The 274,099-nt window shown below is 53.2% G+C and overlaps 15 protein-coding genes across 26 annotated transcripts; 6 read left to right on the top strand and 9 right to left on the bottom strand.

The window, feature by feature from the left end:
- Positions 1 to 39,514: 39,514 nt before the first annotated feature.
- MMP9 (matrix metallopeptidase 9) lies at positions 39,515 to 46,847 on the bottom strand. Its single transcript, XM_070941906.1, has 13 exons — positions 46,698 to 46,847; positions 46,059 to 46,288; positions 45,680 to 45,828; positions 45,425 to 45,556; positions 45,165 to 45,338; positions 44,235 to 44,408; positions 43,818 to 43,991; positions 43,137 to 43,292; positions 42,531 to 42,729; positions 42,253 to 42,392; positions 41,946 to 42,096; positions 41,488 to 41,591; positions 39,515 to 40,502 (listed from the first exon to the last, which is right to left on the bottom strand). Exons 1-13 carry the CDS (start codon positions 46,845 to 46,847, stop codon positions 40,393 to 40,395), a joined length of 2,043 nt encoding a protein of 680 aa, XP_070798007.1. The 3' UTR covers positions 39,515 to 40,392.
- Positions 46,848 to 57,663: 10,816 nt separating this feature from the next.
- On the top strand, positions 57,664 to 67,351 carry ZNF335 (zinc finger protein 335). Of its 6 annotated transcripts, none has more exons than XM_070941893.1 (26): positions 57,664 to 57,795; positions 58,048 to 58,155; positions 58,283 to 58,423; positions 58,594 to 58,740; positions 58,834 to 58,986; positions 59,642 to 59,894; positions 59,982 to 60,159; positions 60,252 to 60,364; positions 60,486 to 60,504; positions 60,721 to 60,837; positions 60,930 to 61,006; positions 61,090 to 61,250; positions 62,748 to 62,980; positions 63,057 to 63,120; positions 63,725 to 63,819; positions 63,908 to 64,122; positions 64,200 to 64,365; positions 64,524 to 64,841; positions 64,932 to 65,074; positions 65,167 to 65,306; positions 65,467 to 65,555; positions 65,986 to 66,063; positions 66,154 to 66,237; positions 66,340 to 66,405; positions 66,512 to 66,716; positions 66,989 to 67,351. In XM_070941893.1, exons 1-26 carry the CDS (start codon positions 57,717 to 57,719, stop codon positions 67,081 to 67,083), a joined length of 3,537 nt encoding a protein of 1,178 aa, XP_070797994.1. In that variant the 5' UTR covers positions 57,664 to 57,716; the 3' UTR covers positions 67,084 to 67,351. The 6 variants fall into 6 exon arrangements, with proteins under 6 accessions (XP_070797994.1, XP_070797996.1, XP_070797993.1 ...); XM_070941895.1 differs by having other exon boundaries at positions 57,665 to 57,795; positions 59,642 to 59,879; positions 66,986 to 67,351; XM_070941892.1 differs by having other exon boundaries at positions 57,665 to 57,795; positions 64,527 to 64,841; positions 66,986 to 67,351.
- Positions 67,352 to 82,726: 15,375 nt separating this feature from the next.
- Positions 82,727 to 83,419, bottom strand: LOC139315536 (E3 ubiquitin-protein ligase RNF182-like). The gene has a single exon (XM_070941911.1). The coding sequence runs from the start codon at positions 83,417 to 83,419 to the stop codon at positions 82,727 to 82,729; it is 693 nt and encodes a 230-aa protein (XP_070798012.1).
- A 3,531-nt stretch (positions 83,420 to 86,950) lies between these two features.
- Positions 86,951 to 96,265, bottom strand: PCIF1 (phosphorylated CTD interacting factor 1). Of its 4 annotated transcripts, none has more exons than XM_070941901.1 (16): positions 96,167 to 96,265; positions 94,488 to 94,626; positions 94,259 to 94,383; positions 93,991 to 94,131; positions 92,907 to 93,034; positions 91,067 to 91,221; positions 90,825 to 90,972; positions 90,652 to 90,735; positions 90,099 to 90,198; positions 89,851 to 90,013; positions 89,560 to 89,732; positions 89,361 to 89,447; positions 89,070 to 89,254; positions 88,826 to 88,919; positions 88,540 to 88,715; positions 87,494 to 87,816 (listed from the first exon to the last, which is right to left on the bottom strand). In XM_070941901.1, exons 2-16 carry the CDS (start codon positions 94,609 to 94,611, stop codon positions 87,588 to 87,590), a joined length of 2,112 nt encoding a protein of 703 aa, XP_070798002.1. In that variant the 5' UTR covers positions 94,612 to 94,626; positions 96,167 to 96,265; the 3' UTR covers positions 87,494 to 87,587. The 4 variants fall into 4 exon arrangements, with proteins under 4 accessions (XP_070797999.1, XP_070798000.1, XP_070798002.1 ...); XM_070941902.1 differs by having other exon boundaries at positions 88,826 to 88,892; XM_070941898.1 differs by lacking the exon at positions 88,826 to 88,919 and having other exon boundaries at positions 86,951 to 87,816.
- A 9,000-nt stretch (positions 96,266 to 105,265) lies between these two features.
- PLTP (phospholipid transfer protein) lies at positions 105,266 to 114,515 on the top strand. Of its 2 annotated transcripts, none has more exons than XM_070941888.1 (16): positions 105,266 to 105,342; positions 106,718 to 106,838; positions 107,086 to 107,185; positions 108,459 to 108,587; positions 109,344 to 109,499; positions 109,762 to 109,825; positions 110,296 to 110,359; positions 110,475 to 110,566; positions 111,807 to 111,983; positions 112,130 to 112,189; positions 113,117 to 113,281; positions 113,477 to 113,544; positions 113,653 to 113,695; positions 113,862 to 113,925; positions 114,105 to 114,181; positions 114,274 to 114,515. In XM_070941888.1, exons 2-16 carry the CDS (start codon positions 106,730 to 106,732, stop codon positions 114,379 to 114,381), a joined length of 1,476 nt encoding a protein of 491 aa, XP_070797989.1. In that variant the 5' UTR covers positions 105,266 to 105,342; positions 106,718 to 106,729; the 3' UTR covers positions 114,382 to 114,515. The 2 variants fall into 2 exon arrangements, with proteins under 2 accessions (XP_070797989.1, XP_070797988.1); XM_070941887.1 differs by lacking the exon at positions 105,266 to 105,342 and adding an exon at positions 105,576 to 105,764.
- Positions 114,516 to 115,680: 1,165 nt separating this feature from the next.
- Positions 115,681 to 121,396, bottom strand: CTSA (cathepsin A). The gene is made up of 14 exons (XM_070940291.1): positions 121,195 to 121,396; positions 121,001 to 121,112; positions 120,698 to 120,748; positions 120,468 to 120,554; positions 120,222 to 120,377; positions 119,768 to 119,859; positions 119,586 to 119,670; positions 119,408 to 119,499; positions 119,172 to 119,250; positions 118,328 to 118,473; positions 118,162 to 118,237; positions 117,487 to 117,576; positions 116,605 to 116,709; positions 115,681 to 116,087 (listed from the first exon to the last, which is right to left on the bottom strand). The coding sequence occupies exons 1-14, from the start codon at positions 121,359 to 121,361 to the stop codon at positions 116,004 to 116,006; spliced, it is 1,422 nt and encodes a 473-aa protein (XP_070796392.1). The 5' UTR covers positions 121,362 to 121,396; the 3' UTR covers positions 115,681 to 116,003.
- Positions 121,397 to 121,884: 488 nt separating this feature from the next.
- NEURL2 (neuralized E3 ubiquitin protein ligase 2) lies at positions 121,885 to 132,069 on the top strand. 2 transcript variants are annotated; one of them, XM_070941890.1, is made up of 2 exons: positions 121,885 to 122,726; positions 127,648 to 127,782. In XM_070941890.1, coding segments are annotated over exons 1-2 (672 nt in total). In that variant the 5' UTR covers positions 121,885 to 122,056; the 3' UTR covers positions 127,650 to 127,782. The 2 variants fall into 2 exon arrangements, with proteins under 2 accessions (XP_070797991.1, XP_070797990.1); XM_070941889.1 differs by lacking the exon at positions 127,648 to 127,782 and adding an exon at positions 131,661 to 132,069 and having other exon boundaries at positions 121,906 to 122,726.
- An 852-nt stretch (positions 132,070 to 132,921) lies between these two features.
- SPATA25 (spermatogenesis associated 25) lies at positions 132,922 to 135,545 on the top strand. Its single transcript, XM_070940860.1, has 2 exons — positions 132,922 to 132,985; positions 134,764 to 135,545. Exons 1-2 carry the CDS (start codon positions 132,922 to 132,924, stop codon positions 135,543 to 135,545), a joined length of 846 nt encoding a protein of 281 aa, XP_070796961.1.
- Positions 135,546 to 143,714: 8,169 nt separating this feature from the next.
- ACOT8 (acyl-CoA thioesterase 8) lies at positions 143,715 to 147,314 on the top strand. The gene is made up of 6 exons (XM_070941886.1): positions 143,715 to 143,850; positions 144,510 to 144,646; positions 145,109 to 145,334; positions 145,727 to 145,884; positions 146,669 to 146,860; positions 146,966 to 147,314. The coding sequence occupies exons 1-6, from the start codon at positions 143,723 to 143,725 to the stop codon at positions 147,085 to 147,087; spliced, it is 963 nt and encodes a 320-aa protein (XP_070797987.1). The 5' UTR covers positions 143,715 to 143,722; the 3' UTR covers positions 147,088 to 147,314.
- SNX21 (sorting nexin family member 21) lies at positions 147,253 to 149,882 on the bottom strand. The gene is made up of 3 exons (XM_070941885.1): positions 149,461 to 149,882; positions 148,909 to 149,066; positions 147,253 to 148,424 (listed from the first exon to the last, which is right to left on the bottom strand). Exons 1-3 carry the CDS (start codon positions 149,735 to 149,737, stop codon positions 147,762 to 147,764), a joined length of 1,098 nt encoding a protein of 365 aa, XP_070797986.1. The 5' UTR covers positions 149,738 to 149,882; the 3' UTR covers positions 147,253 to 147,761.
- Positions 149,883 to 156,201: 6,319 nt separating this feature from the next.
- On the top strand, positions 156,202 to 160,133 carry TNNC2 (troponin C2, fast skeletal type). Its single transcript, XM_070941874.1, has 6 exons — positions 156,202 to 156,276; positions 157,459 to 157,510; positions 158,125 to 158,268; positions 158,367 to 158,481; positions 159,454 to 159,590; positions 159,890 to 160,133. The coding sequence occupies exons 1-6, from the start codon at positions 156,274 to 156,276 to the stop codon at positions 159,919 to 159,921; spliced, it is 483 nt and encodes a 160-aa protein (XP_070797975.1). The 5' UTR covers positions 156,202 to 156,273; the 3' UTR covers positions 159,922 to 160,133.
- Positions 160,134 to 162,855: 2,722 nt separating this feature from the next.
- UBE2C (ubiquitin conjugating enzyme E2 C) lies at positions 162,856 to 165,884 on the bottom strand. The gene is made up of 6 exons (XM_070941873.1): positions 165,772 to 165,884; positions 165,628 to 165,655; positions 165,416 to 165,502; positions 164,753 to 164,957; positions 164,382 to 164,441; positions 162,856 to 163,051 (listed from the first exon to the last, which is right to left on the bottom strand). Exons 1-6 carry the CDS (start codon positions 165,867 to 165,869, stop codon positions 162,993 to 162,995), a joined length of 537 nt encoding a protein of 178 aa, XP_070797974.1. The 5' UTR covers positions 165,870 to 165,884; the 3' UTR covers positions 162,856 to 162,992.
- A 1,593-nt stretch (positions 165,885 to 167,477) lies between these two features.
- Positions 167,478 to 173,028, bottom strand: DNTTIP1 (deoxynucleotidyltransferase terminal interacting protein 1). 2 transcript variants are annotated; one of them, XM_070941868.1, is made up of 13 exons: positions 172,894 to 173,028; positions 172,737 to 172,807; positions 172,527 to 172,623; positions 171,985 to 172,083; positions 170,916 to 170,984; positions 170,693 to 170,749; positions 170,540 to 170,601; positions 170,185 to 170,230; positions 169,939 to 169,997; positions 169,784 to 169,844; positions 168,453 to 168,524; positions 168,247 to 168,302; positions 167,478 to 167,827 (listed from the first exon to the last, which is right to left on the bottom strand). In XM_070941868.1, the coding sequence occupies exons 1-13, from the start codon at positions 173,002 to 173,004 to the stop codon at positions 167,665 to 167,667; spliced, it is 1,023 nt and encodes a 340-aa protein (XP_070797969.1). In that variant the 5' UTR covers positions 173,005 to 173,028; the 3' UTR covers positions 167,478 to 167,664. The 2 variants fall into 2 exon arrangements, with proteins under 2 accessions (XP_070797969.1, XP_070797970.1); XM_070941869.1 differs by lacking the exons at positions 168,247 to 168,302; positions 168,453 to 168,524; positions 170,185 to 170,230.
- Positions 173,029 to 190,742: 17,714 nt separating this feature from the next.
- LOC139315132 (carboxypeptidase inhibitor SmCI-like) lies at positions 190,743 to 199,647 on the bottom strand. The gene is made up of 6 exons (XM_070941151.1): positions 199,563 to 199,647; positions 196,997 to 197,173; positions 195,910 to 196,077; positions 193,827 to 193,935; positions 191,896 to 192,125; positions 190,743 to 190,768 (listed from the first exon to the last, which is right to left on the bottom strand). The coding sequence occupies exons 1-6, from the start codon at positions 199,645 to 199,647 to the stop codon at positions 190,743 to 190,745; spliced, it is 795 nt and encodes a 264-aa protein (XP_070797252.1).
- A 3,706-nt stretch (positions 199,648 to 203,353) lies between these two features.
- LOC139315131 (tissue factor pathway inhibitor 2-like) lies at positions 203,354 to 230,673 on the bottom strand. The gene is made up of 7 exons (XM_070941150.1): positions 230,586 to 230,673; positions 225,987 to 226,163; positions 225,450 to 225,590; positions 224,705 to 224,887; positions 209,817 to 209,999; positions 207,356 to 207,523; positions 203,354 to 203,373 (listed from the first exon to the last, which is right to left on the bottom strand). The coding sequence occupies exons 1-7, from the start codon at positions 230,671 to 230,673 to the stop codon at positions 203,354 to 203,356; spliced, it is 960 nt and encodes a 319-aa protein (XP_070797251.1).
- Between the last annotated feature and the right edge of the window lie 43,426 nt (positions 230,674 to 274,099).

Here is a 274,099-nt window from a genome sequence, read left to right as displayed (position 1 = left end):
CGGAGCGCCCCCGGCCGAGCAGGCGCCCACCAACCGGGCGCCCGGAGAGGGGGAAGCCCCACGAAGACCCCCCCTTCCCCGACTGGCCGGAGGGAGGGAGGGAGGCAGGCGAGGTGCACTCCTTGTCGCCATGGAAACCGCGGGTCCCCGCCTGCAGTCGCAAGTTGCTATGACGACGGTCGGCCGGGCACGCGCTCCGGCGTTGTCATGGGGGCCCGGCTTCTTCCGAGCCGCCGCCGCCGCCGCCGCCTCCCCTCCGCCGGGCGGGCCGGTGCTGCGGGAGGGAGAAGGGGGCCGGGCCGGCTTCGTCGGGCTCCGGCTGCAGGAGGCGGCCCGGGACGCTTCGCCGTTTCCGTGGCCTTAGGCCGCCCGTGGAAGCATCTGACCCGGGCCGGCCCCCGCCCCCCCCCCCGGCAGAAGGAGTGCCAAGAGTGCCAAGAAGGAGGGCCAATACCCAGCGGCGCCCCGGCCGGCAGCCTTCTTTCGGCCCAGCCAGGTCGGAAGGCAGGAGAGACCCCGGGCCGGCATTCTGGCATCGGGCCTCCCTCGCTGCCAGGACTGCCCTCATCCCCATCAGGGGCCAGAGAGGGAGAGGGCCCGGCCAAGCCTCCAGTTGGCAGCTGCTCCCTTTCTGGATGCCCCTCAAGGGTGGCCCCAGAGAGAGCACCCAATTGCAGTCAATCCGCAACAAGGCAGCCACTTCCTGTCCAAGAAACAGCCACGCCGAGACTCCCACCTCTCGTTCCAGCAACAGGGAACCCCCCCCCCCCCATTGCTCCCCAAGAGCAGCCATTCGCTCCTGACAGGTTTTCCTCCTGGCTCTCAACCTGTTTCTCCCTTTTGGACACTGACAGTCCCGGTCACCCAGTCAAGAGTCACGTTGGTGAGACGGGCAGCTACGTAAATGTCCTCCTTAAGGCTTCTGCCATGTTTCCAGGACAGTCCAGGGAAATATAAGCGGGTAAATCAACTCATGATCTACACCTACTAGGTGATCAGCTCCCCCCACCCTCCATAGCACTGGTAAGTAATAGGAGGGGCTTGAGCCCTGCAGAAACCCACCCTGGAGTGGTCCAGAGCTTGACTTCTCTTTCCCCTCCCCCCAATGACTGGAACATCCCCAAATGCCTCTCCTGCCTCCCCCTCCCATTCCAGGAGGCCAGACCAGGGCATCCAAGGCTACTGAGAGAAGGCCATAACACCCCCACCCCCACCCCACCCCACCCACAACCAAGAGCAACCCGGAGGGCCAGGAGGGGGAAGACAGGAAGTCCATCTCGGCAGAGCCTCCCCACACCCACAGCAAAGAGATCTTTGGAGGTCTTCTGCTGTCAGAATGAGGCATGCAGCCATCGTCCCTGAGATGTGCAGGGGCAGCGAGCCGAGGTTTAAATCAGGCCGGGGACAGTGGCGGCGGTGGTTGCTGGACCCCAAGGGGGTTCCTGGGGACTCAGGGGAGATGGATGAAGTCGGGATTCATGCTTGGCTGCAGCCTGGGCCAGAGGGCTGCGATCAACAGCACGGAAATGCAGCCACTGCTGAAAGCGCCACTCTGGCCACCCACCCCCGAATCCCACTCAAAGCGAGCATTTTTGGACCCAGCCTTTCAAGCCTCAGAAAAGTCCCCTTGCCCAGCATGAGACGGTCAGGCTTCGGACCGAGGGCAGCCACTCGCTTTCGGACAAACTGGCTAGCAGCTTGTGGCCTGGCTTCCCCAGCCGGCCCTTTCGGAAAGGCCTTTCTCCCTGACCTGCCCCAAGCGGCCCTCGGCGTTCCATGGCACCAGGAAGAGATGCATTCGCACATGAGGCTTTGTGATCTAGTGTGGCGTGTAAGCCAGCCAATTGTGATTTAAACAAACTGTGGCTTAATACTGGCAGGGTTCCCATGATATGCTTAAGCAGGCCCCAGCAGTTTCGCGCTCACAGGTTAAACTTTGGGGCTTCTGCCTGATTTTATTCAAACATCTGATATTTTTAACCTTTTCAGGAAGGCAGAGGGTGTGGGTGAGAGAGAGGGAGAGAGAGAGAGAGGTAAAGACAGGCTGGGGGCACTACAGGTAGTCCTTGACTTACAACTATTCACTTAGTGACTGCTCAGAGTTACAGTGGCACTGAATGAACTGAGTTAAAACTGGTAGACTTACAACTCAGCAGCAGCATCTCTGGGGTCATGAAATCCAAATTTCGGTGCTCCCGGGGTCACCTGGGATTGCCCCCCTGCAACCTTCCCAACTGGCTTCTCACAAGCAGTGGAAATTGGACTGGCTTAATGGCTACATGATTTGCTTAAGAACTGCAATGATTTGCTTAACATCCATGGCAAAAAATTGTCATAAAATTGGGTGCAACTCATTTAGCAACCGCCTTGCTTAACAACAGCAATTTATTTGTTGGTTTATTTATTTATTTAAATTATATGCCGCCCTTCTCCCAGAAGGACTCAGGGCGGTGTACAGCCAGAATAAAACACACAGATATAAAATTTAAAAAACAATATAAGAAATATTAAATAGTTTGGCCCATATCTAATTAAAATAAAACTACCCATTTTGGACACTTAGAAATTAAGAGTTAACGATTAAAAAATGTAAAAATTAGGCCAGCCCAGCTTGTTGGAATAAAAGCGTCTTGAGGGCCCGGCGGAAGATGCGTAACTCGGGAATCCTCCGCATCTCGGGGGGCAATTCGTTCCAGAGGGCAGGAGCCCCCACAGAGAAGGCTCTCCCCCTGGGGGTCGCCAGCGGACACTGTTCGGCCGACGGCACCCAGAGGAGCCCCTCTCTGTGGGAGCGAATTGGCCGGTGGGAGGCTATTGGTAGCAGAAGGCAGTCTTGTAAATACCCAGGTCCTAAACCATGGAGTGCTCTGAAGGTGGTAACCAGTACCTTGAATCGGACCTGGAGGACCACCGGAAGCCAGTACAGCTCGCGCAGGAGAGGTGTTACATGGGAGCGCCATGACGCTCCCATAATCACCGGTGCGGCCGCATTCTGGACCAGTTGGAACCTCCGGGTGCTCTTCAAGGGGAGCCCCATGTAGAGAGCATTACAGTAGTCCAGGCGGGAAGTGACAAGGGCATGAGTGACCGTGCGTAGGGAGTTCTGATCCAGAAATGGACGCAACTGGTGGATCAGGCGAACCTAATAAAAAGACCCCCTGGCCACGGCCGTCACATGTTCTTCTAAGGACAGCCGTGCATCCAGGAGGACACCTAAACTGCGAGCCCTCTCTGTGGGGGCCAACGACTTGCCCCCAATAGTCAGAGATGGCACCAACTGAGTATATCGGGACGCCGGGAGCCATAGCCATTCGGTCTTGGATGGGTTGAGCTTGAGCCTATTTCTCCCCATCCAGATCCGCACGGCCTCCAGACACCGGGACATCACATCAAGGGCATCGTTGGGGTCCGGGGTAGAGATGTACAGCTGAGTGTCATCAGCGTACTGGTGGAACTGCACCCTGAAACCACGGATGATCTCACACAGCGGCTTCACATAAATGTTGAACAGAAGGGGCGAGAGGACCGACCCTTGCGGCACCCCACACATAAGGCACTTCGAGGTCAACTTCTGGCCCCGTCAACACAAACTGCGACCGGTCAGAGAGAAAGGAGGAGAACCACCGCAACACGGTGCCTCCCACTCCTAACCCCTCTAACCGGCGCAGCATGATACCATGGTCGATGGTATCAAAAGCCGCTGAGAGATCTAATAGGACCAGGACAGAGGAAAAACCCCTATCCCGAGCCCTCCAGAGATCATCAACCAATGCGACCAATGCCGTTTCTGTGCTGTACCCAGGTCTGAAACCCGACTGGAACGGATCAAGATAGACCGCTTCATCCAGATACATTCAAAACAACCTTCGCCACAAAGCAGAGGTTGGAGACTGGATGATAATTCACTAAAACAGCCAGGTCCAGGGAGGGCTTCTTGAGGAGGGGCCTAACCACTGCCTCTTTCAAGGCGGTGGGAAAGCAACCCTCACTCAAAGAAGCGTTGATAATCCTCTGGAGCAAGCCTTGTGTAACCTCCCAGGAAGCCAGCACCAGCTAGGAGGAACACAGGTCCAATAAACATGTGGCCGTGCTAAGTCTACCCAGAATCCTGTCCATGTCTTCAAGAGTCACCGGATCAAACTTCTCCCAGATAACACTCTCAAGACCTTCCTCCATCACCCCGTCTGAACCTACCCCGTCAAAGTCCAAGCCTTCCCGAATTTGAGCGATTTTGTCATGGAAATACTGTACAAAGTCCTCAGCTCTACCCTCCAAGGGGTCTTCCCGTGCTCCCAGATGGAGCAGGGAGTGGGTCACTCTAAACAGGGCGGCTGGGCGGTTATCTGCAGATGCGATAAGAGCAGAAAAGTAGTCAGACTTTGCCGCTTTTATTGCCACTAGGTAGGTCTTAATATGAGACCTCACCAGTATTCGGTCAGATTCGGACCGGCTGGCCCTCCAACCGCTCTCTAGGCGTCTTTTCCAGTGCTTCGTTTCCCTCAGCTCCTCAGAAAACCAGGGAGCCACCTGGGATCGGCACTGGGTCAGAGGCCACAAAGGCACGACACTCCAGCAGCCACCCTATCCCAGGCAGCCACCAGGTCTTCAGCCGCGTCATGAGCCAGAACCTCAGGGAATGGCCCAAGCTCCATCTGGAACCTGTCTGGGTCCATCAGGCGCCTGGGGCGGAACCACCTAATCGGTTCCGCCTCCCTGCGGCAAGGTGTAGCGGTTTGAAGGTGAAGTCGAAGGAGAGAATGATCTGACCATGACAAGGGCTCGATCACAATATCCCCTATATCAAAACCACTCAGCCACTGGCCAGAGACAAAAACCAAGTCCAGAGTGTGTCCCCCCGTGTGAGTGGGGCCATGAACTAACTGGGTCAGGTCCATGGCCATCATGGAAGCCATGAACTCCCGAGCCGCTTCAGATGTTTCAGTGATAGATGGCAGGTTGAAATCCCCAATGACCATAAGCCTGGGGGTATCAACCGCCACCTCGGCTATCACGTTGAGCAGCTCAGGCAAGGCCGCCGCCACGTGGCAGGGAGCCAAGTACGTAATCAGCAAGCCCATCTGGCCCCCACGGCCCCACTTCACAAGGAGGGACTCACATCCGGCTATCAGGCACAGTGGCCTCCTTCAGACCAAGACCTTCCTTTATAACAACCGCCACCCCCCGCCCCTCCCCTGAGACCTCAGCTGATGAATGCGCAGAAACCTGGTGGGCAGGTTTCCCCCCCTCCAGGCCCAACCAGGTCTCCGTAATCCCCGCCAGGTCCGCTCCCCCCTCCTGAACGAGCTCACAAATGAGGGGGGCTTTATTTACTATGGACCTGGCATTGCACAACATCAACCGAAGGCCCGGGCCCTGAGGATCTGCACAACCTAGGGAACAAGAGGAGCATTGGGGGCCGGAGCGCACATCGCTCGAAAATAGCGACTGCACACTCCCCTAACATGATATGGCCCTCTGCTCCCACCATATCTGCCCCTCCCACACACAGTACCGATGGAACAGCCCTCATTGATACGGAGACTAGCCCCCTCCTCGACCCCCGACCCAGCACCCCCAGTCACCTAGCCCCGTCAGACTAGGCCCAACCCCTCGTGGGTTACCCCCCAAACCCACACCCCACCCCCTCCCCGGTGCCCCTAAAAACCTAATTAAAAAAGAATACAAAGCCTTTTTTAAAAAACCCCAACACCCTCCTGCCAAAACCCCCTCAAATTCGTCTTTGCTGCGTGCCACCTCTTGCAGTCCCAAAACCCGTCATCGAGGTGGGCCCTTGATAGAGTGGAGGGCCAGACCTGCGAGGGGGGGGAATCTCGCAGTTTGCCTCAGTTGTGCTTGTACATCAAGGATGATGTGCCTCTATTTCCGCTTGAGGCTTCCATCCACATCTTCAGATGAACAGCTGGCTCCCGCTGGTCCCGGGGGGAGTGGGGGCAAGGGTGGCGTTTTTGACAGCAGAGATAAATCATCCCTGACAGGCATTTTTATTTCTCAAGTCCAGTTGTGACTCTGACAAAAGGAACTGTGGCCCCAAAGGGCCCCCAGAACAATTCCCTGCAGGAGAGTAAATACAGAGGTGGCACAGCCTCCCGGTGCCCACGCCCTGTTGGCTGCCACTCATAACCAAGCAGAGCGGCCCCTGGCAAAGGAAGGGGGGGCTGGCATGGCAGGAAGGCTGCACGGGAGGAGGTGGCGGTGGCAGAGAAATTGCAGAGCTGCCCAGCCAGCCTTTGATTGACGTTTGCAGAAGACACAAGGAAGATGGCTCTGTCCACAGAGGGTCAGCCCTCTGGGTGGGGAAGCCATTGTAGATGTTAGCTGGGAGAGAACAAACCAGGCTCCAGCCAGAACACCAATTCTGGGTATTTTACAAGGGACATATGGGGAGTGAAGCGCAGCCCTCTCGTGCCTCCAGCCAGAGGTGCCTCTTTACTAACATGTCAGTCAGGAAAGTGCCATCAGTTCCAGGGGAAATGCAAAATAAGATAACTACCACAGGTTACCAGCAGAGGGAGCTCCATGACTGCCATTCCCCACCTGCAGTGAAAATTCCAGCCTCTTTTCCATCTCTTTTAAGGCCACAGTGGCTCCATCAGGATCACAGGCCCTCCACCCTCTTGCCCCTTTCCCCATAAGCCAGCCTAGCCAGGAAAACCAGCAATGAAAGTCAAAATTTCAGTTGCTTAACGCATTGTAAGCCGCCCTGAGTCCCTGGAGGAGGGCGGCATATAAATCGAACCAATAAATAAATAAATAAATAAATAAATAAATAAATAAATAAATAAATAAATAAATAAATAAATAAAAGCAGGAGCCGGCAGTTGCCCGTAGATTGCCAGAGCGTCCCACTCAGGACCACCTGCGCAGTGAACAGAAGTCGGATGTGGGCTCCTGATGCCCTGGGCATCTGATGCTCAGGAGCTAAAGTTGCTCCTTGGGATCCCAGAAGATGAGTAGCAGGAAAGTAGAAAGCCCAGCCGAGACCTTCAAGGGCTCCACTGGGGCTGCCCCTTTGCTTGGGCAATGACTCCCACCGAACCCAGCTTCAGAGAAGAACCAGAGGCCCAGCAAAGAACCAGAGGGGGCTGCAGAGGAGATGGATGGTGCCAGCCATCCAGCAAGCATGTCTCTCATGCTGGGGGGCCACCAAGGACCCAGGCAAGGTGGGAGGAAGAAGCCCTTTAACAGGTTATCAGCAGACCTTAGAAGCCAAAATCCCACACTGGGTGGTGAAACGGAAGTCGGTTGACTATTTCATCAAGGCGAACATTTGGGAAGGGCCTTCCAGTAACATTCGTGTCTTTGTAGAAGAGTAGAAAAATCTCCCACAAGGAGATCTAAGGATGTTTCTGAGCTAGATTTCTGCAAGAAACCGAGAGCCTTGGGCACTCAGTGGCTTCTGACCAGCATGTTTTGGTTGGCGGGAAGGCAGGGTGTGACCCAGGGGTGAAATCCTCCCGGTTCGGACCAGATCAGGTGATCCGGTAGCAATTGTGGCTGGTTGTTTGGAGAACTGGTAGCGATGGTGGCGCGAGGCTCCGCCCACCCGCCCAGATATTGTTACTTCCTGGTTTAACCAGGAAGTAATGTGTTTTTTATCCTCTGCGCACGCGCAGAGGGTCTGCGTGCACATGTGATGTGTGCGTGCACTTCCAAACCGGTAAGGAAGGTAAGTAGATTTCACCCCTGGTGTGACCCAGGTGTGACCAAGGCTGGTGGTGACTTTCTCCATCTTACTTGGTAACTGAAGCAGCACGCACATTTTGTGACTGAAGAAACAAAGGCTTCTGTGAAAACACTACACCCAGCTCCTACTTCAACATAGCACATTAGGTTTTTAGGCCACTTAGCTAAAGTAGCATAGGTCCCACTGCTTCCTCCCACTTTTCCCGCACGAACCCCGTGTGGTCGGTCCCTGGCCCAAGGTCACCCAGGGAGCTGGTAGGGTGAGCGTGGACTTCGGTCTAGGCTTCCCTGGTCTCTGCCCAGCACTTTGATCACTGCACCAGATTGGCAGTCAGCATTGCTGCTCAGCCTGCGGCTGTTTTGTGATTTACACGGCTGCCAACATCCCGAGCTCCAGCAGAGGAGAGAGACTCTGTGTGTGGCTCAGGCTGGGCCCGCAGAGTCTTTGGCACTCTCTGGGTTGGGCTGCTTCCTTGCAGACCTCTCAGGCCCCAACTAGGGAGCATGATCAGTGCAGCAGTGAAGAAGCCACCCGGACAGACGATGAAATGGTTGCAAACAAACCACAAAGCTCAGAGAGCACCAAGGACTCTGCAGCATCCCAAACTTCAATGATTTATTCCCTTTGCTTGTCTGGAAAAGAAGCTACTAGAAAATTAATTAGACACAAAATCTTCAGGGAAAGACAGATTTTAAAATGCACGAGATTTTTAAGAGATGCTTTTGAAAAGAACTTTTTTTTTTCTTTTTTGCAAAGAAACCAAATTTTGTTCCTGTCAGTTTAATGTGAACCATCCCTTTAAAAAGGTCAGTTTAATTACATAATATATACTAATTCCCATTAGTCCCTCCATGGATTTCCCTCTCTAAGTGGAAAGATTCAGATTGGCTTCTAAATTTTGTCATTCATCACTGGTGAGTTAAACAATAAAAACAATTAAGAAATAAGCAGGTATCATTTAAAAAATTGCCCCTATACATATTCTCAAGTTAAGAACGAGGCACTGGCCAAGCATACGGCTGCTCCTCGATTTACAACCACAATTGGGGCCTGAACATCCGTTGCTAAGCAGCTTGGTCAGTTAGTTAATCTTTTTTTTTTTCGTTTTTTTTTTATTTAAAAAGTTTTACAAATACAAATTTTCCCATTTCCCCCCCCTTTCCCTCCCTAACCCTCCCTAACCCTCCCCTCCCCCCATGACTTCCCCAAGATGAAATCCAAATCCAAATCATATTGTATCATACTTTACCGCCCATCTATTCTACCCCCTGTGTACTACACATTTCTACATGACATTCAACTATTCTACTCCCTATGTACTATACATTTCTACACCACATTCAGCTAAAAGCTATCTGGTACTTCCTAGTTTGATATTTATTCTGCACATAATCTATCCATTTCTTCCACTCCCATGAGTCTCTTGAGTCCGGTCTTTTAAGTATGCTGATATCTTCGCCATTTCTGCAAAACTGGCCACCTTCAAAGTCCATTCTTCAATAGTAGGCATAACATCCCTTTTCCAATATTGACCAATCAGTAACCTAGCTGCTGTCACCATATACAATATCAATTTTGTTTCACCCAATGAAAAGTCCTTAACTATACCCAATAAAAAGAATTGTGGAGAGAATTGGAGTTTTTTCTTCAAAACATTTTGCATAACCCACCAAATTTTTATCCAAAAAGCCTTCACTTTCTTGCAAGTCCACCATATATGATAATATGTAGCATCTAAACAATCACATCTCCAACATTTTGGTTGAACATTAGGATACATGCACGACAATTTCTTAGGATCTAAATGCCATCTATAAAACATTTTGTAAAAATTTTCCCTCAAATTCTGTGACTGTGTAAATTTAACATTCTGGACCCATATTTTTCCCCACGTTTCCATCATAACTGGTTCTGCAAAGTTTTGCGCCCATTTTATCATACAATCTTTAACCAGTTAGTTAATCTTTATTTTATGACCTGTTTTGCCATAGTCATTAAGCAAATCGCCATGGTCTTTAAGTGAACCCCGGTTCCACCGTTGACTTTGCTTGTCGGAAGCTGCCCAGGAAGGCCACAAATGGCGTCACAGCAAGTGTGTTAAATACATGCCAGTTGCCAGACACCCAAATTTTGATCACGTGACCATGGAGATGCTGCAACCATCTTAACTGCAAGGACAGTTGTAATTTCAAGTGGTTCTTAAATGAACAGACGTAAGATGAGAACTACCTGTATCCCACCTGTTGGAAGACTACAGGAATTGGGCATGTCTGGTCTAACAAAGAGAAGGACGAAGGGGGGCATCAGAGCATTAGGCTTCCAATACCTGGGAGGGGCTGCCCAAAGGACAGGGGGTCCACCTGTCCTCCAAAGCCCCCGAAGGCAGGACAAGAAGCAACAGATGGAAACTCATCAAGGAGAGAAGCAACCTGGAATTAAGGAGGAATTTCCTGACAGAACAATTAACCAGTGGAACAGCTTGCCACCAGAAGCTGTGGGTGCACCATCAACCCTGGAAGTTTTAAAGAAGAGATTGGACAACCATTTGTCGGAAATGGTATGTAGGGTTTCCTCCCTAAGCAGCGGGTTGGCTTAGAAGCCCCCCGAGGTCCCTTCCCACTCTGTTGTCCTTATGACGCCCCTGAGCAGAAACGAATGGCTGTGAAAGAAATTCCGTGGAGAGGATTTCCGTGTAGGAAAATGAAACCTGAGGAATTCTGGTTGTTGAAGTCCACAAGTCATCAAAGGGCCACAGTTCCCCACCCTGGATGTAGCACAAAGCACAGCCACCTTTGGAAGGCGACGCGAGGAGGGCTCTCCGGAAGCAAGACAAGGAGCTGCTGGGCAGCCAGACGGAGCAGAGGCCGAAGTGGGGCTAGTGCAGGGAGGCTCCCACGCCTGGAGCTTTGCAGGCCGGCTGCACCGGCCCACCCATCGGAGGCAGGGAAGCCCCGGCTAGTTGGAGCCAGGCAAGCAGGGACTGAAGACGCTTTGGAGCACTTCCCCACCGGGTGGTCCCTTCCAGGAGCCAGCCCTGTTCCCGGCTGCTCCAGCAGAGTGTCCTGGGGGGGGTCTGGGGACCCCCAAATACAGGTAGTCACAATTGAGCCCAAAATTTCTGTTGCTAAACGAGATGTTTGTTAAGTCAATTTTGCCCCATTTTACGACCTTTCTTCCTACAGTTGTTAAGTGAATCACTGCAATTGTTAAGTTAGTAACATGGTTGTTAAACAAATCTGGCTTCCCCATTGACTTTGCTCATCAGAAGGTCGCAAAAGGGGATCACATGACCACAGGAGGATGCAACGGTCATAAATACAAGTCAGTTGGCAACCATCCAAATTTTGATCATGTGACCGTGGGATGCTGCAATTAGGCCTCCCTCCATCAGTCACCCACGAAACTGGGAAGGAGAGAGCCCTTCCTCCGCTTCGGATCAAAGCTTCACGGGGCATTCCAGAAAGACCTCCACCCTCAGCCCACAATGAATCAGTAGACAGACAAACCAGCATAAACCCCCCCAGACTCAGCTCAGGGAAATAAAAGGATGCTGTTTAAAGGTTTTTAGCAGAATCCGATTGTATGAATTGCTTCATTTGAGAACAGCGTAAAAATAAGGGAAAATGCATGGAATCCCAATTTGTTCCCCAAAGAGGTATGTATGTATGTATGTATGTATGTATGTATGTATGTATGTATGTATTTATTTATTTATTTATTATGTATGTATGTATGTATGTATGTATGTATGTATTTATTGGTTCGATTTATATGCCGCCCTTCTCCGGAGACTCAGGGTGGCTTACAATGCGTTAAGCAATAGCCTTCATACTTTTGTATATACCTGCTTAGTAGGGCTTTCGCCCCCCCCCAAGCGGTGTTCTTTTTTATACAAAGTCAGCTTATTGCCCCCACAATCCAGGTCCTCATTTTACCTACCTCGGAAGGATGGAAGGCTAAGTCAACCTTGAGCCTGGTGAGATTTGAACTCGCAGTAATTGCAGGCAGCTGGCAGTGTTATTTAACAGCACTTTAGTCCCCTGCACCACCAAGGCTCCTATATAAGTCTAAATGCTACTGATATTGCTATAGGCTGAACTGGTTGTTGCCGATAAATGTAGAAGTTACAAAATATGCTCCCACTGAGGATTCAGGAGTGTGGAAGGGAGCTGGAACGGTGCAATCAGCCAGGCTCTCCAAAATGGATCCCACCTAGACTGACCCAGCATCAGGCTGACCACTCTGGGCCAGCTGCAATTCCTGAACCACCTTCAAGGACTGCCCTGCGCAAAGCGCATTGCAACAGTCTAGCCATGGTCATGCACCGCAAAACTATTCCTTCAGAGGAGGGGGGTCCCCATGAACAGCAAGCCCCTCCCTCAAATCCAGCCCCTGCAACCCTCTGATATGAACACAGCTTCCGTGTTCATATCAGAGGGCGTGTAAGGAGCAGCTTCTCTGATCCTTCCATGCTGAAGACCCTTGGAGGTTCTAGAGATGTTCAGTCCTTGGTCTGTGGGACCCAAGAATCCACCAGAGGCCCCCCAACATCCTTTTCTGACTGCGCCCTGAGAGACAGAAGCAGCTCCTTGAAACATTTTAACATATTAAAATAATGGAGTTGCTCAGTGATTCAGAATTAATTTCTTGCCTGGTGCAATAAAAGCAGCTGGGATAGTTTGGGATGCTGTGGGATAGACAGCATCACCACCCGATGGATTTGTAGCTGGCTGACAAACCCTACTCAACGAGTCGTCCTTAATGGTACCACATCCACATGGAGGGAAGTGAGCAGTGGGGTGCCGCAAGGTTCCCTCTTAGGCCCAGGACTCTTTAATAGCTTCATAAACGACTTAGATGAGGGAATAGAAGGGGAACTCATCAAATTTGCAGGTGACACTAAATTGGCAGGAACAGCCAACACCCCAGAAGACAAACTCAGGATCCAAAAATATCTTGACAGACTTGAACAATGGATCTATCCAACAAAATGTGGAGAAAAGCAAGGTTTTACACCTAGGCAGGAAAAACCAAAGGCACAAGTAAAAATTAGGTGAAACCTGGCTCAAAAACAGTCACTGTGAGAGGGACCTTGGAGTCCCAGTTAATAATCACTTAAACATGAGCCAGCCGTGTACAGCAGCAGCCAAAAGAGCAAATACAATCCTTGGTTGTATAAATGGAGGACCTCATAAACCATGTTGCAAAAGGCTCTGACGGCCAATAGTGATTGTCATATCAAAAGTTGTCTCTAGATGTCTGGATCTGAACAGGCAAACAGAGCCAGGACCCAAACAGAGCCAGGAAATACACCATTTCTCCAGGGAACAAGCAATGATAGTCATTCAGACAGCAATCCAGATACAGCCCTGCCCAAATTCACAAGCCCAGCACAAAGCCTGCCTGCCAAGACCTGTGTGATAACTCTCAAAGGAGCTCAGGTGTATCAGAGGGCTGGAATGGGAGGGCACTGCAGGACCCACTAACCTGAAAGCTCCCGTGGGCATCTACTCAGGCAGGAGGGTGGGCACGGCTTTCTCCCCACCCCCCCAGAAAATGAGACCCAGTCCTGGGCCTGCACACCAGTCCATCCACTGCCAGCCTTTTGATGGTAAACAAAGGGATGACAGTGGACTGAGGGGAGGGGGCTTCCTCCTAGATTTCCTTAGGACAACACACAGCCTAAAATAAATCCATCCAGCTCTCCAACTTAGCCCCCTCCCCATGCTATCTGCCCCCGCAGGCACTCAGGGTCCCGGCTGCATCTGTTTTTCACCACACCTGCCTATGTGCCAGCCTGCCAGCTGTTGCATACCTTCCTGGGGGTCCTCAAATAATCTCCCCTCCCCTTCTTAAGCCTGCATGATTCTCCAGAGAATCCCCCAAAGGGCCTACCTTGGTCCTCTTCCTCAGGGGGTGGCTCTTCCTGCAGCCCCGCCCCCCAGTGCTAGGTCCCCTCTGGGCAGGGAGGCCAGAGTGGCTGGTCAAAGGCAGCACCCCTTTCCGGTGCCCTTGGGGAGATAGGGGTGACGGGGAGCTGCCGGCTTTACTGGGCGTGTGAAATCAGGAGCTCCCGCCTCCCATCGCTGCCTCACTTTGCCATTGGAGGCCACTGGCTGAGCTGCATGGTGAGCGGAAGCATCAGGGCTGAGCAGCTTAAATGTCAGCCAGGTGTCGGGCAGTCTGGAGCCGGCCAAGGGCTCCAGGAAGGAGCTGCATTCAAACCTGAAGCTCTTCTGCAACCGCTGCAGGACAGGAACCTTCCGGCTGGACGGGCCAAAGCCCTCCCCACCTGCCTCTGTGTGTCACCTTGCAGACACCCCTGGAGAAAAGAAGGAAGGAAACGTGCAGGGAAAGCTTGGAATTTGCACCCCGGAGAGCACGGAAGCACCACTTCTCCGGCAAAGCAGACCCCACCCCCCACCCCTCAACCTGGCTGCCAGGTTTGATCCTCACCTGGAAGGGCTTCAACCCCCACCAATGGGGGGGCTCAACCAATTCCCACAATCCAGATGCTCCTCAAGCTCTCAAGCCTTCCCCCCCACCCCCGGAAGAGCCTAGAGCAGGGGTCTCCAACCTTGGACACTTTAAAGTTCTGTGGACTTCAACTCCCAGAATTCCACAGGCAGCATACAGTCAGCATTCTGAGAGTTGAAGTCCACAGGCCTTCAAGGATGGAGACCCCTGGCTTAGATATCCCAGCCCGCCCAGCTCCAGCTCCCCACAGGGACCGAGAAGAGGCCAGAGAGGCCCACTAGGACCCCACCCTTCCCAGCAGCTGACCCGGAGGGAAGTCCCAGGCAGCCGCCCAACAAGGATCAGTCTAGTCAGACTGACTGGGTGTGGCAGCACTTATAAGACGTGGCTTAAGGAGACTCCGGTCAGCCAAAGGCCCCTGGCTGCGATGACACCGGAACCAAGCCTGGGCTACGATCTCGGCCTGTCCGGTTCCTTCCGAGACCCAAGGGCTGCGGAAGCACAGAACCTGGTTCATGGGGCCCCTGCCCCTCCCTCTCAGCAGGTTACAGGGAGGAAAACCAGGGAGTCCTTGATTTACGACCACAACTGAGCCCAAAATTTCTGTTGCTGAGTGAGACCGTTGTTAAGTGAGTTCTGTCCTATCTTATGACCTTTCTTGCCGCAGTTGTTAAGTTAGTGACACACTTGTGCAGTGAGTCTGGCTTCCCCATTGGCTTGGTTTCTCAGGTCACAAAAGGGGATCACGTAAGCCCGGGACACTGTGACCGTCATAAATACGAGTCGGTCGCCAGGCAGGTGAAATTTGATCAGGTGACCATGGGGATGCTGCAATGGTCGTAACTGCGAAAAACGATCATAAGTCACTTTTTTTCAGCGCTGTGGTGACTTCGAATGGCCCTTAAACGAGCTGCTAAGTTGAGACAGGGGGAGTGGAGCAGAACAAGGAAGGAAGAAGAGAAGAACTGAGGGAGAGCAAAGAAAGGAAGGAGGCCTCCCATCCTCCCCCCTCCCCATCTGGTCTCCTATGAGGGTCCCACCCAGGACCATCGCGGGGGAGGGGGGAGAGCCAGTTTTCTTCCCACTTTTCCCTTCTGCCCCCCCCCCCTTTCTAGACATCCATCAGGTGGGTTCCCTTGGGGGGGAGCATTCCTCCCCAGGCTGGGGGTCTTGTGGTCTTCCCCTGGGAGGCTGCTCCAGGCCCCGAACCCCCCAGTGGCTTTTCCTTCCAGGATCTCCTCCCCCAGATGTGGAGAAGCAGCACACTGTATACGGGGACACCCCAGAGAGGAAGGGACGTGCAGTGGCCACCGTGGCTCTTTTCCTCCGGCCCTCAGCCAGCATCTCTACCTGGCGACAGCAGCAGCAGCAGCATCTGGCCGGTGTCCCCGCCTGCCTCCTTCCCGGCCCCAGAGTCTCCCTTCTTCTGCCTCTGCTGCAGTGGCGACCCCCCCCCCCCGTCTCCTGCCCCAAACGCCCCCCTGCTCGGCTGGCTCCCCCCTCCCCGCCCTTGGAAGAGAGGCCCTTTGAAGGTCTGCATGGCCTCCGGTGATACAGCTTCTCAGTCACTTGGCGCCCTCAATGGATTTCTCCGCCTGGCTGATCACTACTACACGGTCCCAAAGCCTCAGTGCCAGACTCCGCCCGCGGGGAATCCTCTACACATCCTCCATGGAGGAAAGAGCTGCGTGTCGTGTGTGTCCCCCACCCCACGGCTCCAGGGCCTGTGAGGAAGACTTTCAAAGGCCGAGCCAGCTGGGGCTGCCTTCATCCTCATTCAGCCAAAGAGCCAGAAAAGGGCTGTGGCTTAGAAGCCATGTCTGAGGGGCAACGAGGGGGCCCTTCTTGCACTCTCAAGTGCATCTGCTGCCCCCCAGGAGCAGTTTCCTGGCCTCCTCCTGAAGAGGGAGGGTCTTTTTCAGAGGGCTTAGCTTAGACCCCAAAGGAATGCCTCTTGGAAATCAGGGCACCGTCAACTGGGGATGCATTCACCCACCCCCGATAAAGCTATTAAGGGCAAACCCCAGGCAGCTGGATGGCCATGATGGTTTACTCAACAAATCAGGGTTTAAAGAAGGCCGGGCTTCCTGCCTCCCCCCTGGACAATGCTTCTCCAGCCTCACACAGGACCCAGACTGGACCGCCCCCCCTCGCCCTCCACGCCTTAATCCAACTGCCCACCAATTGGTCACCTCGAGGCCTCCTCGATTTTGCTCCAACCGTCTGAGAAATGGGCACATCCCAACAGAAAAAGCCTCTGAACAAGCCCAGGGCTCCCGACGCACAGCGCACCGCAAGGAAGTAGAGACCCGCCGGCTCAGCCCCCACCTCCCCCCGCCGGCGTCTCGCTCTTTCCAAGGAGAGGAAGGTCAAGGCGGAGGTGCTGAATCGGCTGCCCGATCGGGTTTCTGTCCCGGGCGACGCCGCTCTTCTGGGACCCGCGCAAGGAGCGCGAAGGGGTCGAGCCGGACCGGCCGAAAGAGGATCAGTCCGGAGCCCGGACAATCGCCGGGGGGGCTGTCTCCCCGCCGCCACTCCGGCCCAGCCAGGCTCCCCAGCGGGAGGAGGCGCCCCCCGCCCAGCCCATCTCCAGCCCCGCCGCCGCCGCCGCCTCTCCCGCTCGTGGCGCCGGTTCTCCTCCTCTGGGGCCGCCGGGCAGCGGGCAGCGGGCAGCCGGCGAAGGAGCGGGGCGGCCGGGCAGGCAGCGGGGAGGGCGTGTCGCGGGAGCCGGGCAGCCCCTCCGGCCACGAGCCGAGCGCGCGCCTTACCTTGCCCGCTACTGAGTGGCACCTGCGCCGGGGCTTCGGCGGCTTCTGCGGCCGGCGCTGTGCCCGCGCGCGGCTCCTCGCCGGCCGTGACCGTGAAGCGGCGGCTCATCTCGCCGGCCAGGCTCTCCACGCTCGGCGGCGGCTGAGCGAGGACTGGCGGGGCCGCGGCCGGGGGGCAGTGCTGGTGGCGCCCTGGCTCCGCGCCCGCCTCGCCGCCCAGCTGCTGTGCCGGGGAGGGAAGGAGGGAGCGGGACACGCGGCGCGGCGGCGGCGGCGGGAGCGACAGTGCGCGCTGCCTCCCCTCCCCTCCCCTCGCGCGTCACAGCTCGCCGTTAATCGGCGGAACTCCCCGCGCGCGCCCTTCCCGCCGAGCCCCCCCTCCGCCTCCCTCGCGGGGAAAAGGGGGCAGCCATGAAACGGCGGCAGCCGGGAGAACAAAGGCGGGGAGGGGCCGGGGGGGCTTTGTGTGGAAGAGGCCGCAGGTGTGAAGGGCGGCAATGAATGAAAAGCGGCGAAAGCAGCGCAGCAGCTGCTGAACCCCCTGAACGGAACCGAGTCACCCCCTTTTCTGCCTCTCTCTGAAAATGGCCGAATGGGGAACATTCGACGAGGCTCCGACCTGGGGCTCCCGGAGCAGCTGCGAAGTGCCGAATTTTTCTTCGCCCGCAGCCCCCCCCCCCTGCTCCGCCTTCCTTGCTGAAGGAGCCGATTCGGGGCCCCCGGCAGCCCCCGCAGGCCGACCAAGGCTGGGAGCTGCACCCCAGATGGAGGGGCTGCGGCTCTGCCCATCTCTCCCCCACTCCCTCCGTGGAAGGCTAAGCCTTCCTCCCGGGAGGGGGCAGGCTCTGCCCTGAGAGGGATCCCCAGCTTCTCCCCCGCATTTATTTAGCCTATGGCATCAGATATATTTACATCTCACCTCAGTTAAAAACAAGATGTAAAATATGTAAAATGTTTACTAAACATAGTAAAATATGTCTTGGCCATCTAACCACTGAATCGCAGCATCCTTTACCTGGAAACAGTCGGATACAGGACTGGCACAGGCCCTCAGCTTATAACGGGTGAGGATGTGATCTACAGTTTGACACCTGGCAGGTCAACCGCGTGAAGAGTGCCTTGAAAAGCCAGAACCTCTCCTTCCTGGTTAGTAGAAGTGAAGCCCCCCAGCACTCCAGAGGGGCCTCCCCCAGCCTGGGAGATGTGCTGAGTGGTGGGTCATCAGAGGGTCTCTCCTGGGAGGGGGAAGCATCCTTTGAGGGGCCAGCTGGCCTTTTGGGCAGGTTCCTCTGCTGCTTCGGTCTGCAGGCAGCTAAACGCCTTGGGGCAAAAATCAGCCACAGACATGTAAAAATCTAGAAATAATCACATCTCGGAGTTATCCTCATTGAACCTAATTTTACTGTATTTCTAGCCCGGCCTCTGCCGCAGGGACAAGGGTGCTTCCTTCCATGGATCCCCAGGCCCTGGGGGAGACCGGCTGCAGGCCTCAGCCACCTGCCCTGCGACCCTGGGAAAAGACCTCCCCCAAGGCCCCTAGCTTCTCCCACTGACCCACCAAATGCTGGGCGGAGCACTTGCCAGGAGGGGACAGGGAACCCCTCCGCCAGAATGTGAAGCAGGCTGCCCCCCAGCCTGGAGGTGACCGCTCTCCCCATGGACCTATCCAGGCCTCTTGGAAGCCATCAGGGAGTGGCCATCTCTGAGCCTTGTCACATTCATTCATTCAGTCAGTCAGTCAGTCAGTCAGTCAGTCAGTCAGTCATTCATTCATTCATTCATTCTATTTATTTATTTATTTATTTATTTATTCATTCATTCATTCATTCATTCATTCATTCATTCATTCATTCAATTTATATGCCGCCTCTCTCCGAAGACCCAAGGCGGCTCACAATACACTCAAAAAATCACTATAAAAACACTTAAAAATTAAAAACATTAAAGATATTAAAACCCATTCACACCATTCATGGCCGGATCTCGTCAGATCATAAGAGTGAGATCAACAGCCCCAGCCCTGCCGGAAAAGCCAGGTCTTCACCGCTTTTTGGAAGGCCAATAGGGTGGGGATGGTCCGGACCTCAGGAGGTAACTGGTTCCAGAGAGCTGGGGCAGCCAGAGAGAAGGCCCTCCCCTGTGGGCCCGCCAGCCGGCATTGTTTAGCTGACGGGACCCAGAGGAGACCAACTCTGTGGGATCTTACCGGTTGCTGGGAGCTATGCAGCAGAAGGCGGTCTCGAAGATAGCCTGGCCCTGAGCCATGTAGGGCTTTAAAGGTAATAACCAACACCTTGAATTGTGCCCGGAGACCAATAGGGAGCCAGTGCAGCTCGCGGAGAATTGGTGTAATGTGGGTGTATCTAGGTGCACCCAAGACAGCTCGTGTGGCTGCGTCCTGGACCAACTGTAGTCTCCGAACACTTTTCAAGGGTAGCCCCATGTAGAGCGCGTTGCAATAATCCAACCGTGAGGTGACAAGGGCATGAGTGACTGTGAGGAGAGCCTCCTGATCCAAGTAGGGTCGCAATTGGTGCACCAGACGAACCTGTGCTAAGGTCCTCCTAGCTATAGCCATCAGATGTTATTCCAATCTCAGCTGTGAGTCTAGGAGGACACCCAAATTGCGAGCCCATTCCGAGGGGGGCACTTTCTCCCCCCCCCCAGAAACAAGGATGGACAATCGACATAGTCTTTAAGGGGCAATACCCAGAGCCATTCAGTCTTGTCTGGGTTAAGTCTGAGTCTGTTGACTCCTATCCAGATCCTCACAGCCTCCAGGCACCAGCACATCACATCTACCACCTCACTGAACTGACAAGGGATGGAGATATACAGCTGGGTATCATCAGCATATTGCTGATATCCCACCCCATGTCGTCGGATGATTTCATCCAGTGGTTTCATGTAGATGTTAAATAGGAGGGGAGAGAGGACCGAGCCCTGAGGCACCCCACAGACGAGGGGCCTAGGGGTCAACTTCTATCCTCTTACCAACACTGACTGTGATCGACCAGAGAGATAGGAGAACCACCGCAACATGGTGCCTCCCACTCCCAACTCCCTTAGTCGCCCCAGAAGGATACCATGGTCAATGGTATCGAAAGCCGCTGAAAGGTCAAGTAGCACCAAGATAGAGGAATGACCCCCCATCTAGGGCTCGCCAGAAATCATCCTTCAGCGTGACCAAGGCAGTTTCTGTGCTGTAGCCAGTCCTGAAGCTGGACTGAAAAGGGTCAAGATAATCCGTTTCCTCCAATGACCGTAGGAGCTGAAGTGCCACCACTTTCTCTACAACCTTTCACACAAAGGTTAGGTTGGAGACTGGATGAAAGTTCTTTAATTCTGCTGGATCCAGGGAAGGCTTCTTGAGGAGGGGCCTTACAATCGCTTCCTTTAATGGTTTGGGGAAGGACCCTTCCCTCAAGGACACGTTAACTAAAGCCTGGAGCCAGCCTTGTGTCACCTCCTTGCTAGCCGAAACCAGCCAGGAGGGGCACGGGTCCAACAAACAAGTGGAGGAACATCGCTCCTACAGCCTTGTCCACTTCCTCAGGAGTCACAGGCTCAAACTCATCCCACACAATAGGACTAAGACCTGCCCCCGTCATCTCGGTCAGAATTGCCCAATCAGAGTCCAGGTCCATCCGAATCTGAGCGACTTTATCCGACAGAAACTGCACAAACTCCTCAGCTCTACCCTACAAGGGCTCCTCCACTCCCCCTACATTAAGGCGGGAGCAAGTCACCCTAAATAGGGCAGCTGGGTGCGAATCCGCGGATGCAATAAGTACAGAAAAATGCGAATGCTTTGCTGCCTGTATTGCCACTAAATAAGTCCTAATAAAGGATGTTCGGTCAGATTTGGAGTTACTGGTCCTCCAGCGTCGTTCTAGAGTCTAGACTAAGGTGACCTGATGTCCTGCTTTTGGCGGGACAGTCCCGATTTTTAGCAATTTGTCTCGCGTCCCGCGGCGTTTTTAAAAAGTCCTGATTTTTCATTCTGCCTCCTGAGTCCCGGCTGCCTCCTGAGTCCCAGCTGATGGCTAGAGGGAAAAAAAACTGTTTAAACTCTTGCCTCGGGGCTTCAAAGGGCCGCCCTACAGCTGTTCTGTGTTAAAAGAAAACAAATGAGTAGACCAATGCCTGCAAAAATAGAAAAAACAGCCCCTTACAGCTTCTGTGTAGGTTAATTAGCACGTTGATTAGCTCGGCTTCCCCACTCTCAGCTGATTTGCTCTCAGCTGTTTTGCGCAGGGCTCTTGCTGCTTGCTAAATTGCTCGAGCAGATTTTTTTTTTCTCCATGTGCAAACCAAGCTCAAAACGAAACTGAAACAGGCTGTTGGCTTGTTTGCTGCAACGTTGGAAAATTAGGCAGCAGATTTCTTTTCTTTTTCCTCACCAAAAAAGGTAGGTGCAAACAATGGGAAATTTAGGGCAAAAGAGGAGAGTTCAAGATTTTAAAACACAAAAGAAAAAAAGCTCTATTTAACTAGGGAATTGTAATAATTGAGATACTATTAATTGTATATTGTGTTGAAAGCAGAAATGGTTAAGTTGTGGTTTGGAGGAATATATGGGGGAAATTATTTGGTTTATTATTATTGGTAAATATAATTAATTGATTTGTAAGAAATTGGATTGCATGGAAATAATTGGAATATTCATGTTCATATTGATTAATAAACAAAAAAGATAGTTATATAACTAATTGATTTATATTAAAATGTTGAATTTGTAGTAAACAACATAATTACATAATTAACCAATGTGAGGATGGATATAAAAATAGATGACAATGGGAAGGGGTATAATATAGAATAGAAGGGAAAAATTGAATTTGATTAAGATTAGAGATGAGGATGAAGGCTAATATTGTTTTTTTTTTAAAAAATAGATGAGGAATAAATATGGCAAAAAGGAAATATAGAAATTGTAAATTTAATTGAAATGACTAAACACTGTTTAAATTTGTGAACCGGCCAAATATTCTGTTCAAAGAAAATACATTGTATGTTTGTATGTGTGTTTCTAATTATTGCTATTTATTCATATTTGTTCTCTTTTATTCTTTAAAGTTTAACAATTCATTCTTTATCTTAATATCTTTATATTTGTTTGGGGTTGGCTTTCTTCCCTTTCATCTTTTTTATTGTACAGCAATCTTTCTCCTCAAACCTACCACCTCTCTCTTTTCTTTCCTTCTTACTTTCTCTTCCGCCCACCCTCTTCTTCTCCTCCCTACTTCCTCTTCCTTTCTCCTTCTCCTCTCTTCCTCCCTCTCTTACCCTCACTCCTACTCTAATTTCCCTTCCCTTCCTTCATCCCTCTCTATTGCTGTATCCTTTAATGCATATGGACTACTCAGAGGGCTGAAAAAGTTATTTTTGACTGGTCCTTGCACTTTTGACCAGTCCTCGAACTTACGACTGTCCTCACATTTTACATTTTTTGCCCTATCTTGTCATCATGGTGAAGAGAAGCAGTTGTGAAATGAGTGATATGGTTGTTAAGAATGCTGCACGGGCATAAATGTGAGGATGGTCATAAGTGTGAGGACCAGTCAAAAGTGCGAGGACCTGTCAGAAATGACTTTTTTCAGCCCTCTGAGTAGTCCCTATACACATAGCCATGGCCACCCGGTCACATGACCAGCTAGCCACACCCACCCGGCCACATGACCTCCAAGCCACGCCCACAAAATAAGCCACGCCCACAATGGTGTCCCTCTTTACCAATGTTAAAATCTGGTCACCTTACTCTAGACATCTCTCATGGCGCTTCATCTCCCAGAGCTCCTCGGTAAACCAGGGAGCTTTCCTGGATCCATCGCCATGGAGAGGTCGCAAAGGCGCAATCCGGTCCAGTGCCCCAGATGCCGCCCTATTCTAGGCAGCCACCAGGGACTCAGCCGGACTGTGGACAAGGGAGTCAGGTATCTCCCCAAGCTCCTTCTGGAACCCTTCAGGGTCCATTAGGCGCCTGGGGCAGAACCACTTAATCTGCTCTGCCGCCCTGCAATGGAGGAGTAGCATCCTGAAGTCCAACCTCAGCGGAAAACGATCTGACCACGACAAGGGAGAAGCATCTATACCCCTTAATTCCAGATCATGTCTCCACTGCCCCAAGAGGGACACCAGATCAAGTGTGTCCCCCCCCCCGTGAGTCGGACCCTGAACTACTTGGGTCAGGTCCATGCGTGTCCTGGAAGCCATGAACTCCTGAGCCGCATCTGAGGATTCGCCAAGTGACGGCAAACTGAAGTCCCCCAGTATCATAAGCCTGGGGAACTCCACCGATAGCCCAGCTACCGCCTCTAGCAGTACAGGCAGGGCTGTCGTAATGCAGCTGGGAGGCAGGTACGTCAGCAACAAGCCCCACTGAACCCCTGAGTCCAACCTCAAGAGGAGAGACTCACACCCAACAATTTCCGGGGCAGGGTTCCTGCGAGGGCAAAGACTCTTCCGGACAATAGCTGCCACTCCTCCATCCCTTCCCTGGAGTCGCATGAATCCCCCTCCCCGCCCAGGTTGAGGATGTGCTGGGGGGGGCTGGGAAGAGGGGAGAAACGCCTCCCTGCTTTCCTTCTCCAGGTAAGGCATGCATTTATGTTCCTGGCTCACATCTCCCCCCCCCAGTCACCCCTTTTCCAAGCCCCAGATTTTCTCACCTGGTCTGGTGGAGGACTGAAGCACTTGGGGGGGGGCAATGCTACCAGCCCCCTTTCAGCACAGAATTGACTTTTCCATGGCTGCCACACATGGCGACCTCTTTATTGAGCCCTCCCCCAGCACATCCCCAACAGGGCAGATCTGAGGTTTGGGTGCCAAAGGGTCTCCGTGTGCTCCTGCTGCAGCTGAGTGGGTCACCAGGTTGCAGGGATCCCATCGGAATTTCCTCTGCCGATTGGAACAACCTCCTCCCAGGTTTTCTGGTCCAGGCTTGGGACCTGGATGAGCAGGAGAACCCCACCTGTGCCCCCGCAGGTCCCAAAAGAGCAGCGGGTGCAATCCGCATCCATCAGGTGTTCCCTTTGCCTACTGAAACGTAACTGCTGCCTTCACACAACGTGCATAACATGATCGCTGAATTTTGGAAACCCTGCCAGATATTTGCTGCTTTCCCACCGTGAGTTTAGTCTGTTCACCAGTCTGCCTCTCGCGTTTGCCTCCGATTCTGAAGCATCAACTAACCAGCCTGTGTTCTCACAATAGACTACATCACAAACACACAAACCAGGATTGCTCCTTTGCTCTGTAAGCTGCTTGTGTGGGGCTGGCTCCCAGATGCTTCCGATTGCAAACGGAGGGGCTGGTGGTGCCCCCTCAAGCCCCCCCCCCATAGCCAAGGTCTGCAACTGCCCCTATCTGCCCCGAGGTCTGGCAGGAGGGCATCTCGGGCAGTGGTGAAATGTAAAATTTGTTACTACCGGTTCTGTGCTGCGCGATCATCAGAGGCTTTTTTTTTTTTTTACTTTTAAAAGCATTTTTTCGGCCAAAGAGGTTGTAGAAAAAATGCTATTAAAAATTAAAAAAAAGGCCTCTGATGATTGCGCGGCTCAGCTGGGCAATGGGGGGGGGCAGGGATTTTTGCTACCGGTTCTCTGAACCACCCGCCTCCATCACTACCAGATCAGGCGATCCGGTCCGAACCGGGAGCATTTGACCCCTGATCTTGGGCCCCCTTTCGTCAAGGAGGGTCCTCTGAGGGGGGTCTTTGCAGTGCAGACCCCGCCCTCTGGAACCACCGGCCCCACCTCTGCTGTTTTCTGGGCAGTGGGGATGAGGCTACTTTGGTGACTCCTCAGCTGCCATCAAATGTATATTTTTGCTCCTGAGTTTGCTTGTTAGTTTTTAGCTTTTAACCTTGTTAGTTGTACAGAGTCACTAAAATTGCAACGTGGGCAGCCCTAGAAACCCAAATAAATCTAATCAGGTTTTTGGGCATTGTGCACCTGCTGCCACTAAATCTTTCCCTCACCTGGTGAAAGGTGTCGTGTGAACACGGCCAATCGCGGCTATCAACTCCCCACGGTCAGGAGGTCCTGAGCAGCTTTGCCTCCAGACATCAGCATGGATAGATTGGCAGAAATCTCGGCGCCAAGACTTTCTGGCTGGCACCCAACGACTTGCTGAATTACAAGCGGCTCAATGCAGCCGGGTCTGCAGCGTTGTGTGGGTCCAGCCCTCGAGCCGGAAGGGATCCTCTGAAGCGGGGACACTCAGCCAGCCTGCAGCGAGAGCCGCTCTCTGGGCAAGTGTGATCGGAGAAGCCGTGGGCTCAGCTGGGAGGTTCCTTTCCCCAAGAGCCGCTGGTTGCCCTTGGGGGCTGATGGCTTTCCGTTGAGGGCCACGAGGGTCCCTGCTCTCTAAGGGCTGAGATGGCCAAGAGCCAACGGGGAGAGTTAACAGGACTTTGCCCAGGGACCTTAATGTGGCCCCAAAGTCAAAAGTCAAGCACAGGTAGTCCTTGACTTACAACATTTCATTTAGTGACCGTTTGGAATTAGAACTTCACTGAAAAAAACGACTTATGACCGTTGGAGCATCCCCGGGGTCACGTGATCAAAATTTGGAAGCTTGGCATCTGGTTCATACTTATGACGGTCACGGTGTCCTGGGATCACACGATCCCCTTTTGCAACCTTCTGACAAGCAAAGCCAACGGGGAAGCTGGATTCGCTTAGCAACTGGGTTACTAACTTAACAGCTGCAGGGATTCACTTAACAACGGTGGCAAGAAAGGTTGCAAAATGGGGCAAAACTCACTCAACTACTCTCACTTAGCAATGTAAATGTTGGGCTCAATTGTGGTCATAAGTCGAGGACTCCCTTTAGTTGGCTCATAAGAAAATGAGAGGAAGAAAAAGGATGAAGGACCCATCAACTTTAGGGTCTCCCAGCTGGCTGTGGAATTCTGGGAGTTGAAGTTCGCCAGGCTTAAAGTTGCCAAGGTTGGGGATTCGTGCTGTACGGCACAAGGCCAGGTTATCCGAGAGGCCATCTTCGCTACGGACATCTACCCACCCAACCAGTTCAGATAGGGTGGGGGCCCTCCTGGTCCCTTCCCCTAAATACCACCATCTGGTGGCCTGCCTTCTCCGTGGCAGCCCCCGCCCCACAAAACACTCTGCCCCACAAGGTTCGGCCGGCCTCAAGTCCTCCCAGCCTTCCATAAAGCTTTGGAGACCTGGCTTTCCCCCCAAATGCTGGGATAAGATTGGACAACGGCACACCAGAGGTTTGACTTGGTGCCAGGTGTTTGTAGCTTTTAAATGTTTAATGTTTAAATTAATAGGTAGGAGGACACAAAGAGAAAGGTCAGCCCTCCAAGGCAGGGAAGCTTAGGAAACAGATGCCACAAAAACTGCTGGCACTTCCCTGTTGCTGGGAATAACAACTGGCCCTGGAAAGACAGAATGCCAGAATGCGCCTCTGGCCCCTTACACCGAACAGAGCCAAGACTGGGTTATTTCTCATCTGGCTTCCTTTCCCAGGCCGGGCCTGCCGTGTACTTTCTCCTTTATTACCTCCCAACTGTTCTGCCAAGAGTCCTGGTGCTCCTTCCCCAGCGTCGCCTCTGCCAAGGAAAGGACAGGCCAACAGGCAGGAGGAGGCAACGCTTCTTTGCAGGTTCCTCCTCCAGGCTGGAAGGAGCCTGATCGGCTGCAAGCACAGAAAAGTCCAGGAAAGAAATGTCCAAAGAAGGCTGGAGCGTCAAGGGCAGGTAGCCCTCAAGATATGACCGATCACTTAACAATGGTTTGAAGTTAAAACAGACACCCGAAATGGTACTTATGACCTGCTTCCAAAGTTACGGCCACTGCGGTTTCCCTGCTGTTGTTCATCCTTGCAACCTACCTCAGGGATGCTTCAACGCCCCCCAGCCCCCCGCCTATCTCCACCCTTCCTGCTGACCCCGGCAGGCCTTGGCCTCCTCCCACGCCACACAAAGAAGCTAAAGACTCTTCCACTGCAGGGAGGGCCCAGAAGCGCCTTAAAAGAGACCCTCCTACAGTCTCCCAAGAAGCACCTCCTGCTAGAACTTCCTCCTCCAGAAGCTGTGTGGGCTCCATCACTGGAGGCTTTTAAGAAGAGACTGGACAGCCACTTGTCTGAAATGATAGAGGGTCTCCTGCTTCAGCAGAGGGTCAGACTAGAAGACCTCCAAGGTCCCTTCCAGCTCTGGTATTCTGTTAGAAGAATAGGCAGAGGTGGCAGCCTCTGCAAAAAGATAAGATGAGCCCCAGCCTCCCCTGGCATCGGCCAGGCTGCTGAATTTGGGGTGGGGGGGTCAGTCGGGTAGTTGCCTGAGGCTTGCAGGCTGTTACTGCCCTCCCGACCCCAGTAACATCCTTAGGCTCCTTCTCTGACTGAATGGCCACTTTGGGGGCAGGCTGGAGTTCCGAGGGGCAGGGAGCTGGGAGAGGCCTTGGGAGACCCAGAGTGGGCCAGGTTGGGGCTGCACTAGGTCTCCAAGGGCCTCCCCCGCCACTCAGTTGCCTGGTGTGCCAGTGAACAATCCATACATTTGTTTAATAAAATTCATTGGGGAAAGCAGAGGTGGGTCATTATGATTGACATTTCACTTAATAACCCTTGCTACCTGTGACAGTAATAGGTAGGTTCCACTACAGGTCATAAGTCAAGGACTACCTGTAATCACCTGCCAGCTGATGTGAGGCTCACAAGGACCTATCCGTTTAAAGAAAGGAGAGGCAGAAAGTGGAAGCAATCCTCCATGAGCCAGCTGTGTGTGGCAGCAACCAAAAAGGCTAATACGATCCTTGGTTGTATAAATAGAGGCATAGAATTAAAATCACATGAAGTACTAGTACCGCTTTAGAAAGCCTTAGTAAGGCCACACCTGGAATCCTGCATCAAGTTTTGGTCACCACATGGCAAAAAAGATGTTGAGACTTTGGAAAAAGTGCAGAGAAGAGCAACAAAGATGATTAAAACAGGGGTGAAATCCAGCAGGTTCTGACAGGTTCTGGAGAATCTGTAGCGGAAATGTTGAGTAGTTCAGAGAACCGGAAAATACCACCTCTGGCTTCCCCCAGGAGTGGGGTGGGAATGGGGATTTTACAACATCCTTCCCCTGCCACGCCCACAGAACCGGTAGGGAAAAATTTTGGATTTCACCCCTGGATTAAAGGCCTGGAGACTAAAACATACAAAGGATGGTTACAGGATTTGGATTTGGCTAATCCAGAGAAAAGAAGGACTGGGGGTGACATGATAGCCATCTTCCAATATCTAAGGGGCTGCCATAAAGAGGAGGGGGCCAACTTATTCTCCAAAGCCCCAGAAGGCAGGACAAGAATCAATGGATGGAAACTAATCAGGGAGAGAAGCAACCTGGAATTGAGGAGAAACAATTAATCAATGGAACGGCTTCCCTTCAGAAGTTGTGGGTGCTGCATCACTGGCGGTTTCTAAGAAGGGACTGGGCATGATATATAAATGATATCGACTCTCCTGCTCGGACTAGAAGACCTCCAAGGTCCCTTCCAGCTCTATTCTGATTGAATAAGGAAGGAGGGCAGAGGAGGGAGCAAGCCCAGTGGCTGAAGGTGAAACCAGAGGCAGGAGACAGGTGATCAGGTGACTGCTGGGACTCCGAGAAAGACATTGGAGAAGACCAGAGTGTCCCCAGGAAGGAAAAAAGATCCTGCAGAACAGAAAACTCTGCTGGATCCCTGAAGGTCGCAGAGGAGGCCCACAAGTCATAAGATGAGACAGAGGAGAGTCCTGCCAGGCCATAACTCCTTACTGTGAGCAGTTGAGACAGATGTGTGTGGACTGGACCCATCAGCTCAGGAAGGATGCTGCCTCTTGGGGTGGGGTGGGGTGGGGAGAGGATCAGGGACACAGTTCCCGCTTTCTGCTGATACATTGCAAAGAGTAGCTGCAGCCCCATCACCTCAGACCTTGGAAGAAGGAAGCTCCGGTGGCCTCCCCACCCAGCCTTCCAGACCCCAGAGGAAGACCAGAAGTGAGAAGAAAAGTGCAGTGTTGCCATCTGCATAACGCAGCTCACCAAGACGACTGCAGAAACGGCTTTAGCCAGAACTCTTCCTGCCTCCAGAAGTTGGGTGGGTGCTCCATCACGGAAGGTTTTCAAGAAGAGGTGGGACAGCCGTTGGTCTGGAATGGTACAGAGTCTCTTGTCTGAGCAGTGGTGTGGCCCGTAGGCGGCCTGTGTGTACGGGCAGAACAAGCAGGGGGTTGGACTAGAAGACCTCCAAGGTTCCTTCCAACTTCGTTATTCAGTTATTATGTTAGAGAGACTGATGAGAGGAAGAAGAGAGAGAGAGAGAGAAAGAAAGAAAAAAGAAAGAGAAGAAAGAAAGGAAGGAAGGAAGGAAGGAAGGAAGGAAGGAAGGAAGGAAGGAAGGAAGGATAAAACAGTAAAACAATAAATATTAACACTGTTATGGAAGGGTAGGTCTCCATCCGCAGAGGTTTTAAAATAGAGGCTTTACTGTCCAATCTCTTCTTAAAAACCTCCAGAGGAGGTGGGGGGGGGGGGGGCTCCATCACTGGAAGGTTTGAAGAAAAGGTTGGGGAACCACCTGTCTGAAACGGGGTAGGGTCTCCTGCTTAAGCAGGGGGTTGGACTAGAAGACCTCCAGCTCAGTCATTCTGTTATTCAAAGCATGGCAAAGTAGATCAGGAATCGGGGAATACGGTGGAGGGTCAAAGTGAAAGAAAACAGACAAAAACAAAGAGAGCAGAAAGTGGGCGTCTGGCTGTCATGGGGCCTCTTAGGCACTCGGGAATGACCACACAACCGATGCATACCACTCAGGCTCTCGTGTCTGCAACCTTTTAACTAGGCAAAAGGGGGCCTCGTGGGACCAAACCTTTTGGATCGAGGTCCCCACATGAGCTGCCTTCAGAATGCGTCCTAAATTCGGACCCATGGCTTCTGTGGAACTGAAGTTGCATACAATAATGCCATACGTAGCAGCACAGGACTCACCCTGTTCAAGGTAGCCACGAGAGTGGAATTGGTCCCTGTGCCAGAATACCCTCGGGAATCCCCCTCCTCAGTGAGCTTAACGGAGTGGGTGGGTTCTTAGTAAAACGAGTGCTGGCTTAGACAACAGAGACTCAGAGCCGAGTGCAGGCAGACAAAAAGCGGTCACGCCAGCGACCGTTTCACATAGGAGAGAAAGTGTATCTCTCCACAAAGTACAAGTACCTGAAAGTACCTGAAACTGAAGCTGCCGTGCCGCCCTGAGTCTTCGGAGAGGGGCGGCATATAAATTGAATTAAATTGAGATTGAATTGAATATAAATTGAATTAAATTGAAAATTGAATTAAATTGAAAGCTGGGCCCAAAATTTATAGGACCCTTCCCCATAATGAAAATCATAAACCCAGTTACAGTGGAGTTAAAACTGCCACGGCTACTGGGAAAAGTGCACCCGGTGTTCCACTGTAGTTTACTTAAGCCGGTGGTGGGGTCAGAGCTGAGCTCAGCAGTGAGAATAGTTGCAGTGGGACGCACTGCGGAGTTGAAAGACTTCTGGATTCCAGACCATGCAAGGGAAAACGCCAGTGTCTAGTCCAATGGAAGGATATCCAATGTCAGAAGCTAGATGGGTGAAAGCGCAGAATATGAAGGCAGACCGATGGATCAGGAAGTTTCACAAGAAGCAGCCCCAGAAACCCAAAGGACCTTCCTAGGGGTAGAGGGGAACCTGGCTTTCATGAATGGGGGTGTGTGCTTGATGTTTTCCAGGTGCTTCTCACTTTTGAGTCCAGGGGTGTCAAACTCGACTTCATTGAGGGCTGCTTTAGGGTTGTGGTTGACCCCAGGGGCCTGGAGGAGGTGGCTGAGGGGGGGGCATGGCCAGCTGAGGGGGGGGGCATGGGAAGCGCCTCTGGTGGCCCGAGCAGGGCTGGGGGGATTCATTGTCTCCAGCTGAGGAAGGTGAGACCAGGGCGAGCGTCAAACCCTTGTCCACAAGAGGAGCCTCGCCGTCCCTCTCAGGCCATATGGAAGACCCCCAGATGGTGGTGTGGGCTGCCTGGAGCCCTGGGCAATGGAGGACAAGTGCCCAGCTCAGCCCTCAAGCTTCCAGGGCATCAGGACCCCACAGCCCAGCTCAGCCCATCCCTGCTTCCCTGAGAGGGCACCCAGCTGCACTTGCCGCCTCCTCGAGACTCCGGCTGCTGTGCTCGCTCTCCCTGGCCAGGCTGCTCATGGTGTGTTAGGGAGGGTGAAGTGTGTGGGTCAGAGGGAGGCCGACACTCTCTTCTTGCAAGGAGACTTGGCTTTGTAACCAAAGCATCCTCGGCTGTAGGATGGGAGCCACCGGGAGAGGAAGGAACCTTCCTCCCTCCCTCCCTCCCTCCTTCCTAACAACCTGCTAATGATCTAATGGCATTGTGGGTGGGGTCCGGCCTGTGGGCCTTGAGTTTAGCACCCCTGTTCTACTGTCGACTTCAAAAGAGATCAGGCTGCCGCAGCCATCTTTCCAATCCTCAACTTGCCACGCAAAGGGAGGTCTGGACTGTCAGAGCAGACAACAACAACAGACCGTCCCATGGGAACCAAGGTCATCCCAACAGGTGCTGGCCAGAGACTAAGGGGAGTTGCCAAAAGGTGCCAGAACACCTAATTGGACAGGTGACCTGTGTCAATAAGAGAGGCAGTTATCTACTCTTCAATTATATTGAAACTGCTGGAAATAGTTAGATCTGGTTTTGTTTTCATCTGTGCCGAAATGATGTACTCAATACAGCAGTTCTTTGAGAAAGCCTCGGAGTGCTGAATTGGTTGGGTTCATTAGTCAGAACCTTGACACGCTGTCATAAAAGAGCTTCTGACCTTCTGTCATGCAACGCGACACAAAAGGTTTCCGGTGCTGATGTTTGTGGTGTACAGTTGAAGACGGGCTGTTTCAAGGCAGAGGCTCCCCTTATTTCCAGCTCTGTCTTTGGTGAAGGAATCGTAGAACATCGGAGTCGGGAGGGAGCCTGGAGTCCAACCCCCTGCTCAGGCAAGAGACCCTCTGCCATTTCAGACAAATGGCTGCCCAGGCTCTTCTTCAAAACCTCCAGTGACAGAGCAGCCACAACTTCCAGAGAGAAGGCATCCCACTGGTTGTTTGCTCTCACTGCCAGGAAATTTCTTCTTAGTTCTAGGTTGCTTCCCACCTTGGTTGCTTTTATCCGTTGCTCTTGGTCCTGCCTTCAGGGGCTTTGGAGAATAGGTTGACCCCCTCGTCTTGGTGGCAGCCCCTCAAACATTGCAACCCTGGTATCATGTCACCTATAGTCTTTCTCCTCCTTAAACTAGACACGCCCAATTCCCACAAGCCTTTATTGTATGGCCTATCCTCCAGCCCCCTCATCCTCTTTGTTGCTCTTCTCTGCACCTTTGTAGAGTTTCAGCATCTTTTTTCTTTTGTGGCAACCAAAACTGGATGCAGGATTCCAAGTGTGGCCTTACTAAGGCATTATACAGTGGTATCAACACTTTGCATGATCTTGATTCTCTCCCTCTGTTTATGCAGCCTAGGATTGCATTGAATCAGGAAAGGAATACCTCTGACAAGGTGTGGGGCTGGGGCTGTGGGTCAGGGGTTGTGTAGTCCCACACAAAATCCATCCTTTTGTTATCTAGATACCGATATTCAGACAAATGAACCAATCCGTTTGGATTCTTGAGCACAGGAGAGAAGGGGAAATGCGATTTTAAAGCGTGTAACAGGAGACCTGGTGGGATGACTAGAACAGAGCCATTAAAAGATATAATTTCTTCAAAAAGAACAGAAGCAACAGACAGGGAGGAACTGTGCTGTACATTGAAGGTTTCCATTTCTGTTTAGAAATTAAAATGAATGATCGAACCAATGTTCTGAACAACGTCTGCATTACAATACCTAGAAGAAAATATAAGCTCTATTGCAGCTGCGAATCAAGAAGAAAACGTGTCTGGTGCCTCCTAAAATGTGACCCAAAGAGGCTCATGGACTCTGGGTGCAGAGTCCTGCTCTGGAGGGCGCAGGGCGCAAGATCTGGGTGTCGACTTGGGCTGTGGGACTGAAGCAGCAGCCACTCCAATGTTCAAAGGCTTTCCTGATTGACCTGGAGCCGTGATTAGAATACTCATTGGGCAACTGCCACTTCCTGCCCTACGGCCAGGGAAGCCCTGGCCGGGGCGGGGGGTGTCTTGACTTCCATCAACTGTTGTTCAGGTCCCACACAGCAGGGGGCCACAGAGTCAATCTGGTTTGTGCCTTGCAGCGCTTGCAGGAAGATCTGGAAAGGGAGGGCATCAGCCCCTTCCCCTTCTCCAGGCAGGAGCACTTCATGATCTGTCCAGAGCTCTGGGGAGGGGGGGGCAATTGGACAAGCTGGGAGGCGGCTATTGGGCCAGCTGAGAGATGCCATTTTACCAGCTGAGAGGTGGCATTGTACTAGTTGGTAGAGGGCCATTGCACCAGCTAGGAGTAGGCCATTGGACCATCTGGGAGCTGCCATTGGACAAGGTCAGAGAGCTTAGAGGTGTCATTGGACGATCTGGTAGGGGGTCATTGGACCAAATGGGAGAAGAACAATGGATCTGCTGTGTGTTGACATTGGATCAATTGGGAGAAGGTCATTGGACCATCTTGGAGATGGACATTGAACCAGCTGAGAGGTGACCATTGGACCAGCTGTGAGTTGGACCACCTGGGAGGTGGGCATTTGACCAGCTGAGAGTGGCATTGGACCAGCTGGGAGAGTGCAATTGGACCAGCTGGGAGAGGGCCATTGGACCAGCTGAGATGTGGCTGAGAAGCGCTGGCAGATTTTTATTTATTTATTTATTGGTTCGATTTATATGCCGCCCTTTTCCGGAGACTCAGGGTGGCTTACAATGCATTAAGCAATAGCCTTCATACTTTTGTATATACCTGCTTAGTAGGGCTTTCGGGCCCCCCTAAGCGGTGTTCTTTTTTATTCAAAGTCAGCTTATTGCCCCCACAATCCGGGTCCTCATTTTACCTACCTCAAAAGGAGGGAAGGCTGAGTCAACCTTGAGCCTGGTGAGATTCGAACTTGCAGTAATTGCAGGCAGCTGGTGCTACTTAACAGCACTTTAGTCTGCTGCGCTACCAAGGCTCTTGTAGATTAGTTGTGACACAGCATGGGCCTAGCAGAGAAGCAGCCCTATGGCCATCGGAGCAGCTGACAAGCAGCTTATTGGACCAGGTGAGAGATGGCCATCACATCAGCTGAGAGGCGACCCTGGGGTTGAGCTGTGAGGCAGCCTTCGCCCTAGAAGAGACACGGCTGTTATACCCGCTGAAAGACAACCCTGCAGTCCAGCTGAGAGGTGGCCATTGGGACAGCTGAAAGGCAGCCTTGCAGCCCCACTGGGACATGTCCATGGGACCACCTGAGTGGCAGCCGTTGGACCAGCTCAGAAATGGCGGGACCCAGCAGAGAGGCGGCCCTGCAGCTCAGGTGAGAGGTGGAACTGCGGCTTGGCTGAGAGGTAGCTGTCAGACCAGCTGAAAGGCAGCCCTGTGGCCAAGCTGAGAGGCAACCATTGGAGCAGCTGAGAAGTGGCCATCAGACCAGGTGAGAGAGCACTGTGGCCCAATTGTGTGGCAGCAGGTGGACCAGCTAAGAGACAGCATGGGCCCAGCATGGAGATGGTCCTGCAGCCCAGCTGAGAGATAGCTGTCGGAAAACTGAGAGGCCGCCCTTGGACAAACTGAGATTTATTTATTTATTTTTATTTTTATACCGCCCTTCTCCTGCGGGACTCAGGGCGGTGCACAGCCAAAATAAAACATAGTATACAAAATTTAAAAACAATTTAAAAAACAATTAAATAATTTTGGCCCAAATAATGTAAAACAACCCAATTAAAACCGAATTAATTAAAACCGAGAGGATGGGATCAAGATGTGACCATCAGACCAGCTGTGGCTAAGGTGAGAGGCAGCCGTCGGAGCAACTGCTGGACCAGCTGAAAATCGCCCCTACGGCTGTCAGAAAAGCTGAGAGGCAGCCCTACAGGCCATCTGAGAGACAGGACAGGCCCAGCAGGGGAAATGGCCCTGCAGTGCAGCTGAGAGGCTCCCGGCGGACAAGCTAAGAGACGGCACTGCGGCCTAGCTGAGAGGTGGCCAATGTACCTGCTGACAGGTTGCCAATGTACCTGCTGAGAGGCAGCCTGGCAAAGCAACTGAGAGGTGGCCCTGCAGCCCAGCAGAGAGACAGCCCTGTGGCCCAGCTGAAAGCCCGCTGGCAGACCACCTGAGAGACGGCCTTGTGGTTGAGCTGAGAGATGCCCCCAGCCCAGACGAGAGTTGGCCAGTGGACCAGCTGAGAGGTGGCCCTGTGGCCTAATTTAGAGGCTGCCCTGCAGCCTAGCTAAGAGGTGGCCTTGAGGCCCACAATAATAGAATTAGAAGGGACCATGGAGGTCTTCTAGTCCAGCCCACTGCTCAATCAGAAGACCCTATACAGTTTTAGACAGATGGTTGTCCAGTCTCTTCTTCAAAACCTCCACTGATGGAGCACCCACAACTTCTGAAGGCAAGCTATTCCACTGGTTAATTGTTCTGTCAGGAATTTTCTCCTTCGTTCTAGATTGCTTCTTCCTTTGTTCAGTTTCCACCCATTGTTTCTTGTCCTGCCCTCAGGTGCTTTGGAGAATTGGTTGACCCCCTCTTCTTTGGGGCAGCCCCTGAGATATTGGAAGGCTGCTGTCATGTCACTTGTGCTCCTTCTTTTCAACTAGGCTAGACCCAATTCCTGCAACTGTTCTTCATGTTTTAGCCTCCGGCCCCCTAATCATCTTTCTTGCTCTTCTCAGCACTCTACCCAAGTCTTAACAAGACTGATTATATTGTGGTTACCAAAACTGGATGCAATATTCTACATGTGGCCTTACCAAGGCCTTATAAAGTGGTACTTCATGTCATCTTTTTTTTTGTAAAAAGTTTTTTTTAATTTTTTTAAAAATATAAACATAAAATATAAACTTAAAAAGGACATTGTATTTATTTATTTATTTATTTATTTATTTATTTATTTATTTATTTATTTATTTATTTATTTATTAGATTTCTATGCCGCCCTTCTCCCGTAGGACTCGGGGCGGCTCACAGAATAAAAAAACATATAACAATAAATAAAACTAAAAACATTCAAATGTAAAAACCCCAACAACTAAAATCTCATAACAGATCAGGGAATTTGCTGAAAAAGCCATGTCTTCAGTTCGGCGCGGAAAGCACGGAGGTTGTACATTGTAACTTGCTTTTTGTTTTGGAAAGTTGTGAATTCTATAGATAACAGTTGTGGGACTTTGTGGAGGAGGCTTTTTTTTTCTTTTTTCGTCTGCAAGCAATTTGACTTTGGTGAAAAGAAGGGGAAACTATAATGGAACTTTTATAATTGGTACAATAACAATTTAAAAAGAACACAGCAGCACAGGAACAAGAGAAGGAAGAACTTTATGCATTTTATTTGGAACAGAAGTAAGAGAAAGGATTAAAATGATACATGGAAGATAAAATTAATGAAATATATGCAAGCAGACGAGAGGATGAGGAAGCAAGATATTCTTGGCTGGAAACGAGAAAAAAGATCAAAACAATGTTTTTAAAAAGTACTTTACGTCATCTTGATTCAGTTCCTCTGTTAATGCAGCCTAGGATTGCATTGGCTATTTTGGAGGCTTCAGCACACGGTTGGCTCCTATTTAGGTGATTGTCCACTAGGACTCCAAGATCCTTCATGCAGTTACTGCTACTGAGCCAAGTTTCACCTAATCCGTATCTGTACATTTGGTTCCTTGTAAAGTATAAAGCTTTGCTTTTCTCTCCATTGGATCCAGTGTTCAAGTCTGTCAAGATCCTTCTGCAGCCTGAGCCTATCTTCTGGGATGTTGGCTATTTCTGCCAGCTTATGTCGTCTGCAAATTCGTCCGAAATGGCAGAGGGTTCCCTGCTTGAGCAGCTTTTGGTCATCCACATGAGGTCAGGAATAGAGACAGGAGCCGGCATCGTTTTCCCGGTGCTGCTTGAGGGAAAACTTCCATGTTTGAACTAAGGGTCAGCCAATCTCTCTGAATGCTCCAGGAGCTCTTGAAGGCAAAAATTCTCATTTGACTGAATAATGGTTATCACCAACTTTATTTACCTTCTTTTTCCCTTCCTTTCCTTTCCTTTCCTTTCCTCTCCTCTCCTCTCCTCTCCTCTCTTCCATCTTCTTGGTTTGCATTCTGTTAAGATATCACTTTGTGGGTGATAAGCCTTTTTACCGCCAATAAGCCGAGGTTAGCAAGGGATGCCAAGAGTGACCCACAGGGACTTTCAAAATAAAAGGAGGAAAAGAGGGGGCTGTATGGCAGCCAGTCAGAGATGGTGACAAAGTACTAAGATAGCAAGAGATGGCAGGATTCCTCGGTGCCCGTCCTTGCCAGCCAGCAGCTCGATGTCCCGGGAAGAGTTGAAGGGCAGGACTCGGGCTGAGATCAATAGAAATGAGATCCAGGGATCTCCAGGGAAAGGGAAAAATCAGGGCTGATCTTGCCAGCATCTCTCTGGGCATCGGAGTCATTGGAGGAGTGGCAGAGAAGGAGAGGAGGGCAGATGTTACCCTTCTCTTTGGAAATGGGCAAAGGAAGCCTCAGCCACTTTGGCATCAGTTCTGGGCAAAGCTCAAAGACACGGATCAGCTGGCATCTTGGGGGCCATTTTCTCCTCCCTCTCGTTCCAGAAGGCAGGCCGGGGAACGAAGGGCTGAAGCACCAGGGAGGAAAATTCTGGCTGAACACCAAAAGAAGTTGGATGGGGGGGGGATGCAATTTCCCAGGGAGGGGCTGGGCTCTCCTACCCTGAATGGGTTTAAGGGGAGGCTGGACATTTCCTTTGGCTTCCTGCAGTGACCAGGGATGGTTCTCTGGGGCAGGGATGGTGGCCCTAGGAGACACGTGTCAATGGGGGCACCGCACAACCCTTGGGGTGGCATGCCAGCCTTCACCAACACGCTGAGTGCCCTTGTCCAGGGAGAGGAGACAGACAACTTTTTCCCTTGTGTGGGTGAGAGAGAAGAGGGGGGGAGAGAGAGAGCAGCAGACTTAAGTCAGGCGTTTTCTGGATTTTTGACACCCTGAGCCCAAAAGGTTCACCATGGCTGCCCAAGGGGCTCTTTCCAGCTCCAAGACTGGAGGGGCTTTGATCTCCCTGCTTGCCAAGCCAGAGCTTCTGCTGGAGACACCAGGCCCTGTTTATATTTCCCTTTTCACCTTTATGCCACCCACCTGACTATCCAAACAGCTCTGCACCCATCGAAGCCTTTCTCCCTCCATGGGACCCCCAGCCTCGTCCAACAGGAAGGTGAGTGACACTAGTGGAGGTTGGTGGAAGGAGAGGACCTCTGTCCTTGAGCCCCACTCTCCCTACTGTCCTTTTCCTGAGTTCCTCTGGGGGCCCGGGGAGGGTTGCCTCCCCCAGGAGCAGAGCTGCAGGGCAGTTTGGGGGGGCGGGACTGAATCCCAGGGCTTCCAGATGGACAGCAGTTTGGCTGAAGTCCGTCTGCTGGGCAAGATGGACCATCGAGTCATTCTGCCATCTGCGGGGGGCTCCTTGGCCTCTGTCATCTCACTGCCACCCTGATCAGGGGGGCAGGGAGGTGTCCATCTGTTGGGGTGACCCCCAGGAGACCCAGATGTTACTCCGGTATTTCATATGATTTTCGGTACGCGTGCCTGGTGGGCCTGATGTCCCAGCCCACCTGAGCCACTTCGGGGCTGCGGCCCTGAAGAGCTGCGTGGGAGGGGGAGGGGGGCAGAAGGAAGAGCGAAGTCTGGCAGCGGAGGAAAGAAGCTCCCTCGGAGGCCTTTGGGGGCCACAGAGTCGATGGGTTAAGCGCAGTTTCTCTTGGGTTTCACCGGGCCTTTTCAGGGGTCCTCAACTTACAACCACAATCGAGCCCAACATTTCTGATGCTCAGCGAGACATTTGTTAAGTGAATTTTGCCCCATTTTACAACTTTCTTGCCACCGTTGTTAAGTGAACCACTGCAGTTGTTCAGTTAGTAACACAGTTGTTAAGTGAATCTGGCTTCCCCATGGACTCTGCTCGTCAGAAGGTCGCAGAAGGGGATCACGTGACCCCGGGACACTATGACCGTCATTAACATGAGCCACTTTCCAAGCAGCTGAATTTTGGTCACGTGACCCGGGGGATGCTGCAATGGTCGTCCTCTTGTAATTTCGGTCACTAAATGAACGGTTGTGGACGACCTGCAACACAATTTATGGAGCCATTTAACATAAAAGTTTTCTGGTTTGCATGGCTGGGCTTCCCTTTTACAATTAAAAATGGGGCCTCTCTGTGGCAAGAGCCTTGTGGCTTTTGTGAGCTGCAGCTCCTTCCATGCGAGGCCCAGAATGGAAAAGGGCCTCCCCCAAAGACTGGCACGAACCTCCTGAAATATTACGGACAGTTCCCGGCATGATTTTTATTCTCCCCCCCCTTCCCCACCTCGCCCAGTAAGCAGTTACAGCCAAATGGACAGAAAATGCGCAAGAGATAAAACAAAACAAAATTTTTATTTCCAAAAAATAAGACCAGGGATACGATGCCCAATTTACAGCCACCCAGGCAATGCTCCGAGCGAACCCCAGCAGGTCCTCCCCCAAAATGAGGAGATGAGAGAGAGACGGGACAGAAGTTGAGCATCAGCCCCCCAACAAGCAAGGGGAAAGTAAGCCCTGAATTTAGTCTGGAATCAGAGAGTTTGCTCAGAAGCGATCGAAGCTTCTTGGCCGCCTGGGCAAAAGGACCTAAAACCTCCACACCATACGGATTTAAAGCAGTTAAGGCTCCGCCTCTGTCACCTTCCTTACCCCACATTTTTGGAGTAATTTCAGCCCAGGGCAATTTGAGCAGGGGGCTGGACTAGAAGACCTCCAAGATCCCTTCCAACTCTCTCATTCTGTTAAAGCCAGATATCAAAATTGCCCCCCCCTCCTGTGAAGCAGCTCCTAAAATGGCAGAGCCTGCTTTGGATTTCAGGACAAGAGGGAGCAAAGTGGGGAGCAGATGAGAACCCCCCCCTTTCAATCACAAATAGTCACAAAGCTGCAAAGAGTGCCCCCCCCATGAAGTCTCCCTCCTCTCTCTGTTGGCTGCTTCCTGAGCAAGTGACGGAGGCCGGGGGAAGGGCTTGTGGCCAGAGCTTCCCACTCCATTCAGTGGATGGGGACCACGGCTGAGGAGAACTCTCCCCCCACTCTTCCTGGCAAGTCTTCCGGAGGCTGGGGGGGGCGAGGAGCCAGGGCAGCATTTGGCCCACCAAGCAGAGAGGCCGCCCCCATCAGCTGGCCAGCCAGGGAGGGGTCAACGGTGCGCAGCGATGCCCCTGCGTCCAGAGGCATTTCGAAGCAGAGGGTGCAGGTGGGATGCGTCTCATTGTTCCGGGCACTTCAGGACGTCCTGCTTGAAGTACCCCACCCGCGTCACCTGGTAGCGGGGGGTCATTTGCCAGCAGAAGGGGTGGCGGCAGAAGTGGAACCTCCCTGGAAGAGAGGAAACGGCTGGTGAAGGCGAGCGGCCACAGGGAGGGAATTGCAGGGACCCCCAGGGGACACCTCCTCCTGGTTCAAAGGTGGCACCCCCATTACTGCCGAGGCCCCTGGGAATCTCTCCTGGGAGGGAGGGAAGGAGAAACCCTAAACCAGACCCAGAGCTCCCAGCCTGGGCTCAGAGCTTGGGGGTCAAGGGGGATTCATTGTCCCTGCGGTCCTTGGACGGGGCCAACCACTAAGCCGCCCCCTCACCGTCCTCTCAACTTGTCCCCCAAAGTTGCCTTCTTCCCTTGGGGGGGGAGGGAAAGGCCCTGGGGGGCCCACCAGCTCCCCCACTGACCCAGGTGCATGTGGGCTGGCAGACTCCTCCCCACCTGCTTTGCATCCCAGAAGGGAGTCAGGGAGGGGGAGGGGGTGCAGAAAGAGTCTCCAGGCCCTGAGCACCAAGAGGAGGAGAGGAAGGGGAGGCAAGGTCCCTCCCCCCCCCACCGCAGTTGTGGTCCTCACCCTGGAGAGTCTCCCAATGAGCCTCTTCCTCTGCACTGGTGGGGGGTGGGGAGGCTCTATCCACTGAGTTCAGCCATTCAGGCATGCCCCCCTCCTCCTCCCTCCCTCCCAGGAGAGCCCCCACCTAAGAGTCTGTCTGTGTGTGTGTCTGTCTGTCTGCCTGTCTGTGTCCCCTACATGAGCGAGGTGGGTTTCCCTCTTCTGCACCCCCCCTCCCCCTCCTGCTTTGGCAGAACCACTCAATCGGTCAGCCAGGGTTAGGGATGTCCTTGCCTGCTGCTGCCCTCTAGTGGTCATCTGTCTTCTGCAGCCCCATCAGAGTAGCCCCACCTACCCGCTGCGGCTTGCTGGACCAGGGAGGAGCTTCCTGGGCTGCCCCCTTGCACAGCAGAGACCCTCTGCAGAGGACCCATGGGGGGGGGGCTGTCTGGGCCCCACCTGAGGTTGTTCCCCCTCCTGCCCCCCTTACCTTTGTACTGGAAGACCAAGTTAGCATCAATGGGGACCCCAGGAAAGAGGCTGTCAATGTAGCGGGGATACGCCTTGTCCACCTGCTCCTTTTTCACATCCAGCCTGGGGGGGGGAGAGGAAAAGTTAGCAAGGTCCCTCAAGATGCCCTCTAGATGCCCCTGAGGGTGCCTGTTCCCATGCAGAGGTTGGTAATCCCAGCTCTGCTTTCCTTCTCCCTGGATCTACCTGTGGGGTGCAGCCTCCCCCCCCCCCCGGCCCAGAGAGCCAGGCCAGACCAGTCAAAGCAGCCGGGGGGTGTGTGTTTGGCTGAGGATGCAGGAGTCCCCCTGGGAGGCTGCTGCTTGGGGCTCCCGGAGGCTGAGCAGCCTCTGTCCCCTCATCCAGCCTTTGGCTCCCAAAGGAAGGGGGTTGGGCAGAGGTCCCCCCATGTTCTGCTCCCCTCACGGGCCCCTGTACCTCCAGAATTGATCTCCGCTGAAGAGCAAGACCCTCCCCTGCTTCCGTGTCAGGCTCCCCACAATCTTGCGCACGTCTCTTCCGATGCCCAACTTGTCAAGGCTCCGAGGGCCGACCACCCGTGGCCCCTGGGACACCCAGAAGCGCTGGCCTGCAAGAAGGAGGAGTGGGTGGGTGGCTGAGCAGGGGCCCCTTCCCAAGCAGAGGAGCCGGCTCCAAGGGCCCTTCCTGGCCTCTCAGCAGGGACAGAGGCAGGGGGGATCCTGAGGCCCACAGCCGCCCACGTAAGGGTGGGGAGGGGCCTCACCTGAGAAGAAGAAGAGCTTCTTGGTCAGAGGGTCCTGGAAAGCCGCGTCAATGACATCTGGGAGGGCCGGCCAGGTACTCTGGATCCGCAGGGGGCCCTCCAGGGGCCCGGCCCCGGTGCTCGACATTCGCCAGTATTGCCTGAGCAGGAAAGGCAGCTCAGCCTGACCTCACTTTCCCCTGCGGTGCCCAACGCCCGAGTCCTTCCAGGCCCTCTGTGGGCGCAAGGAGACCCTGGCCCCCAGCTCTGCCCAGCCCCCCTCCTGCCTAGCCTCTCACCCGTCCTTGAAGAAGTGCAGCACCTTCTGGATCTCGCCCACCCCATCAAAGCCCTCCGCCCGGCAGGCGCTGCTCCGGCCGTCCACAGCGGGGGTCTCGGTCACAGAAGAGCCATCATCCACGGTGGAGGAGTCCTCAGCTTCAGTGGGGGCCTGAGAAGGGGGGATGGGCGCCGTGGGCTGAGGGCCTGATCCTCGACCTAGTGGGGGGGAGAAGGAGGAGCAGCACAAGCATCAGAGGCACTGATTTGGCGGTGGGAGGGGATGTCGGAGGAGCCCCTTCCCTAGTGCAGAAACAGCTGAAGTGGAGCCAAGAGGGGGGTCCTTTGATGGTGGGGATTGCTAGTGGACCTGAGGACTTCCAGGGGTCCTTCCACATCATGGTAAAGGAACTTGGGCGTCATGTTATTCATGGAAAGGGCTTCCAGACCAGGGCCACTCAGGACACAGTGTGTGAACAGACCCCCAGCCCTGAGCCACCCCAATTCCTTCCGGAGCTTCCCGGGCAGGGCCAGAGAGCTGCCTGTTTCAGGGCCTGGGGAGGGTGGACAGCCTGCCTTCTGCTCCCAGGAAACCCCCCTGGCAGCCCCCCCCACCCCCTGCTCACCGTAGAGATACTGGATTCCGGCCACGTCGTCCGAATGCAGCTGGAAGTCAGCCAGGTAGGTGTACATGGGGTACATCAGGGCTTCCCGGATGCTGGAGTGCTCCAGGCCCAGTGAGTGGCCGAACTCATGTGCCGCAACCAGGAAGAGGCTGTAACCTGGGGGTGCGAAGCAACAGCAGAGAGTGGACCGGGGCCCTGCCTTGGAGGCCTCGCCGGGGGCCCTCAATCCCTGTGGCACCTGGGTCATCGATTCCCCTCATGGCCCTTCCCCTAGACTGCCAGAGAGTCTTCCCAACACACTTGGTGCGTGTGCGTGCATGCGTGCAAAAGTAAGGTTTTCCCCTGCCCCGTCATGTCTGGCTCTGAGGCATGGTGCGCCTCTCTCTTTCTTGGCCAAGGGAGCCAGCCTTGTCCAAAGACTTTTCTGTGGCCATGTGGCCAGCAAAGGGATACACCAAAAGCGAATGGAATGCTGCTAACTTCCCACTGAAATGGTACCTATTTATCTACTCACATTTGCCTGCTTTCAAACAGGAGCTGGAGCAAGGAATGGGAGCTTACTCCCTTGCACGGCACTCGGGCGTTATTAATGGCTGAGCTATTCATGCCCAGTGGGTGGATGTGCTGAGTACCCTCCTCACCAGCTTCCCAGGGGGGCAGTGAAAGGAGCTTCCCCCATACCTTGGTCAGGGCAAAGACCCCACTTCTGGTCCGCATCGTAGTCTCTGGTGGTGGCGCACCAGAGCTTCCCATCGGTGCGTCCCTCCGTGGTGCAGCTGCTGTACGTCTGGCCCAGGAACTTGAAGGGGAAGGAGCAGGGCTCGCCCTGGGAGTTCCCTCCAATCACAGCCGTGTCTGGGGGGGGGGAAGGGAGAGGTCAGCTTTGGCCCCCAGCTGTTGCAACGACCAAGCAGAACCCTCTGAAGCCAGGGGGCAGACCCTGAAGCTGAACGTGAGACTGTCAGGGCTGGTCTGTGGGCTCTGCAGCTGCAGCCCCCCTTGGTAATGCCAGGACTGAGGGTGTCCCTGAGCACATGCAGAGTGCTTTCCCCACACCGCACCCTGTCCCAAACACCACGTGCCCCTGGTCTCACGTACCTCTATTTGGGCAGAAGCCGTATTTCTTGTCCTGGTCAAAGTTGGCGGTGGTCGCGCACCAGCGGTAGCCGTCTGTGCGCCCATCGGTGGTGCATCCCTGGTAGGATTTGCCCTCGAAGACGAAGGGGAACACGCACTTCTCCCCGTCGCTGTTCCCGTCGTAAGTGAAGAGGACTAGCAAAGCCACCAGGAAAAAGGAATTCACCAAAAATTGCAGGGAACCAGACTTCCCTCATTGTCTTCCTCGGGATGCAGCTCAGTTCCCCTTGTTATTTATTCACTTCTTAAATTTATATGCCACCCAACCCTTAAACGGCTCACAACTAAACAAGGAGCAGGGTCTCAGAAGCAAATTGCTTGAATGGAATACTTTGAGAGCCCCCCCCCCCCGCCCCCTTGCCCTGGTTAGATTGTCAGTGGGGGCCTGCTTGCTCCCCCCCTTGCTCTTCGCTTCTCCCCTGGGAGGGACTGTGCAGCTCAGCTTTCCAAACCCAGGAGCCCCTTCTGGTTACGCCCCCCCCATCTCCCCACACGCTGCGGGGCAATTAGGGCTTCAGTCCTGATCAATCACTGGAGTCTTTTAAGAAGACATTAGACTGCCACTTGTCTGAAATGGTCTAGGACGGGGTCCACAATCCCAGGTCTGTGGAGCCGCACTGGGCCAGGGCATGCCAGAGACTGGGACACACAAACAAGCGAAGCCCCATCTGGCAGCACACAAAACACACAGAGCCCCTCCAGACCCCACTGACAAACCTCTCTCCATGGAACTGGTCCCTGGTGCCCAAGGGTTGGAGGCCACTGGTCTAGGGTCTCCTGCTTGAGCAGAGCGTTGGACTACAAGACCTCCGAGGTCTATGCCTATTCTACCCTACCCCATCCCATTCCATCCCCCCCCCCCTTCCTGCTTTCTGAGTCCTGGCTACTCACGTTCGCTGGGGCAGAAGCCATATTTCTTGTCCCGGTCAAAGTTGGGGGTGGTGGCACACCAGGGCAGCCCATCTTCTCTCCCTTCGGTGGTGCAGGTGGAGTAGCTTTTGCCCCCAAAGGTGAAGGGGAATCGGCAGGAAGCCCCGTTGGCGTTGCCAAAGTAGGTCTTCACCACTGCTCAGAGAAGAGGAGAACTGGGCATCAGGCGGGCAAGGCTCCAGCGCCCAGAGAAGCACCAGCCAGCAAGGGGGCCAACTCACCAATGCCCGTGCCCAGCGTCCAGAACTCGTCATCGTCAAAATGGGCATCCCCGCTGAAGCGGTCTTTGCCAGGAGGGAAGGCGTGGGCCAGAAGTCCATCCTTGCCATCAAAAGGGTAGCCGTCACCATGCTCTGTGCCGGGTGGGGGGTGGGGGGAAGAGATCACAATCTGAGCAGGAATTCTTCCAAGCCTCCAGACAGGAGAGGAGGGGCGATCCCAGCTGCCCCCCAACCCTCTCCTCCCCTCCAACTCACCTCCCGTTCCAAACTGGATGAGAATGTCCACCTCCCCCTCCTGCTGGCGGGTGAAGGTGAGGGGCGTCACCTGGCTCCACACCTTGAAGGCTCTGGCGAAGGCATCTTCGATGACGGAGCCGTCCAGGTCCGGGGAATAGTTGACCACCCTGCCAAAGAGCGGAGGTTCAGAGGCGGCCTGAAGGAAGCCCTGCCCCCAGCCCCCTCCTCACGCACGTCCGCGCGCGCCTGCACACACCCCCTTGGCAGGATACGGGCCTGCCTCTGAGGGGAGGGCAGCCTTCCTCAATCCGCTGCCCTCCCCAGGAATCTTGGGGTCCCCTCCACTTGCAGTCTGCCACGCGGGCCGTGAACCCGCCGAAGGTGCCCGCTCGCTCACCGGTAGGTGAGGTCTGTGTGGTCCCACTTGAGGTCGCCCTGGAACGTCTGGAAGCGACCCACGTCCGGGACTCCGCAGCGGGGCGCCCGCATGGCCGTGAGGGTGGGGGCGTCCAGCTCCCCTGTTTCCGGCAAGCCCAGTTGCTTCTGCATCGCCTTGAGGGGGGTCTCCAGCTTCACCTGCCCCCCGGGGTTGGTCGCCGTCAAGTACCCGTAACGCTGGAGGTAGCGCTGCGGAGAGAGAGGAGCGGGCGCTAGCGGGGGGCTCTCGGCCGGGGAAGGGAGCCAAGCGGCGGCTGGGCGGACGGGGACGGGGCTGGAGTTTGCGTTGATGTCCTGTCTTGGCCTTGACCCCAACCCTCATCCCGTGAGCGGACCCCGCGGGGTCTCCAGTCAGGCACTGGCACCGAATGAAGAGCCGGCTGGGAGTCGCTGGCGCGGCTGGCTTCCCGCAACGGCGCCCGCACTCGCGCCATCTGACCTGGGTCGGCCGAGCGGAGCGCCAGTGGGGACTGGAGGCAACCGGGCGCCCCGGAGGGAGAGCCGCGCTCGGTCTCTATCTTGCTCTCGCGGAGTACGAAAGGCGGGGGGGGCTCTGCCCAGCGGAGGACCCGCCAGAGTGCGCAGCTTGGAGACTCACGGCGGCCAGCTCCCGGTCCGTCATGCGGCTGACCGCGTCCCCGGGGAAGTTGATGACTACGGGGCTCTTCCCTTCCCTGGGGGCGGCCCACGAGCAGGGCAGCGGCAGGAGCGCCAGGAGGAGGAGGAGGGCCGGGGCTGGGACCCTCATGGCTGCTGAGGCGAGGTGGGCGAGGGTCTCTCCTTCTCCGCTCTCGGGTCCTGCGGGTAGCGCCAAACTCAGCCGAGCACAGCCGTCTGCAGCCCGACGGCCGGCGGGGCCCTTTATGGTGCGCGGGGAGAGGGAAGGGGGTGGAAGGCTGAGTCAGCCGCGGTCCCTCCCCCGGTGGAAGAGGGGGAGAACCGGCGGGGCGCTGCCACTTCCTGGACTTGTCTCAACAGGAAATGAGAAACGCAGCGGGACCAGCCGCGGGTTCGAAGGGGGCAGCCGTCCGCCTCGACGAGGCTCGGACGCCGCTGCAGCCAGGAGCCAAGGACCTGCGGCGCATCTGGCTTCCCTGCCCCCTGTCTTTTAGTCCTTCGTGGGGTGGCATCGGCGGCACCAGAGCCCGTTCAAGCGCTGCCCCACTGGCCGCTCCCTGCCTCTGATAGGGCAGGATGGGATGGAGACCCTCAGAGTGTGGGGTGGGCTAGGTAGGAAAGGGGTCGCCTTGGGCTGATAGCTGGACCAGGAGGCTGCCTGCCCAAGACTCCAACCGAGGCCCACTGCCTGGGCATTATTCTGGCACAGGGCCTCTCCTTTGCCCATGCAGGCCCAGGCCCTGGGGGAGCGCTCAGGGGCAGCCCCTGCTCTGCCTTCACAGAGACCCTTCCTTTCCCTCCTGCCTCCCTCCAAGAACGGGGTGGCTGCCCCTCTTCTGGATGAAGGGCCCAGCAGCAGGCAGGCCTGGGAGGAGGAACCTGGGTGTTTTTGCCAGGACAGACTAACCAGGAAGTTATTGGACATCCTGGATGGTTGGGACTGCTGTGCTTTTGCCCTCCCAGCCAGCTCTCCCAGGGGGACGCTAGCCTCTTAACACACCTGTCCCCTTGCCGTACATAAGCCTGCTGGCTGAGACCTTTGTGTCCTTTCCAGAAAGCCTGTGAATTTGGCACTCAAAGTGTGTGTGTGTGTGTGTGTGTGTGTGTGTGTGTGTGTGTGTGTGTGTGTGAGGGGCTGAGGAGGGAGGGAGCCCAGCAACCTGTGGTTTCATCATGCTGAGCTGGAGGCGCTGAGCACAGCACGGCCTGTCCAGCCGCAGGGGAGGAACCGCTCGTGCCGCAATCTCTGCTGACAGCAGCCCCACTCAGACCTCCAACAATGCCAGGGCTCCTCCCCTCCTCTCCAGGAGGCAAAGCCCCCTCCCAGGAGGCCTTGGCATGGCAAGTCAAAAGACATCCCTGTGGCTCTTCCCTGTGTAGAAATGCTTTGTGAAAGAGAGCAGACAGGGAGGGCCACATCCCCCCCCACCCAAAAAACAATCCAGTTGTCTGCCCAGGGAAAGCTTATTCTGCAGTTCCTGAGGAGCCCCTGAGAGCTGAGAACCCCTCGGGACCATCCTGTGACTCAAGAGGGGCAGGGAAGCCATCCCCCTTCCCCCCCCCCTCTCTTCTGTACCCCAGGAGGCCCCAGTGACCCACCTGGAGTTTCCCTCTTCTGCTTCCAGACAGTGGGTGAGGCCTCCCTTTGTCTCCCTGCTCCCTTCCATGGTGTCTCATGGGAAAATCCCCAGATGGAAAGGGGGGGGAGAGATGCAGGGGGAGTTTTCATGCCACCCGATGCCCGGCCTGTTCCTCTGAGTCGCTTGGGCCTCGGCGTGAAGCAGAAACCAGGGCTTGCCCTTGCCTGCTGCATGGACAGTCTGGTGTCCTGCATTTATTTGGGGTAGAGGTGTGTGAAGGTAGCCCTGGGGGCTTGTCCAGGCAGGGTTTTCAAGGAGAGCAGGCTGGGCATCGCTAATCCAGCCTCCTGCTCAAGCAGAAAACCCGCCTTGGCCATTTCAGGCCACCTCTTCTTCAAAACCTCCAGCGGTAGGGCACCCACAACTTCTGAAGGGAAGCCATTCCACTGGTTAATTGCTCTCACGGTTAGGAAATTTCTCCTTAATTCCAGAATCCTTGATTAGATTTCACCCATTGTTTCTTGTCTTGCCTTCTGGTGCTTTGGAAAATAAGTTGGCCCCCTCTTCTTTGTGGCAGCCCCTCAAAGATTAGAACTCTATAAAACTTTTTTAAACCGGGGGGGGAAAAAATTGGAAGACTGCTCTCCTGTCTCCCCTGGTCCTTCTTTTCATTAAACTAGCCATGCCCAGTTCCTGCAGCCGTTCTTTGTATGTTTTAGCCTCCAGCCCCCCCATCATCTTTGTGGCTCTTCTCTGCGCTCTTTCCAGAGAGGACTTGGCAAAATACAAGACACCCAAATGAGAACACATCGCATGGGCTAAACCTATTTATTTATTTAAAACATTTACTGTAGATAATGTTCGCTCTGTATCAGAAGAGAATGCCTGCATGCACTCAACACCTGGCCTGCCAGGCCTTGGCCTCAGGGGTGGGGTGGAGGGAAACAATCCCATTGGGGTCTCCTTTGAGCCCTTGGATCTGCTTTCCTGTTTTCTATTTTCTCTTCCCAAATTTGGCCCGTTTGCAGAGGGTGATTTGGCTTTCATTGCTGTTCCCCTGGAGCCTGCTTCTCGTGGCCCGTTTTGCTGACCATCCCTCCTCCTCTGTGGGGCAACAGCTGGGACTTTCATGGGGGGGGGCACTGCCAGTTGGATGTTTATTTATTTATTTATTGAATTTCTATACCGCCCTTCTCCCGAAGGACTCAGGGCGGTGAACAGATTAAGATTTTATATGCATATATATATATATATATTTTATAAACAGTAAATAATAAACTGAGTCAACTTGGTGTATCTGCTAAGACCTTGGCATAGCATTTAGATGTTTATGCTAGCCCTGCTTGTTGAAACAGAAAGGTCTTCAGGGCACATCGGAAAGTGCAAAGATCTGGGATTATTCGTATTCCAGGGGGTATTTTGTTCCAAAGAGTGGGTGCCCCCACAGAGAAGGCGCTCTTCCTTTGACACACAGGATGAGCTCATTGTCCTCTGGGCCCCGACAGCCGCGGTCACCATCTCTCATCAAGGCCCAGGAGTGGCCTCTGGCCAGGCAGGCAGAATCCCGGCAGGCTTTGGGAAGGCCTGAGGGTCCGGCTGCCCGGGGGGGGGGGGGGGGGCTTGCCTGTGCAGGGCCAGAGAGATGTTCTCAGAGATGGGGGATGGGAAGCCCACCTGCTGGGCCAGTGGTGGTGGAGTCCTCAGTGACCCAAGAGGGACACAGCCCCAGCCTTGGGTGAGTAGTCAGGCTCTCATGGGAGAAAAGGGAAGAGCCCCGTGGGAAGTAAGCCACCACTAGCCTCTGAGTCATAGCAGGGCCTTTGACACACGAGTGGTCATGGGGGATTCCCCCCACCCCTCCTCAGAGCAGCAGACACCCCCCCCCACCTTCCCTGGGTGCAGGAGAGGACGGGCCTGCTCAGGCTTGTAGGGACCAGACTTGGCCATTGGGAACAGCCTGGGGACCCCGGATGGCCTCCCGTCTCCAGGTGAATGCATCGGACCCATCACAGTGCTGCTGCGGGTGCTCTCACAAAATGGCGGCAGAGGGGCTGCCTATGTATAAAACTACCTACAGTATGTTGGGGTCCTTTTCCCTCCACACCCCCCCCAAAGGACATCCCCATCAGAGATCCCCTCCTAAGCTCTTCTACACTCGTGTTTATTGTTTGTAAAATGTAATGCTAAAAAGGGGAGGAAGAAGTCCTCGACTTATGACCACAATTGACCCCCAAATTTCTGTTGTTAAGTGAAACATTTAAGTGAATTTTCACCCCTTTTACAACCTTCCTTTCCATGTTTCTAGGTGAATCCCTGCAGTTCTTAAATTGGGAACATGGTCATTAAGTGAACTGGCTTCCCCATTAACTTCGCCCGTCAGAAGATCATGTGACCCTGGGGATGCTGCAAAGGTCGTAACTGTGAAAAATGGTCATAAGTCACATTTTCAGTGCCATTGTAACATTGAACAGTCACTAAACGAACTGTTGTAAGTTGAGGACTACTTGGATAGGGGTGTTCTCCATGCAGTGATGGTACAACCATTCGCTCAGCAACCCTTCAAAGCTACAACCGCACTGGAAAAAGCAGCTTATGAACAGTCCTCGCATGTAACGACCATGGGTCACATGATCAAAATTTGGCTAACTGCCTGCATTTACGTCGCTTGGAGAGTCGGATTCGCCCTTTGCGACCTTCTCAGCTGCCTTCCGACAAATAAAATCAACGGGGGAGGGGGAAAGCCAGATTCGCTTAATGACAGTGATTTGCTTAAAAACTGTGGCAAAAAAAGGTTGTAAAAATCAGGTGTGACTCATTTAACAACTGCCTTGCTTTGCAATGGAAATCCTGATGCCAAATTATGGTCATAACCTGAGGACCTCCTGTAGGTCTGTGTTGCACTGACTAAATTTTTACCTTTAAGTTACCTCTTGTGTTACCTCTTGTGTTACAAGAGGTAACACAAACCCACACATGAAGGCTAGAGGGGGGCCTCAACTTACGACCACAAACCTAATTTTAGCAGAAGTAATAAAATATTCAATTTACAAAACTGGTTGCTCTCTGGGACGGCACCTTTAAGTTAAACTTGACCCGGTGACTCCCTGGCCAAGTCTGTCTGGTTTTGCCGGCCACTCTCTTGGAAGCTCTGGCCCTTGTCGTCTTCTGTCCCCCTCCTGGCTCTTGTATGGAAGGCAGGACTAGAACTCGCAGCCTCCTCACTCCTAATTTTGGACCTTCATCATTAGATCAAGCTGGCTGTCATAAAGGAGCATTTGGGGGGGGCAATCTGGTGTCCAGAAACTTGGGTTGTGGGGATCAGTGCCAGCAGAGGGCTGTTTTGCCCCTCGGTGCCCAAATCGCCCTCCAGCTGAGACTCCCAGCCTCTCTCAGCCCTGGTCAGCCTGATACAATCCATGACAAATGACCCTCCCTTCTGTCCTGTAAGCGCAACCTCCTTGCAACCCAGGAGCGTGCCGCCCCCATTTCTCTTCCCCATTGTTGGGTTCTGCAGCCCTGCTGGCACTCAAGGAACACCTGTGGAATCCAAGGGATCTGCCAAACCAAAACCAGGAAAAGAAACACCTGAGTGGCGGAAGGGGGAGCCCGGAGCTCCTGGTGCCACCCTGGGTGCTCAGCTATACAATCCTGGCCGATGAAAGTCTTTGTAAATCGCTAAACAAAACCGGGGACTTTGCCATATCCAGCCAGTGGGGGGGAGAAGGGGGTATTGATGGACAGCTCCTTTTCAACCTACAGAAAATAACGGGAGGGGGCTCCTTGGACAAGTTAAGTCTTTGCAGGACTTATGGGGCCTGCTAAACAAATCAGCCCTGTCTTGGGTTCGAGTGATGGCCTTGTTCACACACCGCAGGAGAAATGCCTGGTTCCCAGGATTTCACTTAGTCTAGCCTGGGTGTGTGTGTGTGTGTGTGTGTGTGTGTGTGCGTGCCCACGCGTGTACACAGTTATAAAGTTCACACATCCTTCCAGAAATGATCACATAGAGCACTTCCAAGGAGGCCCATCCATCGGCAGGGTTCCATCAGCCGGCCCGGAGGACATCCAGGAGGGTGGGGTACGCAGGAGTCCCCACCTCCTGAAGCTTTGGGTTGGCCTGGGGCAAGCAAGCTGCTGCAGTCCAAGACCCTGGGGCCCCTCCCCCACCCACCCCCTTTCTTCTGGGTGCTCTCCCCCTGGAGAAGAGCTCAGGAGCTCCAGGGGGCTTTGGGGCAGGGTTCTTCCCCTCGGTTACCTGCCCCACTGCTTTGGCCAACCCAGGGAGCAAAGGGAGCGGGCCTCATCCTTTCCGGGCTGAGGTTTCGGGCTTCGCAAGAGTAACAAAAACGGGGACCGTCCCGCTGGGTTTTACCCTCCCCGCCTGCGTGGGAGCTCGGCGGCCTTTCGGGACTGGCGGCTGTGAGCCTTCAAACATGCCACGCGGGTGGGGTGGGGAGGTCCTCCCGGTCTCCCACGCGTGAAAGGGTCGGTGGGGAGTTTTGAACCGGGCCCGGGAAGATCTCCTCTCCAGCGCGGACCTTCCCACCACCGCCCCGGGGGAGCCCCCGTCCGTTCCCGCCTTGACGGTTCACTGCAGCGTTTGGGCGAAACGTCCTTCATTCGGCCGCCGCTCCTTCCCGCCGCGACCGATGGTCCCGCGCCGTTTGCCGGGAGGCGTCGCGCGTGGCGGGCGGGGACGAGAAGGCGGAACTGGGGGCTTCGCCCGCCGCGCGAGTGGCAGCCGCAGCAGCCCGGGACGCGGGTCCTTCGGCCGTGGGGCAGCCCCTCCCGGTCCCCCGCGGGTGGGAAGTCAGGGCGCAGGTACGAGAGGAGCTGGAGCCGCCGACGCCTGCGATTGCAGCCCACCGGCGGGGGGCTAGTCACTCCGACTAGCCCCCTCCGAGGGGATAAAGGGGGAGATACTCCCCACAGCTGGTAGGTTATTCCAGGGGAGGCAGCTCCCGCCTTTCTTCGGCTCCTGCTTCGGGGGTCCCTGAGCGGCAGAGCCTCAGCTCCCTCCTCTAGTCCTCCTGAATGGGCTAAGCGCCCCCAGCCCCAAGCGGCCTCAGTGGAAGCTCTCTCCCCCCCACCCCCGTGAAGACTCCCAAAGTCCTGGTGAGGAGGGGGCAGCGGAGATGTCGGGCAGAGATTGCTGGACGGGAGCAGCCCCTACGGAGAGGGACGCGGGGCCGGAGCCGAGGGGGCCGGGCTGGATGGAGGCAAGGCCTCACAAGGGCTCCTGCTCATCCCCAGCAGCGTAGCCCACCTGCCCTCTGCCTCAGCTGCTGCCCTTGGCACCACGCCCGGTCTGAGGAGCCGGGAGACCACGGTGGGCGAGGGCCAGAGCCGGGATGGTGGCTGTGGTGGCACAGGCGTCCTCCCCTAACAGCAGCCCGAAACTCTGCCCTGCCTCTCTGAGAGTTGCCATCGACATGGGCCACAGCTACCCCAGCAATAAAGCAAAGTAACTCTTGCCAAGCCGGCACAAGCCGAAGAAAAATAAGACAGCTGGCCCACCCCTTACAACAGTTCATTTATTGACTCTTCCAAGTTATACTTTGGCGTTGAAAAAAGTGATTCAGGACTGCTTTTCACACAACTGTCACAATCATCGACGTGGTCACATGATCAAAATTCAGACACTTGGCAACTGATTCGTATTTATGACGGTCGCAGTGTGCTGGGGTCATGTGATCCCCTTTTGCAACCTTCTGATAAGCAATCAGGAAGTTGGATTCACTTAAGAACCGTTACTAACAAGGGCAGTGATACCCTTAACAACGGTGGAAGGGAGGTCTTAAAATGGGGCAAAACTCGCCGAATGTCTGCCTTGCTTAGCAACAGAAATTCTGGGCTGAATTGTGGTCGTAAGTCAAGGAATAACCATGTATTGAGCAACAAAGGAAGTTCTGGCTTCAGGAAGGTCTGGCGAAAAGCAGCTTTTTAAAGCCTTTCAGAATTCGTTTCCTTGTTTTAGTACAATTGTTATAGTATTTTAATAAGGAGTGCTGGCTGGAGATGGTTAACCCTCTTAAAACTTTGAGAAAACCTGAAGCTTTGCGTCAGTATTAACTGTGATTTGTAACGTGGATGCAAATCAAAGTTTGCATAATGGATGCATAAACATAAAACTACTGGTAAATTACAAAATTTGTTGTAAACATTTATATTTTAAGTTAGCAGTTAATGCTAAGGTCTCCATCATGCTGGTACTTACTGTGTGTACATGTTAGAGAAAAACAAAAAAGTATCCTGTTTCCCCCAAAATACGACATCTCCTAATAATAAGCCTACTCGGGCTTTTGAGCACATGGCAATAAGGCCAAGCGCTTATTTCAGGGTTCAAAAAATATAAGACAGGATCTTATTTTCGGGGAAACATGGTAGACAAAACAAAAGAAACAGCAAAAATAAAGTTATTTGGTTTCCAAATTCCACTTTTGTGCATCTTTAGTAATTTGCAGTGTATATGCTTGACATGCTGCATTTGTACGAGGACTATTCTTGCTTAAATTTGATTAAGCTGTTCGTCATATTTGACCTTTCGGGTTCCATGAACTGGATCCTGTGGTGATCCACACCAGGTAGAAGTTGTGGGGCATGTGTGGTAAAAGTCTAGGGTGGCCTCCCTGCCCAACCGGCCTGGCCGCCTGACACTCCTTATCTGGGGCTGCCCCAGGCCCACTCACCGGTCAGGTTCAAGGTCCCATCCTGAGCTGGCCTTATCCCAGATCTGGTTCTGGAATGGGGCAGAGATGGGCAGGAGGGAGCGACTGCACCTCAGAGCTGGCACTGGCACCCACCCCTTCATCACAGAGGGGCCCAGCCTAGTTGTGCTCTCTCACCTCTGGGCTCCCCACTCTGCTTCGAGGTGGGGCAGATGTTCACCTCTCCAGTGCCAGGACTCACCCAGCTGCAGCCCAGGGTTGCTCCGGGGTCAGCTGACTCCAGGGGTTCCTGGCAAGGCTGCAGAGGACACTTCCACCCAGCTGGGGGCTTCCTGGCTCCAGCCTGGCCTTGCGGTTCTGGCTTGTTTTGCAGAGTTGTGTTGCAAATGAACCTGAGTGATGAATCAGCCTCTCTGAGCCTGCAGGAGGCCAGAGACCGCAGAGGGGGCCTCAAAGCAGCAAGGAAGAGGGGAGGAGGCCGTGGCGGGCATGGAAGGCCAAGACCAGCCCTGAACTCCTGGCACCCCTTCCTCAACTCCGGGCCTGGAACCAATTTTTAAAAGAAATAAAAAAAGTTGGATTTTTTAATTTAAATCAGATTTTTAAAATCAAATTTATTTTAATAAAATGCTTTTGGAGTGAAAAATCTATCTAAAGATAGTTTTCTATTTAGGATACATTAAAATTTTAGTTCATTCAGCATAAAACGGAGCTTAGTTATGTAGCATGAGGCTGTATATTCTGCAATATTAACATTTTTGGGAAACTCATTCGATGAATCTAAGCTCTGCAAGCTAAATAGGAAACCTTCATTTTGTTTGCAAGTAACAATATTAAAGATTTTAACTACCAGTAAGAATGTGTCCTTATGTTTAAAGAACACCTGTCATTTCAGATCCATCATGGAAGCCCTCGTTACTGGGCATCCACTCACCTGCCACCTCCCTCACCTTGTTGCGTCCCTGCCTCATCACCAGCAGTCCCATTAAAGGGACTGGGATTGTCAGTGAGTCAACAGCGGGTCAGAGGAGGAGCCGTTGCGGGACAGAGATGACAGTTGCTCTTTAAAAATTATGATTTAAACCGAGTTGATTTAAATCAAGCCTTTTTAGTAGTGATTTAAATCGACTTCATTTAAATCAAATCTACTCTGCCTGGAGCTGCTCTCTGCTCATCTCCTGTGTGTGGTCAGGCATGAGAGCCAGCAAAGGAGGGAATCCAGACTGACCTTCCCTGCCTGATGGGAAACTGAGGCAACTCGACTCAGGTCAGGGACCTGCCAGGAGGATGGGGGGCTTTGTAACCTGCATTTTTATGCCAACAGCATGCTTTCGGTCTCCCCAAGACTCTGGGGGAGGCGGCCTTTCCTTCAGTGGCCCTTTGGGAGCCAATGCCACACCCAGTCTTCAAATGTTCCCAGGCGACACGGGTTCCCCACTGAAGGGAAGCGATCCAATGCCACGGGAAGGGTCCCCAAACCCTTCTTTGCAGTCCCTGGACCTCCAGCCCCCCTCCCTTGTGAAGCAGCATGACCTTCTCTGTTCTCGTGAGATAGATAGATAGATAGCGAGAGTCCCAGCAGAAGCAAAGTCTTGCAAGAAAATGCACAATCAGGAAAACCTCTCCTTCCCTCCCCCCCCAAGTCCCAAAGCAAACAAACCTCCCCCTACTTTGTGCAGACAGTGTTTATTGTGTGTTCCCAAAATATTAAAAATGCAGCCACGGGCTCAAGGACGGCCCCTCCCTGTCCTAAACAAACCACTCACACCAGGGGGGGGGAGAGGTGTTAGTTAGCCGCTTCGGTTCTCCTTAAAAGCTGCAGGGCCCCTCTTAGTTCGGGGCAGCCGTTGCTCCAGGGAGAACGGCGGCCCCCCCCTCCCCTTGAGGCGAAACCCCTCGCAGCCCCCTGGGAGGAGAGGCTGGAGAAAGTATGAAGCAAGGGAGGCCGGGCTCTTCCTGGCAGCTTTGTGCAACCTCGGATGAAGCAAGGCTCCGGATGGCCCGGGAGGGGAGGGGGCTGCTCAGAAGGGGGAAGCGGAAGCTGTGGCCGGCTTGGGGAGGGGGTCTCTGAAGGACAAAGCCGGCTACACCCTCCAGAGCCACCGGGAGCTTGGGGGGGAGGGGAGGGGCGGGGAGGGCTGCAGCCGGAGCTCCGTTGCCTGGCATTGGGGGCCCCGCCGAGCTCCCTGCCCGTTTGGATGCCCCCCCGAGAGGCCTCCACCTGCAAGAGGCGCAGAGGAAGCGGGGGGGGAGAGACGGGGGGGCAGCGGAGCCTCTGGCGCAATGGACCCCCTGCCCTCCCCCAACAGACCCCCACGGGGGGAGGGGAGGGGGGAGGGAGGGGGGGAAGGACCTCCAAAGCCCCCCTCCCCCACTGGCCCCCAAGGCCCCTCCCCCTCCGCCCGCCGGAGCCGCCTCCCCGCCTCCCGCAACGGAGCAACCGCGGTTCGCTCGGCCGGTTTCCTTGAGAGAAGCCGCGACTTTTGGCCTCCGCGACACGCAAAGCGGCCCCGGAGCGGAAGCCTCGCCCGCAATCCGCCCGTTAGGCCCCAGCCGCCCTCCGCCCCGGCCCCGCCCCTCGCGCACGCGCCGCAAAGCCCGGCGACGCTTCCGCGGTAGCCGACGAAAATAGACCCGAGCGTAGAAGCGCGTCGCCTCACGTTCCCCGCAAAAGTAGTCCCGGCGGCGGCGATGTCCTGGACGACGGAGGTCCCGGGCGCCGAATCCCTCCGCCGGGCGAGAGAAGCGGCCATGGCGTCTTCGCGGGTGCCGGAACGGAAACCGGAGCCGCCGACGGAGCGCCCGGAGCCCCGCGGCGGAGAGGCCGGCGGTGAGGCGGAGGCGGCGAAGGGGCGGCGGGCGTCCGCGCGGGCTCCCGGCCGGCGGAGGGGCGGGGAGCGCTCGGCAAGATGGCGGAGGGGCGAGCGGGGCGCAGGCAGCGCCAGGGGCAGCCCGGCTCGGACAGGCCCCGCCGAGGCTGCGAGGGAGGGAGGGGGGAGGAGCGCGGGGGTCCCAGGCCCCTCCCCACGCGCGCCCCACGGAGCCCCCCGCCCGGCTCACCCCCCCGCCCCTCCCCCCGCAGCTGCCGCCCCCCCGCAGAGCGACGGAGGAGACGCCGAGCCCGGAAGGAGGGAGGAGGAGGAGGAGGAGGAGGATGGGGCTCCCCCGCCCCCCCAGGAGCCCCCCACGGGTGAGCCTCTGCCCCCTCCCTCCTCTGACAGCCCCCCAGGGCGGGGGTCGCGGGGTCTCGGGCGGGCGGGGGGGGGGACGAGCGCCCCCTCCCCTCCCCTCCCCTCCCTCTCCGCTCTCTCCGGCAGGCGGGGGCGGCTGGCGAGCGTCGGCCGAGGAGCTGGTGGAGGTGGTGGTGGTGCAGCGCTTCCAGTGCCGGCGGTGCCCCTTCCGCAGCGCCGCCCGACAGACGCTCCTGCGCCACGTGCAGCGGAGGCACCTGCAGCCAGGTGGGTGGGGGGAGGGGTCTGCAGCCCCTGGGCTCTGGGGGGGAGGGGAGGGGGGAGGGGTCTGCAGCCCCTGGGCTCTGGGGGGGAGGGGAGGGGTCTGCAGCCCCTGGGCTCTGGGGGGGGAGGCGGGACAGGCTCCCCTGACGGCTGGGGGGCTCTTCTGGCTGCAGGCGGCACCCCCGGACCGAAGAGGGGCCGCCCGCGCAAGGGGGCTGCGGTGCCAGAGGCCAAGCCGGAGGAGGAGGAGGAGGAGGAGGAAGAGGAGCAGCAGGAGGAGGACGACATAGTGGATGCTGGTGCCATCGATGACCCCGAAGGTAAGGGGGGTGGGAGGCGATGGGCCCCCTCCCCTGCTTTACGCGGCTGCTGCTGCTGGTCCCTCATGCCCCCTCTCTGCCCCCCCTCTGCAGTGGACAGTGACTACAATCCGGCGGAGGATGAGCCCCGAGGACGCCCACCCAGGATCAGCCACCCGCTGCCCCCGTCCCCCAAGCAGGGACTGCGGCGGCGGCCCGGGAGACCCCGCAAGTTCCCCCGCCTGGAATCGCCCTCCCGGCCGGAAGGTGAGGAGGGGCGGAGAGGTAACAGCGAGGGGCAAAGACGCTCCTGGGCTCCCAGCACCCGGTGGGGCTCCGGCCTGGGCAGCAGAGACCACGTCCATGGGGGAGTTTCGGGACTTCTGGCCCTTCCCCGTTGGACAGGGCTGCCCTCCATACTGAAGGCTCCGCAGGGATTGTAACCGGAGGGCCGGAGCCGTAGGGCCCCTCCTGAGCGTGACCCCTGCAAGCAGGCAGAGCTTGGGAGGGTCTCTGGGGACCTTCTGCTGCTGGCCAATGGGCCTCTGCAGGATTGGGCCCCTCTTTTGCGGGTCGTTTCCAGCTGTCTCCAGATGGATGTAGCCAGTGAGGCTTTGCCAGTGAATTCTTGACCTTTGGCCACTCCTGGCACCAGCTTTCTCTTCACTTGCGAGGCGTTGTTAGATGTTTCCAGCTCAGGACGGAGGCTTTTCGACTCCAGCAACCCCTTTGCTTTCTGTGCCAGAGCAAAAATCCCATTATGGAATGGCCGCTCTCCCTGTCCAGGACAGGATCCGCAGACCTCCCAGGTGGACCTTTCCTGGGTGATTCCCGCAGCCTTCCGCCTTCTCTCGGCCATTGGCCGCTGCTGCTGCTGCTTTGGAGAGCTGGGGCTTCAATTGCTGAATGGTTCTCTTGGCAGGCGGTGAAGCGGAGCCGGCCGTCTCCTCTCCGTGTGTCCCGCAGGGGAACCCGCAGAGCTCCGAGGCAGCCAGCTCCTCGGGCTCCCTCCCTTCTGATGGCGCCGGTCGCCTGGCGGAAGTGGCGGTGGGCCAGTCGGATTCGGAGAACAGGGACCCGTCCTCCCACGGCCAGCCAGAAGCACTTCCCCGCCGACGAGGCCGGCCCTCCCATCGGTTCCTGGGCAAGAAATACCGCAAGTACATGGGGCGAAGGTGAGAGGTCAGGTGGCACTTCAGAAGAAGGTCTCTGGCTGGGGTCCCCCAGGTGACACCCGCCCCCCCCCTTGGGCCTCCCCACAGATACTGCTACAAGTCCGCCAAGCCGCTGATGCGGCCCTACCTGTGCCGGATCTGCGGCTCCCGCTTCCTGACCCACGAGGACCTGCGCTTCCACGTGAACTCCCATGAGGCCGGGGACCCCCAGCTCTTCCGCTGCCTGCAGTGCAGCTACCGCTCCCGGCGTTGGTCCTCTCTGAAGGTGAGCGCCCCCCCCCCCGGTTCTGCCCCCTCCCAGCAGGGAAGCAGCCGTTGCCAGGAGCCTCCAGCCTCTCCCTCCTTTGCCTCCCGCAGGAGCACATGTTCAATCATGTGGGTAGGAAGCCCTACAAGTGCGAGGAGTGCGATTACACCAGCGTGTACAAGAAGGACGTCATCCGCCACTCTGCTGTGCACAACCGCAATAAGTGAGCGCCTGAGGGGCTCCCCAGACCCCCTTGTGGTCTCTGAAAACTCTGTGGGAGGGGCTCTTCCTTCCGTGCTCCACTTTCCTTACGAAGCCCCTTTCCTTCCTTTCCTCCCTTTCAGGAAGAAGCGAACCGACTCGGTAAGTCTGGCATCTCTCCCCACCCCCACCCGACGCCTGCCTTCAGAGGGCTTCCCTGATTGTTGGGGGGGTGGGGGGTCGCTTGGCTCTTTTCTGGGAACCACCTTGTTTCTGGACGTTCTGGTTCTGCCTGGCCCAGACCGGGAGCAGCTGACTGAGTCCTGCAGAGCCCCTCCCTCCCCCAGGGGCTGACCCACTGGAGTCTCTCCACTCTAGGCTCCCAAGCGGAGCTCCTTCCCCTGCCCGGTCTGCGGCCGAGTCTACCCCATGCAGAAGCGGCTCACCCAGCACATGAAGACGCACAGCTCCGAAAAGCCCCACATGTGCGATAAGGTGGGTTTGAGGCTGCTGGGGTGCAGGTTGGGGGGGGGGGGGGGGCTTGGCGGCAGAAAGCCCGGGGGGCTGACCCCTCCGCTCTATCGCAGTGTGGGAAGTCCTTCAAGAAGCGCTACACCTTCAAAATGCACCTGCTGACCCACATCCAGGCGGTGGCCAACCACAGGTGAGCGTTGTTTGAGGGCCGTATCGGAGGGCTCCGCCTGCGGCTCTTCTGGGCTGCCAGTCACTGGGCTCTCCTCTGGGCAGGTTCAAGTGCGAGTTCTGCGACCACGTGTGCGAGGACAAGAAGCTGCTGCTCAACCACCAGCTGCTGCACATCAACGACCGGCCCTTCCGCTGCAGCCTCTGCCCCTACGCCACAGTCCGCGAGGACTTCCTGCTCTCCCACACGGCCGTCAAGCACACAGGTGGGGCGGGGGGGCTTCAGTTGAAGCCTTTGTGCTGACCCCTTTCACTGATCCCAACCTTGGGCATTTTGTGGGGAAATAGCAGATTTGTGGCCCTCTGCAGCAGAGGCCTTGGAGTGGCAACGGGTTTTTACTAGCCCCCACTCGCTCCAGCAGTCCTTCAGCATCCAGCTCCTTCCCGGCTACCTCCCCGTGGTTTCCTGACCTGCAGTGTCCGTAGGAGGCGGAGTTGCAACTTTGGTTGGGCCAATATTAAGAACGATAGTAAATTTACGTGCTGCCCGATTGCCAGCCTCCTTGCAGTGTACAGTCGCTAAAAGGTCTAAGAGCAAAGAGGAATGGGGAAAGCCAAGTCGTCCCAAGACCGAAGGGCAAAGTGGGCATCGGTCTTTGTCCGGGTTAAGGGGCAGCTCTTTGCGGCTCTGAATTATTTTATTTTATTTTATTTTATTTTATTTTATTTTATTTTATTTTATTTTATTTTATTTTATTTATTTATATTTATTTATTTATTCATTCATTCATTCATTCATTCATTCATTCATTCATTCATTCATTTGGACTTATATGCCACCCTATCTCCACAGGACACAGGGTGGCTCACAACAATAAACAAAACAATCAGACCATTAAAAACAAAGTCCATGTTAAAATTGAGAAAAAAACCAATAAAACCCCATTAAGTTCTATTAAAACCCCCATCAGTCTAGGGCGGCTAGATGAAATAGCCACGTTTTCAGCCCACGGCGGAAGGAGGGAAGGTTGGGGGCCACCCGGAGCTCCAGAGGGAGTTGACTCCAAAGGGTGGGTGCGCCTACAGAGAAAGCTCTCCCTGGGGGTCATCAGCCGACACTGTCTGGCCGACGGCACCCGGAGTAGGTCCTCCCTGTGAGAGTGCACCGGGCGATGGGAAGCCGTTGCTGGCTGCAGATGGTCCGGGCCTAAGCCATGTAGGGCTTTATAGATGATCACCAGCACCTTGAATCTCACCCGGAGGGCAACCGGCAACCAATGCAAGTCGCGCAGGAGAGGTGTAACATGGGAGTGTCAGGATACTCCCATCACTACCCGTGCGGCCGCATTCTGCACCAGCTGAAGCCTCCGAATGGTCTTCAAGGGCAGCCCCATGTAGAGAGCATTGCAGTAGTCAATACCCGCAGGGCAGGAGCCCTTGGCATTCCCAGCGGGCAGGCCCTACTGCAGCGCCCCGGACACTCAACCACAGGCCTCTGAAGGGGGGGAGGAGGCTGCGTAATGAGTTCGGCCATCTTGTAGCCCAGACCGGAGGCCTCCTTGGCTGCCCCAGTGTCATCTGCGTGCCAATGAGAGCAGGCACAGCCACGTCTTGGGGGTACCCATTGTGGCATTTCGGTTTTGGCGCCTCTTTGTGCGGAGGTAGCAATTGGGGGTGTTTTGAGCTGGGCGTGGAGGAGCAGCTCCTCTCGTGCCCGGGAGCGAAGCGGGAGGAGGGCACTGAGCCTCTGGTGGCCTCTGCAGGTGGGAAGCCCTTCGGCTGCGACCTCTGCCACTTCTCCACCAAGCACAAGAAGAACCTGCGTCTCCATGTCCAGTGCCGCCACCCGGAGAAGTTTGAGGAGTGGGTGCAGCACCATCCAGAGGAGGGGCCCTGCCGCCGCCGCCCCTTCTTCACCCTTCAGCAGATCGAGGAGCTGAAGCAGCAGCACTGCCAGGGCCAGGCAGTCCCCGAGGACCCCGTGCCCAGCCCGCCCGTGAGTGGCCACAGCCCCTGGGTGGGCCTTGTTGCTGCTGAGGCTGCTGTGGTGACCAACTGGCTCTTCCCCGCAGGTGCCAGGAGCCCCCGACCCTCCCCAGGAGCCCTTGCAGGGCGCCATCCTTCTCTTTGAGCCAGGTACCTGCCCCAGAGGAGGAGGGGAGGGGGGAGGGGATTGTCAGAAGGGGGGAAAGGGGTCAGGCAGCGAGGCAGAAGCCCTCAAGATGGGCAGACCCACAAAGGGGCTCGTCTGCTCGCCCTTTGAGGGGCCGTGGCTTATGACTTCACGAGGGCAGGAGTGGGTTCTAGCAATCCCTGCCCAGGTCTCGCCACGTTCGGAGGCTCTTGGAGGAGTTATCAGATCTGGGTGCAGTCATGGCAACTGGACCAAAGTTTGTTCAAACTGAGGTCCAAGTAGCTCCTTCAGTCAAAATGAAAACTTTGGGGAGCTGTTGGAATGAACCAACTCTTGCCATTCAGACTGAGGGAGGGTTTCCACTCATTATCGGGTCTGGGCACAAGGCTGGCAGAAGGGAAAGCAGCCGGAGGCCAAAGAGACCCTCCCTCCTTCCCTCTTTGGGGAGGCATGGAGGGGAGAGCCAGGTGGGGAATGCAAACACACGGATCTGGTGCACTGAGAGATCCCCCAGTTTTAGAGAGCAGCTCAGAAGCCTTGCCTGGGGGAGGAAGGGGGGGAGTGCAAGTCTTAACTTTGATCTCTTTCTCCCCTCCCCCACCCCAGAGGTGGAGGGCTCGGCGGAGGTGACCACACAAACCGCCCTGGACCTCCTGCTGAACATGAGTGGCCAGCGGGAGCTGCCGGCCGATGCCCTGGAGGTGAGGCTGGGGGTTCCCAGCTCCTGCGGGGTAGTGGGCAGAATGGGAGGGAAGCCTTGAATCTGACCTGGCTCTGCTCCGCCCGCAGGTGGCCGTGGTGAAGACGCCCTTAGAGTCCCAGGGCCAGGAGGAGGAGGAGCTGCAGACCGAACTGCTGACCGCCCAGGGGACGGAGCCAAGCGGGGCCCTCATCCAGGCCGCCACAGCTGCTTCCGAGGTCCAGCACGTCACCGTCCCGTTCTGCAGCGCCTCCGAGTACAGCGTGGTCTCTGCCAGCGGGGAGGTTGCCAGCACGCTGTACGGGTGAGCGCTCCTCTGGGGAGGGGCAGCAGCATCTGGGTGGGGGGGATGAGAGACGAGGCCTCCCCGAGTTCCTTCAGCTCCTCCTCCTCTCTTGTGCCCGTTTTCCATCCTCTCAGCAGCAAGGAGGAGGCCCCTGGTGAAACTGTGCAGGCCATGATCCAAGACTCCCTGAAGGAGGGCCCCACGGTGCTGGAGGGGCCCCAGGAGCAGCCGCCGCAGCAGCCACCACCGCCTTCTGGGGAGGTGAGCAAAGGACCCCCAGAAGGCTCAGAGGGAAGGGAAGGGAGGAGCTCAGAGCAGCCAAGCGTTTGCTCTTAGGGGCAGTTGGGGGGCGCCTGTGGGCCCTGACCCTGGGCTGCTCTGCCAGAGGAGCTCTGTCATCGTGATGGTTCTCCCCACAGCAGGTCAGTGGGGAGCCCCTGCCGACCATCCAGTGGCCGGTGGTGCGCTGCCTGGCCTGGCAGGCCCCGGAGCAGCTGGAGCCGGAGGCCAGCGGAGTCCCTCTGGTCCCGGCAGAGCAGTCCTCGGGCCAGGCCCCCCCAGGCAAGAAGCCCCCACCGGGCCAGGCACCCCCGGCCAAGAAGTTCTCCTGCAAGATCTGCAGCGCCACCTTTGCGGGCCGAGCGGAGATGGAGAGCCACAAGAGGGCCCACGTGGGGCCCAGCGGCTTCAAGTGCCCCGACTGCCCCTTCACGGCCGCCGCCTGGCCAGAGGTCCGGGTAGGTGCTCGGGGACCCCGGGGAAGGCGGCTCAGGGGCTGCGGGTCTTCCTCCGGGAAGGGGCCGTTCTCACCCCCCCTCTGCCCCCAGAGCCACCTGGAGCAGCACGCCAGCCTCCGGCCCCACAAGTGCCAGCACTGCAGCTTCGCCTCCAAGAACAAGAAGGACCTGCGCAGGCACACGCTGACCCACACCAACGAGAAGCCCTTCGCCTGCCACATCTGCGGCCAGAGGTGAGCCGGGGGAGGGGCTCTTCCTTTGGAGGGGTCCTTTGGGGGGCTCCGGTCTTTGCGGCTGAGTGAGGACAGCCCTCCCCCACCCGCAGGTTCAACCGGAAAGGCCACCTCAAGTTCCACATGCAGAGGCTGCACAGCTCTGAAGGGAGGACGGCCTCCGAGCCCATCCCCACCGCCTCCCAGACCATCATCCTGAACAGCCACGAGGAGACCCTGGCCACCCTGCAGAGTAAGCGGCCAGCGGGAGGGGGCTTCCCCCCAATCCCTCCCTCCCTCCCTTCTTCCCCCACCCTGACCGGCATCCGGCCCCGGTGGCCGCAGGTGGGTGGCTGGAGCGTTCCCAGGGCTTGGCCATTGACTGTCTTGGGGGGGTCTTCTCTGTCCCTCAGCGGCCCTGCAGTCCGGCCCAGAGAGGCTCCAGCAGGCCCTGGAGCAGGAGCACATGATCGTGACCCAGGAGGAGGGGGACCCCAATGAGGTGAGGGCCCAGCGAGGCTGAGGAGGCTGGGGGGGAGGGGGCTCGGCCTTTTACCTGGGGGACAGCCCAAGGTCAGCGGGCAGTTCAGGGAAGCCCCCCACCCATCCGGGTGGGATCCTACAGCCAGGAAAGTTGGGTGGGGGGCTCAGCTGGGTTGGCAGAAGGGGTTTGCTGCGTTGACACAACCTGAGTTCAGATGGGGGAGGGAAAAGGGTCTTCATGCAGATTAACAGAAAACCCCTGAGGGGGCCTCAGTTCTTTGTGCTGCCGCTTCCTGTCTGTGTGGAAGCTTCCGTGTTGGAAGAATTGGCAGTTGTTCCCCCCACCCCCGGTTCGACACCCCCACCCCAGTTTGCCTTTTGCCCCCGGGCTGTCCTGGCCTCTCCCTGCTGTGGGTGCGAAGTCCGGGCGCTCGCTTGCTTGCTTGCAGGAGGCCACCTACATCCAGGAGATCATGGCCACGGCAGACGGGCAGATGGTGCAGCACCTGGTGACCACCGAGAACCAGGTGAGCCCACCCCCGGCCACCCCAGGAGGGGAGCTTTGGGCTCTGGCTGCCGGAGCCCCCCGATAATCTCTCCCCACCTCCCTTCTGAAGGTGCAGTACATCATCACCCAGGAGGGCGTCCAGCAGCTGCTGCCCCACGAGTATGTGGTGCTGCCTGAGGGCCATCACATCCAGGTGAGGCCTTCCCTCCTGCTTGCCCCCCTCCTACAAACATGGGGGTCTGTCCGTCTGTCCCTCCCCCACCCCGATGTCTCACGGTCCTGGCTGCTGTTTCAGGTGCAGGATGGCCAAATCACCCACATCCAGTACGAGCAAGGCGGCCCGTTCTTGCAGGAGCCCCAGGTAGGAGGGGCAGCCTTGGGGCGGCGGCTGAGCTCGTGAATTGGCTCTCCTGTGGGGGAGGGCTCTGGAGCGGGGGGTGTCTCACGGATGCCTTCTCCCCACACAGATCCAGTATGTCCCGGTGTCCCCCGGGCAGCAGCTCGTCACGCAAGCCCAGCTGGAGGCCGCTGGACACTCGGCAGTGGCAGTTATTGGGGGGCCCGGGAGCAGCAAGGAGACCCCCGCAGAGCAGGAGCTTCTGCCCGTCACCTTAGGCCGATCTGCAGCCGGTTTGGGCAAAGGGAAAAATCCCGGTTGCCTCTTCTGCACAGGTGCCGCAGGCCGGGCGTACATTCTGGATGCATTTGGGGTCCAGGCTGCCTGGTGGGGAGGAGGGGGCTGAATCCTCTGGGCCTGCCCTAGATCTGCCACCCACACTTTCACCCCACCTCAAAAGGCTCCCTCTCTATTTGTCAGGGTGGGCCAGATGGTGCCCTTTCCCTGTCCGCTTTCTCCCTTCCAGCTGCCCGAAGAGTTAGAGGGGCGGAATTGGGACACCCCTCCCTTCTGCTCACTCCCCCCTCCTCCTCTCGCTCTCCAGCAGTGGCGGACGTGGCCGTGGCTCCCTTCGGCACGGAGTCTGGGTCGGAGCAGCTGCAGCCGGGCATCCACTACGACATCATCACCGTCGCAGAGTGACCGGACTTCACTCCCCACGGGTCAACCTCTTTCTTGGCCCTTGGGGGCAGCCTAGGTGGCCGGCTGGCCAGCTCGGCTCAAGGACCAGACTTCCCTCCGGATTGTGCTTCTCGCGACCGGCCAGCTTCAGCTGCTGCTCGTACTCAGCTGCCCCGCAGGTCACCTGGCAGGCCAGGTGGGCAGGGGGGGGGGCAGCCCAAGGCTCAAGTCAGCAGCCTCACCCGAGGACTGCCTGGTGGATGCACTGCTGAATAAAAAGGGCCCACCAGGTCTGGACGTGTGCGTGCGGGTCTGTGTGAGGGATTGGGAGAGGGGGGGCCCTTCTCACCCATTATGCCACTCCCCCTGAGTCGACCGGGGGCCCCTTTCTGGCAGCCCAGACGCTGCCTGCTCATTTGGCAGAGTTCGTGTCGGATTAGAACTGCTAATCCAGGAATTTACGAGGAGCTTTGGCCTTATCCTGATGGTGTTCAACAGGGCAAAAGGCCACCTCGCCCGAAGGGCACCTTCAGCCAGGTGCCAGGCAGGGCTGGGCAGGTGGCACAGGACACAGTTCCCCCCACCTCTGCCTGCGGTCTGGAGCTGGGAACCCCCAGCTGTGGCCTCTGCCTGGCTCAGCCGTTCCAGCTGTGTCCCAGCAACGCATTAGCAGAGGGCAAGCGGGGATTACCAGCCATTATCTGATCAGGCCCTCATCTGTGGGAGCAAGGTCGCACGCCAGAGGAGACGGGAAGCAAGACCCAGGCGGGCCTTTCCCCTATCGGGGCTGCAGCCCTCAAGGGGAGGCCAGTGAACGCCCAGCCGGACCACGGCCGGGATCCCCTCCATCTCTGCCTCTCCCGGTTGAGGGAGCCAGGAGGGCAGGTGGTGCCAGGCTGAGAAGGGAGGCGGCAAGGAAGGCTTTGGGGAGGGACGAGTGGCTGGGCTCCCTTGGGCTGAGGGGGAAGGGCATGCTGGGAGCAGGGAGAGGCATGGGAATGGCGACTGAAGGCGCCCCTCTGATGCTCCGTGTCTGCCATGCTGCTGCCCACCAGCACAGCCCGTAAAGCTCGCAGGCTGTAAGCCGCCTGGCCCTCGAGGGTCCTTGAACCCCGTGCAGTAGATTGGCTCGGCACACCTGAGGAGCCCCAGTGAGGGTGGGCACCTGGTGCCTCCTGGTAGCCTCCATAATTGGCAGCAAAATAGAGAAATCTCCCTGCCCCCCCCCCCCCCAAGAGAGAGAGAGAGCCCAGCAATCGTGAGACCGAAGAGAATGGACCGGACCATTTGGAGGTTCCTTCCGGGGGGGGGGTCTGCCCTCAGAGGCTGCCACCGCCCCAGCCATTGCTCTGGAGGAGATTCTCCCTGGGAACGAATACTGAGAAAGCCCCTCCCCCCCCCGGGTCCTGCAGGAGCTGCAGAGGGGAGCAGTGGAAGGGGGAGGGTCTCTGTGGTCCCACCTGAAGCCAGCCTGCCTGCGCAGAAAGGGGGGGACGCAAGTGCTTAACCTGCCATGCCAAGGAGGGGCTCCATCGCCCAGCAGGGCCTTCCCAGCTGTGCTGGAAGAGGCGGGCCCTGGACTTCTCCACCCCCACCCCCGCTAACTCACAGCTGTGTTTTGCACACTCAAGGACTAGTTCACGCACCTGCTCAGTGCACTTCCACCCAGATAGATGATATGCTGGGCCTGCTTTGTGTAACCGACAGAAACGTGGTTGAGACGGGCACTTCGGTGGCTTTCCTGGAGCCTCCATGGCAAAAAAGCTGTGGTGGGTTGCTACCGGTTCCCCCCAGATCGGGCAAATCGGTAGCGACAGCAACGGGAGACTCCGCCCACCCACCCGGATGCACAAGCGTCGCACAAGCGAACTGGTAGCAAACTAAATTGAAACCCACCACTGCGAAGAAGGCCTCTGGGGTCAGGATGCCCTGAGCCCCCCTTCAAACCCAGGAAAGACGAGTGGCTCCTTCACTGGGGAGGGGGGGGGTGAATAGGGGAGGGGTTCTGCCAAGGCAGTTAGAAGCAGGAAGGCCAACATGTTCACACGGCTCCTTTCCCGGACACCGGCCTGTTCCTTGGGCTCCCTGCTGCATTCCCACAAGAGGCTAAACCACAGAGAAGGGAATGGAAGAAGTCACGAGAGGGTTGTGGAAACATGGCAAAGGGGAATTGGCGCCAGTCTTTGGGAAGCGCTGGGTGTGGAGCATGGGCACGGGAGTCATGAGCTTCCCTGCGGCCCATCCTGGGTAATAAACGAGCTGCTTGGATGCCAGGAGAGCCTCACCCTTGGCAGAGCTGCAGGGCAATGTCACCCTGCAAAACCTCCTGTGTTGGCCATCTTGAGTCGTTTATAAAAACAATAAAGGCAGGATGTGAATTAAATAAAATTCCCCAACTCAGGAAGGTGCGATACCCAGGGCGAAGCAGGGGGTGCGACTGCTGAAGTCCAGGATTCCATGCTGACCAGCATCCTCCGTCCCCCCCGGCCAATTCGTTGCCCCAAAGAACAACTGTTGCTGTAGGGGACGTAACTGCCAATGTCGACTGCCAGGAAGGCTCTTCTGAGTTGTGGGGGGGGGGGGGAATTGCACAGCCTGAGGGCTGACCAGGAACCACCACCTCAGGCTCAAAATGCCAAAAGGGAACAAGAAATGGATCCAGTGCAGCTCCGCCTGACAAAATTCAGGAGAAGACCTTTCGGCTCTGGTCAATAAAGCCTCAACTGAATCCAGCCGGCCTCCTGCTGACACTGCTCAGTGTCCATTGCCGTCTAGCCCCAAACCTTCCTGGTGGTCTCCCATCCAGCTCTTCATGAGATCTGATCCTGCCTGCCTTCCTGAAGATCATCGGAAGTTGGGCCAGATGTTTCTCAAGCAAAAGAACGGCTGCTTCAATCCGGCTGTTGCTTCTCCCTCAGCTTCCCAGCTGGTGGTTGCGGAAGGGGGCTCTTTGCTGGCTGGCCTCCCTTTCTGAGGCAGCGGGCGAAGAGGTGACCTTCTTCTGTCTGCAGCAGTCGGGCTGCTGGCTGGCCTTAATGCAGGAAGGGCCTCGGCTGCTCTGTGCAAAGGCCTCACTGGAGGAGGCAGGATCCCATTCCCTTCCAGGCTCAGCTCTCCATCATCTGGAGGGAGAACCAGGGTTAGGAAACGGATGGCTGTGACGGGGGGCAGGGGGTGTCTCCTGCTGGCTCTCCTGGACCTCTTGGCAACTTTTGATCTCGTGGAGGATGTTATCTTTAGGGTCTGCTTCACCACTAGGCTGGTCCTGAGCCTTTCCTCTGAGGCCATCCGGCTGTGGTGTCCCTGTCAGACTGGCCAGGCGGTGCCAAGAGTGGGCAAGAGGGAAAAGGTTGGGATACCCTCCTTTCCTGGCCCTGGTCTGAACTGAGAATTCTTCCAGAACTGGGTGAATAGAAGGGCAGGGCAGGAGCTTCTACCTTTAGTTTAGTTTGGTATTTAGTGCTTTACACCAGGGGAGTGCAACCTCTGCAACTTAAAGACTCGTGGACTTCAACTCCCAGAATTCCCCAGCCAGCTTTGCTTTGGTGACTGGGGAATTCTGGGAGTTGAAGTCCACAACTTGCAAAGGTTGGAGGCCTCTGCTTTACCCAATGTAAAGGATGACGGCCACCCAGTAGTTTTTACCTCATAGGGGCCAGACAGGCCTTGGTCTGTCCCCAGCCTGGTCCTTTGGACCCTCCATTTGCCACTGATGGTCCTCTTTCTTTCCTCCCACCCTCCCCAGCATCAGAGCCTTCAGCTCTTTGCCTTCCTGCAATAGGCCCAAAATGTGATAATTTGAGCCTGGTCGGTTTATGTCTTGAGTGACAACTCTGACCTGACTCCTCCCCTCCAAGTGTTATCCGGGTGTTACCATCGGCACAGATTATAGATGGTTCTTCCGCTTCCAACCCACCTTTCCGTGATATTCTCTTCCACAGGTAATCCTTGGTTTATATCAGTCCATTTAGTGACTGTTCAAAGTTACAACAGCACTGAAAAAAGTGACTTCTGGCCGTTCTTTCACACGACCTTTGCCGCCTCCCCCTGGTCACGTGATCAACATTTGGATGCTGGGCAACTGGTTCATATTTATGACGGTCGCAGCGTCCCGGGGTCACATGATCCCATTTTGCAACCTTCTGACAAGCAAAGCCAATGGGGGAGTGACTTAAGTCACTATCTTAACTGCAGCGATTCATTTAAGAACTATGGCAAGAAACGTCGTAAAGTGGGGCAGAACTCACTAAGCAAGCTTCTCAATTAGCAACAGAAATGTTGGGCTCAGTTGTGATTGAGGACCAGCGGTTGACCTCTACTGACCTGGAGCCGGTCTGTGTCCCCTGTTTGGCACGAGGCCCTTGAGCTGTTCTGGGACCCCCATTTCCCACGGCCTTCTGGTCAACTCAACCAAGGGCTCTTTTGTAATCCAGGAAGCACCTACGGAGTTTGGGGAGCTGCTCTTTGGTTCTCTCAATTATCCAGCCAGCCTCAGCATTAAGGCCACTTGTTCTCCAGCCTTTTCTAAAGTCAGCTCGAACATCTGGCCTCTCCTCTCCTCTAATCCGTGTGGGATGATCCTAAACTGGCTGCAAAATTAAGGATATTGTACAATAGTTGGCACACTCAGCTAAGTCCCCTTGCTTTGATTTTGGAATGTGAACTGACCTTTTCCTATTTGGTGGCCACTGTGCCATCTTCTGCTTTTGCCGGCATTTATTCTTATTTTTTATTTTATAAATGTGTATAGCATTTGCGTATAAATGTGTATAGCAGCCCCAGGGGAACTCTGGAGAGTGAATAGAAATAAAACCATCACGTTTGGGTAGAATCTTGACTGATTTTTCTGGATTTTGTTTTATTTCCATGAGATTCCATCTTTTCCTGCAGCCTTCTGATTTGGCAAGGATCGGAGAACTGATCTAAACTCTTCTTCGCACAAGAGCTACAGGCAGTCCTCAATTTACGATCATAATTGAGCCCAAAATTTATGTTGCTAAGTGAGACGGTTGTTCATTGAGTTTTGCCCCATTTTACGACCTTCTGTGCCACAGTTGTTAAGTGAATCACTGCAGTTATTCAGTTAGTAACATGGTGAACACATGACCCTAGGACACTGCGACCGTCATAAGTATGAGTCAGCCTGAAATTTCTTCACGTGACCACGGGGATACTGCAATGGTTGAAAGTGTGAAAACTGGTTGTAAGTCACTTTTTCTTGTGCTGCTGGAACTTTGAGCTGTCACTCTGTGAACTGTTGTAAGCCGAGGCCTCCCCTGACCTTGTACGCAGGGAGTACCTTCTATGGCAGGAGCCCCCAGCACTTTGGGGGAAAATAATTATTTGGAAAAAGTGTCCTCAAAAGTTCTGGGTTTTGGCTCCCTCACAGGGCTCTCTTCCTGCAACACCTCCGCTGAGGAAAGGGGTGGGTGGGAACAGGCAGCCGGAGGATCCCGATTGGCCAGTCCTGATTCCGTCCTTTCAGGGGAACTGGGTGACCTCTAATCACATCCCCCCTCCAGGCACCCCCCAGACCTGCTCCTTTAAAAGCCCAGGCTTCCTCTCCCAGCAGCCCATCTGCCCTGCACCATGGCCTCTGCAATGCCCCCACGGCTCTCTCTGGAGATCAGGGACCTGGAGGGCTTCTGGAGCCCCTTGAGGGGGTGCCCGGCTGCCCTGCTGCCCCCGCTGCCCTGCCTGTATCCTGCTCTGCCTGGCTATGGCTGGTACCCGCCGGCCCCGGGCTCCATCCCCCAGCCGGTGAGTCCAGGGGACGGGAGGGTCAGCGGGTCTGAGCTGCTTCTCCAGACCAGCAGCTTCTGCCCAGCAGGCAGCTTCGGTCTCTCAGGGAAGGTCAAGGGGGCTTCTCTCCCCATTGCAGAGGGCAGCGCTCAGATGAACAGCCTGAGAAACCTCAAGCAGAGTTTAAAGTCTGTAGAGATTCTCAGCCATTCAGGTCACGGTTGGCCCAAGGGGGCTTTTTTAAGGGGGCAGCTGGACTTCCTTGTTTTTTCTTTTGAAGATGTTTCGCTTCTCATCCAAGAAGCTTCTTCAGCTCTGACTGGATGGGGGGGGGGATGGAAGGACTACAGGAACCATTAGTACCACTCAGGTAACCTGAGGACATAGACAAACCTCCAAGTGGCCTCAAGGACCCTCTCAAAGGATGCCAATGAGCAGCTGCCTGCAAGGAGCATAAATCCTTCCCTTCCCCACCATCCAGTCAGAGCTGAAGAAGCTCCTTGGATGAGAAGCGAAACGCCTTCAAAAGAAAAAACAAGGAAGTCCAGTTGCCCCCTTAAAAAAGCCCCTTTGGGACTAGAGCAGAGTTCCACAGAGGTGCCAAAGAAGAGCCGCACCTGCTTCTCCCGGCATCTTCCTCGGGGTTTCGCCCTCCCTCTCCCCCCCCCCGACCGCCAACACCGGCCCCGTCCAGGGATCCGCTGGCTGCTCTTTGCCGCGATCCCAACCCGGCTAGTGGGGGACGGAGCGCGGCTCTCCTGGGCGAAGGCTCCGGCTGGTCCCGCAGCCCCGGATCGCGGCAGCTGGTTTGTGCCCGGGGCTCCCCTTCTGCAGGGCCGGCCGGGTCGAGGTTTTGGATCCCCGAGCGCGGGGCGGCGGAAGGGCGGGCCGGGTCGAGGGGGCAGCGCCGCCTTCGGAAGCCGGACCGCCGGGGGAGCCTCCGCAGGAAGCCCCCAACGCGCAGCCGCCTCTGTTCTGCGGGCGGGCAGGTTCAGGAGCGCAGCCGCTGGCCGGGAGCTTCTAGCCGGGTCCCCCGCCGCGGTGCCGCTTCTGCCCTTGGTCTCTTTTCTTGCGGGGGTCCCAGCGGTGGGGAGGGTCCCGCGAGGGCCTCCTGCGAAATCTCGGGCCTCGGAACACGCGGGAGAGGAAAGGCTCCCTGCATGGCCCTTCCTCCGTCGGAAGAGCCGGGACCCAATTCCTGCGTGGGCATTTCACGCGGGAGAGTGGAAAGGCTACTGAGCAAAAGTTGGGGCGCATTCCTTCCTTCCTTCCTTCCTAAGAGAGTCTGTTGATCTAACTGATGGAAAATTTTGTTCACTCTCCAGGGTAAGCAGCCATGAAATTTATTATATTTTGTGAGATTTAACCATTTTTCTAATAGGATTTGTTTTCCTATTGTTGTATTAATTATTTCAGTTTCACAGCTAATTTGGATGTACAAAGTCTAGCAAAGAGAGGCAACTTACCAGCTCCTTCAGATCTCTTGTTTGGTTTCACTATCATCCATCACAGTTTTCAAATCCTTGCAGGAATTTTGCCACATACTTAAGAACGAATGTTCCAAAAAATCGTAATTCAGTAGGTGTGCAATGCTTTGCTGAAAACATTTTAAAAACGATTTATAGAGTGGTCATCACTTAAGCTACCAGTGTTCCCAACCTGGTTTTTTTTTATTATTATTATTTCCACTATTTATTTGTTTATTTTGTTCAATTTGGGTGCTGCCTGACTCCAATTCGCAAAGGATCTTTATATACTTTAAGTTGGGGGGGGGAGCCTATTGTATTTAAAATCACAAAAAGAGATATTACATATACTGCTTCTCTAATATACCTCTATACTATATATCATTTCAACTTAGATCCAATTTTTATTTTTTGTGGAAAACTCAAAACAAAGTGGGCACAAATCTAAGCGGCCAACGTCAAATAACAGAATCGATACAGTTCTGAAAGCAAGAGATATATAAAATGGGTAAAACCAAAATAAAACAATAGGTTCTTTTCCTGCTTTGTGAAGATAGAGAAGTAGTTGGGGAAACAAATTCCATTTTCCTCCTCATTAGTGCCAGTTATTCCCAAGTAATGTAATAAAGCAGAAACAAAAGGTTTCTGGAATGTGAGCTAGACAAGCAAAACCTTTCTAAATTCTCACTTCCAAGTAACTTTTTGGATGGAAACTAATAAAGGAGAGAAGCAATTAGAACTAGAACTAAGGAGAAACAGTGGGAACGATTAATCAGTATAATCAGTTTGCCTCCAGAAGTTGTGGGTGCTTCATCACTGGAGGCTTTTACGGAGAGAATGGACATCCATTTGTCTGGAATGGGATAGGCCAGGGTTTCCTGCCTGAGCAGGGGGTTGGACTAGAAGACCTCCAAGGTCCCTTCCAACTCTGTTATTCTGTGTTCTATGTTTGATCTTCCAGTCCCCTAATCATCTTTGTTGCTCTTCTCTGCATTCTTTCCGGAGTCTCAGCATATTTTTTATATTGCGGTGACCAAAACTGGATGCAATATTTCAAATGTGGGCTTACCAATGCAGTATAATATGTTCAGTATATTCATTTGGCCCTTTCCCAGTAACTTTAGTTACATGTAATGGGGGTTTACTGTCACCTCTTGATCACTTTTAAATAATTTCCCCTGATCTTGCCTGATACTGATCACAATATAAGGCTCTTCCGAAGCATGTCGGAGAAATTATGTCTTTAATCTGATTCCCATATTTATTTGAGAGATGTTGATCCCACTCCAACAACTTCTAACAGAATATTATATCTTTTGGATATTAGAGCCCTTTGAAGATTCTGACATAAGATTTTCACCAGCTGTTGTTACTAGTCGCAGGGCTGTCATTTTACAGATTATACATTATTACAGACTCATTTCATTCATTGCAACCACTCAAGATTTATAGATGCCAGTTTCTCCTCTTAAATAGTTTAAGCCCGATAAATACATACGATGAACTGTTGGAGGAATTGGGTATGTTTAGATTAATGAAAAGAAGGACCCAGGGGAGACATGATAGCAGCCTTCCAATATTTGAGGGGCTGCCACAAAGAAGAGGAGGGGGTCAACCTATTCTCCAAAGCACCCAAAGGCCGGATCAAGGAGAGAAGCAACCTGGAACTAAGAGAAATTTCCAGACTGTGAGAACAATCAGTGGAATAGCTTCCCTCCAGAAGTTGTAGGTGCTCCATCACTGGAGGCTTTTAAGAAGAGACTGGAAGCCATTTGTCTGAAATGGTGTAGGGTCTCCTGCTTGAGCAGGGGGTTGGACCAGAAGACCTCCAAGGTCCCTTCCAACTCAGTTATTCTGTAATGATAGAAATGTGATGGAAGCAAAAGCACCTACCAGCAGGTGCGTTGGTCCAGTGACTTGTGCAAGGATTCCCATAGAATAGAATGGAATTCTTTATTGGCCAAGTGTGAGTGGACAGACAAGGAATTTGTCTTGGTGCATACGCTCTCGGTGTACATAAAAGAAAAGATACATTCATCAAGAATCGTAAGGCATCCTATCATAATCATTAGAAGCGATTAGTGTTGCCATCTTGTGGCTTTGAGCCTTCTCTGTCGCAGCCCCCACCCTCTGGAATCCCCAAGGGTCCTGGAAGCCTCTTAGGACCCAGCTGTGTTATATTAGGAATGTAGCTTTACTTAATTATGTTTTAATTTAGGCACTCGACATGTTGTAAGCTACCGAGAGCCTTTTTAGTGTTGGGTCCAATGAACAAAGCGTGGAAAAAATGGATGTATTAGAAAAAGTTACATAACCAAGATGGGAGTTTGGGTAATGTACCAGAAAAATGACTTTTGCTTCAGTTTCGGAAAAAAGTAATTCTTTTTGTAAAGCATAATAGACCTAATTTTCTTTACACCAGTTGTGTACACCAGAGTATACAGCAATTGGTAGTGAAATCTTGACTTGTTTTAAGATCTTTTAAATATGTATATTGGCATTTCAAAATAATTTTTTTAAAACAAATCATAGAAATGTAGCATCAGAAGAGATCACAGGGTTCAAGCAGTCCAGAGTCCCCCAAAGTAGTGAATATCAACCCTCAAGGGGGCTATCGAGAGGTGGTTATTAAATACACAAAAATGTGAAATTGCAGCTGCCCGTCTTTTATATATATAGCTCTCATATGCTTTGAGTTTTTACCAAGCAGTTCAAGAGCTCAGGATTCATAATGTAGCACTATTGTCTTATGTACAAATGCAAGCAGAGGGGGGGAGGGGGAGTTTGTAACTGACAGATAGAAATTTCCCCACTGCACAGATTTGTTTAAGCACCATCCAAAAATTTTTGGTGTGATCTCCCATGTGCCAATAACACCACAGCCAGTTTCTGCCATAGTCTATCTCAATTCTTTGTCTTCTATTCTCCTCTCTCCTGGTATCACCAGATCAGTTGTCCCCACTTTCTTCTTTTCAAGCACGGTTAAATTTGGGGTGGCCAGGCTTTTATCAGTATGTTATTCAGAATCCCACAATATTTTAACCTGCTCATTTATGCTACTTTTGCATGTTTGTTTGTTTTTTGTATGCATCTTTTTGCTACATTTTCTATGTTCCCACCATCTTTTCAGGACTGGCATGTGGTAAATTCTATTGAATCTGTGCAAGCTTTTTTTTTTTTTTTTTGCAGTCTTCTTTTACCAGCTGAGTATACGATCTCCTGAAGAGTCTGGGGACCCCCTGATCTAGTCCAGCCCACTGCAGGGGTAGAAAACCCCCGTTAAACCATCCTCCACAGCCACACCAGGAGAAGGAGGGGTGCTCAGTGAAGAGGCTTGGGGCCAGGGAGGTTGCCCAGTACCACTCACGGCTCACCCTCGCTCTGCCTTGTGTCTTGCAGGTGCCGGCCCCCTGTTGTGAGCTGCCCAGAGGGGTGCCCCTGCTGTGGCCGATGCCCCCGCTGGGCAGGCCCCTCCTCTGTGCAGACCCCCCGGAGGACCCACGCTGGGGCAAGACGGCCGTCTGGAGGGAGAGCACGGGGGCCCTCCGGGCGTGGCTGGGCCAGCATCTCCAGAACCCCTACCCCAGCAAGGGAGAGAAGGTCCTGCTGGCTGTGCTGAGCCAACGGAGCCTGAGCCAGGTCTCCACCTGGTTTGCCAACGCCCGTCGGCGCCTCAAGAAGGAGAACCGGCTGCACAGTGGCTCTCGGCTGCTCACGGCTTCGGGAGAGGAAGAGGAGGAGGGGGAGGGCAAGAAGGGGCAGGCTGGAGGCCAGTGGGCAGACTCAGGCAGGGGCCCCCAGGCCCCATGGGGGAGCTCCAGGACTGCAGACCCCTGGCAAGGACCCAGACAAGACCCGGATCCCCTCGCCTCTGTCGACCAGGCTGCACCAGAGAGGGTCCCTCCTGAGCCCAGGCTGTGGAGCGTGGCCGAGCCAGCCACTCGCCTCCTGCCTGGGAAGCCTCCCCAGTGGGTGTGGGGCCTCCGTCCCCTGAGAACTCTCTCCTCCGGCCTCCGGGAAAACCCCAGCTGTGCACCCAGGGAGGGGAGGGGAGATGGGCCACCCCCGGGCTCTGAGCCTTGGGGCCCTCCTGAAGAATCAAGTGGAGCTGAAAGAGGCATCACTCTGCCCTCTCCCGGTTGGTGCGCCCTGGAGATGGACTACAATCCCCAGGATGCCCAGCTGGCCTGTCAGCTGGTCATGCAGACTTGTGGCTCTGCACATCTGGAGTGTACCAGGCTGGGGAAGGCCAGGGCCAGTAGGGGGGACTGTGCTGCAGGGGCCCTTCTCCATGTGGGCAGCTCCAGAATGGGCCAGAGTGCCAGGCAGAACAACCCTCTGGGACAGTGGCTGCCACTCGAGTGAGCTGGGCGCAGGGCCCCTTCTTCTCTCCTGGAAAGCAGTGCGAGGGGCAGACGCTTTCTCCAGATTGGAGGGCTCCACGTGGCACGGGGCTTCCCGTTGACTTCACTTGTGGGAAGCTGGCAGGGAGTCACAAGTCGCAGGTGTGTGGGGTCCTTGCTTAATGACCGGTGTTGCTCTTTCCAACCACATCACTTAACGATGGAAATTCCACTCCCGAACCGCCATCATTAAGTGGGGATTGATTCCCTGTATGACTTCCCATGTCAGGACTTGACGTATGACCACAATTGAGCCCAAAATTTCTGTTGCTAAGCAAGACAGTTGTTAAGTGAGTTTTGTCCCATTTTATGACCTTTCTTGTCACAGCTAAGTGAATCACTGCAGTTGTTCAGTAACAGGGTTATTAATAATAATAATAATAATAATAATAATAATTTTATTTCTATACCGCCCTTCTCCCGAAGGACTCAGGGCGGTGTACAGCCTATTTAAAAACACAAACAAAACAGTGATATAAAATTTAAAATAATTAAATAAATGGCTCAAATTTAAAACCCCAATAAATTTAAATACCCCAATTTAAAACTATTGTATTGATAGTCCGGCCTGGCGGAACAACAGGGTCTTCAATGCGCAGCGGAACACCCGGAGGTCAGATATCTTACGAATTTCCAGGGGCAGTTCATTCCACAGGGCTGGGGCTCCCACAGAGAAGGCCCTCCCCCTGGGCGTCGCCAGCCGACATAACTTGGCTGACGGCACCCTGAGGAGACCCTCTCTGTGGGAACGAACTGGTCGGTGGGAGGCTATTGGTGGCATTAAGTGAACCTGGCTTCCCCACTGCTTGCCAATAGGTCACAAAAGGGGGTCACGTGACCCCAGGACTCTGCAACCGTCATAAGTACGAGTCAGCCACCATGTATCCAAATTTTGATCACGTGACCCTGGGGATGCTGCCATGGTCGTAATGTGAAAAACAGCCATAAGTCGCTTCTTTTTGTGCCATTGTAACTTCAGATGGTCACTAAACAAATGGTTGTAAATTGAGGTCTACCTGTAGATAATCTGGTCAGCACATGTACAGGATTTTGTGGGGTGGGAATGTCGCTTATGATTGTGAACCCTCTCCAGCCAAATGGACCAGGGGGCTCCGACCTTGGCAACCTTAAGACTTGTGGACTTCAACTCCCAGAATTCCTCAGCCACCTGGAACGGAGGGTCCAAATCTAAGTCAAGTGAGCTTTCGGTTAACATTTATTCTGAGGCAGATCAGGTATCACCGAGCAAGAAGGTAACAATTCAGAGTCCCCGCCAAATTTTATAGGGCTCTCCTCGATATTGTACAAAACTCTTAAATACCTCCTAATATAATATTTATATACAGGTTTTTTGTTTTTCTTCTAATCCTATGCTGCTCAGGAGTTGCTATGTGAGTGAGATGGACAGTTTCTAGATTTGATATATAATTCAATAAATAAAAACACGAGAGCTTTTCTTTAAAATCTGTGTGCGTGTATTAATCACAGCCTCTCTCGGTTGTGTTGGTGAAATTGCATGCATGTTGTTAGATTTAGCAGCTTCCCTTTATTCCCCCACTTTGGGTGAGGGTCTTTAAGGAAATTGGAGAAATTGCATAGTAACCTTTAGTAATTAATTAATTACTGGTAGTTCTGGGGTGCTTTTATTGCTCATTCCCTTCCCCCCCAAATTAATAAACGGATGCATCGTAAGGAATTATATCAATTGTTTTATTGCCAGATGTACCATACCAAAACATCAAAAATTTAATACTGTAGGTTCAATCAAATATGAGAATTATCCCACACGTGAATCGTCATGTGAAATGTGAAAGGGTGAGAATTATCACTGACAGAACAATTAATGTAATAGGAAGTGTTCTCATTACACCCACCTCTGTTTTTTCAAACCTTTGATTGATAGGCGCCCACATGTCAGTGTTACTCACAGCAGCGCCCCCAGGCAGAGCCTCCCCCATTCTGTGAGTTGGATCTCTCTCGGCCCTTTTGAATCCCCCCCCCTCTTGACTCTCTGAAGTCCAGAGCCAAACTCTCTCCCTGCCTCCAACTCACAGAATGATTCTGGGTTAGTGAAAGAAGGTTTAGCCTTGCTGGCAGTTCTTCTCTGCAGCTCTGCCTCCTCTGGGCTGGATTACTCTCTGACGTGATGTCCTGCTTCTTGTCTGGGACGCAGCCGCCGAGGAGACCAAGCTGAGCCTAGCAGGGCAGAGAGGGGCGATCAGGGGGCCCGTCTAGACGTCTCTCTTGCGGGGATCCTGGCATTCCCAACCCGGATTTAGCCAAAGCTGTCCTGCCCCCTTGCTTTACTCCTGGGCACCCAGGGCTCGGAGAGGAGAGGAAAGAGGTGTGTGTGTGGGGGGGGGGGGAACTGTTTCTTTTCCTCTGACTCCAGGTGTTCCAAGGCAGACCCCACAGTCAGAGAATGAGACTCCAGATTTTGCACACCGAAGCCGGTCTCTGAGTGGTGAGACACACTTCCCTTGTGGGCATTTGGAGGTGGGAGAAGAGGGACCCAAGACCAGTTTTGCAACCCCCATTGTCAGAGACTCACTCGGAGGGCCCGCTCCCATTCTGGCCATCACTGAGGGCTCCCAAAGGCCTGGATGCCTCCTGCCCAAGGGTTCCTCTGGCGGATCAGGCAGCTTCCCAGGGCAGGCTCAGCTCAGGCCCCCCATGGCCCCTCTGCCTCCTTCAGCTGCTCCTCCCAGACAGAGGAAGCAGAGCAGCTGTGTGGAAGCCCCCACAAAGCCCCCGAGTCTTCCAGAGGGACCTTCAGCCAGAGGAAGGCAGTGGGCCTGAAGAGTCTGAGTGGAGGGACAAGGGAGCCCAGGCTGGTGGGGGGTGGGGGGCTGTGTCATTTGTCTTTGGGATGCCCCCCTGTATTGAGTGGGATGGTCTGGATGTCCTCAAGGGTCCCTTCCGACCCTGGGATTTGGAGGCTTGATCAGCCTTGGCAGTGTTGGAGGCCTTGAGTGCTTTCCTGAAGGGGACCACGGGGGGGAAGGGGGGATGCTGGAACATGGGGTTCCAGGGGTGCCCTGAGTCCTCAGCCAAAAAAGAAAGGGAGTACCCACTTTCTCCCCCAGGAGGAAAGAAGCCAGACAAACTGAGAGGGGGGAGGGGAGTTCCAGGAAAGATGCAGAGCCCTGAGCTGAATCATCAGGGGACTTTTGGATGGCCTCTGGCACCCCCACTTTCCCCATGAGGCCCTTCATTTAGCAACGGGGGGGGGCAGCACTCTCAGGAGGGTCCTGGCACACTCCTTTCATTGCATCAAGAACTTGCCCATTACCAGTCTGGGCATCCAGCCTGGCACAACCTCTGGGAAGTGGAGGCAGGGTCAGGATGCGAATGCTGCACAGGAGCTGGGAAGGGCCGCCTGGAGAGACAGAGGGAGCCTCCTCCCTCATTCGTGCTCAGGTTTTATTGCTGCCCACCCACCACCTGCAGCCCCATTGGGGTGAGGAAGCAACAGGCTCTCGCTGGGCTGCTCCTCAGGACTGTTTTCCTGGGATCCCCTTCCCCATTGTCCCCCCATCATCCCTCCAGAGAGACCTTCATCCAGATGGATCCACTGCGGAGTTAGCCTCCCACCTGCCAGCTCCAGCGTTTCCCAAAGTCTCCAGCCTAAATCTTCCTAATAGTGAAATGCAGGTAAAGGATGTCCTTTGCCAGACAGGGTGTGGTTGTCAGGTACGCTGCCACTATGCATGGAGGTTCAATTTCTGTTGTAAGGAATGGTTCCCTTGGGGTCGCTTCAGAGGCTCTTCTTGGCCTGCAGGCTCTCTGCACAGTTTCCCACTCCAAACGGGTTGGCTGTTCCTGGTGAGGAAGGCATCCACAAGCAAGAGAGGAGGAGGCTGGGCACCATGCGCATCTCTGCCATCCGGGTGACCAACTTCATGGAAGTGAGGCTGCCGGAGGGGGAAGCTGCCTCGCCCCATGCTGTGAAATGGACCTCAGGGGGTGCCTGGCAGCACCAGGAGGTGCCCTGGGGGCAGGGGGGGGTCTGTGTGAAGGGCAAGGAGTGTGGAGGTGGCCTCCCAAGGCAGTTCAGGCAGGCAAGTCAAAGATGTCCTGGCAGAGGCACTGGCAGAGGCTGTAGAAGATGCAGAGCAGGAGGGTGGAGGGCACCAGGCTGACCAGGCCCAGGCCCAGGTTGGGGCGCTCCACCAGCAGGAGGTAGATGCCCAGGGGCAGGGAGCTGAAGTAGACCAGGCCCAGCAGGCCGAGCAGGAAGCGGGGGACGCCCCGCTGGGTGCCGCAGGCCCGGCAGAGGGGCAGCGGGCCGCGGCAGGGCAAGGAGGCCAAGCTGGGCGGGCGGTAGAAGCGCATGACGTCCACTAGGTCCAGCGCCTCGGGGGCGGCCGCCTCCTCGGGCACCTCCAGCAGGGTGATGACCAGGCAGTCGGAGGAGCGGTGCTTGCCGTCCGCGAAGGGCTCCAGCCCGCCGGGGCACAGCAGCACCTCCGGGGACGGCGGGGGCTTGCAGAGCAGCGCCAAGACGCGCCCGTTGTCCGGCAGCCGCGCCACGTCCTCGCCCGGCACCGGCGTCTCCTGCCGGCAGAAGGGGCAGCAGAGGCGGCCGGGGGAGCCGCCCGCCTCCACCATCCGGCGCAGACAGCGGGCGCACACCTGGTGGCGGCAGCCGAGCACCTTGGGCCGCCGGCCGCGCCCGTCAAAGCTCTCGCAGCAGATGCCGCACTCCGTCTGGTCCCGCTCCCCCGGGGGCCCCGGCTGGGACATGGCAGCCCCGCAGGGCGGGCGGCGCCTGCAGGGACAGAAAGCGGGAGGCTTCAGGAGGCTGCAAACGAGGCGGAGGAACCGGCCAGCAGCCTCCCCGGCGCGGCCAGAGCCGCCTCCCGGCAGGACCGAGCAGGCTCCCCCGCCCGACCCGCGCCCACGCGGCAAGCGGTCCTCAGGGGGGCCCAGGCCCGGGACACGCGCCTCCCAGCCAGCGCAGCCTCCGAGGAGCAGGAAGCGCCGCTGGGGCAGAAATCCCGGGGCTCCTCGCTTGCAGAGCCCCGCCCTGAAGCTGGCCCGGCCCCAACCTGAGCCCCCCGTGCCCACGCCCTGCATTGCAGGAAAGGAGGAGGGAGGCCTCGGGCTCTGCCCTGGAAGGAAGCGCTTCCCCCATGCCGGAGCCCTGAGGCGCAACCAGGCGGGCCACCGGGGAGGGGACGGGGCGGACTGGGAAAACCCACGCGGGACGAGCCCCCTCCTCCCCTTCCTCCCCCGGGCCGCAGGGACCCCCTGGGCTGGGGCTGCCTTCTGCCTGCTTACCTCGCCGCGGGCGCCAAGAGAAGGGCCGGCTCGCGGGGACTGCCGCAGCGCCAGCTGGGCGCTCCCGGGCCACGGGCATCCGCCTCCCCGTTGTCAAGGCGACGCAGACCGAGCCGGGTGTGGGCGACGCTCGCTCGGGACCGAGTCCCCCTCCCCTCTCCCTCCTGAGCCCGATCGGCTGCCCGCCGACCCCCGCCTGCGCCCTTGCTCCGGATGCGGCACAGGAGGGCTTCGGGCACAGGGTGGGCAGGAGGGACCTTCGTCTGCTACGCCCCCCCCCCCCCCCCGCACAAGGCGCTGCAGCGGGGAAATAAAATTGTGGGGTCCGAGGCGCTGATGGGCAAAATTCATGCCACTCGTTTCAGGGGTGAATTTTGTTATTGCATTGACAAGGCAGTTACGTCACCAACGCAGCCCCTTCTTGTCCTTCATAGGGCAATATTTAGCCCCATCCGTGGGCTGACCTTAAACGGGAGACTGCGGGGAGGCAGGACTGAAGGAAATGCCCAGACAGAACCTCCAGCGTCCCAGGGGCCAAAGACGGGAAGGAAGATGGCAGAACCGCAGACCAACCAGACGCAGCCCTGGCACCAGAGCAGGGCAACTGCCTGGCAGGAATCCGGGGGGAGGGGGGATGATCGAACCACCCATGGCTGACCCTGACCTTTTACGGCCAAGATCCATCATTCCCCCTTTTGACCCGGGGGGGGGGAAGATGGGCTGGACAGTCCTGCCCTCTGAGGGGTTTGCAACGGGACCGCAATAAACAAGTTAGGAGGAGAGGAGGGGGCTCATTAAATTTGGGGATGTCACCAAAGTAAAGAAATTGGTTATTCCTGCTAGTGAGAGGGAAGCCCCCCCCCCTCTTGAGGGTTTGCATACTGTTTACAGCAAGGTGAAGCTGAAGTGAAAAGGTCCAGCAGCTGGAGAGAAGGAAGTTGGGATGGGGAGATCCAGCACTTCATGAGGACTGGGGGGGACGGGGGAGGGTCCCGGGGGACCCAGCTGCTGAACAGCATCCGATGCACAGAGCAGCTGTTCCACTTGCCTGGCTTAAGCCACACCTGGAGCACCCCGCCCGGTTCTCAGCTCATCCCAGAGAAGAGCGAAGGAGGGCCTGGCAGTCCGGCCCATTCTCTGAGGGGGAGGGGTCCAGGAGCCCCATACTGACATTCAGACCCCCCCACCCCCCAAAGTAAGGCCCACTGGACAGCAGAAGATCCTCCCTGGAAGGGCGTCTCCCTCCTGGCTGTTTCCAAATGGGGATCAGAGGAGCCACCAGGGAGGATTGTGGTCCTCAAGAAGGGTTGGATTGCAGGACGGTCTAATTCACACACTGACACACATGGAGCAATAGTCCAATACTTGAGGGGCAGCCCCAAAGAGAGAGGGGGGTGGGCATGTCAACCTGTTTTCCAAAGCACTTGGAGGCAGGACGAGAAACAATGGATGGAGACTAATGAAGGAAAGAAGCAATCTAGAAATAAGGAGGAATCTTCTGACAGGGAGAACCATCAACTAACGGAACAGGAGCTGCCTTCAGAATTTGCAGGTGCCGGAAGCTTTCGAGGGGAGACCGGGCTGCCATCTGTCAGAAATGGTGTTGGGGTGGGACTAGATGACCTACAAGATCCCTTCCAACTCTGTTACTGTTTTGTTTCTATTCCTATGCCTGTCTATTCTATTCTAAATCATTTCAGTAACATGTGAGCGTTCTGTCCTCCCTGAATAAGAAAATGAAATCTCCCCAGGCTTCAGGAGAGAACATTTTGGGCCAGCATCATCAGAGCTCGATACGTCACAGGTCCCCCCCCCCCCCGGGCTTTTGCAGTCAGACGCTGCCTGCATTTTAAAGACTTGGATTAGCGCAGAGGTGGCTGCTTCAGAGGTTAGGCTGTTTACCCGCCCCCTGCATGCGTTTGTCAGACGGATTCCTTGGGCAGATTTGCTCCACGGGTGTCCGAAAGGCAGGGTGGTGGGATGAGCGCCTCGGACCCTTCCCACATGGACCAGTCACGGGGTGGGGGTGGGGCTGTCAGGCTGGGAATGTAACCACACAGCCCACCTGAAGAGTCCCCCCCCCCGCCCCATAGCAGACCTTGGCCAACTCTTCACGTTGGAAGACCCCTGCCAGATTTTGGGGAGGGAGGGGTGGGTGGGACTTCCACTTCCAGAGGCCTGAGCCCAAAGCCCCTCAAAGGTCATCCGGCCCTTCCTGCAGTGGCCGGCCAGGTCACCCAGAGAGAACCCTGCAAAAAGCAGGAAAGGAGGCTGCAGGCAGTCCTTGACTTACCACTGCTCATTTAGTGACCATTCAAAGTTAAGAACTTTGGCACTGAAAATGGTGACTTAGGGCCGTTTTTCACACTTATGACGGTTGAAGCGTGCTCTATGGCCACGGGATCAAAATCGACGCTAGGCAACGGGTTCATATTTATGACGGTCCCGGGAGCCATGTGAGCCCCTTTGGCGACCTTCAAAGTCCATGCGGAAGCCGGATTCGCTTAACAGCCGTGTTACTAGCTTAGCAACTGCAATGATTCACTTAGCGACTGTGGCAAGAAAAGACGTAAAATGGGGCAAAACTCACTTAACAGCTATCCTGATGGGCTCAATTAAGTCAAGGACGGCCTCGGGAACTTCTGTGACTTCTGTGTCAGAGATTCCTTCGAGCCCTTGAATCCCGGGTGAGGCAGGCGGGCAGCCACCCAGCCTCCGTCCAGGGAGAGGCCACTTTGCTCCCCCCCAGGAACACGGGACCTCGTGCCGCTCCCCAGTGGGCGGAACTGTGGCTGACGGAAGGAGGCAGGACAGGCGCTGTGCCTGCGGACACGAGAGGAGGGAGCGGAGGGTCCCACAGGGAAATGGGGTTTCGTGGGGTCAACTGGCCAGGAGCAGCCAAGGGCCTCCCAGCTTCAGGTCAGCCACCAACCACTAAGGCCACAGCTGAGGCCCCCATCTGACCCTCCCCAGAAAAGCCACCAGGCTCAGGCAGGTGATAATGCTGGTTTTAATGTTCCTAAGAACTAGAAACAAAATCCAAAATAGACTTTTTCCGTTGCTCTTTCAATAAAAGTCGTAAAATGGTTAGCATAGTTAAATTAAACCCTTTTAAAAAAAGAACAGAAACAAAACCCTCCCAGGAAGCCAGGAGCCTCAGGTGGAGACAAGACAACTACCAAAAGGGCCGCCCAGACCTTCCGCTCACACACACGCAAGTCCTCTGCTCTGCGACGGACACGAATCTGCGCCGGGGGGGGAGGGGAATATGCAACGGGCACACTCGGGAAGAAGAACCGGGGGAGGGCAGGGGAGGGCGGGGCAACGAGGGCAGCCACCACAGGGACACGTATTTACACGACCGATTGTGCACCGGCAGCAGCCCCCACCGCCTGCTTTCCCCACCTCCTGCCGTGGGGGGCAGCCTGGCCCCACTCCCCAGCCCTCCCTCCCCGGCTGGGGAAGGCTGGGCGAGGCAGCAGGCCCCACTCTGCTGGGCACAGCCCAAGGGCATCTGCAGCTCATCTGGGGGGGGGGGCACGAGGACTGCCCCACCCAGGCCAGGCCAGGCGCTCCTCTCCTGCTTGGGAGCAGTCCGGCCGTCCTTCTCGGCCTCTTCGCTGGCCGCCCATCAGTTGGGGGTCGACTCCCGGCTGGTGCTCTGCTCCCGAACCAGCTCCTGATCCTTGTCTGGGGCCGAAGAGGCAGCGGTGGTGACGGGCTGGGCGCGTCCCGAGTGCTTGTAGGCGGTGAGCAGCTCGTGCAGGCGCTCCTGGCTGGGCTCCCACTTGGAGAAGCCCGCCTGGTTCTGCAGGAACAGCACTGTGGTGTTGTGCACGGCTTTGTAGTACATCTCCTCCCTGCAAACGCAGAAAGCCCAGTGCTCAAAGACCCTTCCGCCTCCCCCCACCCCCCCCGGCCCCCCGGCCCACAAGGCAGCCCGGCAGGAGAGCGCTGGGCCAGAGTCTGTCTGCTGGGCAGATGGCCCACAAAGTCAGGGCAGGCCCAGGGGGGTTTCTGGCCCACGCCCTCTGGGAGCCTCCTGGGAGTCACCCAGCCACGGCAACCCCGCCCCACCTCATTTGGGGGGCTGCCAGGGACCCTTGTAAAGGCTAACGTTCCAGTGGGAGCTATGGGGAGAGAGGCAGGGGAAGACCCTGATCAGAGGCTGTCCCGCCCCCCCCCCTGGGAAACTCCAGTCTCAGGACGGGAGCCCAGGAAACCTGGAGGGGGCTGTTGCCACGGCTGTGTGGGAAGGAGGCCCTGGGAATAGAGAGAAGCCCATCAAAGCGGCTCCCCACACCTGGGAAGGGCTGGAGGGACCGGGAGAGAGTGGAGGGGAGAGCAGCTTGGTCTCGTGGTGAAGGAGCTGGTGGAAACTGGGAGACAGGGAGTTCTAGTCCCGCCTTTTAGGCACAAAAGCTGGCCGGGTGACTTTGGGCAGGTCCCTCTCTCTCAGAGCAGCCCACCTCACAGGGTTGTTGTAGGGGGAAAGGAGGAGGAGGCGGCGGCGGCGTGGGAGGGGGAGTGAGGGCTGAAAATTACGGCCCTCCCCATTGCTCCCGCCCAGATTCCCAGCTTACTTTTTGCAGAGATGCTGGGAGCCGCTGCGGTACTCGTGGTCGAAGGCCGGCAGGACGAGCTGCTGCCGCTTGAAGCGACTCTGCTCCATGCGGGTGAGGGCGGTTGGGGGGGGGTCCCGCCATTCCGGGATGAAGACGATGAAGGACAAGGGCTCGCTGGACGCCTCCAGCAGTTTCTGAGGCAGAGAGAAGAGGTGGGAAGGCTCAGCCGCTCTCCCACCCGGCCTGCCCAGGAGAGGTGCGGCTGGGGGTCCGTGCCCCACCCCACGCAGCCCCAAGGCCTTACCTCGAAGTGAGTCACCATGACGTCCATCAGCTCCTCACAGAAGGGAGGGTTGGCCTGAAAGGAGCCGCTGATGGGGAAGAAGTCCAGGCAAGGCCTGAGGGGAAGGAGGAGGCGGTAGCCAAGGCCGGCCGGGACCCTCCCCAGCCTGGCCCAGAAACGACGCCCAGCAGGTCGTGTCCCCCTCTTCCTCCCGCCCCCCCCCCCCTGGTGCCCAAGCTCCAGAGGGCAGCATGTGGGCGCTCACCCTCTGGATCCGAAGTAGCCGTCCGTGTCTGGGAAGGCCGAGCAGTATTGCTTGAAGTAGCAGTTCAAGGGGGAGGCGAAGCATTCGAAGCTCACCCCGAAGAGCTTGTAGAGGGCTTCGAAGACGTGCACCGGGAGCGCCCCCTGCAGGCCGGTGCCCTCGTAGAGCCCAATGCCAAACATCATCTGAGGAGGAGGAAGGACAGGAGCCCTCTGGGAAGCAGGGCAGGGCCAGGTCGGCTCCTCGACCCCCCACCCACCTCCTGAAGCCCAGCCGGAGGGAGGGCCGTACCTGGTACCTGCGGAGCAGGCACCAAACCCTCGGCAGGAAGTGCTCAAAGCCGGAGTCGTCGATGCAGCTGTAGCGATAGAGCTGCCACTGCAAAGGAAAGAGAGGGGCTCTGTGAGGGCGCCCGAAGGGCAGGGGGTCTCCCTCCCACCTCCAAGTCCCCCACCATCCTCCCCCCTCCCCCTCCCCAAAAGAGGCGTACCAGCTTGCTGAAGTAGCTGCGGCTGATTTTCTGCACCTCGCCCTTGTAGCGCACGCAGACCAGGCTGCTCTCCACATGGATCTCCGCGCTGGGCAGTGGGGGCGACGGGACGTTCAACCGCACCGGGTAGCAGTACACCAGCCGGTCCTGAACGTCGGGAGGCTCCACCTCGGCTGGGGATGATGGGAGGTTAGCCCCAAATGTCCTGTGCCTTCTCCCCAACAAAGGGGCTACCCAAACCAGCTGTTCTGCCTCAAACAGGCCCAGCTCGGCCCCCTCCCCGGTTGCTACCGGAGATGCTGTGTTCCTTGAGGATGGCCAGGTGCTTCTCGCGGATGCGCTTGACGTACTCCAGGGAGATGTGGTAGATCTTACTGCAGATGCCCTCCACCGAGTCCTTGGCGGCGGCGGAGACGTGGGGTCCGCACTGCTTGCGCAGGTGCTCCAGCCGGTCCTGTCGCGGGAGGGAGGATCAGGAGAGGAGCAGCCCAGCCCCCGCCTCAACCTCTCCGCCACCCTGGAGAAAGAGGCCCACCCACCATGTAGTCCTCCTTGGAGGCCGAGCGATCCCGCCGCAGCCAGCTGAAGGTGTCTTCTACGTTCCACTTCACCACCTTCCGGCTGTCTGGAGAGGCGCTCCTGCACAGCGAGAGAAAGACCTGCTGTCAGGCTCCAAAAGCCAAGGAGGACAGGTGGGGATTCTTCCAAGCAGATTCCTTGGTTGCTCCTGACCTACAGACAGAATCTTGCCAGACTGCAGCAGACGCCTACCCAAGGGAACTGGGAACTGTTAGGGAGGAGCCGTCTTCAGCCTCTTTCTCTCACAAGGGCTACTTGGACTGAGTTGTCTCCTGCTCCTTTGGAAAGCAGCCCCTCCCTCCTGGGAATCCAGGCCACACTCCACCACACCTGCTTGACTCTGAAGGTCAAGAAGCCGATTCAACCTGCATCTGGAGAGGCTGGTCTTGGTGCTCCGGCCATTTCCTTGTGGTGGTGTCCCCCCTTTTCCTGTGCCCACCTCCCTCCCCTCTTGGATTGCCTTCTGGGAAGAACGGGGCTCCAGTCTCCTAAAATAGTTAAATTTGTTCCTACCTGGATTCAATGAGTCGCTTTGCGGCTTCGGCATATTTGAAAAGCAGCCGCTTGGCTTCTTCTCGGAACTTGATTCGGGACAATCTATGGGGGAGGCAGAAGAAAGGAAGGGCTGAAGGTTGGGCTCTGGGGAGGGCAGCTTTAAAAGGTGTCCCTCGCACCAGTCGCCATACCTGATGGGAATGTCATTCATGATTTCTCGGAACATGGAGGGAGACACGATGGGCTCGCAGTTGCTGGGCAGCAGAGGGTCCGAGCCCTTGTCCACCACCTTTCGCTCCAGCATCCAGCGGTTGAAGGACTCTCGGGGAGGATCGATTCCTGAGGGAAGAGCCGGAAAGGGACAGCCGGGCTCAGCCGCGAGGCCCCCTTCCCCAAGGCCCACCAGGTGGTCAAGGGGAGGGGGAGACGTTACCCTCCCGCTGCTGGCAGAGCTCCCGGTAATGCTGCCGCAGCTTCAGCATCAGCTGGGACCGGAGCAGCTCCACTTCCGGGTGAGGGGTCAGCACTTCCAACGGGGCCCGCTGCTTAATTACTGCATTGGTCTGAATGTCCAGGTCCCAGTAGACTCTGCCGGAGGAGAGAAACCCAATTAGGCAGCCGGGCCTTGGAGCAGCCTGCCCCGTCCGCTCTTATATCACAAACGCAGGAAATGGCAGGGGAAACAAGCCAGGTTCCACTAAACGCCAAGTTAAGTTCCAAAATACGTTGCTCAGCTTCATGGGAGTTTACAGTAAGGGTGCCCGAAATCTGCCCTTTCAGGCCAACCACGGGCTGGCCAGGGAGGCCTCCTGGAATGTTGCCCGTTCCTTTACGGTGAACGGATCCTTATTAAACTGCGGGCTTTCCTTTCCTTTGTGCTTTTGAGTCCTCCCTGGTTCTTGATGACTCCACAGACAAGTCCCTGCAGTTTTCTTGGCAACGTTTTCCCGAAGCGGCTGCCCTTGGCGCTGCTTCCTCGGGCTGCGAGAGAGGCCCAAGTCACCACGCTGGCATCTAAGGCAGGACCAGAGCTTAGAGGCATCCGGTTTCTAGCCAGGTGCCTTAGCCTCTACCCTAGCTGGCTACTAGAGAAAGCACTTCCCCCAAGTTCCATCTATTAGGGCAGAAATGCCGCCCATCAGAGGCTGGGATGCCTAGCTGGGCTTAAGCATTAAACCAGATTCCAGGCTTGCAATTGACAACTGCAAAAACAGGGGAACTTTTGAACTGAGGGAAAGGTGCAAAAGACAATTGTTTGTGTGGAAAAAATGGGGTTTCAAAGAATCAGCAGGAACAAGGTTTTGTGACGGCCAGGGATTAGACTCGTTCTCTGTTGCAATGCCTCCCCTATGGAAGACCCTCCCTCCTCCCGATGGCCCTTCCTGAAGCACTGAAGACTCTTCACAGGCACTTGGCCCAAAAGATGGTTGATCTGTTAGGGTTTTTTTTTTTTAATTATAACTTTATTTAAAAAATGACTACAACAATAAAAAACCTAACACAAACCCAAAAAAGATAAGGAAAAAGGAATAAAGACTAATGTAAGCTATAAGAAAAAACAGACTCTGTAGAAAAGAAAAACAGAAAATAGAAAATGATAGGAAAAAAGAATACAGTAAAGAAAAAATATAGAAAAAGAAAAAATAAACAGTAAAATAGAAAAAGATAGAAAAAAGAATAAAAAAGATAAATGACTTGCTCTTCATCATGAGAAACACAAACATTCTAGTATTTTAGTATCATAGCTCCTTTTCTTCAAATACAATAATCTCTTTGTTCATTAATGTGTTGTTTTTAATGACTAGAATGATTTTTAAACCTCAGGCATATATTATTGTTCCTGTAAATTGGGGTGTCCAATCTTGGCAACTCTTAAGACCTGTGGACTTCAGCTCCCAGAATTTCCCAGCCAGCATAGCTGGGTCTTAAAGTTGCCAAGGCTCAACGCTCGTTGTGCCTTTTAGTTTTATTCCTCTGCTCACTGCCTAGAAACCCCGCTGAGAGACAAGACACAAATGAAAAATAAGTAAGTTGGTAGACTTATGTCCTCTGAAGACAACCATCCTCTCTGCAATGCAAATCTTAAAAGGTAAATTTATGCCAGAAAATTGCTAGAAAGAAAACGCCATACAACGAGCAGGACAGGATGAGCAAGAACGAAAAGCTGCCAATTTTCTAAGGAACCATGCGAATGTTACTTTGATGCTTATTACAAGCTTAGTCTCTTCCTGCCCAGAAACTGGCCGAGATTCACATCCCGAAGTCTGACTCACTCGGTTGGTCGCAAGAGAGCCGCCTGCCTCTCTTCGGGAGAGACGCCCCACGCCTTCAACAGCGGCGTCCCAGGAGTGCTGGAAATGTTTGGGGCTGGCTGAGCTGTGGGGTTTCCCGGTACCTCCATCTGCAAGTGAGCAAGGCCACGTTATCTTGGGGAGAAACTGCTGAGCTGGGAACAGGCTCACCAAGCAGCGAGAACCAGCTCCTCCTCGCGGTCCTCCCTCGCCACACCCACTAACCGCAGAGCGGAGGACGAGAGACGCTCGTCCACTCCTGGGAACTTCTGAACCTTCCAGGTAGGAAAGGGAAAAGAAGCCACAGAGCAAGGCGAAGGAGGTTCCTTGGAAGGCTCTGCCAGGGATGCCCCAACCAGACGCCAGCCTAGGGCCCCATCTGCTCCCCTCCTCACATCAGCCAACGCCAACCCTTTGAAGCAGACCATCAAGAGTTATGAATGCTCACTTTTTACTGTTAAGGTTACAGCAGCAGAACCGGGGAGAGTGGTGGTGGGGGGGGGAGAGCAGAAAATAGGGAAATCATTGAATAGCCTGTGTACAGGGAGATGATGATCCAGAGACACTCTGAACAAACGGGGCCATCTGGTGGCTTCTGTCCTTTCGTGATTGTGGTGTCACATATGTGTATACCTGCCCTTTGGTGTCCTGATCAGCAGGACCTCGTGGCAGCGCGACAGAACGCAATTAATGTGATTAGTTTCTGGGCAAGATCTGTTTAACTTGTATGCATTTTAATTGTGTATTTTGTACTTTACATTTTATGTTGTACAGTAGGCCTTATTTTAATTGTGATGCTTCCAACGCAAATAAACACAATTAGCAGAATCTAGCAGCTGTGAATAGGGCTCCCTTTAAATGGAACTTGGGTGTGTCCAGTCAGAAATTTGACCCCTGCTTTGGACTCAGGTTCCTCTGACCTGGCGGGATTTCCTGCTCTTCTTCTTCTTCAGGTGGATTTTCACAACCGGATCTTCTCCCATGACCTCCCCCCTCCCCTCAACTCCTCCTGGCTCTGCCCTCTCAAGCCCCCGGGGTCCTGGGCCCAGAGGAGGGGGCTCCCTACCTTGGGCTTTTTGGTAAAGTTGCCGCTGGGCTGGCCCTCCTCAGACAGCTTCCGTTTCCACAACCTGCTTTCGGCAGCGGCCGCTTCACCGGCTCCCCCATCGGCAGGCACCGGGGCGGCATTCAGACCCAGAGGGTCCGACTAGGAAGCCCAAAGAGAGAACCGTTAGCAGTGCCTTGGGGTTCCCCATCCCGCCCCAAGCAGTCGTGCCAGCAGCCGAGGGATGCTCCGGGAGGCTGTGGCCGGAGCAGCCGAGCCAGCCACTCACAATAACGTCATGCTGCCCCAGCAGCGGCATCTCCCAGAGCGACTGGTTGGTGAAGCGGTTGAAGTAGTAGGGGCGGTTCTCACGCTTGCTCCAGCACTTCTCCCAGCCCGCCTGCACCAGCTCATCTGTGGGGGAGGCGAGAGCACCCAGTCACGGTGGGGGGGGAGGGAGAGGCAGGCGTTGAGGCCACCCGCGACAGCAGCTCCCCACTGCCGCCTCCGTGCAGTACCTGGCAAATCCTGCACCAGACGGGTGGGTTTGGGGGAGCTCGGCTGGTTCTGGTGGGAGGTGCCGGGAGAGTGGCTCATGAGGGCAGCCTCCTCCCTGGAGCTGCCGTGGTTCTCATTGGCCATTTTGCAGCATTGGTACTGGAGAAAGACAAGGAAACGGCATTAGCTACGCCTCCTGCCCACAGCCAAACCCGGCCACAAGGCGAGCTATGCTGGCAGGGCACCACTTGGCACCATCGGGCAACCTGCTCAAACCTGCCAGCCGCAGAAGCCTCTGGGGAATCTAAGATCCACCCTTGTCCAATTAGGAGAATCCTGGCACGGAGCCGACCCCCAACACAGATCCAGCTTCAGGGCTCTGACCAACACAACGCCAACTTTGTAACCCGGTCCCGTGTAAAATGTGATTATTGTAAGATTCCATTAGCGCAAGGAAAGCGTGCCAAGCCCTCTTCAGTTTATCTCCCTGCTGAAGCCTGGCTCTCTGCCCTTTTCCATTCCAGCGGCTAAGCCTTGCTCGGCTCTGATCCTCTCTGCAGACGGATACGGAAGGTGGGGCCCACAGATCTGGGGGGCATTCGAAGCCTCTGCCCACTTAGGGGAGCAGGAGGGGCGCAGGGGAAGACGGTTGTGGGCTTCTGAGGGTGCAGCCGACAAAAAAGAGCAGCGACAGAGGCCGGGGGGGGGGCAGGGCGGTCCAAATGCAGCACCGCAAACTCCGCCCACGGCCTGGGGGCCCATCGTGGTCGGCTGAAGGGTCGGCTCAGCCTTCCCGGGACCCAGATGGGTGGGACGAGGGATGTGTCGACACGTGGGAACTGCTGAGAGCACAGAGGTCTGCTCTTCTCCAGAGCCAACAGCCTGCCAGGGTTTTGCATTCCAGGGGGAAGAGTGGCTAAAAGGCTTGACTCTGCCCAGGGTCACGGCCGGCAGTTCGATCCCCTCTGGCTCGGGGTCAACCCAGCCTTCCCTCCTTCCGCGGTGGGGAAAGTGAGGAGCCAGGTTGTTGGGGGCAAAATCCGCGTCTCTGAGCTCCCAGAGGGGCCTGGAAGGGCCTCCAGGAGGCCTTCTGGGAAGAGAGAAAGAGGCCGCTTCTGCCCCTTGGGAGACCGGAGCCTCCTGTCCGAGCGAGGCCCAGGGACGGCGGGGAGGGAACGGCGCCTCGCCCGTCCCGCAGGAGCCCCGGCAGGGCTGAGCCAGGCGGAGGCGCCTTCCTGCCTCCCTCCCTTCCGGGGCGGCCGCTCGCCTCTGCGCAGAAGCGCCGCCCGCCCGCCCGGCTGGCCCAGAGGAGCAGGAGCGGGCGACGGGGCTGCTTCCGCGGCCTCCCTCCCCGGCCTGGCCGGGCATCGAAGCAACGGCGGCGGCGGCGGGAGGCCGGGGGCTCCGGGGAGGCCTGGCGGGCGGGCGGGCGGGCGGGCGGAGGGACGAGGCGGCGGCGTTGGCGGTGCGGATGGGGGCGCTGGGCCGGGTGGAGGGGGGGCTGAGGCGGGAGGGGGGAGGCGGGGGCGCGCGCGGCGGCGGCGGCGGGCGAGGCGGGGGCGCGCCCAAGATGGCGGCGGGGGAGGCGGCGCCTCCTCATCCTCCCGCCCGCGGCTCCTCAGTTCGGACTTTCTGCGCCCCGCCGCCGCGCCCTTTCCTCGCCGGGGAAGGCCTGCGGGCTCGGCGTGCCGCCCCTCACCTGCGGCCGGGGCCCGGGGTCGCTGGGGGTCGCTCAGCTTCCCGCCGCCGTCGCGCCGCTGCCTCACCCTGGCAGCCGCCGCCGCCATCTTGTATTCGGGACCCGCGGCGAGCCGCGCGCAGGCGCCGGACACGCCCTGCGGGGCCCTCTGCGCATGCGTTGCGCCGCTGGGCGCTTCCGGCCGCGCAGGCGCAGTTCGGCCGAAGGGAACCCGCGCACGGGCAGAGCGGGGGCGGAGAAGCCCGCGCGGCGCCATCTTGATGGGCCCCGCGAGGCCTTCCGGGCGTTGATTGCTCTCTCCGCTCTTCCCTCGGAGGGGCCGGCTGGAGCGGGGCTTCCGAGAGACCCGGACTCCTTTGAGCGTCGGAGGGGCGGGGGTTTTCTCCCCGGGGGCCTGGGCGGGGCGACGGGGCTCCACGGGGTCTCCCAGGCGGCCCTGCGGATCCGGGTCCTGCGTGGAGCTGAGGCGTGGAAGTGGGGGGGGGGGCATCGCGTGGGGGGCGATTCCTGAGGGGGGGCCCCGAGAGAATCCGGGCAGCCTGGGATTTGTCGACCGGGGCCTCACTTGGCGCTCCCTGTGCCGTTGCGCTTTCCCTCCCGTAGCCTTGGGCGGAGGCGCTTGGCGTGGGCGACGGTGCCCAGAGTTATTCGGTTGGATTGGCATGTAATTTTGGGCACAGCAGGCCGGAGGAGGTTCGGGGTTGCAAAATAAAAACCTTCAGTACAAGAGCCACGGGGTACTTTGTCCACTACTTTATCTATTGTTCTGCTCCATAAGATGATTTGAGTCCTCCCTGGAGGCTTTCAAGGAGAGGCTGGAGAGCCCTCTGTCAGAAATGGTGTAGGGTCTCCTGCTTGAGCAGGGGGTTGGACTAGATGACCTCCAAGGTCCCTTTCAACTACTATTCTAAAAAAAAATTCTAGTAGTACAAAGCCTTGGAAAGATCACCCTTGGAGTAATGCAGCCAGTTTTGGCCACGATACAAAAAAATGTGGAGACTCTGGAAAGAGCACAGAGAAGAGCAACAAAGAGGATGAGGGGGCTGGAGGCTAAAACATACGAAGAACGGTTGCAGGAACTGGGTATGTCTAGTTTAATGAAGAGAAGGATTAAGGGGAGATATGATAGCAGTCTTACAATATCTCAGGGGCTGCCACAAAGAAGAGGGAGTCAAGCTCTTCTCCAAAGCACCTGAAGGCAAGTTGAGAAGCAATGGATGGAAACTAATCAGCCTGGAACTAAAGGAATTTCCTGACAGACCAATCAACCGGTGGAAGAACTTACCTCCAGAAGTTCTAGGTGCTCCATCTCTGGAGGCTTTTAAGAAAAGATTGCGCAACCATTTGTCTGAAATGGAATGGGGTCTCCTGCTTGAGCAGGGATTGGACTAGAAAACGTCCCAAGGTCTCTTTCAACTCTGTTTTTCTGTGTTCTAATAAAAGCTGAGGGCACACTAAGGATTCAAGGAGGTGGAAGTGCCCATCCAAACGATCTGCACAACTTTCCAGAGCAAGTCTGGAAATGCTCAAAACATCTAGGCCCTGGTTTTGCCAAAAAGCTGCTGGACTTTTTTTTTTTTCTTTGAAAACATTTTGCTTCTCATCTAAGAATCTCCCTCATTTGTAACTTAGAATTGAAGTTTCTTGGAGAGAAATATTTTCAAAGGAAAAAACCCAAGAAAGTCCAGCTGCCTTTTTGGAAAAACACCTTTGGGAGTGTTCCAACTTCAGCTACTTATAAGGAGTATGCACTGACTCCCAGAATTCCCCTGCCAGCACTTGGGAATTCTGGGAGTTGAAGTCAACACAATCTGAAATGGTGGAAGTTTAGAATTGCTCCAGACCTGAGAACCAAGGTTCCTGAAGCAAAAACATGCTTGTTGAGACAGTTTTCTGTCGCTAGCGTTTGGGCCTCTTGATGGAGGCTTCTGGGATTTCTTTTAACAGGCTGCATAACCTGAAAAAGTTTTAAGACTTTCAAGTGGAACTGGATGCTTTGGGATTATTGTCCTAAGCCGGTACTGTGTGGCCAAGAGCCTCACCACACAGAGCTTGTGCTTCGATTAACTTGACAAAGTGTATAGTATGTGAAGGTAGCATGAAGTTTTTATTAACTTGGGCTTAGGGCTAAGTGTGCTATCTGAATGTAGTCGGCGCTGGTGCGTGCTGAAGTGGGTCACTTATGCATTCACAGTACTACACAGACCCAGAAACCTCAGCTGAGGGGTTGGGCCCTGGTTAATTAGGGTTTAGTTAAATAGGGCATGTTTACCAAGTCGGTGCCTGTGGGAAGCCCTAGAGGAGGTCAATCCCCTGTTGGGCTGCCAGGTATAGAAATGGGAGCCTCCAGTGGCTGTAGGGTGGGGGAGGGGAGAGAGGTCTCTTCCTTATCTTTATTTAAGGCTCTGCAGATTCAGAGCTGGATTAAATGGCCAAGCCAGGCTGTTTTGGGCAGAGTGAAAGCTCTGGCAGAGAAGGGTCCTTTCTGAAGGTGCCTCTTGGTCCTGCGCTTAGGGTGGGGGGCTTGGCCAGAAAAACCTGCAGGGGCCCAAAGGGGATGCAGTTACAGGTAGTCCTCAGCGTACGATGACAATTGAGCCCAAAAATTATGTTAGCAAGTGAGACGTTGGTTAAGTGAGTTTTGCCCCATTTTGTGACCTACCTTGCCAGAGTTGTTAGGTGAATCACTGTAGTTCTTAAGTTAGTAACACGGGTGTTAAGTGAATCTGGCTTCTCCATGGACTTTGCTTGTCAGAAGGTTGCAAAAGGGCATCATGTGCCCACGAGTCACCGGCCATCACAGGTAGGAACCAGTTGCCAAGCGTCCGAATTTTGATCATGTGACCATGGGGGTTCTGCAACAGTCATAAATATGAAAAAACTCAGTCCCTTTTTTCAGTGCTGCTGTAATTTCAAACGGTCACTGAACGAACTGTTGTAAGTCAAGGACTGTCTGTAGTGTGAACGCATGGGACACGAAGGGGGCCAGCTCAGAATCCGCATCCCAGTTGCGATACGCTGCTCCGTCAGGGATTCTCCCAGGCCAAGGAAAACAACCTAGGTGGAAAGCTCCGCTCTACCCTTCTGTAAAGCCAATTCTGCAGTTCCAAGAGGTTACAGCGGCTTAGCTACGATTGGGCTTTCTGAAGGCGCTGAAGGACAAAAGCAGGAAAAGGTGGTTTGTTTGTTTGTTACAGGAACCTTCCTTTCTTTCTTGTCTGTGCTTGTTTTGTGGATCTTGGGGTGAGACAAATCAAAACAGACCCACATGAAACAATGTCCCAGGAACAAAGAAAGCCCCACAGCTGTTCCAGCCGATAAATTCCAAAGTCCTGAGTAAATATTACAATAAAACTTGTTGATGCAAAAAACTTGTATCTGGTATTTTTATTGCTTTGGGACATTTAAAAAAAAGACTTCATGCAGGTAACACTTAATCCAGTAGATTTAAGGAATCTATCAGGAATGGTTTAACTTGCAATGACTTAGAAGAGAACCTTTGCAGATGATGCTAAGCTGGCAGGAATAGCTAACACCCTAGAAGATAGGCTCAAGGTCCAGATGGATCTTGACAGACTTGAATACTGGGCCCTATCTCACAAAATGAAATTCAGTGTAGAGAAAAGTAAAGTCCTACACTTAGGTAAGAAAAACCAAAAGCACACATATAGACTGGGGGAAAACAGGCTTAACAGCAATAACTGAGAGGGATCTTGGAGCCTTAGCGGACAACCAATTAAATAGTGAATAGTGTGTGGCAGCAGCCAAAAAAGACAACACAATCCTAAATTGCATTAACGGAGGGATACAATGAATATCAAGTACTAAGGCCACTTTATAAAGCCTTAGTAAGACCACACCTAGAATCCTGCATCCAGTTTTGGTCAACACACTATAAAAAAGATGTTGAGATGGAAAGTGCAGAGAAGAGCAACCAGGATGAAAGGTGAAAACATGAACAGAAGATAAAACATGAACAGTGGCAGGAACTGGGTGCGGCTGGTCTAGTGAAGAGAAGGACCAGGGGAGACAGGAGAGCATCTTCCAATGTTTGAGCGGTAGCTACTGAGAGGAGGAAGGGGTCAAGCTGTTTTCCAAAGCACCTGAAGGCCAGACAAGGAACAATGGATGGAAACTGAACAAGGAGAGATTCTTTTTTTTTATTATTATTATTTTTAACATTTTATATTTTAAATTACTAACATTACAAACAACATATACAATATTTCACCCTGTGCTATACATAAGAAAGGAAGATTTGGTTCTTCGGATATATCCTCATGATCGCCAAAATCCACGTTCTCGGGGTACAGGTACCGAAGCATCCAATTTTCCCAGCGCATAGTCCACAAATGGTTTCCAAATTTTCCAGAAAATATCTTTATAGTCACCATTTCTAATTTTAATATCACATGTCATTTTATCATTTAAAGCTAATTTCCACATTTCACAATACCATTCTTCTAAAATTCACATCTAATTTTAAGGAGAGATTCAACCTGGAAATAAGGATATTTTTTCTGAGAGAGAACAACCAATGGAACAGAAGTTGTGGGAGCTTCATCACTGGAGGCTTTCAAGAAGAGACTGGGCTGCCATCTGTCAAAAATGGTGTAGGGTCTCCTGCTTGGGTGGGGGGTTGGACTAGATGACCTCCAAGGCCCCTTCCAACTCTGTTAATCTGTTAATTTAAGATGGAATCCTCCAGGCGGGGGGTTGTCCTGGATGACCTCAAGGGTCCCTTCTCACATGACGCTAGAACATTTCCTGGTGCACATATTGTTGCTCTGTGTCCTGTGCAGGGAACCAAACTCTCCTCGTGGGAAAACATCTGTCAAGTGTCCCAGTGTGGGGCTGGTGTCCAGAGACAGGCTGGCTGTTCTTTTCAGGAGGAGATTGGGAGGGGAGGGGGTAAAATTTATTTATTTATTTATTATATTTTTATACCGCCCCCTCTCCCGAAGGACTCGGGGCGGTGAACAGCCAAAGTTAAAAACATACAATATAAACAATTAAAATACGTTTAAAACAGAATTAAATCTAAAATGGCTCCCCAATTTAAAACGCCTTACCCATACCCCTATAAATAAGATTGCCGCCCTTCCCTCCAGAATGCAGCAAGGTGGGATCCTGTCCCGCTGAGACTCCAGTCCCTGAGTAGCTCCAGGGACAACCTGTGTGTGTTTGCCCTGGGCAAACCCATTCCCATTTGGATATTGCTGGTGTGATGTAACAGCCGCACAAGGAGATTCCTCTGTGGGTGAGTAGCTGGGAAAAGCACCCAGAGGCTGGTGGTTGTGCCTGTGGCTTTTTGTGTGTGTGTGTGTGTGTGTGTGTGTGTGTGTGTGTGTGTGTGTCAGGAGCTTGGCCGATGCCACTCCTCCCCTTAAGAGAGTCCTGCTCCAGCAGGAACCCTTCTGTATTTGAGGGGCTGCCCTGTGGTTGGGGGGTAAGCAAGATGCAAAGCCTTTTGGAGACTTCCTGAGGCAGAGCCCAACTTGTGCAGGCAAGAGAGGCTCTTGCTTGCCCTGGTGCCTCTCCGTCTGGGATTCTTCCTCTTGCTCCAAGTCCAGGGAGGCTGAGGTGATGGTGCCAGGGATCAGGAGACACCTTGTGGGTGGGGCGCTCTCTCTTGTGCCAGGGCTGGGATTCCGCAGATGGCTTGCAACCCAGAGCCCAGAGCAGAGTTCTTAGAATGAGTCTGAGGGCCTGACGGGGGCACCTGGCTTCTTCTTTCCCAGAAGGAATTCATCAAAGCTCTGGGTGCTCAGGCAGCACCCTGAAAGAAAAGTCCTTTGGGGTGAGGAGCGACTTGCAAGCCAAGGACCGGGCAGGGGTTGAGCGGGTCTGCAGGGGAGGCCACAGCTTGTAGGGAACCAGAGGCTTCCTGCTTGAACAGGGGTTGGACTAGAAGACCTCCAAGGTCCCTTCCAACTCCATTAGTCTGTTTCTTCTGCTTGGGAAGGGCCATGGGTCAGCCAATGGTTCCGGTAGGGCTGCATCCTGAGGAGACGCCAGCGACCGGCTCTGTAAGCACCCTGCTGGCCTTCCTCAAAGGCCGGAGCCTCACAGGCCTCGCTGCAAGAGACCTGCAGCTGTTTCCTCCAGCAGAACCCAGCATGCCAACAGGAAGGGCCCAGGGGTGTGGCAGTGGGTGAAGGAAGGCCAGCCGAGGGGATGGTTTGTCCCTCTAGATGTCTGGGTACGTTGGTGAAGCTGCTTCCTCCTCCTCCTCCTCCTCCTCCTGAGAAGCAAACTCACAGCTGCAAAAAATTGAGGAACCCCCCTGGAGGATTGCCAGGGCATGCGTGAGGTTTGTTGGCCCTGTTTGGCATGCTCTGAGGGGCTCCCCACCATCGGGCAGCTGTTTTGGAGTCCAGCAGTGCATGGGGGGGGTGTGCTGCCACCCACAGGAACCTGAAATCCGAGCAGTGCCGCAATCCCCCCCCTCTCAAGCCACCCTGCATTTGGCTCTGCCTGCCATTGGCGCAGCCAGTTCCCTCAGACGGGACATGTGCAGGCAAGGCCCAGGGTGGGTCTGTGTCCCCCTCGTGTGTCTGTGGGGACAGTCTTCCATGTGCAGCGGCTTCCCTGAGGCGAGGCCTCTGGTGTGGCCGGCCCTGCTTGCTCTGAACCTGCTGAGGTCAGCTTTGCTGCTCAGGCTCTGCAGAAGATCCTGCTGCTTCCTTCTCGGAGCCAGCCGGCCGGCCGCTCAGCCCCGAGTAGCCTTCAGCCACAAAAAAGCCAGGCCTCCCTTCTGCCCACAGCCCTGCGGTGTCGTTTCCCAGAGGGGTCGAATATTCACAGGGAAACTATTTTAACTAAAAGGCAGGATAGGTGTGTCATAATAACAACTGTGCAGCCCAGGGTGGTTATGCTGGGATGGCAACAGATTACAGGGAAGCTTCCTGAAAATAAATGCTCTGGGGAGTAGTTGCAGCTTCTGAACTCACGAAGTGGCAGAAGTGGCTCCCTGGGCAGAGAGATCAGCCGCGAAGGGTCCCTGAGGAAGACCAGCATGACAGAGGGTGGCTGTGACCCAGGACTCCGGCAAGACCCAGCCATCCAGGCCTGGCATCCTGAGAGGGGCAAGCCAGGGACCTGCAGGGAAAATGTTGGAAAACGAGGCTGGTCCAGAGACAATGGCACTAACCATGTGTGCATTTTCGTCCAAATTTTTTCTGCTTTTGAACATGTCCACCACATGTGGTAATATGTCCCTGGTCCTATATGTTAAAACAGCATATAGATTATAAATCAGAATTATTTTTGTTAGACATAATGCCAGAAAAATATGAGAAAAGGAATTTATATTTAATATTATATGTCTTGACAGCAGCAAGAATTGTATTTGCACAGCACCGGAAAAATGAGGAAACATCTACAGAAGAAGCAATAATCAAAAAAATATTAGAGAGTGCAGAAACGGACAGACTGACATTGAAGATAAGAGAAAAAGAAGACACAGACTATTTTCGGACATGGAACTTGTTCTACAAATGGTTCGACAACAGAGGTAGAAAGTAGGAACTGGAAAAATAGTATTATGTAAGCAAATTAATCCAGACAACACGCTGTTCACAAAGACTTATGTATGTAAAGAGAAAATGTATAAAGAAATAATAATAATAATAAAAAGTTACGACGACACTGAAAAAAGTGACTTCTTACCATTTTTCACACTTAATGACCGTTGGAGCATCCCCATGGTCAAAGGGTAATATTTCAGGCACTTGGCAACTGACTCATATTTATGACGGTCGCAGTGTCCTGGGGTCATGTGATCCCCCTTCATGGCCTTCTGACAAAGTCTGAACAAGCCAGGTTCACTTAGCAACCATGTTAGTAACTTAATAACTGCAACGATTCACTTAGCAACGGTGGTGAGAAAGGGGGCACAAGGGGCAAAACCTAACAATTTTGGGTATAAACCTAACAAATTTGGCATAAATTTTGGGCTCAATTGTGGCCGTAAGTCGAGAACTATCTGTAGCTCCCACTGTAGGTGGCTGAAGAGTTGCTGGGCATGAGGGTGAAGGGAATCCTCCTTCCTGCTCTTCCTCCCCAGCAACTGCTCACCCGAAGGTCAACTGCCCCCCCTGAATTTTGGAGGTTCCAAAGACCCAGCTTGGCGGGTGTCAGCAAACGGTTTCCTCCTCCTCTCTGAAAATCAGCTAGCCCGCCCCCGCTCCCATGCAGGATTTCAATTCCCTTGCAGGGGATGGAAGCAAGCAGAGCCACATCCCCCCCCACCTGTATCTCTGGAGATTTTGTGATTTAGTGCTGGGGGGGGCAGGAGAAACTCTGGGTCGGCCGTATCCTGTGGCTGCTGAGTGTCCTTGGGACGAAGAGGAAACCACCCGGCTCAGAACTGCTGAGTGGCAGAATTTGGAAGGAGGAAGTTGGTGAGTGAGAAAGCAGATGGAGATCCCCCTTCAGCCATGAAGCCCACCCTCCTCCTGTCTGCCCTCCCTGCTAGAGTTGCAGAGGATGAAATGGGGGGAGGGCTGCCCATGCTTTGGGCTTGGAAAAAGGTAGAGATGAAGGGGTGGGAGGACCTCTGGTAGGGCTCCAGCCCCCCCCCCCCCATGTTGTGTCTTTCAAAGGACTCAGATGGGAGCGTCTGGGAGAGGGGACGGAGGGGAGCTTTGATTATGCTTTCATCCTCCCCTCATCACACAGAGTTCTTGGCTCGGGCTACAGTGCCCCCCCCGCAGAGATTTCTAGCAATGGGCTCCTAGCAGGTGGGGAGGGTGGGGCACCATCCTTGTTTTCTAGCACAGAAGCCCCCCCCCCGCAGGAAAGCGGCTCTCTGGAGACAGGATATGGAGCCCATTTCCTGGGGAGATCAAGGAAGTTCGAGGAAGCTCCTTCCAAGCCTGTAAGCAAGGGGGTGCAGGGCCGGTTGAAGGGGGTGGAAGCCCCCCATGGACAGCCAGGCTCTTCTGGGCCCCTGGCTGGGCTCCCCTGACCCCGGAGGGCTGCAGCTCCTCTCCTCCTTGTTGGGGAAGAGGCCTTCTGCAGGGAGTCTGGACCTCAGCCCAAGGTGCCGCCCCCCCCCTGCAAAGGCCTGCAGCTCCCTTCTCCGGAGGGCCGCCGGGAAGGGCAGAGCAATCCTGCCAGGTAGCCCCGTCTCAGCCCGCAGAGCGCAGGAGGCAGCCCGCTTGGCCGTCCAGGTGGGGATCTCTGCCCCTCCCTCCCTCCCTCCCTCCCCAGCCACAGCAGGAGCGGAATCATCCCCAGCGCAGCCCCCTCGCCGGGGCAGAGGCCGGGACGCTCTTTGGGGCTGGGAGAGGCCAGGGCTGCGCGGGCGCCGGGCGCTCCCCTCTGCCGCCAGTGTGGCGGCTTCTCCCCTCCCTGCCCGACACCCTCCCCCCCCCCCCCCGCGCTCTCCTCGGGCCAAGTTCGCCCCTGTTGCGGAGACCCGCGGCTGCCCGTCCTTGCCGAAGCGGCCGAGGCCCGGCATCCCGGCCAGCGGCGGGACTCTCCCTCGCCTCCCCTCCCTCCGGCTGGGGCGGGCTCCGGAAAGCCGCCGCGAGGGCGTATAAAGGCGGCTGGCCGAGCGCGAGTGGCCGGACAAGCGAAAGCGGGAAGGCCGGCAAGTGGGGCGGATGGGCGGGCAGGAGGCGAAGGGGGGGAGGCGGGCGGGATCCCCTTTTCCTCGCACCCCCCGCCCCAACTCCCGAGACCGGCCCTGGCCCCCTCCAAGCGCAGTTTCTCGCCCTCCAGACGGGGGACCCAGCAGGAGCAACTTCGCCCGGCGCGCTGCCTCTGCCGCGGGCTGCCTCTCGGCTGTTCTGCGGGCGAGCGGGCGCGAAACCGCGGCTGCCGGCAGGGACGCTTAGGCGGGCGGGCTCCGAACTCGGAGAAGCGGCTGCCTGGGACCTCCCGGCCCCACATGGACGGCCGAGTTCCGCCCTTCTCCTTCCCCGGCAGACGGGACCCGCGCCCGGGCTGCGCGCTCCTGCGCTCCTTCGGACCGGGCAGCACCTGGATGGACGTTTCGGGGAAGAGAGTCGGGCTGGGGGCTTGCTAGCCGGAGCCCCCACCCCCCCCCGGCATCGCTGCTTTCTTCGGGGACCAGAGCGGATGAAGCGGCCGAAAGACGCGGGCTGCGAGGTTTTTGGGAGAAGCCCCTGGTCTCTGGGCCCTTTCTCCGCGCCAATCTGGGATACTTTGGTTGCCCCCGCTTGATCTCTGGCCACCGATGCCCTTAAGGCGGTGGAAAGAAAATAGTGGCGAAGGGCCGGGTCTCCCCAGAGCCCCAGCAGAGAGACGCCCACCTGTGGCCTCACCTGCCCAGAGGACTGGCTCCCTTTGAAGATCGGTGGTGCTGCCATTTGTCTCTGCCTGCCTGCCTCATCTACCTACCTACCTACCCCCCTCTCTCTCTCCCAGCTTATTATGCTGTCCACCTCACCTGGAGGGGGCCTTCCCTTGTGAGCCTAAGAAAGATGCCCAAGGGGTGCAGATGGTCTCAGGACTGGGTCATTCTAACGGGAGCCCCCTGCGCACACTTCCCTCTGGAAACTGACCTCTTGCCCCTTGCAGGAAAGAGCTGCCATGCCTCTGCACTGCCTACTGTTGCTGCTGACCTGGCTGGGCACAGCTTCTGTGGCTGCCCACACTCCTGCCTGCAAGATGAGAATCACAGACAAGGGCCTGGCGCTGGGTAAGTAGCGGACGGGGGGGGGGGGGGCGAGAGCACGAAGAGCTGGGCTTGGGGATGCATTCCCACTGGCTCCAGCAGGGGGACCCCCATTTTCCCCCTGCTGGTTTGGTTGGCACTGCCCATTGCCCACACAGGTAAGAGTGGCGGCCTGACTTCACTTCCCCACAGGCAGGCTGATAGTTTGGGCTCGGGGCTACTTGCCAGCAGTGGCCGGACTGGGGGTGATGCCTTTGGGGGTCTCTTGCAGTGAAGCAGGAGGGTCTGCGCTTCGTGGAGCAGGAACTGGAGAGCATCTCTATCCCTGATCTGCATGGCAAGCAGGGCAAGTTCCACTACAACATCAGCAAGTGAGTTGGCTGGGCTGGCTGCTTACAGGCTCCTCCCAAGAGCCCCTCAAGCCCCCTCCGCCCGCCTGGCCTGCTTGATCCCTGAGCCTGAGGAGGCAGCTGAGTTCACCCAGCCAACCAGTGCGGCAGGTGTGATGGTCTGTGGGAGGCGGAGGAAAGAGCTGCAGCCAGGGGGGGGAAGAGGCAGGTGAGCCTGCAGGAGGAATGGGGGCCTCATCGAGGAGAGATTCAGCCTGGAAATGAGGAATTTCCTGACCGTGAGAACAATCAGCCGAATGGAACAGAAGTTGTCTTCAGAAGTTGTGGGAGCTTCATCCCTGGAGGCTTTCAAGGGGAGACTGGACTGTCAGAAATGGTGTGGGGTCTCCTGCTTGGGCGGGGGGCTGGACTAGATGACCTACGAGGTCCCTTCCAACTCTTGGCGTAAGGCACTAATGCAGGCAAAGGGCACTGCTGTCGTAGGAGTGTGTGTATGTATGTGTGTGTGTGTGTGTGTGTGCCTATGGAATTGTCTATCCTCCATCCTAAAATAAGGAGACTTCCCCCAGGAATCTGGCAGGGACTGATCCAAACTGGATGGGTGGCAGGAGCTCTTCAAATGAGGCAGAGAAGCGCAATAGAGTTTACCCTCCTGGCTCTGTGACAGCTGATGCAAGAAAAAACACACGGATTCTGTTGCAGGGCTGGGCAGGGCTGGAACCTAGCCCAGGGTTACCACAACAACGTTGGTGTCTGTGGAAGCGGCCAGTCGGGAAAGCCTCCCAGGGTCTCCAAACCCTTTGATTTCAACCCCCCACCCACCCAGACTCCCCACCTTCATCTCCTTCCTGTTTTGCTCCTCCCTCTTTGCAGGGGGCACAAGGCCCCTAACTCGGTGCACAGTTTGTGCAACACCCTGAGACCCACACAGGCTGAGGCGGGGCAGGGGCTGGCACAGTGGCGAAATGCTATTTTTTTTACTACCGGTTCTGTGGGCGTGGCTTGGGGGGCGTGGCAGGGGAAGGATACTGCAAAATCCCCATTCCCTCCCACTTCTGGGGGAAGGATATTGCAAAATCTCCATTCCCACCCCACTCTGGGGCCAGCCAGAGGTGGCATTTGCCGGTTCTCCGAACTACTCAAAATTTCCGCTTCCGGTTCTCCAGAACCTGTCAGAACCTGCTGGATTTCAGCCCTGGGCTGGCACCAAGGGGGGCGATGGCAGGGGAAGAGGTGGGGAGACGGGGTAGGGGGCCGAGGACCCCCATCCCCACCTGGGCGTCTCTCCCTGCAGCGTGAAGGTGACTCACCTGCAGCTGAACTTCTCTGAGCTCCACTTCCAACCGGAGCAGGACCTGGCCTTCCGGATCAACAACGGCTCCATCGGGGTGCGATTCCGGCGGCAGCTGCTCTACTGGTTCTTGTGAGTGGCTCCTTCATTCCTTCTTATTCTACAGGCAGTCCTTGACTTGAAACAATTCGTTTAGTGACCATTCAGAGTTACAACGTCCCTGAAAAAAAAGTGACTTATGATGTTTTTCACACTTACGACCATTGCAGCATCCCCCATTTTGGTCACGTGGTCAGAATTCAGACGCTTGGCAGCGGACTCGTATTTATGACGCTCGCTGTGTCCCAGGGTCACGTGGTCCCCTTTTGTGACCTTCTGACAAACCAAGTCAATTGAATGGGGGAAGCCAGATTCGCTTAACGACCGTGTTGCTATCTTGACCACAGCAGTGATTCACTTAACAACTGTGGCAAGAAAGGTCATAGAATGGGGCAAAACTCACTGAACAAATGGTTCACTTTGCAACATAAATTTTGGACTCCATTGTGGTCGTAAGTGGAGGAATATCTGTAACAATCCCTGGGTGATTCCCCATTTAAAAAAAAAAAAAAACATACAGACCATATTAAAACAATAAAAACCAACTGCATTAAAAACAAAAATGGGCTTCTAATTATAATATATCCCCCCTCCCAAACTCCACCAGCAGTCCTGTGCTTTGAACCCAGGGCTCTCCGGCCTTGATGGGACCCCTGGCGCCTTCCGTACGGTCTGCACAGGGAAGGAAGGGGGGGGGTCTTAGGGATGAAGAGGGAAGCCTGTGGCAAGGGGCCATCTTTGTGTCTGAAGCCCCTTCCCTCCTCACTTCTCCAACTGCTTGCTGCCCAGCTATGACATCGGCTCCATCAAGACGTGGGCCGAAGGGGTCAACATCCACACCCTGCTGAGGCTCTCCAGGGACCAGGGGGGCCGCCTCAAGATCGCCAACATGAGCTGCAACGCCTCCATCGCCCGGATGCACGCGGGATTCAGTGGCACCCTCCGGTAACCGGCCCCAGCCCCTCCCTCTCCTGGGGGCCTGGAAGGGAGGGGGAGCCCATTTTGTCAAGGGAATCTCCGCCTCCCCAGGAAGGACCCTGGGGTGGGGGTGGCATGCCAGGACCCGGGGCTGCCAAGAGGTGGATGCCAAGCAGGCTGCCTTCTCCTGCCAAGGAAGAAAACTTTGAAGAAGCAGCAGGTGGGGAGGGGGCGACACTCCTAAAGGAGGGATCTTTAGCCTTGACCAGCCTTTTCTGACTCTCTCCAGAAAGGTCTATGAATTCGTGGCCATACTCCTCACCACAGGGATGCGCTACCTAATCAGTCAACAGGTGAGCCCCAAGCCCCAGGTGAGCCCTGCTGGCCAAAGGCGAAGGGAACAGTGCACAGGTGGCAGGTGTGCCAGTCTCCCCTGAGTCCAGTGTAGAGCAGGGAACCCCTGCAATTTCCCCCCTTACATTCCTCTGTCCGAGGTTTCTCTCAGTGGCTCCACTGGGCTTCCAACCGCAGAGGGAACGTTGCTACTTGGAGTAGCCTTAGGGAGTAGACTATTGGGGCACCTGAAGGACTTCGGGGCCAGCCTAGATAAAGAACCCACTTGGACGCCCCAACTCTGGCATAGATTTGGAAGGGACCTTAGAGGTCTTCTAGTCCAGCTCCCCTACCAAGGCCTTATACCATGCTGGACAAACGGCTGCCCAATCTTTCCTGGAAAAGCTCCAGCGATGGAGCCACCACCACTCCAGGAGGGAGGCTGTTCCTTCCCTTTTCCCACCAGCTCCGGTTTCTCTCTGCCTTTCAGATCTGCCCTGCCCTCAACCACGCTGGGCTGGTGCTACTCAACTCCCTGCTGGACACGGTGCCCGGTGAGTGGTGGGCAGCATCCCCTTTTCCTGCCAAAGAAGGCGGAGGGAGAACTCTGGGCAGGGGGCAACCCTGGTGCTACGGGATTCTTCCTCACTCTTTTCTCCTCCTCTGCAGTGCGCAATCCAGTGGACGAATACGTGGGCAGCGACTACTCCCTACTCAATGACCCCCATGTCACCCCGGAGAACATAGACCTGGATTTCAAGGTACCCGCTGATTGCCCCGTGCAGAGGGTTCCCTTATGGCAGGGATCCCCAACCCCCGGGCCAGGGCACCTTCAGAACTGGGCATATGCAGCTCCAGGTCTTTGACTGGCGGGCACTCGTGTGTGTGCGTGAAGCTCCGTCACGTGCGTGTGAATGCTGGTCGCGTGTGTAAATGGAGCTGTCCATGTGTGCACATCTGCCACTTGCACAAAACTATTTCCTCTCCCCCCCCCCTTGCTGGTCCCCCGGCCTTTATGGGATGTGGCATCCAAGAGAAATTGGGATGAGCAGATTAAATCATCCTCAGTGCTGCCAAAGGAGAAGACGGGGAAGCCACGTTTGATGGCCCGTGGAACTAACCACTGCCTCACTCTGGGCTGCCTTCCTTCCCCTTAGAGCTGGCAAAAGCCAGGGTTTAAAAAAAAAGTGCCACACTAAACACTCTGGAAACGTAGAGCGGGAGGAAGCCTGTCCCAGCCTCCTGAGCCCCAGAACGGCTTTTCCAAAAGGCGACCAGACTCCCTTGTCCTCCCTTTGAAAACGCCCGGCTTCTCACCCAGGAAGCTTCCTCAGCTGCCACTTAGTGAGAACCGAAGAAGCTTCTTGGAGGAGAAGGGAAACATTTTCAAAGAAGAAACAAACAAACAAGGAAGTCCAGTTGCCTTTGGGGAAAAGCACCTTTGGGGCCTGGAGGACGGAGCCCCCCATAGAACTTTGTGGGAAAATACAGGCAGCCCTCCACTTACGACCCCAAAATTTCTATCACTAGGTGAGAAAGTTGCTAAGTGACTTTTTATGACTTTTCTTGCCAGAGTTGTTAAGTGAATCCCGGCAGTTGATAAGTTAGTAACACGGTTGTTAAGTGAACCTGGCTTCCCCACTGAGTTGAAGGTTGCAGGAAGGGGACCAGGTGAGCTCAGGACACCTCGGCCGGCATAAGGACCTGCCAGGGGCCAAGCACTTGGCCTTTGACCACGTGACCAGGGGGCTGCTGCAGAGGTTGGAAGTGTCACAAGTCCCTTTTCTCAGTGCTGTTGTAACGTTGACGGGTCACTAAATGAACAGTTGTAAGTCGAGGACTACCTGTACAGCAAACATCCACCCACCCACCCTGATCCCACCCCTGGCAGGTATTTGTGGACTGGCTTCATCCCAGATGGGAATGAGGGGAGGGGGCCGTGGCCCCAAAGGCCTGCCCCGGACCCTCCTTCCGGTGTGACTCGGCGCCTTCTGCTCGCAGGGCATGTTCTTCCCTCTGCAAAACGAGAACGAGACCCTGCCCAACCTGGCCCCGGAGCCCCTCCTGAGGGAGACGGAGCGGATGGTCTACATGGGGCTCTCTGAATACTTCTTCGACTCCGCCCTCTTCTCCTACTACCGGGCAGGGGTCCTGAACATGGAATTTGCGGGGGATGAGGTAGGCCGGGCTGGGTGGGGGTCTCTCGGAGGGGCCGTGGCCGAGAGGAAGAGAGGGCTGGCAGGGAGGGGGTAAGGAGCGGGGTGAAAGCTGCTGCCTTGCCCATCGCCTGCCCCTCACGCCCCCCCCTCCATCCCTTGTTGCAGGTGCCAAAGGATTTGCAAGTTTTGCTGAGAGCCTCTTTCTTCGGAAGCATCATGCTGTTGGTAAGGGAGGGAGGGAGGGAGGGGGTGAACTTGGAAGGGAAATTTACAGGAAGGACCTCATTATCCATGTAGGAATAATCTCATTTTGAAACTAGATGGGTGGCAAATAAATTTCAGAATTACCGGTATAATATCTGGCTGACTATGCAACAGTCCATAATAATTAAAAGATTAACAGATTTGGAGGTCATCTAGTCCAACCCCCCGCCCAAGCAGGAGACCCTACACCATTTCTGACTGATAGCAGTCCAGTCTCTTCTTGAAAGCCTCCAGTGATGAAGCTCCCACAACTTCCAAAGGCAACTTCTGTTCCACTGGTTGATGGTTCTCACTGTCAGGAAGTTCCCCCTTATTTCCAGGTTGAATCTCTCCTTGATCAGTTTCCATCCATTGTTCCTTGTCTGGCCTTCAGGTGCCTTTGGGAAATAGCTTGACCCCCTTCCTCCTCCCTGTGGCAGCCCTCCAAGTATTGGAAGGCTGCTCTCCTGTCTCCCCTGGTCCTTCTCTTCACCAGTCTAGCCAGGCCCAGTTCCTGCAACCGTTCATTGTATGTTTTAGCCTCCAGCCCCCTCATCATCCTGGTTGCTCTTCTCTGCATTTTGACTGTCATTTTCTCCAGATTTCTGTGCTAAATCTTGTCAGTTTTGCATTTTAACAACTCCAATTTGTCTTCATCTGCTTCCCCTTTATGGTTCTTCTGCAACCCCCCCTCTGCCCCCCCCCCCCCCAATGTGGCGACCTGCCTTCTTCCAGTATGGGAATCAAAACCAGAAGTTTTATTTTCAATTCCTTATTACGAGCGAGCTGAAATAAGCTCTCCGAAAGCCACAAGGCAGTTTCTGGTTCCCTTTTAGCAAGACTTCTTCTCCAGCAGGGTCCGCTTGTCTTCCGGCTTGCCCCTTGGCTGACCCTCTGTCCTCTCCCCAGAACCCCGATGTGGTGGACGCGCCCCTGATCTTGAGGCTCCAGGTGACCGAAGCCCCTCGCTGCACCATCCGGTCCTCCGGCACATCCGTCTCTGTCTCGGCCCTGCTCAACATCTTCTTGGCCCCCCTGAACCAGCCCCCAATTCTGCTTTCCAGCCTGACTATGGTGAGCCCACCCCCACCCCTGGGACCCCCCTGCCCTGGGGAGGGGTTTCCATCCTTCTGATCGCTTCTGGTGTTGAGCAAGGGGCTTCCTTCTGGGATCCACAAGGTCTGATGGGTGGGGGGGACAGAGCCGAGGGAGGGGTCTGCAAGCCATGCTCTGGCCGGCCCTCCCCCATTGTGGACTCTTCCCACGCAGGAATCCCGCCTGAGCGCCAAGGTGGTCCTTCACCATAAGGCTCTTCGGGTGCAGCTGGATCTCCGAAGGTAGAGCTGGGTGTCCCTGGAGTGGGTGTTGGGAGGGGAGGATGACCACTGGCCCCAATTTGGTAGCGCTTCTCCCCCTCACCCCCCCTTCTTCCCCCCCCCATTCAGGTTCCGGATCTACTCCAACCAGTCAGCCTTTGAATCTTTGGCAGTAAGTCTAATTTTGAAGTCAGGCCACGGAGGGGCAGAGCCAGGAGCCAAGTCGGTCCTGACTGATGGGGGGCTCCCGGTGCCTCTCCCGCCCAGCCAAATCCCTTCTCCTGCAACAGGGGCTGGGCTGGACTGGTCCCAACCCCTCTCCCCTGTCCCCCCTCCAGCTCCTCCCACTGCAAGCCCCCCTGAAGACCCTGCTGCAAATGACCATCATGCCCTTCATCAATGGTAGGCACGGGGAGGCGGGCGCATGTGGGGCAACTCTGTGGGGGCAGGGAGCTGGACCCTTTGGGTGGGTGGGCTGCGGAAGGGTTGCCGGGGTGAGGCACGCTTGTGTGGACGCAAACACTCACACCGAGGATTCAGCAATGAGCAAGACCAACAAAGCCCCTTCCTCTTCCTTGCAGAGAAGACCACGAAAGGGGTCCAAATCCCCCTCCCTGAAGGCATGGACTTCACCAAGGAGGCCGTCAGGAGCCACTTGGTAAGTAAGATTTCCCCCCCCTCCCCACCAGGACCCATGGAGCTGGGACGCTCTGCCCCACCAGCCGGCCAACCTCCTCCTTGCCTCTTCAGGGCTACCTCACCATCGGAGCCGACCTGCATTTCACCAAAGGGCTGCGAGAGGTCATTGAGAAGCTCCGGGCGACCCCGGGCCCTTCTCTGGCCTCCAGGGCTGCGTAGGAGCCCTGGATCTCGTCCCTCACCTGGCCCCAACTTTACCTGCCTGCCTGAGTCAGGTGGGGCCCTCTGCTCTGCCGGACACAAGGGTCTTTGCTAGCCTCTGGGACAGCTGAATAAAGAGCTATGCTGCCCGACTCTGCCTCCTGTCTTAAGCAAGGGGTTGCATGTGGGGAGGACTCTTTTCCAATCCCTACAACAGTCCTGCCCGGTAGGCCAGCCCAGCCGCACTCTGGGACATACCGGAAATGGGAACGGGGGCCTCCTACCTTGGTCTGCAACTACATGGATCCAGAGACAGTTCTCGCCAATGTCCTTCCCCCAGGGCTCTAAGCTGGCCCCTCCCAGCAAAGGGGAGCACCCCACATCTGTCCCACTGTAGACCACACCCTCCTGCCCCGAAAATGCGGATGGAGCCAAAGTCTTGGTGGTCCATCCAGGCTGGGGAAGAGACTCAGTGAAACACCTGCACCACCTCTGGATTTCAAGCAAAAAAGCCTTGAACCTTTCTGGGCTTATGAGCCGTGGGGGTGGCTGAGGGGGCAGAGCTCGCACCCCCCAAGTCAGAGAACTTTGAGTTGGACTGAACCAAGGCTCTATCCTCGCACATGTTCTCCAGCCTAATTTGGGGGTTCACCTGACAGCAGCACCCCAAAATCCCAAGCGACCCACTCCTTCCTCAACCTTAAAGGGAACACTGAACTAAAAGACACAACGGAACTCCAGAAGCCACAACTCGGCTGCAGATTCTGGGATAGTCGAAGAGGCGGCTGCCCAACCACCTCCCCCGCCTGAGGGCTTGGCATGCCCCTCCCCCTCCCCCAGGCAGCTGGCAGGTGGGTGAGGCAGTCAGACCTGCTGCAGCTGCCTGGGGAGAACACTCCTTGGCTGCTGTTCCTCCCCACAAGCAGCTTCTGGAGGCAGCCCATTGGGCAGGGCTGGAGGTGGGAAGGATGGGAAGAGAGGGGAAGGGCTGAGGATAATTACAGAAGAACAGAGTTGGAAGGGACCTTGGAGGTCTTCTAGTCCAACCCCTGTTCAAGCAGGAGATCTAAGACCAGGGGAGTCCAAACTTGGAACTTTTAAGACTTGCGGACTGCAACTCCCAGAATTCTCCAGCCAGCATAGCTGGGAGTCCACAAGACTGAAAGTTCTCAAGCTTGGACACCTTTACCGTAGGCCTTTACCATTCCGGCCAAATGGCTGTCCAGTCTCTTCTTCAAGGCCTCCGGTGAAGACCCTTAGCCCCCAGACCCAGCTCTGCAGCCAGGGCAGCCTCTTCTCCACATATCACTCCGCTCCTTTTCCGTTAGAAAAATAACAGTTTAATCGCTTGCTTGGACCAGAAAGGAGAACGTGGCTGCTCTTGACCTCCAGTTCCTCCTTCAAGAGCAGCCAGAACGAAGGCTGAGAAATGGTCCCGACACCCCCACCCCCGGAGGGCAGCGAGGGGACCTGCTTCCTCCCTGAGGACAGTGCAAATGCGCAGAGAAGGGCGAGGGGAGACGGGGCCCTGCCGGAGGACCCGCCCAGGCTTCCACCAAAGGCCGGTCAGGAGCCACTCCTTGCAGCCACGCCGCAGCGGGAGGGGGCCGGTCTCCCCAGGAAAGATGCTGTTCCTGAGCTTAGAAGGGCTGCCGAGTGAGGAACCGCTGCACCATGTTGAAGGCTGCCCGTGGCTGGTCAGTGGGCACCATGTGGCCGGCACCCTGTGGAAGGGAGAGACGAAGCGACAGGAGTGTCATGGCTGGCTCGCCACGGACCCCTCCTCGCACCTAGAAACAGCAGAAACGGGGAGGGGCAGGGAAAGCATTGGAATGCATGGGAGGCTTGGGGGAAGTGGGGAGGATTGAGGAATGCAAGTGAGCCGTCTGTAGCCTGAGACAGTCCCAACACCACAAGGTCGAACGCTGGGAAAAAACGAGGAGGCGCTCAGATTGTTCCCTAAACAAAATGAAGGCAATGGATTGGTGGACAATGGACCGTGGGGAGGTCCAGGGGAAAAGGGGGATTTCACCTATGCTGGTTTTTGCGCGAAAACTTTAGAACTGGCGTTGCTACTCCTGGGCCTACGTGGAATTATTGGTGAAGTGATACTCTTGGTAGAATAACATCCCAGGAGTTCCTTTTGCTGCATTTACCAGTGGGGGAGTTGACAGGTAGCCTCCTTAAGACCCTGGGAGGGGAGGGTGAGCTTTGCTCCTGTGAGACCCCTCCCCACGCTACCTTGATGGTGAGGAAGGCAATGTTGGTGAACTCCTTCACGAAGCCCCCAATCTGATCCTGGCCGTCCTTGTCCGTGAAGATCCAGGGTCTCCGGGCAACCTCCACCTGCGGGCAAGAGGACCGGGGGGGGGGGGCAGCTGTGAGGGTCTCTGGGCTTCCAGAGGAGCAGCAGAGACGAGGGGCAGGCAGCACCCAGCCTGGCCCGATGGGAAGGGCCATAGGGGGAGTTAGGCGAGGAATCCCCACTGCAGGAGGCTGTGCCCCCCAGAATCCCTGAGCCCCATCGCCTTCCACGCGTCCCCCAACCCAGAGGGGGGAGGAGCTGCAGGGTGGTCAATCCCCTCTGTGCATTTTTTATTTATTTATTTATTAAACATCTATGCCTCCCTGCAAGGTGGCTCTGCACACAGGTAGTCCTCCACCTACAACAGTTCGTTTAGTGACCATTTGAAGTTACAAGAGCACTGAAAAAAGTGACTCCTTTGCAGCATCCCCATAGTTATGGGATCAGAATCTGGGCGCTTGGCAACTGGTTCATACTTATGACCGTTGCAGTGTCCCCGGGTTACTTTCTGATGACCAGAGTCCCTGGGGAAGCCTAGTCCGCCTCACGTTTGTGTTACTAGCTCAACAACGGCATCAATTCACTTAACAACCGTGGCAAGGAAAGCATAAAATGGGCCAAACCTCACTGAACAACTGTGGTTGTAAGTCAAGGACTACCGGGAGGAGGTGGACCGAGCGGCTCCTTCCGAAGAGACACAGCGCAGGGCAGACGAGCAGGGGGTGCCAGTTTTGGTCCCCACCCCACCCCACCCAGCCTGGAACCAGGGGTGCGGAGGGGGTTCCTTTCCCCTCCAGAGCCTCCCCAGCTCAGCCCACCTTCTGCTGCAGGGACTCCACGAACCATTCGTCCCCCAGGAAGTTGCAGGCCATGTCCACATCGCCATTGTACAGCAAGATGCGGTATTTCTGCGGAGATCACATGAAGAATTAGTTCCGCTTTATGAAACCTCAGTGAGGCCACCCCTGGAATCCTGCAACCAATCTCGGTCACCACAAATTACAAAAAAGATGTTGGTACTTTGGAACAAGTTCAGGTCAAAGGCCTGGAGACGAAAACACATGAAAAACGGCTGCAGGATTTGGGTCTGGCCAGTCTGGAGAAAAGAAGGACCAGGGGAGACATCACAGCAGTGTCCCAATATCTCAGGGGCTGCCATAAAGAAGAGGAGGGGCTCAACCTGTCCTCCAAGGCACCGGAGGGCAGGACAAGGAACAATGGATGGAAACTAATCAAGGAGAGAAGCAACCTAGAACTAAGGAGAAATTTCCTGACAGTGAGAACAATTATAGGCTCGACTAGAAGACCTCCAAGGGGAGGTCTATTCTCTTCTAGAAGCCGGCCAGGATTACAAGGACCTGGAGGAAGGGCCAGCCTGGTTTTCCCTCCACCTGGGGGGGGGGGCTGAGGGGGTTGGGGTGGCGGAGCAGTACAGTAAGGAGCACTGTCACCCCCCCCGCCCAGCAACCCCACTGCTGACCCCAGCAACTCACCCCAGTGCTGAGCAGCTTCAGGTACTGGTCGTTCATCTTGGAGTAGAGGCGCTTGTAGCCACGGCTGACGGCAAAGCTGGGAAAAGGGGCCCGATTAGGGGGTGGCCTGCAGAAGCCCCCCCGCCCCGCCCCGATGCCTCAGCAGCTGCCCTGGGCCCCCCCTCACCTGCAGATCTCCCACGCCGGGGCATCGTCCTGAACGTGCAGGGCCCAGCGCACTTGAGGGTCGTTCAGGTAGCGGGTGAGGCCGGTGGTGTTGATGCAGGGGGGGTCCAGTCGCACCTGCTTGGTCACCCCCAGGTTCAGCAGATTCTGAGGGATTCCAAGCACAGCGGCTGTTCCAGGAGGCTTCCACCCATGAAGGGGCAGCTCCATTCATTCATTCACTTCATTTACTCATTCACTTACCTACCCATCCATCCATCCATTCAGTTCATTTGTTCATTCACTCACCCACCTATCAACGCATTTATTCACTCACTCGCTCACTCACTCACCCATCCAATCATTTACTCATTCACTCACTCTTACTCACTCATTCACTTATTCACCCACCAGTCATTATTCATTCATTCATTCATTCATTCATTCATTCATTCATTCATTCATTCTTCCCTTCCTCCCTCCCTCAGCTGCTTTCAGGCCTTCAAAGGACAGAGGAAAGCTGCTGAGATGCCCAAAGAGCCTTTGCTTCCTCTTCCTCCTCCTGGGTTCTGGGGAACTGTCTTAAATCCAGGGCCGCCCGAGTTGAGGGGGGCATGGGGGCCCCCACAGAAGCACATGAAACCTTCGCTCTGCTTTCTCAGGCCATTTCAGACGGCCGTTTCTAGCAAGATGGCTCTTGTCCCCAAAAGAATCTCCCACCCTGAAGGAGACCATTCTTGGGTGTTCCCAGAGACCACCCCCCACCAGTGAAGGGTCACCTTGGAGGCCCCCAACCCATCTTCCCCAGCAGGGCTCATGTCCAGGCCAGCCTGGCCGTCATCGCATCCCAAGCGGCTTCTGCTCACCTGCCTCCAAAGGCTGCGGGCCGGGTGCCAGACGAAGCTGTTGCCCAGGTCGTGAGTCACGATGGTCCCGTCCAGGTAGCTGCCAGGGGGACAACGGCTGAGCGGCCTTCCTGGGCTCCCTCACCCACATCCTCCACCCAGGGGGAAGCCCTGTCCGCCACTACCAGGAGACAAGGAACCGGGGGCGGGGGGGAGAGGAAAGGGGGGGAGCAGCCTGCAAACCGCCAGGGACTCACCTGAATTTTCCCGGCACCCCCCCAGCACAGGGGGCATAGAGGTTGTAGATATTGAGGCCCGATTCGTCCACAATGTGGATCATCTCCACCATCTGGGAGGAACAAGAGAGCCGGATGACCTCAAGGGGTATCCCCCGCCCCTCCTCCATCCTTCAATAGGCAGAGAGTCCCCACTCACAGCAGCTGTGCAGTTCAAATTTGGGTTTTTGTGGAAGTCGCACTTCCCTCCGGAGCAGCAGAAGCGCTGCAGGTCGCCCCAGAGCCTGTGGAGGAGAAGCAGGGGGTCCTCAGCCACCTCTGGGGCAGCAGTGCCAGCCCCTCCCCTTCCCAGGACCCCTCCCCCCCCGGGCAGAGGCTCACCGGTTCCCCAGGAGGCCGTGGTAGTAGGCGAAGTAAACCAGGGAGTTGTCATTGGTCTCGTAGGAGGAGAGCCCGTTGCCCACCGAGAGGCCCTGAAAGACACGTCCGGTGACCTCCAGCAGCCCCTCACCACCATTTCCCTCCCCCCCAATGCCCAAGACAAGAGGGGTTGACTTGCTGTTGGCGGTCAGGTCCTCCCCGGTGCTGCCCCCCCACCCCCCTCCCGATGGCAGGGAAATGGAGAAGGCTTGCCCACATCCTGGTTTTGGTTCCCCAAAAGAGCAGCTCACGTGAGGCTCAGGGAGGGACATTCTGGTTTTGCCACTTCACCTCTGCAGAGCTGCCCAGTGCCAGGAGCAATGCCCCTGGGCACCCCTGCAGCCATACCTGCCCATTTAATGGCAGGCTCCCGGGAGTCTGCTCCAGGGCCACAGGGCCCTGATGACACACCCACCTTCAAGTTCAGGCTGGCGTCCTGCATGACCCACTCTGCTAGGGTGGGGATGTAGATCCCGCCGTAGCTTTCTCCGGCCAGGTAAAGGTCTTTGGGCAGATGCTCCGGAAAAAGGTTGAAGAACTCTTTCAAGGCCAGGTAGTTGACGCGGGCCACCTGCCGGGGGGGGGGGGGGGAGAGAGAGCAACATGCCAGGCACCAGCTAGGCTAGGGCAGGGAAGGCAGGGGCCAAGGGCCAGCACTCACCTCTGTGTCATTGGTGTGGTAGTCTTGGCTATCCGAGTAGGAGAAGCCGACGCCAATCGGGGACTCCAGGTACACGATGTGAGCGAGCTGGAGGGAGACAAGGAGGGGTGAGGTTCCATGGGGGGTGGGGGGTGGGTTTAGGGGGTGTTTGCTCACCCCTGCCTCTCATGCCCTCTGGGTGGGGAAGGGCAGGAGATGCTCCAGCCAAGCTTTGGGGGGGGGAGGTTCACCTTATTCCAGGCATATTCATTGTAGGTCAAGGTGGCCCCATCTGGCTGGACCTAAAGGGGCACAAGTGAAGACTCCTGGGATGCCCACAGCCTTTGCCCGGGGACCAGGCTCTGTGTCCCCCCGGGCAGCTTGGAAGGCCCAAGAGCCCCTCCTAAGGGAGGCCCCAGTTGCAGGGGTGAGTGTGACCTCACAAATGCCCGAGACACCAGAGCCGGCCGGCCCCAGGAGCCCTGAAGGGAAGCTGCCCCAGAGCTTCTGCCTGCCGCCCCACCCCCGTCGGCGGCCCCGGGGGAGCGACTGACCGTGAAAGGGCCGTGCTCGCTCAGGAGGCCGGCGAGGGAGCTGCAGCCGGGACCGCCGTTCAGCCAGAGCACCAGCGGCTTCTCCCCGTCCGCGTCCTGCGCCTCGACGAACCTGCGGAGAGGAAGCCGCGGTCGGAAGGGCCGTCCCGTCCCGTCCCGCCCGCCGCCCGCCCGTCCGCCGCCCGCCAGCCTACCAGTAGCGCAGGTGCTTGTCGCCGTCCACGCTCAGGTAGCCCGTGTACTGCTCGAAGGCCGGCTGCTTGGGCAGCCCCGGCAGGAAGTCGATCGCCAGCTTGGACGGCGGCGGCCCGGACCAGGCGGCGGCGGCCAGGAGGAGCAGCAGCGGCAGCGGTAGAGCCATCTGCGGGGAAGGAAGCGCAGGGCGGGCGGGCGGGCGGGCGGGCGGTCAGGAGCCTCCGGCGCTGTCCCCGGCGGAGCTCACTTGGCCACGGGCGGGCAGCTCCTGGGCTCCGGCGGCGGCGACTGCGGCGGCACCCGGGCGCACGTGACTGCCGCTCCCCGCCGGGCCCCGGTCACTTGACGGGCGGGCGGGGCCCGGAGCCGGCAGCGGCCAATCGGGACGGCGCGCCACCTCGCCCCGCCCGCTGCAGAGCCGGAGGAGGAGGAGGGGGAGCGGCGGCCGGGATTCCCCGGAGCCCCCCGCCCCCGCCCCGCCCCCGCCGCTGCCCCGGTGCGCCCCAGGAGCTCCGGGATGGCGGGCGCTCTCTTTGCCGCGGCTCGGGCCCGGTGGCCGCACAGCTCCCGGAGTCCGGCTGCCCCGCCGCGCCTTGGCTGCGGCGAGAGCGAAGCCCCTGGAAGCCCGGCTGCCCCGCGGATCGGGCGGAGGAGGGCGGGGAGGCCGCTCCCTGCTTTTGATTGCTCGAGAAGCCCCGCGCGGGCCGGGCAGAAGCGCTCTGGGCGTCCGGGCTGCTTTGGCGGGAGAGCCTGGCTTGCCCACCTGGGAGCGGCGGGCGCTAGGACCCGGCCCGGCCGCCGCGCCCTCTCCCTCTTTGGCGCCCCTTAAAATAGCCGGGCCGGCGGGGCCTGGGATCCGCCATGGCCGCCGCGCGCCACCCGCCCACGCGCTTCCACGCGGTCCACGGGGCCCACGTCTGCCTGGACGCCTCGCGCACGCGCGCCACCCGCGTGGAGAGCTTCGCGCACGGGCTGTGCTTCAGCCACCGGCCGCTGGAGCCCGGGCAACTCTTCCTGGTGGAGGTGGAGGAGAAGGAGGCGGGCTGGTGCGGCCACCTGCGCGTGGGGCTGACCGCCCGCGACCCCCGCGCCCTGCCCGCCGTGCCCGAGTACTCGCTCCCGGACCTGGTCCGGCTGGGCGACAGCTGGGTCTTCGCCATCACCCGCGACCACAACCGCGTGGGCGAGGCGGCGGCCGGCGGGCGGGAGGTCCAGGCCGGCCCCCACCTTCTCATCGAGCAAGTCCGCATCCCCCGCGACAAGCTGGTGGGCCGAAGCCGCCCGGGCCGCTACAGCCACATCCTGGATGCGCTCTACAGAGCCAACGCGCTGCCGGCCACGGCCCGCAAGAGCCGCATCGGGGTGCTGTTCACGCCGCAGCCCGACGGGACGGCCCACATGCACATCGTCATCAACGGGGAAGACATGGGGCCCAGCGCCAGGGGTCTGCCCGGCTCCCGGCCCCTCTACGCCGTGGTCGACGTCTTCGCCTCCACCAAGAGCGTCCGACTCATCCAGGTGGAATACGGCTGTAGGTATCGCCCGGCCTCCTAACCCAGCCCACGGGGGGCTGCTGGCTGGCTAGAAGTAGGCAAGGCCTGTGGGGTCCATGTTGAGTGCAAAGAAGGGTTGCAGGAATTGGGCAGGTCTGCTTTCATGAAAAGGGATGAGCTGACAGCAGCCTCCCAGGATTTGGAGGACCTGCCACAAGGAAAAGGGAGGCCAAGCTATTCTCCAAAGCCCCAGGAGGCAGGACCAGGAACAATGGACGGAAACTGAACAAGGAGGGAATTAAGGAGGAATTCCCTGACAATGAGGACAGTTAACCAGTGGAACCAGTGGCCTTCAGAGGTTGTGGAAGCTCCATCACTGGAGGCTTTTAAGGGACTGGGCAGCCGCTTATCTGGAATGGTCTAGGGTCTCCTGCTTGAGCAGAGAGCGGGAGTTGGGCTAGAAGACCTCCAAGGTCCCTTCCAACTCCCTTATTCTGAGTTAGCCCAGGTGAGGGTGGGATGCATTGGAGGAGGGAGAGCCCCGCCAGCACCCGGCATTTTCTCTCTTTGGGTATCGTCTTCATCCTGGAGGAAGGATGCCCGGTTCCCAAACTCCTGTTCGGAGCAGGAAGTCACGTGGTGTAACTCTGAAGAGGAGCTGTCAGTGAGGCTCCTCCGACACCCAGCACAACAGAAGCAGGAAGTTCTTTGCTCGTCAGGCGACTTTCAGTAAAGCTGCCCCACCCACGCCAGAGATAAACCATCCTCCTCAGGGGCTTTGATGGAAAGATTGCAAGGGCAGGGCTGGTCCAGGTGCTTCTAGAGGGCGGGAAGGGGATTTGGGAATACTAGGGATTATCATGGTCCCACAACGGCTTCTGGCATCTTGCAGATTAATCCGTGTCTGATGATGGAAAGTTTTATGGATCACAATCTGGCTATGAACCACAAAGAATTACTGGGACAATAAATTGGTTAATCTTTAAGGTGCCACAAGTCTCTGTGTCATTTGTGCTGCAAAAGACTAATGCAGCTTTGACCCCTGTGGAGATTTTAAAAACGGGTAGAATAAAAATATATATATAAAAAATAAATTAAAAATAGGAACAGGTGAGGTCTGGGGATCAGGACTGCAAAAGTGTTTAACTCACGGTGTTCGCATGCATGTCTGAGAAAGGACATCATTTCTGATTTCTCCCCTCTAAGCCAGGATGGGGGAGGGGGCAGCCGGAATGGCCAGAGTGAAGGGTCCTGGGAGATGAAATTCAGCAACATCTGCTGTGCCATACAGGTATTCCTCGCCTTACAACCATTTGTTTAGTGACTGAAGTTACAACAGCATGAAAAAAGTGACTTATGACTGTTTTTCACATTTACGACGGTTGCAGCATCCCCATGGTCACATGATCAAAATTCAGACACTTGGCAACTGACTCATATTTATGACAGTCACAGTGTCCTGGGGTCATGTCCTCCCCTTTTGTGACCTTCTGCCAAGCAAAGTCAATGGGGGAATCCAGATTTGCTTAATGACTGAACTATTCGCTTAACAACTGTAGCGAGAAAGGTCGTAAAATGGGTCCTTGGTGCTCACTAAGCTTGGTGGCTTCCTGGATGATGTTTCATGAGCCAGCTAGGGGACGTTATCAGTGCTAGAAGAGGGGTGTGTGTGTGTTGCGGAGTTGAGGCGGAAAAGAGGGGAAGGGAAGGAATGTTTCCTGACCCAATTAGGGAACATCATCACAGAGAGAGAGAGAGAGAGAGAGAGAGAGAGAGAGAGAGAGAGAGAGAGAGAGAGAGAGAGAGAGAGGGCCAATGAGACTCCCTTCCAGCACTGATGATGCAACCTAGTTGGCTAATAAAACGTCTACAAGAAAACCACCGAGCTCAGAGAGCACCAAGGACTCCACAATTCAGCCCTGAGCTAGAGATAATTCTCTTATGGGGATTCCATATATTCTCACACAATATTTTATTCAGTGGTATTCAGAAATTATCTTACATTTTGTTTTAATCCACCTTCATAGTCGCCCCCTGAAGAGCAGAAACCTGGCCTGCCTGCTTCTTGCCTGGGGGGGGGGGGGCTGGCCTCCCCTGCATTTTGCTCCCTGGCTGGGGCCTCTCGCAGCCTTTCGCTGGCGGTTCAATGCCAAGCACTTTCCCAGAGATGGTTAACAAGCGAATCCTTTGCCGTCCCAAGGCCGGAAGGGCTTCAGAGCTCCCGAGGGGCAGCTTTTTGGCAGCAGGTCTTCCTGCTCTGCTGTTTCCTCCACCCACCACCTCTTTCCCCCCCTTCAACCTTTTCTCAGGAAAACCCCTTCCAGGTTTCTCTTCCGTCCTGCGTGGCCTTGTGGCCCTCTGCGGAAGGGGCATTTCCTGCCTCTCAGCAGCTTCCATAGCCTTTTTTCCTTACTTTTCTTTCCATTTATTAGATTGGACGAGCACACTGTTTTCTAGTCCTCGACTTACAACAGTTCATTTAATGACCGTTCCAACTTAGAATGGCACTGAAAAAAATAACATTACCATTTTTCACACTTACGACCTTTAATCACTACATCGCATGATTAAAATTCAAATGCTTGGCAACTGACTCGTATTTATGACCTTTGCTATGTCCTGGAGGGTCACCTGATCCCCTTTTGCGACCTTTTGACAAGCAAACTGAATGGACATCCCCAGATTCATTTAAACAACCAGGTTATTAACTTGTCATCTGCGGTGATTCACTTAATGATTGTGGCAAAAAAAGTTGTAAAATGTGGGGAAAATCACTTACCATATGTATGTCTCACCTAAAATCAGAAATTTTGGGGTCAATGCACTGAAGCAAAAATCCCTCCCGTTCTCTCTGATCCCGCTTCCCTCCGCCACTAATCCCCTCAGTCTTTCATCAGAAACAATCAGATTAATCACGCTTTTAGATTGACAGCCCTTCCGATGCCAGGCGCAGGCAGGAATCGCCCGATGTATGGGAAACAGGCCTTTTTCCTCGGAGATGCCCATCATCCACAGCCTTCTCGCGCATTCCTGGGTCTCCGAAGGTCTCAGCTGCTTTTTCAGTCTTCTCTCCCTTCCTTCCCACCCAGCCGCTCAGGCCCTGCGCCGGAAGGGACCCCCTCCCCGAATCTCCTTCCTTCAGAACATTTCAGAGCTTCCTTCAGACTCTCATTTCTGGCTCTCCTGTTGTCACCACTCAGTTGTGGGTAACCTGCAACCACCACCAGCAACCCCTGGATTCCTTCCGACTTCCACAGGCACCCATAGCAACCCACCAGCTCCCTCCTCCTGACGTACGTTTTAGTCCTTAGGACTGATTAGTCCTAATCGGAACAACAGAATAACAAAGAGATGGAGGGGACCTTCGGAGTCTCCTAGTCCGACCCCGTTCAAGGAGGTCCTACACCATTTCAGAGAAATGGCTATCCAGCCTCTTCTTAAAAGCCTCCAGTGATGGAACTCCAACAGCTTCTGGAGGGAAGCTGTTCCATTGATTAATTGTTCTCACCATTAGGAAATTTCTCCTTAATTCCAGGTTGCTTCTCTCCTTCATTAGTTTTCATTCGTTGCTTCTTGTCTTGCCTGCCTTCAGGTACTTTGGAGAATACGTGGACCCCCCCTCTTCTCTGTGGCAGACCCTAAAATACTGGAAGTCTGCTATGTCACCCCTAGCCCTTCTTTTCTCAAGTTTAATTTTTTTAAAATTAAACATAAACAATTCAATTTATTCAATGTAACAATTCAATGTAACAATTACATAAACAGGGTGTTGTCTGGGTACAGTTAATTTTAAGAAGTAGTAGTAATATAATATAATTATATTATTATATATAATATAATAATAACATTAATGATCAAATAATAATAATAGCATTTGCTTATCCAGTTTAGTAAACCTTATGTAAGCCCTTCTTTTGTCTAGACTAGACCTGCCCAGTTCCAGCAACCGTTTTTCATATCTTTTAGCCTCCAGTCCCCTAATCCTCTTTCTTGCTCTTCTCTGCACTGGTGAGCCTTGTGCTTCCCCTTTCAGGCCTTTGGCTTTGGAGCGATGAGTCGATGTCTCAGGATGGTGTGATGCATAGTTTCGGTTCCCCCCGTTCCCCTGGAGCACAGCAATTCCCTCCCCCCCCCATACTTTGTGGCCGACTGGCATCTAATAAAGGGAGGCTGAGGCTGAAGCTCAAGACGGTAGTTCTGACAAGCGGTTGGGCTGGGATTGGAGAGTCCAGGATCCGGGGTCACTCAATGTCAGGCCTGCCTCCCTTCAAAGGAAAGAAAACCCCTAACTCCACTGATTTAGAGAAGAGGTACTTTTACTAAGTTTGAAGTAGTAGCGAAAGCAAGGCCAGATCTGATTCCAAATGCACGAAAGTTACAGATTGAAAGTCACCCCAAATCCCTCGCCCCAGGGCCCAGCACTGAGAGTCCAATCAACATCCAGTATGATGGTATGGGAAGGCTCCTCTTCAGTTATTTCTCCCACCTGGAGTCTCAGGACGGTTGGCCTTGACGGAGTGTGAGCAACTCCACTCAGCAGTGCCATAATTCACGGGTGCAAACCTCCCTTACAGTTCTCATGGGAGGACACCAGCTCACTTCCCCATCCCAAATACCTGAGGCCCCCCTCCCCCCCCATGGCAGCCAATAGCAAGCATGCTGAAGAAACACCCAAGCTGGAGATCCGGCTGACACTCGGCCACAGAAACTTCCCGAGGACTGTGGATGAGCCCAGCCGCCTCACCCAGGGTGTTGCTTGGAGGGAGTTAGGGAGAGAGAGAGCTGCGTCTTAATGCACTTTGCTATTTCAATGGTTTTACTAATCGAATTGTCTTTAATTTCAAACAACGTGATTAATGGATAAAACAATAATTAGAAAGGAGGAAACGCATTTATCTCTAATTGCCTAGTATTTCCCAAAACGTGATGACTCACTTATGTTCCATTTTTCCATTCCAGAGCTAATTGCTGCAGAACCACTCAAATCCCAAGGCAGAAAGAGGACAGGGTGTCCCAGTTTAAGGGTGTGGGTTGCTTCCCTTAAAATGCAGGTGACAGCCAGGAGCAGCATCGCCTGTCCTGTCCTCCGCCTCCTTTTCGGTACGGCCCCATTGCAGCGTCAACATTTTACCTGTTTTAGTTTAAAGTGGTCTTAATATTTAATGCTGAGAAATACATTTCACTTATTTTTAGTGGGGCTCCTAACGGAATCTTAGCAAGGACCTTCACCTAAGTGCCTGTCCCATCAACTGGCTGGGCCACAAGAGGGGATCCTTAAAGGCCAACTGTTTGTCCCAAAGGAAGGAAAAAAATGGCTATGGGGGGGGGCAAATAGTAAAATAGTAAATAGGAAGAGGATTGATTTGAACCAAGTAGGTCTGCTATTGAGGACTGACGTATGTACTTGGGAAGTGAAGACACAGATTTGAATAGTTGCAGGAATTGGGTGTGTCTTCTAGTCTAACGAAGAGAAGGACTATGGGGAACATGATTGAACTCTTCCAATATCTGAGGGGTCGCCACAAAGAACATAGAACGATACATTTGGAAGGGACTTTGGAGGTCTTCTAGTCCAACCCTCTGCTCGAGCAGGAGACCCTATACCATGTCAGACAAATGGTTGTCCAGTCGTCTTCAGTGATTGAGCACCCATAACTTCTGGTGGCAAGCTGTTCCACTGGTTAATTGTCCTTACTGACAAGAAATGTCTCCTTAATTCCAGGTTGCTTCTCTCCTTCATTAGTTTCCATCCGTTCCTTCCTGTCCTGCCTTCTGGTGCTTTGGGGAACAGGTGGAGCCCTTTGTCTTTGTGGCAGCCCCTCAACTATAACAAAGGGGGTCAACCCATTCTCTAGAGCACCTGAGGGCAGAATAAGAAGCAGCGAATGGGAACTAATCAAGGAGAACTAAGGATAAATTTCCTGACAGTGAGAACAATTAATCGATGGCTTGCCTACGGAAGTTGTGAGGGCTCCATCTTTCGAGGTTTTTAAGAAGAGATTGGATGACCACTTGTCTGAAACAGTAGAGGGTCTCCTGCTTGAGGTTGAACTAGAAGACCTCCAAGGTCCCTTCCAACTCTAATATACTGTTATTCTCGTTCCTGAAAGATTTCGAGCAAAAGTGAAATGCCAAATACCATCTCTCTGTAGCAGTTGCAAGAAAGAATCTAGACAATTTTGTGTCATCTTAACATCCAGGATACAGATACAGATAAACAAGAGTTGGAAGGGACCTTGTAGGTCATCTAGTCCAACCTCCCACCCATGCAGGAGACCCTACACCATGTCTGACTGATGGCAGTCCAGTCTCTTCTTGAAAGCCTCCAGTGATGAAGCTCCCACAACTTCTGAAGGCAACTTCTGTTCCATGGGTGGATTGCTCTCACTGTCAGAAAATTCCTCCTTATTTCTAGGTTGAATCTCTCCTTGGTCAGTTTCCATCCATTGTTCCTCATCTGGCCTTCGGGTGCTTTGGAAAATAGCTTGATCCCCAACTCCTCTATGAAAGCCCCTCAGATATTGGAAGAATGCTCTCCTGTCTCCCCTGGTCCTTCTCTTCACTAGACTAGCCATGCCCAGTTCCTGCAACCGTTCATCGTATGTTTGAGCCTCCAGTCCCCTCATCATCCTGGTTGCTCTTCTCTGTACTTTTTCTAGAGTCTCAACGTCTTTTTTATGGTGTGCTGTATTGTATAGGAGATTTACTGTGGCACACAGTTTCATGGAAACTGTTTCAGGGCATCCTGTATTTGCTCCCTTTCCCAGGTGCCACAGTCCTCTTGATGTTGCTGTTACCACAACAGATTAATAAAACTATTTTTAGAAATTATTCCGGAGGGATAAAGTTACACAGGATAAACAGGACCAACACAACAGCTGTGTGGTATTTTTCAATCTCCAGGCGAATTTCTGGAAGGGGGGTTGATTTTGGGCGCTCCAGATGGAGTTTGAAAGAATCATTTAGGATTTCCCAGGAGACCAATTCAAGAGGAAGGGAAGGAGCAGCATATCAGCAGTTAGAGACCTCAATTACTCAATCAGAATAGAGCTGGAAGGTCTAGTCCAACCCCCTGCTCAACCAGGAGCAATCCTATACAATTTCAGACAAGTGGCTGTCCAGTCTCTTCCTGAAAACCTCCAGTGATGGAGCCCCCACAGCTTCTGGAGGCAACCAGTTCCACTGGTTAATCGTTGTTCTCCCTGTTAGGAAGTTTCTCCTTAATTGCAGGTTGCTTCCCTCCTTGATTATCTCTGGATCTGGAGGTTGCTGAGGAGGGAAAGGGCTGGACTCCAGCTGTCAAGGATGGTCTTTCTCCCTAGGAGACCGGCTCTTGAAGGCCTTTGGCATCCCCCCACCCACAGCATCCTTCCGTGGTGACCACACCTGCTGAGGAGCAGCAGCTGCTCTGAATGGAAGGTGCCATGACGAGACACACCTGCCCACAGGCAACCCTAATCCATGCGGAGGGTCCCAGGAGGCTCTCCTGAGGCTGTTGAATAAGCCCAACTGGGTCACACCGGAGGCGTTGCACTCCTTCCATCTCTAAAGGACTCATTAACCCATGGTGCTGGGCCAGGCAATGTCTGTTCAGGAGCAGCTTTCACTCTGCAAAGTGATGTCTTTCTCTCACCAGGGGAGGGATAAGAGCCTGGGACCCCAGGAGGGCCACTGCAACCCCTGCCATGTGTCAAGTGTGGGAGGGAAGGAGGAACAGGAGGCCATTAACCTGAAGCCAAGTGATGGCTGGGTGGCCGGGGAGTCCCCCAAGGCTACGTTTGTGTTTCTGAGTTTTAGGCAGCCCCCCCCTCCCAGTGCTCTCTGCCTTCTGGCTGGATCCCCCCAGCACAGACTGATTGCGTCCCCCTTTTGCTCTGCAGTGGTGGGGGTGGGGGTCCAACCTTGGCAACTTGAAGATATGTGGACTTCAACTCCCAGAATTCCCCAGCCAGCATCACTGATGCCAAAGTTGGACACCCCCAGGTCCATGGCCATAGAATTTCAGAGTGAACCTTCTTCTCAGAGGGCATCCCCCACTTTCTCTGAGGAAGCCTTCCTTTGTGCCCCATTGGCTCTGTGCCCCTTTAGATTAGAATAACAGAGCTGGAAGGGACCATGGAGGTCATCTAGTCCAACCCCCTGCTCAAGCAGCAGACCCTATCCCATTCCAGGCAAATGGCTGTCCAGCCTCTTCCTGAAAACCTCCAGTGATGGAGCCCCCACAGCTTCTGGAGGGAAGCCGATCCAGTGAGTAATTCTTCTCACATTCAGGACCCCTCTTCTTTGTGGCAGCCCCTCAACTATTGGAAGACTGCTATTCTGTCACTTCTCTTAGTTAGACATACCTCGTTCCCTTAACCATTCATCATAGTTTAACTTAATCATCTTTGTTGTTCTTCTCTGCACTCTTTCTAGAGTCTCAACTTTGCTTTTTCTATTGTTTGCAAACTCTTTTCTTGTTTTATTTCGTACGGGGTGGGTGGGTGGTGGGTGGAATTAGAGAACAAAAAATAGCAAGAGCTTCTAGCTTTCTGTCGCACAAAAATCAGCTGCTTGAGAATAATAAGCCCCAAAGATGCATTTTACAATTCCTGCAACTCAGAACAGCTTGGTTTGCGCAAAGGAGACACTTACCTTGGTTTAATCCTCGTGTCTTAACCTGATTTAGCTGGGTTAGTGGCACATTTATGTTGGTTTAGTTCATGTATTAAGCTGCTTTAACTAGGTCTGCACAAGGACACGCTTTTGTTGGTTTAACCCTCATTTCTAAAACTGGTTTAAGAGAATCTGTATCTCTGCAGAGTTATGTAGGTATAATCCTCACCTCTTAAACGAGTTTTCCAGGATGGGCACAAGGACACGCTAATGCTGGTCTAACCCTCGCTTCTTAAGCTACTTTAAGAGGGTCTGCATCTCTGGGCACTTAGGTTGGTCTAATCCTCACCTTCCTCTCCCCCTCCCCCTCCCGCCAGTGCCCTCCCTGCAGACTCTCTGCCGCACTGCCATCCAGAAGCACATCAGCCACCGCCTGGCCATTGACGGGCTGAACCTGCCTCCGCTGCTGAAGGACCTCTGCAAATACGAATGAAACACCTGGCCCAGCACACCTGCCTCACCTGCCTGGCGGGTCTTTCCGGACGGGGCTGGTTTGCAAATGCCTAGGAAGAAGCAGCCGATTCTGTGGATGTCAAGCAACGGGAAGCCTCCGTTGGGGCGCTCCCAAATGAACCCGGGGAACCTTTGGTGCCCCCGGAGCAGCCCAGAAGGTGCCACACGAGGGCAGTGCCCCGTTGTGGTGAGGGCGAGAATTTCCCGCATGTAAATCTGAGCAGGATCTGGGGCAGCCACGAGTGTTCAATAAAAACAGTCTCAAGGAAAGGATATTGTTCTGCTTGTGAGGATATTTCTGTAGCACCTCCAGACTTTAGAACCCCAGTTTCTCTTAAGTCCCCAGGGAAGACCCTGGCTGGGCTCCCCCTGACAGGCCAAGGCCAGCTGTGGCTCAGCACGAACAGAGCCCAGGTGCTCTCTCTCAGTCACACATTTCTTCAGTGCCGGACAAAGGTGGGTCCCCCCATAAGGCTGGGAGAACCCCAAATGCAATTTTAAGCAAGCACATATGAAACAAACAAAATGTTAAAAAGTTACTATATTTATGTAGTTACTTAACTAAGCACATCTACATTGTATTAAAGCAACTAGAATATCTTTTCAATCCCCAAGGCATGTTACAACTTTTGAGCACCCCTGATGTTTGGAAATTAAAAGTTGAAAAACGTGGCACGCCCTAAATAGGTTTCTTGATTGCATAAGAGGAAGACTGCTTACAGGAATTAAGGAATTACAGATGTTATAAAAATTCTTCTACAGCATCTTGTGGTTATGCTCACAGGTTCAGCTATAAGCTTGTGATTCCCTTATCAAGGTCTCCACAACTCTGAAGGCCTGCGGAGGCCTGGATTTTATCTCTCTCACTTCAACCTGTGAATCTACAGCAATCATCAGAATGACCAAATCCTGAGGTGTCAACAGCACCTCTTGAGGAAGGTTTGGGTTGGGGGAGGGGACGGAGGTCCCAGTCACTTCAGGCCACCTGACCACCAGAGCAGAGACCTCAGTGGCCCTGTGTGACATAAGGCCCACACCCTGTGATGCTGGTTCTAGAATGGGGGGGCACTCGGGGTGGCCAGAGGACAGCACTGGCACTGCAGCGCTGACCAGCTTGCAGCATAGATGATGGCCTTTTGTGGGGGCCTGGAAAAAGCTTCCTCGGCCTCCTTTGCACCATCCCACCAAGGTATTACTGTCCCCCCCCCCAAACAATTTGAACTTGGCTTGGCAGCTGTGCCAGAAGGGCCTGGAAATGGGGATCCTGAGCAGAGCGTGGGGCGCTGCAGAGACAGGCCTCAGCCATCTCCAGTTGCATGATCAGGGCAATCTAGACAAGCCACACAGATTACAGGGCTGGTGTGAGGGCGTGGACCTCCCTGTGCCCTGCCGGGCTCTGCTCTTTTCACAGGGGCAGAGTTGGGGGTTTTGACCTCTGAGTAGAACTTCTTTCCTAAGTCTCTTTAGCCAGACTGGCTAAGAAAGGGACGGAGCAGAAGCAGCAGCCGGCCACCCCACCAGCTCCCCTCCAGGACAACCGAAGCGCAAAAGATCTCTGGGTGGGATCCTTTCCCCTTTCGCTGCTTTTCCTTGAACTGGCAGCCGGATGGGTCTGGTCGCCGCGCAGAGGGTTTATGGGGGGAGTGGGAGTTATTGTACCCTTTCCCGAATCCTTGTCAGCCTGGGGAGCCACCATCGCAGACCCAGAGGAACTGGGGAGGGTTAGAAGGGAGGCCGTCTCCAAAAGGTGCTTTCCAAAAACAATGGCTTTCTTCTTTTTCTTTCTTTTTCTTTGAAATCATTTCTCACCCAAGAAGCTTCTTCAGGGAATTCTGAAGTTAGAAATAAAGAAGCTTTTCGGATGAGAAGCGAAACGTTTTCAAAGAAAACACCAAGAAAATCCAGTTGCCTTTTGGAAAAAGCACCTTGGAACAAGCAGGATGGAGAATCTCCACAGATGTTTAAAGAGTCAGTTTAACCCCCTCCCCCCCCTTTTATGAGGGGGTATTTTACCCTTTTCTAAATCCTTGTCAGCCTGGGAAGCCACCATTATAGCTGGAGAAACTGGGAGGGTTAGAGGAGAAAAGGGAACTGGGGACCAACCCTCCTCAGAAGCACTTGAAGAGGCTGACCCTATTTCGCTTGCAAAAGAGCAGCCTGGGGGGGGGGGTGAGTGTGGGTGGGTGGACTGGTGAGGAGAAGGGGGAGGACCAGTGGGTCAGAATGAAAATAAAGGAAAATGAATATTAAAAGACATTCGTTGGCTGTGGGAGAGACTAACTGGTAGCACATCCTGCCTAAAATAGGGGTGGATTCCTCCCTGCAGGAGATTTTCAAGGAGGGCTGTTGGCTGGGTATTGGGGATCGATTACATAGTCTCTAAGGTCCCTTCTCCATATAGTCCATTGTCCTAGAGAAAGCAGCTCTTCTCCAACTGTCCAAGATCCGGTCTGCCAAGGCAGCTGGGGAGCAGAATCTGCTCGGATGCCTCCATATCCCTTAGTATTCCTTATGGGCAGAAACATCCCTGCTGGGGCCCAGCTGGCACAGGCCATGCCCATCCAACTTCACCCAGGAGAGTGGCATTCTGTCAGCATTCAGTGGGGCTCTGCTGCTCTTCCGGGGCTCACAGGCTGAGGAGTAATGGCTGTTCCAGTGGGGCACCCCACACTGAGCCTCTTACGCTCTTTGCCAGCTCCCGAGGTGGGCAACTAAGTGGGTGCAAATGACAGAAAAGGCCTCTGGTGGTTCCTGGTTCCTCTGAGGAAGAGGTTTGAGCAAGAGAAGTTGCGGGGAGTGGAAACTCTACTTGTGCCCAGAAGTGCCCAGGGGTCTGGGCTCCCCCTTTCTGGCCTGACCTGCTGAAAGGGGGGAGGGATTATCCTTCAGCTGCCCTCACCCCCTCTGGTTGTTGCATCGGCAGAAAATAGGGCAGACTCTCAAGCGGGCATGTTGTCCCCTGAACAGGAGAACCGACCGCCAGTGGCAGCAGCAGCAGCAGCGAGTCCAGAGAGGCCCCACGGAGTCGGCTGAGCCCCTTTGCCCAGGTGCCACGGGAGGCCTCTCCTTCAGCTGGCATCCCGTGCCCCCCGGGGCTCCTGCGAAGGAAACCGCAGGCCAAGCAGACGGGTCATCTGCAGGGCGGTGCCACGCGGCTTCCCTCGGTGCCCAGCCTCGCCCAGTCGTGCCTGGCCCCAGGGGCCCTCCAGCAGGGGAGCACGGACCCTTGGGAGCCCCCTCAGGGTTCCTGCTGCAGGCTCCCCCTGCAGAACGTGGCCCAGGAGTTCCCGCTGGAGCACCCGGCCGAGCGGTGGCTCTACCTCCCCACGGGGCCCCCGCAGCCCCCACAGCAGCAGCCCCTGAGCTCTGGCGGGGACTTTGCCCTGGCCCAGTGGGGCTTCTTGCCCAGTGGGGGGGTCTTCGTGATGTCGACCAAGCTGAACGGAGACAGGGATGCCCAGCCCAGACTGCCCTGGCCCCCCAACATCTGCATCCTGACCCTGGCCATGATGATCGCGGGCATCCCCACTGTCCCCGTGCCCGGTGTGCGTGAGGAAGACATGATCCATGCTGCTCAGTGCTTCATGGCAGAGAACCTGGACCCCGGCGAGGGCCCAGAGGAAGGGTCCCCGAGGAGGCAGTGGGGGGCCTTCCAGCGCCTGGGGTCCTCCTGCAAGAGGGACCGGCAGCGCAGGCGAGTGACCCACCGGAGCCTCCTGCCCCTCTTCCTGGCCCAGCTGGAGAAGTAGCAGCCAGAGACTCCCTCGGGTGGGGGATGAGGGGGGTTGAGAATCCGATATAAAGGAATGGAAAAAACTGGACCTTTGCTGCCCTTCGTGTCCCTGACCCAGCGCCCCAATTCGGCTGCTCATGCCAGCCCTTCCCAGCTGGCTTGGCTTGACCTCCCTGCGACCGGTCCTGCCCCTGCTTGCCCTTCGTTGCCAGGCCGCTCTCCATGCAGGGCTGCTGGGAGCCCCCCATCCTCTGACTGGGGCCAGGAATGATCAGCAGGCACGGACCAGTCAGGGAGACTGCTAGCAAGGGATCCTCAGAGGCCCCACTTGGGGGGGGGGATGAGCAGGAGGCGAAGGCCGGAGGAGACCTTCCCTGCCCAGCTGGAGGTGCTCTGGCCCAGAGACGAGGGGGGAGCCTCGTGACTGTCCTTCACGACTGGCTGCTGCTCCCCTTCCTCCCCACCAGCAAAGCCCATCCGTCTGTCAGGGACAGGACTGCATCCCATAGAATCCCACCACTTTTACCAAAGAAAGAAGTTTCTGTGAGGGGCCAGAGAGGGAGAAAGGAACAGAGGATCTTCCCATTATGCCCCCACCTGAACCGAAGGCCCAGTCCGTCCGTCAGCCAGCCCAGCAACGGGTGAATTCCTCTGGGGCTGCCCTGGCTCAGCTCGGGGGTTAGAAAACACGCTAAAGTAGTCCTCCACTTATGACTACAATTAGGATCAGAATTTACATTGCTAAGAAAAGTGGCCGTTAGGTAAACCACGCCTGATTCTATGACCTGTCTTGTCATGATAAGCAAATCACTGCAGTCGTTAAGTGAATCAGTGGTTGTTAAGCGAATCTGGCTTCCCTCGTTGACTTTGCTTGTCAGAAGCTGGCTGGGAAGGTCACAAATCACACGACTCCAGGAGGCTTCAACTGTCGTACCTCCCTGTCAGTTGCCAACTCCCCAAGGTGTGGTGATTGGTCCATGGGGATGCTGTCGTAACAGTCATAAGTGTGAGGACAGACCATAAGTAACTTTTTCAGTGCCGTTGTAACTTTGAACGGTCACTAAGCAAATGGTTGTGAGTTGAGGATTACCTGTATCAGATATTTATCCAACGATTCATCCTGGGAACTTCTCAAGACTTCCGACTGGTCATCAGGATCAGCCCCCCCAGCTGGAAGTCCCCCCCCCTTGTCCTTTGGATCACTCCTCCCTGCTGCAAATCCTTTCCTTCTGACCCAAAGGAGCCTTTTTTTTCAAGAGCCTTGGTAGTACAGTGGTCTAAGGCACCCTGTTATTAAGCTGGTTATTAAGACCAGCTGCCTGCAATTACTGCAGGTTCGAATCTCGCCAAGGCTCAAGGTTGACTCAGCCTTCCATCCTTTCTAAGGTAGGTAAAATGAGGACCCAGTTTGTGGGGGCAATAAGCTGACTTTGTATAAATATACAAAAGGATGAAGGCTATTGCTTAACACATTGTAAGCCGCCCTGAGTCTTCGGAGAAGGGCGGCATATAAATCAAATAAATAAATAAAAAAAAGAGGCAACTGGGCTTCCTTGCTTTTCTTTGAAGACGTTTCGCTTCTCATCCAAGCAGCTTCTTCAGCTCTGACTGGATGGAGGGGAAAGGAAGGATTTATACTCCTTGCAGACAGTTGCATATAAATCCTTCCCTTCCCTTCCCCTCCATCCAGTCAGAGCTGAAGAAGCTGCTTGGATGAGAAGCGAAACGTCTTCAAAGAAAAACAAGGAAGCCCAGTTGCCTCTTGAAAAAAAAGGCTCCTTTGGGGCAACCATGATTCCAGAGAGCTTCCTTCTGAGTTCAGCACAGCTCAGGTGTGTCTGCCCAGCAGCCGGGAGGCCTGGCTGAAACGGCAGGTCAGGTGGAGCGGTTGAAGCAGAATAACAGAATAACAGGGTTGGAAGGGAGCTCAGAGGTCTTCCAGTCCACCCCCCGGCTCAAATAAGAAACTCTCTACTATTTCAGACAAATGGCTGTGCAAACTTCTTCAAAACCAGCACCTACAACTTCTGAAGGCAACCCATCCCACTGGTTAACTGTTCTGTCAGGGACTTTCTCCTTATTTCTAGGTTGCTTCTCTGCTTCCGTTGCTTCTTGTTCTGCCTTCAGGGGCTTTGGAGAATAGCTTGACCCCCCCTTCTTTGGGGCAGCCCCTCAAATATTGTAAGTAACGCTGCTGTCAGGTCCCCCTGCTCCTTCTTTTCTCCAGACGGGCCAAACCCCAAATCCTGCAACCGTTCTTCGTACGTTTTAGTCTCCAGGCCTTTAATCCTCTTAGTTGCTCTTCCCTGCATGGTTTCCAAAGTTTCTACATTCATTTAGTGAATGTTCAAAGTTACAACAGCACCGACTTATGACTGTTTTTCACACTTATACCCATGCACCATCCCTGTGATCACTTGATCCAAATTGAGATGCTTGGCAACTGACCCCTATTTACGACGGTTTCCATGTCCCCAGGTCATGTGATCCCCTTTTGTGACTTCTGACAAGCAAAGCCAATGGGGAAGGCAGATTTGCTTAACAACCGTGTGACTCACTTAGCAACTGCAGGTTCACTTTAACTGTGGCACAAAAGGTTGTCAAATTCACTTATCAAATGTTTCACTTAGCAACAAAACTGTTGGCCTCAGTGGTGGTCATAAGTCAAGGCTTACCTGTGCTGGCTGCCTCCTTCCCAAGGCCTGCGGGGTCTTTTCATCTTGGTGAGCCGGGGTGGGGGTGGGGAATGGGCATCAGACGGGGGTTCACAAAAACACCCCTTGCATTTTGGCGTTTCCGGGGGGACTTCCAGGGAGCGACGGGAGATCGCGGCTATCCAACCTCGGCAGCTTTCAGATCTGTGGAAATGGCCAGCATTGCAGCCTCCAGGGTCTCCCGCGGATGCCTCCTAAGCCTTGGCCGGCTCGGAGCAGCCGCCCATCTCGGCACCCACCAGCCCCGGGCTGAGTCCGCCCCCCCCTTCGACGGGCAAACTTCAGCGGGCGGGACTGGCAGGCGCCGCTCGTCCGCCAAGGAGCCGGGAGCGAGGCGGGGGGGGGGGGGAGCTTCGCGCGACCCTCTGCATCGGCCGCGTGTGGCGGCGAGACGGCTGGGAGACTTCGGGGCCGAGAGACGCGTGTCCTAAACCGGCCTTGGACCGGCACCCAAGGCTTTGGCCGGGTCCCCGAAGGGCGGCTGGGCAGCTGTTGCCTCGCCCCCCGTTGGCCAGGAGAGCCGATCGGCGGGAGCAGAGGGAGCCGGGGCTGCGCGATCCTCCGCTTTTTATGGAGCGAATAAAGAGAAACCCAAACCGGGCGAGGAAGCAGAAGGGCCGGCACAGGGCAGCCTCTGCGGGAGGAACCGCGCGGGGAAGGGGCGCGGCTGGCCGGGCAGCCCGGCACCCACCGCTCCAGGCGAGCCATCGCGAAAGGAAGGGACGGGGTTGGGGCCCTTCGCGGGGATAAGAGCCGGGCCTTTGGGCCGCTGCCTGTCTTCTACCCTACAAATTCTAAGAGTTGGAAGGGACCTTAAAGGTCACCTAGTCCAACCCCCTAGTCCTGGAAACACAGTCGCAGAAAGCCCCCCTTCCCAGCTTTCGAAGACTGCAAAGCGGCCAAGGCCATTGCGGGCTGTGTCGCCAGCCGAGAACTGGCTTGCTTGCCCCCCAAACCGAATAAACTCTGCTCCGGGGGATCTTCTTTCCAGAGGTGCGGTCCAGGCACCGGTTCTGAAAGGCAATGCACCCGAAGTGTCCGTCCGTTCAGACTCTACGACGCCCGGTTGCCTGTCCCACCTAAAAACCTTTTTCATCAAAACCACGGAAAACAAAAGGGCCAACCTCCCGGGCCAGGCAGCTCTGAATATTTCTCTGGCTGCCAAAATTTGCCTATAAAAACAAAATACCAAGGAGAAGTCCGCAGGCTCTTCCTTTTGGACGGAACAAGCAAGTGGGCACCGTAGTAGGAAACCTGCCACACACGGGGTGGCAGCGCAGATCATCAGCAGGGGAGTCCTGACTGAGCCTGGTTCAGGAGCCAGCTGGGTCCCCCGGGTACCGTTTTCCCAGGAGGAGCCACACATGGGCTCAAGGAAGATGTTCCCCAGCTTAGAAACAATTGGGGGACCCGGACTTGATGAGACAGGGAGCTGCCCGCAGTTTATTGTAAAATAGGCAGCTGTAGCAATGTTTTAAATAAAGGAGTAAACGCTTCATGTAACGTGCCAGACCACAATTTAGCTGACTGTAGCCAATAGATGCAGATGCCCTTCCCATGTTCAGGGTTCCATCGAAGGTGGCCCAGACTAGCCCTGTTGTTCTGCTGAGGTGTCACCAGGGGGCAGCACTGAGCCAAGCTCTGATGAGCCCTGCGAAAACCCTGACTGACCAGCCGCTGCCGATGGGTCTTTGGACCGAACCTGTCTTGTAGGGCCAGGTGAAGGAGAGGGGCGCCTCGGACAGCCGAGCGAAACATACAATTTATTGACATTGCAGTACCAGGTGATGCCAGAGTCGAAGAAAAAGAACTGGAAAAAATCATGAAATATCGCAACCTGGCCATCGAAACTACATGGCTATGGATGAAACATGTAACAGTGATACCCACTGTCATCGGGGCACTTGGTACCATGTTCAAGAATTTTATAAGATACATAAACAAATTGTAGCTTCCTGCAATAACACCAGCTGAACTGCAAAAAAATGCGCTACTTGGAACATCATACATCTTAAGAGGGTACTTGGTTGATACCTAGGACATTAGCAGCAACTTACATCAACTATTAGCGCCAGTCAGTGGTATTTGTGATGCATTTTTGAATGTTCAGTTGACTATGTTTCATGTTTCATGAAGTTAATAATAATAACAACCATAATAATAGGTACCATGTCCAAGAATTTTATAACAATTTTATATAATTTTATAACATCAGCAAATTGCAGCTTCCTGCAATAACACCAGCGGAACTGCAAAAAACTGTGCTACTTGGAACATCATACATCCTAAAAGGGTACTTGGTTGATACCTAGGACGCTGGCAGCAACCCGTATCAACCATTAGCACCAGTCAATCGTATTTGTGATGCATTTTTGAATGTTCAGTTGACTGAGTTTCATGTTTAATCATCATCATCATCATCATCATCATCATCATCATCATCATCATCACCACTGGAAATTGTGCCAGAAATTTGGATTTGAGTACAGCAAAAACCACTGGGAACATCAGGTTGAGAAAGTTTTAGAGAATGAGAAACTCAAGATCTTGTGGGACTTTAGGATTCAGACTGACAGGCACTTGGTCCACAACACACCCGACATAACAGTAATTGAAAAGAAAAAAGTATGGTTCATTGACATTGCAATACCTGGTGATGCACGGATTGAAGATAAGCAGCAAGAAAAAATCACAAAGTACCGCGACTTGCAAATTGAAGTTGAGCAACTGTGGAAAAAGAAATCGTGTGTTGTCCCGATTGTAATTGGAGCCCTTGGAGCAATACCCAAAGGGCTACCCCGCTATTTAGAAATTCTAAATTTGCCGGACTTGAACATTTTGACTCTACAAAAAACCACCTTACTCGGAACAGCTTACATCCTCCGACGATACCTTAACAGTTCCTAGGTCCTTGGTTAGGACTCGAGCTGCTGAGCTATTAACCAGCCTCTAAGGCTGTGAATCTCACTAAAGATTAAATAATAATAATAATAATAATAATAATAATAATAATAATAATACTGGTAATAACAACAGAGTTGGAAGGGACCTTGAAGGTCATCTAGTTCAACCCTCCACCCAAGCAAAAGACCCTACACCATTTCTGACCGATGGCAGTCCAGTCTCTTCTTGGAAGCCTCCAGTGATGAAGCTCCCACAACTTCCGAAGGCAACTTCTGTTCCATGGGTTGATCGTTCTCACGGTCAGAAAATTCCTCCTTATTTCTAGGTTGAATCTCCAGTTTCCATCCCTTATTCCTTGTTTGGACTAGGTGACCTACAAAGTCCCTTCCAACTGTTATTGTTACCCAGACTGGAGTTGGCACTCTGGGCAAAAGAGGATTGCCTCTCACCATTACACCTGTTCAGGGGGAGGGAACTGGTGCTGCCACCTCTTCAGAAAGCTGATAACCATCTCCAGAGATCTGCCAAGGGCCAGGCTACCTCCTCCCTGGGTTTGGCAGGCTGGGAAGAATATGTATGATCACAGCAGCTGGGACTCACCCTAATGGGGGAAACACGCCTCCTGAATAGGACAAGTGTGAGCAAGATCATACTAAGATTATCACGGGATGCCATGAAATGTTACATATTAAAGTTACTGAGCATACATGTTGCATCAAAGATATGTTAAATGATACTAAGCAATAAAAGATGTTATTCCAAAAACACCAGATGTTTGAACTGTATATAAAGTGATTCTCCACCCCCTCTCTTTTTTGAGTGTTGAATACATAAATAAAGAAGTTTTAATTCAGTGGCCTCCCAGCCTTTTTGATTCTATGGAAGGGGATTTTTTTCCCCCGCAGAATGGGGGTGCGCTGCCTGGATCCCACGAGTGCACACAATCCCATTGCAAACCGGTAGTAAAGGTAAGTAGAACCCACCCCTGGTTAACAGCCAGCTAACACTGTCCTCCCCAAATAATCTCTTTGGAAGCCCAACTGCTGCCCTGAGGAACACTATTCTCCAAACACATCATGGAATGTGGTAGATTCTCCAGTTAGACTGGGGGAAGGTGGCAAGAGGGAGCCCAGTTTAAGAGTCCTTCCACTGCAGAAAGCCTGACCCCTCTGAGAATCCTTGAAGCCTTATCTGATAGTTCCCAAGGGAATGCAGTCACTCCAGTGAGATTCTTGTAACATAGATAACTAACAATCAAGCTGCCCTTGAGACTGTTCACAAGTGGTTCTGCTTGCTTGCATCTGACACTGAGCAAGATTTGAAGGCAGTGCTGCTGTAGGCTTCTGGCATCTGTACCCAGCAAAGCCTCAGGCCAAAGCTCTGCTTAAAATATGCAGTTTCTTTAACAGCAGATAAGGAGAAAAGCTGGGAAATGATGCCTAAACCAAGGGCAGTGGACCAGATTTGGCCAAAGTCTGTCAAGCTTAGATCCCACATTGTTTTCCATACACTGCAAACCTCACTGCTATCACATCTTGCCTTAAGAAGGCACATGTTAAAACAGAGAGGTCCTGTGAAATGTCATGTAATTTCTGCCCTATGCAGGTCAGGTCATGTTGCCTCCTACGGCTTGTCAGACTTCCTGAACTGCATGTACTGATGGGGACAGAGGAAAAATACAATTTTATTGCTCAGAAGCTAAAGAGGAACCTGGGAGCTCTCTGACATTCTGGGGATTAAGAACCTTATAAACAGAAGAACAGGGACACTGACAGCCACTGAAGATGTTACCTAGCCTGTTAACAAAATATTCAGAAAACCAATCCACAAGCTCGGAGAACAAACTTTCCCCTTAATTAAGAATCTTCCCAGCGACTTTCTCCCCTTCCTTTTGCAGGTCACAGTCCAAATTTGTTTAATATATTTTTAAATTGTTTTAAATTTTATATTTTTATGTTTTTATTTTTGGCTGTACACCGCCCTGAGTCCTTCGGGAGAAGGGCGGTATATAAATTTAAATAATAAATAAATAAATAAATAAATGTTAACAATTATCTTAAGGGAGGAGATATGCTCTTTCTGTCCCCCTTTCTGCAAAAACAGATTTCCCAGCTCCAAAAGCCTGGATTTTGTCCCCTTGATCTTCAGGGGCCGTTGCTTCCATTCCCCCTGGATGCCTGTGGAAAAAGGGAGGAAAAGAAAGGAAAAGGAAAAGGGAAAAGGGAGAAAGAAAAGGGAAAGAAAATGAGGAGAAAGAGAAGAAAAAAAGGAGAAAGAAAAACAAGGGAAGGGAAGGAGGGAGGGAGAGAGAAAGAAAATGAAAGAAAGAAAAAGAAAGGAAGAAGGGGGAAAGGATTGCAAAGGGGAAAGAAAGAAAGAAAGAAAGAAAGAAAGAAAGAGAAAGAAAGAAAGAAAGAAAGAAAGAAAGAAAGAAAAATTCTCATGCAATCTCTCAGGAGAGCCAACTCATTTGAAGGCGTTTGGACGAACTTCCTGGTTTGGCCGGAAGCGGAAGCGCGGGAGCCGACCGAGGGGAGAGCGCTTCCGCACCGGCCCGGCCACGTGACCGTCCAAGATGGCGTCCTCCAGGGGAGCCGGCAAGGCGCCAGAGTCCGGACAGGGGCCGGAGCCGGCGGGGGACCTGCGCAGCGTCCTGCTGACCAGCGTCCTGCAGCTGGAGCCTCTGGACGTGGACCTCTTCCGGTCAGCGGGGCCGGGGCCGCCAGGGCCTCCCGCCGAAGTGGCTGGGACGGTGTTTCTCGACCCTGGCCGCTTGGAGAGGGAGGGGGCTGGCTGGGGAGTTCTGGGAGTTGAAGTCCACCCCTCTTCAAGCGGCCGAGGTTAAGAAACACTGGGCTGAGGGGGGGAGGGGGAGGGGGAGGAGGCGGCTCGACCTGTCGAGTGTCTGTGGAGATGCTCAGTCATCCAGGTCATGGTTGTCCCAAAGGTGCTTTTTCAAGAGGCAACAGCACTTCCTTAAAAGGTTTCTTTAGAAAGTCCAGTTCCCTTTTGGAAAAGCACCTTTGGGGCTCGACCTGTCAAGTTCCTGCCTGCCTGCAGCTGTGGAAGTCACCCTGCCCAGAGGCTTCCCTGTTTAGTGTTGGAGGTGGCCGCTGTGTCTACCTCGTGAACCAACAGTGGGGTGGCCGCCTCATCCATGGGGACAAGCAGCCAGTCTGGTCCCAGGCTCTGAATGTTGCCACGGAGGCGGAGGGCTGGGCCTTAGGATTTGGCCTTGAATCTTGGCACCAGAGGGAGCTTGGGGGCAGCCACTCGACTCCCCAGCCTGCATCGCCCCCCCCCAGCTTCCCCCGAGGAGGCGGCCATTGCCAGCTATAACTCTCCTCTTCTTTTCTCCTTAGGGGAAGGCACTACTGGGTGCCGGTCACGCAGCGTCTTTTTGGAGGGCAGATAGTGGGCCAGGCACTGGTGGCAGCGGCCAAGGCCGTGACGGACGACCTGGAAGTCCATTCGCTCCATTGCTACTTTGTGAGGGCAGGTAATTAACAGCTTCTGGAGAGGGAGGGGTGGGAGGCCCAGCAAGGGTGCCCGTCAGACTTAAAGGAGGGTGCTGCTGGGAACTGCTCTGCTTATAATTTACTTATTTGTTAAATTTATTTCTTACTTGTGGCTTACCATAATAAAAAGGAAGAAAAATGAAAGGAGTGTAAACAGAAGTAAAATACCTGAACCATAAAATTATCAATGACAAATGCTGATAATAATACATCATTATGATATTCAAAAAGAAATGAGGCAGATTTTCCTGATCGTGAGACCAGGTGGTGGAATACCCTGCCTCCTGAAGCTGCTGTCCTATTGCCAAAAGCTTTTAAGAAAAGATGGGGCAGCTATTTGTGGGATATAATGGGCAGGGGGTTGGATTATATTATTCTCACAGTCACCAGGGTTCCTTGGCTGGGACAAATGGGGGCTTACAACAGGTTCTTCTGGCTTCCAGGGGACCCCACTGTGCCTGTTCTGTATCAGGTGGAGCGCACCCGCACCGGAAGGAGCTTCTCGGTGCGCTCGGTCAAGGCCATCCAGCATGGGAAGCCCATCTTTATATGCCAGGCTTCCTTCCAACGGGGGCAGCCCAGCCTGGTGCAGCACCAGTTCCAAATGCCGGCTGTGCCGCTCCCAGAGGAACTGCTGACGCAGGAGCAGCTGATCCAGAAGTATCTGCGGTGAGTGGCTGGGAGGAAGAGGGCTTGCTGCAGTGCTGAGCCAACGGCACACCTGGCATCTCTCAGTGGGAGATGCCCCAGCCGCTCCATCCTGGAATGCAGGAATTGGCCCTGACAAGAGTTTAGCTCTGCCCCTGAGAAATTCCTTGGAGATTCTTGTATCTCTGGCAGTTGGGAGTGTATCCTAAATTCGTTGCTTTTTCCTGGCAGCAGTACAGAATCCAGGGCCTCAGAGGTGCCATCAGTGTGTTGAGCCGAGGCTGCTGCAGCTCAGACTGAGGCACAGTCTCCACTCTGCTTCCACTTTTCTCCACCTTTGGCAGAAAGTACTGTACTGGCACAGCCTCCGTGATTTCTAGCATCTCACACTGGCATCTGCCTTTTTTCCAAAGGGATCCCAACCTTCTAGAGAGATATCGGCAGGGACTCCGGAGAATGCTGGCCCAGGAAGTTCCAATTGAGATGAAGCCGGTGAATCCACCTGACTTTTTCCACCAGAATTCCCAGGAACCCAAGCAGCTCTTCTGGGTGCGTGCCAAGGGCTACATCGGTAAGACCCGCATCCTGACCCCAGCCTGCTTTCCAAGAGCAGTTTTATCATGCCCTGCTCTCGGTCAGCTCCCAGGGGAGGGAAGAGCTAGCTGGAGAAAGCAGAGACCTCCATTTGCCAGCTGAAGGTTCTTGTGGTGTGAGGAGGCTCTGTGGGGAGTGGTGGTCTTCCTGCCCCATCTCCTTCAGAAGAGCTGTCCCTTTGAGCCCATCTCTTGTCTTCTGCTGGTGGGCCAGTTGGGGACATTCCTATTGGCAGGGGAGAACCACCTGGGAAGGACAGCGCCAGCCCTTCAGGCACCGTGTTTGTATGAGTGGGGTTCTGAGTACAAGTGCTTGTTATGGGGCTGGGCTTAGGAGCCGCCTCCTTCAAAACGAATCTGCCTCCGCCCCCCTCGAGGCCCAAGAGTGGCTGCCTCCTCCTCCTCCTCCTCCTCTGCCGGCTAGTTGCTTCAGGATGCAGTCTGACCAGCATTGTGCTGCTTTGTCTATGTTTTCTATGCTGCAGATGATTTTGTGAAATTTAGAGCTTTGGGCGGTTTACTGGTTTTTAATTAACATGCTCAGTTCTGCCCTCGGGATGATTACAAACACTGCAAGAAATGTGTGCCGAAGACACCTCCCACCCCCCACGGGCAGAAGAGCGCTTGGCCTGTTGAACAGGGCTGCCTTGCCTTTTCCTGTGTAGCCCAATCTCCTCTCTCCCTCCCGCCCCCAGACTCACCCCCTTGCTTTGCCTTCAGGCAGTGCCGGCTTTGGCGCTAGTGTTGGCTTCTCCATTTCAGGTGAATGTGACATGAAGCTGCACTGCTGCGTGGCTGCGTACATCTCGGACTATGCGTTCCTGCGGACGGCCCTGTTGCCACACCAGCACCACACAGTGAAGTTCATGGTCTCGCTCGATCACACCATGTGGTTCCACGCGCCCTTCAGAACCGATCAGTGGATGCTGTACGAGTGCGAGAGCCCCTGGGCCGGTAAGCGCCTCGGCCAGCCTGTGTGGGAGGTGGGTGGTGCAGGAGAGACTCCAAAGCAGCAGGAGGTGTGGCAGCTTCTCCATTCTCCTCCTCCTCCCCCCACAGGTGGCAGTCGGGGCTTGGTACAGGGCCGCCTGTGGCGCAGAGATGGTGTGTTGGCGGTCAGCTGTGCCCAGGAAGGAGTAATCCGCGTACAGGAAGAGCAGCCTGCCACCAGCAAACTGTAGCAGTCTGTTCCTTCCCCATTGGTACTCCTCTCCTAAGGGGAGGCCCCCCTCCCTCCCTCTTGCACTGGCTGAGTCTTCGGTGGGTGACGGTCGCTTACAAGGATTCCCATAACCCCTGGAGATGGCACTTACTGATGGAAGCACTGGCACCCCACTTTCCTTGGGCATATTAATTTATTAGAGACTGGCTTCTGTTCCCCGACAGTTAATAAAGGGAGTAAAGCATCCCACGCAGCTCTGGTTTCTGAGGGGAAGGAAGACGGACGTTCCTGTGGCTCCACCTGAACGAATGCCGGAGGGGAGACCCTGCCTACTTCTCAGGCTGCGGCCAGAGTCCCGCCTTGGGCAGTGCCTAATGGCCTCCCCCAACTGAGCGAGAATAGCCTGTGGGGAGCCTCTCAGGAGGGCCCTTTGCCGCCCCTCTGCCAGCCAGCCCTGCAGATGCTCAGTGACAACACAGCCATTGTCATCACCTCACTTTCTTGGAAGGATTTGGGGGATTGTGGGTCTGCGTCCTCTGAAGCCTCTTCTGAACGGGCCAGCCAGCTCCATCCAGCTGCTGGGCAAGCAGAGACGCAGAGCTCACAAGAGGAAGATGGCACTGGCTCTTGCTGCTGGCCTCTCGCAGATGCCCCTCTGCTTCTCATCTGGTGCCCCCACTTCCTGGCAGCTCCTCAGGGCAGCGTCTGTTTGAGCAGCAGCTCCTTCAAAGGGGATGTCGGCTGTTTGCCCTCCCCCGATTCCTGCAGACGGGTCTCTGCCTGCTGCTTGTCCTTGCCCAGCACCCAGGCCAGATGGACGTGGGTCTGCAGGAGGGCAGCCAGGAGAGGGTGGCTCTGCTGACCCTCCAGCTGCTGCAGGGCCTGCTGGCAGGCCTCCTCGGCCTCTCCCCACTGCTCCAGCTCTTGATGGCAGACAGTCAGACCGGCCAGCGTCAGCAAGAAATGCCCCGAGCGGCAGGCACCCAGTTTCTCCTGCAGCCGCTGTGAGGTCATCCAGGCGGTCAAGGCCTGGGGGTAGAGGCCCCTGCCAGTCAAGCCCTGTGCCCGCTGCAGGCTGTCCAGGAAGAAGAATTCCAGGAAGGTGGCCGAGCGGCGGATCTCGGGCGAGGCGTGCAGGCGGGAGAGAAACTGTTCGAACGCTCGGCTGCGCTTGGTGATGGTCGCAGGGGTGAAGTTGTGCCACAGCTGCTTCCGGGGGAAAGGGACCCCCGCCATGTCTCTGCTGAAGTGGCGGCGCAGGCGTCGGTTCAGCCGCTCAAAGTCGGAGTAGCAGCGGGCGATGGTGGCAGGCGTGTGGTCAAATTGCCCTGCCCGGATCAGGTAGATGGTGTAGAGCTGGGTGCCAAGGGACAAATAGGTGAAGAGGGAGCGAGAAGCAGCTGCCCAGCCCATCCCCCTCCCCGCAGCAAAGCCTGTTGACCCTCCCACTGACAGGCTTCCTGCAGAGGCTCCTCCAGCGGCAGAGACGTGGGGGGTGTTGGAAGGTGAAGCGGCTCCTGCCCCTCGAAGAGAATTACCTGAGGCTCTTCTGAGCCCGGAGTGCCCAATGCAGCAGCAGAAGGAAAGAGACAACAGTCAAAGCCAGCTGCCCCCCAGGACCCCAACCCCACTGAAAGGTATGGGCAGGCCCCTTTGGGGAGAAGGGACAGCTGAGACTATGGGGAACCACAGGGTGTCCTTCCAATACCTGGGAGTCCTGCATCTTGCTTTGGGCTGGCCTTCGTTGAGGGGAAAGCAGGAGCGCCCTGCACCTCGCTTCCTTGCAACCTGGGCAAGAGGGCTCCTGCCCGGTCCCCTTTGAGCCCCCTCCTTCACTCACCACGTGCTTGGAGTTGCGCTCGCTGACCACGCTGGCGCTGGTGACCTCGAACAGGAGGCGTTGGGGCACAAAGCTTCCCCTCGATTTCCGCCAGAACTCCTGCAACTGGCGGGTGAGCAGGTGGCTGCCCCGTTGCTCGGCCAGGGGGGAGCCAGACTCTAAGCCAAAGGGGGGGAGAGAGCAACAGGTGAGTCTGGGGGTTGGCCCGTGGAGCCACAATTAACCAGTGGAACAGCCGGCCTCCAGAGTTGTGGGGGCTCCATCACTGGAGGTTTTTAAGAAGAGATTGGACACTGATCAGTCTGAACTGGTGTAGGGTCACCTGCTTGGGCAGGGGGTTGGACTAGAAGACCTCCGAGGGCCCTTCCAACTCTGTTATTCTGAATTGCATTTCTACTGGAGGCCAGATTTGGCATCAGGAAGGGAAGCTGCTTGGATCTCCCCTTCTAAACCGGGAATTGGGAACTTCGACCTAAATTCAGGGCGTGGGATTTATGGCGGATCTTGCCCTCCGCATATAAGCCCTGGTTCTCTGCCCCTTTCACGCCGTACCTCCGATCTCCGCCGCATCTCCGGGCAGGTCGAGATCCAAGAGAGCCCCCAGCTTCCCTCCGGCGGCCCCGAGCCGGGCTCCCTCCTCCTCCTCCTCCTCCTCATTGCTGCTGAAGCTGAGGGTGCCGCTGAGGCGCGTGGCCAGGCCCTCCGTGTCGTCGTCCAGCTCCGAGCTCTCCGGACAGTCCTCGGCCCCGGCGCAGCCCCCGGCCGGCCCCTCCGCCTCCCCGCTCCCGGCCAGCGCGTGCCGCAGCCGGTGCAGAAGGCGGGAGGCCATCGGGGCTCGGCGGGCGCTTCCCCGCGGGGCTTTGGGGGCGAAGGGCCGGCGCGCGCCCCTTCCTTCTCCCCGAGGGCCGGATGGCCTCCCCGGCGGCGCCCTCCGTGGGGCTCGTCGCCGGTCCCGCTGCTCGCCTGCCCCGAGGAGCCGCTGGCCGCTCACCTGCGAGGGGCCGCCCTGCCCGCCGCCGCCGCCCTTCTCCCGGCCAAGCGCCGCCCCGCTCCTCCTCCTCCTCCTCCTCTCGCCACCGCGGCTCCGGCCACGGGCCGCCTGCGCGCAGCTGGCCAGAAACGGGGCCGGGCCTCCCTGCTGGGCGGGCGCCTGTCTTCCGCCGCCCTCCGGAGCCCGAGGCGTCCCCCTCCCCGCCCGCGAACGCCGCCCTTCCTGAGCTCCGCGCCCGGCTGAGATGCTCGGCACCGGAGCGCGCCGGTTCTCGCGGCGGCCCCTCTGCAGGCTCCAGATCGGCTGGGCAGCCCTTCGGCTCCTTGGAGAGCGGGAGGCCGCCGGGAAGTGCCCGAGTATTTCATTTGATTTATTTGATTACAGGTAGTCCTCGATTTACAACGGTCCATTTAGTGATCCTTCAAAGTTACAGTGGCCCTGGAAGAAGAGATGACAGTTTTTTCACACTTGCAACCTTTGTAGCATCCCCAGGCTCATGGGGCCCAAATTCAGGTGCTTGGCAGCTGGCGCCTATTTATGGCGGTCACAGTGTCCCGGGGTCATGTGATTCCCGTTTTCTGACCTTCTGACAAGCAAAATCAAGGAGGAAGCCAGATACACTTAACAACACGGTTACTCACTTAACAACATCAGTGATCTCTTAACAATTGTGACAAGAAAAGCCATAAAATAGGGCATAACTCACTTAACAACTGTCTTGCTTAGCAACATAAATTTTGGGCTCAGTTCTGGTCATAAATCAAGGACTACCTGTATCCTTATTAACATTTAGAAGAGTTCTAAGAGATTTATTTGTAAAATTTATTAGCCGCCCATCTTGCCAATGGTAACACTCATTTTATTCCTTTATTTTATTAATCCAATCTATAAAGCCGCTCATCTCACCTAATTCTATCCAGCACAAAGTTCACCCATCTTCAAGCTGCCAAGGTAGGAACTTTCCTTTAGCAGTTTTGTCGCTCACAAGTTTTTCCCTAAAAGCTCATCTCTGGAAATTGATTTCTTGATGGAAATTTATATGGCTGCCCAATTCACTCTCAGTGATTCCAGTCAGCTTAACTTAAACTGGACCAAGTGGGAGCCTGAATGCCCCCTTCGTGCTTCTACTTGACGGTTGATTGAGACTTTGGAAAAAGTGCAGAGAAGAGCAAATAGATGATTAAAGGCCTGGAGACATAACAATAGGAAGAACAGTTACAGGAGTTGAGCATGGCCAGTGTAGAGAAAAGAAGGACTGGGGGGGACATCGTAGCAGCCTTCCAATATTTGAGGGGCTGCCACAAAGAAGGCAGGGGGTCAACCTATCCTCCAAAGCACCAAAAGGCAGGAGAAGAAGCCATGGCTGGAAAGAAATCAAGGGGAGATCCAGACTAGAACTATGGAGAAATTTCCTGATGGTGAGAACAATTAATCAGTGGGAAAACTTGCCTTCAAAAGTTGTGGGTGCTCCATCGCTGGAGGCTTTTAAGAAAAGACGGAACCACCATTTGTCTGAAAGGGCGTAAGGTCTCCTGCTTGACCACGGGGTTGGACTAGAAAAGTCAGGAGCATGGCCTCGGGAGAAATGGGTTATCCAGTCTTGGCAGCTTTAAGACTTGTGGACTTCAACTCCCAGAATTCCCCAGCCAGCCATGCTACAGCCTGAAGCTGCATTTGCTTTTTGGCAGTTATATCTTGCTGTTAACTTCTCTTGAGTCAGATATTATGCCAAGATGTTTTAGAACAGAATAAGAGAATAGAATAACACAGCTAGAAGAGACCTTGGAGGTCTTCTAGTCCAACCATCTGCTCAAGTAGGAGACCTTACACCATTTCAGAGAAATGGTTGTCTAATCTCTTCTTAAAAGCCTCCACAGTTGAAGCACCCACAACTTTTGTTCCACTGGTTAATTGTTCTAAGTAGTGCTGTTACTAAGGCAGGCATCCCCCATCCCATTCCTGTGGGGTTCGGCTTTTCTTTCCAAGTTAAGCCTTTTGCGCTTGTTTCCGTGAAATTTCTTTCTGATATATAATTAATAATAATAATAATAATAATAATAATAATAATAATAATAATAATAATAATAATAATAATAATTTTATTTATATACCACCCTTCTCCCGAAGGACTCGGGGTGGTGTACAGCCAAAATTAAAAACATAAATATACAATATCATAGTTAAAATTAATTAAAATCATTAAATAGTTTTGGGCAAATTTTAAAACCCAATATTAAAACCCAATTTAAAACCCAATTTAAAATCATTCAGTTAGACAGCCCCGCCTGTCGGAACAGTAGGGTCTTGAGAGCACAGCGAAAGACCCGGAGGTCAGAGATGTTACGAATATCCGGGGGCAATTCATTCCAAAGGGCAGGGGCTCCGACAGAGAAGGCTCTCCTCCTGGGTGTCGCCAGCCGGCATAACTTGGCCGATGGCACCCTGAGGAGTCCCTCTCTGTGGGAGCAGACTGGTCAGTGGGAGGCTATTGGTGGCAGAAGGCCAAACACCGGCCTATGATGGACCCTGCACAAAATCTTCTAGCAGTTTGACCAAAGCCATTCGTCATTTTAAAGCCAGCTGTTTATTGGAGGTGGAGGCCCTTTGACAGCTGCACGCAACGAAGTTTCATTTTAATGTATGCCGATCAGTGTACATTCAGTGACAATAAAGTTATTCTAAGTCTATCGTTCTATTGCCTCGCCATGCAGTTGCATTTATTGATTTAAACTTATTGGCCACCCAGCTCCAATGGACTGACTTTAACCTCACTTTTAAGGAAAAACGTGTCAAATGTTTTGCTGAAACTGTGAAGATGGCACACCCACCATCGAATAAAGAGATGTCCTGATAACAGAGAAAACTGTTGTTTTCAGCCGTTCTGGAAAGACCTGTTTTTCAGTTCAGGTGATTTCCAGGCAGGTGAGTCTCAAAGGTTACGACAATTGGTTTCCTAGAGAATGTCTCGGCTTGGCTTTTCTGCCTGGCTTCAAAGTCAGTGGAAGCTGGGCTTGAACACGGGGGGGAGGGGGTGGGGGTGGGTGTGGAGAGGAAGGGGGATGAAGCCTGGAGGCCGGTGGGTTTTCCCCGCTCTCCCCAGCCCACTTTGCCTGGCAGAGTGTCAGAGAATTGTGCAGCAAGTGTTCAAATGAAGTCAGAGACACTGACACAAATGTGTAGTTTTATATAAATAAATATGTTTAGCATTTATTATATTTACTGCAGACAATATAGTCAGGCACACAGGAGCATCATAAGGTTAAATCAAATACAGGTAGTTCCTCGACTTAACGACTGCAATTGAGTCCAAAATTTATGTTGCTAAGTGAGACATTTGTTAAGTGAGTTTTGCCCCATTTCACGGCTTTTCTTGTCTCGGTTGTTAAGTGAATCATTGTACTTGTTAAGTTAGTAAGGTTGTTAAGTGAATACGGCTTCCCCATTGACTTTGCTCGTCAGAAGGTCGCAAAAGGGGATCACGTGACACCCCCCCCACACCCCCCGGACACTGCAACTGTCATAAGTCCACGCCAGTTGCCAAGCCTCTGAATTTGGATCACATGACCATGGGGATGCCGCAACGGTTGTAAGTGTGAAAAACAATCATAAGTCACTTTTTTCAGTGCCTTTGTAACTTTGAACGGTCACTAAATGAACTGTTGTAAGTCGAGGACTACCTGTAGCATACAGAGCTCAACAGAAGAAAAAAGGCGGGGGGAGGAAAAGGGAAACGCCCCCTTTACACCCCCTTAACCAATCATAGCACAGGTTGCCTCATGCTGGAGCTGGCAATCAACTATATCTATATTGGTTCGATTTATATGCCGCCCTTCTCCGGAGACTCAGGGTGGCTTACAATGGTTTTTAAGCAATAGCCTTCATACTTTTGTGTATACCTGCTTAGTAGGGCTTTCGGCCCACCCCCCCAAGCAGTGTTCTTTTTTATACAAAGTCATCTTATTGCCCCCACAAACCAGGTCCTCATTTTACCTACCTTCGAAAGGATGGAAGGCTGAGTCAACCTTGAGCCTGGCGAGATTTGAACTTGCAGTAATTGCAGGCAGCTGGTGTTATCTTAACAGTGCTTTAGTCTGCTGCGCCACCAGGGCTACTTCTGCTGGCTCAGAAATTCTGGGAGTTGAAGTCCACAAGTCCTAAATGGGCCATCCTTCCCCACCTCTGATCTAGCTGGCATCCCTGTTCCAAAATTCCGTCGGAAAAGCGTTGTGCAGAAAGAATGCGTTAAAGTGACATCTACGAAACCACACCTATTATATGGCCATCAACCTTCAACAGAATTGGAAGGGACATTAGAGGTCTTCTAGTCCAACCCCCTGCTCAGACAGGAGACCCTATACCATCCCAGGCAAATGGCTGCCCAGTCTCTTCTTCGAAACCTCCAGTGATGGAGCCCCCACAACGTCTTGAGGCCAGCTGTTCCACTGGCTGATTGTTCTGTCAGGAAATTCCTCCTTGACTGTAGGCTGCTTCTCCTTGATGAGTCTGTTGCTTCTTGTCCTGCCTTCAGGTGCATTGCTGGCTGTGGAATTCTGGGATTTGAAGTCCACAAAGTTGCCAACTTTGGAGACCCTTGGTCCAAGCAGAAGAGCAGTCCTGGAAGGGGCTGCCTGGGTGGGCGCCAGTCTTGGGGGGAGCCCTAAGGGGTCCTGTGGGCGTGGGAACTGCTCAGCGTTGGGGGTGTGGGGAACAGCTGGGTGTCAATCATGGTAACCGCAAGAGAAGGGACAGGGCGTGAAGCCGAAGTCCTGCGTTGCCCCTGCGTCAGCCCTGCTCCTCTTCTGGCTCTGCTCCCAGCTGGCTCTCTTGACCAGTGCAGCATCCTGGCCTGTGGCGCCCCTCTCTGGCAGCCTGGTATCTCTGCACCTGCTCTCCCCAGCCACAGCCCAAGAGGGCCAAACTCTTCCCCAGGGGAAACCAGAGGAGGGCAGCTTTTTGGGTGCAAGCAGCTGCCTGCCAGACCTTCCTGTTGGAGCACAGAAGATAGGAAGGTCCAGATGGATCTGAGCACGGACAGTTCACTTACCAGGATGGGGAGAGGCCTTGAATTGGACCTGGTCCTCGCCCTGGGCGGTCCATGGATGGAATGGAACAGAAGAGAACACCAGAGTTGGAAGGGAGAATAGAATTAGAATTAGAATTAGAATTAGAATTAGAATTAGAATTAGAATTAGAATTAGAATTAGAATTAGAATTAGAATTAGAATTAGAGTAGAGTAGAGTAGAGTAGAGTAGAGTAGAATAGAATAGAATAGAATAGAATAGAATAGAATAGAATAGATAATGGAAAGGGACCTTGGAGGTCTTCTAGTCCAACCCCCTGCTGAAACAGGAGACCCTCTGCCATTCTCTGTCCAGTCTCTGTCCAGTGGCTGTGGGAGTTGGGGGGCCGGCCCCACCACCCGAGCCAGCACTTGTCTGCCTTATTTAGTCGCTGCCCCATTGCCCTCCTCAGCAGCTTTCCTTGGGCATGTCTATTAATAGGGGGGAGGACTCCAGCTGCTCCTGCCTGTCAGGCCCCGCCCTCCTCAGGAATTGGGCTGCCCCGCCCCAAATAGGCCCCCAACTGGGAGGGGAGGATCTTGCTGGTTTGCATGCAGCACCTGCAGGGGGTTCCTTGTCTCCCCCAGGCTGCCCAGGTTGCCTGCTGGAGTCCAAAACCGCTGGCCTTCTCCCCCTCCCAGACGCAGGGGAATGGGAAATAGGATCCCCCATAAACAAAGTGGGGCTACGGGGGTGGGGGAACGGGGGCTGCTCCATCCCTCCCTTCCCACCCCCTGCCATGCAGAGTTCATGGGGGGCTGCTGAATTGCTTTATTCCTCTAACACTCAGTGAGCCAGTTTTCCCCCCAAGTGGGGGTGGGGTGAATTTAGGCCACCTCTTTGGGGCTTCATTCTCCATACGGGATGCAAAGATGGGGCAGAGCAGGCTTAGGTCTATTTTTATTCTGTCCAGGCTTGGGGGGGGGAGGGGAGGGTGCAGAAGGACAATTCCTTGCAATGCCATCTGTCTCAAATTGTGGGGAAGAGGAGGGGGCCACAGGATTGAGTCCTTCCCCCACAGGACTTGCATTGCCCCTCCTGCTCTGCCCACCCCCACTTCCCGGCCAGGAGAACCTTGGCTAAATTTGGTAAAATGCCCGGCTGACCAATCGACAGGTGAGGCTGAATGTGATTGGCCCTGGCCAGGGCTGCCTCTCCTGGTGCCCAATCGGACGGGCCGGGGGGGGCCTGCTGGGCTGCTGGGGTACAAATGGGGCCGGGTGGGTGGTGGGGCAGCTTTTGCCATCTGCTCAGACCGGAGGGGGATACGGAGGTTCTGTTCTGTGGGTGGCTCTGGGGTGACACCTGCCAACATGGTAAGCATGGTAAGACCACGGGCACGAAGCCCGTTTAAGGACGGCGCCAGGACGGTTGGAGCTGGACCTCCTGCCAGGATGCCGGACAGGACCGTGGACTGTGCACAGACGGCCGGCTGGACTGGTTGGTCGAGTGTCCGATGGGACAAGCCGGCCCCGGGGCCCAGGGCCAGCACAGATGCGGCAAGGAAGCTGCCAGGACACAAGCAGTGCTCAGGCGGAGCCGCTCTGTGTGAGGCCGGGGGGCACCGTGACCCGTTGGCTGAGGCTGCTGGGGCGACTGGGGGGTGGAGGGCAGGGCGGGCCGGGCCGGACTGGGGAGGCCGGGCAGGGTGGCGGTGGGGGAGATGGGGTCTGCTGCTTGGGTTGACTGAAGTGGGTAGGGGAGGTTTATTTTGGGGGGGGAAAGGGGGAGTAGATATTCCTGGGAGCCTCCAGCAAGGAGGGAATGCTGCAGAGGCTGCAGAAAGGAGGAGCTGGCTGTGGGGAAAACTGAGCCATGGGTCACGAGGCGTGAGGACCGCCTGGGCATCTCACAGCGTCTTGGAGGAGTAACCCAATCTGGGGGAGGACAGGTGTGGGTCCGGCTGGCAGGCTGCCTGCAGCGCCCCTTAGAAGGAGCTCCCGGCAGCTCCGGCCTGCCTAAGAATAGCCCCTGTCTCAAGAAGCCTCTTGGCTCTGGCCGGCTGCCACTGGCCCAGGGACCAAGGAAGTGGCCAGCAGGCCTGGGAGAGCAGCTGCCCAGATAGAGGAAGAGGAAGAGGAAGAGGAAGAGGAGGGCAGCCAGATGGTCCAGCCAGGCAGACTTGGAGACTGTCCCCCAGCTCAGGGGCTCTCGGACCTCGACTTAGGGCTCTATCTGGGGCCCCGGCCATGCTTGGAAGAAACCCAGGAAGAGATGATGGGGTCCCTCCCCCCCTGCCCTTGTCTGACAGTCCTTCCCCAGAGTGGACCCCCTCCCTGGTGGGGGCTGCTGCTTCCCTCCTTTGAGCCAAGGAGCAGGGGGTGCACAGTCCTGCTTTTGGGGTGAGGAGCCCCTGTGACCAAAGCTTGGAAGGCAGAGAAGCTGCGAATGGCCCTGGGACTCAGGTCAGCTGGGATGGGGGGGCACTGGTTTCCCCATGGCAGGCCCCAGCTGGGCCCCCTCCCCGGCCCTCGGTCACCCCTGTGCTTCCCTTGCAGACGGACCAGCAGGCTGAGGCCCGCTCCTACCTCAGTGAGGAAATGATTGCGGGTGAGTGGGCAGGTGGGGGAAGCCATGGAGGGGGGGGGCAAAGGTGGGCCCAGGACAGTGCTCGGGAGGGAGAGGTGGGGACCCCCGGGGGCTCTGGAGTGGCTGGCTGGGAACCAGTTCTAGAGCATAGTAGAGTTTGGCCAGGGGATGCTAGTCCTTGATATATGACCACAATTGAGCCCAATTGCTAAGCGAGACGGTCATTAAGTGAATCATGTCCCATTTTACAACCTTTCTTGTTATAATCGTTAAGTGAATCACTGCAGTTGTTAAGTTAGGAATGTGGTCATTAAGCGAGTCTGGTTTTGCTTGTCAGAAGGTCGTAAAAGGGGATCACGTGACCCCGGGACACGGCAGCCGTCATAAATATGAACCAGTTGCCAAGACTCTGAATTTTGGTCATGTGACCATGGGGATACGCCAAGGGTGGCAAGTGTAAAAATGGTCCTAAGTCACTTTATTCACTGCCGTCGTAACTTAGAGCGGTCACTAAACAAACCGTTGTACTGAACGTTTGGGCCTGGGGCCTTAGGGACACCGGGGAGGCCAGTGAGGTTGGGGGCTGCTGCCTTTTTCTGGCAGAGGCTGAGCCCCCCCTTGTGCCCCCCCTGCAGAGTTCAAGGCCGCCTTCGACATGTTCGATGCTGACGGGGGCGGTGACATCAGCACCAAGGAGTTGGGGACGGTCATGAGGATGTTGGGCCAGACACCCACCAAGGAGGAGCTGGACGCCATCATAGAGGAGGTGGACGAGGATGGTGAGAGGGGGCAGAAGACGGGAGGGGGGAAGGAAGAGGGGGGCCCTGGGGAGACCCCCCCCACCTCCCCTGACTGGGCTGAGACCCCCCCCTTGCAGGCAGCGGAACCATCGACTTCGAGGAGTTCTTGGTGATGATGGTGAGGCAGATGAAGGAGGACGCCAAGGGCAAGTCGGAGGAGGAGCTGGCCGAATGCTTCCGCATCTTTGACAGGTGGGCCAGGGCGGGGGGTGGGGTCCACTGGTGGGGGGCAGGCCTGCCTTGTGGGGGGACGGGGAGGGTGTTCCTTTGTTTATTCATTAGGGTTTTTATCCTGCCTTTAGCTACATTTCGTATTTCTAAAGCACCCCTCTCTCTCAAAGTGGGATTCTTTATAACTTCAAAGAGGCAAATACGCTTTAAGGATACGCCTCCTAGTCCCAAAGGTGATTCTTTTGAAGATGTTTCGCTTCTCATCCAAGAAGCTTCTTCAGCTCTGACTGGATGGAGGAGAATGGAAGGATTTATACTCCTTCCAGGCAGCTGGTCATTGGCCTCCTTTGAGAGGGTCCTTGAGGCCGCTTGGAGGCTTACCTGTGCCCTCAGGGTCGCTTGAGTGGTGCAAATGGTTCCCGTAGTCTGCCATTAGTCTGGGGCTTTCCAGATCCCAGGCTGGCCTTGTGGTGCTCAGCCCAACAGGATGTGCCCTTCGTGCTTCGGGTCAGAGTTGAGCACACGGGGGCAGATGTTTGCTCAGTTTCAGCTGTTCTGTTCCTTCCGAGGCCTGTAGACTAAAACAGGTGAAGAATGGCTGTGGGATTTGGGTCTGGCTAGTCTAAAGAAAAGAAGAATTAGAAGGGACAGGAGAGTAGTCTTCCAGTATTTGAGGGGCTGCCACAAAGAGGAGGGGGTCTATTTATTCTCCAAAGCACCTGAGAGAGCAGGACAAGAAGCAATGGTTGGAAACTAATCAAGGCGAGAAGCAACCTGGAATTAAGGAGAAACTTCCTGACAGGGAGGACAATTAACCAGTGGAACTGCTGGCCACTAGAAGTTCTGGGTGCTCCATCACTGGGGGTTTTCAAGATGAGACTGGGCAGTCACTTGTCTGAAATGGAATAGGACGTTCTCCTGCTTGAGCAGGGGGCTGGACTAGAAGACCTCCAAGGTCCCTTCCATCTCATTCTATTGCCCCTTTCCTGCCAGGAATGCCGATGGGTTCCTGGATGCTGAGGAGCTGGTGGAGATCTTCCAGCTCTCTGGGGAGAGAGTCACGGAGGAGGAGATCCAGGAGCTGATGAGGGACGGAGACAAAAACAACGATGGGCGGATTGATTTTGATGGTGAGCAGCTCGAATGGACAGATGGACAGAGCTTCTTGGGGCTGACCAACAGCTCCCCCCGCCCCACAGAGGGAGAGAGGCTGTCCCCAGACCCTCACCAGCCTTTTCCCTACATGGAGTTTGGGACTGTAGGGGCTGAGCCTCCCTGCCAGTCTCTCCTCGGGCCCCCTAGCAATTCAGGCCGGTTGGGGGATGCTGGGCACCTCTTTGTGGGGGGCCCCCATCCTTGGCTTCTGGGAGGGGGTGCTCCTCTGCCCATCATTGCTGGGGTGGGCTGACCCATCTCCATCTCCCCCCAGAGTTCCTCAAGATGATGGAGGGTGTGCAGTAAAGCATCGAGACATTCCTGCAAGACCGGCCTGAGGGAGGGGGCAGCTCCCCCCAGCCCCGCTCAGCTCCCAAGGCCCATGCTCCTGCGCCAGCTTGCTCTGCACAGCATAGAGATGCTTCTTCAGCAGAACTCTGGATCCCATCGCCCCCCGCTGTGAAAGCCTGTTTTTAACACTGACACCTCAATAAAGAGCAAGGGACTGTGGAAGCACAGGGGCTGAGTTTGGTTGCGGAAGCATCGTCCCTCGGACCCCCCTGCCTCCCCCGCCCAGAGGCTGCCTGGCTAGGGAAATAGGCATCGGACTCCCCACCCCCAGCACGTCCTCCAGCAGCCCTTCCTGTCCTCTGAGTGGGCTCTATCATGCCAGGTAGGGGGAGGGGGCACCCGGGGGGGGGTCACTTATGGAGAGGGAAGGACTGGGGTGGTCTGTGAGGCCTGCCCCTCCCTGGGATTCAGGGGAAAGCACGTTGTCCATCTCCATCCCATGCAGGCTGAAGGGAGAAAGCAGGTGGAGAACTCTGCACCAGGGACAGGTAGGGCATCTTGGTGGGCTTGCAGCCTGCAGTCCAAAGGCAGGCTGGCACGTGGGCAGCCCAAGAAAAGAAACGGGGGAACTAGAAGGGGCTGCTCCATGGTGGCAGTTGAGCTCCTTTGAATAGCTCTGGACCCCCCTTCCTGAGAGTGGGGCACTGTCCCCTCCTCTTCCTGGGGGGGGCAGAGAAGGCTGTGGACTGAGAGACCAAGCCTTCCCTCCCTCCCTTTTTCCTTTCCTTTCTTCCTCCTATCACTCCCTCCCACTCTTCCTTCTCCTTCCCTTCCCTTCCTTTCCTCCTTCCCTCTTCCTTCCTCCTCTCCATTCCTCCAACCCTCTGCCTATCTCTCCATCCCGCCCTCCCCTCCAGTGCAAGGAGTCTACATAGGAAAACTAAGCAATAAAGCAATAGAACCCCTAGAGAACAACGATAAACGATATGAACTCAAAAGTATTCCCAGGTGGTTGTAATCCAGCTCTCTCAGCAAATCCCCACCCCCAACCCCTGCGAGAATTTCACTCATCTACTGAAGCACCTCAGGGAGGGGAGGGTCCGGATCGAAGGGGCGCACTGCTTCCGCGCGAACGGTTTAAGATGAACCAGCCCCTCTCTGGCCAGAGTCACCTGAGAAGACACGTCCAAGGGAGGTGGGGATGGGTGGGGTCTCAAGTCCTCAAGTGATGGGCAAGGACCATTTCCTCCAGAAAGGCAATTTTCTGGCTCCTCCTGCAAGGCAAAGCTTGTGGCTTTGGCTGCGAGATTCTCCCAGGAAGGGAAGGTCTCCCTAGACCTGCCTAGAACCTGAGCTAGAGGGGCTTCACGTGAAAAAAATGTGAATGGGGTTGAAAAGGGAAGGTGAATTCTAAAGGCTTATGCAATTATACCCTGTGGGCACTGGGGTCAGATGATCGCCTTTGGCAAGCCAACTCCAGGGGGAAGCCAGAACTCACTTAGAGTGGTCGGAGATTTGAGGACCACCACAAAGCAAGCAACCTTAAACTGGAGGTCTCCCACCTGGTCTCCCTGCTCTCTCTGGTCTGCAGAGCGGTTTGGAGATATTGCTACCGCCCCTTCTGGGGTTCTGGGCAAAAAGTGAAAAAAAAAATCACCATGGTACCATTTCCTGTCCATGCCCCATCAAGGCAGGAGGGTAGGAGTATCGCTCTTTTCTCAGTGCAGCTAAACTAGCTAAAAAACAAGGCTTATTTAAAACAAAAATATAAAAGTACTTCGCCTGTATCTTTAAATTCTAAAATTGTAGACACGGAAAGGTGTGGGAGATATTTAGTACCACATTGAATTAAATAGCAGCTGGCAAGTGTTTAAACTGAAAACCCCAAAAGATCACAAGATGGTGACAATCCACTACAAATGTCTCATTTTTCATATTATGGCAAACGACAAACATTATAAAAGAATATCATGGACACCCAACATCTATTTCTCAATTTTGTCCAGAGGAATAAGTAGAAATGTAAAGATGAAAATTCTACTGCAGCTCCCGCCCCCACTTTTCTCTTTCCAGCCAATGCAGGGGAATTCAAAATTACAGAATAAGTTGGTAGGGACCTTGGAGGTCTTCTAGTCCAACCCTCTACTCAAGGCAGGAGACTTGGTACCATCAGACAAATGGTTGTCCAATTTTTTCTTAAAAATCTCCAGTGTTGGAGCAGCCACAACTTCTGGAGGCAAGCAGTTCCACTGATTAATTGTTCTCACTTTCAGGAAGTTTCTCCTTAATTCCAGGTGGCTTCTCTCCTTGATCAGTTTCCATTCATTGTTTCTTGTCCTGCCTTCAGTTGCTTTGGACAATGGGTGGCCCCCTCTTCTTTGTGGCAACCCCTCAAACATTGGAAGACTGTCATCCTGCCACCCCTAGTCCTTCTTTTTTAGACTAAACCAGGGGTCAGTAACCTACGGCTTTGGAGCCGCATGTGGCCCTTTCACCCCTCTGCTGCGGCTCCTTGTCACTCAAAATATGTGTCACAACCACCAATGTGCGACACCTGCCAGCACACAATTTATTGAGCTTTTCAACTCCTGGTAGGCCAACCATGGATAAATCCAAGAAAAGAAAAGGTTCAGAAGAAAACATTTAATTCAACTACATCTGCTAGTTTTGTGGCCGCTTAAGAAACAGTCAGGCACGGGAAGGGCTTTGTGGCTCCCCGTGTTTTCTGTGGGAAACGGTCCGAATGGCTCTTTGAGTGTTTAAGGTTGCAGACCCCTGGACTAGACGTACCCAATTCCTGCAACTGTTCTTTTTGTTTTATCCTCCAGTCCCCTAACGGTCTTTGCTGGCTCTTCTCTGCAGGCTCTCCAGTTCATTGAAACCCGTTCCCAAACTCAAACAGGCATCATTTTATAAAAACAAGAGACGTTTATTTATACATTAACACCAGGAAAAAAAGCCAAGTAAAACTTTAAAATGACCTATAATACAATAGGGGCCAACATACAGAAAATACAAGGATAAAACAGAAGAGGGAAAAGACATTATCTCCCCCCAGGGCGAAGTGGTGCTGCCTGGGAAGGACATCAAGTATTCTGGCTCTTCATATGTTTTTGGTAGGATTCATGGAGGCGTTTTTTGTAGGCTGTGTGGAGAGACAAGGGGAGCAGATTAAGGGCCCCCGAGATGGAGGCAAATTCAGCCAAGGGTTTTCTGGGCATCAAATCCGGTTCCCTTCCCCTCCCCCATCCCCCCCCAACAGCTGGGCAAAGACACAAAGACACGGTCGTTCTTTGTACAATTGTGTAGAATTGTGTGCCTGCTCGCCTCCCCATGCAATTGTGCAGCTGTAAAAACTATACGTGTAGTCCTCGACTTACGACCACAACTGAGCCCCAAATTTATGTTGCTAAGCGAGAAATGTGTTGAGGTTTGCCCCATTCTGCAACTTTTCTTGCACCACGTTGGTTAACCGAATCACTGCAGTTGTTAAGTCAGTCACACGGTCGTTAAATGAATCTGGCTTTCCCGTTGACTCGATTTGTCAGAAAGTTGGAAAAACATGACATCTCCTGGAAGACTCTGTGACCGTCATAAATATGAAGCCTTTGCCAAGCATCCGAATTTTGATCACGTGGCCATGGGGGAGGCTGCAATGCTCATAAGCGTGAAAAATGGGCATAAGCCACTTTTGACAGTGGAGTCGTCACTAAATGACCTGTTGTAAGTTGAGGACTACCTGTACAGTAAAGCAGGACGAAGCAGCCGCCTTAAAAACACAAAATGCTGGTAGAAGGCAAGCAAAAAGGAACCCGGCTGCTTGCCTCCACCACCTTCAGACAAGGAAGATCCAAGTCCTCATGAAGGTTCCTAAAATGAAGAAAAGGACCCCCCTCCCCAACTGAAGTTGCATTCTGCAACTCCCCCTGAATGTGAGGGTGTGTTTCTTTCCAAGGGTTTTTATTGCTTAGCATTTTATCCCGCCTTTATTACTTTGTAGGCAACTAAGATGGCGAAGATGCCCGATACTCCTTTTCCTTCCTATTTTCCTCACAATGGCAAGGTGGGCTGGGGAGGGAGGCAGGGAGGGGGAGGGAGAGAGAGAGAGGGAGGGGGGAGGGGCCCAGCTGGCTTTTGTGCCTGAGCCAGGACTTCTAAGTGTCTATGCGTCACTAAGTGTGTATAATCTTCCAAGATTGTAACCTTCTAAGTGTCTCTACAGTCCTTTCATTCCCCACCATCCAGCCAGAGCTGAAGAAGCTTTTTGGGTGAGAAGCAAAACATCTTCAAAGAAAAACCAGAAAGTCCAGTTGCCTCCTGAAAAAAGCATCTCTGGGGCTTCCCTTTCTAATGCTGGACTAAAACTTGGTGTCTCCTGGGGATTGGCCCAAAGTCACCCAACTGCTTTCCTACATAAGGCAGGACTAGAACTCCCCGCCTCGTGGTTCCTAACCTCCCAGTCCAAACTGACTCACCGGCTTGGTTCTTCCAGAGTTCAGCAGCCTCTGTGTTCAAAGGACTTTCCACGTTCGGCTCTGAAGTGGCAGAAAAGGTTCAAAAACACGTTTGGTAAAGAATCAAATTCACCTCCTTCCCCCCTGCCACCGTGGGACCAGGAAAACCCTGCTCTGCCAGGGAGGGTGGGTGGGCTTGGCATCACCCCTGGCACAGGGGCGCTCCGTGGCATGGCTCTTCTGCACGGAACCAGGAGCCCCTTCCAGGCCATGGCACCCCTCCCTTTCCATTCCACCTCTTGGGGTGCAGCTCAGATGCTCCAGTGGGAATTCCACAGAGAAATCCTCCTCCTGCTAGCCCCCACCCATTCCAGGACCCTCTTGCTCCTCACCTCCCAGTAAGCTCTGGATGGAGAGCAGGATGGTCCGGACGTCATAGAGAGCTGACCACTTGTCCTTCAGAATGTCCAGACAGATATTGCCCTGAACGTCGACGTTGGGGTGGTAGCAGGGGGTGAGGAACTTGACGGTGGGGGCGTTGTAGGGGTACCCGCTGGGGAATTCCAAGGACAGCTTGTACCTCAGGTCCTCATAGACCTGCACTTGGAAGGGGAGGGGGAGGAGGAAAAGGTCAGGCAGGGCATGGGGGAAGGCAGGACCCCCTCCGTGCCCCTCCCCAATTTTACTGTCTGGTCCCCGCTAGTTTCCTCCACCTCCCCTCTTCTGCTTGAAAGCCCATTGCCACCCCGAGTGCAGCTGGTCTTCTGGTATGAAGCACCACCCGGCATTCTTTGGGGTGTCCCGTTTCTGCAAGCTGGAGGGGGCATCTCCCTAGAAACCCCTCCCCCAGCAGCCACAGAGAGGGTTCTGGCTGGACAAAGGAGGCTTCTCTTCCCCCAGGAACTCCAGATGACCACAAGGGACCCCCACCCCCGACGCCTGCATACCACCACCGCCACCTGAGCGCTTCCTTGTGGCCTTCAGCGCTCGGCCTGGGTGGCCTCCTTCTTTGCAGAGCGTGAAAGGCTGCCCCCCCCCCCCCGGGCCCCACTCACCGTCCCAGCCACGCCGTTGATGGTCCCAATCCACTTGAAGAGATTGTCCGACTCCGGGAAGGCGGAGATGCCGTGGTCTCCGGACACCTGCGAGGAAAAGCCACGCGGGGATCAGAGGCGCCCAGGAACGGCGGGCGCTTGGGAAGAGAAGCGGGGCCGGAGAGGCTGGCAGACGGGAAAGCCCCCCCCTCCCGCCCCCCGGGCAGCCTCACCATCAGCGTCATCAGCTCCTGCTGCAGCCTGCGGGGGGCGAGAGAGAGAGAGAGAGAGAGCGGTTAGCGCCGGGAGCTGCTCCCCGACCGGCCCGGATCGGCCGAGGGAGGCGCCGCACGTGCCCGGCCCCCCAGCCGCCCCACCTGCTGCGGACCGAGCCCCGGGCGGCGCCCCCGCCGGGTTCGGCCGCCTTGCTGGGGGCGCGGGCGACGGCGCCGGGGTCGTCGTTCTGCGAGGCCATGGCGGGCGCGGGGAGAGCTCGCTCGGTCGGTCGGTCGGTCGGCCCGGCTGGCGCGGCTCTTCCTCCTCCTTCTCGGCGGCGGCCGCTGCGCGAGTTTGAATGTTGCAAAGCTGCCGCGGCGCAGCCAATCGGCGGCCCCCTCGCGTTCGATCTGCCCAATGGCGGCGCGCGCGCCCAGCGATTGGCCGCGGCGGCCTTGCTCCGAAAGGCGTGGGCGGGGCCTCCTCCCGGGGGCGGCCTACCTCGCAGGGCTGTTGCGAAGCGGACCGGGGAGCGTCCGGCTTTCCCTCCGGCCATGGCCGCTCTGCGGGGATCCGGCTCCTCCCCCTGCCCGGCCGTCCTTTCCCTCCTCCTGTGTTGCGGGGACCGGGGGGGAGGGGATGATGGGAGGCTCCTCTCCCCCCTTTTGGGCCACGGGTGGAGATGGGCTCCCAGGGTCTCCAGGCGGTTCCCCGCCCCGTCCCTGGCTCTTCAGCCCCCCCCGCTTGGCCTTAACAGCGCTCGGGGGAGGGGAGGGGGACGAACAGCCAGGCCAGGCTTAACCCAATGGAAAGAATTGACTGCAGTGTCCAGGGACGCCCCATCCTGTCGACTTGTGGATTTCAGAATTAGAATGGAGAGAGAGCCGCTAGGGACCTCGGAGGGCTTCTCCTCAAGCAGGAGACCCTGTGGTTCCATCTCATCGTCCAGGCTCTTCTTGAAGGCCTCCAGTGATGGAGCCCCCACAGCTTCTGCTCCACTGGTTAGTTGTCCTGGCGGGAAATTTCTCCTCAATTCCAGGTTGCTTCTCTCCTGGATCAGTTCCCATCCCTGGTTCAACTCCCAGAATTCCCCAGCCAGCTAGGTGCACCAGCCGAGTCAGACAAACAACCAAGGGCCCAGCCTCCCTCGGTCTCTTGCCTGCTGCACCTGTCGTGCTCCAGTCTGCCGAAGTAGTTCAGGGGTCTCCAACCTTGGCAACTTTAAGCGCAGCAGACCTCAAAGCTGGCTGAGGAATTCTGGGAGTTGAAGACCACCAGGCTTAAAAGTTGCCAAGGTTGGAGACCCCTGAACTAGAGGGCTTTCTTTGGGAGGGGGCAGAGAGAAGGGCTGGGGAATGTGTCAAGGGGCCTCATCTGCACACAGGTATCACATCCCAATCAGCTGGGTCTCCTCTAGCAGCTTCATAGGGATGCGATAAAGCAGGGAGAAGCCAGCGCTGTTGCTCCTGGGACAGCCTCTCCTGCCCCACCAATGCAGAGCGGAAGTGTCCCTAAGGAAGGAGAGGCAGCTCCGCCCCCCAACATCCACCTGGAGAGAAACAAGTAAGGGGTCCAGGTCGTTCTTGACTTTCCCATCCCCTGCAAGAGCCACAACGGCAGGATTGATGCCACAAGCCAAGCAAGAAAGGAAACACACAAAAGCCTGGTGTGACATAAAGCTACTGCTGGTGCAATGTTTAGAATGCAACCTTTTAACTTGGGCACTAAATGAATGTGGATGACAGCAGGCTAAGGGCTGCTCCGGGGCCACGGGGCCCCTCTGCACGCCAGGGAGGGAGCCCCTTGCCCTTCAGCCCTTGCCAGCTGCTTCCCACCACCCGCTCGACCCTTCAAGGAGCAACAAAAGTTCAACCAGAGGCATTTATTCCTTCTACATCCTCCAACAAGCAAATACAAGATTCCAAATATACAATCAGGAAAGCGGAGGGGCGCCTGGTGGGATCCTGTGCAGGGAGAGGGCTGAGGGGAGGCTGCCCCCCATCCCGGGCTTCCCAGGAGCAGACGAGGGGCAGGAGATGCTGGCCGGGCCTGGTCTAAGTCTCCCGCATTTCCTCCGGCAGGGAGGGCGGCTGTTGCTGCGGCAACGGCTGCTCCCCTTCGCTGCGGAGCGTCTTCATGTATCTCTGCATCTTCCCAATCATCCAGGAAGGGATGGTGAAGGGCTTCAGCTCGTCAAGCTTCAGCTCCTGGGAACCCCTGGGGGGAGGAAGAGGAAGGAGGGAGAGGAGAAAGGAAGAAGAGGAGGAAGAGGGGCAGGAGGAAGAGGAAGGAGAAGAAAGAAATTTTTAAATCCTTTTAATTAGTCTGCGATTTTAATTTTTTTGGGCCAAATTTTATATATATTTTTAAATGTTTTAATATTTGTATTCTATGTTTTTTATCTTGGCTGTACACCGCCCTGAGTCCTCAGGGAGAAGGGCGGTATATAAATTCGAAATTAAATTAAATTAAATTAAAGAAAGGAGGGGGGAGGAGGAGGAGGAAGAGGAAGTAGGAGATTGTGTTCAAGAAGGTCGGGACTGACAGCTTCTTAAAGGGACAGGAGCTGACCTACACTTTGCCCCGCTCTGGCCTCCTGGGAGTGGGATGGGCTCCCCTGCCTCCCTGAGCCTCACCTGTACTCGTCACTGGCCGCCAGGTCCTGGATGTCCTCCTCCAGCAGGAGGTAGGCCTGTGCAGGGAGAGGGGGGGGGGAATCAGAGGAGGCGGGCCCCTTCTGGCCCCTCCTGGCTGCAGGAGAAGCACTGGAGAGCAGCCCATCACCCTTTGACCGGATTCCCAGGGCCATTGGCCCCCCCCCTCCCATTCCCCCCCCACTGACCATCTTCCCTCCGGTGGCCCTCATGTACTGCTCCTGAGCCAGCCAGTGCTTGTCTTGGGGGTCTGCCGCGTACTGGGGGGAAAAGAGGGAGGGAGGGGGAGGAAGAAGTGAGGAAGCAGCAACTGCCCCAAGCCTCAGGGTCCCTCGGGGATAGGTGGGGTGGGGGTGAGGCAGGGCTCTCCAAACTCGGAAACTTTTAAGACCTGTGGACTTTATGGCTGCCTGGGGAATTCTGGGAGTTGAAGTCTGGAGAGCCCTGCGCTGGAGGGGGAGGGAAGGAAATGCAGCAACCCCTGGCATGATTCAGCCAAGGAGGCGGACGCTGGCCTAAATCAGGACGGGCATCTCTGCAGGGGAGCCACGATGTGGAACAGGAATGCTGACTAAGCCAAACCACAGCCTGCCACTCCCCATCTAACGACCCTAAATGAGCCTGGGATTACGGTCGTATGTTGTAATGGTCGTTAAGTAGGTTGCCACGTCACCTCACCTGAATTTACAACTTTTACGGCAGCTGAGTGAACGCAGCTGTCGTTAAATGAACCCATCACAGGCAGTCCTCGACTTACACCAGTCTATTTAGCAACTGTCTGAAGTTACAACGGCATTGACAAAAGGGATTTATGACCACTTTCACACTTATGACCGTTATAGCATCCCCCCCCAGTCACGTGATCAAAATGTGGAGGTTTAGAAACTGACTCCTAGTTATGTCGGACGCAGCGTCCCTTTGCAAAGTTCTGACAAGCAAAATCAATGAGGAAGCCAGCTTCACTTAACAACCGTGGCAAGAATAGTCCTAAAATGGGGGCAAAACTCACTTTACAACTGCCTCGCTTAGAACAGAAACCTTGGGCTCAATTGTGGTTGTAAATCGAGGACTACCTGTACTCAATGAGCATGTTTTGCTGGAGGCTGGGAGCAAATGCTGATTTCTGGCAAAAAAAAACCCCAAAAACCCACCAGAAATGGCAGCCGTGGGACCCTGCCACAGCCGTAAATGCTGGCTGGCTGCCAAGTGCCCAAAATGCTCTCTTGGGTGGGGGTAGGGGGCGAGGGTGGGGGGGGGGGGCGTAGTGGCCCTCAGAACTTCCAAACCATGTTAAATCCCTCTGGGCGGTCCATCGGTCATAACTCCAAATACCTGTTAATCAGAGGCCAACTTCTGTCCTCTGCCTGTGACCTGATGGCCGAGGAATCGTGGCATTCTTGCTGAAAGCACTTGGCAGGGTCCTCCCTGGGGTGTGTTCGTAAATTAAGGAATGCCCCCTCCCCCCCAGTGGCCAGGAAGATCTCCCCCACCCCTCCCCCAGGAAAGAAACCACACTGACCTTGAACAAGTGGGGGTGCTTGATGTATAGCCTGCCTCTGGTGCCCCCCATCCCAAGGGCCCTGAATCCAGAACGGGAATAGTTAAAGTCTGCAGCGGTTAAGGGGCAACACCCCCCTTTGAAGAAGCATTAATAGGTAGCTGGCTCCCCCTTACTTGTTTGCTCTTGATCCAAGAACGAAGCTCGTGGTCTCCGTGAGGCGCAGGGGGTCCCACTGCAAGGCCAGAAGCGAGTGGACACGAATCAGTGACAGGCAGGAACTGACCAGAGGCCCCTTGGTCCTCTCGGGTGCCTCTCTGGGTCAGTAGCCTTGCTGATGGGTGGGGCCCAGGTTGAGAGGCTGCCTCCCCTCCCCAGGGATGGCTTTGCAAACTCAAGGGGGCTGTGTGTGCCCAGCGTACCTTCGGACCGTCCCTCTGCACTGGTTCACAGGATTTACTCTTCCCTCTGAAAGCAGAGAGGGGGGTCTTGGGAGGTGGCCAAATCTGCATCGTGTGCTTGTCCTAACGAGGGAAGAACCTTTCTTGCTGCCCCTCGATGCCATAACTGACTGTGTGCCGGACTCGAATTCAACCCTACTTGTAAAAGGAATCCCACCCGTTTCCTGACTTACTCCTCCTTTTATAATCGGGTGTTTTGGCCGGAGGGGCATTCTCAAGGCTTCACTGGGGAAAAGGGCAAACACAGGCCAGAGCAGCTCTCCCCCCCCTGCCCCCCCCCCCCCCCGGTAAGGCCCTGTGTGGAATCCCTACTCACGTGCTGACACCTGAAGCACCACGGTCACCAGGCTGGCTCTGTCCTGGCGGTCTCCCCTTCCTCTGCCAAGGAGAAGAGACCCTCATCAGTGTTTCCTGGCCGCAGAAAGAGAGCGCCAACCGCCTTCTGTCGGGCGCTTCTCCAATGGCCTACCTTTTTGGGGATGGGGCTCCCCTGCTGGCTCACTTCGTCTTCCAGGGGCTTCGCCCGCTGCAGAGAGAGAGAAAGTGGTATCTGCAGAGCGAGAACTACTACCTGCCCCAGGTGTGGGTTCCCTGCAAAGTCGCCCTGTGCAGCCAGAGGACTTCTCCCAGCAAGGAGGCGAAGGGACCCTCGGCACTTTAGGCTGCTCCCGAGCCCAGCTTTCAGCCTTTACCTTGATGGCTGGCACTTCGTGGGGAACTCTTGCAATCGGTCTCTTCCCATCGCAGAACAGGAGCTTGGCCTGCAGGGAAAAGAGGATGGTCAGACTGGCACCAGGAGGGCCGATCAGCGTCCACGAACCCCCGAGGCTGGTGGCTGGTGACTCCGGACAGGCCAATGGTCTGGGAAGGCCTAGTGAGCCCCTACTTTCCTTAATTTGAACAGCTCAGAGATGCACTTTCTATGATCACCCTATCTCAATACTCCTATTTTATTAGTTTATCAAAATATAAAATGCAGAAATGCAAAGAAAAATGAAAATAATGGGAAAATAGGAGAGAAAAAAGTGTACGGTAAACGGGAGAAAAAAAAAGGAAAGGAATTTACTTCCTGCTCCTTTTGGCACAGGAAATACGGTAATTAACTTTTGCGTAGTGGAGGAAGTGCCATTTTTTTATTCCTAATCAGAACAGCAGAATAACACAGAGATGGAAAAGACCTTGGAGGTCTCCTAGTTCAATCTTCTGTTCAAGCAAGGACCCCAGACTCATTCAGAGGAATGGCTGTGCCCCATTTAAAAGCCTCCAGTGATGGCGCATACAGAGTTTCAGAAGGAAAGCCGTTCCACTGATTATGGTAATTGTTCTCCCTGTTAGGAAATTCCTCCTTAGTTCTAGGTTGCTTCTCTCCTTGATTAGTTTCCATCCGTTGCTTCTTGTCTTGCCTTCAGGTGGTCTGGAGAATAGGCTGACTCCCTCTTCTTTGTGGCAGCCCCTGAGATATTGGAAGACTGCTCTCATGTCTCCCCTGGTCCTTCTTTTCATTAAACTAGACATACCCAATTCCTGCAACCGGGTATTATACTCAATGATCTCTCTTGCTCCGCAGCTTGCTAGGGCTCCCCCTAGCCTTTGCCCAAGGAAGACAGAGAGAATTAAAGTGGTGTTTCACTAGGCAGAAAAAGTAGAACCAGGGCCCTCCTTTCACCCGGGGTGGCTGCCCAACTCTCCCCCGACCATCCTGCACTCAAGAGCAGCACTTTCTTGGAACAGGAGAGTGCTGCAGCTAGAGCCTCTCCCTACCTGCTCCAGGCAGCTGCGACACGTCTCTTGGATGAGCTGCTCTGTGTCCACATCCTCGCCGACATTCTCGCGCACGTTCCCTGCCGCCTTTTGGAAAAACTGGAGAAAAAGAAAGAGCCCCTCAGAGTCAGAAGGCTGAGGACAGAATTGGTGCCCCTCCCAATGGATGCATTTACAGGTAAGTCCCTGACCTACAACCAAATGGAGCCCCACATTTCTGCTGCTCAGCGAGACAGTTGTTCAGTTAGTTTTGCCTCATTTTAGGACCTTTCTTGCCAGTTGCCTCCTGAAAAAGCACCTTTGGGACTGCCTGTATTTATTTATGGGTTCACCCAGTGGCCGGTCTTATGAAAGGCATGACCACCCCCGAGCCCACTGCCCCATCATTAGGTCCCCCAGTGCACTCCTGGCCTCCCACTGGGGCACCCACTGCCTGGAGCGGGCGAGACTGGGGCACCTGGGAGGTGTGCGGGGAGGGGCCGCCTTTGGCCAGGCAGTTGCTCCCTCCACCAACCCCCTCCCCCTCCCCCGCAGCCCCCTACCTTCATGTACTTGCCGAAGACTGCCTGGATCTCCTCGTTGATGCTGGGCTGCAGGACGGCGCGCAGCAGGTCCATGGAGACCACGGGGTCTGTGAAGCTGCAGAGGGGGAGGGTTGGTGGCCCCCCTGCCGCCCTTCCCGGAGGCAGCCCTCCCCCCTCCCTGATTATGGGGGAAGCCCCTGGGAAAGGGCCCTTGGGGAGGGGGCCCACCTGGTCATCATCTGGGATCGCCGCCCGCGCCGCTGCACCAGCCGGTGCTTGATCATGATGTTCCAGGGGCTCTGCGGGGGGGGGGAGAAAGAGGGAGGGGTCAGAAGCGCCCCCCCGCCGGCCCCTCCCCTCCCCCGCCCGTAGGCCCCGCCCTCACCGCCGCCCCAGGCTCCCCGTCGCCCCCCGCCGCCGCCGCCTCCTCCTCCTCGTCGTCCTCGGGCTCCTCGTCCTGCGCCGGCGGCGGATCGACCTCCCGGGCGGCCCCCATGCTCAGAACAGCGTCCCTGGCCCCGGGCGCGCCTCTCTGACGTCACCGCCGCGCCACGACCAGACCCGGAAGCGGCTCGCGTTGCCCGGCAACGGCGGGGTCTTAGTCCCCGCCCCCGAGCGCTTGATCGGCTACCCCCCCCGGGGAAAAGGGAGGGGCCTGGGCGACCCCTGACAGAAAGAATGGGGTTCACCCGCGGGTCCCCGCTTGACGTTGAGGAATCCTCATAGATTTCCCCCACCCTTCGCCCCGGAGAAAACCCCAGTGAAGGAGACGCCCCCCCCCCGACTGCTTTGCCCCCCCAAGGAAGGCGGGTGAGGGTCGCGTTTGGCCCCCAAGGAGGGTCTCAGTCTGGGTGGCTTCGGGGCCCTTGGGCCTGGAAGGGGGGGGTTGGTACCCCCTGGGCTGCCGTGGGTGCAGATATAGGCGGTCCTCGACTTACGACCACAATTCAGCCCAAAGTTTCCCTTGCTGAGCAAGACAGTTGTTAAATGAGTCTTGTCCCATTTTACGACCTTCCTTGCCTTCATTTGTTAAGTGAATTACTGCAGTTGTTAAGGGAGTCACACGGTTGTTAAGCGGATCCGGCTTCTCCATTGACTTTGCTTGTCAGATGATCATGTGACCCTGGGACATGGCAACCATCATAAATACAAGCCGGTTGGGAAGCATCCGAATTTTGATCACCTGACCCTGGGGAGGCTGCAACCTTCATAAGTGTGGAAATCGGTTAAAAGTCACTTTTTTCAGTGCCGTCGTAACTTTGAACAGTCACTAAATGAAAGGCCGTAAGTCGAGGAGTTCCTGTAGTCCCCACTTGTGGGACCAGAGACTATGGAAATGGGGCAAACGAGGGTTTTTTGCTTCCTGGAAGTCTCCAGAGGGCAGCCAGTTGAGCCAGGAAATGTTCAGCCTGTTGGGCTTCCTCCTGCGGGTTTCTTCCCTTTTTCAAAGAATTGACATGTTTGCTGCAAGAGAGGCATGGCATCAGAAGTCATGAGAAGACAGGCTGTTTCATTTTTTTAAAACGGATGTATATAGCACATAGGTGACTGGGAAAATGATAAAAGTCTATCATAAAATAAAACCACTCAAAACCCCTCCGTCTCCCTCCCACGGCAGGAACAATACAATCAGATTCACCCCTTCATCGGCTCCATCTCTGCGCCTCTGGGGCTGTTGCCAAAACCAGGTTCCCTCAGCCGAATCTCTCTCTTTGTTTTGTCAAAGCTTTCCTTAAGGATGCTTCCATTACTGGGTGTGAACCGGAAACGGGTTTGAATTTTGAAATCGGAAAGGCTTAGGGAAAAGGCAGAGCTCCAGACTTCTGGAGGGCAAGACAGCAGATGGGCATTTCTGAATTAATGGGCAGTGATTCGGAGAGCTAAAACGGAAAGGGTGGATCTCCCAGGGCCTCCAGGAGAAGGTCAGCAGGTAGCAGGCTGTGGTTTCACCTTTTCCTCCAGGTGTGCAGGTATGTGTGTGTGTGTGAGAAAGAGGGAGAGAGAGAAAGAGAGAGGGAGAGAGAGAGAGAGAGAATATAGAGAAGTAAGGGATACGCGCAGAGGACCTTCCTTATTCTCTGACTTCTAATCGTTCTTCACTGGATCAAGAAGATTGCACAATAAATCTGCCTTTGGGAGGATCCGCCCAAGGTCATCTCTGGATTCTGGAGAAACGATTGGAACTGGCACATTGTGTGAAGCTATGTGTGTCAGCTTTGATTAAATCTAAGAGAAACAACGTTTTGTTGCTGTCAGCCACCCAGGCTGTAAGATGGCCGACCTTACAAATCTATAATAAAACAAAAGAATTTGCACAAATTCTCCCTCCTAACTAAGGCCATACTGACGCACCTGATCTGTCTCTGGACCTTGAGGATGACCTTAGGATGGCAAGGAATCCAGATAGAAAATGCTAATGGGTGACCACACAGATGAACTGGGATGAAGGACAAGAAGTAATAGGTGGAAGATCATTAAAGAGAGATCCAACCCAGAACTAAGGAGAAATTCCCTGACAGAGAGAACAATCCCTAGGTGGCTAAGACGCTGAGCTTGTCGATCAGAAAGGTCGGTGGTTCGAATCCCTAGTGTAGGTCTTCTGCATGAGTGGGGGGGGGTTGGATTAGATGATCTCCAAGGTCCCTTCCAACTCTGTTACTGTTACTTGGAACGGCTTGCCTTCAGAAGTTGTAAATGCTCCAACACTGGAGATTTTCAAGAAGAGACTGGACAGCCATTTGTTTGAAATGATATAAGATCTCCTGCTTTGAGCAGGGGGTTGAATTAGAAGGTCCCCCCCCCCAACCCTATTACTCTATGTCCAGGGCTCAGTGCAAGACACTATGACTATACGTTGAAATGATTGAACCTGGCAATCTCGAAGTCATGGATTTGATGGATTTAATGGATGGGAAGCTGAGAGAGGCCCCCAACAGGCATGGCAGATTTGAGTGTAAAATAGTTGGCCTAAAATATTGAAAAGGAGAGGTAAGGTGAAGTAACTCTCGGAGATCGTTGAGCATCGCAATAGACACTTTTATGAAGGGGGACTCTGTGGGGATGCTCTCCCTCGTGGAGCTCATCAATCTGCCTCCCACCCAGCGGGAATTGCGCTCCAGGCTGGCAAGAGGGAGAAATCCCCCTTTAGGGGGATTCTGTGTTCCTGTTCCTTAATCCTTAGGATTGTGAGAGATTTATTTATGTATTCATTCAGATTCATTCATTCATTCATTCATTCATTCATTCATTCATTCATTCATTCATTCATTCACTAACTCATCTCATTGAAATGCTGCAAGTCTCTATTCTGAAGGTGCAAGTGGCCCTTGGTGGTGGCTGCTTCGGAAAGCAGCTTGCCGGACTCCAGGCTTATGAGCTGCCTACAAGGCAGCTTGGAGTGGGCCTGCCCCTCCCTCTCCCTCTGGCACTCTCACTGCTCCTGTAAAGCAGCCCCTCCCCTGGAGATTTGGATGACCCCAACCCAGTGGTGGGTTGCTACCGGTTCCCCCCAGATTGGGCAAACCGGTAGCGGTGGTGGGGGGAGGCTCTGCGCACTCATCCAGACACTTCTCTGCTTTGAATAACGTTGCTTATGCTGAAAGGGAAAAAAATGTGAATTTTTATAGATGCATGGTTTTATCTCCAGGCCTTTTTTAACCTTGAAATGCAACCACCAGATCACATCAAAAATTGAAAGGGAAAATTCATCACATGAATTTTGACCCTGGTCACGGTCAAAACGGACTGGTGTAAGTCCAGGGATACCTGCATGTGGCCGTCGTTGGGAGGAGGACATGCACAGGGAAACGCCGGGAGGCTTTTGGGCCTTGGGGTGCAAAGGCAGCTCCCATCAAAAGAGCAGGGCCCCCTCCGTTTGCCCACCAATAAAAGCTCCCAACTCTTTTCATCTGCCCTTTCAGTGCTAACTTTGAACAGTCACTAAACAAATAGAAGATCTCCCAGGCCCCTTCCAACCCTGTTATTCTGTCATTCACTTGGCCCCAGGACATGTTTTACAACACATTCTAAAAATGCTTTATGATAATTTTCATTTCATAAAAGGTTTTATAAAATGACAAATTACAGCTACTTTGGATGGGGAATTCTGGCAGTTGGAAGTCCACAAGTCTTAAAGTTGCCAAGGTTGGAGAGCCCTGTGATCTAGAGGAGCTCTCCCAGGTGTATGGACAACCCCTCAACCTGCCTCCTTTCTTTCTTCTTTCCTTGAGCTGACAGGTTGTCTCTTCCTAGGGAGCCTTGCGGGAGACAGACACGACACCTGCTCCAGGAACTGGGTCAGCTCTGCCTGGTCTGTCTTGGCGCCTCACAGGCATCCTGCCATCAAAAGCTGAAAAGGGAAAGATGAAAGGGCAATAAAGGTTTGTGTTTATGTGATAAGAAATTGTGGGTGTGGGTGTGTGATAAGTGATAAGAACCAGGTGAGCCGAATCCTGTTTGTACCAGCATCCCATGGCCAGGCACCCTGAAAAGTATGCGGGTTACCCCCAAACACCTCAGAGTTCTCAAAACATTTTGGAGAGCTCTGGTTGGCTTGAAACGGGCTGGTCACGAGGGAGAGATATACTGGGGGCAAAAACCTATACGCCGGCTTGACTTTACTGCAACCAACATCCTTCGTAAAAGAACCCTTTGCTTTAACCAGACGGAGTCGAGGGTTTTTCTTTTCTAAGGGTTTGGATTGGGGCAGGTCTGGCAAACTGGTTCTGCCAGCTGATTCCTGTTCCTGTCTCTACCAAGACTGGTAAAGATTGTTCCTATCTGGCTGCTTCTTCCTGTTCTTGTAAGTGATGAAATGAGGATGGTTATCATGCCAGGGTGTTAATTGCTCAATTACTTAAGGTTGTTGTCCCATTAAAGGCACCATTGCATATATTTTTCTTTAAAGAATTTATTATTATTTTTTTTAAAAAAACAAAAACAAAACATAAAAACATTATCATTCCAAACAATTAAAGGCAGTGTATCAGTCGGTAACATTTTTTGTGCTCCTCCTCTCTTCAATTTATCACTAAACATGCTAGTTTATTTCCAAAAGTTTCAACATCCATTTATATCATAATTATCTCCAATTCTTATTCTCCATCCATTGATAAAATAAATCCCATATCAAATAATATTGTCTATCTTCCTGCTCTCGTATTTCAAACGTCAGTCTACTCATTTCAGCACATTCCATCATTTTCTTAATAATTTCTTCATCATTAGGTAACTTTTCTCCTTTCCAGTTTTTAGCAAATACAATTCTGGCTGCTGTCAAAAGATTCACAATTAAGTATTGCAGTTCTTTATTATATGTCTCCGGCACGATCCCTAATAAAAATATCTCTGGTTTAAAGTCAATATGTCTCTTTATCATTTTTTCCAACCACATGTGTATCTTAGTCCAATATCTCCTTGCTTCTACGCATGACCACCACATGTGGTAATAGGATCCTGGGGTCTGGTGACATTTCCAGCACTTCTCTGATTTACTCTGGAACATTCTGGCTATCCTCGTCGGGGGTAGATGCCAGCTGAAATTTAATTTAATTTAATTAATTAAATTTATATGCTGCCCCTCTCCGAAGACTCAGAGCGGCTCACAATACTTTTAAAAAATCATTATAAAAAGACATCGAAAAATTAAAAACATTAAAAACATTAAAAACTGTAAAACATCTTATACAAATTCTCCTTATATGCTGTAGACATTGTCGTTTTATAATTATGTGACCATAATTTTTGCCATTTCTCTAAATCAATACCATAGCCAAAATTCTTCCCCCATGCTATCATTGATTCTTTAACCTGTTCTTCTTCCACTTTAACCTCTAATAAATAACCATATAACTTTTTAATTACATGATCATCAGAGCCCATTAAGATCTTATCTAAATTAGTCAAGTCATTATACAAACCTCCTTGTTTGAGATCTTCTCGATATCTAGAAAGTGTTTGCATATATGAAAGCCAATCCATCTTATATCGTTGATCTTCTATATCTTGCTTTAGTTTAAGTTCACCCTTTTCATCCAATAATTCCTTATATCTTATGATTTGTTCCCCTTTAAACGTCACTGGATACCAGAATGCTTCAATTGTGGATATCCAGACTGGTACCCTCAAATAGTGATATTTTTTAATCTTCTCCCAGTTCAACCATAAAGCTTCACGTACTTTATGTCTTCTAAAATACCCCTGTATTTTAGTTCCTTTATACCACATTTAACAATCTAGTGTTTTTTAATACTATCCATTCTTTAATCCACATTAAGCTATCTGCTTGATAATAAAGTTCAAAGTTAGGTAAACCAAAACCACCCCTCATTTTAGCATCTTGTAACAACTTAATTTTTATTCTTGCCTTTTTCCCTGCCAAATATATTTCAATATCATTTTATTCAAATCTGTAAAAAAATCCTTGTCCAACTTTATCAGAATCGTCTGAAATAAATACAAAATTCTAGACAAAATATTCATCTTAATAGTTGCAATTCTCCCAATTAAAGATAGTTGCAAATTTCCCCATTTTTCCAAATCTTGTCCGATCTGTCGCTTAACCTTATTGTAATTATTTTCCTTAAGAGAACTACACCTTGCTGTCAATTGTATCCCCAGATATTTTACCTTATTCGTGACCTGTATATTTGAAATCTCCATCAATTCTAAGACACCATTGCATATGGATGATGGTGTCCTGCTACGTACAATGTTGGGAACGCCAGGGGCTAACCCGTCTTTCTGAATGGCGGCTGAACGTTGTTCCATGCTCTCTGCCAACCGGAGATGAGCAAGCGAGTTATGTAGATTCATGGGGAAGGCAGGGACCGGTCTTCTCCTCAGCCTTCCCTCACGCGTCTCTCTTCCAAACCTGGCCAAGGGAGATGTCCGTAGAAGTAGCGGAAGATGGGTGGGCTGCCTATGCTGAGTTCACTCTCTGTGTTTGGAGACCTCTGGATGTCATGGCTTGCCCACAAGGGCTAAGTTGCATGTAACCATGGCCCGTCTTCACTTACGACCACAATTGAGCCCAAAATACCCAGTGGTATTAGTACCTCCCTTGGTCTTGATTGTATCCCTCTGTTAATCCAGTTTAGGATCGCGTTGGCTTTTTTGGCTGCTGCCTCATATTTAGCTGGTTGTCCATTAAGACTCCAAGATCCCTCTCCAGTTACTGCTATTAAGCCTGGTTTACATGTGTAATTTTGGTTTGCTTGTTGTGGCCATTGGGGTGGGGGGTGGGGGTTCCCATTTTTATTCTGGTTACGTTGGGCTTTTTATTGTCTGTAAACCAGTCAGAGTCACTGAGAGTGAGTGGGTGGCCATATAAATCCTCTGAATAAATAAAATAAATAAATTGAAGCGTATCAGGGTTTGGGTGCGTTTGCCAGCGATCGTGGGCGATGATGCCAAGCCATGAATAAACATGCCTGATTCTGGGAGGCTGCAGGCGGAGGAACAGCAGCACTGCCAAAAGCAGCACGGCTGACTCTGCTCAACACAAGGGCAGACACAGCCAGCCCAGGTAGTCCTCGAATTACGACCTCAATTGAGCCCATCATTTGCATTGCTTAGTGAAACACACGTTAACTGAGTTTTGCCCCATTTTCCATTAAGTGAATCACTGCAGTTGTTAAGTTAGGGACCCGGTTGTTAAGTGAATTTGGCTTCCCCATTGGCCTCGTTTTCAGAAGCTGGCAAAAGGCAATGAAGACGAGACTGGACAGCCATTTGTCTGGAATGGAATAGGGTCTCCTGTCTGAGCAGGGGGTTGGGCTAGAAGACCTCCAAGGTCCCTTCCAGCTCAGTTGTTCCGTTCCGTTCCGTTCACCGGTGGAACGACTTGCCTCCAGATGTTGTGAAAGGTTTTTAAGAAGACTTGGCAGCCACCTGTCTGAAATGGCATAGGGTCTCCTGCTTGAGCAGGGGGTCTGACTAGAAGACCTCCGGTGTCCCCTTCCAGTTGTAGTCTGAACTGAATTGAATGGAAAGTGACTGAAATTTTACTGCTGCCAGGTTTACCAGGAGGGATGTTCCTGCCTGGCTGATCTCAGGAGACCCCTAAGTGCGCAGGTTGCCCGGGCAGGTGGGAAGAACGGTTGGGGTCTCCAGGACCCTCTCTGAGCAGAAGCCAGGGCCGCCACCCTCGGGGTCCAAGGAGGCTTTGGTGCCGGATCTGTCAGGCTGCTGCTGCTGCTGCTGCTGTGTGGGAGGCAGAGGCTCCTGGGGTGGCTTTCAGGGAAGAGAAGGCTAAGATGCTTAATCAGAGGGCCTGGCAGCCGTTCCCTTCCCTCCCCACAGCCCCACCCAGGACAGGGTTTATAGCCTGGGCTAAGCACAGCCTGGGCCCTGGGAGCCGTCTGCCTCTGGACGCCAGGATGAAGCCAGGGGCCCTCTTGCTGCTTGTGGGCTCCGTGGCCCTCTGGACGGGGCTGCCGGCCGCACCACCCCGAAGTAGTGAGTACCGGCTGTTGCTGAGCACAGGTGAAGAAGTTGCTCACCTTGCTTGCTTCTGGGAGTGGAGCAGACACCTGCTTGGGCTGCGCCTGTGCAAGGGAGGGGGTGGGGAAGGAGGGGGAGGAAGAGAAGGGGCTCAATTCCTGCACCCTGAAACCTCAGCAGTGTCCTCTCTGTTGGAAGAGGTACCGGGTTTGGGTACGGGCAGTCCTCGAGTTATGACCGTAACGGTGCCTGCTCATTACGGTTGTCATAACGGTCATAAAACAGGTCAGTCAGGACAACCACTTGTCTGAAATGGACTCCTGCTAGATCAGGGGGTTGGTCCAGAAGACCTCCAAGGTCCCTTCTAACTCTGGTATTCTGGTCATGTGATCATGCCAATTTTATGACTTTTTTGCAACGGTCATTAAGGGAATGCAGCCGTCCTTAAGTGTGAACCCTTTCTTTGCGACAGCTGCAGTTTTGCCAGAAAACCAAAGTACTTTATTTATTTAGAAAATTTATTAGACACCCATCTTACCACAAGGTAAATCTGGGCGGCTTACAAGTAAGGGCGAAACCGTCGTAAAACGTGACCACATGATTGCGGGCAGCTGCAAATGGCTGTAAATGTGGTCCCGTTACCAAGAGAGCCTCAAGGCGAATCACAACATTGTCGAGGTGGGGGAGCGACCATTGCAACTTCGGATCCAGGTCATAAGTCTCCCTTTTCAGGTAGGTCGTAACTACTTTGGATGGTCACTGAGTGACCCGTTGTATGTTGGGAGCTTCTTGGGCTGTTTCTGGTGCACTTCATCCCACCGGCTGTCCGAAGGCTAAAGGCTGCTTTGGGATTTCTCTAGAGCAGGGGGACCCAATCTTAGCAACTTTGGACTTCAACTCCCAGAATTCCCCTGCCCAGCCCCCCACTCAGCCAATGTGTAGAACAGAACAGAACAGAACAGAACAGAACAGGACAGAACAGGACAGGAATAGAATAGAACAGGACAGGACAGGATAGGAATAGAATAGAACAGAACAGAAAAAAGAAAAGAAAGAAAAGAAAAGAAAAGAAAAGAAAAGAAAAAAGGAAAGGAAAGGAAAGAAAAAAAAGAAAAGAAAAAAAAGAAAAGAAAAGATGTAATGGACTAGACTAGACTGGACTAGACTGGAACGGAATAGAATGGAATAGAACAGGACAGAAAACAGAACAGGAATAGAAAAAAAAAGAAAAGAAAGAAAAGAAAAGAAAAGAAAAAAAAAGAGAAGAGAAGAGAAAAGGAAAAAAAGAAAAAGAAAAGATGTAATGACTAGACTAGACTAGACTGGAATGGAAGAGAACAGAACAGAATGTGGAGGTGTTGGAGCATCAACAACTTCTGGAGGCAAGTAGTTCCACTGGTTAATTGTCCTCATTGTTGGGAACTTTCTCCTTAGTTCTAGGCTGCTTCTCTCCTTGAGGAGTTTCCATCCGTTGCTTCTTGTGCTGCCCTCGGGTGCTTTGGAGAGTAGCTTGACTCCCTCTTCTTTGGGGCAGCTCCTCAAGTACTGGAAGACTGCTATCATGTCTCCCCTGGTTCTTCTCTTCACTAGACTAGCCAGGCCCACTTCCTGTAATCGTTCTTTGTATGTTTGAGTCGCCAATCCCTTAAACCTCTTGGCTGCCCTTCTCTGCACTCTTTCTGAGTCTCAAGTCTAGAAATGTAAGACTTGTGGACTTCAACTCCCAGAATTCCCCTGACCAGCCCCCACCCAGCTTTGCCGGCTGGGGAATTCTGGGAGTTGAAGTCCAGAGGTCTTAAAGTCGCCAAAGTTCGACTTCCTTGCTCTCTGGGGCCTTTTCTGGCTGACTTTCAGCATTGGCAAGGCTGCCCTTTGGGCAGTACAGATAGTTCTCAACTTACAACCATCTGTTTAGTGACTGAAGTTACAACGGCACTGAAAAAAGCGACTTATGACCAGTTCTCACACTTATGACCATTGCAGCATCCTCATTGTCAGATGATCAAAATTCAGGCACTTGGCAACTGGCTTGTACTTATGACCGTTGCTCTGTCCTGGGGTCACGTGATCCCCTTTTGCGACCTTCCCAGCTGCCTTCTGAAAAGCAAAGTCAACGAGGCAAGCCAGATTTGCTTAACGACCGCATGGTTCACTTAACAACTGCAGTGATTTGCTTAACAATGTAAAATGAGGTATAACTCGCTTAAGCCTTGGTGGCGCAGCAGACTAAAGCACTGTTAAGTAACTGTTAAGTAACACCAGCTGCCTGCAATTACTGCAAGTTCAAATCTCACCAGGCTCAAGGTTGACTCAGCCTTCCATCCTTCTGAGGTAGGTAAAATGAGAACCCGGATTGTGGGGGCAATAAGCTGACTTTGTATAAAAAAGAACACTGCTTAGGTGGGTGGGTGAAAGCCCTAATAAGCAGGTATATACAAAAGTATGAAGGCTATTGCTTAACACATTGTAAGACGCCCTGAGTCTCTGGAAAAGGGCGGCATATAAATCGAACTAATAAATAAATAAATAAATAAATAAATAAATAAATAAATAAATAAATAAATAAATAAATAAATAAATAAGAACGGCCTTGCCTGGCCATGAAAATTTTGGGGTCAGTCGTGGTCCTAAGTCGAGTAACCCCAGTGATCTACTTAACAACTGTGGCAAGAAAGGTCATAAAATGAGGCAAAATTAACTTCACAAATGTTTCACTTAGCAACAAAAATTTGGGGCTCAGCAGTGGTTGTAGGTCGAAGACTACCTGTCACAGAGGATTTGGCCAGATGCTCCCTCGGGGTTACTCCTAGCATCCTGCTCTGCCCAGAGAGGGGGTCTCCGAGGCTCCGCCCGAGCAGGGCTGGGGCCTGGGCTCTGGCCTGGGCTCCTTCCCAGAGGGGGGGCACAACCCCTTTCCCTGTTTTCGGGGCCAGCTCTTCTCAGCGCCTGACTTCCTCCTGGACGTTCCCAAAGCCTCTTTGTGAGCTGGGAAGCATCGGGCACCCTGCGAGGGGAGGAGGGCAGTGGGTGGATGCCGGTGGAGCCAGGCTAGGAAACTCCGAGTCCCCCAAGATTGCCCAGCTGGGCTCTGAGGGCGCCTGGGCCTCCCTTTGGAGTCCATGAGGTTTCCAAAGACCCTGTTGGACACTTAGGGATGCATGGACCCTCTTCTACAAAATCACTTGACCAGCTTGGTATAAGGTCTCCTGCCTTGAGCAGGGGTTGGACTAGAAGACCTCCGAGGTCCCTTCCAGCCCTAGGATTCTATCTTCTGTGTTCTAAAACAGGGGCCTCTGAACTTGGCAACTTTAAGACTTGCTAGCTGGGGAATTCTGGAAGTTGAAGTCCACAAGTCTTAAAATGGCCAAAGTTGGATGCCTCTGTACTAGGTCATGTTACTGGCTGGCTGGCTGGGGAATTCTGGGAGTTGAAGTCTCCAAGTCTTAAACTTGCTGAGTTTGGAGGCCCCTGTCCTGAAAGCACAAGAGGCTTTCTGGGAAGAATGTCATTGACGAGGGTGGAATTTGGGGTGTGTGTGTCCCTCGATCCCTCCCCCCCCCCCGAGTCAGCTTGCCCTGGTTTGGGAGGCAGAGCTGAAGAGTCCCTGCCCCATAATTCTGATTACTAATCATTCATTTCCTCCTAATTATTTCCAGGTAATTTTCTCTAATTTATACCTGCAAGAGTTGGGAGGTGTTCAGCTCCACCGAGGTTGTCCGCCCCCAGAATATTTTGTAGCCAAATAGAAACGCACCTGGCAAATTCCTGGGACTTCTGAGTTTCGCACTGAAACAAACAGGAGAAATACAAAGAAAACATCAAGTAACAGGCTTGTTGTAATTACACACCTCATAACAAGTGTTGCGGTTGTGCAATATAAAGGACGCTAAGCAATTAGTTTCTGCCTTTCGTACTGAATTTTTGACCCGTCAACAAGATGAAGAAGCCAGGGGAGGAAACGCACAAAAATAGGAGAGGGTGGGCCCCAGGTCACCGGAGGTGTTTGGTGAGAGCCCAGGTAAAACCTCATGAAGAATCCAGTCCTGGGTGTGCAACCTTGGCCCCTTTAAGACTTGTGGATATCAACTTCCAACCTGGCTGGCTGGGGAATTCTGGGAGGGGAAGTCCGGAAGTCTTAGAGTGGCCAAGATTGGACACCTCTGGTCTAGCCTAGTCGCTGATGTGAGCCAAGACTATTGATTGTACCAATAAAGGAGAATTTTTTGCAGGTCAGGGTTGAAATGAGGGGTCCTTGGTGTTCTCAGAGCTTGGTGATTTTCTTGCAGACGTTCCATGACCCAACTAGGGAACATGATCAGTGCTACAAGGGAGAGGAGTTTGCAGAATGGAGGAGAACGAAAGTGGGGGGAGGAGGAGGAGGATGAAAGGGCGAGGAAGAAGACTGCTTGGTCCTTGGCTGTTTTCTTGCAGATGTTTCATTGCCCAACCTGATAGCATCACCTGTTTTAGAAGGGAGGGGGGCTGTGAAAAGGAGGAGGAGGAAGTTTCCTTGCAGATGTTTCAGTCCCCAACTAGGTAACATCATCCCAGATGTTTTTCAGACATCCTGTCAGTTTTGGAAGCCATTTTTCTTTTTAGCTTCCTGACTGCCAAATATTTTAGCCTGGGAAATTGGGAGGGTTTTTTTGTTGTTGTTGGAGTGGTGGAAAATTAGCCATAGCAACATTCTTTCTTCTGGGAGACAAGGACATTTGCCTGCACCTGGATGGGAGTGACTGGGGATTGTCTCCAGTTGAGTCTGAAGGATGGATTGGACCATGCGATCAACTTGTGGGCGTGCAGCAGGGTTGGGAACTTTCAACTGGCTGGGGAAAACCTGGAAGCTTTCAGATTCGGGTTTTCCCAGATGTGCCAACCTGACAGCTCTAATAAAGTGGAACTTTGAGGAGCTCATTGCCTTGGAGTTTTATTTCATTGGGGGTGTTTTTTGGAACCCTGACACATCCCTTATTTGAGGAAGGGACCCCAGAAGGAGAAGGATCTCCCACCTCTCAGTGGGAATGAGGGGCCCATCAAGTGAGTTCCAATGGGGCTCCAGAAGGAACCAGCCATCCCCCTCCATACCATGCATTGGCAGCTCCCGATCTCCCTCCCTCTGATGCCACTTGTCTTCTCTCTCTCTTATTCAGGGACTTCTGGACCGACCCCTCTTCCCCCCAGCGGTGCCCCTGGGGAAGCTCCCCAGGACAAGATCTCGCAGAAGGAGGAAGCAAAGCTGGCATGCCTGATGGCCCAAGAGCCTGGGGTGGCCCAGAAGAGCCCTTTGCCCCAGGGGAAGGAAAGTGAAGAGCCACAGCCTGGCAAGGAAGGCAGCCTTCGCCCCGAGGCAGCAGGTCCAGCCCCCCCTGGAAAGCTTCTCTGTAAAGAGAAGCCACAGCCGGAAAGGCCCCCTGTAAATAACTTGGAAGCTGAATCTTCTGGGAGTCCCAGACCAGTTGAAAAGCCCCAAGGGGCATCTGAGAAGGACCCCTCCCTGGACACCCGGACTCAGCTGGGAGGAGCTCCTGCCAAGCCCAGCTCTCTTGGCAGACCCAAGTTGGCTTCCAAGCCAGCATTGCCCAATCTGGAAACCTGGAACCCAGTCTGGGATCCCAGTAACGTGGCCACTTCTGGTGGGAAGCCAAACACTAGCAAAAAGCCCACTTCTAGCACCCCAGGTGACACGCCTGGAATGGGGAAGGCCACCCCAACAGAGAAGCCGGTTCCTGGTTCTGGACACACCATCCAGGACAAGCCAAAACCAGCTTCGGCTGCTGGGCATCACGTGGGCCCCACATCTGGAGAGAAGCCAGCTCCTAACCGTGGCCCCGAGGCCCATGGCAGGCCCGTCACTGGGGAAAAGCCCACACCTGGAGAGAAGCCGCCTTCCCAGGTGGGGCACGAGAAACGCCCGTCTGCCGACAAGCCAACTTCCTCTGAAAAGCCAGAAGAAGATGGTGAGAGACCGGAAGCTGAGAAGGAGTCCAAACCTGAGAAAGAAGCTGAGGAGGGGAAGAAAACTGAGGAGGAGGAGGAAGGCCTCTTTGATGATGATGATGATGAAGAAGAAAAGGAGGAGGGGGAGAAGGGCAAAGAGAACGAAGGAAACCAAGAAGGAAACCAAGATGGTGACGATGCCTTTGACAAGGAACTGGATTACGGATTAAACACGTCTCCCTTTGACGCCCACTCCTACCACGATGGCTGGAGCGACGAGGGGGCCGAAGAGGCCGATCTTGGCTTGGTGGGAGAAATGGCCGCCCTTCCTCAGGCTGGAGATGCCAACAATGATGGGAAGCCAACATTTGATGCCTGGGGAGACCTTGTGGGAGGGTCGAGGCCGTAACCGCAGGCCCAGAAGCGCCTGGAAAGGGTTGGAGCCCAGGAAGGGGGATTTGAAGCACAATCTTGGGAGCTTTGAAGCTTTCATTTTTAAACAGATTAAAACTTCTAATTTCAATTTAATTTGGAGCCAGGACAGTCCCTAATAATCTGTGTCGCATCCAGCTGCTTCCAGACTCCTTGACTTATGACCGCCATTGAGCCCAACGTTTCTGTTGCTAAGTGAGACATTTGTTTTGTCCTGTTTTATGAACCTTTCTTGCCACCGTTGTTAAGTGAATTACTGCAGTTGGTAAGTGAGTCACACGGTTGTTAAGTGAATCTGGCTTTGACTTTGCTCGTCAGGAGGTCGCAAAAGGGGATCACGTGACCTCGGGACAATGCCACCGTCCTAAATACGAACCAGTTGCCAAGCGCCTGAGTTTTGATCCCATGACCACAAGGATGTTGCAACGGTCCCGAGCGTGAAAAATGGTTATAAGTCACTTTTTCCAGTGCTGTTGTATCTTCTAACGATCACTAAACAAATTATTGTAAGTCAAGGACTATGTGCACTGCCTAATACTGTTTTTTTCCTATAAATATATATATATATTTGTTTTTCTTTCTTTTTCGTAGGTTCTATGTGTATTTCTCTTTAGCCAGGTTCTACCTACATAATATCTTGGTTTACGTAGGTAGAACCTGGCTAAAGAGAAATACATACATACATACATACATACATACATACATACATATACTTTACATACAGTACATATACATATGAATATGCATTCACACACATATACACACACAATTTTTTTAATGTGCTTTGGAAAAAAGACTCTTGTGTTTTGGGGCAGATTTTCCACATTGAAAATTCTTGGTACTTTTTGAAGTCTCTACCCTGCAGCCACTAAGGGGTATCCACTCTTGGCGACTTGTGGACTTCAGCTCCCAGAATTCCCCAGCCAGCTATGTTGGACACCTCTGCCCATGCTATGAATGTGGCTTGATTGACTTGGATGCGTACTTTACCGCATGAAATTAGCTGGTTGTGTTTCACGGGACTAAGAAAATGCAGGGGAAATTCTCCATTTCCACTTATGTCCGTAATGTTTCATCAAGCCACGCTCCTGGAGACTGTTCGTGCGAGCAATGAATGAATGACAGAATAACAGAGTTGAAGGGACCTTGGAGGTCTTCTAGTCCAACCCCCTGCTGAAGCAGGAGATCCTATATCATTCTGGACAAACGGCTGTCCAATCCCTTTTTTAAAACCTCCAGGGTTTGAGCACCTACAACTTCTGGAGGCAGTTAATCATTTCACTGATTAATTGTTCTAAAACTGTCGGGAAATTTCTCCTTAGTTCTGGTTTGCTTCCCTCCTTGATTAGTTTCCATCCGTTGCTCCTTGATTTCTTGGCAGTTAGAACAATTCAGAGGTTGTGGGGGCTCCAACACTGGAAGTTTTTAAGACAGTGGACAACCATTTGTCTGGAATGGTGGGGTTTCCTGGTTGAGCAGGAGATTGGACTACAAGACCTCCAAGGTCCCTCCCAACTCTGTTATTCTGTCTTGTCCTCAGGTGCAGAGCTTAGTTTTTATCCTGCCTCCTTGCTGCCTTATGATAAGTTTTCTCCAGGCGGTATAGACAGCAGTCACCTAAAACATGTTTGTTTATTTTTGTTTATTCTATGTTCTATGAAGTCATTGTTGAAAATCCTTGCAGGCATCTCAAAGGGGTTTACGCATGCCCAGGTCTGCTCCGTCCTCCCTCCTGCCCTGGGGCTGGGTAAGTTGGGCAGTTTTTGCAATGTGGGCAGCAAATGGCCGGCAGGAGGCAGCCCTGTGCAGCCGTCCCACTCACAGCCTCTTCGCTTCCAGGACAGGAGCTCCCAGAATACAGGACAAGAGAGTCAAGGACCGAATTCTAGTCCTGCCTTAGGCATGAAAGCCGGCTGGGTGACTTTCCACCAGCCCTTCTCTCTCAGCCCAGCCCACCTCGCAGGGTTGCTGTTTGCAGGGAAAATAAGAGGAGGGAGGAGTATTAGGTATGTTTACTACCCTGAGTTATAAAGTTAGGATGAAAATAGGTAATGAAGTCATTGTCCTTCTCTGAAGCTGCTCTGGTTTGATTCAGTCCTTAAATTATGGTCAGAAACGGACACATAGGATCACCTCCTTTCATTTAGCTTGAGAGGATTGGCTACTCCAGAGAAAAGAAGGACGGGGGGGGGGGGAGGTATTCCAATATCTGTGGGGCTGCCCCAAAGAAGAAGGGGTCCCCCTATTCTCCAAAGCAGCAGAAGGCAGGAGAAGAAGCAACGGATGGAAAGTAGAGAAGGAGAGAAGCAACCTGGAATGGAGGAGAAATTTCCCTACAGTGGGAACAAGTAACCGGTGGAACAGGTTGCCTCCAGAAGTTCTGGGTGCTCCGTTCCCGGAGGGTTTCAAGCAGAGACTGGACAGCCACTTGTCTGAAATGGTATCTCCTGCTTAAGCAGGGGGCTGGACTAGAAGACCTCCAAGGTCCCTCCCAGTCCCTCTGTTCTACGGAGACCTTTTCCCATGCTTCAGCCCAAGCTTGCAAAAAACGTTTTATGACATCCATTCTTTAAAGTTGAAGCCTCTCTTAAGGTTTAGAGGCTCCTTGCGGACCTCTGGATGGGAGTGGGCTGCATTTTGCCCCACGCAGCAGCCCTTCCTCCCAATCCCTTTCAAAATGTGCGCAGCCCTTCTGGTGCCCCCTGTGGCTCTGAGACCCCTTTGCCCCCTTCTGAGCCTTTAATAAGACATGGGCCCCCCAGGATGGCCCCCACCCGATCTGGAACAGCGGAAGGTGGTTTTTTGAGCCAGCTTCTCTCCACTTGATCCTTGGCCATCCTGGTCTAATTAGAAGGTTGGGGGCTCCTCGGCCAGTGCGTCCCACAGCTGGAGAAATTTGGATTAATTTTTGTGGCTTTGTGTGTTGCTCTGTGGTTAGTTTAAGATCCAGCGTGTGGTGTGAAAAGCAGGTAGATTCCAGGCACTGAATATAAAAGGGGACGCGTTAAGCTGGCAAAACAAGTGATGGGCTCCTGTATGAGGAGGGGGAGACACTCCAAAAAGCCCCCCTCCCCCATGTCTGTGCTGGCTCCTTGGGTGGGTGGGACTGGCACAGGCTCCTCTGTATGCCTGGCAAGGAGGAAAGAGAGCAGCCAGGTGGGCACCCAGCAAGGTGTGCAGGATCTGTGGCCAGTGGGTACATTCATTTATTTATTTGTTGGTTCAATTTCCACAGATGCATGGAGGCCACCATAAACATGCCTGGCAGATCAGGCAACTTCCGTGCTTTAATGGTGAAGGATGGGGGGGGGGGGTGGGCAGCGTCTGGGGCCACAGGCAATAATTTATTGCAGAATTCTACCCAGTCTAAAGGTGCCTGGCCTCTTTTTTTTTTTTTTCCTTAAAGCAAAGCAACTTCCATCCTCAGTACTCTTCCTCTTCAGGTAATTCTGGAAAAGGGATGGAGGCATCAGAAATGGCCTTCCTTGTGGGTAGGAGACGAATTCCAGAGCTCCCCCCATTCTTATTAGGCTGACCCTTCTGAGAACCAGGGAGACCCCCCTCCCCCTTTATGAGTGGCTGCTTTGCCCAGGAACACACAGCCTCTGCCTTTGGGACACCCAGCCAGTGAATGTGCCTACAATTTGGTGCAGGCCAGGCCCCCCCCGCCCTCCGCCCCCGCCCAGGATGGAGAGCATTTCCAAGTGATCCATGCTCCTGTTTCTCCTGTTGGCCAGAGGGCTGGATCCTGCAGCAGAATCTGGGGGTGGGAAGAGGCAGGGTGAGGGCTCCTTCTGCAGTGCTGCCGGGGGGGGGGAATTCTCCTTTCCCCCCTTCCTCTTCTTTGCATAGAGCCCTCAAGGTGTGGATTGAGGGGAGCTGTGGCAGGACCTCCTCTTCCTCCCCGCATGGCCTCTCATCTTTCAGCCTCTCCCCCCAGCAGCACCGCACACCCACCTCTCTTCGGGCACTTCAGCTGGCACTTCCCACACTTCCCCCCCCCCCCCGGAAGTGGGGTGGGTGGGTGGGTGGGCAGACAGGAGCTCCTGCTATGCACAGCATGAATGGAGCAGAACTGGGGAGACCCCCACCCCTCCCTTCCAGATGGTTTTAGGGTTAAGATTGGATGTGTACAAACACAGCAGATCTGTCATTTTGCATATTCATTCCAGACTCTTTGCCCCCCTCCGAGCATTACCCGCCTCCCTGCCTGTGTCAGGGACCCCCCCCCGCCCTTCAGCCCACCCCCTTCTTGAAAGGAAGCCTCCAGACTGGGCTGCTGGCCAGCAGGGCCCTGGGTTCAGGCCAATGGCCGGTGAAGCCCCATGCAGCCCCCATGGCTTGAGTCCCCGCCTCTCCGGGACCCCCGCCCTTCACCCCTCCCCAGAAGGGCTGCCCCGATGGGTGAGGAAAAGAGGGGGCTTCTCAGTTGGGGCTTGGTGGGCAGCAGCCGGCTTTTCTCCAAAACAGACCAACCAATGGGCTTCTGGAAAGCGCCACTCATTGAACCCCATTAGAGACGGGGCGGGGGGGGGGGCTCAGCCCTTGCTCCTCCCTGCCCAACAGCCGGGCTCACCAGCCACCTCGCAGTATTTCTGGCATTGCTTGATAGTGGAGTAGCTGTTGTGGCTACCGGGACAGCCGTAGAAAACGAAAGGCTCGCAGCTCTTGGAGGCCACGTTGCAGAAAAAGCGTTCTTTAGGCTCCCCACATCGTTCGGAAGAGTCGGGGAAAGTGCTGCAGCTTCTGTCGGCTGGCAAGAGAGGAGAGTCAGGACACTCAAAGCTTTCCTCAGTTGTAGGGGCTCTGGGGTGCATGTGTGGGGAAAGAGCAGCCCCCAAATAGAGGCTGGGGAATTCTGGGAGTTGAATCCGCAAGTCTTAAAGTTGTCCAGGTTGGAGACCCCCACCCTCGTGGAATTTGCATCCAGAGCAGGGGTGAAATCCAGCAGGTTCTGACAGGCTCTGGAGAACCGGTAGCGGAATTTTTGAGTAGTTTGGAGAACCGGCAAATGCCACCTCTGGCTGGCCCCACAGTGGGATGGGAATGGAGATTTTGCAATATCCTCCTAAGTTCTGTATTGCTTCTCTCCTTGATGAGTTTCCACTCAATGTTTCCCGTCCTGCCTTCTTCTGCTTTGGAGAATAAGTGACCCCTCCCCCTCTGTTTACTGGCAGCCCCTCAATTGTCTTCCAGGACAAAACTGTCCTCTCCCCCTGGATCCTTTGATGGGTGGACCTAACTAGATCCCTCCACCGTTCATCATAGGTTTCTTAGTCTCCGGATCTTTCATCTCTTTGGGCCAAGAGGGGCTCTGGGGAATCTCCCCCTCTGCTTCCGCTCTCCTGGCAGGAAAAGGGAGCAAAACCTCCCATCGCAGTTTGTTTTGCAGGGGCTCTGAGGACGAGGTTCGTGCAAGAAAAAATAGCCCTACAGGTGTGTCTGTGCTTAAGAAAAGCAGGGCAAGAATAACTCAGAAATGAAAAAAAACCAAGGTTGAGACCTGGAGATTCAGTTTCAATGAGATTCGTTGGAGGCTCCAAACTGAATCAGGTTTCTAAATTGGGATCAAAATTTCCAATCCAAATAGATTAATCTTTGATTTGGAGACTTGGTGGTTTGGTCCATGCACAGAAAGAGAACTCAAAGTGGTTTTCTAAGTCAGCTCACGCAACATCTCACTGGATGTTCCTCTGAATGAAGTGGGTGATGGACGTGGTCAGATCTGGCCCTGATCTGCTCATCCTGAGTTGCATGGGGGGGGGGGGGGCGGATCTCTGGACTGCAAACCAAACACAAGCCAGCAATGTGAGACAATCCAAGGAAACCCCTAGAGAAGTACAGTCTCTGGCTGGGAAGAAGCCAGGACTCCCTTTCTTTTGGGCTGCTCAGTTCAGACCTAGGATGTGTCACTCAATTCTGTGCCCCGAATTTGAGGAAGGACTTTGGCCACCAAGTGGGAAGGAGAAACGGAGTCGGTCAGCATTGAAAGAAGGAAACATTGGGCGGTTGATTAGCCTTGGGAAGCAATAAGGATGGAGATTAAGTTGGGGAAAACTTTCAGCATCTTAACAGCTGTTTGACTCTGACCTGGACACCATTCAGAAGCAGTCAGCTCTCCTTTACGAGTGTTTGAATGGAGCTGGGGGGTGGGGTGGGGTGGGGTGGAAAGCAACTGTCAGGGAGCCTCCTGCACTCCTTAGAGGGTGGACTACTAACTCCCTGCTCAGTTCCTGGATGTTAATGTTATTATGTTATTAATACTAATAATATTAATGATGTTGTTAGTATTATTATAATGTAATTATTTTTCAGTTAGTTTTATAATCGGTAAGCCGTCCATAAGCACCTTGTGGGGGAAATGGGCAACATAGAAATTTAATCAATCAATCAATCAATCAATCAATCTAACATTAAAATAATCCGCGGGCGAGCGACTGCGATGTCCTGCGGCAGCGTTTGCCCGTGGAGGCTGTGGGGAAGGCAGGGACCAGTGACCGGACCCACCGTTCATCGACGTCTTCTTCTGCGCTGGGCTTTCCCACGGCCCCCTTCGATGCGGCGTCCAGAGTCCACTGACTCCGAGGTGGGCGGCGTCCTTGGGCAGCCGGGATCCCTGCCCGAAGCCCCAGAGGCCGAGACTGGGAGCCGAATAAAGCCCGGCCGTCTCTCGTCTAGGGCTCCGCGAAGGACGCAGGGCCGCTATTCCCGCGTGCGGGGAAGTTCGGGAGCAGAACGGTGGGTCTCTGGGGGGCGCACAGCCCTGTGGAATTGGGGGTTCTCTTGGGGGTTCGGGCTGTGAGAAGACCCCTCTCTTGCCGAAGCATCCCACCGCCCCTCCCGCCCTAACGCTCGGCCCATTTACAACTGTCGTGCACGGAGAGCAGAGGGCTCCAGAGGACAAAGGCGACCCCCAAGAGGAGGAGGAGGAGGAGGAGGGCTGCGACTGGACCTCACGGTGATGGCTGGGCGACTGAGCCGCCTCCGACTCCCCTCTGGGGCAAAGAGCGCGGCGCTCCTCCCCTCCCCTCCGGAGGGCTGCGCTTGGAGACACCCCACCCCCGCCCCTCCAGATGGCTCTTGCGGAGAAGGTTTCGGCGCTTGGGTTCCGGCGGGGTAACGTCAGCGGGCGGAGGGACGGGGTGGGCTCGTGGCTTCCCAAAGGGAGGGCTAGAAGTCTTATCTCCTGGTGATTGGCTCAAAGTCACCCAGTGGCTTTTATTCCTATGGTGGGACTAGAACTCTCATCTCCTGGTAAGTGGCTAAAGTCACCCAGCCACTTTTCATGCCTAAGGAGAGAGTAGAACTCACCATTTCCTAGTTTCTACCCTGGTTTTTACTTGTAACAATCTTGATCTTTTGTCTCTTCAAATATGTTGCAGAACTTAATTTATTTTCATTTTTTTGTCCATCACAAAAATTTTCAAACTTTTCATCTTCATTGACAATCTTCAGTCTCAAAAGACTATGGTATCGTGTGAGAATCCAGGCGCTGGATATGAAAGGGGATGCATTAAGCTGGCAAAACAGGTGATGGGCTCCTGAATGAGGAGGGGGAGACACTCCAGAAAGTTCCCCCCGTGTCTGTGCTGGCTCCTTGGGTGGGTGGGACTGGCACAGGCTCCTCTGTATGCCTGGCAAGGAGGAAAGAGAGCAGCCAGGTGGGCACCCAGCAAGGTGTGTGAGATCTGTGGCCAGTGGGTACATTTATTTATTTATTTGTTGGTTCAATTTCTACAGATGGAGGCCACCATAAACGTGCCTGGCAGATCTGGCAACTTCCGTGCTTTAATGGTGAAGGATGGGAGTGGGGCAGCCTTTGCCGCCTTTCCCTTGCCCGGAAAAGATACTCCCAGGAAACTCACACAGAGCATCTGGGACCACCGTCTCCTTCAGGAAATCATTTATTCCAGAATTCCCTCCCTTTGAAAGGCGCCTGGGCTGGAGGCTTTGTGCGCCTGGTCTCATCCTGAACCGGCCTCTCTTTTCCTTCGCGCAAAGCAGGCCGAGCTTCCATCCACGGAGCCCTTAGGGAGATCCTGGAAAAGGGAAGGAGGCGTCAGGAACGGTCTTCCTTGGGGGGTTGCAGGAGGGGGGGGCTGAGAATCAGAGAGTCCCCCTCCCCCGCTGTGAGGGGCTGCTTTGCTCCAGCCTCTGCCTTCGTGACACCCCCCCCCCCCGCCAGTCTAGGCACATACATTTGGGTGTACTCCAGCCCCACTCCCTGGGGGAAGCGAACCTTCTCTTCTGCAGCAGGCTTAAGGGCGAGTGGAGCCCACCTAGCTTGAAGGTGGGGCAGATTTTTTCTGTCCCATAGGATGGACCTCATTCCCAAGAGATCCATGGTCCTCCTTCTCCTGCTGGCCAGTCGGCCGGATCCAGCAGCAGAATCTTGGAGGGGGGGGGGAGGAGCCAGGAAGAGGGCTCAATCAGTGATGCTGCCGGTGGGAGGGGGAGAAATCTCCTTTCCCCCTCCCTCTTCTTTGCACACAGTCCTCAAGGTGTGAATGCAGGACCTTCTCCTCCTTCCCACATGGCCTCCCACCTTTCAGCCCCCCTTCCCTCCTCCCCCACAGCACCACACACCCACCTCTATTGCGGCACCTCAGCCGGCACTCCCGACCTGTGTTGAAGTTGTTGAGGTTCCCCCCGCAGCCCCCGAAAGTGAAGGTCTTGCAATCCTTGGTGCTTGGATCGTAAAACCAGCGGTGCCTTTTGTTATCACAATCCCCCTTTTCAGGAGGCATCTGGCAGACATCTGCAGAGGGGAGGGAGGGGATAGAGGTTGGCATAGGTAGGCAGCTACATAGATGTTTTAAAAGGGAGGGAGGATGGAAGGAAGGAAAGAAAAAAGGAAGGAAGGAGAGAGGGAGTGGAGAGGGAGGGAGGGAGGGAGGGAGGGAGGAAGGAAGGAAGGAAGGAAGGAAGGAAGGAAGGAAGGAAGGAAAAAAGGAAAAAAGGAAGGAGGGAAGGAAGGAAGGAATCAGAAACCCAGAAGACTGGGCCCCTGGAAGTCCCCCCATCAGGGTAACCAGTCTTCCCTCCCCCACCCCAAGCCCCCCCTTTCCTCCCTCAGCTGGATTTGGGCATTTTTGGCTTCCTTTCAGACAGGTGCCCCCTGGAAGTGGGGGGGGGGGGTTTGCAGGCAGGAGCTCCTGCTATGCAGAGCATGAATGGAGCACAACTGGGGAGACACCCACCCCTCCCTTCCAGATGATTTTAGGGCTAGGATTAGATGTATACAAACACAGCAAATCTGTCATTTTGCATATTCATTCCTTCTCTTCGCTTCGAGTCTTCTCTTCGCCCCCCAAGTGTTACCTTCCTCCCTGCCTGCCTGTCTCAGGGCCGCCCCCCGTCCTTCAGCCCCCCCCTTCTTGAAAGGAAGCCTCTGAGTTTGCGATGCTGGCCAGCAGGGCCCTGGGTTCAGGCCAATGGCTGGTGAAGCCCCATGCAACCCCCATGGCTTGAGTCCCCGCCTCTCCGGGACCCCCGCCCTTCACCCCTCCCCCAGAAGGGCTGCCCTGACAGGTGAGGAAAAGGTTTTTTTTTTCTCATTTGGGGCTCAGCGGACAGAAGCAACCCATGGGCTCTGGGAAGCACCACTCACGCAGCCCCATGGCCCTTTCTCACAGGCCCTCAGCCCCTGCCCCTCCCTGCCCAACAGCCCAGCTCACCAATCTCTGCGCAAAATTGCTGGCATTTCTTCAGGGTGCGGTAGCTGTTCACGTTCATGGGGCAGCCGTAGTCACGGAATCTCTGGCATCTCTTGGAGGTGACGTTGTAGAAAAAATGGTCTTTGGGGAACCTACACCGTTCGTGATAGGTGGGGAACCTGCTGCAGCTTTCGTCGGCTGGCAAGAGAGGAGAGTCGGGACACTCAAAGCTTTCCTCAGTTGTAGGTGCTCTGGGGGTGTGTGGGGGAGGGGATAGAGCAGCCCCCAAATAGAGGCTGGGGATTTCTGGGAGTTGAATCCAGAAGTCTTAAAGTTGTCCATGTTGGAGACCCCCACCCTCCCCGAATTTGCATCCAGAGCCTCGGGGGCTTCGGGGGTGTCTCTTGACACAGGGAGGATCCCTCTGGATCCTTTCCTTGGTTTTGTTTGTCTTTGTTCCATGGTTATATTTTAACCGAAACTCAGGGAGGGAGCCTGAAGCCCTGAAGCAATGGGAAACCTCACCCCAGAATGCTGGTGCTGCACCCCATAGACTGCTAGGGCTGGAAGGGACCTTAGAGGTCTTCTAGTCCAACCCCCTGCTCAGGAGACCCTAGACCATTCTAGGCAAACGGCGGTTCAATCTCTTCTTCAAAACCTCCAGTGATGGAGCATCTACAACTTCTGAAGCAGCTCCTTCCATTGATGAATCGTTCTCAGGAAATTCCTCCTAAGTTCTGTATTGCTTCTCTCCTTGATGAGTTTCCACTCGATGTTTCCCGTCCTGCCTTCTTCTGCTTTGGAGAATAAGTGACCCCTCCCCCTCTGTTTAGTGGCAGCCCCTCAATTGTCTTCCAGGACAAAACTGTCCTCTCCCCCTGGATCCTTTGATGGCTGGACCTAACTAGATCCCTCCACCGTTCATCATAGGTTTCTTAGTCTCCGGATCTTTCATCTCTTTGGGCCAAGAGGGGCTCTGGGGAATCTCCCCCTTTGCTTCCGCTCTCCTGGCAGGAAAAGGGAGCAAGACCCCTTCGGGAAACAAAACCTCCCATCGCAGTTTGTTTTGCAGGGGCTCTGAGGACGAGGTTCGTGCAAGAAAAAATAGCCCTACAGGTGTGTTTGTGTGTCTGTGCTTAAGAAAAGCAGGGCAAGAATAACTCAGAAATGGAAAAAAACCAAGGTGGAGACCTGGAGATTCAGTTTCAATGAGATTCAACAGTGTCTCCAAATTAAATCAAGTTTCTAAATTGGGATCAAAATTTCCAATCCAAATAGATTAATCTTTGATTTGGAGACTTGGAGGTTTGGTCCAAGGAAAAGGGAGCAAGACCCCTTCGGGAAACAAACCGTCCCATCGCAGTTTGTTTTGCAGGGTCTCTGAGGATGAGGTTTCAGTTCACACCTAGGATGTGTCACTCAATTCTGTGCCCCGAATTTGAGGAAGGACTTTGGCCACCAAGTGGGAAGGAGAAATGGAGTCGGTCAGCATTGAAGGAAGGAAACGTTGGGTGGTTGATTAGCCTTGGGAAGCAATAAGGATGGAGATTAAGTTGGGGAAAACTTTCAGCATTTTAACAGCTGTTTGACTCTGACCTGGACACCATTCAGAAGCAGTCAGCTCTCCTTTATAACCATTATAACCATTGTTATAATGGTATTATTACTAATAATATTAATTGTGTTTAGTATTATAATGTAATTATTTTTCATTTGGCTTTATAATCTGTAACAGTCACCTTGTTGGGGATATGTGTGACATAGAATTTAATCAATCAATCAGTCAACCAACCAACCAACCAATCAATCAATCAATCAATCAAACAAACATTAAAAGAACCCTCCGGGCGGCCTTTGTATCAAGCCTAGTAACTCCCTGATCTCTTCCTGGGTGTTAATGTTATTATACTGTTATTAGTAACATTAATTACGTTATTAGTATTATTACAATGTGTATTTTTCACTTTATAATCTGTAAGCCGCCCAAAGTTACCTCGTAGGGGAGATGGGTGACATAGAAATGTAATCAATCAATCAATTAATATAACATTGAAAGAACCCTCGGATGGGCGGCTTCGATCTCCTTCGGCAGTGTTCGCGAGGGGAGGGTGGGGGGAAGGCGGGGACCGGACCCTCCGTTCATCGAAGTTTTCTTCTGCACCGGTCCGGTCTCCCCTCTCCGGGATTTTGTCAGCGGAGCTGATTCCGGACCTTCCCCCTGCGCTCGCCCCTTCCCACGGCCCCCTTCCACACGGCGTCCTGCGTCCTTGGGAAGCCGGGACCCCTGCCCGAAGGGACCCCGAAAGAAAGCCCGGCCAGGAGAGCCTCGCTCGCACCTCTCTCCCCCTTCTCCGTCTAAGACTTCGCGGAGGACGGAGGGCCGCTATTCCCGTGTCCGGGGAAGCCCGGGGAGCAGAACGGCGGGTCTTTGGGGGGCGCACAGCTGTGCGGAATGGGGGGGGGCTTCTCTTGGGCGTTCGGCGAGCATCCCCGAGGCTGCAGCTGGAGGGGGTTCAGACGGGGCGGGGGCTTTCAGGGTTCGAGCAACACAAGACCCCTCTGGTCCAGCCCCCCCCGCCCCACTTACAGCTGCCGGAGACGGAGGGCAGCGGGCTCCAGAGGGCAAAGGCGACTCCCAAGAGGAGGGGGAGGGGGCTGCGACCGGACCTCATGGCGATGGCTGGGCGACTGAGCCGCCTCCGACTCTTCTCCGGGCTAAGAGCGCGGGGCCCTCACCCCCTCCCCTCCCCTCCAGAGGGCCGGGCTGGGTCACCCCCTCGCCCCGCCCATGCCTCCTGCGGGGAAGGTTTCGGGGCCCGGGGGTCCGGCGGGGAACCGTCAGCGGAGTCCGGGGGTTCCCAATGGGAGGACTAGAACTCCCATCTCCTGGTGATTGGCTCAAAGTCTCCCAGCCCCTTTCACGGCTAAGGAGACACTAGAACTCGCCATTTCCTAGTGTTTAGTCTGGTTTTCACGTCTAACAATCTCCATCTTTCCTCTCTTCAAATAATGCTGCAGAACTTAATTTCTTTTCATTATTTTTTGTCTCACACAAATTTTTTTTCAAAGTTTTAACAATTTAACAGTTTTAACAATTACAAGGCCGTGTTGTAATTCCAAAACAGAAAATTACCCCACCACTCTCCTAATTTAGTGTTTGTATTTCCCTTTTATTGATGAAGACATCTTGTATGTCCAGTGTAACCTCTTTTTCCATGTCATTCTTGTAGCCATTCATTTTCATATCCAGGTCCATATCTAATTGTCCATCTTATCTGGCAGAACCTGTTCCCCTTCCATGACATCATCCACACTCAGCCCATCTCTCAAGGCAGAGGCCATTAAAATTAACATCTGGGACTATTGTTCAGAAGAGACATTCACCATCTCCCATGTTAAAATATTGTGCTTCATTCTTTTAACAGAATAATAGACTAACAGAGTTGGAAGGGATTTTGGAGCTCATCTAGCCCAATCCGCCCCCCGCCCAAGCAGGAGACCCTACACCATTTCTATCAGATGGCAGTCCAGTCTCTTCTCGAAAGCCTCCAGGGATGGAGCTCCCAGAACCTCTGAAGGCAACTTCTGTCCCATTGGTAGATTGTTCTCACTGTCAGAAAATTTCTCCTTATTTCCAGGTTGAATCTCTCCTTGATCAGTTTCCATCCATTATTCCTTCTCTGGCCTTCAGGTGCTTTGGAAAACAGCTTTGGAAAACAGCTTCCTCCTCCCTGTGGCATCCCTCCAATATTGGAAGATGCTCTCCTGTCTCCCCTGGTCCTTCTCTTCCCCAGACTAGCCATGCCCAGTTCCTGCAACCGTTCATTGTATGTTTTAGCCTCCAGTCTCCTAATCATCCTGGTTGCTGTTCTCTGCACTCTTTATTGTAGGTTAAATTTAAGGTCCTCTAAATTCTAGCACCCGAATTCAGTTGGTGTGGAATTCTCTTCTCCCAGGCAAGATGGAAGAGTTTAGTTTGTGTTTGGTCAACTGTAGAGTTCCCGTCAAGATCACCCAGGGCCCCGTTTATGAGCAGATCCAGCCCACTAATTTTATTGAGCACACCACGGCAACTGAGCTCGAACACAACGGAATTTGTACAATTGCGGGAAGCACATAGAATAATAGAGTTGGAAGGGACCTTGGAGTTCGTCTACTCCAACCCCCTGCTTGAGCAGATGACCGTGTATCAGGGGTGTCCCACTTTGGAACTTTAAGGCTCATGGACTTCAGCTCCCAGAATTCCCCAGAAACCCATGTCCACTCCTGCCCTAGACCTTTGCAGACAAAGGGCTGCCCAATCTCTTCCTAATACCCTCCGGGGATGGAGCACCCAAAGGTGCTTGTTCAGGAGGCAACTGGACTTTCTTCTTTGAAGACGTTTCGCTTCTCCTCCAAGAAGCTTCTTCAGCTCTGACAGGAATGGAAGAATTTATATTCCTTGCAGACAACTGGTCATTTGCATCCTTCTAGAGAGTCCTTGAGGCCACTTGGAGGTTTCTCTGTGTCCTCAGGGTCACCTGAGTGGTGCAAATGGTTCCTGTAGTCTGCAATTTTTTCCTCTGGAAATCCATTCCTGCTCTCACACCATTCGAGGGGTCTTCATCCCAAATTCAAAGAAAAAACAAGAAAGTCCAGCTGCCTCCTGAAAAAGCTCCTTTGGGACAACCATGACCTGGAAGAGGGAGAAACTCTACAGACTTCCAGTGATGAAGCACCTACAATGTCTGGAGGCAACCTGTTCCACTGATTAATTGTTCTCAGTCAGGATTTCCCCGCTTAATTCAAGGTTGATTCTCTCCTTGATCAGTTTCCATCCGTTGCTTCTCGTCCTGCCTTCAGGCGCTTTGGAGAATAGGGGTCCATCATTGCTTAGACGTCATCAGTCTGAAAAAAAGTATCCTCGTGACGTGGCTGCCCTTGAGGATGTCCCGTAGACAATCGTTCTTGTACATGAAATTGCAAAAACGACAGTGGACTACACAAACGGCATGCCATGTCTAAGTCCCAGCAATTATACAGATTCTGTTGTGTTCAGTTGCCGTGGTGTGCTTAATAAAATTAGTGGGCTGCATCTGCTCATAAACGGGGCCCTGGGTGATCTCGAGGGGAAGAGTAGAGTTGGCCAAGGGTTTTTTATGGATATTTCTGTATTTGGTTCAAGACAAGGTTTTAAAATAGGAAATGCAAAAGGGTCGCAGGAATTGGGTTTGGCTGGTCTAGAGAAAAGAAGGACTAGTGGGTGACAAGATAGGAGTCTTCCGGTATTTGAGGGGCTCCCACAAAGCAGAGGGGGGGGTCAAGATAGTCTCCAAAGCACCCGGGGCAGGGGAAGAAACAACGGATGGAAACTAATCAAGCAGAGAAGCAACCTGGAACCAAGGAGAAATTTCCTGAGAGTGAGGACAATTAATCAGTGGAACTGGTTGTCTGCAGACATTGTGGGGGCTCCATCACTGGAGCTCTTCAAGAAGAGACTGGACAGTCACTTGTCTGAAATTGTAGAGGGTCTCCTGTCTGAGCAGGGGGTTGGAGTAGAAGTCCCTTCCGACTCTCTCCTGTCCTGTCCTGTCCTTCCTGTCACCTGCGCATAGACCAGCTGTGGTCTACCCAGAGGATGAGCTGGACCAAAAGTGAGGATGGTGTCTGTCATGACCTCTCCTCTGGAAGTCCTCTTCTGGCCTCCTGACCAGGCTGACAGGACCTTCTTCCCCAACACAATCCCTAGCAGCAGCTGAACTGGGGGGCCACCGTTCTACCAAGGGTGGTTCAGGAGGAGGAGAGGTCAAGAGACCGTGGGAGGGGGACTTGGAGGGTCAGTCTCATGGCTTCCACAGAGTGGGGATGGACAGCTATCAAGAAGAAGGCTCCCACCCCACCAAGTTCTGCTTCGGCATTATGGCTCCTTCCGTTCTTACACCTGCTCTCCCTTGGATGGACCCGAGGAGAGCCTGAAAGATCCCAGAGAGACTTGCCTGTGTCCAGACCAAGTCTCGGCCCAGGAGACACCACAGAGCCATGCTGTGTAGGTCCTAAGTTCATAGGGCCTTTCCCGATAGTGAAAGTAAGAAACCCTGTTACTGTTCAGCTTAGACTCCCATGCTTGGTAGGGAAAGTGCATCCGGTGTTCCATAGCAGCTTCTTAAAGCCAGTAGTCGGCTTCCAGGTAAGGCCGGTAGACCGGGCTGCCCAGAAGCCTATCCTAGTCCAAGGGGAGACCCATTACGAGGTAAAGAAGATTTTGGACTGGTGTTTACATCGGGGTCACTTGCAAGACGTAGTCTACCGGAGGGGATATCCTCTATCTGAAGCTACCTGGGCCAAGAGTTGGGATGTAAAAGCTGACAGGTTGATTAAACAGTTTCATGACAAATACCCTCATAAGCCCAAGGGGCCACCTGGCGGGGGGCAGGGGAGGTTGACGGTGACACAGGTTAACCTCCCTCTGATTTTTCTCTTACAGGAGGTCCTTCTCAAGTGAGGGGGGCCGACTGTCAGCCCTGAAACCATTTTGGACATCTTCAGGGCTGCCACAGCGAGGCCAGTTGTAGCTGTGGGAACGTGAGGGGGGAGATAGAGAGAAATGGGTGGAAATTGTAGCCAAAATAACATTCTTTCCTGTGGGAGCCAAGGACGTCCCCACCAGGTGTTTGGGAGGTGTGGACCAAAGGCAGCCGGAGCTGGGACTGTAACCTGATTGGACCATGTGACGGACGTGTGACCTGGGGGCAAGTGCTTTTGGTTTTGGTTTGGGTGGGGAAAACCTCAAGTCCTTCAGAGTCGGGTTTTCACTACCTGTGCCAAGATGGCATTTCTAATAAGGAATATGGCAGGATTCCTGCACTCAGTCAGGCAACCATAATGGCAACACTTCTGTTCCCAGGGCATTTCCAGTCACCTTGACACTTCACAGAACAAATAGTGATTGTGTGTGGAGAGGGTGTGGGACAGACCCCAGGATTTCTTGCACACTAGATCCCAAAGGTAAGAGATTCTCCTGGAGTTGGACCCCCAGAGCAATTGAGATCCCACCTCTGGGCCTTTCAGCAGCCGAAGGCTCTCCGTGCATCCAGGAGGAGACGTTGCCAGCTGGATCTGCCCTTCCCCTCCTTCCCCCAAAGTGTGAGAGAAAACTTCTCTCAGCGTTGCTGTGCCTATTGATTGGCATTTGGTTCGAATGTTTGAATGAGCCAATCAGTGCTCAGCCTTTGACTCTGAGTTTCCCAGGCTTTCTAACTGACACTCATTTAGCATATAAGGAACTGCTCTTCAGCTGGGAACACACATGCAGACCACACACACACACAAGAACTGAAGTCACTTAGCCTCCTTCTGAGGAAGGAAGATCGTAGGCTCCGTATGGAGCAACTACAAAAAGAGCTGAATGGACTTTGCTGAAGGGGAGATGACTATTGATGTTCTTTGTAGATTTTGTTTTGTTTGTTTTTATTAAACCAGTTTGTTTTTAAACTCTTCTGGCTCATCTGTTTGGTGCATTTGTAAGCGGATAAGTCTGCGGTCTACAAAACCTCCACAACAATTGGTAGCAGAGGATGGTAAAGCACGGCCATTTCCTTCTGGAGTCAGCTCTGGCTGGACACTGCAAGCGATGCTTGCACTGGGGCCACAGGATTGTCTGGGATGCTGCCCCCCCCTTCACAACCTCTTTTCCTTCTTTCCTTCCGGGAGGGACTTCGTGGTACCCAAAGGACACCCAGATTCAGTCACACTTTTGTTCCCTGTAGCATCAACCGTGTGAACTCTCAAGTTTCCTCTTCACGCTATGTATTCACGGTGGACAGCGATTAAGATTTATACATATACATATACATATATGTATATGTATATCAATATATATGAATATTGATATATATGTTATATGATATATATGTTGATGTGTGTGTGTATCTAGCATGTGTATATGTGTGTTATGTATGGCTATGTGGAGAGAGATTGGTATGTGTTATGTATAGGTATGGGCAAGAGAATTTCATTCTTAATGTGCTGACGGTAGAAAATGACCATAAAGGTTATCTTAATCTTCATCTCTTAATCTCTACCTGAGCTCCTTCCTTTTGGCTTGGAATCCTGGGGGTGGACCTGTGCAGAGGGAGGGGCGTCTCCTTGTGGGTTTGCTGGGTGGGGGTCTATCTTGGTCTTCCCTCCCCCTCAGGAAGGGGTTCGAGGGGATGGGGGGGCAGAGGCTTTTTCTGCTGGCTCTGGAGATCCCCAAGGTCCTTCTGACTGTGACCTGAGACACCCTTCATTCCTTCGGTCCCCTGGAAGGACAGGAGCTGCAGGGAGTGAGGAGTTCAAGTCCCGCGGAGGCCCCATCCTGCTGACCGCTGTCCTCTGCGCTGGCTCCCCCAGCAGCCCCCTGCCCCCCCTCCAAGCTAAGGAGGAGATTTGTGCTTCATTGTGAGGTTCTTTCTTAGCTGATAATGCTGAACTCATGGAGCAAGAGAGAGGCATTTAGGCCTAGTAGTTAAAGCACCAGGCTAGAAACTAGGAGACTGTGAGTTCACCATCCTGGGTTACTTATAATGTAATAAAGTTAGGATGAAAATATGTAATGAAGTCATTGTCCTTCTCTGAAGCTGCTCTGGTTTGATTCAGTCCTTAAATTATGGTCAGAAACGGACACATAGGATCACCTCCTTTGATTTAGTTTGAGAGGATTGGCTACTCCAGAGAAAAGAAGGACGGGGGGGGGGTGTGACATGATAGCAGTCTTCCAATATCTCAGGGGCCGCCCCAAAGAAGAAGGGGTCCTCCTATTCTCCAAAGCAGCAGAAGGCAGGAGAAGAAGCAACGGATGGAAAGTAATAAAGGAGAGAAGCAACCTGGAATGGAGGAGAAATTTCCCTACAGTGGGAACAAGTAACCGGCGGAACAGGTTGCCTCCAGAAGTTTTGGGTGCTCCGTTCCCGGAGGGTTTCAAGCAGAGACTGGACAGCCACTTGTCTGAAATGGTATCTCCTGCTTAAGCAGGGGGCTGGACTAGAAGACCTCCAAGGTCCCTCCCAGTCCCTCTGTTCTATGGAGACCTTTTCCCATGCTTCAGCCCAAGCTTGCAAAAAACGCTTTATGACATCCATTCTTTAAAGCTGAAGCCTCTCTTAAGGTTTAGAGGCTCCTTGCGGACCTCTGGATGGGAGTGGGCTGCATTTTGCCCCACGCAGCAGCCCTTCCTCCCAATCCCTTTCAAAATGTGCGCGGCCCTTCTGGTGCCCCCGGTGGCTCTGAGACCCCTTTGCCCCCTTCTAAGCCTTTAATAAGACATGGGACCCCCAGGATGGCCCCCACCCGATCTGGAACAGCGGAAGGTGGTTTTTTGAGCCAGCTTCTCTCCACTTGATCCTTGGCCATCCTGGTCTAATTAGAAGGTTGGGGGCTCCTCGGCCAGTGCGTCCCACAGCTGGAGAAATTTGGATTAATTTTTGTGGCTTTGTGTGTTGCTCTGTGGTTAGTTTAAGATCCAGCGTGTGGTGTGAACACAGAAAAGCAGGTAGATTCCAGGCACTGAATATAAAAGGGGATGCATTAAGCTGGCAAAACAGGTGATGGGCTCCTGTATGAGGAGGGGGAGACACTCCAGAAAGTCCCCCCTCCCCCATGTCTGTGCTGGCTCCTTGGGTGGATGGGACTGGCACAGGCTCCTCTGTATGCCTGGCAAGGAGGAAAGAGAGCAGCCAGATGGGCACCCAGCAAGGTGTGTGAGATCTGTGGCCAGTGGGTACATTTATTTATTTATTTGTTGGTTCAATTTCTACAGATGGAGGCCACCATAAACGTGCCTGGCCGATCTGGCAACTTCCGTGCTTTAATGGTGAAGGATGGGAGTGGGGCAACCTTTACCGCCTTTCCCTTGCCCGGAAAAGATACTCCCAGGAAACTCACACACAGCATCTGGGACCACCGTCTCCTTCAGGAAATCATTTATTCCAGAATTCCCTCCCATTCCCTTTGAAAGGCGCCTGGACTGGAGGTTTTGTGCGCCTGGTCTCATCCTGAACCGGCCTCTCTTTTCCTTCGTGCAAAGCAGGCCGAGCTTCCATCCACGGAGCCCTTAGCGAGACCCTGGAAAAGGGAAGGAGGCATCAGGAACAGTCTTCCTTCGGCGGGGGCTGCAGGATGGGGGCTTCCCGGCCCTCCCTCCAGAGCCATTGACGAGCCCCCCCTCTTCCCAGGCTGAGAATCACCTAGCTTGTGGCTGAGCCCACCTAGCTTGAGGGAGGAGCAGAGAGGGGTCCTTTCTCCCTTCTTCTTCTTTGCACACAGCCCTCAAAGTGTGAATGCAGGACCTTCTCCTCCTTCCCACACGGCCTCCCACCTTTCAGCCCCTCCCCCCTCCCCGTTGCAGCAGCACCGCACACCTACCTCTAAAGTGGCAAACCACCCGGCAGATCCAAGCACTGTTGAAGTTGTTGAGGTTCCCGTTGCAGCCCCCAAAATTGAATACTTTGCAATCATCGGTCTTTGGGTCATAAAACCAGCGTTGCAATTTTTTATCGCAAGACCCAGGATCAGGTGGCAGCTCGCAGAAGTCTACAGGGGGGAGGGAGGGGATAGTGGTTGGCATTAGGTGGGCAGCTATAGAGCACTGCACACCAGAACAACTAGACACAAGGACAGTTTTTCCCCGAACGCCCTCACTCTGCTAAACAAATAATTCCCTCAACACTGTCAAACTATTCACTAAGTCTGCATTACTATTAATCTTCTCATCGTTCCTATCACCCATCTCCTCCCACTTATGACTGCATGACTAACTTTGTTACTGGTATCCTTACGGCTGTTTCCTAATATGATTTGATTGCTTATTTGTTCCCTATGACTATCATTAAGTGTTGTACCTTGTGATTCTTGACGAATGGATCTTTTCTTTTATGTACACTGAAAATGTATGCACCAAGACAAATTCCTTATGTGTCCAATCACACTTGGCCAATAAAGAATTCCATTCTATTCTATTCTATTCTATTCTATTCTATTCTATTCTATTCTATTCTATTCTATTCTATTCTATTCTATTCTATTCTATTCTATTCTATTCTATTCTATTCTATTCTATTCTATTCTATCCCATCCCATCCCATCCCATCCCATCCCATCCCATCCCATGGGGTGGGATGGGGAGAAACAGATTCAGGCTCAACCCATCCAAGACCGAGTGGCTGTGGTTTCCGGCGTCCCGATATAGTCAGTTGGCGCCATCACTGACTATTGGGGGTGAGTCATTAGCCCCCATGGAGAGGGCTCGCAACTTGGGTGTCCTCCTGGACTCACGGCTGTCTTTAGAAGAGCACCTGACGGCTGTGGCCGGGAGGACTTTTCATCAGGTTCGCCTGATTCGCCAGTTACGTCCCTTTCTGGATCGGGACTCCTTACGCACGATCACTCATGCCCTAGTCACTTCCCACCTGGACTACTGCAACGCTCTCTACATGGGGCTCCCCTTGAGGAGCACCTGGAGGCTCCAACTGGTGCAGAGTGCAGCTGCGTGGGTGGTTATGGGAGTGACGTGGCGTTGCCATGTAACACCGCTCCTGCGAGCTGCACTGGCTCCCGGTGGTATTCCGGGTGCGCTTCAAGGTTTTGGTTACCACCTTTAGAACACTCCATGGCTTAGGACCTGGATACTTACAGGACCGCCTGCTGCCACCAATAGCCTCTCACCGGCCAGTACTCTCTCACAGAGAGGGGCTCCTCAGGGTGCCATCAGCCAAACAATGTCGATTGGCGGCCCCCAGGGGGAGAGCCTTCTCTGTGGGGGCACCTGTTATCTGGAATGAGCTCCTCCCGGAGATACGGAGGATCCCGGATTTATGACCTTCCGCCGCGCCCTCAAGACCTTCTTATTCCAACAGGCTGGCCTGGCCTAACTTTCCCTTTTAAATGGTATATGAGTAATATTAAATCTGTTTTTAAATATGGGGATGTTTTAATTTGTCTCGGGCCAAATTGTTTAATACATTTTATACTGTTTTAAATTTTATAATCTGTGTGTTTTATCTTTTTGGCTGTTAACAGCACTGAGTCCTTCGGGAGTAGGGCTGTATATAAATCTAATAAAATAAAATAAATAAATAAAATCCCATCCTATCCTATCCAGATGTTTTAGAGGAAGGAAGGAAGGAAGGAAGGAAGGAAAGAAGGAAAGAAGGAACCAGAGACTGGGGACTCCGTCTTCCCTCCCACTTCCCCCAAGCCCTCCCCCTTTCCTCCCTCAGCTGAATTTGGGCATTTTTGGCTTCCTTTCAGACAGGTGCCCCCTTGAAGTGGGGGTGGGGGTGCAGGCAGGAGTTCCTACTTATGCACAGCATGAATGGAGCACAACTGGGGAGCCCCTCCCTTCCAGATACTTTTAGGGTTAGGATTGGATGTGTACAAACACAATAAATCTGTCATTTTACATATTCATTCTGGACTCTTCTCTTGGTCCCGCTGCCCTAATAGATATTACCTGCCTGCCTGCCTCAGGGACCACCCCCCCGCCCTTCAGCCCACCCCCAGAAGGCTGCCCTGATGGGTAAGGAAAAGGGGGGGGCTTCTCATTTGGGGCTCAATCAGAGAGAGTGGGGTGGTAGAGGAGGTGCAGGAAATAGGGGAGCCTCTCCCCACCCCTTTGGTGACTCTGAGGTGCACCAAAGGAGAAGCAAGCAAGGGGGGGGGGCTACGTCGTGCAAGGGCAGAATCTCCCAAAGAAGCTTAGAAGAGGCACGCAGCTGGGTTGGGCCTTTTCCCACCAGGGCTCAGGAGACCCCCCCCATGTCCCCCGCCCGGCTCTTTCACACAGGCCCTCAGCCCCTGCTCCTCCCTGCCCAACAGCCGGGCTCACCAGTCCCTGAGCAAAATTGATGGCATTCCTTCTGGGTGCTGTAGGTGGCTACTTCTTTGGAGCACTTAGTCACTTTGCCAGGGTATCTCTCGCAGCTCTTGGTGGTGAGGTTGTAGTAATAAGCTTCAGGAGATATCGCACAATAGGTGAGAAGGCCAGCGACGGTTATGCAGTCTCCTTTGGCTAGAAAGGGACAAGATTCAGAAATTCAAAACTTTCCTCAGTTGTAGGGGCTGGGGGGGGGGAGAGGTGGGCGGAAAGAGCAGGCCCCCAATAGAGGCTGGGGATTTCTGGGAGTTGAATCCAGAAGTCTTAAAGTTGTCCAGGTTGGAGACCCCCACCCTCCCCGAATTTGCATCCAGAGCTTCGGGGGTGTCTCTTGACACAGGGAGGATCCCTCTGGATCCTTTCCTTTCCTTTGTTTGTCTTTGTTCCGTGGTTATATTTTAACTGAAACTCAGGGAGGGAGCCTGAAGCCCTGAAGCAATGGGAAACCTCACCCCAGAATGCTGGTGCTGCACCCCATAGACTGCTAGGGCTGGAAGGAACCTCAGAGGTCTTCTAGTCCAACCCCCTGCTCAGGCAGGAGACCCTAGACCATTCCAGACAAACGGAGGTCCAATCTCGTCTTCAAATCTCCAGTAATGGAGCATCTACAACTGCTAAACAATTAAGTTGGGGAAAACTTTCAGCTGCATCTTAACAGCTGTTTGACTCTGACCTCGATACCATTCAGAAGCAGTCAGCTCTTCTTTATGGGGGTGTTTGAATGGAGCTGGGGGGGGGGAGAGCACCTGTCAGGGAGCCTCCTACACTCCTTAGAGGGTGGACTAGGTCACCTCTCAGAGGATACAAACTTTTACATTCTATAATTCTATCAATACTTGTATCAAGCCTAGTAACTCCCTGATCTCTTCCTGGGTGTTAATGTTATTATACTGTTATTAGTAACATTAATTACGTTATTAGTATTATTACAATGTGTATTTTTCACTTTATAATCTGTAAGCCGCCCAAAGTTACCTCGTAGGGGAGATGGGTGACATAGAAATGTAATCAATCAATCAATTAATATAACATTGAAAGAACCCTCGGATGGGCGGCTTCGATCTCCTTCGGCAGTGTTCGCGAGGGGAGGGTGGGGGGAAGGCGGGGACCGGACCCTCCGTTCATCGAAGTTTTCTTCTGCACCGGCCCGTGCTCTCTCTCCGGGATTTTGCCAGCGGAGCTGATTCCGGACCTTCCCCCTGCGCTCGCCCCTTCCCACGGCCCCCTTCCACACGGCGTCCTGCGTCCTTGGGAAGCCGGGACCCCTGCCCGAAGGGACCCCGAAAGAAAGCCCGGCCAGGAGAGCCTGGCTCGCACCTCTCTCCCCCTTCTCCGTCTAGGACTTCGCGGAGGACGGAGGGCCGCTATTCCCGTGTCCGGGGAACCCCTGGGAGCAGAACGGCGGGTCTTTGGGGGGGGGGGCGCACAGCTGTGCGGAATGGGGGGGGCTTCTCTTGGGCGTTCGGCGAGCATCCCCGAGGCTGCAGCTGGAGGGGGTTCAGACGGGGCGGGGGCTTTCAGGGTTCGAGCAACACAAGACCCCTCTGGTCCAGCCCCCCCCCCCGTCCCACTTACAGCTGCCGGAGACGGAGGGCAGGGGGCTCCAGAGGGCAAAGGCGACCCACAAGAGGAGGGGGAGGGGGGCTGCGACCGGACCTCATGGCGATGGCTGGGCGACTGAGCCGCCTCCGACTCCTCTCCGGGGCTAAGAGCGCGGGGCCCTCACCCCCTCCCCTCCCCTCCCGAGGGCCGGGCTGGGTCACCCCCTCGCCCCGCCCATCCCGCACCTCCGGATGCCTCCTGCGGGGAAGGTTTCGGGGCCCGGGGGTCCGGCGGGGAAACGTCAGCGGAGTCCAGGGGTTCCCAATGGGAGGACTAGAACTCCCATCTCCTGGTGATTGGCTCAAAGTCTCCCAGCCCCTTTCACGGCTAAGGAGACACTAGAACTCGCCCTTTCCTAGTGTTTAGTCTGGTTTTCAGGTCTAACAATCTCCATCTTTCCTCTCTTCAAATAATGCTGCAGAACTTAATTTCTTTTCATTATTTTTTGTCTTACACAAATTTTTTTCAAAGTTTTAACAATTTAACAGTTTTAACAATTACAAGGCCGTGTTGTAATTCCAAAACAGAAAATTACCCCACCACTCTCCTAATTTAGTGTTTGTATTTCCCTTTTATTGATGAAGACATCTTGTATGTCCAGTGTAACCTCTTTTTCCGTGTCATTCTTGTAGCCAATCATTTTCATATCCAGGTCCATATCTAATTGTCCATCTTATCTGGCAGAACCTGTTCCCCTTCCATGACATCATCCACACTCAGCCCATCTCTCAAGGCAGAGGCCATTAAAATTAACATCTGGGTCTATTGTTCAGAAGAGACATTCACCATCTCCCATGTTAAAATATTGTGCTTCATTCTTTTAACAGAATAATAGACTAACAGAGTTGGAAGGGACTTTGGAGCTCATCTAGCCCAATCCGCCCCCCGCCCAAACAGGAGACCCTACACCATTTCTATCAGATGGCAGTCCAGTCTCTTCTCGAAAGCCTCCAGTGATGGAGCTCCCAGAACCTCTGAAGGCAACTTCTGTCCCATTGGTAGATTGTTCTCACTGTCAGAAAATTTCTCCTTATTTCCAGGTTGAATCTCTCCTTGATCAGTTTCCATCCATTATTCCTTCTCTGGCCTTATCTGGTGCTTTGGAAAACAACTGGGCCCCCTTCCTCCTCCCTGTGGCAGCCCCTCAGATATTGGAAGATGCTCTCCTGTCTCCCCTGGTCCTTCTCTTCACCAGACTAGCCATGCCCAGTTCCTGCCACCGTTCATCCTATGTTTTAGCCTCCAGTCCCCTCCTCATCCTGGTTGCTGTTCTCTGCACTCTTTATTGTAGGTTAAATTTAAGGTCCTCTAAATTCTAGCACCCGAATTCAGTTGGTGTGGAATTCTCTTCTCCCAGGCAAGACGGAAGAGTTTAGTTTGTGTTTGGTCAACTGTAGAGTTCCCATCAAGATCACCCAGGGCCCCGTTTATGAGCAGATCCAGCCCACTAATTTTATTGAGCACACCACGGCAACTGAGCTCGAACACAACGGAATTTGTACAATTGCGGGGAGCGCATAGAATAATAGAGTTGGAAGGGACCTTGGAGTTCATCTACTCCATTATTATTTATTGGTTAATCTTTAGTGAGATTCACAGCCTTTGAGCCTGGTTAATAGCTCAGCAGCTCGAGTCCTAACCAAGGACCTAGGAACTGTTAAGGTATCGTCGGAGGATGTAAGCTGTTCCGAGTATTATTATTATTACTCCAACCCCCTGCTTGAGCAGATGACCTTGTATCAGGGGTGTCCCACTTTGGAACTTTAAGGCTCATGGATTTCAGCTCCCAGAATTCCCCAGAAACCCATGTCCACTCCTGCCCTAGACCTTTGCAGACAAAGGGCTGCCCAATCTCTTCTTAAAACTCTCCGGTGATGGAGCACCCAAAGGTGCTTGTTCAGGAGGCAACTGGACTTTCTTCTTTGAAAACGTTTCACTTCTCCTCCAAGAAGCTTCTTCAGCTCTGACAGGAATGGAAGGATTTATATTCCTTGAAGACAGCTGGTCATTTGCATCCTTCTAGAGAGTCCTTGAGGCCACTTGGAAGCTTATCTGTGTCCTCAGGGTCACCCGAGTGGTGCAAATGGTTCCTGTAGTCTGCAATTTTTTCCTCTGGAAATCCATTCCTGCTCCCACACCATTCAAGGGGTCTTCATCCCAAATTCAAAGAAAAAACAAGAAAGTCCAGCTGCCTCCTGAAGAAGCTCCTTTGGGACAACCATGACCTGGAAGAGGGAGAATCTCTACAGACTTCCAGTGATGAAGCACCTACAACGTCTGGAGGCAACCTGTTCCACTGATTAATTGTTCTCAGTCAGGATTTCCCCCCTTAATTCCAGGTTGATTCTCTTCTTGATCAGTTTCCATCCGTTGCTTCTCGTCCTGCCTTCAGGCGCTTTGGAGAATAGGGGTCCATCATTGCTTAGACGTCATCAGGCTGAAAAAAAGTATCCTCGTGACGTGGCTGCCCTTGAGGATGTCCCGTAGACAGTCGTTCTTGTACACGAAATTGCAAAAACGACAGTGGACTACACAAACGGCATGCCATGTCTAAGTCCCAGCAATTATACAGATTCTGTTGTGTTCAGTTGCCGTGGTGTGCTTAATAAAATTAGTGGGCTGCATCTGCTCATAAACGGGGCCCTGGGTGATCTCGAGGGGAAGAGTAGAGTTGGCCAAGGGTTTTTTATGGATATTTCTGTATTTGGTTCAAGACAAGGTTTTAAAATAGCAAATGCAAAAGGGTCGCAGGAATTGGGTTTGGCTGGTCTAGAGAAAAGAAGGACTAGTGGGTGACAAGATAGGAGTCTTCCGGTATTTGAGGGGCTCCCACAAAGCAGAGGGGGGGGGTCAAGATAGTCTCCAAAGCACCCGGGGCAGGGGAAGAAACAACAGATGGAAACTAATCAAGCAGAGAAGCAACCTGGAACCAAGGAGAAATTTCCTGAGAGTGAGGACAATTAATCAGTGGAACTGGTTGTCTGCAGACATTGTGGGGGCTCCATCACTGGAGCTCTTCAAGAAGAGACTGGACAGTCACTTGTCTGAAATTGTAGAGGGTCTCCTGCCTGAGCAGGGGGTTGGAGTAGAAGTCCCTTCCGACTCTCTCCTGTCCTGTCCTGTCCTTCCTGTCACCTGCGCATAGACCAGCTGTGGTCTACCCAGAGGATGAGCTGGACCAAAAGTGAGGATGGTGTCTGTCATGACCTCTCCTCTGGAAGTCCTCTTCTGGCCTCCTGACCAGGCTGACAGGACCTTCTTCCCCAACCCAATCCCTAGCAGCAGCTGAACTGGGGGGCCACTGTTCTACCAAGGGTGGTTCAGGAGAAGGAGAGGTCAAGAGACCGTGGGAGGGGGACTTGGAGGGTCAGCCTCATGGCTTCCACAGAGTGGGGATGGACAGCTATCAAGAAGAAGGCTCCCACCCCACCAAGTTCTGCTTCGGCATTATGGCTCCTTCCGTTCTTACACCTGCTCTCCCTTGGATGGACCCGAGGAGAGCCTGAAAGACCCCAGAGAGACTTTCCTGTGCCCAGACCAAGTCTCGGCCCAGGAGACACCACAGAGCCGTGCTGTCTAGGTTCTAAGTTCATAGGGCCTTTCCCGATAGTGAAAGTAAGAAACCCTGTTACTGTTCAGCTTAGACTCCCATGCTTGGTAGGGAAAGTGCATCCGGTGTTCCATAGCAGCTTCTTAAAGCCAGTAGTCGGCTTCCAGGTAAGGCCGGTAGACCGGGCTGCCCAGAAGCCTATCCTAGTCCAAAGGGAGACCCATTACGAGGTAAAGAAGATTTTGGACTGGTGTTTACAGTACATCGGGGTCACTTGCAAGATGTAGTCTACCGGAGGGGATATCCTCTATCTGAAGCTATCAGGGCCAAGAGTTGGGATGTAAAAGCTGACAGGTTGATTAAACAGTTTCATGACAAATACCTTCAAGGGGCCACCTGGGGGGGGGCAGGGAAGGTTGACGGTGACACAGGTTAACCTCCCTCTGATTTTTCTCTTACAGGAGGTTCTTCTCAAGTGAGGGGGGCCGACTGTCAGCCCTGAAACCATTTTGGACATCTTCAGGGATGCCACAGCGAGGCCGGTTGCAGCTGTGGGAACATTGATGGACGTGTGACCTGGGGGCAAGAACTTTGGGTTTTGGTTTGGGTGGGGAAAACCTTGGGTCCTTCAGAGTCGGGCTTTCACTACCTGTGCCAAGATGGCATATCTAATAAGGAATATGGCAGGATTCCTGCACTCAGTCAGGCAACCATAATGGCAACACTTTTGTTCCCAGGGCATTTCCAGTCACTTTGACACTTCACAGAACAAATAGTGATCGTGCCTGGAGAGGGTGTGGGACACACACCGGGTTTTCTTGCACACTAGATCCCAAAGGTGAGAGTTGGACCCCCAGAGCAATTGAGATCCCACCTGTGAGTTCACCACCCTGAGTTACTTATAATGTAATAAAGTTAGGATGAAAATATCTAATGAAGTCATTGTCCTTCTCTGAAGCTGCTCTGGTTTGATTCAGTCCTTAAATTATGGTCAGAAACGGACACATAGGATCACCTCCTTTGATTTAGCTTGAGAGGATTGGCTACTCCAGAGAAAAGAAGGACGGGTGTGTGTGTGTGTGTGTGTGTGTGACATGATAGCAGTCTTCCAATATCTCAGGGGCCGCCCCAAAGAAGAAGGTGTCCCCCTATTCTCCAAAGCAGCAGAAGGCAGGAGAAGAAGCAACGGATGGAAAGTAATCAAGGAGAGAAGCAACCTGGAATGGAGGAGAAATTTCCCTAGAGTGGGAACAAGTAACCGGTGGAACAGATTGCCTCCAGAAGTTGTGGGGGCTCCGTTCCCGGAGGGTTTCAAGCAAAGACTGGACAGCCACTTGTCTGAAATGGTATCTCCTGCTTAAGCAGGGGGCTGGACTAGAAGACCTCCAAGGTCCCTCCCAGTCCCTCTGTTCTATGGAGACCTTTTCCCATGCTTCAGCCCAAGCTTGGTTGATGATCTCTGGAGGGCTCGGGACAGGGGTTGTTCCTCTGTCCTGGTCCTATTAGACCTCTCAGCGGCTTTTGATACCATCGACCATGGTATCATGCTGCACCGGCTAGAGGAGTTAGGGGTGGGGGGCACCGTCCTACGGTGGTTCTCCTCCTTTCTCTCTGACCGGTCGCAATCTGTGTTGACAGGGGGGCAGAGGTCAACCCCGAGGCCCCTTGTATGTGGGGTGCCACAAGGGTCGGTCCTCTCGCCCCTTCTGTTCAACATTTATGTGAAGCCGCTGGGTGAGATCATCCGTGGTTTCGGGGTGAAGTACCACCAGTACGCTGATGATACTCAGCTGTACATCTCCACCCGGGACCACCCCAATGATGCCCTTGAAGTGATGTCCCGGTGCCTGGAGGCCGTGCGGATCTGGATGGGGAGAAACAGACTCAGGCTCAACCCATCCAAGACCGAGTGGCTGTGGTTTCCGACATCCCGATATAGTCAGTTGGTGCCATCACTGACTATTGGGGGCGAGTCACTGGCCCCCACGGAGAGGGTTCGCAACTTGGGTGTCCTCCTGGACTCACGGCTGTCTTTGGAAGAGCACATGACGGCCGTGGCCAGGGGGACTTTTTATCAGGTCCGCCTGATTCGCCAGTTGCGTCCCTTTCTGGATCGGGACTCGTTAAATACGGTCACTCATGCTCTCGTTACTTCCCGCTTGGACTACTGCAATGCTCTCTACATGGGGCTCCCCTTGAGGAGCACCCGGAGGCTCCAGCTGGTCCAGAATGCGGCCGCGCGGGTGGTTATGGGAGCGACGTGGCGCTCCCATGTGACCCCCTTCCTGCGTGAGCTGCACTGGCTCCCGGTGGTCTTCTGGGTGCGCTTTAAGGTTTTGGTTACCACCTTTAGAGCGCTCCATGGCATCGGACCGGGGTATCTACGAGACCGCCTTCTGCTACCAATTGCCTCTCACCGACCAGTACGCTCCCATAGAGAGGGGCTCCTCAGGGTGCCGTCGGCCAAACAGTGTCGACTGGCGGCCCCCAGGGGGAGAGCCTTCTCTGTGGGGGCACCTACCATCTGGAACGAGCTCCCCCCAGAGATACGGAAGATCCCGGACCTGCGCACGTTTCGCCGTGCTCTCAAAACTTTTCTATTTCAGCAAGCTGGCCTGGCCTAACTCCCATCTTTTAAATTTTTAAATTTTTTAATTCGTGATTTTACAAATTGGGTGTTTTAATCTGTGTTTCGGCCGAAATATTTAATAATTTTAAGGGATTTTTTAATATTTGTATTATCTGTATTTTATCTTGGCTGTTCACCGCCCTGAGTCCTTCGGGAGTAGGGCGGTATAGAAATTTGATTAATAAATAATAAATAATAAATAAAAAACGTTTTATGACATCCATTCTTTAAAGTTGAAGCCTCTCTTAAGGTTTAGAGGCTCCTTGCGGACCTCTGGATGGGAGTGGGCTGCATTTTGCCCCATGCAGCAGCCCTTCCTCCCAATCCCTTTCAAAATGTGCGCAGCCCTTCTGGTGCCCCCGGTGGCTCTGAGACCCCTTTGCCCCCTTCTGAGCCTTTAATAAGACATGGGCCCCCCGGGATGGCCCCCACCCGATCTGGAACAGCGGAAGGTGGTTTTTTGAGCCAGCTTCTCTCCACTTGATCCTTGGCCATCCTGGTCTAATTAGAAGGTTGGGGGCTCCTCGGCCAGTGCGTCCCACAGCTGGAGAAATTTGGATTAATTTTTGTGGCTTTGTGTGTTGCTCTGTGGTTAGTTTAAGATCCAGTGTGTGGTGTGAACACAGAAAAACAGGAAGATTTACTATCTCTGTGGGAGGAATGATAATCCAGGTGCTGGATATGAAAGGGGACGCCGTTAAGCTGGCAAAACAGGTGATGGGCTCCTGTATGAGGAAGGGGAGACACTCCAGAAAGTCCCCCCTCCCCCATGTCTGTGCTGGCTCCTTGGGTGGGTGGGACTGGCACAGGCTCCTCTGTATGCCTGGCAAGGAGGAAAGAGAGCAGCCAGGTGGGCACCCAGCAAGGTGTGCAGGATCTGTGGCCAGTGGGTACATTCATTTATTTATTTGTTGGTTCAATTTCTACAGATGGAGGCCACCATAAACGTGCCTGGCAGATCTGGCAACTTCCGTGCTTTAATGGTGAAGGATGGGGGGTGGGGCAGCCTTTGCCGCCTTTCCCTTGCCCGGAAAAGATACTCCCAGGAAACTCACACAGAGCATCTGGGACCACCGTCTCCTTCGGGAAATCATTTATTCCAGAATTCCCTCCCTTTAAATGTTCCTTCATTTAGATTTTCAAACTTCAAACATCAAAGATTTCTAATAACTTAGAAGTAACTAATGAGAAATGATTAGAAGGAAACATTTGCAAACTCAATGTCCTTTAAAAGTCTCTGCCATCATCTCGTTTTGTTTGTTTTTGTTTTATTTGATTTGTATACCGCCCTACTCCTGAAGGACTCAGGGCGGTGAACAGCCACAAGATAAAAACACATAAATACAAAATTTTAAAACAGAATAAAACCGAATTAAATAATTTGGCTGAAGACAGATTTAAAACACCCCAATAAATTAAAACCAATTTAAAATTTGCATTTTAAAAGGGAAAAAGGGAAAAATTAGGCCAGGCCAGCCTGATGGAATAAAAAGGTTTTAAGAGGCGGCGGAAGGTGCGTAGATCCAGGATCCTCCGTATCTCCGGGGGGAGCTCATTCCAGATAGTAAGTGCCCCCACAGAGATGGCTCTCCCCCTGGGGGCTGCCAGTCGACATTGTTTGGCCGACGGCACCCACAGGAGCCCCTCTCTATGAGAGCGTACCGGCTGGTGGGAGGCTACTGGTGGCAGCAGGCGGTCTCGTAGATAACCAGGTCCTAAGCCATGGAGCGCTCTAAAGGTGGTAACCAAGACCTTGAAGCGCACATGGAAGACCACCGGGAGCCAGTGCAGCTCGCGCAGGAGAGGTGTTACATGGCAACGCCACGTCACTCCCATAACCACCCAGGCGGCTGCACTCTGCACCAGTTGGAGCCTCTGGGTGCTCCTCAAGGGGAGCCCCATGTAGAGAGCATTGCAGTAGTCCAGGCGGGAAGTGATGAGGGCATGAGTGACCGTGCGTAACGAGTTCTGATCCAGAAAGGGACGCAACTAGCGAATCAGGCAAACCTCATGAAAAATCCTCCCGGTCACAGCCGTCAGATGGTCTTCTAAAGACAGCCGTCAGTCCAGGAGGACACCCAAGTTGCGAGACCTTTCCGTGGGGGCCAATGATTCGCCCCCAATAGTCAGCGATGGCACCAGCTGACTATATCGGGACGTCGGAAACCACAGCCACTCGGTCTTGGATGGGTTGAGCCTGAGCCTGTTTCTCCCCATCCAGATCCGCACAGCCTCCAGGCACCGGGACATCACTTCAAGGGCATCATTGGGGTGGTCCCGGGTGGAGATGTACAGCTGAGTATCGTCAGTGTACTGATGGTACTTCACCCCGAAACCATGGATGATTTCGCCCAATGGCTTTACATAAATGTTGAACAGAAGGGGCGAGAGGACCGACCCTTGTGGCACCCCACATATGAGGCACCTTGGGGTCGACCTCTGCCCCCCTGCCAACACAGACTGCGACCAGTCAGAGAGAAAGGAGGAGAACCACTGCAATACAGTGCTCCCCACCCCTAACTCTTCCAACCGGTGTAGCATGATACCATGATCAATGGTATCAAAAGCCGCTGAGAGATCTAATAGGACCAGGACAGAGGAGCAACCTCTGTCCCGAGCCCTCCAGAGATCATCAACCAACGCGACCAATGCTGTTTCTGTGCTGTACCCGGGCCTGAAGCCCGACTGGAACGGATTCAGATACGTCGTTTCATCCAGGTACTGGGGGAGCTGTCGCGCAACCACACTTTCAACAACCTTCGCCACAAAGCGAAGGTTGGAGACCGGACGATAATTAGACAACACTGCCGGGTCCAGGGAAAGCTTTTTGAGGAGAGGCCTCACCACCGCCTCCTTCAAGGTGGTGGGGAAGTCACCCTCACCCATTGAAGCATTTATAATCCCCTGGAGCCAGCTTCGTGTCACCTCCCGGGAAGCCAGCACTAACCAGGAAGGACACGGGTCCAATAAACAAGTGGTCGTGTTCAGTCTACCCAGAATCCTTTCCACGTCCTCAGGGGTCACAGGATCAAACTCATCCCAGATAACATTCTCAAGACCTGCCCCAGTCCCTCCCCCTGAGACTACCCAGTCGGAGTCCAAATCTTCCCGAATCTGAGTGATTTTGTCATACAGATACTGGACAAAATCCTTGGCTCTACCCTCCAAGGGGTCCTCCCGCGCTTCCTGGTGGAGCAGGGAGCAGGTCACCCTAAAGAGGGTGGCCAGGCGGTTATCTGATGATGCAATAAGAGCAGCAAAATAGCTACATTTTGCTGCTTTTATCGTCACTAGGTAATTCCTAATATGGGATCTTACTAGTGTCCGGTCAGATTCAGAAAGACTGGCCCTCCAACTACTCTCTAGGTGTCTTTTCCGGCGCTTCAACTCCCTCAGCTCCTCGGTGAACCAAGGAGCCAATTGAGATCGGCGCTGGGTCAGAGGCCGCAAAGGCACGACCCGATCCAGAGCTCCAGCGGCCGCCCTGTCCCAGGCGGCCACTAGGTCTCCAGTCGAGGCGTGAGCCAGAGCCTCAGGGAATGGCCCAAGCTCCATCTGGAACCTCTCGGGCTCCATCAGGTGCCTGGGGCGGAATCATCTTACCAGCTCCGCCTCCCTGCAGCAAGGTACAGCGGTTCGAAGGTCAAGGTGAAGGAGAGTGATCCGACCATGACAAGGGCTCGGTGACTATATCCCTATCTCAAGATCACTCAACCACTGTCCAGAGACAAAAACCAGGTCCAGCGTATTTCCCCCCGTGTGGGTATGGCCATGAATCTCCTTGTGCCCAAAGCCATGGAAAACCTCTGTCTTGTTATCTCCTTATGAGGAGCAGCTTTCTGGAAAACATGTGGGCAATCTCCGGTCTTCTCCTTATCCAGAGATGTTCCAAGGAATCCGCTTACTTATACTGATATCCAGTGGTTAAATCTGAACCGGTTCACTACCGGTTTGCTGGCTGCGCATGCACACTGCGCATGATGATCAGGCAGCTCAGCATTTTAAAAAAGAAGCGGCAAGCGGGCGACCGGGCGATTGTGTGGGCATGGGTGGGGGGGGGGCAGGGTCCGAACCGGGAGCATTTCACCCCTGCCAGTATCTGTTATATCTCTAAAACTCCACATTCTCCTCATCAGAAGGATCCTGATTCTAGTATCCAAATTCAGTTGGTGTGGAATTCTCTTCTCCCAGGCAAGACGGAAGAGTTTAGTTTTGTGTTTGGTCAACTCTACTGTTGCAGTCACAAATTCTGTTGTGTTCGAGCTCAGTTGCCGTGGTGTGCTTAATAAAATTAGTGGGCTGCATCTGCTCATAAACAGGGCCCTGGGTGATCTTGACGGGAACGGTAGAGTTGACCAAGGCTTTTTTTATGTATCTCTTTTTACTTGGTTCAAGAAAAGGTTATAAAATAGGAAATACAAAAGGGTTGCAGGAATTGGGTTTGGCTGGTCTAGAGAAAAAAAAGAATTGGGGTGACGTGATAGCAATGGTCCAGTGTTTGAGGGGCTGCCACAAAGAAGGGGGGATCAAGATATTTTCCAAATAGGTTATAGGTAAATATTTGTTTGGGTGTTGAATCTCTCTCTCTCTCTTTCTCATCTATCTATCTCTCATCTATCTATCTCTCATCTATCTATCTATCTATCTATCTATCAATATCTATCTATCTGTCTGTCTCTTTCTCTCTCTCTGCGCATATGTATCTATGTATGTGTCTATGAATATGGCATGTGTATATGTGTGTTATGTATGGGGATGGGTAGAGATATACTTTTATTTCAGGGCAGGCAACAGAATTTCATTCTTAATGTGCTGACAGTAGAAAATGACCATAAAAGTTACCTTAATCTTAATCTCTTAAGCTCTACCTGAGCTCCTTCCTTTTGTCTTTGAATCCTGGGGGTGGACCTGTGCAGAGGGAGGGGAGTCTCCTTGTGGGTGTACTGGGTGGGGGTCTATCTTGGTCTTCCCTCCCCCTCAGGAAGGGGTTCCAGGGGATGGGGGGGGCAGAGGCTTTTTCTGCTGGCTCTGGAGACCCCCAAGGTCCCTTCTGACTGTGACCAGAGACGCCCTTCCTTCCTTCGGTCCCCTGGAAGGACAGGAGCTGCAGGGAGTGAGGAGTTCAAGTCCCGCGGAGGCCCCATCCTGCTGACCGCTGTCCTCTGCGCTGGTTCCCCCAGCAGCCCCCTGCCCCCCCTCCAAGCTAAGGAGGAGATTTGTGCTTCATTGTGAGGTTCTTTCTTAGCTGATAATGCTGAACTCATGGAGCAAGAGAGAGGCATTTAGGCTTAGTAGTTAAAGCACCAGGCTAGAAACCAGGAGACTGTGAGTTCTAGTCCTGCCCTTGTCACAAAGCCACCCTGGGCCAGCCACTCTCTCCCAGCCCTAGGAAAGAAGCAATGGCAAACAACCTCTGAGAAACCTTGCCAAGAAAACTGCAGGAACGAAACTGACTCGAAGGCATAAAAACCCACGGAAATCAGAGAACAAGTTATTAAAGGATGAATTCATGACTATTTCTTGTGTTATTTTGCATAATCATTCTTTTGCCCTTTTCAGCACACTGCCCAGGTCTGGCCCTGATGCTCCCCATAGCTTGCTCCGTCCTCCCTCCTGCCCTGGGGCTGGGTAAGTTGGGCAGTTTTTGCAATGTGGGCAGCAAATGGCCGGCAGGAGGCAGCCCTGTGCAGCCGTCCCACTCACAGCCTCTTCGCTTCCAGGACAGGAGCTCCCAGAATACAGGACAAGAGAGTCAAGGACCGAATTCTAGTCCTGCCTTAGGCATGAAAGCCGGCTGGGTGACTTTCCACCAGCCCTTCTCTCTCAGCCCAGCCCACCTCGCAGGGTTGCTGTTTGCAGGGAAAATAAGAGGAGGGAGGAGTATTAGGTATGTTTACTACCCTGAGTTATAAAGTTATAAAGGATGAAAATATGTAATGAAGTCATTGTCCTTCATTGTCTGGATTAATTTTTGTGGCTTTGTGTGTTGCTCTGTGGTTAGTTTAAGATCCAGTGTGTGGTGTGAACACAGAAAAGCAGGTAGATTCACTATCCGGTCTGTGGGAGGAGTGAGAATCCAGGCGCTTGATATGAAAGGGGACGCCGTTAAGCTGGCAAAACAAGTGATGGGCTCCTGTATGAGGAGGGGAGACACTCCAGAAAGTCCCCCCTCCCCCATGTCTGTGCTGGCTCCTTGGGTGGGTGGGACTGGCACAGGCTCCTCTGTATGCCGGGCAAGGAGGAAAGAGAGCAGCCAGGTGGGCATCCAGCAAGGTGTGCCAGATCTGTGGCAAGTGGGTACATTTATTTATTTATTGGTTCAATTTCTACAGACGCATGGAGGCCACCATAAATGTGGCTGGCATATCTGGCAACTTCCGTGCTTTAATGGTGAAGGATGAGGGTGGGGCAGCCTTTCCCTTGCCCGGAAAAGATACTCCCAGGAAACTCACACACAGCATCTGGGACCATCGTCTCCTTCGGGAAATCATTTATTCCAGAATTCCCTCCCTTTGAAAGGCGCCTGGGCTGGAGGCTTTGTGCGCCTGGTCTCATCCTGAACCGGCCTCTCTTTTCCTTCATGCAAAGCAGGCCGAGCTTCCATCCACGGAGCCCTTAGGGAGACCCTGGAAAAGGGAAGGAGGCGTCAGGAATGGTCTTCCTTGGGGGGCTGCAGGAGGAGGGCTTCCTGGCCCTCCCTCCAGAGCCATTGGATGCCCCCCCTCTTCCCAGGCTGAGAACCAGAGAGACTCCCCTCTCCTGCTGTAAGGAGCTGCTTTGCTCCAGCCTTCATGACCCCCCCCCCGCCAGTCTAGGCGCCTACATTTAAACCACGGCCCTTTTTGTCCTGTTGGCCAGAGGGCTGGATCCCGCAGCAGAATCTCGGGGGGGGGGGAGGAAGAAGGCTCTTTCTCCAGTGCTTCCAGTGTGTGGGGGGGGAGGACTCTCCTTTCCCCCTTGCTCTTCTTTGCACACAGCCCTCAAGGCATGAATGCAGGACCTTCTCCTCCTCCCCACCTTTCAGCTGCCCCCCCCACCCCCCCAGCACCATATACCCACCTCTATTATGGCCACCTCTTTTGCGGCACCTCAACCGGCACCCCCGACGTTTGTTGAAGTTGTTGGCGTTCCCTGCGCAGCCGCCAAAGGTGAACCCCTTGCACCTTTGGGTCTTTGGGTCATAAAACCAGCGTTGCAATTTTAAATCGCAAGGCCCGTGGTCAGGAGGCAGCTGACAGAGGTCTGCAGAGGGAGGGAGGGAGGGGGTAGAGGCTGGCATGAGCTGGGCAGCTGTAGATGTTTTAAAGGGAGGGGGAGGAAGGAAGGAAGAGGGGCATGAGAAGGAGAGAAGGAAAAAAGGAAGGAAGAGGGGAATGGGATGGAGGGAAGGAAGGAGGGGAGGGAGGGATGAAGGAAGGAACAAATGGAAGGGAGGAAGATGTGGATGAGGGAGGGAGGGAGGGAGGGAGGGAGGAAGGAAGGAATCAGGGACCCAGAAGGCTGGGCCCAGGGCAAACTGCAAGTCAGTTTGAATCCTTAGAGGCAGGGTATCAGTGACAGTGACATGACATGATGTCATGGAATTTTTGGTGCTTATCCAACTGGCCATGAGGCCTGACTGGGCTTGCAGTCCCCAAACATCTGGTGGGCCCCGGTGCCCTCAACCATGCCCAGCATCTCCAGATGTGCTCCATTGGAATGCCAGGTGCACCCGGAGGACCCCAGTGGCCTGCCAAGACACAGCCACAGAATTGCTCATGGCACGTGTGTCCCTCCCCCGAGAACATCTGGCTCTGGGTCTCACCTGTGACGGGGTTCGTGCAGCGCAAGGCACAGCCGTAGGAGCAGCACTTTTCCGCCTCCTGGCAGTTGCCATCGTGCAAACAGTTTGCCAGACATGGCACCAAGGCACCGCGAGGGCTTGGCGGGCAGAAGCCGGGCTTTTCTGCAAAACAGAATCAACGCATGAGCTCTGGGAAGCGCCACTCATGCAGCCCCACAAAAGGTGCTGGAGAAACCCCATGAGAGATTGGGGGGGCCCAGATGAGGTTCAGGAAAGAGGGGAGCCTCCCCCCACCCTGTACTGGCCTCTGAGATGTCCCAAAGGAGAATCAGCCCAGGGGGGCTGCATCGTGCAAGGGCAGGACCCCCAAAAGCAGCTCCGAAGAAGAAGCATGCAGCGAGGTTGGACCTTTTCCTGCAGGGGCTCAGGAGACCCCCCCTCCCGAAGACCCCTGCTGCTCCTCAGCCTGCCCTCCCCCGTGGCCCCCCCATGGCCCCTGCTGGCCCTTTCTCACAGGCCCTCATCCCCTCCTCCTCCCTGCCCAACAGCCGGGCTCACCAATCTGTCCGCAGTAGCGCTGGCATTCCTCGATGGTGTGATAGCGGTTGCGATTCCCGGGGCACCCATGATAAACGAAAGGCTCGCAGCTCTTGGAGGTGACGTTGTAGAAAAAACGGTGTTTAGGCTCCCCGCATCGTTTGGAATCGTTGGGGAAGGTGCTGCAGCCCCCCTCGACTGGCAAGAAAGGAGATTCAGGAAACTCAAAACTTTGCTTGGTTGTAGGGGTGGGGGTGGGGGGATAGAACAGCCCCCTAATACAGGGGCCTCCAACTTTGCAACTTTAAGACTTGTGGACTTCAGCTCCTGGGGAGTTGGAACTTTAACTGGCTGGGGAATTCTGGGAGTTGAAGGCCACAAGTCTAAAAGTTGCCCTGGTTGGAGACTCCACCCTCCCCGAATTTGCATCCAGAGCCTCGGGGGCTTCAGGGGTGTCTCTTGACACAGGGAGGATCCCTCTGGATCCTTTCCTTTGTTTGTCTTTGTTCCATGGTTATATTTTAACCGAAACTCAGGGAGGGAGCCTGAAGCTCTGAAGCAATGGGAAACCTCACCCCAGAATGCTGGTGCTGCACCCCATAGACTGCTAGGGCTGGAAGGGACCTTAGAGGTCTTCTAGTCCAACCCCCTGCTCAGGAGACCCTAGACCATTCTAGGCAAACGGCAGTCCAATCTCTTCTTCAAAACCTCCAGTGATGGAGCATCTACAACTTCTGAAGCAGCTCCTTCCATTGATGAATCGTTCTCTGGAAATTCCTCCTAAGTTCTGTATTGCTTCTCTCCTTGATGAGTTTCCACTCGATGTTTCCCGTCCTGCCTTCTTCTGCTTTGGAGAATAAGTGACCCCTCCCCCTCTGTTTAGTGGCAGCCCCTCAATTGTCTTCCAGGACAAAACTGTCCTCTCCCCCTGGATCCTTTGATGGCTGGACCTAACTAGATCCCTCCACCGTTCATCATAGGTTTCTTAGTCTCCGGATCTTTCATCTCTTTGGGCCAAGAGGGGCTCTGGGGAATCTCCCCCTTTGCTTCCGCTCTCCTGGCAGGAAAAGGGAGCAAGACCCCTTCGGGAAACAAAACCTCCCATCGCAGTTTGTTTTGCAGGGCTCTGAGGACGAGGTTCGTGCAAGAAAAAATAGCCCTACAGGTGTGTTTCTGTGTCTGTGCTTAAGAAAAGCAGCAGGAAGATAACTCAGGAAATAAGTACCCTGTTTCCTCCAAAATAAGACGTCCCCTGATAATAAGCCCAATCGGGCTTTTGAGTACATGGCAATAAGGCCAAGCGCTTATTTCAAGGTTCAAAAAAATATAAGACAGAGTCTTATTTTCGGGAAAACACGGTAAGGTAGTCCTTGACTTACAACAGTTCATTTAGTGACCATTCAAAGTTACAATATCATGAAAAAAGTGACTTATGACCATTTTTCACACTTATGGCCATTGCAACATCCCCATGGTCACATGATCAAAATTCAGGCACTCGGCAACTGATCCATATTTATGACGGTCGCAGTGTCACGGGGTCATGTGATCCCTTTTTGAGAACCTTGTGACAAGCAAAGTCAATGGGTAAATCAGATTCACTCTATGACCGTGTGACTAACTTAACACTGCTGTGATTCACTTAACGGTGACAAGAAAGGTCGTAAAATGGGACAAAACTCATTTAACAAATGTCTCACTTAGCAACATAAATGTTGATGTCCAGTTGTGGACATAGAGGACTATCTGTATATATATAAAAAACCAAGGACTTGAGTTAGAAGTTTCAATTTAAATGAGATTCAATAGAGTCATCCAGCTGAATTTCACGCTGAAGACAAAGACTGAATTCGGCTTCCGTGGCTTCAGACTTTTGGCACCGGATAAAGCAAAGGCTGGAGGAAACGCTAATGCAAAATACAGAATTAAAGCCAGCACTTTTCTTACTAGGTTTTACAATAGATAAATATAATAAGGAAACAATATACTTAATGTTACATATTCTAATGGCAGCAAGACTGGAAAAATAAAGGAACCCCTCAGAGGAAGAAGTAGTAGCTAAGATATTAACTTGTGCTGAAATGGACAGGTTGACGTTGGAACTCAAAGATAAGGGCGAAACAGAATACTAGGAAATCTGGAATAAATTATAGTATTGGTTGGAGAGGAGGAAGATTGCCGAGATAAAGAATTACTGATGAGTTGAAAGTTTAGAAATTTATATGTTAGTTTCTTGAAAGGAATGAAATTGTGTTGGATGTAAGTTCTATAGACGTAAGAATTTTCGTGTTTGAATTGTGAAACAAGATATATATTCGGGAGAAGGGCGGTATAGAAGTCCAATAAATCTAATCTAATCTAATCTAATCTAATCTAATCTAATCTAATCTAATCTAATCTAATCTAATCTAATTCGTATATGAATTGTATTAGTTGTAAGATAAAATTTGACGGAAATGTCTAAACCGGAAATGTCAAACCATGTCCAATGTTTTTAATTGTATTAGTAATAAAAAAAACTTTTTTTAAAAAAAGACTGAATCTAGCTTCTAAATTGGGATAAAAAACTCCAATCCAAATATATTTCTATTTGATTTGGAGGTTTGATGGTTTAGTTTGTGCACAGAAAGAGATGTTAAAGCTCAAAGTGCTTTTCTAAATCAGCTCAGCTCAGCATCTTACTGGACCATGAAAATGAAATGGGTGACGTGGTCAGATCTGGCCCTGGTTTGTATATCCCCTCAGGACCAATCCTTTTAAAGCAAGCCAAGGCCTGCTCTCCAGAGCAAATCAAAGGAGGGGCTTTGGCCCAAGGAATTCCAAGGAGCAATTTCACTCTGCTGAAATTGTTTCAAAACGCGTCACGCATCCGTGCCGGAACGCTGAATGGAAAGATGGCTATCAGGTATAACCAGCAAGACCGTTTCAAAAGAGACGAAGGAAGCAAAGTCCATTGTGAGATAGAAAAAAACCCGACCTCACAAATAGGACGGGGAGGGGGGGGAAAAGGGAGATGAGGAGCACTGCGGGGGGGGGGGCGGGAATCTCTGGACTGCAAGCCAAACACAAGCCAGCAATGTGAGACAATCCAAGGAAACCCCTAGAGAAGTACAGACTCTGGCTGGGAAGAAGCCAGGACTCCCTTTCCTTTGGGCTGCTCAGTTCACACCTAGGATGTGCCACTCAATTCTGTGCCCCGAATTTGAGGAAGGACTTTGGCCACCAAGAGGGAAGGAGAAACGGTGCCCGGGGTTGGTCCGCATTCAAGGAAGGGAATGTTGGGAGGCAGAAGGGAAGTGGAGAAGGAAAGAGAAGAGAAGAGAAGAGAAGAGAAGAGAAGAGAAGAGAAGAGAAGAGAAGAGAAGAGAAGAGAAGAGAAGAGAAGAGAAGAGAAGGCAATGGGAGAGCTAGGGAGTAACTCTCTTCAAGCATCTGAACCGCCCCTCATGTGGAAGGATTGTTCCAAAACAGAACAACAAACAAAGATTTCAGTGATAAGGAAAGAGATAAAGTTAGAGAAAACTTTCCATTGTAACAGCTGTTTGACTCTGACCTGGACACCATTCAGAAGCAGTCAGCTCTCCTTTACTGGACTGTTTGAAAGTGGGTGGGGGTGGGGGATGGGAGCATCTGTCAGGGAGCCTCCTGCACTCCTTAGAGGGTGGACTAGATGACCTCTCAGAGCCTACAAACTCTTACAATCTGTAATTCTATCAATATTTGTATCAAGCCCAGTAACTCCCTAATCTCTTCCTGGGTGTTAGTTATTATGTTATTAATACTAATAACATTAATTATATTATTAGTATTATTACTATGCAATTATTTTTTCACTTGGTTTTATAACCTGTAAGCCGCCCAGAGTTACCCTGCAGGGGAGATGCGGGGCATGGAAATTTAATCAACCAATCAATCAATCTAACATGAAAAGAACCCCGGACGGGCGGCTGTGATCCCCTCCGGCAGCGTTTGCCCGGGGAGGGTGGGGGACGGCGGGGACCGGACTCTCCGTTCATGGAAGTTTTCTTCTGCACCGGCCCGGTCTCCCTTCTCCGGGATTTTGCCCGAGGAGCGGATTTCGGCCCCGGAACCGTCCGAGGAGCCTGACCGGGTGACTCCCCAGCTGGAGCGAAGCTGCGTGATTCATCGACCTCGCCCAACCCGCCCGCCTCGGAGTTACGCACATCGGGCAAAGGCAAATCTCCTGGGAACGGAAGTGCGTGCCGGGCTCCGCCGGGGCCCTTTTCGTGGCCCTTGGCCCCGTCCCACGGCCCCCGTCCAGAGGGTCGCGCTGCGCCTGCCTCCCCACAGCCGTCCGGCGGGCGCTGACTCCGAGGTGGGCGGCGTCCTTCCGAGCCGAGCCCGGGATCCCGAAGGAAAGCCCGGCTCTTCCCCTTCTCCCGTCTAGAGCTTGGCGGTGACCGGAGGACCGCTATTCCCGCGTGCGGGGAAGCCCGGGGAGCAGAACGGGGGGTCTCGGGGGGTCGCTTTCCCTTGGGCGTTCCAGCTGGAAGGGGCTCAGACGGGGCGGGGCTTTCGGGGTCGGAGCAACACAAGAGCCCCCTGGCCGGGCCAGCCCGCCGCCCGCCGCCCCCCCACCCTGGCGCTCGCCCTACTTACAGAGGCCGGAGACGGAGGGCAGGGGGCTCCAGAGGGCAAAGGCGGCCCAGAAGAGGAGGAGGAGGAGGAGGCTGCGACCGGACCTCATGGCGATGGCTGGGCGACTGAGCCGCCTCCGACTCCGCTCCGGGGCAAAGAGTGCGGCGCCCCTCACCCCCCATTCCCTCCCCTCCGGAGGGCCGGGCTGGGAAACCCCCTCGCCCCGCCCCGCCCGTCCCGCGCCTCCGGATGACTCCTGCGGGGAAGGTTTCGGCGCCCGGGGGTCCGGCGGGGAAACGTCAGCGGGGGCCGGGCGGAAGGGCGGGGAGGGCTCCGTGGCTTCCCAAAAGGGGAGCGGTGACCCCCGATATCCCTCGACTCCCCACCTCACCCCGGGGCAGGGAGAAGGCTTCTCCTCTCTCAGCCCCTAGGCGCCGAGACGCCTCGCGTGGACCCCCTTCCCTGCATTGCAGAATCGGATTGGACGGCCACTTGTCTGGAATGGGATAGGGCAGGGGGTCTAACCGCGGAAACTTTTAAGAATAGCTGGAGAATTCTGGCACTTGAAGTCCACAACTTCAAATCTTAAAATTCCAAAGTTGGACACCCTTAGTATAGGGTACTAGTATAGGGTCTCGAGCAGGGGGTTAGACTAGAAGACCTCCAAGGTTCCTTCCAACTCTGTTATTCTGTGATTTCTCTGCTGTGGCTCCTGCTGGGGGGCTCCTCAGCTTGGAGAATTGCAGGTCTGGGCTGGTCACAATGGAGCCCCCAGGAATGTCTGCCAAGTGGGCCCATGGAGAGGTCTGGGGGCTCCTGAGCACTTTTTCATTTTTGCTCCAAAGCTTTTCTCTTTTTCCAAACTGAAAACTAAGGAAGATGATGGGGATGATAAAGGAGAAAGGAGTGGGAAGGGCGGGGCCCTGCCTGGTGAACTGTCAGGCTGCCAGTCGGTCACTTCCCTTCTCCCCAGGCCATCTAAGAGCCCCCCACTCAAAGGGCATCATCCGAGGCGACTGTACACTTGTGGTTTCCAAATGACAGACGCATGGAAGCCTCTGCAACACCACGCAAAATGAGTGGGGTGGGGGTTGGTGACAGAAGGAGGAAGGAATAAATGTTGCATAGGTGGTGGCTGGGCTTTGCACCAAGTACAGGTAGTCCTCAACTTACAATTGTTCATTTAGTGACTGTTCAAAGTTACAACGGCACTCAAAAACTGACTTTTGACCTATCCTATCCTATCCTATCCTATCCTATCCTATCCTATCCTATCCTATCCTATCCTATCTCTTATATCTTATATCTTATATCCTATATCCTATATCCTATATCCTATACCCTATATTCTATCCTATCCTATCCTAGTCTTTATTCTTCATTCACTATCCTAGTCTTGATTCTTGATTCTGTTCCGTTTCATTCCATTCCATCAACCATTGCTGCATCCCTGGGGGAGGGGGGGGTCACATGATCTAAATTCAGAGGTTTGGCAACTGACTCTATTTATGACGGTCACGTAATCCCCTTTTCCCACCATCTGGTGAGCAAAGCCAATGGGAAAGCCAGATTCACTTAGCAACCGTGTACCCAACTTAATATCTGCATTGATTCACTTAACAACAATGGCAAGAAGGGTCATTCAAATGGGACAAAACTCACTTCCCAACGGTCTCTCTTTACAACAGAAATTTTGGGCTCAATTGTGGTCGTAAGTCGAGGACTGCCAGTGTTCCAGGCTCCATAGGTGGCTGCCACTTCCAGGAGAGGAGGAGGCTGAGATTCCCATTTGGCAGGATCCACTAGGGGTGAGTGGATGGAGGAGTGAGTGCTTGTCAGCCCCACCTGAGGCAGGTCTCCTTTGTGAGTTGGGGGCTGGACTAGAAGATCTCCAAGGCCCCTTCCAACTCTGTTCTTCTGCACTGAGAGGGCAGAAGGGAAGCCCCCGTATCAGAGGTGGGTTTCAGCAGGTTCTGACCACCTCTAGAGAACCGGTAGCAGAAAATTTGAGTAGTTCAGAGAACCGGTAGTAAAAATTCTGACTGGCCCCGCCTCCATCTATTCCCTGCCTCCCAAGTCCCAGCTGATCGGGAGGAAATGGGGATTTTGCAGTATCCTTCCCCTGGCACACCCACCAAGCCACGCCCACTAAGCCATCCCATGCCACGCCCACCAAGCCACACCCACAGAACTGATAGTAAAAAAAATTGAAACCCACCACTGCCCCATATCGTCCCTTGGCTGCAGAGGTCTCTCCCGTAAAGACCGTCTTGGTGGCTCTGATCCAGTGGGGGCTGATCTGGTGGGAGCTGGTGTGCAAATGGGCGTGAAGTAGAATTCCCTGCCAGCCGAGTGTGCAAGAAACCCCAAAGGAGAAGGACGTCCACTGTGGCTGGGTGAAGAAGAGAAAGGGGGGATGGCTGGGCGGTGGGAGACAGATGGAGGAGGAGGAGGAGGTGTGGGAATCTGCTTTGCGGAGACCCTCGGCTGCTCTATTCCAGGAGGGGGCGCTGCAGTCGTTAGTTGGACTCTGGGAAAGGGTTGAAGGTTCCCCAGGGCCCACGTTCTTTTCGTCCCTGCACAGTGTTTTCCCCTCCGCTGATAGTCCCAGAGGTGGTTTTTCAAGAGGCAACTGGACTTTCTGGTTTTTCTTTGAAGATGTTTCCCTTCTCATCCAAAAACCTTCTTCAATAAAGCTTCTTGGATGAGAAGCGAAGCGTCTTCAAAGAAAAATCAGAAAGTCCAGTTGCCTCCTGAAAAAGCACCTTTGGGACAACCCTGACCTGGATGACGGAGAATCTCCACAGACACTTAGCTATGCAATTTGGGATGAAGACCCTTGGAATGGTGTGAGAGCATGAACGGATTTCCAGAGAAAAAACTGCAGACTACAGGAACCATTTCCACCACTCAGGTGACCCTGAGGACACAGAGAAACCTCCAAGTGGCCTCAAAGACCCTCCAAAAGGATGCAAATGACCAGCTGCCTGCAAGGAGTATAAATCCTTCCCTCCCCCACCATCCAGTCAGAGCTGAAGAAGCTCCTTGGATGAGAAGCGAAACGTCTTCAAAAGAAAGTCGCCTCTTGAAAAGGCCCCTTTGGGACATTCTCTGGATGACAGAGGAATCGCCATAGAGCCTCTGCTGACAGATTAAGAGAGTAATAACTTCCACTAACATTGAGGATGTGACTGGTGACTTAGGAACAGGTGGCAGGGAAAGGAGATTCTGCATGGGCAGCTATAATGACATAGGTGTGAAACACACACTTATCTACATGCATAAGCAGCCTTCATATATCAAATGTTTTTCTTGCCCTTCTGTTTTCTTTTCCTGTTTTTCCCCCCTGCAGCTTCTCTTTTATTTCTGTTCTACTTAACTAAAGACAGAAAATCTGCCTGCTTTGCCTCATTGTCTCTCATTCTCTCTAGACTATCCACATGGAGCCATGAAGGGAGTAGCAGAGTCTGTGTGTCTCCCCCTCTCCGACTTTCTCTGGAGTAAGCCCTTTGTAGGGACTGCAAACCCTACAAAGGACTTACTCCATAGAAACAGAGTGTCAGGGATTTCTGTCTCCGAGAGAGGCATCATCCATGCACTCTCTCTGGAAGCCCACATTGGAGAAGGATGTGCTGCCTCTCAGCTCCTCTTCCTCTGACAAGGGGTGGGGAGAGACACAAGTCAAGGTGGGGTGGGGAAACCCCCAAAGGAGCCAAAGAAGACACCTGAGACCAAGAGGGCAGCTGGAAACAAAGCTTTATTGCAGAAGAGAAGGAATGAACCTAGGGTGGGGTTTAGGGGGAGGGTCTCCAGGGTGGTCCAGGACAGAAGAAAGGTCCCTGGGTCAAGTTGGAACACTGGATCCAATTCTGGTGGGTCTCCTTGTTGGGGGTGCTGTAAAAACAAACATTCAGATATGAGGGTTCTGCCCAGAACGGCCTCCAGTGCTCCCCCCGCCTCATCTTGCAACCAGGGAGACCCAAACCTGGAATCAGAAGGAATGGCCTGACTGGGAGAGAAGGGAAGCAGTGGGGCAGCCTCCCCTTTGGAGTTATGGGGCTCCATCACTGAGGGACAATGCAACTTACTTTAGCGGGGTTCCATGCAGTCCCACAGGCAACCAAATTGGCAACACTTCTGCTTCCCAGGGCACTCCCGGTCACTGCGACACTTCACGATACAAATAGTGCTAGTATTTGAAGGAGGGGTGGGACACACCCCGGGTTTTCCTGCAGAATAGAAGATGCCACGGATGAGAACTTCTCCCCCAGAGCAACTGAGGTCCCGTCTCTGGGCCTTTCAGCAGCTGAAGCCTCTCCAGGCACCCAGGATGAGACGTTGCCAGCTGGAGCTGGATCCCCCTCCCCCTCCCTCCCCCAAAGCACGGCCATTTCCCCCTGGGGTCAACCTCTCAGGGCCCTGAGCTGGCCTTGATCACTGGGCTTGGGATCCTGGGGTGGAAATGTGGAGCTTTATATATTTATGTACAGTAGAACCTAATTCGTTCCATAACTTTGGTCGCAACCCAATTTGGTCATGACGCAAACCTAATTTTGGAAATTTGGCGCTTACAAAAAAAAAATGGCGTGGAAGGGGGAAAAAATTATGAATTTTTTAGTCAGAACCCGATTTGGTCGTAGTCAGAAGCGTTCGTGACCAGAGGTTCTACGTATGTGTATATGGGTGTTATGTCTGCGTTTGGGTAGATACCTACTTTCTCTTGAGAGCAGGCAACAGAATTTCATTATTCTTTAAAAATAATTTTATTGAACAGTTTTTTTAAAACAAAAATTGAAATTTTTACAATTTTCTTCTTTCCAACATTTCCACATCAGTTTTCATTTGTTATATATCCATTTTTCTCCCTTCTTTCTATTTAATATCTATACATGATTCTAATATTTATTTATACATATGAAAATATCAATGTACTAAATTACAGATGCATCCTGTGTCCGTTAACTTTCTACATATTTGTTACTATATTCAAACTCCTGTTTCTTCCTCATTTAATCTTTCCTTGCCCTTTATCGCTCTCCTCTAACCATTCATACCATTTATCCCATATCATCATGTAACATTCTGTTTCCTCCTTGTCTATTTTAATCTAATCTTAATTTCATTTTTAATGTGGACCAATGTGCTCACAGTAAAAAAATGACAATAAAGTTATCTTGTCTTGTCCTCTCCTCTCCTCTCCTCTCCTCTCCTCTCCTCTCCTCTCCTCTCCTCTCCTCTCCTCTCCTCTCCTCTCCTCTCCTCTCCTCTCCTCTCCTAGAACAGAACAACAGAGTTGGAAGGGACCTTGGTCATCTAGTCCACCCCCTTGCCCAAGCAGGAGAACCTATACCATTTCAGGCAAGTAACCCTAACTCTAACCCTGACCTCCTTGTGGGTGTGCTGGGGAGGTCCATCTTGGTCTTCCCTCCCCCTCAGGAAGGAGTTCCAGGGGATGGGGGGGCAGAGGCTTTTTCTGCTGGCTCTGGAGACCCCCAAGGTCCCTTCCGACTGTGACCTGAGACGCCCTTCCTTCCTTCGGTCCCCTGGAAGGACAGGAGCTGCAGGGAGTGAGGAGTTCAAGTCCCGCGGAGGCCCCATCCTGCTGACCGCTGTCCTCTGCGCTGGCTCCCCCAGCAGCCCCCTGCCCCCCCTCCAAGCTAAGGAGGAGGTTTGTGCTTCATTGTGAGGTTCTTTCTTAGCTGATTATGCTGAACTCATGGAGCAAGAGAGGCATTTAGGCCTAGTAGTTAAAGCACCAGGCTAGAAACCAGGAGACTGTGAGTTCTAGTCCTGCCCTTGTCACAAAGCCACCCTGGGCCAGCCACTCTCTCCCAGCCCTAGGAAAGAGGCAATGGCAAGCCACCCCTGAGAAACCTTGCCAAGAAAACCGCAGGAACGAAACTGACTCGAAGGCACAAAAGACCAACAAAAAACCATTAATGGATGAATTCATGACTGTTTCTTCTGTTAGTGTTGCATCATCATTCTTTTGGCCAACCTCCCGGCTCAACAATCCCCCCTTCCAAAGAGCCAAGGAGGGCAGGGCCTTATTCACCAGGTCATATTAACCGTCCCCTTCAAGTTGGCTTCCCTCTGTGGGGCTCTTCTGTGCATCCTCTGGTCAGTTTTTCAGTGGTGCAAGTGAGGATGAGCAAAGATGTTTGTGATGCTTGACTGTCAAGTATTTGCAAGCCATTGGCACATATATCATACAGACACTAGTGGAGGCAGAAAGTGCCCCCACCCCTATGTGGAGAGGAGGGGCTTACACTGAGTATAAAACCCCCTCTAACCTTTCCACCATGCTCTCTTTTACGTTTGTTCTCCAGGAGACATGATCTTTGATAGGGGTAGTCACACACGCTGTGTGCCCCCTATCCTAATGGATATTAAGACAGCCTTTGTATATAGTTAATATGTTTTGTTATATGAATAAATACATTTATCACATTTATTCATGCATCTGCCTTTGGACTCTTCTATGCTCCTGGGTGTTTCTACGATCCCAATTTCCACATTGACCAACAAAGCTTTTGTAGGTGACCAGAGGCCCTCTGGGTGCTGTGGCTTCCCCTGCACGCACCATTCCTAAAAGAAAAGACCCTCGGATGCCCAGGAGGGGGAAATACACTGGCAATCGTCTGTGGAGATTCTCCATCGTCCATCGTCCAGTCCTGGTTGTCCCAAAAGGGCTTTTCCAAAAGGTTTGGGTGGACTTGGCTTTTCCTTGAAGAAGAAGAGCTGAAGAAGCTTCTTGGATGAGAAACGAAACTTTCTTCAACGAAAAAAAACAAGTCCAGTTGCCTTTCAAAAAAGCATTTTTGGGGCACATCAGCAACTTTCACACCTGGCTGGGCTGAATCGAGGGAAGGTCTCTGGCGGAGCCCTTCTCTTAGGTCCTCCCTATATATTAACTTAGATCTTGCCAGTCTGCCCTGCAAGGACACTCCAGGAACGGAGAGGAAAATAAAGTAGAACCCCCTGCTCTGCCCTTCATTCGTTTCATTGAATTTGCTGATCCATCCGCCGTCTCTTCCTCAATGGGGCATTTAGCAAAGGTGCCAGGAAAAGCAGAGGAAGCCCCTGGCAGGATCAGCTGGCTGGAGCCCTCAGAGAGACTAAGAGACACTTTGGGGCTGGGATTGTTTGCTGTATGGGGCTGGCAGTGCCCACTTACCTCTTTGTCCCATCGAAGGGGGCAGCTCAGCCAGGAGGGTGAGGAGACCCAGAAGGAGGAGGAGGCCGTGCGCAGCCTTCATGGTGCCCAAACAGCAGGAATGCCAGGCTGGGCTGGACGGGTGGACCTTTAAGTCCTGGTTTGAGGAAGTGAGAAGATCCTTGGCAGGAATAAGAGGAAATGCAAGGTGTCAAGATCTCTTTCTCAACGCAACGGACCGTTGACTTGGTGTTTGAAATCAGGCAGGGCAGAGCTGGGGAGCCCTGGAGCTGCTGCTCCTTCCAGGGCCCTGGGTTACAAAATATGCTTGCATGTCGGAATTTTCCCATGACTGAAGTTATTGGGAGGGAGCTCTTGAGAAAGTCACGGTCCCCTGTCAGGGTCCCAGCTGAGCCTCAGCAGGATTTGTCTCTCTGTCCTGCAGCATTAAGGACTGGCATGGATAGTGACCACCAGCTGAGGGAACATGGAGGCATCCAGAAAGTCAGGATGCACCCACTGTGTATGGTCGAGATGGTGATGATAGCCATTCAGTTTTGTCCGACTCTTGGAGCTTCTCTGGGCCAGGTGGTCTCTCCACATCTTCCAATCTTGTCCTACTTCCTTCAGTCCTTTTCTGCTCTGGCCGGTGTCAGCTTTGATGATCTCCAGCCACCGTGTTCCTTAGCAGCCTGGTTTCCTGCTAACACTTCCAACCATAATTGCTTCCTCCAGTGAATTCCTCCATAAGACATGGCCAAAGTAAGTGAGGCGCAGTTTGGTGATTTTCCCTTCCAGTGTCATGTCTGGCGTTATGCACGCCATACTTGGTCACCTTTGCTGTCCAAGGACTACGCAGGAACCTTCTCCAGCACAACAATTCCAACCGGTTTTCTTCCTGCCTTCCTTTTTTTGAGGTCCAACTTTAACAACCAAAGGCAGCTATGGGAAACACGATAGAGCCGATCAGTATGGAATAGGAAGCACCCAACCTCCGCTAGGAATCTAACTCTTCAGCAAGAGGGACCCAGTGGGTTTCCCACATGTGTCCAGGATGGACAACTTCATTGTCCAGAAGGTGGAGGTGGAACTGCCATACTGGGGGCTTACTGAGGGGTCCTTGGTGCTTTCTGAGCTTGGTGCTAGAAGGGAGAGGGGGTTTTGGAGAGGAGGAGGAAGAGGAGGACTGTAGGGTCTTTGATGTTCTCTGAGCTTGGTTGTTTTCTTGGAGGCGTTTCATTACCCAACTAGGAAACATTATCAATGCTAGAAGAGATTGGGGTTTGCAGAGAGGAGGAGGAGGAGGAGGCTGCTGATGACGTTGGGGTCCTTGATGCTTTCTGAGCTTGGCTGTTTTCTTCCAGATGTTTCATGACCCAAACTAGGTAACGTCATCAGTGATGGATCAGTGAAGGCTCACTACTCACGAACAGGCAAGAAATGGTTGGGGAAGTGGAAGTTGTAGGAATCCTGGTGGAGAGGGACGTGTACTTTGCAAGGCTGATCACATGGGAAGGATTCAGTGGTGGGTTGTCTCCGGTTCGGACCGGTTGCAAGAACTGGCAGTAAAACTGGTGGGAGGCTCCGCCCACTGACCCGGACGTCATCAAAAGTGATCTGGGCATGCGCGAACCGGTAGTGAAGGTAAGTAGAATCCACCCCTGGAAGGATTGTAGAAGAAATCTATCATATTTACATCAAGCTGTAGCTTAATATGCAAAATGGTACGCAGCACCATCAGTAATGTCAAGGTAGATAAGTCATACAGTCAGTGGTAAATGTTGGAAATGTCACAAAACAGAAGGAATATTTTACTGCATCTGCTGGGCCTGGAACCCCCAAACTCCCCCAAAAGTACTCAAAAGACAAACGTAGTACAAGGCAGAAAATTTTGAAACTGAAGTCGGATTTGCATGGTTCACTTACCTGCAGGGATTTGCTAAAAGACCCTGACAAAAAAAGTTGTAAAATTGGGCATGTCTCACTTGAACAAATACTTTGCTTCACAATGGAAATTCTGGTTGAGCACTCCCTACAAACTATACATTGCAAACTAAATGCAACTGTCTTCTGTCCAGGTCAGAACCCAGCATCAAGAAAGGACGGCGTGTAGTGGCATTTAGCAGGCAGAGATGTGGAGTTTTGAGCAAAAGTCAGAACATGGATCCACACATCTAACATGGATGCCCAAACCTGTCCTGGTCTTCACAAAAAAAGAAGAGTTGGAAGGGGCTTTGGAGGTCTTCTAGTCCAACCCCAATAGGGGGTGCTGAGAGCTTGTTAGAAAACCCACAGGCCTCTCTTCAAAAGCGAACCTTGCCTTCCCTGGCTGGCTTGCAACCTGTGGGAATGTCAAAATACGGTTTAATGTTGAAACAGTAATTAAGACACATCATCCACGGAGGCTCAACGGTTGAGTTCTTTGCCAAGGTTTCCTTCCTGGACTGCAGAAGCCCATTCCAGGTTGGGGGGGGGGATGAGGGTGACAATGGAGGAGAAGGGCTTCCTCTGCTGGGGAGGGGGGGGGAAGGGCAAAAGGCATTGGCCAATTTCAACTGTGCTCAGCTGATTGCAGCAGGGAAAGCAGCCCTCGCCTGCCCTCCTAACGGTCCTCTCCTTGCATAACCCTGGGGCTGCCAGCTGCTGAGGGTTACGTCTTTCTGGTTGCCCTCTTCTGCCTGGGAGGCTGGTGCAGCTCAGACTGGGCCCCCACGTGGCTGGCAACACCACCATGGGCACTAGTGGCCTCAGAGCCCTCCTTCTGGGGCTCCTGGTCCTCTCAGCTAGGCCTACACCCACTGGGGCCGGAGGTAAGCCACAGTTGAAGGTTCCCTCAGCTCTGCCCTCCCTACGGGGAAACGGGGTGTGTTCCCCTCCATTTCTCCAGCCCTTCTGCTCTCCTTGGGACGGTCTCTTCCTCCCCTGACCCAAAGGGGCTTTTGAGGCTCTGGGTTCCAGTGCAGGAGGGGGATCTGGACATCAGCAGGTCTGCCAGAGGGAGGGTGCCCAGTGCAGGCTAGCAGCAGCAACCCCCCCTCACTGTGTGTGGCAAGAGGCTCTCCTGGAGGGGTCCAGGGACAAGGACCTGAGCTGGTCTTCTGGTTTGGCACCAGGGCATAGCAACTCTGATCATAAGGCTGGGCAAAGTCTCAGTTTGAAGGAGGGAGGGTCTCAGTCGAGCCTCAGGGGGTGCAGAATCAAGGAACGGGTGTCGGAGGATCTGGCTGCACAGAGCAAGCGGCAACTTCCCAACTTGCAGGCCTGATCAGACGGGACCCCCTTCCTCATCCAATCACCCTGGCTACTGCCAGCACTTGCCCTGGTCCCCTGTAGCCCCCGGGGGAGGAGGGGCTGCCCTCAGTGCAGGGAAGGGATGCACTGCCCACCCGGGAAGAAGTGCTGCTGGTTGCAGGGTGGGGTCCCTGCCAGACGCCGGAGGCAATTAAGAGGCCCCACAGCAGCTTCCCCTTTTTTGAGACGGGGCTGGGGGAGGGGGCGATGGGAAGGGTGAGGCCTGGTGGCACCTTGCGCCTCCTCCCCCACCCCCGTGCCTCGGCTGGCAATTCTTTCCAAAGCCAGACAGTCCAAACTCTCGAATTTCTGCTCGCAGGGAAGGCACTCGTGAGGAACTCTGCCGGGCATCAGAAGTCTTCTCTGGGGACACCAGGAGGTAGTTTGGGGCACGGAAAACACGGCATCTGTATTCCTCAATGCCAGTCAGATGCCGACTGTGTAGGAGGGAGGCGGTGCTGCCCCACCGGCTGTGGCTTTGTCTGCCGAGCACAGTGTAGGGGGTAGGTCTCCCCTTTCAGGAATTGGGAGGGGGGAGAAAGGGTGGGACACAGAGGACCTGGAAGGGAACGGCTGGGGTCTCCTTTGAGCCTGACCCCCTGCCATTGCGGACGGAGGCTAGTCGAGGGCCCATCTTTCCCTGGGTGCCAGGAAGGACTCACTGGACATTGAGGGCCTATCCTGCTGGTGGTGGGGTGGGGGGCGTGGTTTGGCCTGGGGGTTCCTAGACAGCAAGAGCAGGAGCCTGGGGTGGGTGTGTGAAGCCCCTGATGCGAAGCAGAGATTCCCACTCCCTCAGAGCTGGACCCCTTCCTTGATGGACAGGTCTTCCTGCCACTTGGTCAAGCTCAGGGCCTGGGAGCTGGGAGGGGGACCAGACTCTGCCACCCCCAGGGGGGGTCTCTTTGCTGCTTCTCAAGCTGAGTGTCTCTCCTTTCTTTCGACAGGGTTCGTGACACCCTCCCAGGGAGAAGGTCCGGCTCTCGGGATGACGGTTTTTGGATCCAACCCAAAGTGAAGACATAGCTATGCTGAAAGCCTTCCTCCTCCTCCTCCTCCTCCCTCCCTCCCTCCCTCCCTTCCTCCCTCCCTCCCTCCTTCTCCTCCTCCCTCCCTCCCTCCTTGCTCTTCCTTCTCCCTCCCTCCTCTATCTAAGGGGTCTTTGCCACTCTGCCTGTTCTTGCTCGCTGCTCTGGCTTCTTGTCCCCCACCCCTTCTGATGGAGATGAGCCCCCACCCCATAAAGATCTTTTCCTTTGGCTCAAATCCCTTGTGGTGCTTCCTTGCTCATCTTTGGGGGCAGCAGCCTGGCTTTGCATGAGTTACCCCTTGATGAAACCTGGTGTCAAGTTGCCCCTCCCCCCTGGCCATGTCATATTTCCTTTGAAGTTTGGATCATGGTTCATGAATTAATTAGAGCATCTTTCGGAAGCTTGACACCTGGAGGCTCGTATGCCAGCCTGCTGCCCTTTTCCGTGGCCAGGAGGGTGAGAAGCTGAACTAGGGGTCTCCACAGGTGGCAGGGCCTTCTCTCTTTCGGCCCCTTCTCCCTTTGTTTTTTAAAACCATTTTTCATTGTATAAAATAGAAGAAAAGGAAAGAAAAGAGGAAAGTAAGGGAAGGAAAGGGAAGAGGGAAAGGGGGCTGTGAGATCCAAGGGCCGGCTGATCGTCACATGCGCAGGTGCACCAGTAACCAGAAGACTAGCTGGCCGGTGCACATGCGTGTGCCGGAAACCCAGAAGAGGAATGGGTGACGCCGCGTGTGCCAGGCGACATGGCTCTGTGTGCCACTTCCAGCATGTGCGCCAGAGGTTCGCCATCACGGGATTAGTTCGTTTGTTTGCCTAGTATTGATCCTGATGTTATTTTTTGCTTATTTGGGTGCTGATTGCTGGTGAGGGAAAAAGTTTTAGTTTTTTAGTTTTTGAAATGCTACGTATGTGTTATTTACCTCTATGTGCCTGTTGATGGCTGATTGGTCTGGGTGACAGCCAGGCTTCCAGGAATTCTCCAGCATTTTTGGACTTAGCTCGGCCTAGGCTGGTCACTGTTTCCCAGTTGAAATTCCGGTTAGATCTTTCCACGTGTTGTGCAATGAAGGAGTTTTCCTCATGCCTTCTGACTGCTAGTTGGAGTTCTTATTTTTCTTTCTGTTCATAGGTTAGTTTTTGTACTTTATCCTTGACTTCCCTTTCATTGCAAGGCATAATCTTCTACATTCCAGGCTAATTAGCGGCTGGGCCTTTAGATATTGGCCCTCGACACTTTCGTCAAAGAGGACCTTTGCAGAGAGCATTCTTAAGCAACGTGGGGAAAGTTGGACTTGTCCATCAGCCTTGGCCACCCTGGGTCCACTACAGCCTAACGGAAGGATCTCGGGGGGACCCTTTGAACATATTTGGGCCAGTCTGTCACTCGCATCACCCAGACCAAAAGCCTGTAGAGATTCTCAGCCATCCAGGTCACGGTTGTCCCTAAGGTGCTTTTTCAGGAGGCAACTGGACTTTCTGGTTTTTTCTTTGAAGACGTTTCACTTCTCATCCCAGAAGCTTCTTCAGCTCTGACTAGGATGGTGGGGAAGGGAAGGATTTATACTCCTTGCAGACAGCTGGTTATTTGCATCCTTTTAGAGAGTCCTTGAAACACTTGGAGCAGGGGTGAAATCCAGCAAGTTCTGACAGGTTCTGGAGAACCGGCAGCGGAAATTTTGATTACTTCAGAGAACTGGCAAATACCACCTCTGGCTGGCCCCAGAGTGGGGAGGGAATGGGGATTTTGCAATATCCTTCCCCTGCCACGCCCACCAAGCCACGCCCACAGAACCAGTAGTAAAAAAATGTGGATTTGACCTCTGACTTGGAGGGTTATCTGTGCTAGTGGTCACTGTCACCCGAGTGCTGCTCCTGTCGTCCTTCCATCCCCCACTATCTTGTCAGAGCTGAAGAAGCTTCTTGGGGCGCTGCCTTCTCCCTGCCCGCATCAGGGCCGAGGCTGCCAAGCAGTGAGTCATCCCTTGAGCCTGTGCTCCTGGGGCAAGGAACGGCCTCCCCAGCCAGGAAACAGCCTGAAGGGACAGGCTCGCAGGCCGCTGAGTCAATATTTGGCCAGCTTTCCTGAAGCTGGCCAAATATATTCCTATCCTATCCTAGTCTTTATTCTTCATTCACTATTCTAGTCCTGATTCTTGATTCTTGGTTCTTGATTCTATTCTATTCTATTCTATTCTATTCTATTCTATTCTATTCTATTCTATTCTATTCTATTCTATTCTATTCTATTCTATTCTTTGCTATTCTAGTCTTGATTCTTGATTCTGTTCTGTTCTGTTCCGTTCCGTTCCGTTCCATTCCATCAACCATTGCTGCATCCCTGGGTGTGTGTGTATGTGTGTCACATGATCTAAATTCAGAGGTTTGGCAACTGACTCTATTTATGACGGTCACGTGATCCCCTTTTCCCACCATCTGGTGAGCAAAGCCAATGGGAAAGCCAGATTCACTTAGCAACCGTGTACCCAACTTAATAACTGCATTGATTCACTTAACAACAGTGGCAGGAAGGGTCATTCAAATGGGACAAAACTCACTTCCCAACGGTCTCTCTTTACAACAGAAACTTTGGGCTCAATTGTGGTCGTAAGTCGAGGACTGCCAGTGTTCCAGGCTCCATAGGTGGCTGCCACTTCCAGGAGAGGAGGAGGCTGAGATTCCCATTTGGCAGGATCCACTAGGGGTGAGTGGGTGGAGGAGTGAGTGCTTGTCAGCCCCACCTGAGGCAGGTCTCCTTTGTGAGTTGGGGGCTGGACTAGAAGATCTCCAAGGCCCCTTCCAACTCTGTTCTTCTGCACTGAGAGGGCAGAAGGGAAGCCCCTGTATCAGAGGTGGGTTTCAGCAGGTTCTGACCACCTCTAGAGAACCGGTAGCAGAAAATTTGAGTAGTTCAGAGAACCGGTAGTAAAAATTCTGACTGGCCCCGCCTCCATCTATTCCCTGCCTCCCAAGTCCCAGCTGATCGGGAGGAAATGGGGATTTTGCAGTATCCTTCCCCTGGCACACCCACCAAGCCACGCCCACTAAGCCATCCCATGCCACGCCCACCAAGCCACACCCACAGAACTGATAGTAAAAGAAATTGAAACCCACCACTGCCCCGTATCGTCCCTTGGCTGCAGAGGTCTCTCCCGTAAAGACCGTCTTGGTGGCTCTGATCCAGTGGGGGCTGATCTGGTGGGAGCTGGTGTGCAAATGGGCGTGAAGTAGAATTCCCTGCCAGCCGAGTGTGCAAGAAACCCCAAAGGAGAAGGACGTCCACTGTGGCTGGGTGAAGAAGAGAAAGGGGGGATGGCCAGGAGGTGGGAGACAGATGGAGGAGGAGGAGGAGGCGTGGGAATCTGCTTTGCGGAGACCCTCGGCTGCTCTATTCCAGGAGGGGGCGCTGCAGTCGTTAGTTGGACTCTGGGAAAGGGTTGAAGGTTCCCCAGGGCCCACGTTCTTTTCGTCCCTGCACAGTGTTTTCCCCTCCGCTGATAGTCCCAGAGGTGGTTTTTCAAGAGGCAACTGGACTTTCTGGTTTTTCTTTGAAGATGTTTCCCTTCTCATCCAAAAACCTTCTTCAATAAAGCTTCTTGGATGAGAAGCGAAGCGTCTTCAAAGAAAAATCAGAAAGTCCAGTTGCCTCCTGAAAAAGCACCTTTGGGACAACCCTGACCTGGATGACGGAGAATCTCCACAGACACTTAGCTATGCAATTTGGGATGAAGACCCTTGGAATGGTGTGAGAGCATGAACGGATTTCCAGAGAAAAAACTGCAGACTACAGGAACCATTTCCACCACTCAGGTGACCCTGAGGACACAGAGAAACCTCCAAGTGGCCTCAAAGACCCTCCAAAAGGATGCAAATGAGCAGCTGCCTGCAAGGAGTATAAATCCTTCGCTCCCCCACCATCCAGTCAGAGCTGAAGAAGCTCCTTGGATGAGAAGCGAAACGTCTTCAAAAGAAAGTCGCCTCTTGAAAAGGCCCCTTTGGGACATTCTCTGGATGACAGAGGAATCGCCATAGAGCCTCTGCTGACAGATTAAGAGAGTAATAACTTCCACTAACATTGAGGATGTGACTGGTGACTTAGGAACAGGTGGCAGGGAAAGGAGATTCTGCATGGGCAGCTATAATGACATAGGTGTGAAACACACACTTATCTACACGCATAAGCAGCCTTCATATATCAAATGTTTTTCTTGCCCTTCTGTTTTCTTTTCCTGTTTTTCCCCCCTGCAGCTTCTCTTTTATTTCTGTTCTACTTAACTAAAGACAGAAAATCTGCCTGCTTTGCCTCATTGTCTCTCATTCTCTCTAGACTATCCACATGGAGCCATGAAGGGAGTAGCAGAGTCTGTGTGTCTCCCCCACTCCGACTTTCTCTGGAGTAAGCCCTTTGTAGGGACTGCAAACCCTACAAAGGACTTACTCCATAGAAACAGAGTGTCAGGGATTTCTGTCTCTGAGAGAGGCATCATCCATACACTCTCTCTGGAAGCCCACATTGGAGAAGGATGTGCTGCCTCTCAGCTCCTCTTCCTCTGACGGGGGTGGGGTGGGGTGGGGAGAGACACAAGTCAAGGTGGGGAGGGGAAACCCCCAAAGTGGCAAAAGAAGACACCTGAGACCAAGAGGGCAGCTGGATCCCAAAGCTTTATTGCAGAGAAGAAGGAATGAGCCCAGGGTGGGGTTTGGGGGGAGGGTCTCCAGGGGGATCCAGGACAGAAGAAAGGTCTCTGGGTCAAGTTGGAACACTGGATCCAATTCAGGAGGGTCTCCTTGTTGGGGGTGCTGTAAAAACAAACATTCAGATATGAGGTTTCTGCCCAGAACGGCCTCCAGTGCTCCCCCCGCCTCATCTTGCAACCAGGGAGACCCAAACCTGGAATCAGAAGGAATGGCCTGACTGGGAGAGAAGGGAAGCAGTGGGGCAGCCTCCCCTTTGGAGTTATGGGGCTCCATCACTGAGGGACAATGCAACTTACTTTAATCGGGGTGTACGCACTTCCGCAGGCAACCAAATTGGCAACACTTCTGCTTCCAAGGGCAGTCCCAGTCACTGTCACAGTTCCGGAAACAACCAGTGTTAACATTTAGAGGAAGCGTGGGACACACCCCGGGTTTTCCTGCAGAATAGAAGATGCCACGGATGAGAACTTCTCCCCCAGAGCAACTGAGGTCCCGTCTCTGGGCCTTTCAGCAGCTGAAGCCTCTCCAGGCACCCAGGATGAGACGTTGCCAGCTGGAGCTGGATCCCCCTCCCCCCTCCCTCCCCCAAAGCACGGCCATTTCCCCCTGGGGTCAACCTCTCAGGGCCCTGAGCTGGCCTTGATCACTGGGCTTGGGATCCTGGGGTGGAAATGTGGAGCTTTATATATTTATGTACAGTAGAACCTAATTCGTTCCATAACTTTGGTCGCAACCCAATTTGGTCATGACGCAAACCTAATTTTGGAAATTTGGCGCTTACAAAAAAAAAATGGCGTGGAAGGGGGAAAAAATTATGAATTTTTTAGTCAGAACCCGATTTGGTCGTAGTCAGAAGCGTTCGTGACCAGAGGTTCTACGTATGTGTATATGGGTGTTATGTCTGCGTTTGGGTAGATACCTACTTTCTCTTGAGAGCAGGCAACAGAATTTCATTATTCTTTAAAAATAATTTTATTGAACAGTTTTTTTAAAACAAAAAAATGAAATTTTTACAATTTTCTTCTTTCCAACAATTCCACATCAGTTTTCATTTCTTATATATCCATTTTTCTCCCTTCTTTCTATTTAATATCTATACACGATTCTAATATTTATTTATACATATGAAAATATCAATGTACTAAATTACAGAGGCATCCTGTGTCTGTTAACTTTCTACATATTTGTTACTATATTCAAACTCCTGTTTCTTCCTCATTTAATCTTTCCTTGCCCTTTATCGCTCTCCTCTAACCATTCATACCATTTATCCCATACCATCATGTAACATTCTGTTTCCTCCTTGTCTATTTTAATCTAATCTTAATTTCATTTTTAATGTGGACCAATGTGCTCACAGTAAAAAAATGACAATAAAGTTATCTTGTCCTCTCCTCTCCTCTCCTCTCCTCTCCTCTCCTCTCCTCTCCTCTCCTCTCCTCTCCTAGAACAGAACAACAGAGTTGGAAGGGACCTTGGTCATCTAGTCCACCCCCTTGCCCAAGCAGGAGAACCTATACCATTTCAGGCAAGTAACCCTAACTCTAACCCTGACCTCCTTGTGGGTGTGCTGGGGAGGTCCATCTTGTTCTTCCCTCCCCCTCAGGAAGGAGTTCCAGGGGATGGGGGGGCAGAGGCTTTTTCTGCTGGCTCTGGAGACCCCCAAGGTCCCTTCCGACTGTGACCTGAGACGCCCTTCCTTCCTTCGGTCCCCTGGAAGGACAGGAGCTGCAGGGAGTGAGGAGTTCAAGTCCCGCGGAGGCCCCATCCTGCTGACCGCTGTCCTCTGCGCTGGCTCCCCCAGCAGCCCCCTGCCCCCCCTCCAAGCTAAGGAGGAGGTTTGTGCTTCATTGTGAGGTTCTTTCTTAGCTGATTATGCTGAACTCATGGAGCAAGAGAGGCATTTAGGCCTAGTAGTTAAAGCACCAGGCTAGAAATCAGGAGACTGTGAGTTCTAGTCCTGCCCTTGTCACAAAGCCACCCTGGGCCAGCCACTCTCTCCCAGCCCTAGGAAAGAGGCAATGGCAAGCCACCCCTGAGAAACCTTGCCAAGAAAACCACAGGAACGAAACTGACTCGAAGGCACAAAAGACCAACAAAAAACCATTAATGGATGAATTCATGACTGTTTCTTCTGTTAGTGTTGCATCATCATTCTTTTGGCCAACCTCCCGGCTCAACAATCCCCCCTTCCAAAGAGCCAAGGAGGGCAGGGCCTTATTCACCAGGTCATATTAACCGTCCCCTTCAAGTTAGCTTCCCTCTGTGGGGCTCTTCTGTGCATCCTCTGGTCAGTTTTTCAGTGGTGCAAGTGAGGATGAGCAAAGATGTTTGTGATGCTTGACTGTCAAGTATTTGCAAGCCATTGGCACATATATCATACAGACACTAGTGGAGGCAGAAAGTGCCCCCACCCCTATGTGGAGAGGAGGGGCTTACACTGAGTATAAAACCCCCTCTAACCTTTCCACCTTGCTCTCTTTTACGTTTGTTCTCCAGGAGACATGATCTTTGATAGGGGTAGTCACACACGCTGTGTGCCCCCTATCCTAATGGATATTAAGACAGCCTTTGTATATAGTTAATATGTTTTGTTATATGAATAAATACATTTATCACAGTTATTCATGCATCTGCCTTTGGACTCTTCTATGCTCCTGGGTGTTTCTACGATCCCAATTTCCACAGAATGGTAGCAGAGGGAATGGTAGCAGAACTCCACTCCAGGAGCTGTTGAAAAGGCGAGATGCCCTCCAAAATAACCTGTGAGAGAAGGTCCCCTATTGTGACCAGAGGCCTTCAACGGAGGAGAACTTCACAGCAGCCCCAGTCTGAATCAACGATGGAAAACATTGAAGGGGGTTTCCATCCAGCTACACCCTGGCAGCCAGAGGCCACCCAGATGCAGCAAGAGATCCGAGGGGCCGAGCCAGGCAATGTTGGAGAAGGCTTCTTCAGCACTGACGAAGAGGGGGCAGAAGGACCAGATGAAAGCCTGGACAGGCAAGTGGCTGAGATGTCAGAAGAGGAGTGCCGAGCAGCGCTCGCCTGCCTCCTGAAGACAAGGGCAGCAGCCAGAGAGAGGCCTGAGGAGGCAGCACCAGAGATGCCTGCCATCCCGGTAAGGACTCCCCTGCCTGATCTCTCCAAGATGGCGCCTGCCGCCAGAGAGACTGCCCCCCCACCCAGTTTCCCGCCAAACAAAATGGCCGCCAGGCCACTTCCGGAGGCAACTTCCTCCAAGATGGCTGTGTCACAAGTAAATGCCTTATTCTTCATTATGTAAATAGTATATATCCAGGGTATCAGGGGTTAACTTATTCTTCACTACTTAACATATTCATACTTCACCACTCCCATATCTAGCTCCACCCATTGTATATATAAGGAGCTGTATGCATTCCTTCTGTGCTTCTATCTGTGATTATTCAGTGAATATAGAATGCCTTCTGTAAGTGCTTTATTTGAACTTCTAATTCTCAACTTATTTGTTGAGTCTGATCCTGAAAATATCGTAACAATCTGGTAGCAGAGGATGGTTGAATTGACTCAATAAAATCTTAAACATGTCTGAGAAAGAAAACTCCAGAAACAAAAGAGATAGGCCCAACACCAGGGCATACAGCAAAGAAATGGAAGCAGATCAAGAAATAATCGATGAGTCCACGAATGCAATATCAACAGAATCTGAAGAATACACTACAGACGACGAAGAAATAATAGATGAAACTGATGACCAAGAAGAAAACGAAATAGAAAACAACGAACTCAGGTCAGAGATACTAAAACTCTTAAAAAGCCAAAAGAACGATGAAAACCTCGTCGCGAACCTCCAAGATATATTAAAAAACAACGGAGCAGCGAGAGAGAAGCGCATCGTTACTGACAGACCTAAAGACTCAAAAACCGTGAGCGATCTGCCTGCAGATAAAAATACAGCAAAGAAGAAAACTAACTGTCCCGCGCAAAATTTCGAATGGCAGCCATCTTGGTTTCAACAGACCCCTAAGATGAGCGAAGCAGAGCCAATCAGAAAGCGGGATTCAAAATATCTGGCGCGAAAAGCCTTACTCGATGCAAGAAATGAAAGAGAGAAAATTTACACCTCAGAAGAATCAGACACAGAGATCGAAGAAGCTTCAATAGATATGCGAGTAAAGTCAGCAATGAAAACACTCTTTGCAGCATTTGGACCAAAATTGAAAATCACTAAAGAATCAACGGAAAGACAAGCAAGCGAGCAGACACCTCAAAATCTACCCGCTTCTATCCAAACGGCGAAAGCACCAACGCCTGAACCCAGAGAGCCCTGCAGATACCACCCCACGCCACAGACGATCCCAAGGACCAGCGTCCTCAAAGAAAGAAAACAAGCACCCACTATCACCAGGACTCCCAAGATCGAGCCGGAGACCGATTCCTCGGAAGAAGAACAATGCGAGGGAGCTGCAGCCGCGAGAACCTCTCACGATGGCTTCAGGAATGAAATGAACAACGCGCATGTGCAAGACTACGCAGACAACTTCGGAGGACATGAGGAACGGAGAAAACCATTCAGACTCGTTGCGAGCATCCCCACGCCATTTTGCAACTTTCAACATTTACAAGATCACGGACTACCCCCGGTTGTAAGTAATGGATCCAACAATGTTGGGAACTTGCCCAATGACTTCCCAAAACTGAGAATAGATGGTATTAATTTGCAAGAATGGTATCAGCAGCTTCAGGTTGTTTTTCTAAAAGAAAACTTACTGTTCTTTATTACTAACCCCCCAAAAAGACCTTGGACTCTAAAATTAGATTGCCTACACCATAGAGCATTTTTCTTATTAATTTCCAGTATATCTCCTGCCATGTATCACAGTGTTAAGCAAAATCTGACTGTCTCAGAAATTATACAATGCATGTTTAAATTGTTTCACAGTGAAAGTGTAGCCACTACTACAAGAATGTCTAAAGATTTCTTCTCATCTAGGATAAAGTCAGGGGTTACCATAAGTGAACATTTGGTATCTTTAAACAAAATTAGAGCAGAACTGCATTTAAGGGGGGAGATAATTTCAGATCAAACAATGAAGAGTGTTATCATTAACTCACTAGACCCATCGTGGGATAATTATATATCACATTTAGACACAATCAATTTAGGATATTTATCCATAGAAAATCTATCTAATAGGCTAATAGCTGAAGACAATTCAAGGAGAAGTCGTTGTAACAATCATATGGAACATAAACAATATAAGAAGGTAGCATTTCAAGAAAGATATCATGAGCCAATTGGATGCCACAATTGTGGATCCAAGGAACATAATAGGAGAGATTGTCCTAAACTCTTAAGAGAAAGACAAAGATCAGAATATAGAAATAGATACCACAACAGACAGTCATCCATTGATAGACATAGATATAGAAGTCCACCCAACTATAGAGAACATAGAGGGGGCAGAGATAATTCAAAGGATAGAAAGTCTGGTTCACTAAATGGGTTAAACAAACATGACAACACTAACATACAACAACCAGAGAACAACGATTGGCTTATTGATTCTGGAGCAACTAATCACACTACAAATAATAAAAATATATTATCTTCATTTGTAGAAGATAAATTTGTAATTAAAGTAGCTAATCAAGAAAAGGTTCAAGTCATAGGTAGAGGGAATGTAACCTTACCTGGTCTAGGAAAAATAGAGGGGGTATTGTTAATACCTGAAATACCTCATAACATACTTAGTGCAATAAAACTAAGCAGAGATTCTGACATTAATATTGTGTTCTCTAAAGGAAGAGCAACATTAGAGAAAAACAGAATAAGTATAGGTACAAATCCCTCTCTAAATGCCTGACCCGTGTCTGTAGGCCTGACTGACTGGTTGGTACCCTGAGGCGGATGTTGAGTTTGGAAACTAAGTGTGAGTGCTGTTTGCCCTGTAGAGGTTTTGTGAGTATGTCCGCGGTCTGTTCTTCTGTGTCGCAGTGTATGGCTTTTATGAAACCGATTCTGGAGAGCTGCCTAACGTGCTTATACTTTATGTCTATGTGCCTTGATCTTTGTCCCACAGCGTCAGACATGGATATTTCTATGGCGGCCTTGTTATCTTCGTAGATATTTATTGGGTAGGCTGGTTCTCTCCACACGCTGGCGAGTAGATCGTCGAACCAGATGAGGTTGTTGGCGGCTTTGGAGAGGCATATGTACTCAGCTTCGGTAGTCGAGGTTGCCACCAAGATTTGTTTACCTGTGTACCAATGCACGGGACTGTTATTTAAGTAGAATATGTACCCAGACGTGCTTTTCCGGCCTTTGGCGTCTCCGGCCCAGTCGGCATCGGCGTAGCAGGAGAGGATGGGTTCGTTGGATTTTTCGGGTTCTAGGGTTAGGCATGCATTGACACTTTGTTTTAGGTACCTTAGCACTCTTTTTACTGCGTCCCAGTGGTATGTGGTGGGTTTGCTCACGTGTCTGGACAATAAATTGACTGATAGGGCAATGTCCGGTCTTGTCCAGTTAGCGATATACAGGAGGGAGCCTATGACTGACCTGTATAGTGTGTTGTCTTCAAATCCGGGTGATTCATCATGCATGTTTTTTAGGAAGTCTGCCTGCATTGGTGAATCACATCCCTTGGCATCCGCCATGTTGCACTTATGGAGTAACTCTTCTATTTTCTCTTTCTGTGACAGTTGGAAGCCTTTTGGTGTTTGGTTGACCTGTACCCCCAGGTACCGATTTATCCTCCCAAGATATTTTAGGGTGAAGTGTTCGCCCAGCCTGCTGGCGAAGGTGTCGCGGTTCCCTTTGTGTTTGCTGATGTATAGTATGTCATCCACGTAAACTAGAATGTACTCTGGTGAGTCCCCCTCCTTCCTGATGAAGAAACAGTTGTCAGCTATGGTTGCTGTGAATCCCATAGACTTCAGGGCCTCCACCAGGCACTCGTACCAGCGCTTGCCTGATTGCTTTAGCCCGTACAGGCTCTTGTGAAGTAACCAGGTGTCCCCTCTGCTGGTTTCTTTGCTGTGGGGCGCTCTGATGTATATTTCTTTATCTAGGTTGGCGTGCAAATAGGCGGTCTGCACATCAAACTGATGTACCTCCAGTCCTAGCAGGGATGCAATGACCAGGGCGCTTTTGACGCTCTCTGTCCTCACGGTGGGTGAGTACGTGTCAGTGTAGTCCTCTGGGAATCTTTGAGCAAACCCCTGGGCAACTAATCTTGCTTTGTATAGGCTTTGGCCACCCTCTAAGTTCTTGACCTTGAAGATCCATCGGGTGCCTATTGCGCTCTTGCCCTCTGGGACTTTGGATGGGGTGTAGACCTTTAGCTTCCTCAGGCTATCCAGTTCTTTGGCCATGGCTAGCTCCCACTTTGCCCTTTCTTCTTGGGGTAGCCTCAATACTTCTTCGTAGGAATTTGGTGTAATGTGATTCGTGTGCATGTGCATCACGTAATCATTTAGCCTCCTGGGTAGCTGATTTCTGGTTGACCTGACCGGTCTGTCTACTGTCTGTTCAGTGTCATGTAGGTATCTGGCTTCTCTTTGTGTCAGTGAGTCTATATTTATCTTGGGATGATTCTCTTTCCATCCCTCAATCTTAACGTTTTGGAGGTTGGGTTTGGGCCTGCCCCCTTCCTGCCTATCCACTGTTTCGTTTTGGAGGTTGGGTTTGGGCCTGCTCCCTTCCTGCCTATCCACTGTCTCGCTTTCGTTTTGAGCTTGCTCAATTTGGCTGCCCTCTCGCTTGATGGGTACCTCATTTAAGTGTATTCTGGACCAGTTGGCTTGCTCATGGAATGCCGCTGTCCTAGAGACCACAAATCTATTGTTGCTGTCCACGAACCTGAAGCCCTTGGTCCCTGGCTCATATCCCATAAACCTCAGTCTTCTGGATACCTTGTCCCCTTTCTTGCGCAACTGCTTGGGTATGTGTACATCAGCAGTCACACCGAACACATGTAAGTGTGCTATCTGAGGCTTCTTGTGATACATGATCTCGTATGGTGTTTTGTCTATCACACTGGACCATGTTCTGTTGAGTGTGTAGTTGGAATAGACCAGGGCTTCGGACCAGAAGTGTTGGCCGATGCCCGCGTCCTCTAAGGCGCACCTGACCATCGTTTGGAGCATGGAGTTCCGTCGTTCTGCGACCCCGTTCTGAAAGGCGGAAAACGGGGACGACGTAAAGTGGATCACGCCTTTGGACCTGAGCCAATGGGAGAAGTCCTTAGATAGAAACTCAGATCCTCTGTCGGTCATGATTTGTTTGATTCTGGCGTTGTTTTGGGTTTCTACTCTTTTATAAAACTCTTTGAATTTTTGGAAGGCCTCATCCTTTTTCCTTAAGGTGTAGACGAAGCCATATCGACTATAGTCATCTACTATGGTGAGGAAGTATCTTTTTTTATAATTTATGGATGGCCTTAGGGGTCCTACCAGGTCCATGTGGACTAAGTCAAATATTTGTTTGGCGGCACGTAGCAACTTCTTGGGTCTGGGTTTTACCTTTAATTTTGAACATTTGCACACCGAGCACTCGAGGTAGTTTTCACAGTTCTTTATTTTGATGCCCTCGGTACAATTGGCCATTTTCTGGATCACGGGAAAACTGGCGTGCCCTAGCTTCCGGTGTAGCAGATGAGCACAGTCGTCATGCATGGGTTTGCCTATTGAGGGCCTCCTTTGGGTGTGTCTGCTGTGTTGTGTTTCTTGTGTCGTGTTACCATCGTTATCTATCTCTCTCCCTTCTGCCTGTTCCCCCTCAGTCCCGTCTTGGCCAGTGTCCTCTGTGTTCTCTGAACTGGTGTACACGCTGTGGGTGTTATTCTCACAGAAACTTATGTAAGGTAATCCTTGGTTGACGGTTACTCTTCCTATATCTTTCCCATCTTTGCTAACTTTAACATTACCTTTTGTGAAATTCACCTCAACTCCTGATTCTTTGCTAAGCTTTACTGCGGCTAGGATGTTGTGGGGTATCTCCGGGACTAGCAGTACCCCCTCTATTTTCCCTACCCCTGGCAGTGTAACTGTCCCTTTTCCGGTTACTCTAACCTGGTTTTGGTCCGCAACTTTGATAGAAAAATCTTCCCTCTTGAATGATGAGAGTAGTTTCTGGTTGTATGTGGTGTGGTTGGAGGCTCCTGAGTCCAGGAGCCACGAGCTGGCATCTTTGTCTTGGTGTGTGGTGTGTGTGTGCTCCCCTATCCCATATAAAGACCCTGTCCTGCTGTCGCGTGAACTGTCCCTGTTCCCCCTTCTATCCCTGGGATTGGGTGAGTCCCTACGCCTATACCTTTCTTCAGATGCGTGCCTTTCCATTTGCCTGTATTTATGCTCTGGCCTGCCTCTCTCCCTATAGTTTTTGGGGCAGTCCCTTTTGATGTGTCCCCTCGACCCACAGATGTAGCATTCTGGCGTGCTGTGCTGTTTCTCTTGGAAGGCTACTCTTTTTTCACTCTTATGTTCTCTGGGAGGGCCGGGGCGGCTCCTCCTCAGATTATCTTCCGCGATAAGCTTGTTGGATAGCTTCTCCACGGATAGCATTCCTAGACTAACGGTGTCTAAGTGTGTCAAGAAGTTATTCCATGAGTGATCTAAAGAGTTAATTATCACGCTCTTCATGATCTGGTCGGAAATAACTTCTCCCCTAAGGTGTAACTCTGCCCTGGTACCGCTCAAGGACACTAGGTGCTCACTCATGGGGGTCCCTGGCTTAAGTCTGGCGGAAAAGAAGTCTTTGGAAATTTGGGTGGTGGTGGACACACTCTCACTGTAAAACAACCCAAACATTTTCCCTATAATTTCTGATACTGTGAGGTTGTGGCCAATACAGTGGTAAATTGTGGGGGATATGCTGGCAATTAAGAGATAGAATGCCCTATGGTGCATGCAATCCAGTTCTAAAGTCCATGGTCTCTCTGGGGGGTCATTAATAAAATGAGACATATTCTCTTTTAGGAATACCACCTGGAGTTGCTGTGACCACTCTAGAATATTACCCCCATCCATCCTCAACTTGGGAAAGTCAGCAGGTAAGTTCCCAGCACTATTAGTAAAATTACTTACTGCTGGCTGCTGTCCATGGTTCCTTATGTGCCTATAGCAGCAGTAAGGCATGGGAACGCTTGCCGGTAGTTTAAAAGTCCCGCTTTGTAATTTTTTTCTTTTTTCTTCTTCTAGGCGGAAGAGCGCATGCGCGAAGTCCATTTCAGCTCTGCCGTCGTTGAGGAAGGATGTATTCATCGCGGCTCCGCTGTAGAGGCCTCTGCTGGTCGGGTAGGCCTCGGCTTCGGTCTTGGGTGTCCAGATGTGGTCCGGAAGGTGTCGTCCTGCTGCTGCTTCCTCGAGGCGAAGATCCTGGCGGCGCTGATGCTCCGGTGACGGCGGTAAGTAGCTGCCCCAGTCTCCGCGATCCGGGGTGCGCGGCTTGGGCTATCGGGGGCGCGGTGTCCCTGGGGTGCGAAGGTGGTCTGGTGAGCTGGCATGGGCGTTGGTGGCTCTCCGGTGGGTGCTTCGTTGCACCTCTCCCTGTCCCTCCTTCCGTTTCGGCCTCCCCGGTTTCTCCTTCGTAATTTTGAGGCCCGGGCCGAAGGCTGCGGCAAGGGTCTTCATGGCCCTATCTACTTGCCGCTCGCTGGGTGTGTACCAGGGGTCCGAGTCCGATTCTGCCCCCTCTTCCTGGTCACTTTCTTCATGATTCATGGTCCGGCATTTTTCGCGCGCCGGCCATTTTGAATCCTGGTTGCCGATTGGTTGGAGGTCGGCCATCTTGTCCGAGCACGTGGACAAAGATGGCCACCATTTCAAATTTAGAGTGGGGCTTTGGGGCTCGGTGGCCGTTGGAAGTGCCCTTTTGGGCGATCCACTCACCGAGTCCAGCTCCTCGAGTTCTGAGTCCGAGCCTTCTTCGCTCCTTGCTGCCTCGCGGTCGAGTATGAAGCTCCGCAGGTCGGCAAGGAGGTTTTTGTCGCCGGCTCTCTCCTTCAACAGCTGCAGGACGTCGAGTCGCAGCTCCTCTTCTTCTTGGTCGCCGTGGTGGGCCCTTTTCCCTTTCTCGATCTCCCCCTTTTCTTCCGTTGCGGTGGTTTTGGGGGTGGTTGAGGTTCCTGCCTTCCCTGGCGAGTCCGATGGGTTGCTTTCCCGTTGCTTCGGGGGTGTCGCCATTCTGCAGGTAGGTATGGGTCCTTGTCTTGCGGCTTGGGATCGCTGGGCCTTACCAACCATCCTCTGCTACCATTTTGTTACGAGGGTTGGTGGATCGGGCCCAATAAAGAGACTTGAGTCATCAGGTAAAATATCTCCCTTTTATTCACAGATTCATCACATCATCACTGTTCACTTTAGGATGAGGAACATGGAGGAGTGTGCCCACCTTTTATACCTGTGGGCGGGGATTCAGGTAAGGAGGGGTCTATGGGAGTGGCTGACCAGGTGGGTGTCTGGGTTAACCCCTGCACTACCGAGCTATAGCTAATCCCTGGCACGGGTAGGGCATTTGTGCCTGACATGCTGGGATGATCCGGAGCTGCAATCCTGCTCCTCTGATGGAGAAGAGGAGATCCAGAGACATTTCCAGGCCTACCCAGCCCATGGACCTCATCTGATGGGCCTCCAGTCTCCAGAAAGATCTCCAGGCCTTCTTCCCACTCCTCCAAGGCTTCCCCGCCACATCGCTGATGTCCGGCCCTATAGTGAAGCTCCAGCCAGACCTGACTTCAGAGCTCAGAGAGGGAGATCGGAGCTCCAACAAGAAAAGGCTTTGGAGCATGCTCCATTTCCTGCACGTGCCCAGTTGCTTCAAACTACAGAAGGACTACAAAAAGGAGCCAGACCTAAGCAATCGATCCCAGGCTTAGGGATCCCAATGCCATTCACAACAGACTCTTTTCAACCATTTGAACAACTCCCCATGCAGTTTAATGGCAATAATTTTGTAACTTTGCCAAATAATTTTGAAAAATTACATTTAAGTGGTCAGAATTTTAAAAAATGGTGTAAAGAGATTCAGATAATTCTCTTAAGAGAAAATACTCTGGACATGATCAAAAGACCACCCCCTTTACCTTGGAGCCCTGAAATTGAGTTCCTGCATAAAAGAGCTTACACAACCCTGTTAAGTTCTATAGACACAGCTCTGTATGCCAGTCTTTCAGACGGCCTCACAGCTCAGGAAGTTTGGACTGCCCTATATAATTTGTTCCATAGTGACAATATGGCTGCAACCAGCAGATTGTCAAGAATTTTCCACAATTATAAACTCAAACCTGGTGTCAAAATGGGGGAACATTTGGCAACGCTTAAAGCCATGAGGGATGAGCTTATACAGAGGGGGGAGCCTGTTTCTGAATCCACTTTAATTAGTGTGATGTTGAACTCCCTAGACAAATCCTGGAGTCCCTTTATTATTTCTCTAGAAGGGGTTTCTAGGGAACAAAGAAATATAGAATACTTTTCTGGCCGCTTTATTGAGGAAGATTTAAGGCGCAGAGATGAGGAACAACAAGAAATGAAGGAGGCATATCACAGACCTAGGCCTCAGAGGAGGCGCCAGGACACAAGTGAAAGGATTAATACCCTTCCCACCTGCTTTGACTGTGGCATACAAGGTCACTTTAAAAGGGAGTGCCCTCGCTCTAGGGCCAACACGGCTGGACTTAAGCACAATAAAAATAAAAGAGGCCGTGGAAGAGGGGGAGGTGGTCATAAAGGACACCAATTCTGTAGTATCACTAGTGACAATCACACCTCCCAGGTAAAGGATGCTGAGGGGCTGTGGCTTCTTGATTCAGGTGCATCAACGCATATAGCCAACACGAACCAACGATTTAAGGTTTTACACCCACTCAAGTCCTCAGTAAAAGTTGCCACTGGGGACAAGGCAGAGGTAACTGGGGAAGGCGTGATCAATGTGCCTGGTATAGGAGATGTCACAGGGGCACTGTATGTTCCCTCAATCAAGAACAACCTTTTAAACATCTTAAAATTGACTGAGGATAAAAATGTAAAACTGGTTTTTGAGAAGGGTGGAGGTTATGTTTTCGAAAGTGGTGGTGTTGTTGGCGATATTGTAAAAATCAACAATTTGCCTTATTTTTCCCCAAAAGCAAAGGTCAAAAGGCACAAGAAACCTAACAAGAGGGCTCAGGGAGCTAACGCCCAGATAGAGCAGAAAGGTTCTGTGCCAGCCCCCAGGTTGTCCAAACTCAAGGACCCTGGACCTAAAACCAATGAAGCTTCTAAACCAGCTCCTAGGACATCCAAAGCCATTAAGGCTGAGCCCATTAAGGTCACAACTCCTCAGCCAACTCTGAGGAACTCTAAAGTGACCATTAATCCAGTGCCTACTCATTACTGAACAGACCAAGGCTTGTAATGGTAAGATACATAAGGTTGACAAAGTATGCATGGGTAAACCTTTACATTTGGATTGTGCTCATATATTACACCGCAGGCTCGGCCATGCCAGCTTCCCGGTTATTAAGAAAATTCAAGATTTTTCTGATGGGCTTAAGATAAAGAATTGTAATACCTATTTGGAATGTGCCATCTGTAAGGCAGCAAAATCTAAAACTGCTGCTATACCTAAGGTCTCTTCCCGTCGTGCAAGGTACCCTTATCAGCTGGTACACATGGATTTGGTTGGTCCTTTTAGACCCTCCCTTGGTAGGGGGCATTATTTTTTAACAGTAGTAGATGATTACTCTCGTTATGGCCATGTATTTATTTTAAAGGACAAAACTGAAGTCTTTACCAACTTCAAATATCTTTACAACCAGATCCAAACGCAACACAAGGTGTGCATCGCTCAGGTGCAGAGTGATAGGGGGACTGAGTTTACATCCAAGATTTTTGAAAAGTGGATGAAGGAGAGAGGTATCCTCCATTTTAAATCATCCCCTCGAACTCCGTCCGAGAATGGTATTTCAGAAAGGAGAAATGGAGTGCTGCAGAATGTCATGAACTGCCTACTTGCAGATGCTGACATGAGCCAAGTTTTTTGGGCAGAAGCGGTCAAAATGGCTAATTATCTAGTCAACAGGACGTGGAGTAGTGCCATTAACCAAACCCCATACTTCCTGGTCCATGGAAGGAAACCTAGTCTCTCACACTTGAGAATTTTTGGTTCCTATGCCTGGGTCCATATTCCCAAGCACCTCAGAAGAAAGGGGGGCAAGGCATCAAGGAGGCTCAGATTTATAGGTTATGCAACCAGCAGCAAGGCCTCTAGGTTTGTAGACAAAAATAACCTTGTCATTGTCTCTAGATCAGCTTCCTTTGAGGAGGGGTCAAATTGGTCAAAAATTCATTCCAATGAACCCGGTTATTCCCCTATTAGAAGCGACACTGAACAAGCAGCACCACCTGAAGAGGATGAACCAACAAACTCCAAACAACTGACCAGCGAAGATCCGGATGGTGATGAATCCGTATCTGACTCTGACGATTCAGACAAGGAATCTCTGGGTAACTTCACACCTCCTGCCTCACCTAAACGACCATATCTTCGCAGCGCCTGGGACAGAGGCCCGCCCCATTTTGATTGGAAAGATACTTCCGGCAGCTCCAATTCTGACACCGATGCTCCGGATGACAATGATGATGGTGAGTGGCAATTTCCCAGACGGTCAAAACGCTCCAATAAAGGGGTGCCACTCAAAAGGTTGGACATTGGCTGTGTTGCCTCGGTCAACAGCGTTACCATGGCTCCTAAAACATACTCAGATGTCCTCCAGCTTCCCGAGGAAGAACAGCGCAGGTGGAGGGTGGCAATGGAGCGGGAAATGGACAGTCTCAAAAAATTGAAAGTCTTCATCCCCATGGAAGTCTCCAAAAAGAGGAAAGCAATTGGCACCCGTTGGGTCTACAAGGTCAAGCCAATGCCCAACAACAAACTCCTCTATAAGGCCCGGCTGGTAACACAAGGCTACGCACAGCGCTACTTGCAGGACTTTGATGAAACATACTCCCCCACCGTGAGAGCGGAAAGTGTGAGGGCTGCTTTGGTCACCGCAGCAGCACATGGGGAACACATTTTTCAATTTGATGTGCAAACTGCTTATTTACACGCACATCTAAAACAAGAAATTTACGTCAGAGGTGCCCCCGGATTTCAACGGCAGGAAGGCCACACCTGGCTTCTGAAGAAAAGTTTGTACGGCCTCAAACAATCAGGCAGACTGTGGTACAAATGCCTGACTAAAACTCTCAAATCACTGGGTTTCCATCCATCTCCAGCTGATAAATGTACCTTCACAAGGGATACCAAAGGGGGGCTGGAGAAAGTCCTAGTGTATGTCGATGATCTTTTATATATAGGGCCTGACAAGGGGGGAAGTATTATATTTGCCAGGACCCTACAAAAAAAGTTCACTCTAAAGTCTTTAGGATATGTGGACAAGTACCTAGGCGTACAAATCATTACTACACCAAAAGGTTTTGCTCTCTCCCAAAAGGAAAAGATAGAGGAACTCTTGGTGAAATGTAAAATGGAAGATAGCAAGCCAACGGCTATCCCAATGCAGACCGACTATTATGGATTGGCACACAAGGATAGCCCAGAGTTCCAAAATAATACTCTATTTAGGTCAGTGATCGGCTCATTACTATATATAAGTAACTGGAGCCGTCCAGATATTGCCCTGGCCGTAAATCTGTTATCTAGACAAGTGGAACATCCTACCCAGTTCCACTGGTTGGCCATTAAAAAGCTATTAAGGTATCTCAAGACCACAGCAGATTACGTGCTTCACTTGGAACCTGAGAATAGAGACAAGGCCCAATTAAAATGCTTCGCGGATGCGGACTGGGCCGGAGATACCAAGACACGTAGGAGTACTTCGGGCTTCTTGGTACTATTAAATGAGGCACCCATCCATTGGCATGTGGGGCAACAGAAATTTGTTTCGTGCTCCACCGCTGAGGCCGAATATGCATGCTTATCAGAGGCAGGGAACGATCTGATATGGTTTGATGCCTTAATTTCTAGCATCTGGACACCACCGACTTTGCCCATCCAAATTATAGAAGACAACACCGGGGCCATAGGCATTGCCAAAGCCTATGCGGTGGGAAAAAGGTCCAGACATATTGATATCCGCTATCAAAATGTTAGGCAACTAGTAGAGATGGGGTTTATATCTTTATCACATTGTCAGACCAAATATCAAACAGCTGATATTTTCACAAAACCTCTACCAGCAGATAGGCACAAAGATCTGTGTAAAAAGTTATGTCTCACAGGGTAAAATTTGTTGTGCATTGCATTTGTATGTTTGCATGCCATCGGCTCGCAAGGAGGGGAACTGTCAAGTATTTGCAAGCCATTGGCACATATATCATACAGACACTAGTGGAGGCAGAAAGTGCCCCCACCCCTATGTGGAGAGGAGGGGCTTACACTGAGTATAAAACCCCCTCTAACCTTTCCACCTTGCTCTCTTTTACGTTTGTTCTCCATGAGACATGATCTTTGATAGGGGTAGTCACACACGCTGTGTGCCCCCTATCCTAATGGATATTAAGACAGCCTTTGTATATAGTTAATATGTTTTGTTATATGAATAAATACATTTATCACATTTATTCATGCATTTATTCATGGGGCTCCCCTTGAGGAGCACTCGGAGGCTCCAACTGGTGCAGAATGCAGCCGCGCGGGTACTTATGGGGGCGGCATGGCGCTCCCACGTGACACCTCTCCTGCGCGAGCTGCATTGGCTTCCAGTGGTCTTCCGAGTGCGCTTCAAGGTGTTGGTTCTCATCTTCAAAGCGCTCCATGGCTTAGGACCCAGTTATTTACGAGACCACCTTCTGCCTCCGATAACCTCCCACCGGCCAACACGCTCCCACAGAGAGGGTCTCCTCAGGGTGCCGTCTGTCAGGCAATGTCGGCTGGCGACCCCCCGGGGAAGAGCCTTCTCTGTGGGGGCACCCGCCCTCTGGAATGAGCTGCCCCCAGGGATACGACTAATCCCGGATCTCCGGACCTTCCGCCGGGCCCTGAAGACTTTTCTGTTTCAGCAAGCCGGGCTGGGTTAAAATTTTTTTTAATTGGTGAATTTTATGGGTAACGGGGTTTTAAAATTGGAGAAGCCTAAGATAATTTAATTCTGTTTTAATGCATTTTAATATTTGTATTGTGTGTTTTTAATCTTGGCTGTTCACCGCCCCGAGTCCTTCGGGAGAGGGGGCGGTATAAAAATTTAATAAATAAATAAATAAAAATAAATAAATCTGCCTTTGGACTCTTCTATGCTCCTGGGTGTTTCTACGATCCCAATTTCCACATTGACCAACAAAGCTTTTGTAGGTGACCAGAGGCCCTCTGGGTGCTGTGGCTTCCCCTGCACACACCATTCCTAAAAGAAAAGACCCTCGGATGCCCAGGAGGGGGAAATACACTGGCAATCGTCTGTGGAGATTCTCCATCGTCCATCGTCCAGTCCTGGTTGTCCCAAAAGGGCTTTTCCAAAAGGCTTGGGTGGACTTGGCTTTTCCTTGAAGAAGAAGAGCTGAAGAAACTTCTTGGATGAGAAACGAAACTTTCTTCAACGAAAAAAAACAAGTCCAGTTGCCTTTCAAAAAAGCATTTTTGGGGCACATCAGCAACTTTCGCACCTGGCTGGGCTGAATCGAGGGAAGGTCTCTGGCGGAGCCCTTCTCTTAGGTCCTCCCTATATATTAACTTAGATCTTGCCAGTCTGCCCTGCAAGGACACTCCAGGAACGGAGAGGAAAATAAAGTAGAACCCCCTGGTCTGCCCTTCATTCGTTTCATTGAATTTGCTGATCCATCCGCCGTCTCTTCCTCAATGGGGCATTTAGCAAAGGTGCCAGAAAAAGCAGAGGAAGCCCCTGGCAGGATCAGCTGGATGGAGCCCTCAGAGAGACTAAGAGACACTTTGGGGCTGGGATTGTTTGCTGTATGGGGCTGGCAGTGCCCACTTACCTCTTTGTCCCATCGAAGGGGGCAGCTCAGCCAGGAGGGTGAGGAGACCCAGAAGGAGGAGGAGGCCGTGCGCAGCCTTCATGGTGCCCAAACAGCAGGAATGCCAGCCTGGGCTGCACGGGTGGACCTTTAAGTCCTGGTTTGAGGAAGTGAGAAGATCCTTGGCAGGAATAAGAGGAAATGCAAGGTGTCAAGATCTCTTTCTCAACGCAACGGACCGTTGACTTGGTGTTTGAAATCAGGCAGGGCAGAGCTGGGGAGCCCTGGAGCTGCTGCTCCTTCCAGGGCCCTGGGTTACAAAATATGCTTGCATGTCGGAATTGTCCCATGACTGAAGTTATTGGGAGGGAGCTCTTGAGAAAGTCACGGTCCCCTGTCAGGGTCCCAGCTGAGCCTCAGCAGGATTTGTCTCTCTGTCCTGCAGCATTAAGGACTGGCATGGATAGTGACCACCAGCTGAGGGAACATGGAGGCATCCAGAAAGTCAGGATGCACCCACTGTGTATGGTCGAGATGGTGATGATAGCCATTCAGTTTTGTCCGACTCTTGGAGCTTCTCTGGGCCAGGTGGTCTCTCCACATCTTCCGATCTTGTCCTACTTCCTTCAGTCCTTTTCTGCTCTGGCCGGTGTCAGCTTTGATGGTCTCCAGCCACCGTGTTCCTTAGCAGCCTGGTTTCCTGCTAACACTTCCAACCATAATTGCTTCCTCCAGTGAATTCCTCCATAAGACATGGCCAAAGTAAGTGAGGCGCAGTTTGGTGATTTTCCCTTCCAGTGTCATGTCTGGCGTTATGCACGCCATACTTGGTCACCTTTGCTGTCCAAGGACTACGCAGGAACCTTCTCCAGCACAACAATTCCAACCGGTTTTCTTCCTGCCTTGCTTTTTTTGAGGTCCAACTTTAACAACCAAAGGCAGCTATGGGAAACACGATAGAGCGGATCAGTATGGAATAGGAAGCACCCAACCTCCGCTAGGAATCTAACTCTTCAGCAAGAGGGACCCAGTGGGTTTCCCACATGTGTCCAGGATGGGCAACTTCATTGTCCTGAAGGTGGAGGTGGAACTGCCATACTGGGGGCTTACTGAGGGGTCCTTGGTGCTTTCTGAGCTTGGTGCTAGAAGGGAGAGGGGGTTTTGGAGAGGAGGAGGAAGAGGAGGACTGTAGGGTCTTTGATGTTCTCTGAACTTGGTTGTTTTCTTGGAGGCGTTTCATTACCCAACTAGGAAACATTATCAATGCTAGAAGAGACTGGGGTTTGCAGAGAGGAGGAGGAGGAGGAGGCTGCTGATGACTTTGGGGTCCTTGATGCTTTCTGAGCTTGGCTGTTTTCTTCCAGATGTTTCATGACCCAAACTAGGTAACGTCATCAGTGATGGATCAGTGAAGGCTCACTACTCACGAACAGGCAAGAAATGGTTGGGGAAGTGGAAGTTGTAGGAATCCTGGTGGAGAAGGACGTGTACTTTACAAGGCTGATCACATGGGAAGGATTCAGTGGTGGGTTGTCTCCGGTTCGGACCGGTTGCAAGAACTGGCAGTAAAACTGGTGGGAGGCTCCGCCCACTGACCCGGACGTCATCAAAAGTGATCTGGGCATGCGCGAACCGGTAGTGAAGGTAAGTAGAATCCACCCCTGGAAGGATTGTAGAAGAAATCTATCATATTTACATCAAGCTGTAGCTTAATATGCAAAATGGTACGCAGCACCATCAGAAATATCAAGATAGATAAGTCATACAGTCAGTGGTAAATGTTGGAAATGTCACAAAACAGAAGGAATATTTTACTGCATCTGCTGGGCCTGGAACCCCCAAACTCCCCCAAAAGTACTCAAAAGACAAACGTAGTACAAGGCAGAAAATTTTGAAACTGAAGTCGGATTTGCATGGTTCACTTACCTGCAAGGATTTGCTAAAAGACCCTGACAAAAAAAGTTGTAAAATTGGGCATGTCTCACTTGAACAAATACTTTGCTTCACAATGGAAATTCTGGTTGAGCACTCCCTACAAACTATACATTGCAAACTAAATGCAACTGTCTTCTGTCCAGGTCAGAACCCAGCATCAAGAAAGGACGGCGTGTAGTGACATTTAGCAGGCAGAGATGTGGAGTTTTGAGCAAAAGTCAGAACATGGATCCACACATCTAACATGGATGCCCAAACCTGTCCTGGTCTTCACAAAAAAAGAAGAGTTGGAAGGGGCTTTGGAGGTCTTCTAGTCCAACCCCAATAGGGGGTGCTGAGAGCTTGTTAGAAAACCCACAGGCCTCTCTTCAAAAGCGAACCTTGCCTTCCCTGGCTGGCTTGCAACCTGTGGGAATGTCAAAATACGGTTTAATGTTGAAACAGTAATTAAGACACATCATCCACGGAGGCTCAACGGTTGAGTTCTTTGCCAAGGTTTCCTTCCTGGACTGCAGAAGCCCATTCCAGGTTGGGGGGGGGATGAGGGTGACAATGGAGGAGAAGGGCTTCCTCTGCTGGGGAGGGGGGGGGAAGGGCAAAAGGCATTGGCCAATTTCAACTGTGCTCAGCTGATTGCAGCAGGGAAAGCAGCCCTCGCCTGCCCTCCTAACGGTGCTCTCCTTGCATAACCCTGGGGCTGCCAGCTGCTGAGGGTTACGTCTTTCCGGTTGCCCTCTTCTGCCTGGGAGGCTGGTGCAGCTCAGACTGGGCCCCCACGTGGCTGGCAACACCACCATGGGCACTAGTGGCCTCAGAGCCCTCCTTCTGGGGCTCCTGGTCCTCTCAGCTAGGCCTACACCCACTGGGGCCGGAGGTAAGCCACAGTTGAAGGTTCCCTCAGCTCTGCCCTCCCTACGGGGAAACGGGGTGTGTTCCCCTCCATTTCTCCAGCCCTTCTGCTCTCCTTGGGACGGTCTCTTCCTCCCCTGACCCAAAGGGGCTTTTGAGGCTCTGGGTTCCAGTGCAGGAGGGGGATCTGGACATCAGCAGGTCTGCCAGAGGGAGGGTGCCCAGTGCAGGCTAGCAGCAGCAACCCCCCCTCACTGTGTGTGGCAAGAGGCTCTCCTGGAGGGGTCCAGGGACAAGGACCTGAGCTGGTCTTCTGGTTTGGCACCAGGGCAGAGCAACTCTGATCATAAGGCTGGGCAAAGTCTCAGTTTGAAGGAGGGGGGGCTCAGTCGAGCCTCAGGGGGTGCAGAATCAAGGAACGGGTGTCGGAGGATCTGGCTGCGCAGAGCAAGGGGCAACTTCCCAACTTGCAGGCCTGATCAGACGGGACCCCCTTCCTCATCCAATCACCCTGGCTACTGCCAGCACTTGCCCTGGTCCCCTGTAGCCCCCGGGGGAGGAGGGGCTGCCCTCAGTGCAGGGAAGGGATGCCCACTGCCCACCCGGGAAGAAGTGCTGCTGGTTGCAGGGTGGGGTCCCTGCCAGACGCCGGAGGCAATTAAGAGGCCCCACAGCAGCTTCCCCTTTTCTGAGATGGGGCTGGGGGAGGGGGCGATGGGAAGGGTGAGGCCTGGTGGCACCTTGCGCCTCCTCCCCCACCCCCGTGCCTCGGCTGGCAATTCTTTCCAAAGCCAGACAGTCCAAACTCTCGAATTTCTCCTCGCAGGGAAGGCACTCGTGAGGAACTCTGCCGGGCATCAGAAGTCTTCTCTGGGGACACCAGGAGGCGGTTTGGGGCACGGAAAACATGGCATCTGTATTCCTCAATGCCAGTCAGATGCCGACTGTGTAGGAGGGAGGCGGTGCTGCCCCACCGGCTGTGGCTTTGTCTGCCGAGCACAGTGTAGGGGGTAGGTCTCCCCTTTCAGGAATTGGGAGGGGGGAGAAAGGGTGGGACACAGAGGACCTGGAAGGGAACGGCTGGGGTCTCCTTTGAGCCTGACCCCCTGCCATTGCGGACGGAGGCTAGTCGAGGGCCCATCTTTCCCTGGGTCCTCCTGCCACTCGGTCAAGCTCAGGGCCTGGGAGCCGGGAGGGGGACCAGACTCTGCCACCCCCGGGGGGGGGTCTCTTTGCTGCTTCTCAAGCTGAGTGTCTCTCCTTTCTTTCGACAGGGTTCGTGACACCCTCCCAGGGAGAAGGTCCGGCTCTCGGGATGACCGTTCTGGGATCCAACCCAAAGTGAAGACATAGCTATGCTGAAAGCCTTCCTCCTCCTCCTCCTCCTCTCTCCCTCCCTCCCTCCCTCCCTCCCTCCTTCCTTCTCCTCCTCTCTCCCTCCTTCTCCTCCTCCCTCCCTTCCTCCCTCCCTCCCTCCTTCTCCTCCTCCCTCCCTCCTTCCTTGCTCTTCCTTCTCCCTCCCTCCTCTATCTAAGGGGTCTTTGCCACTCTGCCTGTTCTTGCTCGCTGCTCTGGCTTCTTGTCCCCCACCCCTTCTGATGGAGATGAGCCCCCACCCCATAAAGATCTTTTCCTTTGGCTCAAATCCCTTGTGGTGCTTCCTTGCTCATCTTTGGGGGCAGCGGCCTGGCTTTGCATGAGTTACCCCTTGATGAAACCTGGTGTCAAGTTGCCCCTCCCCCCTGGCCATGTCATATTTCCTTTGAAGTTTGGATCATGGTTCATGAATTAATTAGAGCATCTTTCGGAAACTTGACACCTGGAGGCTCGTATGCCAGCCTGCTGCCCTTTTCCGTGGCCAGGAGGGTGAGAAGCTGAACTAGGGGTCTCCACAGGTGGCAGGGCCTTCTCTGTTTCGGCCCCTTCTCCCTTTGTTTTTTAAAACCATTTTTCATTGTATAAAATAGAAGAAAAGGAAAGAAAAGAGGAAAGTAAGGGAAGGAAAGGGAAGAGGGAAAGGGGGCTGTGAGATCCAAGGGCCGGCTGATCGTCACATGCGCAGGTGCACCAGTAACCAGAAGACTAGCTGGCCGGTGCACATGCGTGTGCCGGAAACCCAGAAGAGGAATGGGTGACGCCGCGTGTGCCAGGCGACATGGCTCTGTGTGCCACTTCCAGCATGTGCGCCAGAGGTTCGCCATCATGGGATTAGTTCGTTTGTTTGCCTAGTATTGATCCTGATGTTATTTTTTGCTTATTTGGGTGCTGATTGCTGGTGAGGGAAAAAGTTTTAGTTTTTTAGTTTTTGAAATGCTACGTATGTGTTATTTACCTCTATGTGCCTGTTGATGGCTGATTGGTCTGGGTGACAGCCAGGCTTCCAGGAATTCTCCAGCATTTTTGGACTTAGCTCGGCCTAGGCTGGTCACTGTTTCCCAGTTGAAATTCCGGTTAGATCTTTCCACGTGTTGTGCAATGAAGGAGTTTTCCTCATGCCTTCTGACTGCTAGTTGGAGTTCTTATTTTTCTTTCTGTTCATAGGTTAGTTTTTGTACTTTATCCTTGACTTCCCTTTCATTGCAAGGCATAATCTTCTACATTCCAGGCTAATTAGCGGCTGGGCCTTTAGATATTGGCCCTCGACACTTTCGTCAAAGAGGACCTTTGCAGAGAGCATTCTTAAGCAACGTGGGGAAAGTTGGACTTGTCCATCAGCCTTGGCCACCCTGGGTCCACTACAGCCTAACGGAAGGATCTCGGGGGGACCCTTTGAACATATTTGGGCCAGTCTGTCACTCGCATCACCCAGACCAAAAGCCTGTAGAGATTCTCAGCCATCCAGGTCACGGTTGTCCCTAAGGTGCTTTTTCAGGAGGCAACTGGACTTTCTGGTTTTTTCTTTGAAGACGTTTCGCTTCTCATCCCAGAAGCTTTTTCAGCTCTGACTAGGATGGTGGGGAAGGAAAGGATTTATACTCCTTGCAGACAGCTGGTCATTTGCATCCTTTTAGAGAGTCCTTGAAGCACTTGGAGCAGGGGTGAAATCCAGCAGGTTCTGACAGGTTCTGGAGAACCGGCAGCGGAAATTTTGATTACTTCAGAGAACTGGCAAATACCACCTCTGGCTGGCCCCAGAGTGGGGAGGGAATGGGGATTTTGCAATATCCTTCCCCTGCCACGCCCACCAAGCCACGCCCACAGAACCAGTAGTAAAAAAATGTGGATTTGACCTCTGACTTGGAGGGTTATCTGTGCTAGTGGTCACTGTCACCCGAGTGCTGCTCCTGTCGTCCTTCCATCCCCCACTATCTTGTCAGAGCTGAAGAAGCTTCTTGGGGTGCTGCCCTCTCCCTGCCCGCATCAGGGCCGAGGCTGCCAAGCTGTGAGTCATCCCTTGAGCCTGTGCTCCTGGGGCAAGGAACGGCCTCCCCAGCCAGGAAACAGCCTGAAGGGACAGGCTCGCAGGCCGCTGAGTCAATATTTGGCCAGCTTTCCTGAAGCAGCTGCCAACAGCTCTTCCTGAGAGGGAGGTTGCGCCAGGCTAAGCTGGCATCTCTCTGGATGGTTGGCCAAAAGGGCGCGCCAACTCCTTTTTGTGACTCTGGCATGACGGATGGGGTCCCAGCCGCTCCCAGGGCTGCTTCCAGGTGATGGGTGCCCAGGGCCAGGCCTCACTGCTGACAAAGGGGGTCTGGAAATGTGAGGAAAGATCCATACAAGCCCGAGGGACAGAGGCATAGAATAACAGAGCTGGAAGGGACCCTGGAGGTCTTCTAGTCCAACCCCCTGCTCAGGCAGGAGACCTTATACATCCCAGTCAAATTGTGATCCAATCTTTTCTTGAAAACTTCCAGTGATGGAGCACCCATAACTTTTGGAAGCAAGCTGCTCCACTGGTTATTTTTTCTCACTGCCAGTAAATTTCTCCTTAGTTCCAGGTTGCTTCTCTCCTTGATGCAGGGGTGAAATCCAGCAGGTTCTGACAGGTTCTGGAGAACCGGTAACAGAAATTTTGAGCAGTTCAGAGAACTGCTAAATGCTACCTCTGGCTGGCCCCAGAGTGGAGTGGGAATTGTGATTTTGCAATATCCTTCCCCTGCCATGCCCACCAAGCCATGCCCACAGAGCCGGTAGTAAAAAAAATTGGATTTCACCACTGCCTTGATGAGTTTCCATCATTTGGCTTCTTGTCCTGCCTTCTGGTGCTTCACATCAGGGATCCCCAACCTTTTGGACCTCAGGGACCACTAAATTTATAATTTTAAATCCCGCGGACCACTAATATGATCTGCCTAATGACTGGCTGGGTGGGCATGGCTAGGTGGTTGTGTGACTGGGTGGGTGTGGCCAACTTGATGTCACTCACATTGAGGGGCACCTCACCAGCCTCTACTCGCCCCTCCCCTTTCAGCCACTCCTTGCCTGCCTGCCCGGGCTCCTTAGGGCCCCCATAGGAAGCAGTTGTTGGAGCTAAGCAACCACCATGAAAAAGAGTTGGCAAAACAGCTCAGTTCAAATTGGATCTGGCTGAGAAGGAGGGTCAGCAGAAGCACCTCACTGAGGACTACGAGCATAGGCTTTCCAAGCAAAGGGAAGTCCTGTGGGAATGCAAGACCAGGTAGAGGTACCTGGAGGCTCAGCGGGCTGAGATGGTCAGCCAGTTCCAGGCCTCTTTGGCTGAAAAAAATGCTTTTAAAAGCCTCTGACGGACTTCCGGTTTGCTTCCTGACGACGAAAGATGGTCCCGTTTTTGGACCGCCAGCCCCACTGCCCGTTAGAGCTGCTTTGATCTAGAGAAGCGGCTCGGAAGTTCCCTAATCCAAAGGATTTGTGGAAGAGAGTGGGCAAGAAGCAGGTTGAGCCCCTGTGAGCCCCCAGACAGTTGTTTCTGGGGAGGAAACAGGCGCGGCTCCCTTCCAGCTCGCCGAGACTCCGGACAGCATGGGACGAGTCTGCTCAGCGCAGAGCAAGTTGTCAGGAGCAACCTTTTTACTTAAAATAAAGAAAACTCGACTTCCGGTTTGCGAGCTTCGGCGACAGCGGTGATTTTCTAAAGACCGCCAGCCCCGCCGCCTGTAGAGCCGCCCCGCGAACGAGGAGCGGCTCGAAAACTCCGAAATCTTGAAGATTGCAGGAGCAGAGACAGCAGGGTACAGGTTGAGCCCCTGTAACCCCCCCAGGGAATCTTCTGGGGGTGAAAACAGGAGTGGCTCCCTTCCAACCTGCGGAGACTCCGGGCGGCGTGGGACGATTCTGCCTTCAGCAGAACAAGCCGATAGCAGCAAACTTTTAAAGTGAGAGGAACTAATTCTAACAAATAGCGGAAATATCAATTTGAATCCAGAAACCTGAAAACTGCAAGTATTAGTGCTTCATTGACTTTTTAAATCAAAGAGAAAGTGAGCGAGTGAAAGTGATTTGAAAAAATATGGCGTCCAGCACTTGAGTTAACGAGCTAGTGAAAGTGATTTGCGAAGCCTCTCTGCTTTGCTACAAAGTTGAAAAGTTGCTACAAAGTTGTTCTACCTAAAGGAAAAAATTTTTCTTGCTAAAATTTGACTTTGCTTTACTTTAGTTTTACTTGATTAAATCTGGGGGACTTTTTTAGAAGTTTCTGTGGAAGAGGGAAAGGAAAAAGAACTTCCCTCTTTAGAAAAACTAGCTTACGTGGCACGATGGCTTCAAAGAAGCAGGAAGGGAAGGCATCAGGGGGGGGATCCCCCACACACAAACATCAAACGCAACTTCCCTCTGCTCAGCAGCTACAAACTCAGAAAAAAGAACTTGATGTGGGAGATTTAAAAGAATTTATTTCTAAAACTTTGGATGAAAAATTTCATGTATCTCAACAGGAAATAGATCATAAACTTCAAAAATCACATGAGGAATTTTTGCAGGAAATTAATGAAGTTAAAGATATGGTGAAACAGAATCAAAATATGGTGACCAAAAAAATATCAGAGGTGGCGTCTGGCCTGGCAAATTTTATTGGGAAAGTTGATTTTAAAGTTGAAGAACTCAAATTAGAAGTTAATGTTAGGATGAAAGATAATGACTATAAAATTGAAGAAGCTGACAATAAAATGCAGAGAATTGAAGATGAGATTGTCATGATACAATTCCGGGCGATGGAATTTGCCATACGGCTTCGGGGAATTCGAGAGGAGGAGAGACAGGACTTGAGACAAGTTTGCTCTGAAGCCCTGGCTAAGATTTTACAAGTTAATCCTGATTTGGTATTTCATAAAATAGATAAAATCTATAGAGTGAACTCTTGGGTGGCCAGACAAAGACAACTGCCTAGAGATGTGGTCATATACTTTACTGAGAGAGAAATTAGAAATGAAATCCTCCAAAAATCTTTTCACACCTCTGTACAAGTGGGGGGCTCACGACTTGTAATTTTTAAAGAATTACCTCCTAAAATGCTGAAAGCTAGAAAGGAATTTGGTTTTCTTGTTAAGGAATTGAAAGACTTACAGATACCCTTCCGGTGGGATGCACCAGCTGGAATAATTTTTAGATATAAGGGAGAAGGATATCGGTTGAATACCGTGGAGAAGGCACAACATTTTTATAGTACTATTCTTAAGGAAAGAATACCATCGCCACGTACATCTACAGTTTTGGAGATTAAGGAGAGTG

The sequence above is a fragment of the Pituophis catenifer genome, unplaced genomic scaffold (assembly GCF_029215685.1).
Source record: "Pituophis catenifer annectens isolate HBS135680 unplaced genomic scaffold, rPitCat1.0.hap2 SCAF_3, whole genome shotgun sequence".
Taxonomy (NCBI): Eukaryota; Metazoa; Chordata; class Lepidosauria; order Squamata; family Colubridae; genus Pituophis; species Pituophis catenifer.
This window is presented reverse-complemented; position numbering and strand designations above follow the sequence as displayed.

Coding starts and splice junctions, on each gene's coding strand:
- ZNF335 (XM_070941891.1), top strand. CDS start 57,717: ATGGCGTCTTCGCGGGTGCCGGAACGGAAACCGGAGCCGCCGACGGAG. Junction 60,838..60,929: donor AGCCCCACATGTGCGATAAG/GTGGGTTTGAGG, acceptor GCTCTATCGCAG/TGTGGGAAGTCCTTCAAGAA. Junction 64,842..64,931: donor CCGCCTGGCCAGAGGTCCGG/GTAGGTGCTCGG, acceptor CTCTGCCCCCAG/AGCCACCTGGAGCAGCACGC.
- LOC139315132 (XM_070941151.1), bottom strand. CDS start 199,647: ATGAGGTCCGGTCGCAGCCCCCTCCCCCTCCTCTTGGGAGTCGCCTTT. Junction 196,078..196,996: donor GCAATTTTGCGCAGAGATTG/GTGAGCTGGGCT, acceptor TCCCCTCTGCAG/ATGTCTGCCAGATGCCTCCT. Junction 190,769..191,895: donor GAAATACTGCGAGGTGGCTG/GTGAGCCCGGCT, acceptor TCCCTTTTCCAG/AATTACCTGAAGAGGAAGAG.
- LOC139315536 (XM_070941911.1), bottom strand. CDS start 83,419: ATGTCCCAGCCGGGGCCCCCGGGGGAGCGGGACCAGACGGAGTGCGGC.
- MMP9 (XM_070941906.1), bottom strand. CDS start 46,847: ATGAGGGTCCCAGCCCCGGCCCTCCTCCTCCTCCTGGCGCTCCTGCCG. Junction 45,557..45,679: donor CATCCAGTTTGGAACGGGAG/GTGAGTTGGAGG, acceptor CACCCGGCACAG/AGCATGGTGACGGCTACCCT. Junction 45,339..45,424: donor GACGCTGGGCACGGGCATTG/GTGAGTTGGCCC, acceptor TTCTCTGAGCAG/TGGTGAAGACCTACTTTGGC.
- PLTP (XM_070941888.1), top strand. CDS start 106,730: ATGCCTCTGCACTGCCTACTGTTGCTGCTGACCTGGCTGGGCACAGCT. Junction 106,839..107,085: donor AGACAAGGGCCTGGCGCTGG/GTAAGTAGCGGA, acceptor GGTCTCTTGCAG/TGAAGCAGGAGGGTCTGCGC. Junction 114,182..114,273: donor AGGCCGTCAGGAGCCACTTG/GTAAGTAAGATT, acceptor TTGCCTCTTCAG/GGCTACCTCACCATCGGAGC.
- UBE2C (XM_070941873.1), bottom strand. CDS start 165,869: ATGGCCTCGCAGAACGACGACCCCGGCGCCGTCGCCCGCGCCCCCAGC. Junction 164,958..165,415: donor TCAACGGCGTGGCTGGGACG/GTGAGTGGGGCC, acceptor TTCCAAGTGCAG/GTCTATGAGGACCTGAGGTA. Junction 163,052..164,381: donor ACTCTGGAAGAACCAAGCCG/GTGAGTCAGTTT, acceptor CTCTCCACACAG/CCTACAAAAAACGCCTCCAT.
- CTSA (XM_070940291.1), bottom strand. CDS start 121,361: ATGGCTCTACCGCTGCCGCTGCTGCTCCTCCTGGCCGCCGCCGCCTGG. Junction 119,500..119,585: donor ATTTGAACTGCACAGCTGCT/GTGAGTGGGGAC, acceptor TGTTCCTCCCAG/ATGGTGGAGATGATCCACAT. Junction 116,710..117,486: donor TGGAGTCCCTGCAGCAGAAG/GTGGGCTGAGCT, acceptor TCTTGCCCGCAG/GTGGAGGTTGCCCGGAGACC.
- TNNC2 (XM_070941874.1), top strand. Junction 158,269..158,366: donor AGAGGAGGTGGACGAGGATG/GTGAGAGGGGGC, acceptor CCCCCCTTGCAG/GCAGCGGAACCATCGACTTC. Junction 158,482..159,453: donor TGCTTCCGCATCTTTGACAG/GTGGGCCAGGGC, acceptor CTTTCCTGCCAG/GAATGCCGATGGGTTCCTGG.
- PCIF1 (XM_070941898.1), bottom strand. CDS start 94,611: ATGGCCAATGAGAACCACGGCAGCTCCAGGGAGGAGGCTGCCCTCATG. Junction 94,132..94,258: donor TGGGGCAGCATGACGTTATT/GTGAGTGGCTGG, acceptor TGGGCTTCCTAG/TCGGACCCTCTGGGTCTGAA. Junction 90,014..90,098: donor CCTCCAAGGAGGACTACATG/GTGGGTGGGCCT, acceptor CTCCCGCGACAG/GACCGGCTGGAGCACCTGCG.
- LOC139315131 (XM_070941150.1), bottom strand. CDS start 230,673: ATGAGGTCCGGTCGCAGCCTCCTCCTCCTCCTCCTCTTCTGGGCCGCC. Junction 226,164..230,585: donor GCCCTCCGTCTCCGGCCTCT/GTAAGTAGGGCG, acceptor CTTTCTTGCCAG/TCGAGGGGGGCTGCAGCACC. Junction 203,374..207,355: donor GGTGGTTTGCCACTTTAGAG/GTAGGTGTGCGG, acceptor GCCCCCCGCCAG/GTGGCCCCTTGGGCTTATGA.
- ACOT8 (XM_070941886.1), top strand. CDS start 143,723: ATGGCGTCCTCCAGGGGAGCCGGCAAGGCGCCAGAGTCCGGACAGGGG. Junction 143,851..144,509: donor CTGGACGTGGACCTCTTCCG/GTCAGCGGGGCC, acceptor TTTTCTCCTTAG/GGGAAGGCACTACTGGGTGC. Junction 145,335..145,726: donor CTGATCCAGAAGTATCTGCG/GTGAGTGGCTGG, acceptor TTTTTTCCAAAG/GGATCCCAACCTTCTAGAGA.
- NEURL2 (XM_070941889.1), top strand. CDS start 122,057: ATGGCCGCCGCGCGCCACCCGCCCACGCGCTTCCACGCGGTCCACGGG. Junction 122,727..131,660: donor CATCCAGGTGGAATACGGCT/GTAGGTATCGCC, acceptor CCCTCCCGCCAG/TGCCCTCCCTGCAGACTCTC.
- SNX21 (XM_070941885.1), bottom strand. CDS start 149,737: ATGGCCTCCCGCCTTCTGCACCGGCTGCGGCACGCGCTGGCCGGGAGC. Junction 149,067..149,460: donor AGATGCGGCGGAGATCGGAG/GTACGGCGTGAA, acceptor CCTTTGGCTTAG/AGTCTGGCTCCCCCCTGGCC. Junction 148,425..148,908: donor AGCGCAACTCCAAGCACGTG/GTGAGTGAAGGA, acceptor CTTGGCACCCAG/CTCTACACCATCTACCTGAT.
- DNTTIP1 (XM_070941868.1), bottom strand. CDS start 173,004: ATGGGGGCCGCCCGGGAGGTCGATCCGCCGCCGGCGCAGGACGAGGAG. Junction 170,602..170,692: donor GGAGCCCCATCCCCAAAAAG/GTAGGCCATTGG, acceptor TCTCCTTGGCAG/AGGAAGGGGAGACCGCCAGG. Junction 168,525..169,783: donor AGCACCCCCACTTGTTCAAG/GTCAGTGTGGTT, acceptor TTTTCCCCCCAG/TACGCGGCAGACCCCCAAGA.
- SPATA25 (XM_070940860.1), top strand. CDS start 132,922: ATGATGGCCTTTTGTGGGGGCCTGGAAAAAGCTTCCTCGGCCTCCTTT. Junction 132,986..134,763: donor CTTTGCACCATCCCACCAAG/GTATTACTGTCC, acceptor TCCCCTGAACAG/GAGAACCGACCGCCAGTGGC.